Raw genomic sequence first — 222,449 nt, forward strand, 5'->3', positions numbered from 1 at the left:
AAACATTAAGATGTAATTGGGAAATATTTAACTAAATTAAAAAAATGAAACATAGGTAACATTACATTTTAAAACTGTCAATATGTGGCCTGTAGGGATCCGTGTGGATGGATTAGTGGCCCCTGTTTCTATTTGAATTTGATGCTACTGCTCCAGAAGAACTTAAGGACCTTGCCACCAAAGGGTTAGGCTTGGTGAGAGCAATGTCCTAATCTACCATCAGGCTAACTTTCCCTTAAAAGCTATTTTAAAAGCTGAACTCTTTGAGAGTTGATTTGCTGAAAGGATTAAAAGCTCTGCTATTAATAACACTTCCCTGGTTACCTGATTATAAAACAACCATGAAGAGCTCCAACCTTGTTTTGAAGTATTTAGGTGTCACCGTTTTATAGATGAAGAAATTGAGGCCAAGGGGTTTTGGCTTTAGCAGGATCACACAACTAGTAAGTGTCTGAGGCCCACTTTGAAGTCTTTCTGTCTCCAAGTCTGGTACTCTATACATTATGTCACGTAGATGCCTTCTAGAGTACAAAGAATCACTTAACAATATAAAATCATAGATTTAACAGATGAGGAAACATGAGGCTGAGGTTAAATGATGTGCCCAGGATCGCACAGCTAGTAAGTATCTGGGGTGAAATTTGAAGTCAGGTGTTTCTGACTCCAAGTAAAGTGCACTATTTGTTATACCGCTTGGAATATCACATATATGCCTCTTGGAAAAAGAGAAAGAATGAACACCCTTTTTGGGCTCCTGGATGAATAGCTATACTTGACTTTGACAGTTCTTGAATTTTTAAAAGGTGACTCAGTCCAAAAATTGACCTTCTGTGTCATTCAGAAGAACTTTTATCAGAAAAGAATTAGTCCACACTAGTTGGACTTCTTTTTTTTTTTTTTTTTTGGTGAGGCAATCGGGGTTAAGTGACTTGCCCAGGGTCACACAGCTAGAACATGTTGTGTGTCTGAGGCCATATTTGAAAACAGGTCCTCCTGACTCCAAGGCCGGAGCTATATCCATTGTGCCACCTAGCTGCCCCTGTCTGCAAATTCTTAACAAGATTTTAAGTTGGTTTGGGACTAAATTGTATTCTTGCAAAGTGTCTCCCCTTTCCCCAAATAAGAGCTGGAATGTTGCATGTTATGGAAATCCCATCCTAGACTCAGTATTGTTATTAACTTGGGGGATATTTATATATTTGGTTCTACACTTGCTGTGTATCCTGTGGCAAATCCCTTCCCTTTCTTAGCCTTTTTCCTTATCTACAAAATGGGGATAATAATGCCTATCTCAGAGTTGTGAGGAACAAATGTGATAATACATGAAAACTGCTTTGCAAACCTCAGAGAACTGTATAGCCTCATAACATTGTCATGAACATAACAATTAGCCACAATATCTGTTCTTCCTTTGATAATGATTCAGATTTTTAAGACTAGTATTGTCACTTTTCCCTGAACCTTGACCAAAACTTTGCTAACTTTAATTGGCCATTAAATTCAGTACCTTGCTGTACCTATACAGCATGTGATATATTCCAAATAATCTCTGATTTTTGATACCTCTGAAAGAAGTAAAGCTTTTTTAATGCAAGTTTAATCTAACTGCTAATGTGAGTGGCTGTGTTCTACTTAGAATATTATGGAATTCTGCTTCCTTTCCTAGCCCAATCCTTAATTTGCTTTTCTCCATCACCTGGAGAAGTGGTGGTCAGAACCAAGTAGCTTGAGAAACATCCGCAGACACCTACTGTAGAGGTGATAGAAACCAAAATTACTTGAGTCCCTTTCCTGAGTCATTCAGTTATGTGATTAAGTATGTGAAGTTCATCACTTTGCAAACTCCCTCTTCATTGACTCCCCCCGCCCAGTATCCAATCAGTTGTTAAGTCTTATTTAAGTCTCCATATCTCTTGCATGTATCCCCCTATTTTCTGTTTATATAAACCTAATTCATCCGCATCACTTCTCCCCGGGCTACATTTATCGCCTCCTAATTGGTCTCCTTGCTTTATGTTTCTCCCTATCTGATGAATCTTTATCACATCTTCCAAGATAATCCTCCTGAGGCACAAGATGAACATTGTCAATAGATCTGTAGTTTCTGGAGTCAGTGTTTAGGCCTGAGTCTTAAGAATTGTGTGATCAACTAGTCAGAAATTAGAACACTTCTTATATCTGACCGATCCTGGGATTGCCAGTCCTTGGACTTGTCTCCAGAACAACCACACGTAAACTTTATCCTCCCAAATTCTTCCAGTCCTATCCTCTTCTGCTGTGCAAGTACCCATCTTCCCTCCTTTTTGTGTAAGTGTTGGTCCCTTAGTATGGGCATTACCTAGACCAGTACTATAAGTTCCTTTGGGAAAATTAGACTACTCATCCTCTGTCTCCAGGATCATCTTGTGGCTAGAGTAGTAGCTACCCTGTAGGGGGTGGGCACTGGGCATAGCTGCTGCAACTTTTCAGAGCTTTGCCTCACAATTTCATTTTTTGGGAGAGAGTGTGGGTGGGTTGGACAGGAAGTCACATGAGATGAGCAGACATGGATGGGTTATGATTTGGGTCATAGATATCATTGCATTATCTTACCCTAAATCCATTCCCTTTCCATATTTCTTTACTATCATGGCCACCACTATCGTAGACACCCAAATTTTTACAATTTTAGTATCATCTTTAACTTCACTTTTCCCCAACCCACATTTCCATATATAATGAATTGCCAAATCTTATCTGTTCTAGCGCCATCTCTCATCACCTCTCTGCTGGATAATTGAAATAATTTTCTACTAGGTCCCTCTGCCTCAAGTTTCTCCTATCATTCATCCTCTATGCAGCTGCCAAAGTAATTTCCTAAAGTATAATATGACCGTGTCGCACAGAAACTAAGATTTATATTAACTCTGGTATTAAAATTTCCTTATCCTTTAAAAATTTTATAATCTACATACTTATTAATATATGTTGGGGGTATGTACTCAGATTTGTTATGCATAGTCAAAAAAAATTTGGGACCACTGTTCTGTTGGGCAAAATACAAACTGTCTGCTAATTAATACCCTCCATAATTGGGCTTCTATCTGCTAGCACTAGGTAGCTCAGTGGGCTGGCTGGAACTGAATTCAGGAATACCTGAGTTGGAATTCTATCTTAAAAAGTTGCTAGCTATTTGACTCTGGGCAAGTCATCTAACCTGCCTCAATTTCCTCATCTGTAGAATGGGGATAAATAGCAGCACCTGCCTCCCAGGGTAGTGGTGAGGATCAAAGGAGGAAGGAAGGAAGGAAACCAGCATTAAGTGTCACAGTGCTGAGCGCTGTGCTAAAAGCTTTACACATATCTCATTTGATTCTCCTAGATATCCTAGATCATATTTGTTGTGTGCTCTGCAAACTTTAAAGTGATTTAGATAAATGTTCCAGATTATGTACCACTCAGTTGGGATCCCCGATACCTCCTCAAACTTGATTTGCCCATCTCCTCCTCTGTGCATTTGTGTAGACTATTCAGTTTGCCTGGGATACGTGCTCCATTTTCATCCATCACACTGTCTCAGAAACACTGCTTTTTTTTCATGGTGCAGCTCACGTTGCTATTCCCAATGTTTGAATTTGTTCATCATTCTTTCCTAAGTTGTCCTTGTTCTTTCCTCAATAATGTATAAAATGTATTCTTGCCCTCTCCGCAAATTGTGAAATGAATATAGGGATGATTCCCTTTTTCTTTGTACCTCTAGACACTGCATACTTGGCACTTAAATTTACTGAATTTCCATATGAAGTCTCATTTAGTACAAATTTTTCACTTTTGTCAACTTTACGAAATAAAGTTTACAGCAAATAATATTAATAATTTATAATTAAGTTTTGCCAAGCCCTATAAACCTTTAAAACCTAATTAGGTACTCAGAACAACAGTGTGAGTTGGGTCATATAAATATCCCCATTTTCCAGAGGATGAAACTAAGTGACATACTTTAAACTCACACTATAAATGGAGAAGCTGAAATTTGAACCAAAGTGTCTCCTGCAGTCCAATCACAGATGCCGTTGCTTCTTTAGGGGAAAAACACGAAGTAAAATAGACTTTAAAGCAGGGATTATTGGCCTTTTGATTATAGCAACTGTTTCAAGGGCGTGGGAAACATAACCTTGTTGGGAGACTTCAGAATTAAGGCAAGAGGAGTACTTACACTGATTTGCATATGCAAGTTTCATAACTAAAGAAAATGAATAAAACATAAACATTTGGAGACTGAGGTATTCCTTTAGAAATTTGATTAGGGAAATCTGGGGAGTTGTGTCTGGGGTTGGAAGCAGTCCACTGAAAGCTGGACAAGAATGGAGAACTGATTGCATTGGCCAGAGACTGCTACTGTCTGTCATCTCCACCTAGAGGTGGAGAAAGGTAAAACTTATCAGAAGGGCTTCTTGCCACCTCTGACTTGAGAAGGTAGAACATCTGTTTTTATTTGTGTAAAGAGTGTTTTGTAGCTGTGTTCATATACTTCCTGTGTATGCCTTGGCAGCTAGATTCCCAAGTATTTTATACAATTAATTTTAGATAGAATTTCCCTTTTTCCTGCTTTGTTTTCTTGGCAATATTCAGAAATGATAATGATCCGTATGGATTTATTTTATACCCTACAACTTTGCTGAAGTTGTTTGTTTGTTCTTGGGTTCTCTAACCCATCAGATCATCTCCAAAAAGTGATAGTTTTGTTTTCTCATTGTCTATGCTTAATTGCTTTAGTTTCTTTTTCTTGTCTTGTTGCTATAGCTTACATTGCTAGTACAATATTAAATGGTAATGGTGATAATGGACAAACTTGCTTAACCCCTGATCTTATTGGAAAGGCTTTTAAGATATGCCCATTACAGATAATACTGGGTTTTACATAGGCACTACTTACATTAAAGAAAGCTCCATTTATTTCTGTAACTTTTCAGTGTTTTTAAACTGAAATGAGTATTGTACTTTGTCAAAAGTTTTTTGCATGTGTTGAAATAATCACATGGTTTTTGTTATTAATATGGTCAGTTATACTTATAGTTTTCCTAATTTTGAACAAGCCCTGCATAAATCAAGCCTGGTTTAATTTTCAATACCATAGTTATATTACAGAAGGAATTAGTAGAACTCTTTTACTTATTTTTGTTTGTACAGCAATAGAATTAAATGCTCTTTAATAGTTTAGTAGAATTCACTTGTGTTAATTATTGCAGCAGAGAAATGGTCCATACTTTGTTGCATCTTAGCTTTAGGGGCTCCATTGAGTGCACAACCATCTGTGAACAGAAAATTATGCACCAACACTCCCTCCACTTTGTTCTTGGCTTATAGTCTTTTCAAGTAGAAGAATTTACCATCAGTGCAGTAGCTGACCTTGATACTGTGTTCTTCCTCATTGAAGGCATTTGACAATATGGCTAAAAACATTACACTAAAAAGCATGGGAGCAAGCACATAGCCTTGTTTCACTTCATTGGTGACTGGGAAAGTATGAGAGCATTGTTCATTATCCAGAACCCAGGGAAGCATGCTCAAAAAAAATGTGAGACTTGCCAATTTAGAGAACACATCCCAATTGTTCACATGGACTATTTGTGTCTGACCTGTGGTAGAGCATTCTGAGTTTGTGTTGGTCTGATCAGCCACGGTTAGACACATTGTAGCTTGACTATCATAATGATGTCATTTTGATCCTCTTCAAGAATGAAGAACAACAACCAATGAGAATTATCTTGTAAATTCACCTTAGTTCTGAGGTTTTTTCCCTTTGGGGGTTAATTTATGGCCTCTTTAATTTTTTTTCCTGTTTTTAACATTGTTTTTAAAATTTGAGTTCCAAATTCTATCTCCTGTACCTCCTCCTCCCACTGAGAAGGCAAACAAAATGATATCAATTATACATGTGAAATCATGTAAAACATATTTACATATTAGCCATATCACAAAAAGAAAAAAGAAAAAAAATAGAATATTTTAGTTTGGACTCAGTTCATCATCATCTCCTTTGGAATTGTCTTGGGTCTTTAACAATTCATCATCATTATAACATTGATGTTACAGTGCACAATGATTCCCTGGTTTTTCTCAGTTTGCATCAATTCATGTAGATCTTGTCTTTTTTTTTCCTGCATCCATGTCCCTCATCATTTCTTTTTTTTTTTTTGGTGAGGCATTTGGGGTTAAGTGACTTGTTCAGGGTCACACAGCTAGTAAGAGTCCAGTGTATGAATCCGGATTTGAACTCAGGTCCTCCTGACTCCAAGGCCAGAGCTGTATCCATTGCAACATGTAGCTGCCCCTCCTCATCATTTCTTATAGTACAGTAATACATCATCACAATCATATACCATTCAATCATTTCCCAATTAAACTTCACAAAAACAGCTGATAAAAATATTTTTGTACATGTAGGTCCTTTTCCTTTTTCTTTGATCTCTTTGGGATACAGATCTACTACTGGTATTGCTGGGTTTTCAAAGGGTATGCACAGTTTTATAGCCCTTTGGGCAGTAGTTCTAAATTATTCTCCCAAATGTTTGGACTAGTTCACAATAGTTCACAATTGTGTATCTATTCTCCCTTCTCCCCTCCAGCAGTTGTCATTTCTGATAGGTAGTTGTAAGGCATTTTTAATTTTTAATTTACATTCCTATAATAGTGATTTAGAACATTTTTTCATGTGATTATAGATAACTTTGATTTCTTTTTCTGCAAATTGCCTGTTTGTATCCTTTGACCAGTTGTCAGTTGCAGAATGGTCCTTATTTCTCTATATTTGACTCAGTTGGCTATATATTTGAAAAATGAGCCTTTTATCAGAAAAACTTGGTATAAAATTTTTATATTACTTCATATTAATTTATATTACTTTTAAAGTTTTTTTATTTATTTTGATTTATCAACAATCACTTCCATAAGCTTTTGAGTTTTAAATTTTTCTCACCCTCCTTCCCCAAGATGGCGAGCAATCTGATGTATGCTATACATATACATTCCTATTAAACATAACGTGTTGTAAGGAAGAATTAGGACCAATAGGAGGAACTGCAAGAAAGAGGAAACAAAACAAAACAGAAGAAAAAGAGGAAATAGTATGCTTCGATCTGCATTCAAATGCCATAGTTCTTTCTTTGGATATGGATAGCATTTTCCATCATGAGACTTTTGGAGATGTCTTAGATCCTTGTATTGTTGAGAAGGGCTAAGTCTATGAAAGTTAGTCATTTTAAGAAAAAGTAAGTTTTTCTTGATAATTTCTTCAAAGATGATGTCTAGGCTCTTTTTTTTTTCTTTGATCATGGCTTTCAGGTGGTTCAGTAATTTTTTTTTTTTTTTTGGTGAGGCGATTGGGGTTAAGTGACTTGCCCAGGGTCACACAGCTAGTAAGTGTCAAGTGTTTGGTCTGAGGCCAGATTTAAACTCAGGTACTCCTGACTTCAGGGCCAGTGCTCTATCCACTGCCCCACCTAGCTGCCCCTAGTTCAATAATTCTTAAATGATTTCTCCTGGATCTATTTTCTAGGTCAGTTGTTTTTCAAACAACATACTTGACATTTTCTTCTATTTTCTTTTTTAAATTCTTTTAACTTTTTTATTAGCTTTTACTTTTCCAATTCCTAATTTTTAAGTAATTATTTTCTTCAGTGAGCTTTTGTGCTTTTATCATTAGGCCAACTCTGTTTTTTAAGGTGTCATTTTCTTTATCATTTTTGGTGCCTTTTTTTTAAACCAAGCTGTTAATTTTCTTTTTATATTTTCTTGCCCTACTCTCATTTTTTCCCAATTTTTCCTCTATTACTCTTCCAGGAATTCGTTGGGTTTGGTTCCAATTAACATTTTTCTTTGAGGTTTTTGTTGTAGCTGTTTTCACATTGTTATTACCCTCTGAGTTTGTATCTTGGTTTTACTTGCTACCATAGTAGCTTTTTATGGTCAAGTTTCTTTTTTGTTTGCTCATTTTCTCAGCCTATTTCTTGACTTTAAATTTTATGTTAAAGTTGGACTTTGCTCACCTGGAGATGGTGAGGCACTGTTCCAAGCTTCAGGCTTTTTTGTGCTGTATTTCCAGTGTTTCCAAGGTTGGGTGACCCTGAGAGAGGTTTGGTCACTGCTCTCCTATTCTATTCTTAACCCAGGAAGGGCCCCGGATTCCCTGGAGGCCCTGGAACTGTTACCAGCTTTCCTGGTTTTCTGTGGCTACAAATACTAGTGCTTTTTTTCTGCTTGGAAATGTAACTAGGGCCCCTGCTACCTTGTGAGTGATCATAATGCCTCTCTACCCTGGAACTGTGACTCAGAAGTGGGTACGGGTAATAGAGTTGCCAATTGGTGCCAGCTATACCCAGTGCCAACAAAGGATCCCCTGTAATCTAGAATTCTCACCAGTTGTCTGACCCACCTTTACTATCTCTGGGCTAAGAGGTCCCAAAGCTTCTGCTGTTGCTGTCTTGGTCACTCCCCCCCCCCCCCCCATAAATTTATCTTACCCACCTGTTAAAAAAAAAGGATAAGTATAAGGCAAAGTGAAGATTTTTATTATTGTACCATAGACAAGGAATTAATGTCAATACTGAACATTTGGTGTCTATATGTTCAGTATTGATATTAATTCCTTGTCTATAGTACAATAATAAAATGTTCACTTTCCCTTATACTTATCCTTTATTTCCTTGTCTCTTCTTTGAGTCTTTATTGCTTCTGACAACTTCCCTTTTTAATATACCCTCCCTATGATTCTCTACTCTATTCCCCCTTTTTCTTATCCCCTTTCCCTTATACTTTTCTATTGGGTAAAATGAATTTATGTACCCAGCAGTGTTTTTATATGGATTCTTTCCTCCTCAAGTTTAGATGAGAGTGAGATTGAAGTGCTGCTTGTTCTCCCTGACTACTTCCACTACTGTATAAACTCTTCCTAGTGTGCCCTAATTATGTGAGATAAATTTACCCTTTTCTCTCCATTCCCCCTTTTGTCCACTGCATTCTTCCTCCCCACTTTTCCAGTTTTCTTTTAAGGTCATCCAAACATAATAAAATCACACACAAGCTCCCTTATTAGATTTCCTCTAAGATCTCTGGTGATGACAAAGTTCTGAAGGGTTAAATGTATCATTTCCTCATATAAGGATGCAAGATTTTTTATTTTTTATTTTGTTTATCTCATCTTTTCATTTGAATTTGAATGCTTGAATTTCATTTAATGCTTTTTTTTTAACTTTTGTAGGATTTTTGTGAGTTTTGCTGGGTAGATTATTTTTGGTTGTAATGTTAGATCCTTTGCTTTCTAGAAATATTATTCCAAGTGCTGTTTTTTTATAGTGGTGGCTGCTAAATCTTGTGTGATTACACAATCACTTTATGCCTGACTGTGACTCTATGGTATTTCAATTCTTTCTTTCTGGCTTCTTGTAGTATTTTCTCCTTTAATTGTGCATTCTGGATTTTAGCTACAATATTCCTGATCCATTCATTTTGGAGATTATAGAGGTAACTGGTGAAGTCTTTTAATTTCTACTTTGTTCCGTGGTTCTATGAAATCTGAGCACCATAGTTGCTGTTCTGCTCTGGTCTCAGAGCCACACAAATATGTTTCTGGAATTTGTTTTGTGCTTGGTAATCAATTAGGGCCCCTGTGTTTGTTTGAAACCATCCTTTCTGTCCTGGATCTGGGGAATAATTGACGGAGCTGTGAAACAGTACCCATTTCTCCTTCTGGCACTAGTTCATGGGTACTTGGGATTTTGCCTTAGAGCTCTGAATTCCCTTTCTGTCCCTGGTATGCTTCCTACCACAGCTGTCATTGCCACAAAACTGCACGCCTAATCTATGGTCTATCTTCTAAGCTGTCCTGAGTTGGCAAAACCATTCACTGTTCCTTTTTCTTGGTATTTTCTAGGTTATTACAGATATGGTGTGCTGGGAGAGCTAGGCAAAAATGTTTTGGATTTCCAGTTTCTTCATCTTGTCCTGGAATTTCTTAGTTGTATTCCATTTTTCTTTATCAGATGGTATTTTTGTTAATTTCACCTTGGTATTCTGGTGTCCTAAACAAATCCTAGTTTTCTTCATGGTGTTTCTATGAGTATTTTGGTGTTCTTCTAAATTCATACTATTCTTACATTGTGTTGGAGTGCATTTGTTTTTTCTTTTAAACTTTTTGGGAAATGTCTTGTTCCTCCTTTGCTTCTTTTGATTTCCTGCCCTCTTCCATCTTTGTGAAGTCATTCATCTGTAAAGTAGATAATCATGTTATCTAGTGCTTTGTATATAAGTGGCTAAAAATGTTGAATGGGCCAAAGATGGACCACTGTGGACCCCACCAGAGAAATCCTCCTTCCCCCAAAGGGCAACTAGATAGCACAGTGGATAGAGTCCTGGGCTTGGAGACAGGAAGACCTGAATTCAAATTCAGCCTCAGATACTTAACTAGGCAGCTGTGTGGACAATCATTGAAATCATTGAGTTTGTCAGTTTCCTCAACTGTAAAATCTTACACACTGCTGGATTAATCTTCCTAACATATTACTCTCTTCATGTTTCCTGCTCACAAATTATTAGTTTTGATTAAATTGATGCTCAATAATTAGAATATCAATTAAAGCAATCAAATTAAAACCATTAAACTATTAAAAGCCTTCCATAAACTGATTTCATCCTAATTTCTTTATGTTATAGTGGGACCTTGTTTCTAGTAGTAGCTTAGCTACTTGCTAATTAGTGTGTCCTGGGTCTCTGATGTGATTTAGCAGGAGGAACCTAGAGGAACCCCAGCCAATTCAACATTAGTGCTCCTGTACATTTGATATTAGGATCTCCTTTGCATTCCACTTGCCTCTAGCTTACAAAATCCTCATGATTTCCATATGACATTTGAGTTTTATGTCACAATAGTCCTCACACAGTCCGGTCAAACTGCCCCCACACTTGGCCATCTTCCATATGTGTATCTTTGCACAAATGTTACCCCATTTCTGGAACATGCTACACTTCTAACTCATAATCCCTAAATTCCTTTAAAGCACAACTTTAATGTCACTCTTACATGAGGCCTTATAATAATATTAAAAATTTATTTTAGTTTTCAACATTCACTTACACAAGATTTTGAGTTCAAAATTTTCTCCCCATCATCTCCTTCCCCCACCCAAGATGGCATACATTCTGAATACTCCTTCCCCTAATCTGTCCTCACTTCTGTCTCTCCCCCCCTTCTCTTATCCCCTTCCACTTCTATTTTCCTGTAGGGCAGGATAGATTTCTATATCCCATTTCCTGTATTTATTTCCCATTTGCATGTGAAAAGTTTTTTTTTAAACACGTTAAAACTTTGGGTTCCAAATTTTCTCCCTTCCTCCCTCCCCACCTCATTGAAAAGGCAAGCAATTCCATAAAGGTTATACAGGTATTGTACATTGTATAACAGGTATTGTAAAGGTTATGTAAAACACTTCTATAGTGGTCATGTTGTGAAAAACTATATTTCCCTTCATCCTATCCCACCCCCCATTCTATTCTCTCCTTTGAAGCGGTCCCTCCTTAGAAGTGTTTGCTTCTGATTACCCCCTCCCCCAATCTGCCCTCCCCTCTATCATCTCCCTGTGCCTTTCTGTAGGTGATTATAACTATATATATATTATATTATATAGTTATATTATAACTATATATATCAAATATAATTAGATTTGACTGTAATAAATAAAAAATAAAATAAAAAGTTATGAAGATGTGACTGTAAACTTGCACTAAGACAAGTTTGCCTCAGATCCTTACACCCCATTGTCCCTGAATGCATGTGTAGTCCTTTTGACTTCTGAGGGCATTTTATGCTCTCTCCAATTGCCTGCAAGGAGTAAAAGGGGACCGATAGCTTTTAATCCTTGGGAAAGGAGTCATTTTTTCTTCAGAATGACCTTTGAGGTTCTGCTACTGAAAAATAACTATTAAGTAGAATTTGTTAGCTTAATAATCACTGGTGATTTTTAAAAAGCAGATAAAAACCTTAGATGAGATAGATCACAGGGTTCCAATTTTTTTTATATTTGATCCTGTGGTATTATTCAAATCTTCTCAAATCACCTGTAACAAAATAGGGAGTGAAAAATCCGTATTCCAAACACTGGCTGGGCACTAAAGATGAACATAAACATAGATTTACATTGGTCTTAATTAGCTGTTACCTTTCCTTGCAGGTGGTGAATCAATGTTGACCTGCTATCCAAGCGTATCCATGTAGCTTGTGGTCACAAAGTGACTGCTGGGGAAAAATGCAATTTATACACATAGTGGTTCTGAAAGAACTATTGTGAATGCTGACTATCCACATTGAGTAGCTATGGCTGACAAATCTCACATTCTCCTGGATTTCTTAAGAGATCTCTCTGCCTTCTGAGTAATTATTCATATGAATTTGTTTCTATCAATAGGAAAACTACATGAATGCTGACAGGTTACATATAATAGCAGCTCCCATCAGTATAGATTTGTAAAGCACTTTCCTTACAACAATGTATCCTAATCATCCTCAGGCTTCCCTTAGCTTACAGAGTTGACTGAAGGACTCAAGGATACTGTTTGATGGTGGCATAGATTGAAACATTTTCTTACCTCTTAACATTTGTGAGAGATACAGGAACAGTTAGGGGTCAACACTACTACAACATAATGCTGCATTTCTTGGTTTTATTTGAAACAATCCATGTTTTAGTGTTTCATGGTAGATATTACACTCTTCATTTACACAAATTACAATGTTCTGCTTCATTCTTAAAAAGAAAATTCTAAAAATCCAACCCATGTGCAGCACAAGAATATGTAAAACTACTATACACGCTTTGTATCAAAGAGTATAAAATTCTGGCTGTATTATTAGACAAATTACAAGAATCCTTTAACTAGACACAAAGGGTTAACATTAGCTCTTAACTGCAAATCTGGATTTCTTCATTTTGTTTAACTTTGAGATGTGAATAACAGTTTAAGAGGAATTGTTTAAAAGGAAACCAAATTTGTGTTCAGATAGGTATTTTCGCATTCAAAAGAGCTTACTCTTTTTCCAATCTCTCATTTTCCTATTCTTATTTACTTCCCTTTGTGCTAAACATTTGGATGCCTTAATTAAATCAGGTGCACAGTCCTGCCAGTTCTTTCCACTCAATCTATAATTTATATAGAGTTCTCTGCTCACCTTTTTCCCCCTGCAAGAATTCAAATTGCTTTAAATCGATGAGGCAATTTCCCCCCTATATTTGACATGGTTCCCTGTTATCAGTTGCTTTTTCGTCTTCAATAGCAAGGGTTGAGTTCCAGGGAAAAAAAGGTTCTCGTCCTCCTCTCCTTAAGGGCTGGAGGGTGCTGAAATTAGTTAACTTGTCTAAAACTAAGAGAACCTGAAAAACTCCCTGACTAGGGAGTTTCATTTTCATGGGTTGCCTAAAGTCACTGTCATGTACTTCTGCATAGTTATTGTTCTTTCCTCCTGCCCCATGGGGTCTAGGGACCAAGTCTGAGCTTCATTTCTGATTTGTATTACAAGGCAATAAAAGAGAAGGCAGTAAAAAGTGGTAGGGCCAATCTTACATTCTCCCAGAATCATTTTTTTCTATTATTAGTATTTCTCCATTTTATAAACAACTGAATTATTTATACCTTCCATATACATTAATATACAGCCAACTCTGGATTACCCTGAGAGGTGCTCTTGGTAGATACTTGCCTAACATAAAAACTTGCTTTCAAATTTTTGTTAACATGATTGAGCAAAGCAGGTGGTAATTCTTTGTTGAAACAATTCATTATCACTTGTTTACTTTAATTACTGCCCCTAACCAAGTATAGGCACATGGTGCAAGTCCAGTTCAAAGTTGAGGCTCGTGCTAAGCTGATATTACTACAACTCCTGGCACGTAGTAGGCGTTTAATAATTGTTTACTGACTGCTAAGGAAATGAACCTCTAGTAAGAAACAGGAGAATTCTGTGCAGGGGAAGTTGTATACGGAAGTTCCTTGGATCTTGAGAGGATGCTTGCTTGCTTGCTTTTTTTTTTTTTCATGCATTTCCAGGTCAGACACATCACTGCGTTGAATCAAAGAAGTACTTCTTGAATTCACCACTCTTACCCTCCATTACCACGGATAACAGAGAGTTGACTGTAATTATGCCATCCAATTCTGAATCCATTTAGCCTCTGCACATAAGAAAACTCCATTTAAGACGAGAAAACATACTGACAGATTAAGCAAGGACTATTATGACACCTAGAAGCATTTATTTTATGCAACCAACTTAAATATGATCATGTGTACATAAAGTGTACACTTTTACCCTTGCTGAACAATGCCAGGAAACATAATATTGGTGCAACAGTCTTCTAAAATTTAAAAAAAAAATGAGTTCATACTGGGAAACAAAATGCAAAACAGACATTCTTTCATTTATCGCAATGCTTAAAACTGAGTGCAATTCTAAACATTTCCAATTTTCCTTATGAAGCTGCCAAAGTCCATCTATTTTTAAAAATTGACTTTTTTACATCAATAATAAAAATCTGGTGATGCACATTACAAAACCAAATCCTGAACTGCCTTTACTCCTTTAAAATTTCCAATATTCCAACATAATAGCCACTGGAATAAAAAACTTTTAAAGTGATATGCTTTATAAAACAAACAACAATATGTACATTTATTGCAAATTATATTAAACTAAAGTGGGGGAAAATTAAAAAATGAAATGTTTACTTGCAAACCAATAATTTTAATTATTTTTTCACTCTGATAAAAATCAGAAAGCAACATTTATAAAATTGCCACCACATGACTTTTCATAGCAGGGAAATGAAATCTGTACATCTTATTTTTGCAGAAAAGTAGGCAGGCGGAAAGAATTATACATAAAAGTCTTCAAAAGGAAAAGCCAAGAAGTACTTGTTCCAATCTCTTTTTCTCCTTAAAATTAATTCAGTAGGCTTCTATTTCTCTTGTGTAACATGGGCATTCCTGGCTCTAGAATTATGAATTTTCTGTGTCAGTGTAAGGACATCCTGTGACTTTCTTTAAAAAAAAAAAGATGCAGCATGGAAAAGAACGGTGTGATGCACTTTAAACTCCAGATATGCAGGAACTGGAACCAAGTGTTAAGCAATTTGCTTAATTATTGACTTCTCATAAAAAAAGTCTCAGGGGAAAATAAGTACAGTTGCTTTTAGCCTCTCTCAAGAGTTTCTGCTTTACATTTCCATTCAAGGACTGGTGTCATATGAAAGGGAAGTAATAGTTTTTCAGTTTTCAAGGCAGAAATTGGGTGTTTTGAAGTAATCTCAGTTTCTGTACATGTACATTTTGAATTCTAGTTTTTGAAGAAGGTTGAGCCTGTCCTTATTTGGCCGTCATTTCCTCCCTTTTCGAGTGAGGCTTCTTTTTACCTTATAGAGAGGAAAAAAGTTACTATTAGAATAGACAGTTGGCAATCATTAGGCTGTGACACTAATAGAATTCAATATGGGATTTCACAGACAAGCAAATATACCTTCTTTTGGAGACTAATACACATATATGCTTTATTCTTTTTGAAACAAAGGTAGATGCTGTTGGACTTAATAAAAATACAAATTCATTTCAAAGTACTACTGGATTCATACTGGCTTCTTGTCATTTTTTCTCAGTGAAAAGCTCTAATAATGCAACTACCAGTGTGGAGGTAGTTATGATCTATTTTGATGTTAAAAAGGGAATCCTCATTCAAAAGGGTTGCCAATGAATTTTCATTTTGAACTTATCATTACTTTGTTTTAAAATCTTTTTTGAAACTGAAAAAAAAAAGTTGAATAAGTTTTGTTCTTTAGCGACTTAGTAACAATAATACTTAATCTTTATATATCCCAACCAGGCATTAGGGAAAAGTGCTCTTCATTCAAAGAAGTTGTAATTTTCTTTTATGTTATTATTAGTGTAGGAGAAAAGTGACAGTACAATGTCTCAAACAAGATGGTTATACTTTAGTTTTAAACAAGAAATCAAAATGTGACCTCTTAAGTTTAGAATGCAAGATAACACAATTTCATGATATTAAAACACAAGGAAAATTGTACTAATTATTTATGGGTACTTATCATGGTTAAACATCATTCTTATACTGTAACAGAATAAATATTTGCATCACAGTCCTATAGAAGCTGCCTGCTGCACCTTAATGAAGCCTCCCTTTGCTAGTTCTGTATCCTCAGTATCTTCCTGGCTTGCTTTCACAGACTTTTTAAATGATTCAGGTCCCTGGGAGAATTTCCTGGACTTGACTCTACGTCCCAAAGTGAATCTCCATCACTTTCCAGTACTTGGCTTCTGAAAGATTTTACATTATTGTGACATAAGATCCTTGTTGAAAGAATCAGAATAACATTTGAGAATTTATCACTTAAAATATCTGCGAACACAGACTTAGAACTATAATAACAAAACTATGATACGTGTTATTTTCGGAAAGAACACAAATCTGAATAGTTCAAATGATTTACACTATGGGAGACAGTGTGAAAAACAGTCTTGCAGCATGGGGTGTCAGAGGACCTGGCTTCCAATCCTCATTCTGTTATTGTTACTACTTTGGGCAGGTCATTTTACCTCTTATGCTTTACATCCTTACAGCCTTCATCTGTAAAATGAAGGGGTAGGGGAGGAGGATTGAAATAGATAACTGCTAAATTTCTTTCCAATTGAAATCCTAGGTACTGTTTTCAGTAATAAAATAACCCAAAAGATCTGGAGGAAATCCTTTTTTTGTTAAGATCTTTGATCCTTTCCTGGACTCAGTTTTAATTATAAATAAGGATTAGATCCCATTTATTCCTGTACAGTTAATGGGCACTTACATCTCCATTCCTGGGGGTTCAAAACTTACAGAGTACTTTTAGGTTTGCAAAGCATTATATAGATATCCCTTTTGATTTTCACAGAACCTTGTAAGTATGTTATAATCCACATTTTACAAGACTGGAAACTGAGGCTGAATTCCATATTCATGAACAGAGGGTCAGAATTCCAAGATCCTAAGACAGCTTTCCCAAACTAAACACTTGCAAAACATAATGATCCAAAATTTGGAAAATGTCTAGATTGTTTTATAGAAACAAAATTATGGGAGCTGAAGAGTTTTTTAATGCTTATGATTATATTAACATTTTTTTTTATAACTTTTTACTGACTATTTTTTTCAGGGAAGAGTTTTTGCCCCAAAATAAAGGAAAAATCACACCAAAGGATACACTGAACCAGGGGTGGGGAACCTGTGGCCTTAAAGCTACACTTCACAGAACAATTTGTCTGACAAAGGGCCGCAGTTGAGGACCTAGAGGACCACATATGGCCCCCCTACCTGAACCCCTACACTGAACCATTGTAAAAAGTATATACTAGTGTAAAATAAAATAGGTATTTTGGGGGATGGAGGGAAGGGGAGAGAATTTGTTGGAAATGTCATTTTGAATGACTAGTACACATGACGCAAAGTCAGTTTTCCACAAAAGGATCATGTGTAAGTAACTGCTTTGGGTGAGCTGAAGGGAGAGATGTTGAGAGAGAAGTACCTTTCAGATTCCTTCCCATTACATGTTTACACACCTTGGAGTCTTGTCTCATGCAGAATGGACTTTTCCCCTTCCCTATCTCTGAACATACTTTCCATTTTTCCAAGTTACCCTCTCCTCCAAGAAAACAGATCCTGATTACCTCTTCCTTACCTCTCCATGCCACCAACTCCCATCCCCCAAAAACAAACCACCCATCAGGTGAAAATGATCCTTTTGAGATTTCTCATAGCATTATGTCATCCTCATCCTACTATATGCATAAGGAGATAATAAACATGGGATTAGATTTTAAGTACCAGAGTAATTTTCTTTATATATGTTTTAGCATAAGAATCTGTACTACCAATGACTGATTAACTGTAAAGAAAGCCATGCTGAAATTGTTGCCGAGAATGTTAGGTGGTACATTTAGGGGGATTGGTTTTCAGCTCAATATTATTTAAGAAACCTGGCAATATTTTGATGTATACTGCTTTTAGTTTTCTTGGTATACAAAATTCAGTTTTACAGAATAAAATTCAAAATTTAAAGATAATCACTGTAAAAAATGGTTAGAGGTGATCATAAAAGAACAAGCAGTTTTGACTACAAATGTAAAAGCAAGAACAAAATCAATACAATTAGAATAAGAAAAGTTAATTAAGAAATTAACAGTAAAAATTTGATAAAGGTCAGCTACTAAGATATATAGGGAACTGATGCAGATATATAAGAAAAGGCATTCTACAGAACTGGTCAAAGGATAGCAACAGGCAGTTTTCAAAAGAAATGTAAAAATTCAACAATGGATTAGCAAAGACAAAAATGGTAAATGTTGAAGCAGATTATGGGAAGAAAAGCACACATTGTTGGTAAAGTTGTAAAATGATCAATAGTTGCAAGCAATTTGAAAATATTTTTAAAAAGCCATTACTCTGTATGGAGTTTTTGATCTAGTGATACCACTGTCATTCATATGTCGTATGCAGTTCACAAAGAGGCAAAAACAGATGCAAAAATACAGAAGCATTTTCTATCATAGGAAAGACTTGAAGGAAGGGAGATGTCCATTTTTGGGGGAATAGCTCAAGAAACTGTATATGAATTTAAGGGGTATTATGCCATAAGAAATAATGAATATGATGAATTCAGAGAAATTTGGGAAAACAGTATGAACTAATAATGAATAGTGAGTGAAGGCAACAGAAATAGGAAGAAAGTACATAATGAAAACCTCAGAAACCTGATCAATGCTTCAATTAACTGGAAAGGACTGATGAACCACTATGCTTCCAGACTCTTGACAGAAAGGTGGATAGGTTATAGGTGAGGAATCCATTTTCCAGAAATGGCCAATGTATTGATGTATTTTCCTTAACCTTACATCTGGAAAGGGAAGGGCATTCACTAGGAGATGTTTAAAAAAAAAAAAAAACAAATGACCAATAATCTAAGACAATTCTAAAAAATGTTATCCACCTCCAGAGAAAGAAATAATGGAGTCTGAATGCAGATCAAAGCATACTATTTTTCACTTTATTTTTTTTTCATGTTCCCCCCCCCTTTGGGTCTATGTCTTTTAAAATAGGCCTAATATGGTAATATGTTTTGCATATTTGAACGTGTATAACCTATGTGAAAATGCTTAGCATCTCAGGGCAGGAAGAGGGACAGGAGAGAGGGAGAAAATTTGGAATTCAAAATTAAAAAAAAAAAAGAATGCCAAAATTGTTTTTATATGTAATTGGGGAAAAGATAAAATACTATTAAAAAAGTACCAATATGAGATTTTTATAATAATCAGAAATAAACAGGATTAAGTTCAGTCATGACAAATGCAGAGCTGTTCTTCTAAGAATGTAGACTGCCAGGCAGGGTAGTGTATATACCAGAAAAAAGATCCAGGATCTTAATACAGAAGCAATGAAAACAGTATTTGACTGAAGTGAATTCCATCAGATAGAACAGACCGGTGTAACAACATCCTCTAGACTACTGATGGGGATACATCCCATTCTACTGGACTAGACAATCCTGAACATGAAATGTTCTTAGTTGTCCCTATGCATTAAAAACTCAATGACTTTACTGAATATACATATTTGGCATGCTATTTATATAATAATGGTAGAATTATACTTATATGATTTAATATTTACAGAGACATTAGTAAACCGTTAACATGCACTTGAGTGGTTGATTGATTCTTTATATTTTTTGGTATAAAGTCCTGAAAGGTTGTGGATGATTGTGGTTCAATGGTATTTTTAATCCAAGTGCCTTGAAAAAAAGAAAAGGACTTAGGCAATTAATTATTCAAATGAATGTCAGTTTCTAATAAATACAGGTAAGTTCAGAAAAGAGACTGAGCAGTAGGGGAAGTGCGCTGAAGGAAAGAGGTATTGATTGAATGGAGGCTATGGGAAACAGATGGTTTAATTGAAGCTAAAAGACATTTATTTGGAAAACGGATTAACTGAAAAAGTGTCAGGATCATGTAAGGGAATGAGGAAATGGAAGGGATAGATTTTGGGAGGTGAAGACTACAGAAATGTGGGTGCCAGGCTTTTAAACTTCAGGAGATCATGATCTTGCGGCCATCATATTTTGGACACCTCTGTCATAAGCAAAAAACTTAAAGGATTTTTTTTTTGGGGGGGGGGGGGCGCGCAAGGCAATTGGTGTTAAGTGATTTGCCCAGAGTCACACAGCTAATAAGTGTTATGTGTCTGAGGCCGTATTTGAACTCGGGTCCTCCTGATTCCAGGGACAGTGCTCTATCCACTGCACCACTTAGCTTCCCCAGAAAGGATCTTTAAAAAACAAACAAACAAACCAACAAACAAAAAAAAACCAACAAACTCTTTTAGCCTAGACATGGCAAGGAATAGAACTGGACCTGCCTTTAGTTCTGGGAAGATCACCTTTTGTAGGCTTCTTAGGTACCAGGGTCATAAAGAGACTAGATACAGACTTAAGTGGAAGGAAGCTAGTGATAAAATATCGACTGGAGGATATGCTAATACAAAGTGGTGATGAGCAAAGGGACGAATAAAAGGAGAGCAAAGAGAAAGCAGTGGGAAGTGGGGAGGAGAGACAATGGACTACAAGAAAGGTAAAGGCTAGTGAAATCCCACCACTGTCATCTTCAGCATTAGTTTGTGCAGAGTGATTGATTCAGGGTTAAATTCTGCCTAGGAAAAGAAGGATGGAAAAACTCCTTGGGGGCAGAAATTATTTTAATTTTTGTCTTATTATCTTAGTGCCTGCCTAGCAATATCTTATACATAGTGGTAATTTAATTAATTTTTGTTGAATGGAGTCAAAATTCTTTATGAGTATATGATTCCATGATTAAATATTTCTCTCAAGTTAGTGTCACTTATACAGTAATTTTCTCTAGTTTTAGGGTACTGAAATACTGAATTACCAACTCCTGCCTCAGCCAATTGCAGCCTTCACCTTTCAGTAATACCCTCACATATGACACACTAAACATCTACATCTAATTTAGTGGTCCCAGATGGGTTTTTGGTACGCTCGTGGGAACATTCCCATTTTCTTTTGAGGAATGGCCCAGACTGCCATTCCTGGTCATACTAACTTAGCCAGCCGTCATGCCTCAGCTGCCTCCTGACTTTGCTCTTGTAGGTCACTTCTTCTATTGGTGAGTTTTCCCTGCAGTCTCACTTTGGGTAAAAGGCCCAGACTAGTTGCCCTTCAATCGCTGACTCAGCCACTATGCCCAGGTACTGGTACCACTGTCCTGCCCTTTCCAGGTCCCTTTTTATATGTTGTTTTCTCCTTTAAGAATAAAAACACTGTGGACTTCTCTTTTCCCTTACATGTGTATCACTAGCTCTTAGCACACAGCTTGATACATAGTGATTGCCTAATAGATGCTAACTGACTTCTTAAAACAATTCAGTCATACAATCCTAGAGATAGAAAGGGCCTTAAAAGTCATTTAATCTACCCCACACCCCAAAAAGAATCCTCTCTACATTTGTCCTTTGAATGAAAAAATCTACACCAATTCCCTAAGACAGACAGTTCTGTTTCTGGATAATTTGTCCATTCTAGGATTTAAATTGTCTTGCTGCCTACAAACATGTCTGGTCAACCCCACCACTGGTTTATATAGTCTGCATGTCCATATTCTCTGTAGCACACAAACATACACATATATACATACATATATATAATAAAATATGTGTATGTATATATGTAAAAAGCACTTCCTTGGACTTATAGTTTAATTATATGGTTAAATAATGAAATGAGTTTAATCTTACAAGACTTGTTCTTGATAAAAACCATGCTAGTTCATTGTCAACAATGCTTCTTTTCTAGATATTCCCTATTTTCTAGATTAATAATAACCATTATTAAGTAATGTCCTAAAAAAAATTTTTTAAGCACAAATTGAAGTCAAGCTCACTTGCTTTCTCTTTCTTTCTTTTTTTTTTTTGAAATAAATTTGGATAACACATGCTCCTGGCCAATTGTGCAGTATTTTTCCACTCGCTCGTACAGATCCTTTTCACTGAATTTGCAAGACACTAGGCAAATAAATTCTTAATAGGTATGCTCCATATACCTGGGAACCTGTCATTCATACATGTTACTATAACAGAAATATGAATCTTGTTCTCACATACTCAATTTGCTTAAGCAAATAATAATTAATAAGCCAGTTGCTTATTTTCCAAATCTCCCTTTCTCTCTTGCTTGTGATAAGGTCTTTACCTTCTTGCTCAAGAAATTGTTTAGTAATTGTTTACCAATGCTTTCTTTGATTCCTTCTGGCAGAAACATTTTTTTCCTGAAGGGAATCATGAGAAATGGGCAATAGTATCTGGTTTGACAAGTCTTGGAAAGTTCTCTCTCCACGGAAAAAAGGCCCCTTTTTGCAACTTCTTTTTAGCTTAATAGATTTCAGAGTAATTCAGTGGGGAGTCACCACCTACCCCTACAATGAGGAAGTGCCCTTTCTATTGCTTCTTACCAGATGATTTTTAGCTTGAGAGCATCTTTATGCCTTAAAGGATATGCAGGGTCTTCTTCAGAAACTCTAATTCAAGGGTTTTTCACGAATTGGTTAAAATTTTTTTAAATTATCATTCAAAAAAATTGGTTTTCTTCATAATCTTATTTTATTTTATACTTAAAAGGCGTCCGCAGGTTTCACCAGACTGCCAGAGGGGTCCGTGACACACAGAAAAACAACCTTAAGAACCCCTGCTCTAGTTTCATTCTTTTCAGTAAAAAGCTGTTTTCTAACTCCCAAGTGTAAAGTGCTCCTTCTTCCTTTTCTCCTCTGTGTTATATTCTAATACACTTCAACCTCAAAATCATGGATCAAGATTCCCATATGGTTCTTCAGATGTACTTTTTTTTGGTTTTCATATTTAAGGAACATTTCAGTAGAAAGCCATTCATTAAGCCCCTTCTATTCTAGGGAAGAGCCAGCTTATATTTTGAGCATAGTTAAGTCACTCGGCCATGTCAATAATAAAAATATCAATAATATAAACAAAAAAAATTTTTGTTTTTGTCTTTTGGTGAGGTAATTGGGGTTATGTGACTTGCTTAGGGTCACACAGCTAGTAAGTGTCAAGTATCTGAGGCTGGATTTGAACTCAGGTCCTCCTGACTCCAAGGCTAGACCTCTATCCACTGGGCCAACCAGCTGCCTCAACAAAAAAAAATTAAGATGTTCCCTACCTCTATAGTGAGAAATATAATGGGTATTTCTGAACATAAATGAATTACAGGAAATATGTGTATTGGATATGGGGACCAACCATTTTAATGCTGGTTTGTTCAGTGAGAAGTACAGGTAAGGAGATGGCACAAAAATATGCTGTTTCAAATTTAGGTGAAAATCAAATAAATTTTCCCAATTGAGGAGTAGTTCCCAGTGGGTTCAATGCTCTCAGAATCATGTCAGAAAGTAGATTTCACATCCATGCATCTCTCTATTTAGCTATGTCTGTATCAATATCTATGTGTCTATCTTCTACCAAGAAGGTAGGTCTTCATATTCTTGATTGTTGTCAGAGCTGTTTCTAATCTTATTCAGTTTAAATACATCTAGGACAATCAATTAGTCAATCAATCAATCGATATTTATTAAGTACCTACTATGTATGTGCCAGATACTGTGCTAAGTGCCAGGAATACAAAAAAGAGGCAAAAGTCAGTTCCTGCCCTCAAGGAGCTCACAATCTAATGGGGGAGACAATAAACAAATATGTACAAACAAGCTATATACAGGAAAAATTGGGAATGCTTGAGAGAAGGGACTAGAATTAATAGGGATTGGGGAAGGTTTCCTGTAGCAGTTGGGATTTTAGTTGGGACTTAAAGGAAGCCAGGAAAGTCAGTAGGAAGAGAAGGGAGAGCATTCCTGGGATGAAGTACAGCCAGAGAAAATGTCCAGAGCCAAGAGATGCAGTGTCTTGTTTGCGAAATAGCCAGAAGAAAAAGCCCGCCCCTTGTGTGCCTGGATGGAATAATACTTGGCAGGGAGTAAGGTTTAAGTAAGACTAGAAAGGTAGGAGAGGGTTAGGTCATAAAGGGCTCTGAAGGCCAAGAGGTGTTATATTTGATCCTGGAGGTAACAGGAAGCCACTGGAGTTTATTGAGTAGGGTGGTAAAATGGTCAGACCTGCCTCTTAGGAAAATCACTTTAGGGACTGAATGGAGGATGGAATGAAATGGGAGACACTTGAGGTAAGTAGACTCACCAGAAGCCTATTGCAATAATCAAGGCATGAGGTGATGAGGGTCTACACCAGGGTGATGTGGAAGCATTGGAGAGAAGGGGGTACTTTCCAGAGATGTTTCAAATGTGAAATCGACAGGCCTTGGCAACAGCTTGGATGTGGGGTGTGAGAGATAGTGAGAAGTCCAGGATGACTCCGAGATTTTGAGCCTGAGGGATTGAGAGGACGGTCTTCCCCTCTACAGGAGACTGGAGAATGGAAGTCAAAGAGACTCAGGCAGGAAAGGTAAACGTGAGAATCATCATCATAGTGATGGTAATTAAAATCCATGTAGCTGATGAGATCACACAGTGAAGTAGAATAAAGGAGAAGAGAAGGGAATTAAGGACACAAGAACCCTGTGAGACACCCATATAATTAGAGGGAGAGATCTGGATGAGGATCCAGGAAAGGAAATAAAGAAGATCAATCAGATGGATAGGAGAACTAGGAGAGAGTAATATTGCAATAACCTAGAGAGAAGAGATTATTAAGGTGAGGAGAGTAATTAACAGCATTAAAGACTGCAGAGAAATTGAGGAGAATATTTGGGAAATAAGAAATCATTAGTAACTTTGGAGGGAGCAGTTTCAGTGGAATAATGAAGTCAGAAGTCAGATTGTCAGGCACCTAATGCAGATGGGCTTTTCAAGGAGTTTAGCCACAAAGGGTCAAGGAGATAGAGGATGACAGCAGAGGTGGGAAACAGATGGACTGAGTGAGAGTTTTTTGGGATGGGGGAAGATACAGACATGTTTGTAGGCAGTAGGGAATGAACCAGTAGAGAGGGAGAGATTGAAAAGAATGAGTGAGAATGACAGAGGAGGCAATCTATTATCAAGGTGGGCTTTCTTTTGGGAATGAAAAGGCTCACTGTGGTAGGGTGAAGACTAAAGTAATGTGCAAAACCAAGAAATAACAGTTACTAACTAGGAAACTGAGAACAGGAAGAACTGAAAATTTATATCCTTTTTACCTCCAAACAATCTGTCCCTCCTGTATGCTGCAGAAATCGGTAGTTTTTTCCAACAGGGTTCCTGATAGCCTGGGCAAAACCCTTTCCCTTCATCCTTCTCCTACTATTCCTTGTTATCTCCTACTCTCGCTAATCTCACCCACCATACACGGCTCTAGTTTTATCATGTCCTCTGGAGTCCTGGTTTGGTCACCAAACTTCCTTTAATTCACAAGTTCCCTCAAATTGCTCTTGTCATTTCGCAAAAGTCACCCTCCCTCCTGCCCCTCTGTAGCATGTAGTTCACTCCCAGCCCCCGAGCCTCTGCCCTCTCCATGCTGCCATCACCTCTGGGACATCACACGAGTGAGATCCTAGGGGCAGTTTCCCTTTCCATCCCAATCCCCGCCCTAATTCTCCTCACAAAATTGAATGTGCATGTTGATGGCCCTTCAATGCAGTGGCCTCCCACTTCATCTGCTCCCGAGGCCTGTACTTCCAGTCCACCTTAGCTATACACAGACACAATCACAGCACTGTTGAAGGCAACAGGGACTTAAAACGTGTAGTGATGTAGGGAAACGTGGGCTATTGCACCCCTATGATCTGCAACTCAGAACTTCATCTCCACACAACTTATTCTCTGTGACTTGCTCTTCCTAAATCTACTCTTTATAACCAAAAAATTTTACTTCTCAGCCACCTATAAATCTGCCCAGGGATCCTTTGGCTGTAATCCTTTCTGTTCTCACTTTCAAGCAGCCAAACAACTATGGACAGGCCTCTCTCCTCGACTCCAAGTGTCCTCCTCTCACTCACTTCTCACCTCTTGCAATCTGCCTTCACTGACACTGTTCTTAGGAGGCTGATGACTGTGCTTGCTCAATCAGAGTCTTTTCTCAGTCTTTAACCACATGGGCCACCTCCTCCCCCTTCGTGATCTCTGCGCTAATGATAGACTTAGTGGTGTGTACACATTGCCTCCCTCCCCTCCCCCCCCAACTCTATCCACTGCGCCACCTAGCTGCCCCTTGGTCATTTTTTTTCAAAGGGGACCAATGACATCACAAGGGTGATGTCGGGACTTATTTTATGAGTGAATTTAAGTGAGGCAGTTTTGAGAAGACAACTGGTTGCCTGGGATGCAGTGGATGACCTGGATGGGTGTCCTGAATGTCTGACCAAGCTCTAAGTGTTCCATACCACAGGCTTCAGCTGCTTCCATGGCTGCTGGAACAAACTGTTCTCATCCGTCCATTCTGCTGGGGGAAGTCTTCACATGCTTAGGGTCGACATCCCCTAAACTCACCAATGGCTTTCAGGCCTGTTGGTTACACTCAACCTGGTTTAGCTCGTTTTCGGAAACGATTTTTCTGGGGTATGGCTACTGCATATGCTACAGCTTCTTGGAACCACAGGTGAGAATATGAGTTTAATAAATGCTTAGTTATTTGAACCTCAATAAATTCTGTATAAATAATTAAATTTAAAATGGGATTCTATTTGTACATATTTTCAAGTATACTCACTTTAAAATCTCTCAATACCACAGTTTCCATAAATTTTCAGTGAGAAAGCTAAAAACTACTGCAGAATGTGTGAATAGTTTTAAAATGCCTTAATGTACTTTAGGTAAACTTTTTTGCATATAATGTTTAGTACTGAACTTAATTGTCAATGGGATAAAAACACAAAAATACAGAAAGAAGTTGGTTGTTTTCTGAGTTTTTTCTTTTTCTATTTCTTCTATAAAAGTACCACATCAAAGGAGTTATTCACAGGTTGAAGTGTATGTGCTAACAACTTTAGAATACTAAAATATTTTTTAAAAATACGTTTTTACAATTCAAGGTTTGGAGAGAAGCTACTTTATTTTACCTTTGTAAATCAATTTGCCTCTCTGCTGGTGCTGCTTTTTTGGCTACATCCTGTAGTTTGGGTGCTTTGGCGTTGCCTGCCTCCAGCCCCCCTGGGCTCTCCTGACCAACTGCGGCCCTCTTTCTTCCCCTCCCAGAAGATTTATTGGTTTCCTCATTTTTTGTTGCACTGCCCTGAGATTCAGACTTGGGCCGACGTCCTCGTCTGGCCTTGGGAGGGACGGGTGGTCCTGTCTCATCTGCCTTCTTCTCTTCAGTTTTCTGCTGGATATTCTCTGCTCCAGATGCTGTTGCTGTCCTCTTCTTTCCTCGGTCAGTGCTAATGTTGCCCTGAGTAGCCTGATCAGAGTTAATCTCCTACAAGAGTCCAAATAAAATCCAGTGACATATATGTTCATCACATAGTAATCATCCATATCTGAAAGCTATTGAAAAGTGAAGAAATAGTGGGGATTGGTAGGCAGGAAAAAGAAATGGAAAATCACACTTTTCCATAAAAATGACTACCCTGCACTAGGAATCCTAAGTGCAGTGGAAATGTATTCCAAGTAAAATCTACTGACTTTTTTCCTCAGGTATAACATATCTTTAAGATAACATATATCTTATTATCTAAGAATAGAATTTATTAAATCTTATAGACCCTGGTTCTGAAAAGATAAAAGATGATTGATGCCAATATCAGACCAATTAAGATAATTATAGCTGAAAATTACCGGTATATCATTGTGCTGTCAGGTACCCCATTCACTCTCAAAAACATGATCAATTATTTAGCACTGACTGAAAATGGTAAGATTACAAAAAAACTCAAAAACCCAACAATACAAAACATATAGCACATTGAAAATGTTGCTGATGAGCTCTAGAAGATTCCTCACACCACATACACCAGACCCTTTTGAAAGTGTTCCATCTATGAATCTGGACTTTGTCAATTCCTGTACAGGTGGCATATGTGCAATGCATACAGCCAACTACTTTACTATTTCATCCATGAACTGAAACGTAATAAATAGATGAGTTGTTTTCTATGTCTATGTGTTCTGCTCAAAGATTTGCCAGTAAAAAAATTCAGTTTAAAAACTGATAAATTAAGAAGGTAATTGAATCATAATTTTATAAGAGTCACCATGAGAGTCATTTAAACATGAAAATTCAGTAATTCATTTAAACGGTTGTTAAAAACAGTGACACAGCATTGTAGGTAGATATACAGCACTCAAAAGCATGATTAGAAACAATAGTAAACTAAATGTCAATAGGAAATGAAGATAAATCAAAAATATAATATTTATAAAATTTAAAAATCAGGTAAATTAAAAAATATCCAATTTATAAAATTTTGCTTACAAACAATTGAAGAGGAATACTTATAACATATAAAAAGCAAGATATAATGTTATTTTTACAATTACAGAATTCTGTAGCTGAAAGACGACGAATCATCATCAGTCTCTAGGGCTTAAATAATTCTGATCTACTCATTTTACATAAGTGGTTTGTCTGGTTAATGGCATACTCAGGACTACAACTTAGATGTGATTTCTAGTCCAGTATTTTTTTTCAGGGAGAGGATTATTATATGGGAAGCAAGTGATACAGAATTTTACATTAAAGCTGTATTCTGAGGTGTTATATGTAAGTTGAATCCTATTTTCCCACTGAAGTGCATAACTTTTTTTGAATTTTAAATTTATGCTGGTGGTTTGAATAATAAAATAAATGGAAACTTTTTTTTTTATGAAAATGGTTTAAAAAGTCTTTGTCAAGGTAGACTTTCTGAATAATGCTTTTCAAATCTATTAAAAAAACTCCAAAGTATAAAATACAAAATTTCAGTAATGCCCCAGTTTTATAGATAAGAGCTATTAGAACTTTATATTAATTTTATATTCTCCAAATAGTTGATTTTCCTCTCCAAAACTGCAGGATTCAAAATTCTGAAATTCACAAGTCAGAGGGCATTCTTTAGGGCAAGAGTACTTAAAATACAGATGTCCGAGGCTAGAGCCAATCAATGAATCTTGGTTTCATTATCTCTGAAATGGAAAAGTGCTATAGTAGAACTAGACTACCCATGCTTTAAGGACTGCAAAGTGTATTTCATATGGCATTCTCACAACAATCTTAAAATGCAGGGCTGTTAAAAAAAAAACTCCAAAATTATATTTTTATTATCCCCATTTTGTAAATGAGAAAACCGAGGCTCTGAGTTTAAGTGGCATGCTTGGTCACATGGCTAGTAAGTAGATCAGAAATATTTCAAACTCAGCTGGCACTGATTCCAAGTGCAAACTATATCAAGTTAGTTTGACAGTATTTTGTTAAAAATTTGAATTGATATTCACTAATGACATTGGTTGGTGTTTTATCTTTCCTTGGTTTAGGTGTTAGGTCTATATCTTACAAAAGGATTTGGAAGGATGCTTTCTCTTTCTCAATTTACGAATAATTTGTACAGTATGAATACCAACTGTTCTTTGATAGAATTCTCCTATGAATCCATTAGAATTCACTTTTTTTTGGTAGTTCTTTTACAATTAGTTCTATTTCCTTTTCTGAGAATGGTTAATTTAAGATCTCTATTTGGTCTTCTGTCACTTTGGGTATTTTTGAAGGTATTTGGCTATTTCTTTTGGATTCTTGGTTTTGTTAATATATAACTGTGCTTAATAGATTTTGATTATTCCTTTTTATTACAGAATAAAAATGAAGGGCTGAAAATTTTTCTACTATGCATAAAATGAATTCAAAGAAGCAGGAGCTGCAATGTATTCTTATGACTGCTAAAAATAGGTCATTTACTCTTCATGTATTGATATCCCCTTTCTATTTCGTATTGACTGAATGTTTACTTGGACACCTACAGGAATAGAGTGTCTGTTTCTGCCTACAGTGTATAAGGAAGATTGAATTCACTTTGCTATTCTTGTAAAACAGGCCTAATAGTCTGAAGTATTTAGCTGTTAAAACAAAGAAAAACAAACAACGGACAAATTTTAAAAGTAGGCAAAAAAAAAAATAGTGACTTTGAACAAAAAACAAAACAAGAATTCCAAAACTGCATCCATGAAGCTGGGGTTTAGCTAGAAAACTTTCAAAAATGAGGCAACAGCTGGCTGCTCTTACTTCCTGAGTAGCTGGGCAACAGCCCCAACCCTAATGAACCTGCACACAGTGTGACCATGGATCCTGTGCCTAGGTCTGCGCTGAAATTCTCCAGAAGAGTCACAAATGGATAGACGGTTACCTTGTTTTTTACAGGCTCAGCCTTCACCGGCGTGACTGAGATGATTCTCACTGGGTTCTCTTCGTTTTCACTAACTCCAGTTTCTGAAGCTTCTGAATTTGGTTCCCTGTTAAAGAAAATTAACTAAGAAAACTTTACCACACATAAGTAGGGCAAAGTGAGCAGTGCAGACACTAAAAAAATATTATTATCAATGGTCTAACATACATTTTAACACATTATATTAGCAAACATAAATTCAGACATAGAATTTTGGAGTTTGAAAACTTCAGAAATCACACAGTGGGACCACTGGCATTCTACAAATAAGAATGTAGAAACCTAAAGCTGTTAAGTGACTCATTAGTGACAAAGTTGGAACCATGATCCCAGTAGCCTGATTTTTCAGTCCAATGTACTTTGGACTACGGTGAGCAAAAGATTCCATACTTTGTTTCACCTCGGAAGGCATAAACATGAATATCTCAATATCTCTAGTAATCAATAAATTAGCAAACATTTATTAAGGGCTTACTATGTACCAGGCATTGTACTAAGGGCTAGATTATATTGACTAGATAAAAATTATAAGACAAAAAGTATTAATGAAAAGACATTGGAAAAAGTCCAGGTTTTGTATCTTACAAAAAACAACTATTTGTTTTATCACCCAAAAGGAGATATCCTATCTGATAAAGTACTCATCTTCACGAATAAAATCATTTAAAGGTATACATCTTAGTCTGCTACTACCGTGTTAAGCATTTTCAATGGGAACTCAAACTCAGCATTTAAAAAGTGGGTAGTACTATCAACATTTACTTTAGTGTTAAGTATTTTTATACATACAATAAGCAGCGTATCATTTAATCCCTAGCTTTTTTAATTCATATTTTTCTTTTACACTTAAGTTAATGTTTCAATAGAAAGAAAGTTATCTTATACATGTAGTTTATAATGTAACCAGATTTATGATTCTTATAAAATAAATGGGGATGGATGATCTCAATGCACAACAATGGCATTTTTAGGAATCTATGCACTGAATACATGCTCTTTTGATTGATCTTATATACTATGAACATGATAATTACTGTTGTGAAGTTCAATTACCTGAGACTGATACATCTGAAATCAAGTTTCTACTCATTTTCTGTTAGAGACAATGCCTTCATTACATATAAATGTTTCACACTGTATACACTGTATAAAAGTAGCATCTATTCTGTTTCTCCCCCTTTATTACTATTTCACACAAGCACATTTCCTGAAGGCAAAAGAACATGATTTGATATAGTGCTTTCAGAATAAATCAAGAGTTGAAAAAAGTCAACAGAAGAAACAAAATAATTAGGAGGAAATTGCCTTGATCGATTTCCTGTTGACGGGTTCAGCTCTGAGTTTACATTAATATTGCTTCCAGGTTCTGTTCCTGTGCTTCTGACATATGGTTTCCTTCCTGTTGCTGATAAAGGCTTGTTCACAGCACCTAGTACTCCAGCAGGTTTTGGCTAAAATGTAAAAACAAATACATATTATTTTACTGAAAAGAATAGATATGTGTTCAGATAACATTTTAAAAAGTCAAATGATTATTTCTACTTTAGAATAAATGGAATAAATAATTCTGAAAAAAATATAATTTTCTGTTATACTTGAGTAAAATGGGTAACCATGAAAAAAAAATTACTGTTCCTGTAATAAACAAGTTGAAGCTATATAAACATTGCTGTCAACTATGAAAATTTAATTTATTCTAATAGTCCAATTTTCATTCTTGCATTATCATAAAATGATGCTCAGTGTTAGAATTTTAAATTACACATTAACATTTACAAATATACTTTCAGGTACTTTGTAGGGATGGTAAATATGTTAGATATTTGAGAAACAAAGAACTAAAATAATCTGAGAATACCTTTCCTGTTAATAGGAGAACTCTTGTCTCTTCAGAAATATAACTCCTGTCATTACAGAAATCCTATTTTAAAAAGAAACAGTAATAAAAGTTAATATCTACTTTAATCAATTAATTTTGTTAGCCTTTTATTAAAACTTTATTTTGCCAGTTAATTGTATTTTTTGCTAAGAAACCTAACATACATTATATAAATGAACTAAATCATCAACAAGCATTTACTATATGCCTTGAATTATGGTAGAGATCTGTGGAACTTGATGATTTATGTGTATAATTGTCAGAATTTCCTAAATACCTTTACAATGAAATAACTCAGTATTTTCTTTCTTATTTTCTAACCCTTCACCAATCTGCATCCATAATGGCCTTCAAGACTGTTTCAAAATGGCTAAACAAGTTGTGGTATAGAAATGTAATGTAATACTATTGTGTTATAAGAAATGATGAGCAGGCAGACTTCAGAAAGACCCAGAAAGTCTTGTATGCACTCATGCTGAGTGAAGTGAACAGAACCAGGAGCATGTTGTACACAGTAACAGTCATGTTGTGTGATGACTAATATTGATAGATTTAATCCTTCTCAACAATACAAAGATCTAAGACATCTCCAAAGGTCTCATGATGGAATATGCACAAAGAAGAAAAAACTATGGAGTTTGAATGCAGTACCAAGTATACTATTTGCCCCCCTCCCCCCTTTTTTTTTCCGTTTTGTTTTGTTTCCTATTTCTGGTGGTTCCTCCTACTGGTTCTAATTCTTCCTTACAATGTCACTAATGTGAAAATATGTTTAATAGGAATGTATACGTATAGCCTATATCAGATTACGTTTTGGAGAGGGAATGGGAGAAAAATTTAAAACTCAAAATCTTATGGAAGTGATTGTTGATAAATCAAAATAAATTAATAAAAAAAAACCATTAAAAAAAAACTTTCAAGAATTACTTCCTCCAAGATGCTTCCCTAAAGTTAATACCCTCACCATTCTTTCTTAATGTTTCCTCAGCACTTAAAAACTGTTTGCTTTCTACAATCTCCTCTTATAACCACTGTAATCCTTTAAAGCCATTCTTTACTTTTTACTATAAACTCTTCTTTCTTTTTTGTTTATTGTGTGAACATCCCATTGACTATCATCAATTTTGCCCTTGAGGAAAATATTTAGTATAAGAAACCAATCTATTTTAAGTGACACACTTGCTTCATTTTGCTATAAAATATTACTAATTTATATCATCAAGTATCCAACTGCAGTGTAATACTTTATAATTACCAAATTATATTGTTCTTGTTAAATGCTGGTATTTTTCAACAAAGAAAACAAATGAATGCTATGCACCAGAAAACTGAAGGTATTTGAATGCCATCCAAAAGCTATTAAAAAGAAATCAAATTTGGCTTTATGCTAACACTTTCTCAGTTTAATATAATGGAGAAATGTAGAGAAATAGAAGACTAAGTTAAAATGTCAGCAGAATAAACATCTCACTCATCCTTATGTAGAGGTCACTTATCTAGCAACTTTAACCATCCGCAAGTAAGAATGAAGAAAAAGTAGGAAAGGGAGAAATGGCCCTGGAAATTAAAAAAAAAAGGGGGGGGGCCCAACTACCTGAATTAAAGTTTAAAGTAAAGGAGAGAAAGATGTGGAAGACCTTCCCAAGAGCCTTAGGTCTAATCTTAACTCAAACACAACATGCTTGTTTATCTGGTTTTCCAATCCACAGACTGGAAACAGCAAGTTAAAAGGGTGTTTGGGTGTTGTGGAGCGAGGCATACTGAAAGCAAGTACTCACAGAGCTGACAGGGAAGAACACAGAAAAAACTTTAACCAGAACTAAAAAAAGGGCAAGAGTCTGAGGCAACCTAGTGGAGGGGGAAACAGCGCAGTATAATTTAATAGGCTTGATGTCACTGCCATGTTATGGTATCAGTGAATAATGATCGATTATTTTATTGAGAACCCTGTGTTATTAATGAAAAATTACAATGTGCTATGTCTTCTGTTAAGAAATCAAGGAACAGAATAATTAAAAATCTTTTTCAACTGGAGTGATATAAATAAATTTAAAAAAAAAGCTTTGTATCTGTGAATGGGCAGAACCACTCTGGAAAGTGATTTGGAATTATAATTCACAAAAACTTACTAAATAGTATCTGTACTGTTTGACCCAGCTACATCATTGTTAGGTCTACACTCAAAAGAAAGAAAAGAAGTTGGAAAGGTCCCACATGTACACAATTATTTATAAGCATCTTTTTTTTGTAGTAGCAAAAAAATGGAAACTAAGGGGATGCCTATCAAGTGACACATGAGTGTGATGGAATACTATTGTGCTATAAGAAAGTGGTAAGACATGGAAATACATAAACTGATACAATGTGAAGTAAGCAGAAATAGAATTATTTATACTATAATATCAGTATTCTAAAAATGAAAACATTTTAAGATTTTTATAAGGTAATTAAAAATGAAATGAGCAAAATCAGAAAAACAATTTGTACAATAACAACAACATTGTAAAGGCAACTCTGAAAACTGTAAGAACTATGATCAATACAAGCTATTCATAATTCCAGAGTACTGATGATGAAACATGCTATTCATTATAGAGAGGTGATAGATTTAGGGTACAGAACTGAGACATATTTTTCTATCAGTCATTGAGGAAATGTATTTTGCTTGACTGTATATTTGCTGCAAGAAATTTATCTTTTCCCCCCTAATGAGATGGATGATGGGAGGGAGACTAAAAAAATTTCGGTTAATTTTTTAAAAAGAGAGAGGTAGGGAGGGGGGTTGTAGAGATGTGAAATGTGGCATGCGCTTTCAATTGAGATCACTGTATTGTTAGTTTTAGTTAAATATTTTACTTTGTTACAGGAGACTTTTCATGAAGTGGAGTAATCTGCAAATGTGTGTAATGTAAAAACAAAATATATCAATAAAACTGGAAAAAAAAGCTTGGTATGTAAATGGCATAATCTTCAGTCATCTGAAAATTTTACACATAAAGAACATTAATTCGATTATAGTGGTGGATATTATGAATTAATATTTTGTATCATTAGTATATTGCTATTTTCTTTTTATTTTTCTTTCTTGGCAGCAAAAATATTAGTCAACTATAGCTGGACAATGCAACAGAATATGAAAAGTATAAAGCCATCCTGTAGGATTTACACTTTACGGACAGCTAGGTGGCGCAGTGGATAGAGCACCGGCCTTGGAGTCAGGCAGATCTGCATTCAAATCTGGCCTCAGACACTTGACACTTCCTAGTTGTGTGACCCTAGGCAAGTCACTTAACCCCCTCCCCCCGAAATTTACACTTTAGAAAAAAAACAAGTCTCTCCTCAAAAACATCTATTTTTTACTCTGAACTAATGTCGACGCTCATTTTTTCAAACTGTATGGCATATCAACATGCTTTGCAAGAAATGCTACAGAGAAAAAAAATCTGCCCATGGATTTATTTTAAAAGGGAATTCCTCTGAAAGCTTTTAGTCTAACTTCTGATCCCTAGTGCAAGAGGACTGAGTTGAAACTAAGCTAAATTTAAGTCAATTCAGTAGGTAGGAAGAACTTACTTTTTCAGGCTGAGTGAAAAATTTGGTTGGGAGGACTGGGTCCTTTGGTGAGTCTGCATTGCATAAAGCACTTTTACTGTTTATAACACAAAGTGCAACATCACACACTGTGTAAAGTTTCTGAGGGAAAAAAACATGTAAAAAGATTTTCATGAGAGTACAAAATATACCAGTACCACCCCAATAAAAACAAGTAACAATTCATATTAAACTTATGTAGTTACTGATCGAACATCTAATGCCTACAACAGTTTCTGTTGCTACATTAGCATATTTTCTTTCTGAAGTAGTCTCCTATTATGTTTAACTGCTGTCTTATAATTTATAACGATCGCCACTGTTACAGCTTACAATTGATGTCTATAAGCCACTGAAGACAAGAAAGCTATACCTGATTGGTCCACGTTCTTACTAAAGATTTAGGGCCTCACACTTACAAGGTGGAATTTAACAGAGTGCTCCCCCTGAACTAAAGAGAATACTTTGTTTTTCTTCCCCACATTATTAAAGAATCCAGTAAAACTAGAATAAATCAAGTAAAGCAAGAAAACCCGCCATCTTAGCTTTTAATATCATTCTCCAAATCAGAGTTGTTGATTTAATGGAAAGGAAAAAGGCAAGTCAATGGCCACAGAAAAACAGAATGGTTCCTCTTCGTAAAATAATAAAGCACCCAACAAATCATACTTCATTAGTCTTAGGCTCATCAGGAGACTGGGCATCTCTGGTTAACTTGATGTTTTCTGCCATCTTCTTCATAAAGGCGTGGCTGTTATTCTCATTCTTTGTCATTAAAACTTCAAGCATGAACCACAGGCACCTTGAATAATTTTACATAAATACACATGTAAGATGGAGGTTGACATGGGTTGATACACACATACACACATCAGAGGCACTATGACCATGTAGGCTATCCTTAATTGAAACATATTATTACAAAATTCCTATGGGATAAAATCAAACTCTACCTACTCCATGAAAAGGAAATTAAAGAGATAATAAGTTTGATAAGAACATCTTAAGAAAGAAGCCATACTAAGAAATTAGTCAAGATATACTAAGTAATTAGGCTCAAGTGGGATATTACTAAGGAAAGAAAATGTAGGATTCCTCCTTGGCCTCAAAAAACTTATAGTTCAATGCAGGAGACAGAAAAACAGAACTTTGGTGGCTGAACAGAGCTTAAGAGGCCATCTCACTCAGCCTTCCAAATGATCCTGCAGGCACCCCCTCTACAACTTACAACCTACTGCAGATGGTTACACAATCTCTGCTTGAGGCAGGCCGTTCTTCTGTTCAACAGTTTCAGATGCTAGGAAATTCTTTCAATGAGTCCAATCTGGCTCCCCAAAAGTTGTAAGATTTTAATTCGGACCTCAGAAGCAAAGTCAGGCATCCAATACAGAATATGTTTACCTTTTCTTGTATGAGAGACCTTCAAGTATTTGAAGGTGGTGACAATGTTCCCAATGTGTCTTTCCCATGCAAATATGTAAATGTATAACTTGTTGAAACTATATAAGAAAAGATCCCACATGCACAAAAATATTTATAGCAGCTCTTTCTGTGGTAGCAAAGGATTGGAAATTGAGGGGATGCCCATCAATTGAGGGACAGCTAAATAAGTTGTGGTATATAAATGTAATGGAATACTATTGTTCCATAAGAAATGATGAGCAAATGGACTTCAGAAAAACCTGGAAAAACTTGACTAATGCTGAGTGAAGTGAGCAGAACCAGGAGAACACTGTGCACAGTAACAGCCACGTTGTTGTGTGATGACTAGCTATGATATACTTAGCCCTTCTCAGCAATGCAGGAATCTAAGACATCTCCAAAAGTCTCATGATGGAAAATGCTATCCAAATCCAGAGAATGAACTATGGAGTTTGAATGCAGATCGAAGCATACTATTTGCTTTTTTTTTCTTTTAATAGGAATGTATATGCAGAGCCCATACCAGATTGCATGCACTCTTGGGGAGGGAGGGGGAGAAAATTTAAATCTCAAAAGCTTATGGAAGTGATTGTTCAAAACAATATGTTGAAAAATAATTAATTAAAAAAAAGAAAGTGTTAATAATAAATAATAAAGTTAAAAAAAAAAGAACTACAGATATGCACATAGATGACTAAGGACAATAAGGTATGATCTGAGAATAAGAAAAAGGCTCAAGGTTTCAGGGACATTGTAAAATTGTCAAGAGAAATAGATATTATTGGAAGTGACTCAGGGGTGGGGAACATGTGGCCTCCATGTTCTCAAGTGTGGCCCTTTGACCGAATTCAAACTTCACAGAACAAATCCTTTTGTTAAGATCCCAATAAGGATGAGACTGCTGAAATAATTTTGGTAACTAAAACTGGGCAGGGAATCATGACAATTAAATATTCAATAATTTTGAAAAAGTATATTGATATAATTTTCTTGAAGCAAGTGAAATTACATGCTGGGTAAGAAGTAGATACTTCAAAGTATCTAGACAGAAAATTCTAACTAAAGAAAAGAATTCAAAAGAAAAAACTGGAAATGAGGAAAAAAAAAGGAAAAAAGCTGCTTCAAAAATCATGTGTGTGGGGGGAAGAGGGGACAGGGCAGCTAGATGGTGCAATGGATAGAACAACAGCCCCGGAGTCAGGAGGATCTGAGTTCAAATCCAGCCTCAGACACCTGCCACTTCCTAGTTGTGTGACCCTGGGCAAGTCACTTAACCCCACTTCCTAGCGCAAAAAAAAAAAAAAAAATAAAAATAAAAAAAAAAAAATCATATGTGGTCCTAATTGGTATGCTTAATAGAAGAGAGGTAGACAAAACTCCCAGCACAAATGACCAAAAATAAATAATTCGTGATAATAATAGCTTGCATTTATATAGGGCTTTAAGATTTTCAAAGTTCTTTCATTTTGATTCTCACAACAACCCCATTTATGTAAAATTAGCAAATTATTTTAATTTTAAAACAGTAAGGAAGCTAGTTGGTAGGGAATGACAAGTGTTCTCTATTAACCACTGTTTTGGACAAGCTGATACAAACTTTTAAAGGTTTTAATATTTTGGTAAATAAATAAGACCATAAAAAGACTCTCTGAAAGAATGGCAACCTTTGGAACATGTCACATCTTTTTGAGGACATATTTTTTTTTTTAAACTTAGAATTCTTGAAGAGAATAACACTTACTCTTTGATATCACGAAGTTGATCAACATCTTGAGGTTTTGTAAAATCTGGGTCATGTGCCAGCAAGTGAATCATATATGGAACTACATATTCAGGCAGCAGGGATAAGAGCTTTTCTAAAATGAAAATAATAAAACTATAAAAACTATTTTTATATATCTCTTCTTTCTTTGTAATCCTAAGCATTTAATGTTCATTTCCAAATTAGGTATGATAGTATGTCAAGGAGAATAATGTGAAGATATTATTTCCATTTCGTAGTGAAGGAAATGAACGCTAGTATGCCTATATAGATTTTTCCAAGGTCTCAAAACATGTTAGTGGGATAGTTAAGAAAAAAAGGTAGGTTCTAGACTTCTTGTCCTATACTTCAAGCTCCACCCTGATTATTTATATGAGAGGAAAATGAAAAGCTAAAAAAAAAAAATTATGTATATACATACAGCGTTGTTACAATTAAGATTTAATAGTCAGAATTTTAGTTATATTTAGGGAATATAAAGCATAGTTTTAATTACACTCTATCTAAAATTATGGCAAATTTTCAGAAAATACTGAAGCCTATTGTAAGATAAATTTTTCTCCCCAAATGTTGTCAAATTGGTAAGATATATTTATATGTCTCAATCCTAAGAGACTCAAAAAAAAACCAAGTATGAAATACTATGAAAGAGAGAAAGAATGAAGCTTGACATTTTGAAAACAATGAAAATGAAGCCTTCAAAAATTATGCTTCCGATAGCCTTTAGTGTCATTACTAACCAGTAGCCATGGGGTTCTGCTTAATGTACTCCCTTCGTATGCTGATGTTCTTGAGCAAACACTGTCGGGCGTGGGCTCTTCTCTCTTTCACTGGATCTTTGGCACACAAGGCAAAGATTGCCATGTACTCCAATGGGAGCAGTAACTTCACAAGAGCCTTGTGCAGTTTTTGAGCAAATATCTGCCTCACTTGGTAGCACTCATCCTACAGCAGGAAACCAAAACAACAACAAAAAAATCACACAAACACATAAAAAAACCCAAGTAGGATGAAATACTAATGCTTCTGAATGCTGAAAGAAAATTCTCTAGAGTTAAAATGATCAATCATGATAAATTAACTTTAAGTGATTTACCTGTTCACTTACCAACCAAATGGAAGAAAATGGACTTTTCAGTCATTTGTAGGAATGTCTAATTGGGTCAGGTTATAGTATACAGTAATCAGTTTTTGTAATATATTCCAACTCAATTGTGTAATTTATTTCTTAATACTATCATTTCATTGTTACTTACATTAATTACAAGTGCACAGAGCTGGAACTGTTCTGGTGTAATAATTTCATGGTAACAAGGCTCCTGAGCAAGCTTCATTATGGCACTACCAGCAGCCAGTCGCAAACGAGACATATCAGATTTACTATAAATGAATCAAGAACAAAAAAAAAAAAATGAGAAACCTATTTTTTCTTTTAAAGCACTTCTCCTTGTGGAAAATTTCCATTGTAAAATAACTCATCCAGTGCTATTCATCCAATGTGAAGGGCACGAGGTGTTAAGGCCTTGCTTTAGTCGAAACCTGCTACTAACTTCATTTCTAGTTATGTCGTCTTGGACCTTCCTCTACAACCAAGAAAACCTGTTTTCCGTAAAGAGCTTTAAATCTGTAGACTTTTTACATCCAGTTTCTAGTTTTTTCAAGTGAATTCTTCTGTAGAATAACCTCCAACTTGGCCAAAAATGCAATTCCCTCCCAAAATCTCTAATCTACCTTTTTATAACCACCAGCTCCTGTCTTTCAGCATGTGCTATATCAGTATTTAATTACATGAATAAATTGGGCTAAATGGTTATTGTTGATGAGCATAGGAGATAGTATGTTTCATTACTATGCTCATTACATTTGTTGTGTCTTCTACACATTAGTTCCTCAAAAGGAACGTTCTTATTCTTAGCTGTCCAGTTACATGGCAGTTAATAGCAGTTAAATAAATATGAAAGGGCAGCATTGCATTAGGCTTGATGATGTTTTTTTCCTTCAAAACTTAAATGGAGCCAGAATCTCATTGACGAAAACTTCATTGTAGGCATATTTTCTCATGGGTGACTCTTGCTCATGTCTTTCCATAAATTATCTACAAAAGAACTACCTCACTGATCCACTAAAGTTTTGCATTACATGGTGTCCACTGTAGTAGCCAATTTATTATATCTAGCTCTTACTACAAGCATGGCTCACCTCCATTTCATACATTTCCTAGATAATCTGCTATAAAACTTCTTGAGGGGCAGCTAGGTGGCACAGTGGGTAGAGCACTGGCCCTGGATTCTGGAGGACCTGAGTTCAAATCCAGACTCAAACACATAACACTTACTAGCTGTGTGACCCTGGGCAAGTCACTTAACCCCATTGCCTAACCAAAAAAACAACAACCCAAAAAACAAACACAAACACACACACAAAAAATATAAAACTTCTTGGACACCTGTCATCACTGTAATGATATATTTAAGTTGTAACTTATTTATTAATGATATCTAGGTTACCCTTTGTGTGTGTGTGTGTGTGTGTGTGTGTGTGTGTGTGTGTGTTTTAAAAGTGTGTGGCGTTCTATGATTCTCAATCATGAAGCATTACTGTGACAAGGATGGTTTGCCATGATTAAGGAATTTAGTCCCTGCTTGCCTGCCTAACGGTCATAAGCTTCTCCACACATAGAAGCTGGTACTTGAGAACTTGCAACAGTTTGTTACTTAACCCATCCTTTAAAACCTTTCCAGCATGGTACTCCGTCAAGAGTTTGTGCTTTGTTGGCATTATCCTTTGAGAACTCAGGTCAACTCCACTCTATATGGAGGTGCCAGGACAGCACAAAGTGATAAAAAGATGGGTTTCTGTTTCAAGAACAGCTCAGGATCACTGAAAGTGCTGAATCACTTCATGAAAACACTCAACCTAGCTATTTTTCACCAACTCAACCTGGGGGCCAGGTCAGAATCCATGTTCAGTTGCTACAATAAATGTATGCTGATGGGCTATTTTAATGGGCTATCCATCTGACTGTTTCAATCAAGAAAAAAAACATTCTGCTTTCCCAAGTAGATTGTTACAATGAACTCTTCTGAGTGATTATATATCTGCTTTCCGAGATCAAGTGCTATAACAGTATCCTCAAACTATCAAAAAATGCAGTTAACAACTCTTAAGTGAATTGATTGTATCCCGTGTGGATGATAATCATAGGGGATAGGAAGTCATGGAAGAGTGATAACCTCCACAGGTAGAGGCTACAGTCATACTGCTAAGGGCTTTGATGTCAAAAGAAGGGAGTTAAGTTTGTATTTGATTTAGAGGTAATAGGGAGCCATTGGAACATAATGAACAGTGGAGCAGCATGGTCATACCTGTACTTCAAGAATATCAGTATGGCAGCTATGTGGAAGATGGATTGAATAAGACAAACTGGTGGCAGGGAAACCAATTAAGATTTCCTTAACTGTAGAAATACAGGTGAGATGTGATAAGGTCCTGAATTACAGTTGGGGTGTGAGTGGAGTGGAGGAAGAATGTGAGAGGGGCTGTGGAGACAGAATAACACTTGATAACTCATTGGATATGTAGAGTGAAAGAGACTGAAGAGTTTAACCTTGATTGCAAGGATAGGAACCTAGGTGATTGGAAATATGATTTTGTTCTCTAAAGAAATATGGAAGATAGGAAATGATATAAATTTTGGGGAGAAGAAAATCAGTTCTTTTTTAGACATGTTGAGTTTAAGGTATCTACGTGACTTATAATTTAAACATTCAACGTTAATTTGATGATGTAGCACTCCAGAGTTATTTAGATATGTTTATCTGGAGATGTTTATGGGACATAGAGTTTTAAGTGTCTAATAAATAAGTGGTAATGTTGGGGTGGATCTATGTATCTGAAAATCAATTGCATAGAAAGGATAATAAAAAAACACATGGAATTTGTTGAGGTCATCAAGAGAGCAACAGCAAGAAAAGAAAGGTAGGAAAGAGCTTTGCGGTATGTGGAGGATTTGAGAAGAGACGAGGTGATGTGAGACAGGTTTGAGGACAACCAAGAAGAAAGCATTGTCGTGAAAACCCAGAGGAGAGCGTGTCCAGAGAAGTTTGGTAGTAAGCAGGACTAAGTTCTGAAGGACTGAAAACAGACTAACAGATTTAACAATTAAGGCAACATTGTCGACTGTGGAGAAAGAAATTTAAATTGACTAATGAAACTGGAAGCTCGATTGCTCAAGGAGAGAGAAGCAGCAAAGCTGATGAATGTAGACAGATTTTTATCAGTTTGGCTGTGAAAGGAAGGAGTTATAGGACCCAAACTTATGAGGCAAGAGTTCTAGGATACAAGCACAGAGAAAAGACCTAGATGTATTTGTAGACAGTAGAAAACGAGCCATTGGACAGGAGGTCAAGATTACAGATTTAAGACAAAGAGGGGATGACAGCATGGGGACAGTCTGGGGAAGGAGACAGGAAGGGGTGAGACTGAATACAAATAAGGGCCTCTGTTTTGGTGAGAAATGTTGGGTTTTCAATGGAGATAGGAAGTAAAGGAGAAGAAAAGGGGGGAATGATGTCAAGAGATTTTGAGATACACATTAGAGATTAGGGTAAATGGGCAATATTTTCTCAGTAAAGTATGAAGTGTAGTTTTCTGCTGATAGAGTGGGAGGAGTACAGTGTCGATTGAGAGGTATTTTTAAAGAAGAGAATGCAATGGAATGCTACTGCAAAGGAAGAAATTATCACTAGGCAGAACACAGAAGAACACACTTTTTTTTTCAAGTGTTTTAGAAACCAGCAAAACTAAAAAATAAATAAATAAAAATGAAAACAAACCCCAATACAGCCACTGACTTCAGCTATGCAAAAGTAGATTAAAAAATAGCAGCCACCTCAAAGGTCACTTCCTACAGGAAGCTTTTCCAGTAGTCTCAGTTGCTAGAGCTCCCCAGTTACTTTGTAATTATTTTGCATGTACATTGTTTGTATGATATAAAATGCGAGCTCTTTGAGGGGAGGAACCATTCTCACATCTAGTAGAGCACCCTGGAACACACTATGTGCTTATTAAATGTTTGTTGAAGAGAAAAAAAAAAATACCTCCTCTCTCCCCAGTTTGCTGAGAGCGGGGGTGAGGAGGAAAGGTGATAGCCCCAAGGCGAAGAACACACTGTCAGTTTCACATGTCAGGTTGGTTACTTTTACTGGACTCCCTCCCCCTCCTCCACCTTTAGAAAAGATAACTGGAAGTTGGGGAGGAGAATATATTCAGAAATAAAGACAAAAACAAAAAATATCAATAAAACTTTAAATTTCTTTTTAAAAAAGCAGCAAAACAAAACTGACAAGCCAAGAAGTACATTAGTGCTATCGAGTCTAAGTAATATGAATGTTTTAATTTCTCTTAGCTAAATAATATATAAAAATCAAATCAATCCACATTAAGTACCAACTATATGCCAAGCTAAGTGCTGGTGATACAAAAAAAGGAAAAAGATAGTCCCTGTTCTCAAGGAGCCACTTTCAGTTTGTAAAGTACTAAGTAAGTCTTTAAAAAACAAAACAAAACAAATTTAATTTCTGACAGCAAGTGAACAATAATTGTATATTCTGGGGGGGAAGCATTAAAGAAATGGAAACAAAGTGGATACCCACTGATTAGGGAATGGCTAAACAAATCGTTGTGCAGCAATGTAATAAAATTTCATCAGTAAGAAATGACAAATATTCAGGTATTGAGAGAACCATGGGAAGACTTATAAACTCATGTACAACAAATAAAAAAGAACATAGTCTTGGGTCCAGAGAAGAGATGAGGTAATTCATCTTCCTATTACTGCTGGAGAAGTGGGGAACTCCAGAATGCTACTAGATAGAATGCTACTAGTAGTTGTCAATTATGTTCAGTAAGTGCATCAATCAATCAATGAGCATTTATTAAGCACTTATTCTTCAGGGCAGGCATTATACTGCTGAGTATACAAAGACAAGTCATGGATTTGCTTAACTTTTTGTTTTTCTATGGGAAGTTTTTCTGGTCTGACTTTTTTTGAGCAGTTTGCTCAGGATCCCAGCCAATTACTGGAGTTTTAAACTCTTTGTTAAGGTAGGGCTCTGCTTTCAGTGTGGAGGGAGTACTGTCCCAAGCTTCAGGGGTTTTGTGCAGCTGTTTTCAGAGATATTTCTAGGGACAAGGTGGTATGATCAAGGAAGAGCTATTTACTCCTTTCTTGGCCTGTGCTCTGGTCTATGAGTGACCACAAGCATTCTTTTCTGCCTTGAAACTGTGAGGATTCCCTCTCCACTGCCACTACAAGCTCCACCACCATTAACTTGCTCTTTAAAATACTTTTTATAACTAGATAAATCACGACAATCTAAAAATTGAGTTACAAATTATAATTTTAATTACTTATGCAGTAATTATTTAATCCAATGATTTTCTAAGTGTTAATATAATTAAATAAATCTAAGGGCAGTCCAAGCAGAGAAGGTAAGAGTGCTGGACTTTGAGTAACAAAGTCGTAAGTTAATGTCTTATATTTGAAACTTGATGTACCCAGCAAAAATGAGCACGATCTTTTGGGGAGATGGATATTCAATGAAATAGGGGGACTTCCAAACCTTCCTGATAAAAAGACCAGAGCTCAACAGAAAATTCGATCTTCAAATACAAGACTCAAGAGAGACATAAAAAGGTAAACAGGACAGAAAGAAACAACTTGTTATTAATAAGGGCAAATTGTTTATATCCCTACAAGGGACAATGATACTTGTAACCCTTGAGAACTGTATTGTTATTACACCATGTTAAAGGGGTATACATAAAGAGGGTGGATGTAAGTTGACTTTGATGTAATGATAAAAAAAAATCTATTCAAGTGGGTTAAATGGATCCAAGTAAGTGGATTAATCTGATCTAAGAAAATGTACTGAGAGAAAAGGAAAGGAGGAGGCAGACAAGGGTAAATTACATCACAGGAAAAGGGACAAAAACCTATTCCAGTAGAGGGAAAGATGGGAGGGAGATGAGCATTGTTTAAATCTTACTCTTATTGGATTTGGCTCAAGAAAGGAATAGCATAATCAGCTAGGTACTAATATTGATAGACTTAACCCTTCTCAGCAATACAAAGATCTAAGACATCTCTAAAGGTCTCAGAATGGAAAATACTATCCACATCCAAAGAAATACAGAGTTTGAATGCAGATCTAACCATACTATTTGCTATTTTTTTCTTCTGTTGTTTTTTTTCCTCTTTCTGGTGGTTCTTCCTATCGGTTCTAATTCTTACTTACAACATCACTAATGTGAAAATATGTTTAATAGGAATGTATATGTATAGCCTATATCAGATTGCGCGCTGTCTTGGGAAGGGAGGTGGGGAGGGAGGGGGAGAAAAATTTAAAACTAAAAAGCTTATGGAAGTGATTGTTGATAAATCCAAATTAAAAAAAAAAACAACTTGATGGCTGTGTGAAGCTTGTAAAACATTTAACTAGGCTAGGTACTTCAATTGAGGCAAAAATGTTACTACAATTTTACTATGAAATAAATATTTATCTTATCTCCATTTCCCCCCTTTATTAAAAAAAATGCATAGAGCTGATACAGCTTGGTTCTTTCAGGTATTCATAAATTCTAGTCCTTTTAGTGTTAAACACTATAATAAGACATTTCTTAGCTATGTGGGCTTAAGTAAGTCAATTAACTTTTGTGAGCCACCATGTTGTTGTGAGGATTGAATGACATTCTTGAAATATTACTAAGTCATAGACAGGATGGTCCCATACCAGGAGTTTATCACATTGATAGACTCACAGATCCCTATTTTGCATGTGTTATTTTATTTCTATATATAATAGATGACTAAAATTAGCTTCCCATTCATAACTATAAAAAACAGTCTCATACTTTGAAAATGACTTTTTAAAATATTGATCTATCTGGAGTTGTTTTATATGTTGGTCTAATAATATTTCCCACCAAATTACTAGTTTTCTCAGCAGTTTTATTGACTGGTAAGTTCCTATTCAGTGATTTGTATTCTTAGCTTTGCTCAACACTAAACTACTATAGGTATTATGTTCTAAATGCTGTTAACCAAATTTATTCCAAGAATCCACTTTTCCATTTTTTAATCCAATGCCAGAGAGTTTGATATTTTATATTATATTTATATTATATTTTTATATTATTATAACTCTAGGTCTGGCCCGATCATTCTTTTTCTTTCTTACCTTTGCTCTTTATCTCCCTTGATATTCTTGACCCACTGGCACTGCATCAAAATGGTAGATTTTAATTTGTGTAGTAGCCATCTTTTCTCTATTAGTTTGGCCAAACTATTAAGTCTTTAGTTTTCTTTCAACATGGTGTGAATGGGCTATAAAGCTGGTTTTCTCACATGTGTGACTCAATACATTCCTAGTCACGTACATATCTAATCACAATGGTAAGACAAGGACTAAGAAACACTCTTCACAATTAGCACAACATATTCCATAGACAAGTCAGATTTAAAAAAAGATTTTAGCATATGTTTGTCAACTTGCGGCTTATTATCAAACCTCATAATCATAACCTTCTTTTTAAGGTGTCCATATTCTCTTCCACAGTCTTAGCAGCAAATGTATTCTACAAGTCATTTTATAAGTTGTATAGCTTTCAAAGATATTGGAGCCAACAAGTTGGAAATGAGAAAAAATCCTCACCTGATTCTCTTTTGTTCCGTCAGGTCACCCTCACTAACCAGCATTGCTGATAATAACCGAAGAGTTGAATTGGCAGACTTAGACTGGTTGTTTTTCATCCCCAATAGCCATCGTACTAGAAGCTTAATTGCTTGAACCTATAAAATATGAAGAAGCTACAATACGGATAAATGCATCAAAAATTATTTTTGTTATTGTCACCTCAGCTGTGGCAACTGCTTTTTTTGCCCTTATGACACAATTTTTCACAAATCAAGGGCCAGGTGTAATTCACAGATTGCTTACCAGTTATCTATTGTTTTCAAATTCTATGAAAAAAAGGGGCCAAAAAATCCTGTATACAACGTTAAAGGTAGTCACAGGAATTAGCTATTTTCATTGAAATTATTTTCTTTGTTGCAAAGGAGGTTTAAATCTTGAACAAATCTAACAACACAGAAATATGTGATGTAAAAAAATACAAACAAAAAAACAAAACCCAAAACATCTCCCAAACTTATATATTAAAAAAGGAGAAATTTTCAGCGTTAAAATAAAGGCTCTCTCTTTTTTGTAGTGTAGGTTTTAAAGGAAAAAAGATAAGTTTTATTCTACCTCAGGAAAAAACTGTCACCAAGAAGCTATTTATCTTAGATTAGGTAGTTTAGATGGGTAACGTCTTCATTTATGGAAGAGATGACGAGAAATAATAGTTATCAACAGTTCAATATAAACCTGAAAATAATATGTTGAATAGCTTTCCATGGGGTTATGCTGGACTCAATACTGTTTAGTATTTTATTAATATTATGGATGAGGTAATTGAAAGTGTGCAGATATGCATACTGAAAGTGATTATCAAGGGAGAATATGTGATCTGTATCCAAAAACAATCCCAAAGCATTCACCTCTTTCACCTTTATTCAATTCTTCAAAGGGGTGGGGGAAGAGACACAAAATATTGGATGTCCCTAGAGCCTTACCTAAGGTTTAAAACTGCACTATGACTCTGAGGACACCTAATGTAGGTCTCTTGATGTTCCTTTGGGACCCCTGATTCTACAATCATTCCTTTGGTAAAAAAGCTGAACAGAGGAATTGTTCATAAAGTCATAAGGTCACACACATCAAGGGGAAAGAAAACAATAAGTGAAACACCGATTTCCACAAGAGAGGGAGATAGACAAATGACAAAAATAATAGATATCTAGAGAAAACTAATATGTAAAACTATTAAGTATTCAAAGATTTTTTCATCTGTTGTGAAATGAAATATTCCACGGAAAAATGCTTATATAATGAATCAAAATGAGTATCTGTGAATAAGAACTGCTTTATGACATAAGAAATATAAAAAGACTGCTTACTTTGGCTAGTACTTCTGGGGAAACTTCTTCATCTGGAGACCATAATTTTCCATTCTTCTCACCTGTTGACTGTAGATACTTGAATAAATTTATTTTAGAAGAAACATGTTCTAGTTCTTTGCTTTATCATGCTTCTTTTGCTATAAAAAGTTATGCCCTTCGAAGTTAGAGCACTAAAAAGTCTTTTATGCCTGAAGTTTTGGTATTCCAACTTGTGGACTTAGGTAGCAAGTAGTACACTAGACAGTCCAATCATTTCCCTGCTCCTATGGCCTCACTTAGCAACAGTGATAGGCATGAATAAGACAAGCCATCACTCTCTGGTTGCTTCGGATATGGATATCTTCCGTCTGAGGAGACCCAAGTCTCATTTCTGTCTTCCCACACTGTAATTGTTTCATTTGGTCCCACCTCAAAAAAAAAAAATCCTTCCTTTCCTGATCAAAAGACGTCATGTTAGGGAGTAAGTACAATATGAAATAGTGAGCTATTTCTGGTTTTTCCTTCAGAATAAAGAGAAAAAGATAGATTAGTAAAACTCAATTACAAGGAATACGTCTGTAAAGATGTGTCCATTTGACAAAATTCTGAAGTTTGACTTATAAATCTGAGTGATTTTTCACACTGAGAAAGGATTATTCATTTTAGAAAATGACTCATTGAAGAATTACTTTTCAATAATGAACTCTCACTTTATTTCATTTTTAAAGCCTTTCAAGAGCACTTCTATTACAATAAATGGGGATTAAAGATGTATAAAAAGAACTATCTAAGCTCAAGTCGATTTATTTCAAACAATAAGTGACATAATAAAATCTCAGCACCATGAGAGAATCAGAACAGTCCATTACAATAAGATTTGTCTTTTTTTTCTTTACTCTCTGATTTGTTCACCTCATTTTCTTTCTCAATCAGTAGGTTCTGGGTTAAAAGCCAACCTGGATTTGTAGAAGGTATTCTGTAACTAATAAGGGGAAAACTAGAAGAGTAAAACCAATATGGACTATTTCAAAATGATGGTACAATCATGCAAGGTAGTATAAATAAAAGCAATGATTTGATCCTGTTTTTTTAAATGTATTATCAATCTAGATTTGATTATTAAAAAAATAAGCAAGGTGTGAATGACAAAATTAGAATAGGAAAACATGTTTTAAAAAAAAATTACACACTTACCCTGTCATTCATTAGAAGATCTTTCACAATAAAATTTGCTACTACCGATTTCATTGGGGAAGCAAACTGATCTGGTGCTAACATGGAAATATGGCCCAATGAAACTAAAGGGGTTATAAGCTGCTCTGGAACATCAGCATTCAGACTCCTACTGAGAGGCTGGGAAAATAAAATAATAGAAATGAAAATTTAATGGTATTATAACTAACCTTCAGTGCAATGCCTACACACTCTAGTAGAGTATGGAATAAACCAAAATCCACAACAATTTGCTAATATGGATACAGTTTCTTAATGGCAACCAAATAAGAATATGAATAAAAGAAGATTAGTTCTCTTCCCCACTAAAATTTAATAAAACAAAATAAATGCAGAGAAGGCAAAACCTTTAGAAAAATGTTTGACTAAAAGGAATGAAGAGAGATTATAATAGTGGAGAGAAAAAGCTCTTGCCTCATTTAACTGCTTCTGTTCCCTCCAGCATTGCCCAAAATGCCAACACATTCTACTACAACTAGCATATTCTACTGATGGCATAGCTAGAGGAATTCTCACACTGCTGAGACATTTAAAGTAATTTTGACCTTCAGGAAATGTGACTCATTATGCAATAAGCTAAACACATCCAATTCATGGTAGCACATATTGAACTGTTTGGGAGTAAACAAGAAACTAATCCGAGGGTAAGGGGAACTAGGGAACAGGTTTCCCAATGGCATCAATCAGGTCTTTTAAACTGCTGGAAAACAAAGCTAGTCATCTAAATTAGCATTATAGAATTGTGGACTTATCTCTAAAACTACTAAATGACTAGCCTAAATTAAAGATAGCACAGGACACTGCCCCTTGAATAAGCAAGGATTCTATTTAGATCTGCAAAGCAGGCAAACCTCCAAAGCCAATAAAAGTCAACAAACCACAATGCAAAATAAATAAATAAAAACCCTATGAGCTATACATACCTCAAAAATCTGTGCAAGCTGTACTTCTTTATTTGTGAATATGGCATGGATACAATGGACAGCTTGTTTTGCTTGGTGTGGTGTACCTCTCTTTGCTTTTTGATGTAAAATGGGAATTAAGGTGCTGCAAATATTAAAGTAACACTCTTAAAATGTAGTAAGACCATATACTTTAAGCAATTTATTTAACTGAATTTCTGCCATACCTACTTTTAAGCATAATACCCACAGGACCTGAGTCTTCAAAATAATCTGTAGAGGATAAACTATCCTTGACGATTCCTCACCCCCAATAAAACCATGACATTTTAAAAATTTCTCATGAAACACAAGCTACTTAAGGAGCATGGACATAGAGCCAAAATTTTAATTTAAAAATTACTGAACTAGAAGTCCATCCAGAACTTCCTACATAACAAATAGAATGAACACATTTTCTAAGTTGCTGAACAGCCTCCAAAAAATAAAGATAATAAAAACAATTAATTAAAAATTTAACCAGAATTGAATGTCTTATTTCTCTAACTCTTGTTTCTGTTATTTTTATGGTGGCAAAAAAGGATATTTAAATGCATCATTTTTTGAGGAGACTGATTTTAAAATTTTAAAATTCTTTCAAATAACTTTTAAAAATACAAAATTAAATCTTTTACATCAAGTTTACAGCAAGCCTAATTTTTATCTTTGAAACTTCCACCCAATATTTCCTTTAATCAGGATAGATATCTTCAATTCTCTCTACTAATCCTCAACTGTCATCAACTTGAGATTTTTCATCATCTTGGTTGCCTGCTTCTGGATCCTATCCCATGACTGTTCTAAAATGTGCTGCACACAGAACTGAATACAATACTACAGAAGTGTTCTGGCAAAGGTGGAGTGCAGATGGACCATCATCTATTTTATGCTTGAAATCTATTTACCTTTTACTACAGCCCAAGACATGATTAGCTTTCCTGGCTGCTACAGTAATGTAAGTTCACTGAAAGTAGAGATTGTTTCATTTTCTGAATTGGTATCCCTACTGCCTAGCATGATGCCAGATATGTAGCAGATATTTAATAAATGCTTATCAAATTGACTGACTCATACTGAACTCGTAACACAGAAATTCTCAGATCTTTTTCAGAGAAACTGCTGTCTAACTATGACTCCCATTTTATATATGGTAAGTCACTTCTTTGAATTCAAATGTACAATTTTACATTTTTCCTTATTAAATTTCACCTTATTAAAACTGGCTCAATATCCTTGGATGACAAGACTTTTTTGGATATAGTGTGTGAGCCATCCCTCTGACATTGTATCTTCTTGTAAATTTTATAAGTGTATATCTATGCCTCGAGCCAAGTCAGTGACAAAAATGTTAAATAACACAGGAAAAACCACTGATTGAGGAGAAACTCTATTAGACATGTCCTTGCAAACCGATATGAAATCATTAATGACTAATTTTGGGTTCCAGTCATTGAACCAGTTCCTAACCTTTTAATTATACTATTGTCTAACTCACATATCTGCAGCTGGTATAAGAGAACTATGAAACACTTAATCAAATACTTGGCTAAAATCTAGGTAACCTATTATTCGCAATATTCCTATGAACCGCTAGTCTAAAAGTAAAAAGAAATAAGGTTATTTATGCAAATGCCTATTCTTGATGAAGTGATACTGACTTTGATCACCACTTCAGTTTCTTAAACATTTCATTTACCATCTCTTCAATAATACATTCTAGAAATCTGTTGGGAATGAAGTAAAAGCTCACCACCCTAGTTTGTAGATTATACTCATTTCCCTTTTTTGAAAACAGGGACATTTACCCTTCTCTAGTCCTGGAGACTGTTTCTTATTGTCCATGATCGTTTAGATTATCATTGAGAAGAGGTCAGCAATAACATCTACTAGTTCTTTCAGTCCTCAAGATGTAGTTCATCTGGTTCATGTGTCTTGAACTGATCAAATGCAAGGTACTCTTATTTTGGTTCTCAAATTCCCCATTAGCTATTTTGGTTCTTTCATTCCTAGGCAAAGGTCATACTTTGTGGCAGAGAAAACATAAGCCATATAAGAATTGAATCACTGTACTTCCATGTGTCACTGGTCATCATTGTTCAATAGTGATCTTATTTCTTCACTAATCCTTCTCTACTCCTCAATACAGCTTAAAAAACATCAAAAGCAAACTATAATCTCCCTAGTTCTTTCTAAGTATACAGAGAGGAAATTTGTGCTGGATAGGGAAGATTTTTGAGGACAATGAGGGATTTATTTTCAGGCTACAAGAAACAGGAAAATGTACCAAATATTTAGACAAAATAGTAAGCATTATTTTCAATGAACAACAACAACAAAAAATAACAACAAGGATGAAGCTGTTGGACCATTTTCTCAACTCTACAAAATATTTATGAGGATAATCTACATATGTGTGTAGATTACTGTTGATGAATATATGAAGTAGGCTATGATCAGATCAGGCAGGCTTTTGCAAATGCTACTCTGTAACAGACTACATATTTAGAGTAACTCACTGATGATGCTTACTCTTCGTTGTCTCCATTCGTTTGCACTGGCTGCCAGGCTATACCTGGAATGTGCTCTACCCTCACTTCCACTTCACAGAATCCCTCTCTTCTCTTCCTTTAAGCTGTGGCTCAAGTTCCATTTTCCACATACATTCTTTCCTGGTCTTCTCAACTGCTAGTGCCCACTCTTTCAAGTTGCCTTGTATTTAAATGCCTTATATTTATTCTCCTTATTTCACGTATATTTATGTACATCTTTGCAATTTCACCCAGCAGAATATAAGCTTGCAGTGAGTGGAGGCTGTTTCATTTACTGTATTTGTATTCCAGAGCATGTCATGGTACCTGTCACATAGTAGGCACTTATTAAATGCTATCACAGATCAGTGATTGATTTGCCAGATCTTACTGATTCTACTTCTCTCACATCACACCCTTTTCTCTATTCTTCTTTCACACAATAATCACCCTAGTTCAGGCCCTCATCACTTGTCCCCCAGCCTACTACATAAGCCTCCAAATTTCTCTCCACATAGACTCTTGTCCCTCATCAATCCATCTTCCACACAGCTGCCATGTTGATATTGTTAGAGTGCTGGTCCAAACACATTAACTCTCTTATTGAAGAAGCTCCAGTGTTTTCATGTTGACTATAGAATATATAAATTCCTCTGTATGGTATTTAACACCTTTAACAATGTGGTTCCAGCCTATCGTTCCTGCTCCAAAGGATTGAGCATTAGTGTTACATTCCAGCTCTAACACTCACTACACTTCGTTCATGGCCAACATGTTTATAGTGTCTAAGTCTTAAATTCCTCATAATTTGTAAACAATGCTTGGACTAACCATTTCGCAGGATTATTTTAAAGAAAACATTTTGAAAAGCTCAAAACACTATGTAAATGTGAATCACCTTAGTATTTATGAAATATGACAGCCTGTGGAAACCCTGGGATGAATAATATGGGCATTTGATGCTGTTTAATTAAAGTTCTTTATAAAATGTTTTTTATGCAATTGTTCAAGAAATTACTATTACAATTATTTCTCTCGTTTATTTCTAAAATATGAATGTGAGTGACAATTGTTAAGCCTTGAATGCATGATAATGAAGAATAGAGCACATTCCAAATGTATGGATAAATAAAAGTCTAATTTGTAAAAACCTGTTAACTTATTATTTTTTCTGGCTAGTTAGCTTTTGATGCAAGTGGTAACTGACAGTTAAGTAGCAAAAGGAAAGAAAGAAATCTGCTAAATAACTGAGGCTAACCTACTGTATACATTCATGTGTAGAAAAATGGGAGAAGACAATAAGTAAAATCATGATTCAGTCATATGTTAGCAGTAAAGCTTTAGGATACCATATAAAGAAAGCAACTCACGATCTTATTTGTGGAAGGTCTGTTTCTATTTTGTGTCCTGTATTCCTAAAAATCTGTATGGCGGCTTCTGCTACTTTGTCATCTTCCATTCTGAGGCACTGCAGCAGGGACTCATATGTCTCTGCTGAGTGAAACGAGGTAGGATGTGTGAAAGATAGAACCTGTATGACAGACATAATGCTTTATGAGCATGGACAATAATAAAAATCCAAAAAAAAAATGTATTCCACAGCAGAGAAGATAAAAACTAAACAATTTGCTTAATTTTTAGCAGTAACTTTAACAATACTGATATTCAGATAACTCAAGTGGTGACATTTTGAAATGGGAAGGATGTTAACTGTAATATAACCTCTCAAATTCATGTACTTGAATCAAGGCAGGTAAAGATATAGTATAGCATTATTTTTTTTGCCTGCAATGAAGAAACTTAAATGGATAAAATAACTTCTTAATTTGCACATTTGTATCTCTCGTGCCTAGCACAACGCTTGCCTTTCACATAGTAAGCACTTAATGAAAGCTGCTTCTTTATCACCAATATCACCACCACCATCATCACCACCACCCAAGGAAAACACCCATGTAGTGTACAGAGTGCTGGACATGAAATGAATCTATATGCTGCCTCTTGACACTTACTAGCTGAATGACCATAGGTAAGTAATTCAACTTACCTTCATCTTAGTTGAATTATCTGTTAAATGGAGATAAAACCAGCAGAACCAACCTCTCAGGATTGTTTTGAAATACAAATGAGTTAATATGAGTAGAGTACTTTACAAATATTAAAGCACAATTTATGTGCCAGTTACCTTTAACTCTTAATCTGATATTAAACTTTTAAATATTTTAATTTTAATTCAAAAAAGATAAAATGCCACTGGATGTCTAATCAGCTATATATAAAAGAGCAGTGTTTGAAAAACCTGCAGATGATTAAATTTAGGAAAGGATTAGTTATTTAACAAAGGAATTTGGAAAAGTGGTTGTCATTTGGATAAGAAATAGATTTACAGGGGTAGCTAGGTGGAGCAGTGGATAGAGCTCTGGCTTTGGAGTCAGAAGGACCTGAGTTCAAATCTGCCCCTCAGACACTTGATACTTACTCTGTGTGACTCTGGGCAAGTCACTTAACCCCAATTGCCTCACCCCCCCCCCCAAAAAAAAGAAAAAAGAAAAAAGAAAAAAAGAAAAAAAAAAGAAATAGATTTAGGACTAATTCTTATACTAGCTGAATCAGTGAATTTCAGTGGGATGATACAATTAAGCATTAAGAAAAAAACTATGAAAAATACAAGATGGAATAATGGATGCATTTCAACTGTGGAATATTACCAATCAATCCTTGCCCTATCTCTCCCCATTCAACAAACAGAAGGAATTATTAGAAATGGAACAGATTTGCTTAACTGTATTAAAAAATTGAATTTTTGCACAATTTTAAATTTTGCACAAGAAATCAGCAGAAGAAAAAAAAACTTGACATCTAAAATACCTAAAAAAAATGTTTAAAAAAATCCATGAAAGTATTTCTCAGCCAATATATAATAAAGCATCAAAAGAGAGGAACAGATAATTTCCAAATGCTGAAACAAATAGTTAATTTAAGATTCTGAGCCTCACAAATAATCAAAGTGATGATAAGTCAAATAACTCTGAGTTACCACTTCACATTCCCCAACCTGGCAAAAATGAATAAAAGCAATAAACCTCAATCCTGAAATAGGAACAGTTTGCTGCTGGCTGAATTGAAAACTTATTGAATATCTTTGACCCAATAATTTCTTTGTTGCCTGAAGGTATTAATGAAACAAAAAAGTAGAAGCGGCAACTGCTCCAGGGAGGCCTTCAGAACCAAACAAGGTTTTAGAGCTTGGAGAGTCAATGATAAAGAAGTAGTTTTTCTGGGGAAAATTCTTTCTGAGATCTGTTCAAAGATATTACAGCACCAATACAAATAAATTTTTAAAAGACCTCAGAAATTATCTAAATGTCCTAACAAAGGGAGAATAGTTAACCAAAATTGTGGTATGTTGTTGTAATGTTAGTTATAATGTAATGAAGATTACTGAGTGCAAGGAATATAAAGAAAGCTGGAAATTCCTTTATGAAGTAATAAATATAAAGTGAAAAAAGCAGAACAAGAATAAAGTAGAATACACATGAATTTCAACCATACTAGACTAAACAAACAAAGAATCCTGATGGAAACTTAGGGATTGACAGAAAAGTTCTGACATTTTAAATGCTAAAAATAATTTAAAATAATTCCAAAGTTAGTTTAATTATATTGATATTCATGATAATGCTTTAATAAGTCACAATGGTACTACTAAAATGATAGATCTCAAAATGACTACAGATAAGAATTATGAATATTAATACTATTATGAATAGCCTCCCTTTCTAATATTATTTTAATAAGCTTTCATATACTAAAACCAGCTTGTAACTAAATTTATTTTACACAACTTTACTGTTGCATATGTATACATCTTCTCACTGAAGATATTGGTTATCTTAGACCACAAGAGATAATCCAACTCTGCCTGAACACATTCTGTATAATGCTCTAGGCATTATACAATTATCTTCCCAAACAAATTATAAACTCCTAAAGGGGACTGACCATATATTTCACATCTTTCTGAGCAGCTAATCTGGTATACTGTGAATCAGCAGACACTTAATAAAGAGTAAAAAGCTTTTCAGTTTCCCAATCGCCATCTCACCACAAATAGCCCTGGGACGAGTTAATTACTTGTCATTCCTGTTGAGAGTCAATGTGCAATGAAGAGAAGATAGGGGAACAGGTGATCCCTTCCGAACAAGCCTAATTATCAAGCTATCTGGAAAAGAAAAGTAAGTGTGGGAACTTTTACAGTCATTGACGTAAAAACTTCAAGTAGCTGACTAAAAGGCCTATAAACTTGAGCCCTGATTTTTACAAGTTATGATAACCTTTTTAGAATTGGCTGATATTGTGAGAGAACAGAACGATGGTGAAACATGGTGAAGTCTAAACACCTGTTTTTTCTATTCTTCTCTAGGACTTCTTACAGCAAACTGTTACTGTTATATTTCTGCAGCCTCAAAAATAACTTTTTTCTCTTCTCCACAGAAACAAAAATTAAGCATTTCTGCTGCCCCATGAAGTATATTTAATATCTTCAAAGATATTCAGCTATCTCCTTGATACACAAGGGTGCATAATGTAAGTTAGTTCATAGGCTTCATGTGCATGTACATCACAATTTATGGATTTTGTTGACTAAATTGTACAGCTAGTTCTTGTTCCTACAAATGTAGAAAAGATAAAATTTTTAAAAAAGCAGTCTTGGTACAAATGATCTCTTCTGCAAGGCTACAGTCATCTAGAGGGCAAGGAATATCTTAATTTATTTCTGTGGCTTTCAAGATGCCTTGCACATTGGTAGGTGTTTAATAAAAATTAAAATTTGCAAGTCAGAAATAAAACCAAACTCTTAAAAAAAAAAGCCAACTTTTAAAAATGAATAAAAAGTTTAAAAATTTTCTAAAAAGTTGACTTGAGAGGACTTATTGCAAAATCAACTGGATAGTTTTTCACTAAGCAATGATTTAGGGTTATATGAGTAAGTTTATGATGCTTAGGGTCAAATACAGTATTTGGCACAAAGTAGGAATTTAATAAATATTGATTGATATAGAAAAATGGGACAAGAAATTAGAAATAACCTATGGGGTTAAAATTTATTCATAAAACATCTGTTCTTACAATATTAAAATATAATTTGAGATTCTGACTAATCAAATATTTCAAAATTATCTTTCAACAACATATCAAATTATGACAATGAAGTGGGTTAAAAAGGCCTGAAATTCTAGATCCCTTTAGGATTAAAAGGCATCAAAGAGAAAACTAAATTAAAATTAATCAGAAAACCCGAAAAAAAAAAAAAAAGAAATCTTCTGTATATATTCAATATATTTAATAAATACCACCATGACCTCGGTAAATGTGAAAAACACTGGTAAAAACTGCTTTACCATCAAAAAAATTGGTGCTTATGAAACCATCTACTTTTATACCTTCCATTTATATTTTTAGCCAGTATTCTGAGTATTCTTTTTTACCCATGATACACAACTTGCCAATTTCTTGGCAAATCTTACACAACTTGCCAACCTCTTGTCACACCTCCTAAAATCACCCCACAAACCAAAACTGGTTTAAATGACTCCAACCAACGAGTAGTCAGTCACTAATGATCTGATATCAATTTGGAAGCAGTTTTAGTGGAAGGCCCCAGGAACTGATGCTGGCCCCTATGTTACTTTACATTATCTGACAATGACTTAAGTAAAGTCAAAGATAGCCTCGTTATCACTTTTGGAGATGTCACAAATCTGGGAGGGTATATGTAACATGATCACTACCTCTGAAAATGTTTACTAACAAAGTCCAAAAAAACCAAACAAACAAAAAAAACCCAAAACTCAGAATAGGTTAGAATGTAAGACCAAATAAAATAATGAGTTTTAAAGGTCTGCTTAAGAAGCTATTTAAAAAATACAGGATAAAGGAGGTATAACAATACAACAGTTTGTATGAAAAATATCGGAGGAGGAAGGATTAGTGAACTGCAAGTTCACCATAGGTCAACAGGTTGCTATGGAAAAAAAAAAAGGTAACTTACTACTTGACTATTAAATGTAGCAATACATCCAGAACAAGGGAGGTCTTGCTGTTCTTTGCCCTCATCTAGTATGTAGATGCTATAGTTTGGGAAGGACAATGACAAGCCTTATTAGGTCCAGGAAGACAGTCAGGATAGTGATAGGGCTGGATACCATACCATACAAAGATATGCTGAAAAAACTAGGGATACTTCCTTTGGAATGAAATATGGATTATGGAGTACATGATGAACATCTTTAACCATTTGAAGGATTGTTATCTCTATAGATAAACAACATCTTAATCATCATACAATCCCACAGCCATACCCCATAAGAAGAGAAAGGATATTGTCCACCAACTGGAGAGTGGCTGAACAAACTGTAATATATGAATGCGAAGGAATATTTCTGTGTCTTAAGAAATTAGAAAAAGGATGGAATCAGAAAAATCTTGGAGGGCTTGTATGGATTGATGCAGAGTGAAATGAGTAGAAAAAGAACAATTTTTATGATTATATAATATAAAGGAAAACTGCTTTGAAAGAAATAAGAATGCTGATCAATGCAATGACCTGTCATGATTCTGGAAGATGGGGCACACTTCCTATCACCTGGCAGAGAGATGAAGAATGAGACATACATTTATACACATGACTAATGTGTGTATTTTTTTTTTCTTAACCATACTTGTTATGAGAGGGCTTTTTTATGGTGTTGTGAGAATTAAGGAGATAGTGGGAAGAGGGGAGTGACAGTAATATAAAAGAGAAAAGAAAGATTAGAACTATCAATGAAATAGAAATGTCAATGAAATATTTTAAAATACACAGAAGACAGCAGAAAAATTGTTAGGAAGGAGATAAGCAGGGCAGTGTTGGAACTACCATTTCAAATTTAATATATATTTTAAAAACCAAGCTGTGCAAGAACAGATTCACAGTGTCACATAAAAAGAGAAATATGTGAAGGCACCTCAATCAGTTTCTTTGGAGGGTGCTATGGAAGTGGAATACTGCATAAAATTTATATGTCAGACTTTTTAGATATAATAATTAATTTTGCTAAATGACTTTTCCTCTTCTTTTTTATTCTTTGATACATGATTCTCTGGAGAGAGGGTAGATGGTTCTATTATGAAATATAGGTTATATAAAAACAAAGATAACAATAAAATCTATTTTTCAAATAAAAAAAGAAAATCAGACAGTAAAGTAACTGGTTACTTAAGAAGATGTGGAATATATAGTGTTAATGTTGAAAAGTTGTGTTTCATATATTTATAAACCTACAGTTCCAGCAATCATCTATCACTTGTACAAGTCTAATATTTGCAAATAGTAAATAGACATTTCTGCAACTGGACCTATGATTTCACGGGTATAAGGAACTCCCAGTTAAAGAAACTCTTCCATCTCTCCAACTTAGTCTCTGAAAGCAGCAACATGAAAAATTGAGAAATAAAGTCACTCACCCAGGATAACAAAATCAGTATGTGACAGAGGTGAGACAAAGCCACTATGCTGTACTGCTCTTGGATATCCAATAACTTAAAACTCAATTTGTCAAAAATCAAACTCATTACCTTCCCCACTCCCTAACTTGCTCTTACTGTTTTTCCTCCATTATTTCTTTAGTGTTTTTTGGTATAGTAAAGAGTACTGAATATGGAGTCAGAAGACCACGGTCTGAACATTGCCTTAAACCATTATGAGTTATAATATCATAAGTTTGTCAGTTTCCTCATTTATAAAATGGAAATGATAATAACTTAGCAGCTGCCTCAAAGAGTTATTGAGAGAAAAGCTCTTACTACATCTTAAGTCACTAGGTACTCCAAAGTACCTAGGTTTATAATCTTGCTATATTTGCATACTCTCCCTTTAGATCCTATTTCTTGTGTCTACAAATTTTGTCTATTTCTTCCTTTAAAATGTTTCTCATGTCTCTCACAATCCCCTTACTGCTGTGACTACCTTAATGAAGGTCTACAGCATTTTATGCAGGGGTTATTGCCACAGTTGCCTAACTATGCTTTCTGTCTCCATTTTCTCTGCACTCTATGTCAACCTACACATCACTGACAAATTACTCTTAATAAAACCCATCATACTTGACTAAGAATTGTTCAAAAGCATTCTATCTGGTGCCGTCAGGCTCTAAGTCCAAATGCCTGAGCACTGTACAGCAGATGTTACAGAAGTTATACAATGCCTTTCTTTCCCATTTCCATCCTATTAATCCCTAATAACAAACCTTTCCTCTTGACAGCATAGTCTCCTCACTTTCCAGAACAAGAAATGTTCATTCCCACATCTAACCTTTCTGTAGCTACAGTTAATTTTTCTCTGTTGATCAAATTTTTATTCGTTCTTTAAGACTGGATTAGTCATACTTTCTCCATTAAGACTTGCTGGTCATTTTAGCTTACCATGATCTGTCAGTTCTTTGATTTTGTTTAGTATTTACTGACTAATGAAATATTATTACTTGTATTTATATTTCCCATGTGTTTATTCTTAACTATTAAATATATTATTAACTCTTCTTATATTTCCAATTAACTTCTTGGCAAGCAAAAATCAGTCTTTAAATTCGCTTTAAATCACCCATGGCAACAAGTAGAACTTTTATTACTTGGAATAAACACTATATAAATGCCTGCCAATATTACTTGTTTATAGCACCTCCTCAACATGAAACAATGAATTTGATTCCACTATGACTGTTACCAATGGATGGGAGCAAAATTCACAATAAAAATACCTTAAGTAGTTCAAGTCCTGCACGAATGGCTGTATCTGGACTCACACCCTCCTCTTCATCATCAGCAGTTCCCTCTATTGACTTGTTCATCAGCTTCACTAGTGCACTATTAAACAAGAAAGTCTAGATTAGTTGCAAGTACCCCCAAAACATTAAAGATAAAGCACTTAACAATCCAAAATTTTAGGCAGATTAAAAAAAATTTATAAGAGCGAATTTTAAAGGCAAAAATAAATCTGTTTCATTTAAATTGGCTGTAAATTTTACAAAATATTCTGCACAAATACTCAACAGACTCTTAAAACTAAATTTCTAACTAAATTAAAAATTAGAGGAAATTATATTTTATAATAATTTAGGTATTTAAATTATAGTGATTAATTTTCTTTCATTTCCTTAGCTTTGTAAACTTGCTTTCTTCAGTTCTATAGTAAAATGCTCTCAAGTCTACATTTCTTATCACTATTTAACTGATGAAAGGCAAGTTAACCTTTATAAAAATGAGACACAGTGAACAAATTTTTCTTAGTTACATGTATAACTTGTTATTAATCCCTAATAACAAGCCTTTCCTCCTGACAGATTGGTTAACTCACTTTCCTGAATGCATACCACAAGGAATTATATTCCAATTTACCTTGGAAAAAATTTTCAGATAATTTTTAACTGAACAGTTTCTTACAAAATTGATCTACTATTCAAGGATTAATGAACTACTTTCGATTAAAATTCAGCAAGAGGCTTTAACATTTTACCTATACGCATGAAACCTAGTGAATTCTTTGATGAGAGAGAGGCTACTATATATACTAAATAAGAGAGACAGAATAGAGGGCCAGGTTTTTAGTCAGGAAGACTTTGATTCAAGTGCTTCTCTGATGCATAAAGGTTGCATTACCATGAGAAAGTGAAATAAATGTGTATTGTTCTAGGTAAGCCTTCAAAATTGAAGTCTAATACAAGTTACTGATATGTATTGGTGTTGGGAGTTTTCATAGGGGGATTTCCTCTTGCTGATGGGATAGTCAAGGCAGACACCTTTTAAAATGAAGAATTTTTCAATCTTATCAGTTGTTTCTTGATAGTTCCTATTTAATGAAGATATCGTTTTCTCTTTGCTTACTTAATTGGTTTTGCTATTTATTTAAACTAAGCAAACTGGTTTTTTTAAAATCATATTTGCTGAATTTTTAGACCGACTCTCTTTTTAAAGAATGTTAGGATTAGTTGCTATGAGTAGATTAAAAAGAAGGTGGTATGATTTATACCTCAGCTTACAACATGGCCTTGGAGATAGCCTTAAACTTTATTTATTCTCACATGAGGTCCCATTACCACAACTGACTAGTGTGCTCATGGGTAGCATTCTAGAACCTTTTGCTTCAAGTGACTGAATCGCTTGTTTTGTTAGTGTCCTTTGGATCAGTTCACTGGATAGTAGATTGGAAAGGTAACCCAATTCACCTTTATTGTCACTGAAGATCAGTAATCGCAAGGAGGAAATTTGGAGCTACGGGTTAGCAGACATTCCAAAGTAGTGGACTAAATGAGCAGGAATGAGGATGGGAAGCTTAAAGAGAAGTTCTCATTATTTACGCTGGGATCCCTTCAAATATGAGGACGCCTGACTACTGAATCTGAAGACCTGGTTTTGAGTCATGGCTCTGAGACCAGAGGTAAGTCATTTTGTTTTTTGAGTCTCCATAGCCTCATGTGCAAAAGACGCATGACAACAACTGTACAGCAACTTCAAAACCTTACAGAGGCGTTCTGTAAACCCTAAAATACTGGAGCGATATGAGCTGATGTCTAGTGTATATTCTGTTCTCACCCATCCAGAATGCTGATGGCTAAATTAAAGATTAGACAACATGTGTTTAAGCCATGCTCCAATGATTATTTCCACATGAGAATACAAGATGGCCTATAAAGTCTCTTCCAAACTTCAAAGTTATAATGAAAACTGAAATCAGATTAAAAGAAAAAAAAGCTTTGATTTTTTTGACTGAAGGGAAAAAAAAATTCATGGTTTGTCTCCTAACCAGGGAGCCTCTGACTTAAAAATTAAAAGGAAAATGAAATAACATGGCTCAAAATCATTTGGAGAAATGTTAACTTAGCTATGGCCTAATTTGTTAAATCAGAATTTCCCTGTCAAAAATAAACCTTGACTAAAATCAGAACTGCATCTAGGGAGATATCTTCCTCAAGCAGTCCACAAATTCTGGATCGGCCCATATAAAAGAGAACTACTCTGTATTAAAGATATGTCCACATTTGTAATTTAGAAGAGAAACAGATCCTTTCTGTTCAGTTTTTGCAAAAGGTTACAGTGTATCCACAGCTGGTCACCAACTCTATAGAACAGAATATTGATAGGCTAACAATGCATCTCCTAGTTTACCTGATGGCTTCTGAGTCAATGTGCACAGGCGCAATTCTTTCCAAAAGAAATTTGACCATCTCAAGGAAAGGATTAGTTGGCTGCTTGGGGTTTGCTAGTTTTCGGGCTATTTCTCTCTGTTAAAAGGAAACAGTCATGTCATAAACGTAAAATCAAACAAGAACTTACCCTATACACCAAAAGCATTTATATCTATAATTCAAATTTAGCAATTATACACAATATAGAGTAAGTCCCTTACTAAATTTCTACTCTGACATGCATGTCCATCATGGCTGGAGGTAACTCTGGCAGGGGGTCTTAAAAAAAGTTTACCTGCTATAATCACAATTAAAAGTCCAATAATTTCCTTACAAGAATAGACATTACAGTTGAATAAATGTAGAAAAAGTTATTTACATATTGGTCTTTTTTCTAAAACTTTTAGCAACCTAAAATAAACAACTAAGATTTTAAAGTCAGAACAGGCCATGCATGGCTGAGTGCTAAAGATACCAGTATTTTAAAAATGTGCTTTGTTTGTAACTATGGAATCAATATAATTCTTGTATTGTTTTAAAGAATATATGGGTTTGTACATAAAATGTATTTGAAAAAGTTACATTAAAGATAAGAACCATTTTTACATTGAAACTAGGCAAAAGAAATTATGCAACTTGGAATAAAAATGTCTAGTATTCTTTGGAAATCAAGCAGTTTAAAAGCATTAATTACTGTATCCCTAATAACATACATTTAAATTTCACAAATTTAAGGTTTACTGGAAACTATGTCTCCTAACCTCTAGCCTCATATTATTATTACTACTCTTATGTGATAGTTACATATTGAATTTATACACTAGCTGTTGTAAGGTAAGTGTATGTATGCATATACAGTCTTTTTTCTCAAGGAACATACAATCTATTTCATTTTCTATAATACAAGAACTTGACAACCACTAACATCAAACATCATAAGCAACATATTTTACTTCTTTATACAAAATACCACAAACTGAATATATAAGATCTGTCCCCTCATATATTATATCATCTCCATTCTGATAAAACAAATACCTTCCTGGAATTGATTCTCAACTCTTTTTTTTTTAGGCAGAGGTAGGGTGGTTAAAGGGATTCAAAGGTACTATATACCAAAGTGATTTTTTGGAACCTGTATAAAATGAGGTTGGAGAATGGAATTGAATACACTCCTTTAGCTTTAGCTCAAGTCTTTACACGGGGAATTTGCTTATTAAGATGGACTACCCTTTTTTCCCATTAGGATACAAAAAAATTTAAACTGTTTAAACTTTAAAATTTAAACTACTAAAAATAAAAACTATTTGCATAGTTTCTACAGGTTGGGATATGAGAAGGGACCAAGGGAATGTTTTCTCTTTTCCTAGATCTCCTTGTACTAGTCTTCCTTAATTATTTTGTGTCTTTCTTTCTTTTCCTTGGCTACAGTAGTAGAAAGACAGCTGTACTTTAAATGAGACATCAGAGTTCAAATCCCACTGATGTGAACCAGATGTGTGGCATCAGGGAAACATACCTGAACTTCAGTTACAATTCCTTCTGGGTTTATAATAATATTCTACATACAAAATAGGAGTGTTGGAAAGAAGGTTATGGAAATTGGAAATATTATTACCTAATAGTGAAGAGTGGTCACCCAATGTCAGGTGTGTTTCTTGAATTCGTTTGATATCATCATAAAGATACCTCTGTTACACATAAGCTGTCCAATAGTCATGCTTTGCTTTTGTGGAACACATGAGCAGCATATTTTTATTTTTCATAATATATTTCTCTGATGCTATCATTTAAACCACTTCTCCTTCACAATTCCTTCGATGCATTGTGTTAACACCTAGCTCATGCCCACCATGTACCTCTTGATTGCCCTTTGGGTTATCCTCAAGGCAGCATGCATTTGTGGATATGACAGTGGACTTGGAGTCAGTAAGAACTGGATTCAAATCCAGCTTCATACACTTAAAATCTGTTTGGCCCTAGGTAACTTGACTTCACTTCCCTGGGCCAGCTTAAGTTTTCTCATCTGGAAAATGATTGTGCTAGACTCAAAGGTTTCTACAGTAGGAGCAACAGCCCAACTCCTCTGCCCATGCAAGCTCGGCTGGTTTTATTTTAAAAGGTATTGAGAGATTATTTGAGACTTGGTTGGCTCAGGGGACTGAAGGCTCAAATTGCTGTCACTGCTTTTTCATCACCCAAGTACAAAGCAGCCCAAAGGAGTTCCAGGGGCTCTGGAGGCTTGGCAGGTGGATAGCAGTGAGTAAGTCAGGCAACCTTTGTTATGCTGAATCAGCTCAAGGTGTCCCTGATGCCTATCCTTTTACTGTCACAGTTAAGTAAATCTCTTTTCTGTTAACTGTTTGATGACTCATAAGTGTCCAGTATATAACCTAAATTAGTAAGGCACTTCCCTGAGTGCAGATCAGCCTAGAACAGCCTCAAAGTTCTCTTCCTGATCTAAATCTATGATGGTATGATATGAAGAATGCCTACTGTGCTAATGTATATTTGCATATGTGTCTTGTCCCTTGATTAATATAGAATTAAGGGAAAATAGTACTTAAAGCATCCCTGACCAAGTATTTGTGTGATCTTGATTATAAGTGGGAGCATATAAGGTATTCAGGACAACAAAATGATAAATTTATCCAACAGTAAATTTCTTCTTCTGATTCTTTTCCCACTGAAATGCTTTAAAAGGTCCTTAATGCTTAACAACAACAACAATGACAAAAACGACAAAAAGTTCTCTTTAGTTATCATCCTTGCAGATACACAGAAACTAAGAGCTCTACAGAGTCCAGGGCCACAGTTCAACATCTTATTTTCTCAAAGAATCTTGGGAAAAGTGCTGAAATAACTCCACAAGTCTCTCACTCCTCATACATGTTACCCACAGCTACCAAGTAATGTTTATGAAGTATAGATCTAATGCCACTCTGGTATCCAATCTGAATTGTCAGAGGAAATTTCCTCCTATAAAAGTTCCTTATACAAATGAAACCACAGCAATATTCCCTTATCTATGTATTTTATGTGAGTAGCAAAATAGCCCATTCCATGTTCAAATCCACCTCTAGAACTCAGAAGCCTAGAATCTGTTTGAACACCAGTGATGACAAAGGCCCCAGCTTATGAAATGTAATAACTCAGATAATTAGAGTTAGATATTTATGTGATCACTGCAAGAAAATACTGCATACAAGCATTCCTAAGAAATAAACTTTTATGAATTGTTCTAGGTAAAGTTAAAGGTAAAAACAATATTGACTAACCACACAGACATCTGCCTGTTTACATGAACATGTAGGGCTGATTAGTAGTTCTAACTGAGACCGAAGTTTTTCATCATCGCCAAGGACCTGATTGAACTTTTTCACAAAATCTTGTGCTTTTCCAGGGTCAGGCAAATTCTCTATAAAATCAAATGAAATTCAAATACTGAATTAGTCATTAATTCAGGTTTGCAAATAAGCACCAATTTAAAAAATATTCCCATATCCCTAGAATTGTATTGGTAATAAAATTATTGAAAAAAAGCATTATGCTTTTGCTTCTTTTCCTTAGATTGACAATCATCTCCAAGAAATAGGTGTTATATGCCTAATTACACTTTAAAATGTATTAAATGTTTCATTTTCCATTAGTCTCACTATATTACTAATATTAATAGTGATCTACCAAGTAAATAGAAACACTTACTTGCTATGGTCATCAGCTTTCCAAACATGGCAGAACTGTTAGCTTCTGACTGAAATAAAACAAAGAATCAGCTATATATATCCAATAGATTTTAATGAGAAAAATAAAACACTCTATTTTGTTAACTCCTGAGAAAATGAAAGTGAATTTTACCCCAACTACCCCGGGACAAAACATTAATATCAGTGTATAGACTCTAATCATCTACTTTTTAAGAGAAAATTCAAAGTGATGAAATGGAAAAGAATATAACAGTCACCTTTTTGTGATATGTTCTAATTAAATGTTCCTAAAACCAATTTGGGACAGCTAGATGGCTCAGTGGACAGAGCACTGGGCCTGGAGTCAGGAAAACCTGAGTTCAAATCTGGCCTCAGACATTTACTAACTGTGTAACCCTGGGAAAATCACTTCAGTTCTGTCTGCCTCAATCCACTGGAGAAGGAAATGGCAAACTAATCCAATATCCTTGCCAAGAAAACCCCATGGACAGTGTAGTCAGACAGAGCTAATGACTAAACAGCAACAAAAACACAATTCCAGTGGAGAAATAATGAGAATGGATTATGATAGTTAACTCAGGACACTTTGGAATGTTGGAAGAACAGAAAATAAAGAAACAGAGACTAAGCAGTTAATTAACTTTCAAATAAATGACAACTTAGAAAGAAACAATATTTAAACCATAAAATAATTAGCAAAGCTTATTGCTCAACTATGTGCTACAGAAAATATGCAACTCACTGGAAAGGAGAAAGCAGTCTTATTAACGTTCTACTTATAATTTCTATCCTCCCCCTAAAATGTTATGTATTTTGTTAATGTAAAGAAAAACATATATTGCTTTTAAAGCATTTACAATGTTGCAATTGGAATCAGATGCTTTTAGAGTATTTTCTTAATGGAAAAAAAACATCATCTGCTCTTTAGAAAGAGCACTATAGCACATCTCAAATGGTGCAACAAAGTAGACTAAACTAGGGCCCAAGAAAGGTTAAATATATGAAACATATTATATATTATTCCTCCTCCTACACTGCACAACTCAAACCAACTGGCCTTGTCTTTGTCTGCATACATAACACTCCACCTCCTCTTTGTATACCTTTGTACTGGCAGAAAAAGTATAACATCTCCCACTTTCACTCCATAGAATCCCTCTTTTCTACAAGATACAATTCGCCTACCACCTTATACAAGAGGCCCTTCCTGATATGTTAACAGCAGGTACTTATCATGCATTCAAATACTTTGTATTTATATGTATGTAGTCTCTATATTTATTCTTTATGTACTTATTTACTTGTCTCTTTAATTACAATGTAATCTGCTTGAGGATAAGAATTTTCTTCATTCTTTGTATCTTAGATTCCCTAGCAGCTTGCATATAACAGGCACTTAATACTTGCTGACTGACTGATTCCAAAGGTAAGTTCAGTTATTTTCTACTTTATTTTCATGTAGAGTGTATTTTAATATTTGAAAAGAGGAAATTCAGGAATGTTATACCTTTAGCTCTGCTAATTTAAATAACTGATTAGACAGAATACAGCATTTCTCTAAAAGTGTTTGTATTTATTTAAAAAATATCTATTATAGAAACCATAATGCTTGAAATATGAGACAGCATAGTACAGTGGAAACAACGCTAGGTTTGGAGTCAAAGGACATGGGTTCCAATCTCGACTTTGCCACCAGTGGTCTATGGTATCTTTCTATAATACCACTCCCAGCTCTGATTCTATGGCCCCATGATCTTCACTTCAGGAAAACAAAGTTCTGAGAGGTGTCTTCTTCTTTCTATGAATGTATGGAGATACAATAACTGAAAGACTTTTCACTAGTAAAGGTGTGCTTGCCATGCCCCTCCCCACCTCCTACCCCTTTCGCCAAATGAACTCACAGTCGGCTGTTTGTGCAAATCCAGTAACTCCCGCACGTGACTCCTGAGTAGATTCTGGCACTTCCACATTTCATTGAGTGCCCTGTAAACACAGTTTTAAATTGGGAAAAGCACCAAAACAAAGTTATCAAACTTTAGCATCCTTCTCCGATAGGTATGTCTATCTCATAAATGTATCTACTTCTTTTAATCTTTCAAAAACCTGAAGCAACATCAAATTTGATTATATTCACTCTATTTAAAGAATTCTTTCAAATGAAGGTTAATCAAAATAAGAATTTGGTAAATTATTCTCTTAAGAAATGAGTATTATAAATAGGACAACATCTAAATAAAGTTGTGAATTAGTGAAAGTTTGTTTTCAGTGTTCTTAGCCTCCTTGTTCTGAGCTATTTTCTCCCCTTTACTGAAACACTCAGATGTTAGTACTACTGTATCATATACTAGGTCCCACTGCAAATCTGATTTTATGTAATTCATCCATGAGTAAAAGATAAAGGCAATGTTTAAGTCTCCTGTGAGTATATGTATTTTAATGGTGATTAAAGTCTTACAATAAAGAGAAAAATTTCCAAGAGTAAAATTTTAGGCTTGAACCAGTGAAAATCATATAACATGTCTATTTGGAGCATGGTGCCTTCCCCCAAAATTACATTGTATAGGCTTACTCTGTTTATAATCACGGGTTATCACTTGTTATAAACTGACGTGTCAAACTTTGCAAAAGCAGCAAATATTTAACTGATTTCACTGGATGAGCTATAAAAAGCAAATGTTTATTCAAAAGAAAGATGAAATAATTTAAATAATTTCACAAAATGTTTCAAACATACTCTATTTTATTATTAACTTACTTTACAGCATTTGGATCCAAGCTGGCATACAAATAATATAAACATTTCATTCTTTCTTCTGTTTCAAGATTGTGAGGGACAAGGTACTGAGCAAAGATTTTCTCTACCAACAATCTGTGAAAGGAAGAAATGAAATTAAATAACAATTCTGAACTTTCATAAAGAGTCACTGGGTTTTTAAGGAACTTTTTCACATAGAGCTAACATGTCTGCTAGTGACTTCTATATCCACGGAAATGACTAATTTTTTCATCAACATGACCATATTAATTGATTTACAGTTGTACTAGCATCTTGAAGAACCAGATGCTATTTGTGATTTTTTTTCCCTCAGGAGATCAGTCATGCCACATTCTTTGAAGCTATACCTTGAGTTTTTATACTCATTTTACTTCTCAGATGAGTAAGATAAATCAATTTGATTTCATTTCAGTTCTTTCCTAAATGATTGTACAGTCTCAATGAGGATATTCCACTTAGCATTGCTCCATGAATTTATATTTGATCTGGTAGGCACTCTATCTCTGTAATTCTCCATAACACAATGAGCTTGTCTTTAATGCTATACCAATACTACTTTAGCCATCTTAGTTTATTCTATATCCAAGTTAATGACAGTAGAAATCACAAATATTTCAGTGCAGATCAAACACTCTATCCCAAATGAGATTTCTATAACAGAATAACAAAAAAGAGAAATTTCTGAATTAACCTAACTAGCTAATTTAATTATTAAAACAATAGTTTTACCAGGGGTGGTTGGTGCATGCCTTGTATTCTCTGCTACTAGGGAGACTGAGGCTGGTGGATCATTTGAGCTACAGTAGGGCTAAAGCTGATCAAGTATCTGCACTAAACTCTGGCACTCACATGGTCTGCTCCCAGGAGCAGAAGTCTACCAGGCTGGTTAAGCCTGGAAGGGCAAACTGGCCCAGGTTAGAAAAGAAACAGGTCAAAGCTTCCATGGGCAAGCCAGGAGACGGAGAGAAAAGGTAGTGGGAGGAGGAAAGGGAGAAAGAGGGAGAGAGAGAGAGAGAGGGAAGGGGAAAGTGGAGGGGGAAAAAGAGAGAAAGAATCAGTCTTCCACAGAGGAAGACAGAATAACATTTGGAAAATGAAAACTGCCTTACTAGTTTGTGGGAAAATTATAAAAAAAAAGTAATATTCTTTTATCTAAACTCAAAGTATTTAAGTGAAGGTACATGTTTTTTTTTTATTATCATGACTAAACAAATTCTAAATTTGAAAAAATTAGCCATTATTATTGTTTAATAACAATTTGCACTGGCTTAGCATTTTAATGATGAAAATACTTTTATATACCATTATTATGGGAGAATAGTAGACTCACTTGTCATCAATGCTGTTTTGATAATATATGTGCAAAAGTTTATCCTTTATCCAGCTCACTTTCTCAGCAGCTTCCCTTCCAGCTTCCGCATGAAGACAGTATTTTTTATAAAGTTGGGCAAGGCCCATCATAGCTTCTTTTCGAACTCTCCACTGAAAAAAATATTTTCCTAGGTAAGTTTTAATTAAATATTCCAAAGCATACTGACAAGAGGGGCAAATACTAAGTTGAAGGTGGCCTTAACAACAGATACTATGTAAAGGAACCATTCCCAGGAACTCAAACTTCCAGCAGCCCAAAGAAGAGTATATTTCCCCACTGGTTTTTTGAGAAAGGCACAGAACCCCAGTGGAAACTCACAACTTATTTTAGGGTCACGCAACAGTGTTACACTAAAGGCTGGCTACAGTATACTAAACTCAACTAATCATCGATGTACATATATTCTACAAGGTGAGCCTTCTACCTGATGATCAGTATCTAAATCATGACATAACTAATTACTTTATGATCAACTGTTCTTTAATAATTTTGGGGGAAAAAAACACCAACAAACAATTTAGAAACCTGTGTAGTTTCATGTCATGTCATGCTAATGGTGACCAATGAAACAAACGTCCACACCGGGATAAATATTATTATATTATTTTATTATCTACCTTAGTGATATCAAATTATAGAGAATTTTCCAGAGTATTTCAATCAATTCTATAGAAAAAAGAAAACAATATTGTTTCAAATTTGCTGTGTCGCTTTAAAGGGACACCTTTGAGATTGATTACATTATGCTGAATTAAGCATGTCATACTCCTATAGAACTGTAAGCTTTTTGAGGAAGGGGTCAGCTTCTCATTTTCAGTTCTGTATCAATTACATATAGCAAGAACTCAATAAAAAATTTGCTAAAGTAAAACAAAATCGTGACAAATCAACTGGGGTTCTGATCAAATATTTAATTTACTCTATAAAAGAAAGGGCCATCATTTGAAGTGCATTAATCCGTTCCTACATTCTTTTGGAAATCTTTAAAAATTTTTTATGGCAAGACATTTTGGTCATAAAATAATCAAAATTTACTACCAAGTATACTAGAATAAGAGATGGAAGTAATTAATGCTTCATCTCCTATATAAAGTCTTTCCTGATCCTATTAGGTGCTAGTGATCCCCCCAAAAAACGTCCTTCAAATTACCTAATTTAGCTTGGATTCTTATAGTCTAGCCACTGCTCACAGGTGCTCAGATTCCTTAAGAGTCTGGCCAATATGGCCAATATGGTTTAATAAACCTCGTCTTTGGCTGAAAGAAGGCTTGGGTAGAATTCCAAACACAGCTAACGATGTTTTATCTTGTCATATCTGGACCCTGCAGTTTTTTTCTGTCAGGTTTGTGCCTTCCCTGACTAGAAATAACTGCCAAATCCCAAATTCTTCTCCAGCCAAGACTGCAAAGTACATGAGACACCCCCTCTCCCTAATCCCTTTCTTGCTCTGTGGTTGGGAGGGGATTTCCAAGCACCTAGCAAGGCTTGGCTTGGAAGTGGTTTTTGAGCCTGAACTCTCAGGTACAGTTTCTATTGATTTTTCCTTCCTTCCTTCCTTCCTTTCCCTTCTCGCCACCAAAAGTATACTTGCTTTAATTAAAAATAAAATTAAATAAATAAAATGAAATTACCTAGTTTACATTGCCTATTTATGTATGTGCATGTGTCCTCAAATAGGAGAAAATCACTTTAGGGGCAAGAACAATTTCACTTTTGTCTTTCAGTCTCCAGCACTTTATTGCCTTGCATGCAATAAGTATTTAATAAATGCTTGCTGTTCATGTAGTTCAGCTTACATTAATACAAACAGATGACATTTATAGTGTTTTAAAGTTTCCAAGTCATTTTACACATTATCTCATTTGATCTTGATAGGAACCTTTTGAGATAGGTAGTACTATTATTTCCATTTTACAAATTAAGAAACTGAGGCTCAAAAGAGGTCTAATAACTTGCTTAAGGTCATAAAACTACTAAGGGTCAGAGGAAGGATCTGAAGCCAGGGCTTTCCTGAGTCCAGTCCTCTATGCACTATACCATGCTACTTCTCTATAGATGAAGGAATTGAGATCAGTAATAAATACAGAATACACTATGACATCAAGCTGGTTAGTGGCAGAGTCAAGAATAGAACTCTTGTCTTAACTGCTAATCTATACTTATTTAAGAAAATATCTTTAAAATTAAAAGAAACAGAGCTAAAATATTTTCCAACTAGGGAGAAACTTTACAAACAACTGCATTATCCTAAGTCATAGAAGTAGTTTTTATTTTTTAGAAAAATCCACTGAATAAATCAGTCCAAGCTAACCACTAGGTGGAGTGTCACGTTATGAAGTATAATGCTACATGCAATTGAACAAGTTTTTTGTTGTTGTTCAAGTCATGTCTGACTCTCCATGACCCACTTTGGGCTTTTCTTGGCAAAGATACTTGAGTGATTAGCCATTTTCTTTTCCAGCTCATTTATAGATAAATAGCAGAGGTGAACAAAGTTAAGTGACTTGCTCAGGATCACAAAGCTACTAAATGTCTAGACAAATTAAAAATTTAACTGAACAAGTTAAATAGTATCAATTTTACATATTGGCCCACCATGTATGCATTTAAAAGTTATCATAACCCAAATAGTTGTAATCTTGAGATTAAAAAATTGGCTTTTTTACTCTTAAATTGTAATTATATCATTTTGGCCCATGAGGACTTATCAAGGCACACTAAAATCATTAATTGCAATTCCTTAGTTTAAAACTTCTGATACGTATGCCAGGGACATACTAGCTATTTTGCCTTCCATGTGATTTTCTTAGCTATCTACATTATTTCTAGGTGCTGTCACTACAGTTTCCTGTATTATATACCCATACCTCCAACTCAGTGTGCCTAAGGTAGAGCAACTACTTGCTTGACATTAGAAAAAGTATCTTAGCCTATTATTTCTCAATTTAGCTTAGTAATATACAAATATAAGCTGCTTCATGTGATTTTAGAAAGTATAATGTTCTTTCCTTCACTGAATCAAGAACTTAGCAATTGGATAGAACATTTCTAAAAACTTTCTTCATAAAAAGGAAATCCAGAGTGTTCATTATTATTCTATATTTCACCAAAAGGTAGATAGGTAAAGCAAAAGTATAATTCACTGATGTAGCTACTGGTTGTTAGTATTAATAAAGGTTGATTAAAGAGAGGAAACCAAATGAAATCTTCAAAATGCCTCAATCCATTATCTAAAAATAATCAAGAGTAGCTCCAGAGAAAATTCTGTATTCATTATATTCTTAGAAACATCTTAAAATTCAACTTAAATATAAAATATATTAAATAATTCTTAAAAACATGAATTTTTTTCTATTTGATATTCTGTTTAAGATCGATACAAATGATAAAATACAAAGATTAAAATTTCTAAAAGCTGTACCCGTTTGTCCAATGTTCTTTCTCTCACAAAGCCAAGTAACTGATCATTGACTAAAGAAAGGTCTCTTTTGCCAGCTGTTATTATAGTAACAATGACGTCATGACGAATAGCTTCTTCTGGATCATGAGACCTAACTTTCAAGTATTCTATTACAAGAGAAGGAAAAAAATGTTAATCAAGAAAGTAGATAGGTATTTAAAAAAAAAAAGATTACGCTTAAATTATTAAATAAATACTAAAAGGCCAGAGTATTAAGCTTTATTTCTATTATTGAGATGTTTTCAGAAAATATACAAGTGAAAATACATTTTTTGGGGTAAATACTCAATTTAGTATGTTAAGTACTTAAGTATAAAACTAAACAATATTGTGATTGTAAAATACACACATTATCAATAACAAAATAATGAAAATAATTTCAAAAGGGGCCTTTCTTTTCAATGATAAATATCACAACACAGAATTTCATTAATAAACACAGAATTTCTCTTACCTGGAAATGAAGCTATGGATTAAAGATATAATCTTTTTGAATAACCCATAACCTTACTATAAATAGTGATATTAAAATATTTCAATATCTTTATTACTCAATTAAAAAATTTATAATTCTTTTCTGAGGTACTTAAAAAAAGAAAACCCTCTCTAATGTACATAAAATTAAATTAGATAAAAATTGTCTTGTGTTTAATTTGATTAGAGGTAAATTAAAAGCTTTTGGCAAATAGCCTCTAGCTATGGATAAACAAAATTCATATGAGGTAAGGGATAAAAAGTGTTGTGAGCTCCAATGCCACAGTGTCCAATCACCACAGTACCAAACTAAATCCATTGGCCTGGATAAGCCAATGGAAAAGGAAAAAGGAAAATCTGTACCAAAACTCAACACACACCTCCTAAAACATAAAATTATTAGAATTATATTCAAATCATTTAAACAAAAATATCCATTAGAATTTTATTTGTATAAAGTCAGAGACGTATAACATTCAATAGCTACCTGAAAATTGCTAAGATCCATCCAAAAATTAATGAAAAGCCTTATATACTCCTTAAATTTACAAGAACACTTACCCCAATGTTGCTCATTTTAAATTCCCTATCTTACCTGTAAGGTCCTTTGCTAAGTCTGGGTGATTCATTAAACAGTGACTGGCAAATTTCACACTTTCTAACCTCACTGGAACATGAATGTCATTAAATCTACAAGGAGGAAATTGTTAAACATTAATTCTGTGTAAGTAGGTTTTCTTTCCACAAAAGATAAAAATATGCAAAATGTTTCATAAATCAATTAATGACTACAGAGCTTGCTGATGACAAGTTTCACTATAAACTTCAGAATGAACATTTAAGTATTTGAATAAAAAGCATTTGCTTATGAAAAAGTCAACAGTTATACAACAATAAATCATTTTTTAAAAAAAGTTTTATCAGTGCATTTTGCTTATATACTACAACAATTTTATACTTCTTGACTGACTCCACCTTTTTAAACAAGAAAAAGTCAACAAACGCAACTAACACAGTGATCACATAGTAACATTTGATGCTGGTGGATGGACCCTTACATCTCCACCATAAGGAAAGACGCTTATTTTATCATCTGTATTTTGTGTACTGTTCAATAAGTAAATCAGAGTTAAGCTACCTTTCGGTGTTTTTCTTTTTCATTTACATTACTGTATTAATTTTGGGGTAATTAATCCGCTGGTTCTGCTTACTTCACTCCTTAACAGTCTTTTAAAAGATTTGACTTAAGAATCCTTTATAAAAATAATAAATAATACTAGATTACCTTTGCTAAAGTTTTGGAATTTCTTGAAGTAACACTGGATAAAGTTTAAAATGATATTTTGTGTTTTTCTCAATATCATGCTTCATGAAAGCCTCTTTAAAAACTAAAAATTGATAAATACAATGACAAACCAAGTTTAGGACACACAGAGGACTGAAGTTGAATCATTCCACTCAACTCTTGCCAATGAGGTGGTAAGACTTAAAATCTATAATGAAACATGCATAACTGGACATGGCTAATGAAGGGATTTGTATTACTAAACTATATATATTTATGGTGAAGATTTTTTTAAAAAGTTCTACTAGGGGAACAGTGGGAAAGAAATAATAAAAGTTTGTAAAATAAATCTAAATAAACAAAAAGGAGAATAAATTAAGATAAACGCCCCACACACATTGATACAGAGATAAATATAGGTCCAGAGAGATATAGAAACAGATTTTAATTGGTTTATGTACTTTGGGCAAAATGGTTCATCCTGTTTTAGAATGTTAGTCCCAAATAGTAAGACCAATTTGTATTTAACTTTTTCAAATGTCTAAGTTCATTGGATGTGCTTAATATATATTAAAAAAGAAATAAATACAAAAATACATATTGATCTCACCCTTGAACTATATTGCAAAAGACTTCTGTTTGAACTTCCTGCCTTCAAGTCTCTTCCCACAGTCAGTTAATTCTTCAATTGCTATCAAAGTGATCTTTTTCTAAAATATAGGACTATCTTGACCATGCCACTCAAGGATTAAATAGCTTCCTAATACTTCTAGGATTAAATTAAAATCCTCTATTGGGGTTTTAAAGCCCATGATAACCTAGACAGTTCCTCCTTTTCCAATCTTGTGACATTTTATTTCCCTCTATGTATTCTACCTTCCAGTGACACTATCCTCCTTGTTGTTCCTTACGCAAGACACTCCTTCTCCCAAGTCACTGTATTTTCACTGGCTGTCCACCTGGCTTAGAATGCTCTCCCTCCTTGTCTCTGCCTCCTGGATTCCCTAAAATCTCAGCAAAAATTCCATATCCTTCAAGAAATTTATCCTTCCTGGTCTCCCTTATTACTAATGCCTTTTTTCTAAGAGCAGCTCCATTTTATCCTATATATATATATTTTGTTCATACATAATTGTTTGCATGTTGTCTTTCTTATTAGAATGTGAGCTCCCTGAGTTTAAGGGATGGGTTTTGCCTTCCTTTGTATCCTCAGTGCTTAGCATAGTAAGTACTTAATAAACATTTGTGGAAGGAATAATTGACTAAATTTAATTCTACTCCTTCTATTTTTAAATCATTACCAAACATTTTCTGTTTCTTTATATCAGGGACTATGCTAAGTTTTTAAAAAATCACAAATTAAAACTTATGAATTATAATGCTTGTAATCACTGACATTTTCATCTGCAAGTACTTTTTTTTTTTGAGGAAAAAAAAATTGTGTTAGAGATTTACTTGGCCACAGATATATAATCATTATTTCCGGCAGCAAGGAAATTGTCACTATTTTAATTTATTAAGAGACCTAATGAACCGACAAACATCAATTTAATAAAAATAATAAAGTAGGAATCCCTTATAGTCCAACATAATAAATCCATATTTATGTGACTAAGCAATGTCACATGAAATGTGGTAAAACTGATCTAAATACACTGAAATTAAAATAATGGAAACAGAAATGGCAGAGGTACATCTTTGCTTTCATTCAACTGCAGACAGACCATGGCAGGTAAGGAAAACTGTGATATGATACCTTATTCAGGATTTACAAAAGACATGGTTGATGACTGGGGTATCTTTCCTTGGGTATAAGTAACTGGGGTTAATCTTAGTGATGGAGAAGTTATTCTTGAGAAACCTATCAGTTTAACCTAACATAAGATATAGCTGACACATAGTAAGGTGTAACTGTAACTATTCAAGATTAAAATACAAATAACAAAAAGTTTTTACTTTTCCTTGAAGTTTTGAAGCCAAGGAAGCATTTAAATAGAATATAAGACATCATTCAATAACTTACTTTTTCTAGCTTTATGAAAACACAAAGTGGGAAAGAACCTTATTAAGATGATAGAGACTTGTCATTCAAAGTCCTTCAAAAAATTGTGTATTGCAAACTAAGTATGGTTAGAAAAACAATGATCATTGTACAATGTACAAGTCTGATCATGCTGAAAAAGTCCAGTCACAGGACCACGGAACGACCGGCTCACAGAACTGGAGCTGGACAGGTAATGAGACGCCACCTAGTCCAAATTCTTCATTTCCACAGATCAGGGAACTGAGGCCCATGATAAACTAAGGGTCAGAGGAAGGATGGGAAAGCAGGTATTCCTGACTCCAAGTTCAGCAATTGATTCACTGTCCACAGGGCATATTCAGTCATACCATTAGATCCAAACCAGTGTTCCCAGACACAGCCACTGATACATGAAGAAATTGCTATAGTGATGTCTCTTAGACAAATTATTTTAAACTATGACCATTATAGATTCGGTTACAAGAATTGATTCAAAACCTAAATGAGGGATTGTGAACATCTCCAAATATTGCTGACTACTGATGCTTGACAAAGATAACACTATTTGAGGGTTAATTAGGTAGAAATTCAGAATTCATGATATATCTTCTCTTACCTTCCAAGAAAACACTGCCAAAGAGGCCGATTCTGTGTTGCCAAATCAGAATCTTTAGAACCAAACAATTTAGCTAGCAATCGAACCACAGCTAAACGCTCTTCTCCATCGTTGCTCTAAAAAGAGAAAAAGAACAAATGAATTACACAATTCATCAAATGACAGGAAATCCCAAGGTGAAAGCCACTCACCCACTAACCAGCAACTTCATATTCCTGCTAATTACAGTGAAAATCACAAAATTATTTAATAATTTTTGTATTCTTTTACTATTGGCATTGGGAAAAGAACACTAGACTACAAGTTAGTAGATGACCTTGGCCAAGTCACTTCACTACCTGTCTCTGCCTTTCACATTTACAAAATGAGGGCTCCTTTTTTTTAGCTCTAGGATTCTCAAACCTTTGGCTACACTTCTGATTCTTGAAGGACTAATTTTTCCTCTTTGGGAATTATTCAGTCCTTTGTCTTCTCCCTCCTATTGCCCTTAGAAGTATTGGAAGGAAGGGAGAGGAAATCTGTTTCATTGCTTGTTTATAGCCTCCAAAAGGCAATGCAGCATGGTGGAAGAGAAGCTTGTCTCAAAGCCAGTTATCTGGGTTTAAGTACCTCCTTTGACAAATAAAGGCTATGTCAAGTTGCTTAATCTTTCAATGACCTAGGCAACTCTCTACAATTTCCAGTTATATAGAAGGTATCAACCTGCATTTGTGGAGAGTTTCCTCATCAGGGAAAACTATATCAACAAAATCACAGGTCCAATCTCTACCACTATTAGACCCATCAAAGAACAAGGCAGTGAAAAAATTTTCAAAACTACCACTTAATAGCAACTTTTGTAAAGACATGACAGAGAAAATGGAAAGTGCTTCTTTTATTTGATACTTCATTGCATTTATGACTTCATTAATTCCTGCCAATACATCACTCACACACACACACACACACACAACAAAACTCATCCATGCCTTCTGATGCTATTTCTTGTCCATGTCCTACTATTAAGAGCTTCACCAAACATTTTAGGATGCTTTTTCATGCTGTTTCTTACTATTGTGTAGATATCAATGAAGCACACAAGCTATCAATAGGTTATCCATTGCTTTTTAACCATCTTTTATAATCATATCTCCCTGATAATGTTCTGAGAAATTCTGTTGGCAAAATATTGTAGCTGAATCATGCCTACGATTTGTCCTTGCAACTTTAATTCCTGATGAAACCCTAATTATATTCATATAAAATAATATCACTTAGTTTCAAAGAAGAAGTACAATTTAAGTGTCAGAGAAACCAACACATTAAGTTCTCAACTGTATATGCATATGTGTATTTATAAATTAACTGTCTCTTGAGCCCATTATGATAAAGGATAAATGATCCAGGAAAATTAATTTTGGCAGCAGGCAGTGTAGTAAAGGATCTCCTATTCACAATGCAAAATGGTTAATGGAGTTAAAGGGCAGAAAAACTCAGTTGAAAGAAGGCTATTTATTGGTTTCCTGTGTTACTCTACAAGGCGGGGAAGGGGGAAGGGGGGGAGGAGAAGCAGGAAAGGGCCAACTTATGATTTCAAAGGTATAGGGAACATGCACTGAGAAAACTCCTTGTATCAATGCAAATTGGCAAATACTGTGTCTTAAAGAGATGCTTGTAGTACTGAGGGTTAAGTTACTAATATAAGGTCAAAGAGTCAGTGTGTATCAGAATCAGGATTTAAAACCAGGTCTTCTGGACTTGAGACAGCTTTATTATTATGGCTATGCCATTATTATGCCAAAGCTGCCTTTCCAGTCAATCTATACAATAAAACAATTGTGCTCTAGGCTCATTGGTGATTTGTTTTTACTTTCATGTAGCATTGAAGTTAGGCTCAGATACTGGACGATATTAAAAAGTAAAAATGCCTTGATTCTCTGAGAAAACTAGCTCAGTATCCAAAAGTATTTATTCAGTGCCTAAATGTAGTGATCACATTCATATTTCAGTGCAGGTTGAAAACAACATTGGAATCTAAAAAGTAGTATAATAGAGAGAAATAGTTACGCATAAATGATAGAAGGAAAAGAAACACTGAGTAATAAAATTTATAAATTTCACATTTAAAACAAATTTTTACTTGCAAGTTTTTGCTTTTCAAAAAATTTTACCTTTATATTACTAGCAAGTCACTGTAACAGTCTCTGCCCCGAAGGAGCTTACATTTCACTGGATTGATACAGCATTGAGAGAGCTCAAAAATACCATGTGGTGCTTTGAAGAAAGCAAATGTTTCTGAGAGGGAGAAGGGAGGTGGGAGTGCATTATAAGGAATGAGGATAACCTATACAAAGATACAGAAATGTTCAATGCCAAATTTGTGGAACAGCAACTCGTTCAGTTTGATGGAATGTAGAATATAGAAAAGAGTGATGTTAAATGAGTCTGCAAACACCAGCTAGAGACAGAATGTGGGGATTAAATGCTAAACTGACAAATCAGTATATTACCTACAGGCAAGAGGGAGTCACTGAGAATTCCTGGGCAAGTGAGTAATATAGTCAATCTTTTGCTTTCTGAAGATGGTTTTGGTCCCTGTAGGGAAGACGGATTGGACAAAGGAAAAAATGGAAACAGAGCTTATAATGAAGTAATAAAAGCCTGATCTAGGTGGCCATTAGAATAGAGAAAGAAGGGTAGATGTGAGGGATGTTGTGGTCAATGACCGAAACTGTATATGGGAGTGAAGGTAGTAACCCCAAGGTTGTAAGACTGATTGACTGGATAGATGGCGGGGTCTTCAAGAGAAAGTCTGCAGAACAAAGTAATGCACTGGGACCTGATTGAGATATTGAAAGGATATACAGATCAAAATGTCCAAAAGACAACTGGTGATGATATTGAAGCATAGAGAGCTCATGGAGCTGATGAGATCACCAAAAGGAGAGGTTGGAGATTACCAACAAAGAAGACTGAAAAAGTAACAGTAAGATGGGTAGGATACTCAAGAGTGAGCAGCAAAGTGTGGTCAATACCATCAAAAAATATAAGAATGAAGAAGGATGAAAACAAAGAAGAGGCTATCAAAATTAGCAGTAATAGCATATTATTACCAATCTTTCAATGAGAACAGTTTCAGTGAAATGAAACCAGATTGCAAGGGGCTGAGAAGGAAGTGGAAGAGAAAGAATTTGAAGCAACACAACAAGAACAAAACCCAAGTATTCTCATGTTGCAGTATATTTAATACTGAATGTTATTTATGTGCCTATTTGGGAGATGATAATATCAGCTAGCATTTGTATGGCGCTTACATGAAAGGCAATGTACTAAGCACTTTATAATTATTATCTCATTTGGTCCTCACAACAACCCTGGGAGGTAGGTGTTATTATCCTCATTTTACAGATGGGGAAACTGAGACAAACAGAATTTAAATGACTTGCCAAGCAAGACAGAGTAGTATGTGTCTGAGGTTAAATTTGAACTCAGGTCTTCTTGACTTTAGGCCTAGTGCTCTGGGTGGTCATAGTGGCAATATGGTGCCATCTAGCTGTGGATGAAGAGGCAGTGTAGCATAGAAAAATGAGGAATAAATAGCTCTGGAGACAAAGACTTGAGTTCAAATCCCAACCACCTACATGATCTTGGGTAAATAAATCTTAGGCCCTCAAGTTTCCTCATTTGTAAATTAAGAGGGTTGAACTAGATATACCCTCTAAGATTCCTTCCAAATCTAAATTTATGAACCTATAATGAAAGATGAATAGGTACATAATTTTAATCTTTTAAAAATATTATAAATTTAATAACCATCGAGACAAATTTCTAATCAAACATAAAATAAGCAATAAAACAGTGTATGAGACACATAACATTTAAGAGTAGAATCAAAGAAATTAAAGAAGCAAAAACCGAAATTATTGTCTTTTTCTAAGCTTATATAAAATTTTGCTGTATTTGGTTTTGTACTTTAAATATATATATATATATAGATATAGTATATCTAGATTATATTTGCAGTTGATAGAACCTGCTGATCTTAAATTATATCACTTCATACAGTTCTTTCCATTCCCCAAGAGATAAATGATCAAGAGACACATTAAAAAGTTCTCGGAAGGATGGAAAACTATTAATAGCTATATGAAATAATATTCCAAAAATAACTAATATTAAGAGAAATGCAAATCACAACAACTCAGAGGTTTTACCTTGCACCCAGCAAATTGGCAAAGATGTCAAGAGATGGGAACAGTCACTATTGGAGGGGTTGTAGAAAGAGTCACACTAATGCATTGTTGGTGAAGCTAGAATTTGGTCCAATCATTCTGGAAAGGACATCTGAAATAATGCAAAAAAAAAAAAAGTGCTTATAGTATTTTTTCTTTGATCTGGAAGGTTTGGATTTTGGCTAGCATGTTCCTGGGACTTTTCATTTTGGAGTTTCTTTCAGGAAGTGATTGGTGAATTCTTTCTATTTCCACTCTGCTACTAAGAGATTTGGGCAGTTTTCTTTTAAGATTTCTTCATGTATAGTCTCTTTTATTTTTTTGGTCATGATGTTTACAGAGTCCAGGGATTCTTAAATTTTTTCTCCTTGATTTTTCAGATCAGTTGCTTTTGCCATGAGATGCCTTACATTTTCTTCTAATTTTTTTTTCAGTCTTTTGACTTTGATTTAATATCTCATCTCATGAAGTCATTGCCTTCTAATCAGTCCGTTATGGTTTTCATAGTATATTGCTTGAACAAGGTATTATACCTCTCATGCCAAGTTGTTAACTTCCCTTATCAATTCTTTCTTGCATGGCTCTTATTTCTTTCCAATTTCTTCTTCATGTGCTTTCATTTCATTTATAAAAATATTTTAAAAATTTTTATTAAAAAAAAAAACCTCTTGCTTCATCTCTTTCAGGAATTCTAGTTGAATTTGTGCTCAAGTTGTGGTTTTTCTGAGGCACTGCCTGTAGATATTTTGGAGTTATTCTCTTCTTCTGCATTTGTGCCTTGAGCATCCTTGCCATCCTAATAGGTCTTTATGAGCTCATTCTTTTTTTGTTGGCTCATTCTTCCAAGTGACTTCCTGATTTTGTTCTTGAAGTTAGGGGGTGGGTTCTGGAACACTGTTGCTGCTTTCTCGGGGTACTTGTTATTTAGTTATTTTTCAGTTGTGTCCAACTTTTGGTGACCCCTTTTGTAGTTTTCTTGGAAAAGATACTAGACTGGTTTGCCTTTCCAGCTCATTTTACAGATGGGAAAACTGAGGCAAACAGGGTTAAGTGACTTGCCCAGGGTCACAGAGCCAGTAAGTATCTGAGGCTGGATTTGAACTTAGCTCTTCCTGAATTGAGACCTGACACTCTATCCACTGCAGCACCTAGTTCCCCTACTTCTTAGGATACTTAGTGTTATTCCAGGCTCGCAGGGATAGCACTCAGGCTAGGGATCTACAAATTTCACTGCTATCAAAGTGGTCTAGCCAATGGCCCCAGTCTGAGCTGTAGGTGAGTTCTCTACCTGGGTTTCAGTCTTAGTAACAGAAGAACACTGCTAGACTCGGCCTTTATGAGCCAGGTGGAAAAGTTTGCTGGTTCAGAGTTATAGAACTGTAGGCTCCCCTTTGATCTGAGATTCCTGCTCTGATTATTCTTCTGTAGGCTGGCCTAGATGCTAGAACTGAGACCCGGCTTGGGGGTCTAAGCCACATTTCTGCTGTTTGCTTCTGAACTTCTTCCTCTCAGCCCAGAGACCCCCTACTTAGGAACACCACCTCAGGGCACAAATCCTCTTCTTCAGTCCACCCTGTAGCTTGTTCCATTCATATATGTCTGTGTTTTTACATCAACACCAAATGGTTTCGGTGACTAGAAGGGCTATTCGCCCTTCATTCCTATCCTTTTTTCATTTTTCCCTGATACTCTAGATATTTTGGTTTTCCAAATGAATTTTGCAGCTATTTTATCAAGTTCTGTAAAGTATCCTTTCGGTAGCCTGACTGCCATAACATCAAACCTGTAGATTAAATTTTAGTAGAACTGCCATTTTGATTATATTGACCTGGCCCAGTCGTCACACTGAAGATTCCTCCAGCTATTTAATTTGTTGTTTCCTGAAAGTATACTTTGTAACTGAATCTATACAAGCATTTCATGTACTCTGGCAGACTAATCTCCAAATATTTTATGCATTTTGTATTTACTTTGAATGAGATTTCCCTTCCTATTACTGCTTCTTGGGTATTAGTATTATATGAAATGCTGTAGGGTTTTGTGGATTTATTTTGCAGGCTGCAACTTTGCTCTAGCTATTGATTTTTTTCAACTAGTATCTTTGCTCATCCCCTAGGACATTCTAAGTAAATTATCATGTCATCCATAAACAAAGAAGGTGAAAGGAAGAAGAAAAGCATTTATTAAGCACTTACTATGTATGCCAGGCATGGTGCTAAGCATTTTATAAATATTATCTTATTTGATCCTCACAACAATCCTGTGAGGTTGGTGCTACTAGTATCCTTTATTTTACAGGTGAGGAAACTAAGGCAGAAAGCAGTTAAGTGATCTGCACAAGTTCACATGGCTAATTTGAACTCAGATTTTCCTAAGTTGAGGTCAAGCTAAATTTCAACTCAAGTTTTCCTGACTATAGGCCCAGCGTTCTATCCACTGAACCACCTAGAAGCCACCAGTTATACATACCTTTAGCTTTTTTTTAATGCCTGTAATTTCTTTCTTTTGTCTTATTTCTATTACTAGCATTTCTAGAACTATGTGAAATAACAGGCGGAAAGTGGGCAGCCTTGCTTTACTTCTGTACTTTGAGAGGAGTGTGCATCTGTGCTTTACAACTATATATAATATGAAAGCTTCTTGCTTATCTCCACTGAATTCATTGACCCTTACTTATGATTTGGGATATCATTTTTTATAATATTAAAAAAAAGTCCCCTCTTCCACAATACTTTGCAAGGTTTTTTGTGTGTTTTAAAGCATAAGTGACTTATACTTTGCCAAAGACTTTGTCTCCACCAATTGAGATAACCATGTGGGTTTGGATATCTGGATAACATAATTATGTTGATTATTTTCTTAGTGTTGAACCATCTTCACCCTCTAAAGAACAGAGAAGCTTCTGTTTAATAAGTGTGAAGCACAGGCTCCTAAATAATCTGAAATAATACAGACAGAAAAACACCTGTGGCTGTGAGAGTTATGCTACATGGCTATTTTTAGGCAACATGATAATTTTTTTATGTTTATTTTATTAAAATATTCTTATTATTAAATACTAAAACTGATTTCAAACTATTCTAACAAAGTAGTAATTATCAAACTACCTCTACTGACTTTTTTTTTTAAAAAGTAGATCAGTGGAATGGCCTAGAAAACCAAGTCCTCAAAAAAGATGCACAAAACAGTAGAGTGTCATAAAATTAAGACTAAAAGCTATGAAGGCAAGGCCTTTTTAATTTAAAAAAATCCCAATGGGAAAACTGAAAAGCACTCTAAGCAAGAATAAGTTTAGATCAACCTGTGAAAACCTATTCCTCAATAAATTCCAACTATATAAAAGATGTTAATATAAGAAAACCATAACCCCAAATGAGAAGAGACTGAAAGCTTCTTTCTTTCATAATAAGTTTGGGAGGAAATTCATAACCAGACAAAGGACAGAATAGATGATAAAATAAAAAAGACAATCTCAATTAGAGAATAATTTTAAAAATCAGAATAATTGGGATAAATTTGAAGGATGAGAGATCTTGTCATCAAATTGTTCTGTTATAAAGTCTGACATACAACATCCATATGCAGTTGACACAAATATACTCAAAATTCATCCTCAGACCTAGATGGATGGACTTCTGCAATTCCTTTGAACATCGTAATGCTTTGATACTGCCTAGTTATTTTTCCCATTGTACCACAAAGCCTATCCACATGGATACAATCAAAATTCCTCTTACATGCCTCTCTCAAGCAATTTTCATAATCTAATTTATAATAAGGAAGCACCGTATCTGCAGTTTTGTCTACTCTCTTCCTGCTAGGTGCAGTTAAGTTGCACCATAGTGCATAGAGCACTGGACCTAGAGTCAAGAAACCTAGCCTCAGAAAGTTACCGCCGTGTGACCTTGGGCAAGTGACTTAACTTCTGTCTGCCTCAGTCTCCTCAACTCTAAAATGGGAAGAATAATTTACCTCCCATGATTGTTATGAGGATAAGATGAGACAATTGTAAAAAGCACTTTGCACAGTGCCTAGTACATAGTGGGCACTATATAAATGCTCATTCCCTCCCATCAAGGAAATGAAAATTAAAAAAAAAAAATTAAAATTCTGCCTCACCTCACAGCCATTGAACTGGTAAGGATATTAAAAAATAAGAAAAATCATTCTTTGAGAGGCTACAGGAAGACAGGAATGCTAATCTGTTGCTGATGAAGTGGCAGAATTTTTTGAGCTACTGTGGAAAACAATTTTAAATTATACAAGCAAAGTTATAATTGTTCGCACCCTCTAAACCAGACATATCACTCTTGGGTCTGTGTACCAAGGAGGTTATTAACAACAGACTATACACAAATGTCCAAAGTTGAAAAAAAAAAGTGTGCCTAGCAATAGGCAAATGGTCAAACAGATTATGACATGTGAATGCAAAGAAATATTACTATATTATAAGGAACAACAAACATAAATCCAAAGACATAAGAAAACTTGTACGGACAGTTTACGACCATGACAACCACCACCACCAAACATTTATATAGCACTTACTATGTGCCAAGCACCATGCTAGGCTCTTTAAAACTATTATGCAATCATTTGATCCTGGGAGGCAGGCGCTATTACCTCCATTTTAGAAATGAGGAAATGGAGGCAAAGTGACCTGCCCACGATCACATAGCTAATGAATGTCTGAGGCCTCTCTCTCCAGGCTTAGCGCTTTATCCACTGCATCACCTAACTGAAGTTCAAGGACATATCCCCTTCTTTCTGTGACTTCTTTTAGGGAATGTACTTTGCAAAAATTTGGTGGCAAGTATTTTTGGCCACATGGTAGGCCTTTAATAAATGCAACTAAATTCAATTACCTGTTGTGTCAACACACAAGATAATAATGAATTTTTTAAAAATTAAACCTTTAAACATAGCCTCTCGTAGTCTGGCCCTTTTGAGCACAAAAGTATTGTCTACTCTGTTCTCTCCTTGATCCTATTCCTTCTTGGATGCCTCCTCTGACCCTGGGCTTTCAAAGGCATTGGCAAATGCAGATTCTACCAAACTAGAAAGGCTTCACATATAGTGCCACTGACACAATGTCTGCTGCCTGGGGACAAGTATAGAGAAGCACACTGAAGATATGCGACAGTAGGCTTCAAAGTAAAGCATTTCACAACAACCCAAGAACCAGTCATACACAAAGGTGCATAGATTAAAAATAATTCAATCTAGTCTAGCGGTAGCTATCTGTTAGAATTTGTTGAAGGAGTCAGGATATTTGAAATCTCATTCTTACTCCTAATGTCTGAGGGCAAATAACTTAACCTGACTTCTCTTTGCTCTTTGAGTCTGTAAAATGGGGGTGATAAAAACATTTACAAAGCATTTTACACAAATTTCTTTACATATATTATCTCAGCTGAACATCTCAACAACCTTACAAAGTAGGTAGTGGTATTATAATCCTCATTTTACAGATAAAGGAAACTGAAGCACAAAGTTTAAATGCCCTGGTCTAAATTATGCAACCCAGGTCCTGTGATTACATCACAGTATTAGCTATACTCACATTACAGGAGTGTCCTAAGTGACACTTAAAATAATGTCTATAAAAGGCTTTGAAGAAATATAAAACATGATACACCTGTAAGATATTGTTATTTTTCCACTGGATTAGAGCAGAAGGAAAGATGTACTCCAAAGCCATATATACTAGATCCTTGCACCAAGGAATAGCCTAATGTTGCTAAGCCCCATTGAATAGAATCCTACAACAAACCTATCCTCCATCAAAGATGACTCTATAATAACAGAATTAGAACACATCTACATTATTTTAATATTTATTTTTGCCATTGTTCTTTCCACTAGGTGCAGATAATAAAAAAATGAATATATTATAAAATATAGAATATAAATAACAATTGTGCAATTGTTTTGAAACATATAGATTATTTAATATCTCATTAATCAGGAATAGAATTAATGAATAATTTATTGACATTCATTTTACCAGTAATATGTTTTAACTTATGTTCTATTTCATAATCATAACAAAACATTCTTAATTGTGTAGTACACATCTTTTTTTTTTTAATTACAAAAAAGGTTCAAGAAAACTATGCAATCCTACCTTTAGTTTGAATTCAAGTTGTGGCATAACAGAGAGCAATAAATGAGGATCTATGGCAAAGAGTTCCTGTATCAGATCAAATACATGTTCTGATAAATCACTTACTGAAGACCTTCCCAAAACCAGAACTTGGTTGAAAAACTGTAAAAAAGTTAAAAAAAATTACCTCATCTTAACACAGCTTGCAAAGTTTTCTTAAATAATGCAGTAGATTTTGGCCATGAGAATTAATCAAGGAAAGGTGACATTAAAATATTCAATGCAGTTCTTGTTTTGGCAGCAGATATACTAAAACACGCAAAACATTACTAATAATCAACAATTTGCAATTCTACCACGTAACAGAACATTGCAGTTTTGTTCTTAAATTTCTAGCATATAATGGAACAGATCTTATACTTGACTCATTTAATACCAGACTAAAATCCTTCACAAAGCCTATAAACAAGTATTTTGACTCAAAAGAAAAAAAAATGCAATGTCTACATAAAATCCGATTACAATATACATCGGTATAGCAAAGATATATGATTATGTTGGCTTAAGAATGTCCTCCTTTACAGGTAAGTTATCAAGAGTTACCTGAGTGTCACAGAGGTTCAGTGATTTGCATATGGTCACATATTAAGCATTAGTGTCAGGAGTTGAATTTTTGCACAAATAAACGGTCTTCTTGACCAAAAGTTCAACACTCATTACACAAAGCTGTTCTAACATCATTACAAAGAAAGTTTCCATAAAACAAGGTTACTAAAGCAGGAGAAATTTTTTGTTGATCTTATTACAAAATTAAATAATGAATAACTACAACTTTTTTTTCCTGATCTATGTCCTTGGAACAATCTAAGAACATTTTTAAAAAAAGTATTAGTTTGCATTTAAATACAAAGAAAGGAAAGCTAAGATCTTTACACTTTCTTTGTTCTATCAATTTTCATCGCTTCCTATCTCAAACATCTAGAACTTGGAACATTAGTCCTTTAAGGCTTCCAAAACATTAGTTCCTACTTCATTAGTCCACAACACCCCACTCTAAAGATACAGTGGCTAGAAAAAGTAAAAGGTAGTGAAGGTAATAGTAAGTATATAGCCAAAGTACTTTTCATTTTTTAATTCACTAAAAAGAGTTAAGGTATTATCTCTGTTTTATTTTTGAAATAAAGTTAAAAGGAAATATAAAAATTCTCCAGGCTATGAATATGATTTCTTGCAACATATTTATGTGGACAAAATTATACATGAAGGAGTAATTTGTAAAATTCTTGGAATTCCTTATAAAAAATTGACTTCTTTTCCATTCCTGTTAGTAGATTTTTTAATGTGAAATAACATTATAGATATTATCCTCAACTTTCAGCTAAAATGATCAAGACAGTGATATATAAACAAGAAACCACAAATATCCAACATAACTGTATTTGTCTTTGAAAAGTTATTATACTTTATGTAATATAACTTCAATCTTAAGAAATTCATTACAATGAATTTTATTACAAATACTATGATCTTAAGCTTATGTAAGTGAATTGCTTTAAAACCTTAAATGTTAAGTTTCATACATATAATACAAGAGTGGAGAATGTTTTTTTTTTCCTATTGATGGTCCTGAATCAAAGAAAAAAAGTAATCACAATCACATAAGTAAAAATTTTTGTTGTTTTATAAAAGGAGGAAATATGAAGAGCTTTATTGATCAATCTTTATCTGAAGAACAGTGCATATGAAATGTGATTTAATAAATGTAATAAAACAAAATAACAATATCTATTATATAAAATTAGAAGGCTTTTGTACTGATCAAATCAACATGGATAGGATTGAAAAGGATACAACCTGTGGGCAAAAACTTTTGCATTAAGTGATTCAGATCAAATTCTAACAATACATCACTTTATATCTAACAAGCTGGATAATATGCTGAAAGATGGGAAAACTCATTGTTGGAAGACAGGTTCAACTATTCTGGAAAACAATTTTGAATCATACAGAAAAAGTTGCCAAACTCTTCATACCAAGGAGGTTGACATCAAAAAAACTAATGTGTATATAAATTTCATAAGTAGTCTTATACAAAAAATTGGATACAAATTATTTGCTTGGGTGTTTGTCAAGAAACACTTTTCTATCAAAGCAAAATGTATGAATAATTTTTGAGATGCTCAGAAGGGATCAAATCCTAAAAGTTCAAATTTATAAATTATAGATTAAAAGTTGAAACAGGTACATACATTAGCAATGGATGCCTCAATGATCTGGACTGTTCTTTTCAGTAAGACTTTTGCAAGATCAAATGCTTGTTTATTTAGGTTCTGAAATAAAGAATGAAAAGGATTCACAGTACAAAAAATGAATGCAATTTGATGGAAAATACCTTCTATTGATCTGGAGTAAATATCACCATGAGAAAATTCCATTCTTTCCATCCACCAAAATATCAAGTACAACATTAGTGGGCACAGATATTCACTCATAATCAAGTAAATGAATCGTATAAAAAAAAGTTAACTTTCTGTTCTCCCCTCTTTTATCCAAATGGCCAAATGAACCTGAATGCAGAAATCTGATAAACCAAACCATGAATCCAATTTGAACCAAATATAAATCTTTTATTGAGCTGAAAGCCAAGCCATTTGAACTACTAATAAATTGTACCTATTTCCTACATCTACTAAATTAGAATACTAAAATATTTTTTATCCAAACTGACATTTCATTTATTTTTGTAAAACGCGGCTTAAAAATCATTTGCTATTACAGATTAATTGCTCTTCCATTCTTAGTCCACATTAATTGCTCATCTTATCTTTCCCTATGGAACTAAATGTATCAGACATCCAACTGTTCTCCCTCTTAGAACCTGATTCAAAGCTCCAGGGTTTCTTTCTTTTGAATGGCTGCCATGCTAGCTTGTTAAAGTATATTGAAGCTAATATTCCTAAAATGTTAGGTCTCAGGTGAAAACAGGTCAGGCAAGTCACTTAATGTGTTTGGCCCTCAGTTTCCTCCTCTGTAAAATGATATGGTTGTATAATATGAACTCTAATATCCCTTCCAGCTCTCTATGATACTATGTCTTACATTACCCTTAAAAGTATATTTCACTGACAATTGTAAACTCTCTAATCCAAAGTCTACAAGCAATAGACTATATTCACTGAAACAAAACTCATTGAGTAAAACCAACCCATATTCATTCCTGAAATAAGAATCTGAGTCTCAAAGTACCTCTTAGAAGACCCCAAAGTTGGTTCCTCCTCACACATCCCTTTCCATAATTTGCTGAGATTGTTAGCATGGCGTAGAACAAGGTCAAGAGAAGCATTCCACTTCCCACTGTGCTCAGACACTGTCGAGCACTTAGCACTAGCTTAGAGACTTGATCACCTGAATAACACACATCCCATTAGCTCAAAGCTTTAGGGGAATGAAATGAAAAGTTGTTCTTCCTCAAATAAAGGTAGATTCCTGTCATTTGCCTGGAGTTGGCTCAAAAATCAGAAGCTAGATTTAAAGTTCTCTTACATTTAAAAGAAAAGAAACTCAGATCTAGCCTTTAAACACAGCACAAAAATACTAATACCTTTGACAGAGTTAAGGAAAGATATATAGTACTTAACACAATCAGATGCTTCCCTCCTACTAATGAAATCCAAGAAAAAAAAATGAAACTTTGGGAGAGAAAGGTAACCAGTTGACTTTTAAATCCTTGATTTACTGCTGCAGAGAAGGCAGACCTGAATACAATATGGTCACAAAACTTTCAGTATCACAAGGGCCCAGGATAACCGTGTACAGTTGTGTGAGGGGGGAAAAAAGAGGAAAAGAGATAGAAGGGTGTTAAAGTCTAACTTAGCCTACTTTTGAACTATGCCATGACTTGTTCCTATGTTAATCCTCTTACCCTCACCATACTATTGCTCTCTCCCCTATTCTGGAACATAAAACAAATATATGAGCAAAAGGCAAAAACAAGTGTGCCATGAAATGTGAAGTAATACATCCATATCTTGGAGTTTAATAAGAAAAAGAGTACCAACTTTTTTATTTGGGTTAAAATTAGTATTTTCTCTGCAGAGAAGGTTGGAATACTGTAGAGATAGCATTCTTGATTCTGAAAAAAAAATATTTAAACACAGTATTTGTTGGTTTGGAATTAATAAGGTATTAAGTTACACTAAGTTAGCTTTATAATACTGGTAGCTTTTCCTTTTTTTGTGGATGGGGGAAAAATAAAGCTTGGGAGAAAGGAAACTCCACTATTAATATCTTTATAATATGCTGACCTTATGTGCAGGAATGAGGTTAATAAGAATAGAATCCAATAATTCTTGGGTTACTCCATCACCTTCCATGATGATAGAACTCATCAAGTCCAACATGTGCATTTGTACCTTCTTATTGTGGCTATTGCTAAAAAGGACACAGAATAAATCATATTAAAATTTTATTTTAAATGCAGAGATTACAACCTCTAAGAATTCCAAAGTTTAGAATAAAAGGGCTATACTATTACTTCTCAATTTACTACTCTATGTATACATTAGTAAGGCCAAGCTGTTCTGATTTCAACTGCTCTGCTTACTTTCTCAACCAACTGACTATTATTCTGCAAAGAGGCAGTAACTTATGAAAGAGGATCTCTAATTTAGTTTCCCCAATCCATATTCAAGTTGAAAGTAGAGTTTAAGTAGGATTTATTTAAACTCTTCTTGCCCCAGTAGCCCCAAAGTATGAACTAGTGAACATAAAGTCAGTGACAGGACAGCTTTGCTTAGGCTGGATCTGGGTTCTAAAAGTATTTATTTAATTCATCCATGGCACAAAGTGAGGAGACAAGAAAAAATATTGGTAAGGCAGAAAGCAGGACAAGGGAAACTAATTTTCTAATTCCTTCCATTGAATTTCTTCTTTACTATAATTGAAATACTGAGAATTTCCAGAAAATCAGACCTATCCAGATTCAAATCTGCACAAAATTGCATTGGATCAAATAGAAATGAGTTACTAATGCATTAATAATTGCATTAATGCTGAAAATTAAAAGTTTACCACATATAGCAAAAACTTCTTACCTGCTCTTTGTCACTTAAACTAGACTTCAAAATAACATGATACAACATAGCACAATGGAAAAAGCAATGAATGTAGAAGACAGTTCACTTAATTATAGATAATAAGACTGTAGCAACTTATAAACTCTCAGAGTCTCTGTCTCTGTTATTATATAAAAGATTAATTTATTTTCATTGCCATTCCTTCCCCACCCCCCCAGTGTAGATCTCTACCTTACAGGGTTCTCACAAATAATGGCCATTTATACCTGTAAGTCATTGCCAGGACTCACACTACTAAAAGGAGTACTGTGAATTAACTTCATTAACTAGAATTTCAAGCACCATCCTCCAAAGGCTGTATTATCAAATCAATTCTGTGTTTAAAAAAAGTTCCCTAACAATAATTTTTTTTTAAATTTAAGACATACAAAGAGATTTTAAGTGAAAGAAACAACAACATTTAGGCATTTTAATTTCTGTTTATCAATAATTTATGAGGAGAAGAAAGGAAGTATTTTTCCAAGAAAAATAATAAAATCTTGTCATGAAAGAGATTTCAAGGGAATTTGAAAGAGGAAGTGATAGTGACTTGAGGTACCAAATCTTAGCATTAAGAAAACAAAATACAGAAGTGATGTCTTACACATCAAGAACACCTTTTGAACTATTCAAAGTATTTTTGTATACACTAGTTAATATTTCCTCACAAAAGGAGAATTAGGAAAAATAAGGAACATTTAGCTAAGATTATTCACAATTTATTTACTCAGTTTAGGAATTTTCAATGCCCCAAAAGTCACAAACCAAATGGGCCATAATGTCACCAAATATCTCTTTCCCCACCTGTTCCCCTCGTCTTTGCCTTCTCCAAATGGATGCAGAATTCTGGAATAGGGAAAAAAAAAAAAGCTGCCACACCTACCTTCAATCTTGTTAGCTGCCACAAAAGTGGGATCAGGATAATTAGCAGCATTTTCTCTGCCATTTTTTAAAAGATCCCTCAACTTATTTGTTCAATTCCATCCATATCCCTCAAATAAGAAAAAAACTGCCTACTATTTTTGTAATTAATGAATTATCTGGGCCTTTCTGCTCTCTATATATTTTGCCCATATTACTTCATTTGCCTTTGTGTACTGCTATCAGAAGTTTGGAAAAGGAAAAAAAAAGTAGTGAAATATAAGTTTCTACTTGTAGTCATAATAGTATGAGGTCTGAAGGAGGAAAAGCTGAAATTCACTACTAGCTGTTTAAATTGCCTGTGAATCTCTTATTTATACTCTTTCTCTTTCGAGGGCATAAGAATCAAAGGCTGACAAGATGGAAACTCAGTGACAAAAAAAAAGATGATGATTTTAGTACTCAGTACAAAAATATCTGAATTTATTGACTCTAGATTTTAGTGATGGATACTTTACCAATCTCTGTAGCTTGAAGTGCTTCTATTACAGAACTGAGGAGAGATACTAGGAGGGGTGGATGTGGAGGAAACAATGGGGTTACCGAGGGAGGGGGATGTGCACAGCATTCTGTTTAAAAAGCTATTTCTGGTATTTTACTTGGAGTTGGGAACCAAACTACTCAAAGTTTGGCTCAACAAACTAGTTAAAGGAGACCTACTGTTTTCCACACAGGTCAATACTTTGCTACAGAAATAATAACTAAATTGGAATTTTGACTAGAAAAAAGGGCTAACTTGGGGAAGGAAGAGTATGTAACTTTGAAGTGAGGAATTCTGGACTACAGAAGGATATCAGGGAGCAAGGGAGAAAGATTTAAAAAAGGGAGATGGGAGATATTAAAAAAGAGTTTGCCTACAATTCTGCCTAACACACAGGCAACGTGCAACTAAAAATCCTTTTCTCATTTCTTTTTAGACTGGTTTGGAAAACTCTAAACCCCAGTTATCCAAATGTCCTCAACTGAGGACTCTTAAGCTTATTCCACTATCTTCTTCAAGCTTATTCCACTATCTTCCCATCAAATTTCTGCCTCTCCCCTCCAATACTTTCTTCTTTACAACTGAAATTCATGGAAACCCTGAAAAGAATCTAGAATGCAATCCATAAATATCCAGAATCTACTGTACAAGATATGAATCATACACTATAATAAAAACTCTTAATGGTTTTTAGCACAATTATATACAACTATACTGTAATCTTTTTCAGGAAGGAACTATTTCTGTAGCCTCCCACAGTAATTAGTACAGCTCTGAGTACAAAGTATGCACTAAACAAGTTAAGCCCAAAGACATATTTCCATTATTCAGCTTTCTGCTGAAGGTTCTCTCCCTGTTAAATATTTTCCGGAACATAATTCTTTTTTATCTCTTCAAAAACCTTGATGATAAACGGTATGTGGAAGTAAAAAAGAAAAATCAAGAGAAAGAGGAAATCTAAACAAAGCAACATATAAAATATATAACAACTTACTTGATCACTGAGAAGAGAGTTCTAAAAAGTTGAATAAAAATTTCATTGCAATCTTCCAATTCAAAGCAGATGTTATAGGATTTAACCCAAGCTAAATTCTAAAACAACAAAATTATTCAATTACATATATAGAGAATAATTTTACTAAATCAAACTATTGCACTTACTTTTAAAATAATTAAAAATGAAGTTTTAAAAATCTACAGAAGCACAATAGGCATGCAAGCTGAACTTTGAAACATTCACCTGAAACCAAACATTAACTTTCACCAAAACAAAACAAAAAAAGCAGAAGGTATTACAGAAAGGTTTAATGTCTCTTCTCCAATTATTAAATAAATCTGCTTGATGAGAACAAACAGAGCTTTCAGTTAAATTACTTTAAAAATAAAAAAATTAAGAATTTTAAAACTTTCATTCTCAATAAAATTTTAAAAAATTCTAACAGAATATAATTTATGTTACTAAGACATGTAAGACTAACTTTAATTTGGCTAAACAAACTGTGGAACATGAATGTAAAGGAATATAACTATTCGATAAAAAATGATGGATAAGAATAATTAAGAGAAGCAGGGTAAGACTTTTAAGAACCATTGTAAAGTGACAAAAGCAAAACTAGGAAAACAATACAAACAATGACTACAATGATGTAAATGGAAAGAACAAAAGACAAAATCGAAAGCTGTGTAATTATGGCTTAGCTTGAGAAAATGAACCTCCCTTATTGGCAGAAATGGTGGCCTCTGAGTGTGGACAGTATATATGGCTGCCCTGGCACATAGCAGGGGTTCCTAATTGACTAATGTATTAGTTGATTTTGTTAAATTGCAAATTTTATTCTTCATTACAAAGTAAAGTTTGTTGGGTAGAGTAGGAAGAAAGGTTATGTAAGTAAATAAAAGTAATATAAAATAAGATATCAATATAAAAAAATTTAAGGACTTAATATTAATTTAAATTGGGAAAAAAAGTGAATGTCATATACAATGAAAGCCATTTCATGCCTTCACAGTGGTCTAATTTCTCAACTGGCCCGACTACATAAATATGAAGAGCAATACCATTTTAATAAAGTTCTTACCTCTAATAAGTAAAAATATCTATTAAATTGTGGACTCTTCGTATCTTCCAAACCTTTTAACTGTCTTGTAATGAATAAAAATATGTCCTGCAAAACAAAAACATAAAATATATCAACAAAGAAACCAAAACAATGTTATTATCCCTTGCATCATTAATGTTGTGGCTATAATAAAATAAATAAAAACTTTCTCCTTAGCTAGTTTGGTATTGTGTGACTGGACAGGTAAGTGAAAACAAAAAATATTGCAAACTGTAGAAACGGGACTGTAAACGTAAAAGCAGCTATTCATTTCCATACATCTTTAAGTGTTCTCAGACTGTGGGGCAGCAAGGCAACCCACATAGCACAGTTTCGTGTAAAACACAAATACATATATATTCCCCTAGCATACCACCCCTAACTCTCTGCCCACTATCCCATTCTTCCAGCCAGGCAGGAAACTATTTCTATAGAATTAAGCCAGGTGTGGGAATTTTTCCCACTATTCAGCCTGTACATACATTCATGTTCAGTACTTAGTCTTGTACATGCGAGACGTAACTATAAAGTAATGAGAGTGATTCTCTTCTGTAGCTTGTGGAAGCAGAGGAGGAATGATCATAGCAGAGACATGTAGCAACATGCTTCAACTTGCAGCAGGAGTAATTTCAAGGTCAGCAGTCAGTCTTGTGCTAGCAGCTGTGAAGAACATAAGTGTGTGCTGTTTCATGTCAGCATAAAAATGAGTGACCAATTTTAGATCAAAAAATTAATAAATTTTGAGTGAAGTTACACAAATCTGCAAGTGAGACATTCAACATGTTAATGGAAAAATTTTTTTTTTCACAGACTGAGTAATGACAGGAGTAAAAGTTTTTAACTGGCACGAGAGATTTAAAGAAGGTAAGGAAGATGATTATAATAATGCTTGAAAATCACTAGTCACCTACAAGACTGATTAAAATGTTGACAGTTGAGAGTTCTGTTCATTCAAACAACCAAAACTAAATTTATGAAGAGGTTGATTCTGAAAGAACTTAAATGCCAATAATGTTTCTGGAAAGACCACACTACACATTTTAAGTGACAAACTGAAACACAGAAGACTTGACAACTTCTTATCTTTCAGGGGAAGGAAGCTGAATAAAATACTGAGAACTTTGAGGGAATCATTGATTGGGGATGAAACATGGTGTTTCCAGTGTGCCTGAAAAACCAAGTGTCAAACTCTGTTGTGTAAAACACCAAAATTTTCTTGTAAGCCCTCAAAAAGTATACATATGAGGCCCCCCACAAACATGTATGCATATCAAAATCACAAGACAGGTGATTTGTTTCCTTTACACCAATGTCTTTGTTTATGCAAAATTCATCCCACAAGGTCTAACAGGTTGATTATGCAGAAATTCTGAAGCATGAAAAATTCTGTGCAACACAAAAGGGATGAACTGTGACCCAATAACTGGCTTCTTTACCACAACAAAGCTCGAGCTCACAACATGCATTCCATCAGTTCTTGAACAATAGTATTTCCCAGCTTGATCACCCATCTTATTCACTAGTCTTGGTTCTGGATGACTTGGACTGTTTGAAAAAATTCAAACCCACTCCCCACCCTTAAAGAACAAAGATTTGACACTATAGAGGATAAAATAAAGAATGTAACAAAGACTCTGAAGGCAAAAAAGGAGTTCCAAAAACATCCAGAAAGCAGCATCATTAAAACGATCAAGTTTCCAAAGTAAGTAAGAACTTGAAAGGAAAAACCTTTGAGGTCTACAAATTTGTTTTTTTTTTAATGCCAGTCTCATTACTTTATAGTCACTTCACACTTTGCCATTTTCACTTTTTTTATTGGGTATGTTTTGTTAATATTAAACAAAATAGGCAGTTTTCAGAACTACCCCCAAATTACCCTTTAAAAGTGCTATTATGGGTGCACAGTTAATATAAATAATTAGCCTTGATATTTCTTAGTAAAGATAATGTAAGCCATATACTTTCATTGGATGAAATGGTTAATATGAAATTCATAAATTCCATAGGATAGAATTGGTAACAAATTACAAAAAGAAAAGAGCTTTTAAAAAACGATTTTACCTTGAGTTTGTCATGGGAAGTATATGGTGCTTCTGGAGCATAGATTCGGAAAATATCAGCCAAACAACATGCTACAAGAAGACGTACATCTTTGTTGGGATTCCTGAGGAAGAATTCAGATGCAAGATGCAAGGCTAGAGGGAGATACTGCTGCTTTTCATCTTCTGAGTCCTGATCCATGTCCATAAACGTTTTTACTACCATCTGATACAAAAAAAAAAGTCTAAATAAAATGTATAAAGCCACCATCTTTATTAGATATCAATAACGAATGTTTCATTAAAAATAATCAACACCATTATTATGCAGAATTTTCAACACTGTTACTATTCAGCTTAAGGAATATTATCAATTTTTATAATCTTGATTTCTACTTAACTGTTTTTTACTGAAACCTGAACAAGAATTTTTTCTAAATTGGTCAAAGAGAACTGAATGAAATACTTTTTATACTTCTATAATGTCACATAAAGCCATTAATGCTTGATTATTCATTTGTAGATTGTCTATATGGTCCAACATTACCAAGAGACTTAATGGTATTATGTTGATAACCTGTCTCTTCTCTCTATTCATTTCATATGCAGTTACAGAAGGAAAACCTCTGACCTAAATAAATACCTACTTCCCAATTTAATCTCATATTCTGCAAAATTGAGAAATAGGTTAATATTTATGTTGCCCAATCTGCACTGAATACAGTTGTTACCAATATCATAAGTTATCTGTATTTAGAAAAAGTCTTATATTACACATTAAGAAGCCATGCTCATTTGATTATGAAGCAAAACCTCTACTGAAGGAAAAAGGCCTTAAATAAAATAAACTAAATATAATTATAAAAAAGCATATTTATTTAATTTTAATTGTTCTCTTTTATTGCAAAAAGTCAGTAAACATTCTTCAGTCTATAAAACACCCCTCCTACTACAGACATAAGGTTATATTTCCACAACCTTTGTGCAGAAGGCCCCTTCCAGTCACAGAAATTTAACAGCTCATATGCATTTCCTTTTGCTGTCAGACATACTCTAAGTTAGTTTTGCTGAACTGCTTTTTTTTCCCCTTTCTTTTTTTCCCATTCTTTGTTTTTCAGTGCCTGATATCTGTTGATTCATTGAAGAGATGGCTATCTGGGATGGGGAGAGATGGATATAGTTGAAAACAACTGTGATGTACTAATAAAAATTTTTAAAAGATTTGCCTGGCAAAGTCAGAGGCAGTGCTAGCAAAATGTAGAGTTTGATTTTGATACTCTCCCATTTCCACAATGACATTCTTTTCTTTTCTCCTGGTGCTTTCTAATGAAACCTATCCAATGAAACACACTATTAGTTCAGCTTTCTAAAGTATAATTGATAATCCAAGCGCTAACCATTAATGGCTTAAAGTATGGCTCGTCCCAGGGGAATTTGCTTCTTACAAATAGGCTTTTTAAGACCTCAAAGATTTTAAGATCAAAGAATATGATGTACATGGCAGTCAAGGTTACTTAGTATAGTACACAGTAGTATAAACATAAGACAATGGTGGAGGGTACAAGATAGAGAAGCATACCTGAAGGTATAACATGGTCAGGAATAGCGGTGGAGCTGTCAAAAATGGAGTGGATGTTAACAGCCCCTATCCGTTCAGTTTAGAATGTTCCTTTCTTACTTCACAAGAAAGCTGAACTCCAACAGCAGTCCATTACCACCAAGTACTGAGGTAGGTAAGGTCCACTAGTAATTCCTTAGCTCTTGCTTCTTTTCTGTATCCTATTACTACACCTAGATAGGTAGAGAGAGGCTCCTTAGCAAAACCCCATTCACAGTCTGGGCCAAGAGGCTTTCATGAACCAAAACTCATTTTCCCTAACTGAGCCAAAAGAGGTGCCTGTACTTTGCCTGCTTCCTCCTATGTCACAATAATACTTCTACTAACAGCAAATATTTTAATGGCATAGTGGAAAAGAACTCCGGATTTGGAGCCTAGGTTTGAATCCCATCTTTATTACTTATTATCGATGTGATCCTGAACAAATAATTTTCCTTCTTTGGGCTTTAGTTTTCTTACCTGTAAAATAAGGAGATTGGACTAGATGACTTCTAAAATCCATTAAGATCTAAATCTGTGTCCTCTTCCTCTTTTCTTCTTTACCACTAGTCTCAAGAAGATGGAAGAGTAGTTCTAACCCAGGCCCATCTTCCTGAATGGGATTTGGAAGCCACCTTACTCTAAGATACCATGGAGGTTCTGTCTTTTATGCTGCAGCTCTTACTTATCACTGAGTACCCAAGGCCTGAACTTGGAGGTCTCAATGTGGAACCTACTGCCTTACATGGAGGCCCCACCTACTCCCCTGTGTTGTAGAACTATCAGAGAAAAAAAATGAAATAATATTTCAGCCCTTGTTGAGTACTAAAATACTTGAATCCTTGATCAGGTCCAACCAGGAACCAGATATATATTCTTTGCGTAGCATATCTTCTGCCTGCATCAATCCTTTTATCTTGAGAGAAAGAATATTAGTAAGGAAAATCAGCTAAAAAAAAATAAAACCAGGAAGGCATAAGATTAAGGGAAAATTTGGAAAGGTTGGTCAGTAAGAAGGGCCATTTCATCAAAGACAAGAGAAAAGAAGGAGACGGTGGGGAACAACGCTAGGCGATGTGAGACAAAGGGAAGAAAAGAGAGCTCCCAGGGCAACAGAAAGATGTATAAAGAATATAAGCAGGCAATAAAATAACCAAGAAGAAATTTCAAAGAACAAGAGTAAAAGATGTTGTCTGGGGAAAGTATGAGAGGAAGAGAAAATGAACTGGTTTCAGCAAGGGTAAGGGATGAAAGTTGAGAACTCAAGTGAAGGGTTTTACATATGTTGGGTGGACCCCTGGTGTGAATTTATGGAAGGATATGAACAAGAGATCCACAGAACAAGTTCACATGGATGGCTTTCAAGCTGTATCATTTAAGCAAACATCCAAATCCATGAGACCACAGATCCATTTGAATGTATTTGCATAATTTCTGCTTATCTTCCATTTTATTCCCTTCTCAAACCACTAAAACACAAGCTAAATTAACTTGGGACAGAGTACCCATACTATCTAAAGTTAAACATAACTAATTAAGTATTCTATGTTGTCTACTTCATCCCCTACTTTGGAAGAACCCAACCTCTGTCTTGTTCCTCAATCCTCTTTTTTGGATCAGCCCCACTCTCTGATTCACATTGCCGTCTCTGGGTACTACCAGTACCTCTCTTCTAAATTGACAATTCTTTCTGAAGGAAAGAAAATTCCAGGCTGTCAATTTGAACGTTGGCATTTCAATGGAAGTCTTCCAGTCAAGATAGTGTGATACTTACAGTGGTATCAATGTAGCTGCAGAATTTTAATTTTAATTATGAGAAAGAGTTCCAGTAAGATTGCTTGAATCCAGGAATATCTGGTTCCTAAAAAAATTTGTAAAGCTTAAAGCCATTCTTTCCTGTCCTAACAGGGCCTATCATGCCAGAGAATAATCCAGGGGAAAAAATTCCACTTTCTGCCACTAGATGGTAATAAATTCCAGTGGCTAGATATGGATCCCAAACTGGAAAAGGGCACTTAAAAGATAAATGCAGGGAGGGGAAAGTATGTAAACCTTGCCAAATTACCTCTTATACCCACTAGCACAGTAGTATAGTTTATAGAAGTTCACAAAAGATTATCTTTTTTCAGGTCATCAACTTCCCTTTTCCTCTTTCCTACATCTAACTGGCAGGGTTCTCTTCATACACATCCCTAAATCATTCCTATAATCCTAAAATAAGTACTAACTAATTTCCAAAAGTTACAATACTTCTAAAAACTTAATGTATTTATTACAAACTTGAGAGGAAGTTAAGACTAAAGAATAGAGGTCCAGCCTTGGAATCATAAAGACTTGTCACATATTGGCCACATGACCACAGATAAAAATCACAACTTTCCAGCACAGACAACTTTCTAAGACTGATCTAAGGTATTGCACTTGGAATCAGGAAGACCTGGGGTTCAAGTCCTGTCTCAGACACTTAATAGTTTTTGACCCTAATGAAGTAATTTCGGTGTCTCAGTTTCTTCATTTATAAAATGAGGGGGTGGGGAACAGATTCAATGGCCTCTGAGGGTCCCTCCTAGCTCTAAATCTATGCTCCTATAATCCCTATGACCATAAATTACAAAGAACAAAGATTTGGTACTCTCAAGGATAATATAAAGAACGTAATTTGACTGCATTAAGCGTTTTATTTCCAGGAATAAGAAAGTGATTTTCCCCCTGTACTCTGCTTTGATCAGACCACAACTGAAGTTCTGTTTTCAGCTTTGTGTATCAGAGGTCTTGAAGGACAATGATAAACTGGAAAGGATCATCTGAAGAAACTGGGGATGTTTAGACTAAGGAAGAAAAATCTCAGGGGAAAAATGTTAACTGTCTTCAAGTATTTGAAGGTATGTCATGTGGAAGAGGCATCAGACTGCTCTGGTGGCTCTAGAGATTGGAAACTAGGCACAATGGGTAGAAGTGGAAAAGAAGCAAATTTACAACAATAAAGTGTCTAACAATCAGAGCTGTTCAAAAGAGTAATAATAGGGCTGCCCCAGCAAATAGTGGATTCATTCCCCTTTACTAGAAGTTTTCAAGCAGAATCTGGATGACTACTTGTCCTATATGTTGTACTACAGAGTAAGAATTTTTTTATAACATTCCTTGGAAGAGATGGCTTTTGGGGTCCCTTCCAACTAATATCTAGGGATTGACCTAGAAACATATGACTTATAAAACTATAATGACGAATTAAAAGAAGACCTAAATAAATGTTGTTCATAAATAGGTCTGAGTGATAAAATAAAAAATGACAATATTCTCCAAAATACTTCATGTACTTAGTCAATATAATGCCAATCAAATTCTAAGGGATTTATTTATGTAACTTAGTAAGATGATAATGAAATTTATAAGTAAAAATAAATGGGAGATACAAGAAGCAGGCTGAAAAAAAGGTTAATGAAGGTGGTCTCTCAGAATTAAAATTTATTTCAAAGCAGACAGCATAAAACTACACGGTACTGTGCAAAAAATAACTAAGTAGATAAACGGAATAAGTGTTCCACAAATGCAACCAAAAGATAATCAAGTTATTAATATTTATTATTTAGCAAATTACTAATCTTTACATAGCAAAAACTGACCCCCCCCATTTGCTTCAACTACCTCCAAGTTCAATTAATTATCCACTAACACACATTAACAAAGAACTGTATTAAAAGCAAGCCAAGAGCTGGAAATAATTTATTTTCAAGTCACTTGAATTTAATCCAGTATCAAGTATGGGGGTCCAATTCTAAACATATCTGAAAGAGAAGTTATAAGTTATATAATTTATGACTGGAAAAAATAATGGATGGTAAGCAAGAAACTAGTAATTAGCAATGAATACACCTATTTTCTCACCTATACAAATTCTTTTTAAGAAAGATCTACTCTTGTGTAGAGTATCCTATATAAAATAGAAGGCCAGAGCAAGTAGGTTATCACAAGGATATTCATCAAATAATCACATTTTCAGAGTCATACAAATGACTGAAACTACTTACATTTTTATATCTCAGTAGTATTCAAGCAGTTGTAGCTGATTCCTTAGATTTTATAGAATTTCTGCACTTTGATAAGTACTCAATAACAAAGCGTTAGCATATTTTATTTTCTCCAGTTTTCAAGGTGGGAAAATCACCTATTTATTTTGTGCCAGCCAGAGCGCTGGGACATATTAAATGTGCACCTATATATGTATTGTGGGCTGGGAAGAGAGAATGCCCTAATGAGAAAATGTAAGCTTCCATGGTTCCAAAGGACCATGGGCTATTTTAAGTCTTCTCTCCTGATTGCTGGAAACTACTTGAGTATACTACTGGCAACTCTTTTCTAGTCCAACTAATCCTCAAATATCAGCTTTCTCCTAGGCATTCCCTTTCTATTCTTTCTTTCCCACTGGCTTCCTCTCTGTTCTTAATAATAAATAAATAAATAATATCAGCTACCATTTAAGTACTTTTCAAATATTATCTCATTTAATCCTCACAATAATCTTTTGAGGGAGGTGTTCTTATTAACCTCATTTTACAGTTGAGGAAACAGAGGCAAACAGGTAAAGTGACTTACCCAAGGTCACAAAGCTAGTAAGTGTCTGAGGACACGTTTGAACTCAAGTCTTCCTAACTACAGGCCCAGGACTCTATCCATTGTGGCACCTAGCTGCCTACTCTGAGCTTTTTGCTGGCTGTCCTGTTCGTCTAGAATTTTCTCCCTCTTGGTTTCCCCGTTTTCCTTCAAGTCTAAGTCCTTAACTAAAGTCCAACTTTCTGTAAGAAGTCATTCCCAATCCCTCTTAATGCTAGTTCCTTCCCTCTGGTGATTATGTCCAATTTATCCTCATTGTATACAGTTCATTTGCACAAAGCTGTTTGCATGTTATTTCCCCCGTTAGACTGTAAGCTCCTTGCCTTTCTTTGTATCCTGTGCCTGGCACACAGTAGGTGGCTAAGAAATGCTTGTTGACTAACTCCCCAACCACTGTCCTTGAGGTCACCTTCAGCAAAGATCCTGATGACAATGAAGCAGGACTTCAAAGGTTGGTATAACACCAAAGATGTCACTCTGTACTTCCTAACAGTTGTAGTCTGGGTTTTGTTTGTTTTGGTGGGTTTTTTTTCCCCAGAACCATTCCTGAAATGGTGAGGCTCTTCCAGTGTTTTAAGAGCAACATTCAAAAGGTACTGCCCAAATTCTCAAACAAGCATTATATTGCTTCCATTGTATTCTGTCAATATGCACTCTCTCACTCCTCTAGCTTTTAGTCTTCATGATTAAGGAAACTGCACTTAAAGTCACCAAGCATCTTGGATATATGTCCTCTTCACCAAATCTAAAAGCCTTACTCCCCTGACACCTCGGCAGTAGGCTACTCTTCTCCTTTTTTGAAACTTACTACTTTGATTTCCTCAATTTTATTCTACCTTGGCTCTCCTACTTCCCTTTCCTCAAATAATCCTTTTCTTCCTGCCCTTTAAATAGGTTCCCTAAGGTTCAGTCTCCCAACACCTGCTTTTCTCAGTCTAGACTTTCTCCTTTAGAAATAGCATCTACACTCAAGCTTCAACTATCACTTCTAGGCAAAGGGATCTCAAAACTATTCAAAGACCCCTATAGCTCTGATCCCTCTCCTAAATATCAATCTTCCATTTCTAATGGTCAACACTTGTGCACTTGATCATAAGGCACGCTCGACACCTCAAATTCAATCTATTATTTTCATTTTTCCTATTTTGGTGAAAACCATTCCCCTAGTCTTTAAAAAAAAAAACTTCATATTCGTTGCTTTTATATAATTTTTATTTCCAAATATATCACTTCCTTCCCCTTCCTACAGAGCCATCCTTCAAAATAAAGGGAAATAAAGTTCAGCAAAACTAACTAAAAAAGACATCAACAATTTGAGAGTATACTGATGTACCACACCCATAGTCTCCCACCCACCTCAGCAAAGAAGAGGAGCTTGTGGTTCCCGTGGTTGTTTTTGGAGGGGCGGGAAAGGGAGATGGTTCTTTCTTAAATTGTAGTCATTGTGTATATTGTTTTCAGGGCCCTGCTTATTTGCTTTTGTATCTCTTCACTGTTTCTTAGAGTGCACTAATATTTCATTATTCATGTACTGAAATTTGTTTAGACATTCCCCAATCTTTGGGCATCTATTTCCATTTCTTTGCTACATCAAAAAGTGCTGCTATAAATATTTTATTGTGTATAACACCTTTCTTTTGGTCCCCAACCTCTGGTGGTTCCCCCAGCCAACATAGGCAGTGGTAGAACAAAAAATGCACTAAATTTGGACTTACACGAGCTGGGTTTAAATCATAGTTCTGCCATTTGTTAGCTGTCTGATAATGAACAAGTTACTCAATTTCTATGGCTTTATTTTCCTCATCTGGAAAATGGGAGGTTGGACTACATAATTTCTAAGATCCCTTTGTACTCTAAATCAATTATCCCTTTCCCTTGCCCCTAATAAATACTCAGTAACCAAGTCCTTATTAATAATTTTGTGTTTCATCAACCAAAAAACTTTTAAAATTGTTCATTCTATGGCCATCATCCTATCACTACTCAGATATAATGCTCATTGTTTTCTCATATGATAGAATCTAGAGCTAGAAGGCACCTTAGAAATCATTTATTCTAAATGTCCTCATTTTACAGGTTGGAAAATGGCTGATTGCACACTAATACTCCCAACTTTGATTCAGATAGTAAGCAAGCTATCTTAAGATAATAGTACCCCCATAGTGACCACCATAGGAAAAAAATGGTCTGACAGTGATGCCACTACTAGGCATATATGCCAAAGAGATAAAAACAGAGGGGAAGGACCCACATGTAACAAAAATACTTATAACAGCACTTTTGTGGCAGCACCCACCCTAAGAAATAAAGTAGGTACCCACTAAATGGGGAATGGATCAGCAAATTATGATGTATGAAGGTAATGGAATATTATTGTGATGAAAGAAACGATAAAAATTTTTTTAGAGATTTAGAGAAAACTAGGAAGACACTTGTATTAACTGATTTAAATATAAGTGAGAAGCAGGAAAAAAATTGATAAAATTACTATCATACTTTAAGGAAAAACAATTTTAACAGACATAAAATCTCTAATAAGTTTAAAGGACCTTATTTCAGATCCTCATTACCCCTCATTTAAAAGTAGCTAGCCAATTGCTCTCCCAGCCTCCAAACTAGATCTTATCTCTTACTCCCAAAGTAATACATCCATTATTAGATCACTGTCAAAGTAATTTTCCTACTACTCTTCAGTGCCTGACACTCAAGGCCCTCAACAATCTGGTTCTTACTTTTCTAACATTATTTCATAGTTTCTCCTCCCACCTTTGCAGACTCCACACCTGTCAAATTGTTCTTTCCCACTTAATAAATGTTCACTGAACTAAATAGTGTAACACCTGCTAAGAGACTGATAATGTGATAGTGTGGTAGATAGTGGATAGAGTCAGGAAGTCCTAGGTTCAAAGACCACTTTGGGCACTATGACCTAGGGCAAGTCAACAGACCTCCAATCAAAAGGTTCCTCACTTGTAAAATAGAGATAATAATAGTTCCTACCTGAAAGTTGCTGTGGGGATCAAATGAGAACCTAAGTAAAAGACTTTTGCAAGATTTAAAGTGCTGTACAAATGTGAATTTTTCTTTTTCTTCTTTCTTCCTTCTCCTTTCTCCTTTCTCCTCCTCCTCTTCTTCATTTGTTCTTATCAGGCTTTGGAAGTAGTCCCAAGGGGAAATTATACTTTCTGAGTTTGTCAAGACTTATCCAAGGGGGCTACTGAGAATAAGTCTGCTAACAGCAGCTGGGAACAATTTGTCAGCAAATTTTTCCCACATCTTTAGCGAGACTGTATCTTCAAACATTCCATTAAAACTGAAATTCTAATAGCCCCAGCATCTCATATAACTTGAGCAACAAGACTCACTCACAAAGAACATCAGACACTTATTATCACTGGGATGTGACTTGTCAATAAAGACAGAGGGCCAAGGAAGCTGACTGGGCACGATAGGGAAAGGTTTAAAACTGGTTTAAAACTCATTTCCCATCAGCTGCTCTGCTGGGTTTTGACTATAAAAACATTATGATAGCCAAGATAGTGGATTAGGGGAAGCCACTCTAAATAGTCGTCTCCAAACAATTTTAAAATAACACTTCAAATCAACAAAAGGTCAGGATGACATTTTTCCAGCCTAAGAAAACCTAAGAGATTGGTAGAGGTCTGTGAGACAGGAGTGGAGGCCTGCCCAGATCCCACACATGCAGTAGGGTAACACAGCTACCATAGCAGCTGATTCAGAAGCTCTCAGCCCAGAGATGGAAAAGGGTGATTGACTATTCTACTGCCCACATGCAGTACAGAGAGGAGCGCTGTGGGTTGTCACATGAGAGCAGGGGCCTAGGGCTAGAGGTTTGCAGTTGCCTTTGCAGAAGATCAGGGGCCCATCCTGGGTAAAGACCAGAGCTCAGACCAGAAGAGTAGTGACCAAACCTCTTTCAGAATCACAACACCTTAAAACAACCAAAAACTAGCAGGACTAACTCTGAAGACAGCAGCACCAAAAAGCCTGAAGCTTGAGATAATGCCTCCCCACCCCAATATGAGCAGAGCCCAACTTTAACATAGAGTTCAAAATCAAGAAACAGGCCGAAAAAATGAGCAAACAAACAAACAAAAAAAGAATTTCATCATTAAAAGCTACTACAGTGGCAGGGGAGACTAAGACAAACTCAGAAGAAAATAACAATGTGAAAACGGCTACAAAAAAATTTAAAAAAAGAAAGAAAACAGCTACCAAAAAAAAAAAACCTCAAAGAAAAATGTTAATTGGAACCAAATGCAACAAAACTTTCTGGAAGAGGTAAAGAAGAGATAAGAGTGGTAGAAGAAAACTTGGGGAAAGAAATGAAAGTGATGGAAGAAAATCATGAAAAAAGAATTAACAATTTGGTAAAATAGGGCACAAAAAATACTGAAGAAAGTAACTTAAAAAACAACTGGCCTCGGGGGCAGCTAGGTGGCACAGTGGATAGAGCACCGGCCCTGAAGTCAGGAGGACCTGAGTTCAAATCCAGTCTCAGACCAAACACTTGACACTAGTTGTGTGACCCTGGGCAAGTCACTTAACCTCAATTGCCTAAAAAACAAAAACAAAACAAAAACAAAAAAAAACCTCAAAAAACAAAAAACAACTGGCCTAATGAATAAAGAGGGACAAAAAAATTCACTGAAGAAAAGAACTCCTTAAAAAAAGCAGAATTGGCCAAATTGGGGGGGGTACAAAAACTCTTAATTCCTTAAAAATTAGAACTGGCAAGTGGAAGCTAATGACTCCATAAGCCACCAAGAAACAATAAAATCAAAAGAATGAAAAAAAATAGAAGAAAATGTAAAATATCTTGCTGGAAAAATAACTGACCTGGAAAACAGATCAAGAAGAGATAATTTAAGAATTAGTGGACTACTTGAAAGCCATGATCAAAGAAAGAGTCTAGACATATTTCAAGAATCATCAAAGGAGGGTAGGGGATGGCAGAGCCAAGATGATAGAGAAAAGGTAGGAACTCACTTGAGCTCTCTCCTAAACCCCTCCAAATACCTTTAAATAATGTCCCAAATAAATTTTCAAGGAGCAGAACCCACAAAAGCACAGGGTGAAACAATTTTCCAGCCCAAGACAACTTAGAACGTCAGCAGGAAAAGACTGTCACACCAGAGTAAGAGTAGAACTCAGTCTACTGCAGGCTACACCAGCACAGACCAGGCCCCAGCAAACTAAGAGCAGGCCTTGGGAATGACTGAATCAGCAGCTGCAGTGGCTGCTTCCACAGCTTTTGGCCCTTAGCTGTGTGACCCTAAGCAAGTCACTTAAACTAGACTGCCTCACCAAAAAAAAACCAAAAACAACAACAAAAACAAAAACAACAAAAACCTAGGGCTCTTGGCCCACAGACAATAAAGGAGTTGAATAACTGGTTAGAAGGAGATTACAGGGGTCCCTTTGCTGGCACCAAGGGCAGGACTCTGTTGCTTTGCCCATGCTCGAATACAGACTGAAGTCTAGTTTGACAGTCCCAGGGCAAGGAGGAACACTAGCAACACCAGAGCTTGCAGCTATGGCATATCGTCACAGTTCCAGGGCAGAAAAAAGTGCTTGTGGTTGCTCACAGACCACAGCACAGGCAAGGAGAGTAGTAAACACACCTCCTTAGATCATACCACCTAGGAAGAACTGAAAACTTACAGGTCTCTAGAAGTATCTCTGAAAACAGTTACACAAAACCCCTAAAGCTTGGGACAATGCACTGGCCACCATGGAAACAGACACCCACTTTAGAAAAAAGTTAAAAGTCAAGAAATGGGCTCGGAAAATGAGCAAACAGAAAAAATTCTGACTCCAGAAAATTACTATGGTGACAAGAAAGACAAGAAGACAACAAAGTCAAAGCTGCTACATCCAAAGCCTCCAAGAAAATATGAATTGATCTCAGACCATGGAAGAACTCAAAAAGGATTCTGAAAATCAAGTTAGAGAGATAGAGGAAAAATTGGGAAGAGAAATGAGAGTGACACAAGAAAATCATGAAAAAAGTCAATACCTTGGTAAAGGAGGCACCAAAAAATACTGAAGAAAACACCTTAAAAACAGAATAAGCCAAATGGTACAAAAGAGGTACAAAAACCCAATAAGGAGGTGAATGCCTTGAAAAGCAGAATTGGCCACTTGGAAAAAGAGGCACAAAAATTCACTGAGGAAAGAACACCTTAAAAAGTAGAATTAACCAAATGGAAAAGGAAGTACAAAAGCTCATAGAAGAAAATAATTCCTCAAAAATAAAAATTGAGCAAGTAGAAGCTAATGATTTTATGAGACATCAAGAAACAATAAAACCAAAAGAATGAAAAAAAAAATGGGAGACAATGTGAAATATCTCACTGGAAAAAAACAACTGACCCAGAAAATAGATCCAAAAGAAATAATTTTACAATTATTGGACTTTCTGAAAACTATGGTCAAAAAGAGCCTAGATGTCACCTTCCAAAGTGACATCCTTATAGAGGATGACATTCCCTATCAAGAAAAAATTCCCTAATATTCTAGAACCAGAGGGCAAAACAGAAATTGAAAGAATCCACTGATTACCTCCTGAAAAGAGATCTCAAAATGAAAACACCCAGGAATATTATAGCCAAATTCCAGAGCTCTCCAGTCAAGGAGAAAATTCTACAAGCAGCCAGGAAGAAACAAAATAACACGGAACCACAGTCAAGATCACACAAGATTTAGTGGCTTCCATGTTAAAGGAGCAGAGGGCTTAGAATATGACATTCTTGAAGGCCAATGAGTTAGGAGAACAACGAAGAATAATTTACCTAGCAAAACTGAGTATAATCCTTCAAGGGGAAAAAAAGATAGACATTTAATGAATAGAGAACTTTCAAGCATTTCTCATGAAAAGACCAGAGCTGACTAGAAAATGTGACATTCAAACAGAAGACTCAGGAGATGCATAAAAAAATGTAAACATGAAAGAATAATCATAGGGGACTCAATAAAGTTAAACTACTTACATTCCTATATGGGAAGATGATACCTGTAACTACTAAGAAATCTAACTAGGGCAGTGAAAAGAGTTTACATAGACATATGGTATAGTAGTAGTTGATTATGTTGAAATTATCTTAAAAAAAAAAAGGAAGGCATGAGAAAGAAGAATGCACTGAGAGAAGGGGGAAAGGAGAAACAGAATAGGGAAAATTTTCTTACATAAGAGTCTCACAAGGAACAGCAAAATAGGTGGGGGAAGGCAGGGAATGCTTGAATTTCACTCTTATTGGCAGAACACACACACACACACAAACACACACACACTCTCAGCTGTGAACAGAAATGTAACTTGCCCAATAGAGATGAAGGATGATAAAAAGGGAGGGTGGAATAAGGGAGGTAGCAGTTAGAAACAAAACAGACTTTTGAGGAGGGACAAGATAAAAAGAGAGAGAGAAGAAGCAGAAGAAAATGGGATGGCTGGAAATAAACAATTAGTAATCATAACTATTAATATGAATGGGATAAGCTCACACATCAAATGGAAGCATATAGAATGAATCAGAAATCAGAATCCAACAAAATGTTGTTTACAAGAGACACTTGAAACAGAAAGACACACAGAAAGAGTTAAATTAAAGGGTTATAGTAGAATCTAATATGCTTCAGCTGATGTAAAAAAGGCAGGGGTCATGATCTCATTCAAAGAAAAGCAGAAATAGATCTGATTAAAAGAGATATTCAGGGAAACTAAATTATACTAAAAGGTATCACAGACAATAAAGCAGTATCAAAAATTTTTACAACATGTTTCTTTGATAAAGACCTCATTTCTTGAATATACAGAGGACTGAGTCAAATTTATAACACAAGTCATTCCCCAATTGATAAATGGTCAAAGGATATGAACAGGCAGTTTTCAGATGAAGAAATCAAAGCTACCCATAGTCATATGAAAAAATGCTCTACATTACTATTGATTAGAGAAATGCAAATTAAAACAACTCTGAGATACCACCTCACACCTATCAGATTGGTTAATATGACAGAAAAGGAAAAGGATAAATGTTGGAGGGAATGTGGGAAAATTGTGACATTAATGCATTGTTGGTGGAGTTGTGAACTGATCCAATCATTCTGGAAAACAATTTGTAACTATGCCCAAAGTGCTACAAAAACCCCTTTGACCTAGCAATACCACTACCAGGTCTGTATCCCAAAGAGATAAAACAAAAAGGGAAAAAAGACCTATTTCTACAAAAATATTTACAACAGGTCTTTTTGTGGTGGCAAAGAATCGGAAATTGAGAGAATGCCTATCAATTGGGAAATGGATAGGTTGTGGCATATTATTGTGATGGAGTACTACTGTGCTATAAGAAATGTTGGGGTAGGGTAGTGGTTTAAGAAAAACATGGCAAGAACTATATCAACTGATGCAAAGTGAAGTGAGATCATTGTGCACAGTAATAGCAATGAATCAATACAACAATCCAAGACAATTCCAAAGGATTCATGATGAAAAAAAAAATGTTATCTACCTCCAGAGAGAGAGAACTCATAAACTCTGAGTACAAAGTGAAGTATAATTCTCATTTTCTTTATTTTTCCTTTTAAAAAAAATGCGGCTAACAGAAATATGTTCTGCATAATCTCACATACATAATAGATATCATCTTGCTTGACTTCAGTGGGTGTGGAAGGGTTAGGAGAAAGGGAGTGAATTTTGAACTAAAAATCTTAAAAGAATGTTAAAAAGAAATAAATAATAAATTGAAATGTTAAAAGAAAATAAAAACATCATGCCTCCCCTAGGATAAGCTCATTACCTGAAATATCATCATCACCGTCATCGAGACTGATTCAGTTTTGATACTCAACATCACCTAAGCTCCCTCAGTTGCCTCTCTCCTCTGATTAGAAGAATGGAGAAATACCCCCCTCCCCACTTCAACCAAGCCTCCCTTATAGAGGGCTCAGAATTTTCCAGCTAAGTCTTCATTTCCCATCAGCTGCTCTACCTGGTTTAACTCTGAACATCATGTCCCTATTCTGGATACCCTCTGGCACCACCCCACTTTTCAACTTGTTTTTGTATATTGTCTTCCTCCAGTGGATAGTAAGGGCCTAAAGGCAGGAACTTTCTTTTTCTTATTTTTCACTTGGCCACACTACTTTGGAACTTCTCTGACTTCTCCACTATGTCCCCAAGTTCTGTACCTTCTCCCATCTCCAGCTTTTCAGTTTCCTTATTTTTTTTTGGGGGGGCAGGGGAAGAGGGGGATTCTTTTCCCATTAGATTGTAAGCACCTTGAGGGCAAGGAATATTTTTCTAAGCTCCTTGAAAGTAGGGACCGTCTTCCTTTTTTTGGAATTTTATCCCCAAGCTTCAAATAGTACCTGGCACATAGTAGGCACTTACTATGACTAAGACTAAAAAGAGGAGTCAGTGTAATATTTGCTGGAACTATATCAAATGCTACCACCCAACACATATCCTCACCAGAATATAAATTCAATGATGGTAGAATATCTTAAATGATCTTTGTGCTGTCCTTCAAAGCACACTTCTTTGCTTATTTAATAAATGGTTCCTGAATGGGTAATGTTGAAAATTATGATATTCCTACTATTTAATTAAGAAGAACATATCTTATTTTGGGGGTTCATGTCATAAGATCACCTTATGGAAAAGAGCATGTCATAAAAACTGAATTGTAAAATCATTAGACTATTTTTTTTTTTACTATCATGAACTTGACAAAACAAATAGGAACATTTCCTTATACAAAGATCAGAAAAAGATTGTATATGACTATAAATCACTATTATGTAAAGCTTGGTTTACTTAAAAGTTTAAATAAAGTTTAACACAATAGTTAAACTTGCTTTCATCTTAAATCTTTTCCTTTCCTGCTCTCCCAGCCTTTTCTGGCACTTACTGAGATCTGATTCTCTTCTTTCTAGTACTGGTTACACTTTCACTCATACCCCTACTTACTCACTGGCTGGGGGAAAAGGAAGAGGGCAATTGAAATATTCCTTGTTCCCAACTGCCACTTCCAGACTTTCCCATTACCACCACCACTCAGTAACCTGATCTCTTTTGTGGTTCATTCAATCCAAATTTATCACTCAATCAATATTCTGGTAGCTATTACCTACTGACCTCCTTAGACACTCTGCTTCCTTTCTCAATGAATTCAGTGTGTGGTTCAGTCTTTCTCTCCACAGCAAGTTCTGCCCTCATACTAGGGGACTTCAATATACATATTAATACCACCTCAAACATTCTAATTTCCCAGATCCTCAATCAACTCAATTTCAATGACCTACTCCTCCACTGCAGCTCAGCTAAAGAGATGGTTGGTTACACCCTTTGATCTTGCCATCACCCTCTTAATTCTAGTGCCTTCCTCTGTTGATTATTTCCTATTTTTTTTTCCTGTATATAGCTTGTTTGTACATTGTTGTTTGCATGTTGTCTCCCCTATTGGATTGTGAGCTCCTCAAGGACGAGGAATGTCTTTTGCTTTTGTTTGTATCCTCAGACCACAGTACCATAACTAGTATGGTAACACACACACACACACACACACACACACACACACACACACACACACCAGGTGCTTACTAAATGAATAAACTAAATAAAATACTAAATAAAATGTGATCTAACAAAAGTAAAGTTCAGCAGGACTACCACATAACTCCTTATTACTAGAAGCTCTGACTCTCAAAGAAGCTCAAAATTATGTTTTGTTTTGTTTTTTGGTTTCTATATCGCACTGTTGACTCATTCTGAGCCTGTAGTCAGGCAACACCTATTTTCTAATGATGTATTATCCAGTCAGCTTTGGGGATCCTACCCTAAGAACCAACCCATTTGACTGATGACTAAATGAATGCAAACTAGCTCACTTAGTACACTTTCATCTATTGACTGGCCTCAGACACCAGGCCATGCTTCACAAGCACATACAATCCAGTTGTCCACCCATATTATCTCATTATCTGTGTAAATAACCTTTCATCTATCCTTCCCTTCCCCCTTTAACTTTTTTCTCTGGGTACAGTTAAACAAATCAATTGTGTCATTATTTCTGGAAAGGGCTTGTCATTAAAAGAAAGTGTAACATCAGTGACTTCCCCAACCAAAACTCCTCTGTCCCTAACTACCACTCCTCCATATGTAAAACCTAAATAGAGCAGGCCTTGGAGACAGAAGAAGACAGCCTTACTTCTGACACTATTTTCATGATATGGAAAAGCCACTTAAATTCTTAGTGCTTCAGTTAGCTCTTTTTAAGGGAGATGGAATGCTGAGTTTCCCTGAGTGGGGAGATTCTACAAAGAGTCCTAAAAAACTCCATAATCCCAAACTCCCACTCCTTCACACACACAAAAAAGGAAGCTCTATTACACACATTTTATAGCCTTGAGTGACCTGTCAGTTTGCTTTCAAAAATAATTTTCAAAATTTACTGAAAAGGCTTTTCAGGAGCTGGTTATAAAGCTGGCAAACTAACCAGATATCTTTTTTTCCTCTGATGAGGAGCCTAAAATTAATTTTTCTACTTTTAGGAATTCTTCCAAAAGTTGTTGCTGAGTTTTTCAGTCCTGTCTGACTCTTTACGACCCCATTTGAGGTTTTCTTCACAAAGATATGTGAGTGATTTTGCCATTTCCTTCTCCAGTTCATTTTACAGATGAGATTAAATAGGGTTAAGTGACTTGCCCAGGGTCACACAACTAGTAAAATGTTGAACTCATGAAGATGAGTCTTCCTGATTCCAAGCCTAGTGCTCTGTCCACTGAGTTACCCAGTTGCCCACTGTACCATCTAGCTGTATGATGAAGCAAAAAATGTTACACTATAACACATACAGGAAAAGCTAAATGGATGAAGAATGTAATCTGCCCTTATCATGACAAGCTACTTTGGTGGTAACCTATAAAATTAGTCCATGAGTAAATGCACCTTGGACACATGCAGAACATAAAGAGCTAGGGCCAGAATTAAGTAGGAGAAGAACACCTGTTTATATTTGGGAAACTGTACAGTACTTTTTAATAATTTCCTCAAACCCATCTTTTTAACACCAATAAAGAACGGGTAATAATATACAGCAATGAATCAGGGAACAACATGATATCCAACTAATCAAAATTGTGAATAATAATAGCTAGCCTTTACATAGCACTTCAAGGTTTGCAACGCTCTTTAAACTATCTCATTTGATACTTGAAACAACACTGGGAGGTAGGCACTATATACTCAATATTTTTACAGTTGAGGAAATTGAAGCAGAAAGAAGTTAAATGATTCACTCAGGGTCACATAGCTACGAAGTATCTGAGGCTGGATTTGAACTCAGGTCTTCCTGACTCCTGGCCCAGTGCTATATCCAGTAGACTACCTATCTAGTAATAAAATTAAAATCACAGATCCAGCTAAAAAGCTGAAGTATTTTGAAATGTCTCCTCAGGATGAGGGAGGTGGCACTAGTTCAAAGGTTAGGAATAAAGTTTTAGTTGTTTTGATAGTAAGAAAAATTATAAATGAAAAAAATAAAGTATACTACATACTGCCTCATGGAACAGAGAATAATGAACATGATTTATTTTTGTCTTAACTTATCAGAACTGTGATTTCATCAGTGAAGGAATCTACTGATGAGGAACTTACAGTATCAAAGCAGAAGTCTCTTCCAGCTTTGCAACTAAAGGTCTTTGAGAGTTATCTAGGGGTACTCACAGACTAAAGCAACTTGCCCATGATCCTAAAGTCAGTATAAATCAGACAGGGTTTAAACTCAGTTCTTTCTGACTCTGAGGCCAGTTCTCTAGCCACTAGGATAATGGTGTCAAACTCAAACAGAAACAGATCCCTGTGGGATCTGTTTGAGAAAACCTCAAATTTTGCAGTTTTGCATACTGGCTGCTAGTTTGACACCTCGACAACAAGAATTACAATTTTGTTTTCCTTTAAGTTTTTTCTGTTTTCCCCTCCACTCATAATCAACTATTACTTGTCATTATTACCATAATGCCTAATTCTGAGTATACTTTAAAAGTCACTCTTTACTAACCCTCATTCCTCCCAAATAGACAGACAGACCCACAAATATATCACTCTCTCTATTCCACTATGATTTGCTCCCTCGAACTCTAACTTCCCATTCTTCAATCTCCTAAAACTCATGTCTTAATCCTTCAACTCCACCTCAGTCACAGATAGCACAGTCAAACAACACTGTATCTCACCATTATCCAGGAATATTCCATTTCCCTAATTCAGATATTCCTCTATCCTTCTATCATTCCATTTCTCCCTATGCTTCACTCTGCCTAAACCTATTCTTTGCCCTCATCAAGAGCTCTAATCCCTAATCTAATCTAATCCAGTTATAGTTGTTCAGTCATGTCCAACTCTGTTTGGAGTTTTCTTGACAAAGATATTAGAGTGGTTTGCCATTTCATTCTCCAGTTCATTTTATGAGGAAACTGAGGCAAACAGGGTAAGTGACTAGCCCAGAGTCACAGAGCTTATAAGTGTCTGAGGCCACATTTGAACTCAGGAAGATGAACCTTCCTGACTCCAGGCCTGACACTATCCATGTAGATGACTTACAGATCTATATATCCTGCCCTAATCTCTCCTTTGACCTTTAGTCCTGACACTGTCACCAAATGCCTACTAGAAATTCCAATTTCTGGGACTAGATGTCCCAGAAGATATCTCAACCTTAGCCATCTCTTAAACAAAGCTCATTATCTTCCCTCCCAAATTTTTTCCTCTTTCTGTCAAAGGCACCACTATTCTTTCAGTCATTAAATCAGTCAGTCAGCCAATAAGCATTTATCAAACACTTACTGTGTGTCAAGCATTGTACTAAGAGCTGGAGATACAAAGAAAGGCAAAAACATTGACCTTGCTTTCAAAGAGTTTGCATTTTAAAGGAGACAACACGGAAAAATTATGTATATGCAAAATAGATGTTATATAAATAGAAGGTACTTACCAGTGGGGGAAGAGGGAGTAACAGGAAAGGCCTCCTGCAGAAAGTGGGGTTTGAGCTGAGTCTTGAAGGAAGCCAGGGAAGCTAGAAGTCAGAAGTGAAGAGACAGAGCATTCTGGGCAAGGGGGGAAAGGTGGAGGAGTGGTGGAGATAGCCAATGAAAAGGCAGTATTAGGAAATGCAGTCCAATGAGGAAAAAACAGCAAGTAGGCCAATGTAGCTGGATTCTAGGTTATATGAAGGAGAGGAAAGTGTAAGTAGACTGGAAAGGTAGGAAGGATTCAGGTTATGAAAGGCTTTAAATGCCAATTAGGGTTTCATATTTTTTCTTGAAGGTAAAATATGAAACCCTGGGTTTAGGTTGGGAGAGAGTGCCACAGTCAGACTGGCACTTCAGGAAAATCACTTTGGCAAGAAAGTGGAAGATGAATTGGAGTATTGAGAGATTTGAGCCAGTGATAACACCAATTAGATGGCCATTGCATTAATCCAGGCAAGAACTGATAAAGCACTCAAGCACTCTCTCTCTCTCTTTCACACACACACACACACACACACACACACACACACACACACACACACACACACACTGGTGTGCATGAGCGCAATGTAATGAGGTTAAAAATGGCTAATGCCAAATCTTGCTTTTTTCAACTTCCACATATCTCACACATAACGCCTTCTCTCTACTGACAGAGCTATTAACTTAATTCAGGCCCTCATAACCTCTTAGCTAGATTATTGCAACATCCTCCTAATTGGTATCCCAGCTTCAAGTCTCTCATCATTCTTGTCTATCCTACACTTTGCTGCCAAAGTGATTTTTCTAAAGTGTGGAACTGACCTTATCATTTCTCTATTCAATCAACTGCAGTGACTTCCTATTGCCTCGAGGATAAAATACAAACTCTGTTTACCTTTTAAAGCCCTTCACACCTGGTCCTAACCTATATTTCGAGCATCGGTGGACATTACTTCCCTCTTGCACTCTATAATTCAACCAAATAGGCCTTCTTTGGTTCTTCACACATGACACTCCATGTCCTCCTGTCTTTGTACCTTTGTGCTGGCTGTCCCCACGCCTGGAATGCATCCCTTCCTCAACTCCAATGACCTCAGACCCCCTCCTCTTCCAGATACTCAAGCACCACCTTCTACTGCTACCTTTACCTGATTACTCCCCAACTGCTAGTGCCTGCCTTCTCAAACTACCTTGGATTTAACTACATGTGTTTATCCTCTTTCTATTTATTCTTTACATACTTAAATATGTACTTGTTGACTTTCTCATTAGAATGGGATACAATTAAAAACATTATTCTGAGAAGGGATCAACAGGATTTAGTAGATTGCCAAAGAGGGCAGAGATACAAAAATGATGACAAATTCCTGGATCTAGGATAATAAAAACTCCTGTTTGATATATAAAGGCCTTCCCAATCTGACTCCCCAGGGACCACTTCACAATAATTCACAATCTGAAGCCCTTCTGAATCCCATTTCCATAAACTTCAGATCTTTTTTCAAGGTAAAATGACATATTTATTGTCTAGATTCTCAAGACAAATAATGAAGAAAAATTATAAGTGATGGTGGTATAGTATCACTAAATCTCAAACTACATTAAAAATCTACAAAAACTACATGGGATTGGTTAAAAAATTTTTATTTTTTTTTAATTTTAAAATAATAAAAAAAAAAAAGAAACAGCCTGTGTAAATTCAAAACAAAGACATCTAAAATAGACCAGCATTCCATAAACTCAAAAAAAAATTACTAGGGGTAGGATTCCATTTAAGAATTGTTGGAAAAACATTCATCCATCAAATACGTCAGTTTATTTTTTATTAATACCAATATGCATTATGTACGCATTAGTAGGTACTAGGGGAGATCAAAATAAGTCCTTGATCTAAAGGTATTTACAATCTGTTAGTTTAGCCAGAACTCTCAATTAAAAACACATATCAAACACCTAATATAAAATATTGTATTAGGTATTGGTGCTATGAAAACCACAAACTATAATGCTAGCCTTTTATTGGATTTTGAAGAACATAATTGCTGTTTTAAAATTTCTGAGTAGACATCAAGTGGAAAATGGACTGAATTTATTCTCCTTGTTATCAAGGCTAATCAATGGAAATTAGAGGAAGGCAAATTTAAATTTAACATACAGTTTAAAAAATTACAGATGTCCACTAATAGAATATACTGTTTTCCTGTTCCTAGAGATGGAAGCAGTGTGGTACAGTGAAAAAAACAGTAGCTCTGGAGTCAAGAGACCTGGGTTCAAATCTTATCTATGATACTTACTATTGTATAACCTTGGGCAAGTCATTTAACTTCCTAGCCTCAGTTTCCTCAACTATAAAATGAGGTAGATGGACTAGATGGTCTCTGAAATCCTTTCCAAGCTCTAAGTCCATACTATCTTCAGATAAAGCCTCAGTGTGCCCTCACTGGGGGGGGGGGTCAGGCTTCAATAGAGTGGGTAACATCATGGATCCTCCCTCTCTGACTCTCCCTGAGCCACATTGTTTGTGATATACTCCCTAATTAGTTGATGTTGCTCATCTAAGTTTTGGCAACCAGCTGCCCCCCTCTTTCTCTGACTCCTAAGAGGCAGTTCAGTGTAACAGACAGGATACTCTATTTGGAGTCAGAGGAGCTGGGCTGAAATCTGGACTCTCCTAGTTCCTAGTCTGTGTGAGCATCGGCAAAATATGTAATTTCTCTGAGCTTCAATTTGCTCATCTATTAAAAGAGGGAAATGGACTAGATGACTTGAGGTTCCTTACAATTCTAAATGGATGATTCTATAAAATAGTGATATAAAATAATTAAAAATGAAACTCATATAAAAGCTAAAGTATAGACTAAAGGCAATACACTTACCCTACTGTGGGAGACTAGACAAATCGACAATGGCTAAACTTAAAAGAGCAACTAAAAGTTTAAATGGCTCATAAAAGTTTTATTAACATGCAGTTCTTAGTCTACAGGTTTACAGAGGTCTATTCAAAACCTCACTACAAAGGGTAACCTCCATGTAAGAACTTCTGTCAGAGAAAAGGGAGGTAGATGAAGACATCTCCTCCCATATTAGAATGTGATCAATGGAACTATGCCATGCTATCTTAGACTTTCAATTTCAGTTGCTCAAGTCCATCAGACTCAATCTTTACTAAAAGAAGAAATTTCACTTTGATTTATAATTCTATGTTTCAAAATAGGAACCTGCCCCTCCCAAACCAAATCAAACATAATATATGAGTAATCTTTATAAATTAAAATAGTTGGACTTTGAAAAAATCTTTAGTATTTAAATATTTGAGTATTAAGTATTTATATACTAATAGTTCATATTTATGTAGCACTTTATGGCTTAAAGCACTTTACATATTACCATGTTATTAAAAACCACTCTGTAAAATGGATACTATCGTTATCCCCATCTGACAAGACTCTGTAAAACCCTCATTATCTCACTCCTGGACTATTTCAATAGCTTGCCTCAAGTCTTTCCCCACTCCAGGCCTCCACTCAGAAATCAAACTGGTCTTCCTAAAGCATAGATTTGATCATTTCATCTTCCTATTCAGTAATTTCCAGTGGCTCCCTATCAACTCTGGGTTCAAATCCCTTCATAACCTAAGCCTTCCCTACCTTCCCAGTCTTCTTACACTTTACTCCCTATCTTACATAGTCTGTCTATGTACTCCATGACATAAAGACACTGGCTTTCTTCCTGTCTCCAACAAAAACATTTTCACTGGTTATCCTCCATACCTGGAATTCTCTCCCTCATCATTTCCATCTCCTGGCTTCTCTGATTTCCTTCAAGTCCCAGCTAGAATCTCACCTTCTACAAGAAGCCTTTCCTGATTCCTCTTAATACCAGTGTTTTCCCTCTGATGATTACCTCCAATTTAAGCTGTATATATCTTGCTTGTACATAGCTCTCTGATTGTTATCTCTCTATTTAGACTATAGGCTCCACTGTGAGTTTAAGGTGAGATTCAAACTCAGATTTTTATGACTCAAGTCCAATGCTCTAACCACAATATCATGTGCTCTTTAAATTCCATTTACAACTGATCAATCAAGATATATGCTGAATGTAGTGTTATAATACTGATTATAATAATGACTGACACTAATATATGGTGTTTAAAGTTTATAAAGCTGAAGAGGCAGAGTCAAGATGCTCAGAAGTTTTCTGCCCAGCTCATCCAACATAATCCCTTCACGAAGAACTAGAAAACACACTATACCAAATACAGATTGAGAAATTTAAAAAAAAAATCACCATCATTTTTATAGCCCAAGTAGGCCCAGGGAGAGAGACGGTCTTTAGACACTGATGATGGGACTGGGATCATGTGTAGAACATTCCAGCACCCTGGGACTGAAAGAACATGAAGGGTGTGCACCAGAAAGGTCTCAGACCAGTGTGGCAGGGTACAGTGACCTGGTATGGAGTGAGGGACCAGGTGTCAGCTGGTGCCTTTGTCACTCACTACCTATTTCCAGGTCACAGATCAAGGGCAGACTGAGGAGAGGATCTGCACCCAGAGGGGGCACAGAATATCAGTCTTAGGTGAATGGAGAGTCTACCAGTAGCCTTCTAGAACTTCCAACCAGGAAAAGCCCGTAAGTGTTGGTTATCCACAAACCAGAAGCAGGGACTCGGGACCACAGACAAGGGGTGAGTGGAAGGTGGGGAGCAGTCAGATCAGCCCTGGATCACAACCGTCTAGGAGCACTGAGAGCTTGCGGGTCTTCAGCCGGAGACATCCTTGAGATAGACCCTAAGAAAGCAGACATTCCCTCCAGAAGTGTCAGAGCTCTGCCCTAGCATAAAGTCCAAGGTCAAAAAGTAAGCTAGAAGAAAGAGCAAACAAAATAAGAAATCCATATAAAAAGCCATTTTGATGACAAGGATGATAAAGACAAATCCAAAAGAGAATGACTCCAAAATATCAACAAGCAAAGCCTCAACAACAACAATATCAGCAGCACTACAGCTTGGGCATATGTCCAACCAGAACTCTTGGAAGAAATGAAGCAAGAGTTAAAAAAAAAAAAAAAAAGAAAGCCAAAATGTTTTTTAAAAAACAAACAGGGGGCAGCTAGTTGGCACAGTGGATAGAGCCACTGGCCTTGGAGTCAAGAAGACCTGAGTTCAAATCTAGCCTCAGACCAAACACTTGACACTCACTAGCTGTGTGACCCTGGGTATGTCACTTAATCCCAATTGCCTAAAAATAAAAAATAAAATAAAAAACAAACAAAACCTCAACAAATTAAAGCACTAAAAGGGAAAATGGGGGGTGTGTGAAACTATGGAAGAGAATTAATGTCTTGGAACAAGAGGCACTAAACTTTACCAAGAAAAAAAGATAAAAATGAGAATTGATCGAATAGAAGCTAATGACTATGAGAGTCAACAAGAATTGTTAAAACAAAGTAAAAAAAAACCTAAAAAAAAATGTAAGATGTCTCATAGCAAAAACAAATGACCTAAAAAAAAATTGAGGAGAAAAAAATTTAACAATCCTTGTACTACCTGGATAGTAGCAGTGGGTAGAGTGCTGAGCCTAAAGTGAGGAAAACCTTAGTTCAAATACAATCTCAGACACTTAGTAGCTGTGTGATCCCTGGGCAAGTCACTTGAACTCTATCTGACTCAGTTTCCTCAACTGTAAAATAAAGAAAATAACAGCACTGACCCTTTAGGGTTGTTGTGAGGATCAAATGAGATAATATTTGTAAAATGCTTAGCATAGAGCCTGGAGCATAATAGGCACAATGTAAAGGTTTATTCTCTCCCCACATAATACCTAAAAGCTATAACTACCCCCAAAAGAGATGTCATTATTTCAAGGAAATCTAAAAGAAAACTGCCCAAATTTTAGAATGAGAGGGCAAAGCAGAACAGAAAGAATTAATTGCTTATTTCCTGAAAGAAACTCCAAAATGAAAACTCCTTGGAATATTATATAGCAAAAATCCATAGCTTTGAAGTTAAAAAAAAAAAAAAAAAGATGGCAAATAGCCAAAAAGAAAGAATTCAAGTACCAAGGATCCACAATCAGAATCCCATGCAATTTAGCAGCCACCATCATCAAGCAGCAGAGAGCTCAGAATAAAATATTCTGGAAGACAAAAGTTCTAGGCTTACAAACAAGAATAATTTACCTTGCAAAATTGAATATAATCCTACTAGGGGGGAGGGGACAAGGAGATGGACTTCAATGAAAGAGGACTTCTAAGAATTCCAGACGAAAAGGGAAAAGTTGAGCAGGAACTTTGATAAATAAACAAAGGATGCAAGAGAAACAATAAAAGGGTAAACAAGAGCAAGCAATCATAAAGGACTAAACAAATATAAAACAAATATAAACTTTTTGTTTTCTTATATAGGTAGATGAAGCACCTCCCCCTTAAAACTCAATTCCATCATCATCAGGGATAACAGAGAGAGTCTAATTAAACAAAGGGCCTGGGAGTGGTTTGTTGTATTTTAATGATCTTAGAAGAATGGAAAGAGAAGAGAAGAGGAATATACTCAGTGAGAGAGGGAGAAGGATGAGAAAAATTGTCTCATAACTGCAGTGCACAAGCAGAAGTCTATAAAAGTAAGAAGGGATGAGGGAAGGGGGGAGACTTGAACCTGACCCTCAGGTGAACTGGAAAAAGCAAGGAATACACACACACACACACACACACACACACACACACACATACACACACACACACACACACACAAATGGGTATTGAAATATATTTCACTTAATAGGCAAATATGAGGGAAAAGGAAAGGTAGACTAAGGAAAGAACTGATCTAAATCTAAATAAACTCTTAAAGAGGGGGAGGAAACAAATAGAAGGAAAAGTATAGGAGAAAAGGAAGGAGGAAAATACAAAATTAAAAATAATAAATGTGAATGTGAATGGTATGAACTTATCCATAAAATGGAAAAAGACAGCAAAATGGGTGAGAAACCAAAATTGAAAAATGTTGTTTAAAAGAAACACACTAGAAACAAAAAGATGCACACAGAGTTAAAATAAGGAACTGAAGCTAAATCGGTTATACTTCAGCTAAAGTAAAAAAATACAAAGGTGTAAATCATGATCTCAGACAAAGCAAAAGTGAAAATATACTTTGTTAATTGAGATAAATGGGGAAACTTCATTCTGCTGAAAGGTACCAGAGACAATGAGTTAATATCAATAGCAAACACATGTGCACCAAATGTCATAGCATTTAAAGGAAAAATTAAATGAATTACAGGGAGAAATAGAGGTTAAAACTATAATAGTGGGAGAACTCAATATACTAATCTCAGGCCCAGATAAATCTAAGCAAAAAAGAAATGAAAGACCTGAATAGAATTTTCAAAAAAGTTGGATATGGCAGACCTCTGGAGATTTCCAAATGGGAATACATGAAGCATACATTTTTCTCAGCTGTGCATATCACCATCACAAAAACTAACCATATGTTAGGGCATAAAAATACCATAAAGGAAATGCAGAAAAGCAGAAATATTAAATGCATCTTTTACAGATCACAATGAAATAAAAACTACATTCACTAGACCTCTGAGGCAAAAATTACAAATCAAAGACTAAAATAACATAATTCTAAAGAATGGGTGGGTCAGAGAACAAATCACAGAAACAATTTATAATTTCATTAAAGACAACAATGATAAGACAACATACCAAAGTTAAAAGGATGCAATCAAAGCAGTTCTTAGGGGAAATTGATGTCTCAAAACACTTTAATCAATAAAAGATAAAGACAGATCAACAAATTGGGCATAAAACTAAAAAAAAACCTAGAAAACCAACACATTAAAAACCTACAATGAAACACCAATGTAAAAATAGTGAAAATTCAAGGAAAAGAATGGTAAAATTGAAAACAAAATCAAAAACATCAAACCAACGAAGTATAAATAAAACTAAGAGCTGGGTTTTTTTGCATTTGAACACAACAGTAACAACAACAAAATGGATGTAAAGTTAGCTAACTTGATTTAAAAAAAAATAAAGAAACTCAAACTACCAATTACAAAATTTAAAAGGTAATTTAAGAAACAATGAAGAATAAGAGAAATCATTAGGAACAATTTCACCCAAATATATGCTAATAAAACTGACAATCTAAATGAAATAGGTTAATATTTACAAAACTATAAAAAGCCCAGATTAACAGAAGAGAAACTATAATATTTAAATAACCCAAACTTAGAAAATATTAAAACGAATCACAAACTGTCGAAAAAAACAACACCTTAAGACCATATGAATTTACAAGTGAATTCTATCAAGCACTTAAAAAACACGTAATTCAATACTACAGAAAATGTTTGACAAAAGTAAGAAATAGACTTCTACCAAATTTCTTCTATTTTGGTCTTGATACCTAAACCAGGAAAAGTCAAAACAGAGAAAACTATGGATCAATATCCTTAATGATTACTGATATAAAATGTTAAACAAAATATTAGCAAAGAGACTACAAAAATATATCACAAAGATTATACATTATGGCCAAGCTGAATTTACACCAGGAATGAAAATTCAAAGTTAAAAAAAAAAGGTAACCTATACACATAATAGGTCATATTAACAAGAACATACAAATCATATTATATCATATTATATCAACAGATGAAGGAAAAGCTTTTGACAAGACACAATATCCATTCCTGTTAAAAAAAACAAACCCACTAGAAAGCATAGAAATACATGTATCTTTCCTTAAAATGATAAGTAGAATCTGTCTAAAACCAAGAGCCCCTCAATGGGGCACTATTTATCTGAATGGTAATAAACATGAGGCCTTTCCAATGAGATCAAAGGTAAAGCAAAAGTGTCCCTTACCACCTTTCATATTCAACAGCATACTAGAAATGCTATATGTATATGTGTGTGTGTGTGTGTGTGTAAATATATATATGCAATATAGCAATATAGCAATAAGAAAAGAAAAATGAATTGAGGAAATCAATACAGGCAATGAAGACACAAAATTATTACTTTCTGCAAATGATGTGATGGTTTAAATAGAAAACCCAAGGGAGAGCATTAAAAAACTCATTGAAACAAATAAAAATTCAGGAAAGTTGCAAGATATAAAATGAGCCTATATAAATCATCGACATTTCTGGATATCATAAAAAAAAAATCCAGCAGGAAGAGATAGAAAGAGAAACTTCATTTTAAATGACTACAGAATACATAAAATACTTGGAAGTCTACCTGCCAAAGCACAGGAACTATATGAACACAATTACGAAACACTCTTTATACAAAGACGAATCTAAATAATTGGAGAAATAGTTAAGTGCTCATGAATAGGCTTTGCAGATACAATGAAAATGATTATACTACCTAAATTAATTTACTTATTCAGTGACATGATAAACTACTAAAGGAATACTTTATAGATCTAGGAAAAAAATACAGAATTCATCTGAACTCACAAAATGAAAATGATGAAAAAAGGAGAAAAGGGGACCCCGCAATAACCAGATCTGCTATCTGTGGGTATAGACCAACATCTCATATCACACGCCAAGCAAGACAAGCTCCAAATGATTACATGATGTAAATATAAACAAATTAGAGGAGTGAGGAAATTACCTGCCAGTACAATGGATAGGAAAAGAATTCATCATTAAAAAAGAAAGAGAAGGTCACAAGACACAAAATAGGCATTTTGATTACATGGTTTGCACCAACAAAACCAATACATTGAAGTTAGAAGATAAGCAAGTAAATGAGAAAAAAAAAAAATCTTTGCAGCAAGTTTCTCTGATAAAGGTCTTATTTTTAAGATTCAATAAAAAAAATTTTAGATTCACTTAATTATTTTTAACATTCATTTTTTAAAAAAAATTTTGAGTTCTAAATTCTCTCTCTCCCACTCTTCCACCCATTCAGAAGGCAAGAAATGTGATATCAATTTATATATGTGAAATCATGCAAAACAAATTTCCATAATAGCTATGTTACAAAAAAAGCAAGAAAAATAAAGTGAAAAAAATTTATGTTTCAATATGCATTCAGATTCCATCAGTTTTTTTTCTGGAGGTAGGTAGCATTTTTCATCATAAGTCCTTCGGAAATGTCTTGGATTGTATTATTATATTGTATTATTGTATTATATTGTATTATGTAGTGTATCAATCACTATAGCTAAGTCATTAAAAATTAATCATTGTACAATATTACTGTTACTATGTACAATGTTCCGGTTCTGCTCACTTCACTTTGCATCAGTTTATATAAGGCTTCCCAGGTTTCTCTAAGATCATCCTGCTCATCATTTCTCCCCCCCAACACACACACCTACTTAATAGTATTTTTTTCCAATTGCATGTAAAGATAGTTTTCAACATTCATATTTATAAAATTTTGAGTTCCAAATTTTTCTCCCTCCCTCACCACCACTCCCCCAAGACAGCAAGCAATCCAATATAGGTTATACATGTACAATCATGTTAAACATATTTCCATATTAGTCATGTTGTGAAAGAAGAATCAGAGTAAAAAGGAAAAACCATGAGAAAGAAAAAAAAAACAGTGAAAATAGTATGCTTCAATGTGCATTCAGATTCCACAGTTCTTTCTCTGGATGTGAATAGCATTTTCCATCATGACTCTTTTTGAATTGTCTTGGATCATTGTATTGCTGAGAAGATCTAAGTCTATCATAACTGATCATTGCAAAATGTTCCTATTACTGTTTAATGTTCTCCTGGTTTCTTTTCACTTCATTCATGTAAATCTTCCCAGGTTTTCCTAAAATCTGCCTGCATAACAGTATTCCATTACATTCATATACCACAACTTGTTCAGCCATTCCCCAATTGATTGACATCCCCTTGATTTCCAATTCTTTGACACAACAAAAAGACATGCTATAAATATATTTGTGCAAATAGGTCCTTTTCACTTTTTAAAAAATCTCTTTGAGATACAGATCTACGTGGTATCGCTGACTCAAAGGGTATGCATAGTTTTATAGCCCGTTGGGCATAGTTCCAAAATATTCTCCAGAATGACTGAATCAGTTCACAACTCCACTAATAGTGTACTAACGTCCCAATTTTTTTTATATATATTTTTTTAGCATCCCAATTTTCCAACATTCCCTCCAGCATTTGTCATTCTATTTTTCTCTCATACTAGCCAATCAGACAGGTGTGAAGTGCTACCTACATCAGAGTTGTTTTAACTTGCATTTCTCTAATGAAGTGATTTAGAGCATTTTTTCATATGACTACAGATAGCTTTGATTTCTTCATCTGAAATGCACCTGTTTATATACTTTAACCATTTATCAACTGGGGAATGACTTGTATTCTTAAAAAATTGACCCAGTTCTTTATATATTTGAGAAGTAGTGACACTTGCTTTAAAAAATTTTCTCCCAACTTTCTACTTTCTTTCTCATATTCTCTGCATTTGTTTTGTTTGTGCAAAATCTTTTTAATTTAATGTAATCTTATTTTTAAGACTTATAGCAAACTGATTCAAATTTGTAAGAATAAGAGCTATTCACCAACTGACAGATAGATGGTCAAAGAATATGAACAGGCAGTTGTCAGAGGAGGAAATCCAAGCTATCAATTACTATGTGAAATAATGCTCCAAATTAGTATTGTCAAGTTCAAATAAAAAAAGGTCACTAATCCATATGGATTTCTGTGGGCTGAATACTGACTTAGTTATAAAATGTAATGTCATCTAGATTTTGTTGCTTTTTAAATTATTTCGTTAAGTACTTCCCTGTTACATTTTAATCTGGTTCAGTACTGCCTACTCTTTGACACCTCAAGCTCTAATATCACTAATAATTACATAAATGCAACTCGAAACAACCTCGGTTTTATACCTATCAAATTGTCGAATTTTTCACACCTATCAGATTGTCAAAATTCATGAAAAAGGAAAATGACAAATTTTGCAGGGGCTGTGGGAAAACAATGCTCTGTTGGTGGAGCTGTGAACTGGTCCAGCCATTCTGAAAAAGCAATTTGGAACTATGCCCCCAAAGTTATTCAACTGTGCATATCATGTGACCCAGTGATACAACTACTTGGCCTTCGCCTGGCTCCACCCCCCCACAAAAAAAAGAAGAGGAAAAGGTACCATATGTACAATATTTATAGCAGCTTTTTTTTGTAGTAGCAAAGAAATAGAAACTGAGGGGGTGACCATCACTGCGGGGAGTGGCTCAACAAGTTATGGTATATAAATGTGATAGAATACTATTGGGCTGTAAAAAATGATGAAGGGGATGATTTCAGAGAAACCTGAAAAGACTTATGAACTGATGCAAAGTGGATTAAGCAGAAGCAGACAAACAATTTATACATAAGCAATACTCTAAGGATAAATAATCTTGAAAGACTTAAGAGGTGCTAGATTCAAAAGTATAGGTTGAGGCATTTTTTTAATGTGAGAATTTGTTTGGCTTAACTATACATTTGTACCGTGTTGTTTTTTTTTTTCCTCTTTGCCTTCTCAATTGGGAAAGCTGGAGTGAAGGGGGAAGGGAGTGACTGTGGATCTGAAAATAAAGTAAAATTTATTTTTATATAAATGAAGTTTACAAAGTCTTTCATAGGTATTCTCTCATTTGATCCTGTGAGGTAAATACCAACATAAGATGTTTAAGGAACAATGCTACCAAAATTGTAACACTTTTCTTTAGTCTGAGGTCAATCACATTATCAAGGGAATATTTTTTTCGAATAGAAAAAATGAAAGAAATAAAGTTATAAAGGGAAAGTTAATTTTTTGGTTTTTTAAAGTAGGAATACAAGAGGAGGCTTGACATTTTAAGATCTAAAAGCTATCATTATCAAAACTATCTGGTATTGGTTTAAAAAAAAATGAGTAGTTCAGTAGAATAGATAAGATAAACAAGACCTAGATGCAAACTCTTTGGGACAGCAGCCTCGTGTTTAATAAACAAGAACACAAAATATTAGACAATCTTTATTAAACTGGAATTACTAGGAAAACTAGAACAGTTTGGCAGAAAAGCTTAGACCTATACTTTGTGTCAAATAAGACAACAAATTCCAAGTGAATATAAGAGCTAAAAGGTTTTTTTTTTAATGGTGCCATAAAAATTAGGGGGAAATGGAATGTTATTTTTTTTCCCACAAGTATAGATAAGAATTAATGGAACCAGATACAGCATTGAGATCACTAAAATGAAAAAAAGACACCATTTGGTATATAAAATTAAGAATGTTTATAAACAGTTTTTCTGGGGGGAATATACAGTTTTGGGGGGCAAAAACCTTACATTATAATTGGGTAAAAGTCCTGCAGCCATAATCTGTATGAAACTCGCATAAATCTATTAAGTTAATCATTCCACAATAGTAAGTGATCAAAGGATATGAAAAGTTTTCAAAAGAAGAAATTCAAAGGATCAACAAAAATCTAAAAAAACTGTTCCAAATCACTAGTATTGGTTAATGAATAGCAATTGCTCAATGGAGTAGGGTAGAGAAAAGGGGAATCAGAAACAATGGAATTCAATTCAATGATAAAGTGAAAAACATAAATTACCTAGAGGAAAATGCCCTATTTGATAAAAACTGCTAGAAAAACTGGAAAGCAGTCTATCCAAAATTAGACTTAGGCAAACACCTTATACCATACTCCACATTACATTCTAAATGGATACACAACCTCAATATTAAAGATTATATTGTTTTTAAAAATTAGGAGTGAAATAAGACATATACCTCTCACAGCTATGGGTAAGAGACGTATTCTTAACTAAACAAGAGATAGAGGCAATTACAAAAGATAAAATAACTTTGATTACTTAAACCTGAAAAGCTTCTGCAGAGAGAACATTATAATACATCAAGGATAAAAATGTAAGCAGTCAAATGGGAAAGAAATCTTTGTATCAAACCTCTCTGATAGCAGTTTGGTATCCAAGATTTATAAACAATTTATACACACCGACTGACACAGACACACACACTAACCATTCCCACAATAGATAGACGAGCAAAGGATATGAACAAACAGTTCTCAAAAGAACTGCAAAGTATTTACAACCATATGAAAAAACGTTCTAAATTATCAAAGAGAAATGCAAATAAAAAAACCCCTGAGGTTTCACCTCCCACCCAGCAAATAGGCAAAAATGACAAAAAATGGCAACAGTCAATGATAGAGGGGTTACAGGAGACATTCTCAAGGTCTCTCTTAGGAACTCTGGAATTGGTTGTGTGACATGGGAGACGATGGCACAGGACTGCTCAGCATGGCATACCTTCAACAAAGAAGGTGCTATGCCCTATGAGCAAAGCAGAACCGAAGTAACTCAAAAGAAATATAAGATGCGCAAATTTAGAGAATCCACCCCAAATGTTCACATAGACTATTTATGCTCGACCTGCAGTAGAACACTCCAAGCTCATATTGGTCTTATCAGCCACAGCAGGGCATACTGTAAGTTGACTCTTGCATAGTGATGTCATTTTGGTCCTCTTCGAGAACAAAGGACAACCAACATTTATAGTAGCACTAGCTACACTCTCAGCCCTTCCTTATCTTGACCCGTTGGTAAACCAGTTCAACTCTACATTGTCTTTTTCTCCAGTCCCTAGCCTCCTTATCAAGTTTTTATTTTGACCCTAAATTACTCTTTAGGACACCTAAAACACAGGTCTGACCATGTCACCCCAACCACTACTCAATAAATTTCAAGCTCCCAGGATCAAATATGACATTCTCTTTTTGGCATTCAAAGCCCTTCACAACCCTGGTCCCCTCCTACCTTTTTCCAGTTTTCTTACATTGTCTACCTTACCCCTATGTATTATGGCCTCCTTTCTGTTTCTCAAACAAGATATTTCATTCTCCTGACTCTATTTTTACTGGCTGTCCCCATGCCTGGAATGTTCCCTAGAATCTCTATTTCCTGGCTTCCCTGATTACCTTCAAGTTCCAGTTAAAATCTCGCTTTTTACAGGAAACCTTTCTCAATCCCCCTTAATTCTCGTGCCTTCCCTCTGTTGATTACTTCCAATTTATCTTGTACATAGCTTGTCTGTACCTAGTTATTTGTATGTTGTCTTTCCCCATTAGACTATGAGCTTTTTGAGAGCAGGGACTGTTTTTCACCTTCCTTTGTATCCCCAGTGTTTATATATTGTCCAGTACACAGTAGTCACTTCATAAATGTTTACTGATTCAGTTCAACCAGTGAGTACATAATTTATATCATTTCTACATCAAAAATATACATCTTTTCTATAAATAACCGATAAAATTTAAAAATAGAAAGAGAATGTACTATCAGAGTATTATGGGAGATTCTGCTAACCCTTTTTTAAAAAAATATACTTGGTGGAAGTGTTACAAAATGTATCAATCAAAACAAAAGGTATCTACTAAAGTAAAATAAAATGAGATACAATATGCAGTTTTACTTTCCAACTTTTCAAGAACACCTTTATGTTATATACACATATACCTATATATCTAAATTTGTTTTTAAAGACAAAAGAAATCAGCACTTGAGAGATAAGATAGAATGTCATAGGTGAGAAACAACAAGAAGGCTATTTTGGTAGGACCATTGAGGTGACTTGGAGGAGGGGGGATTAATGTGCAGTAAGTCTAAAAATGTAGGCTAGAGCAGGTTGTAAAAGGCTTTAATGATACACAGATAAGCTTGTTGTTTTTGTTTTTGTTTTTGTTTTTTTTAATCCTAAAGCCATTATGAGCCATTAAAGATCTTTGAGCAAAGAAATAAGATGGTCAGAGCTGTGCTTTGGTAATATCACTTGCAGAGGAATTTTATAGAGAAAAGTTTCAACTAAAAAGTGAGGGCTGAAGCCAAATTGAAAAGGGATGAGAAATGAATGAGGAGAGAAGAAATAGAGACAATGGCTTTTTCTAGGAATATGGCTATAAAAAGTAAGAGAGGGCATACAGGATGAAAGATTGGAGGAGATGACAGGGTCAAGGGAAAAGCTTTCCTTTTTGATTATAGCAAATGGAGAAATTTTGAATGCTGTGGATAAATTCATTTAGCTTGGCAGTATACTTTCCTTTCTATGTACTTTCTATGTACACATAGATGATGAGGCTGACAAATGCACTGCCAGAGCTAGCTTAGTGTTTGGGAGGCTCTGAAGATAAGTGTGAGAGAGAAAAAGTATTAGGCTGACTAGCAAACTGAAGGTCTACAGAGCCGTGGTGCTGATCTCATTGTTGTATGACTGTGAAACCTGAACAATATATACCAGAGCCATACCAGGAAACTGAATCGATTCCATTAGAATTGCCTTAGGCAGATTTTGAAGATCACCTGGCAAGATAAAGTACTAGACACTGAGGTCATTTCTTGAACTGAACTGCCAAGCATTTAAACTCTACTACAGAAACCAGAACTCTGATGAGCTAGCCACGTTGTTCAAACACCAAGGGTATATTTGCCTAAAAGGCTATTTTACAAAGAACTCACACAAAACAAGCACTCACATTGAGGACAGATTAAATTATACAAGGAGACTGTCAAGATCTCGCTGAAGAATTTTGGTATTGATTGTGAGATATGGCAGATACTGGCACAGGATCGTACAGCATGGCATACCTGCATCAAAGAAGCTGCTATGCTCTATGAGCAAAGCAGGATTGCAATAGCTCGAAGGAAACGTGACATGCACAAATTTAGAGACATCTCCACTCCAAATGTTCATATGACCTATAATGTGCCCAACCTGTGGTATAGCCTTCCAAGCTAGTATTGATCTGATCAGCCACAGTCAGACACACTGTACCTTGACCCCAACATAGTGATGTCATTTTGGTCCTCTTCCAGAATGAAGGAAAACAAGCAACCAATCAACTCCATAAGAGTTTGGTCTATGTTGCTCTTCATTTTTGTACTCCTAGAACTTAGAGGTGCACATACCAGGCATTTAACATTTTCTGAATTGAAGATTCAGGTAAATAAGGTACACAAAATTTTATCAGTAACCACTTGGAAACAACTATGTAAACACCATTCAAAAATACTAAATAGCAGTAGGGTTCTTGAAATCCATCTAGACTAATAAAATTTTAATTAGTAGAAGGATTTAATCAAGTTAACAGATAACAAACTAATCATTATTGTTGTGTTGTTTTTTTTTTAAACTATAGCACATGACATTATTAAGTAAACTCTCCAAGAAGGCTCATGTTCTCTATACATTATATTATCCATAAGCAAGACAATCTCCTTGCCCATACCAAACTACTTCACTTAAAGGCACATGGCATAGTAGGGTTTAAAAACCAAAGGCTCAGTCAACAGATCTGGGTCTGAATCCTGGCATTGTGACCAGGGACAAGACACTTAACTTCTCAAGAGTCTGAGAAGTTCCTCATCTCTAAAATGGAAAGATCACTATTTTTACCACCTTACCTCAAAAAGTTATAATGAACAAGAAAGAAAGTTACCTACTTTGTTTCTAGTTCTTTGCTAGTGTAGAAAGTTGGAAACAAAGTAAATGTCCATGAATTCGGAAATGGCTAAACAAACTGAAGCAAACGAATATAATAGAATATTACTATGCCACGAGAAAAAATAAATATAAAGAATACAGAGGGACACAGCAAGACTTATATAAACTGATCCCAAGTGAAGCCAGTAGAACCAGGAAAACAGACACATCTACAACAATGTAAATGGAAAAAACAACAACAAAAATGGAACTTTGTGTTATAATGAAAAATCTTGAGCCTGAACAAGAGAAAAGGAAATGCAACTCCCTTTCCTCTTTGCAGAAGTGGACTGTGAATGTAAAACATTGCATGCACTGTCACACTTGTTTGACTGGATTTGCTGAACTGCCACTTTGCCATTTCTTTCCTTTAAAAATCTTTGTTACAAGGGATGGCTCTATGGGTAGGGGAGGAAGTATACATGAAAATAATATAAAAATAAAAAAAATTTCAATGTTTTAAAAAGAAAATGTCTAAAGTGTTTTGTAAACTTCAAAGTGCTATAAAAATCAGTTATTAAACAATTATATGGATTATGACAAGTACTTGAAGTTATTTTAAGGTTAGCAAAATTAAAATTTGATTTTTTCCAGTGTAAAATACATTCAGGCATTGATGACTACTAAGCTATGAAAACACGTGCAAATACTTACATCAGCCCCTTTGGACTTTGTATAAACAATACAAATAAAAGAGACTTTTATAGGCAAGTAATCAAAACTGCCCTCACTCCTAATGCTTTATGATACCATAAAGGGCAGCCTTCTATCCTCATAATATTCATCAATTTATGGAAATTATTAAGTCCTACTCTATTGCCTCATCAAGATAAGGAGGTGACCCTGGGCTACCAAAAGCTATGCTAACAGAGACTAAGGTCTGGCAGTTTCTATCATGCTGGATAATATTTGAACATGGCCCCAGTAACAGGTCAAGTTTGTTTCCCTAGGGACAGAGATGGAGGCTCATCACTAGTTGGCTGGCTAGATAGAAATGAATATTTTTGACATGGAAAACCATAAAACAAAGAAAACTACAAAATGGCCTTCAGTCCTATATATTACCTTTCTACTTCTGCTGTGATAATAGTAAAAGAGCAGGCAAACTACAAACTTCAATTTAACTACTGATATTCGAAATCTGAAATCCTTGTCCAATGACTAAGTGAATCATTAATGCTATAAACAAAATCAGAAGAATGAAGTTGGAATTAGAAGGATAGACAGTTACATGAAAGTAGGTTTTATGGTACACCCAAAGTAAAAAATGTTTTCTTGCAATACTGATGACAATTATGTGCAAAAAGATCACCACGAAATTAATATTAGGGTCATTCTGCTGCCAGGAGCCAAGATGGTGGAATAAGAAGTAAGTCACTCTCACCCTCCCTCACTGACCTCCAAAAATCCAGAAAATATTGACCCAGGAAAAACCCTGAGACAGCTAAAAGACAGGGCAGCTGTCTTGTAGCCCAGGAAGCTTGGGGGAAAAGGCCCCTCTTGCTCTGGGGGAGGGGGAGCAGTACAGAGGCATCCCAGCAAGCCAACAGCAAGCCCCACCTCAGCATACCAGGGAGAAATCCTGTCACCCAGGTTGATGGAGCAGGCCAAAAACCAGGACCCCCTGAGAGCCTCAATACAGGCAGGGAAACCGGTAGACACCAGCTCTGAAAACCACCTCGGGCAACAGCTCTCCACCAGTGAAATCACTCAGTGCCTCAAAACAACTCTGGAAAGCACAACTCCAGAAGGCGAAGCTCCAGGCTGACAGACACCCACCAGCAGTGAAACATCCGTGTGCAAGGCCCAGGTGAGCAGGAAAAGAAACTCAGCTAAGGGTTCCCCTTTGATTCCAGCACGAGAACTCAACATTTTTTTTAAAGTCAGGAAATAGGCAAACACCATGAACAAAAAGCAGAAATGGAAAATAACCATAGATTCTTATTTTTGGGAAAGGGAAGATCAAGGCACAAATTCAGAAGAGGACAACATTGTCAATATACCCACATAAGAAACCTCAAAGGGGAATATGAACTGGTCTCAACCCCAAAAAGCCTTTTTGAAAGAGCTCAAGAAGAATTTTGTTTTATTTATTTATTCATTCATTCATTCATTCATTCATTTATTTTAGGCAATTGTGGTTAAATGATTTGCCCAGAGTCACACAGCTAGTAAGCGTCAAGTGTTTAGTCTGAGGCTAGGTTTGAATTCAGGTTCTCCTGACTTCAGGGTCAGTGCTCTATCCACTGCACCACCTAGCTGCCCCTCAAGAAGGATTTTAAAAGTCAAATAAGAGAGGTAGAAGAAAAATTGGGAAAAGAAATGAGAGGTATGGCAAGGGAGAGTCAATAACTTGGAAAAGGAAGGACACAAATTAATTGTAGAAAACAAGTCCTTAAAAAGTAGAATTGACTAAATGGAAAAGGAGGCACAAAAACTCACTGAAGGGAAGAACTCCTTAAAAAGTAAAATGGGCCAAATGGAAAAGGAGATACAAAATCTAATAGAAGAAAACAACTCATTAAAAGTTAGAACGGGGCAAGTGGAAGCTAATGACTATGAGAGAGCGAGAATCAGTTAAACAGAAACAAAGAATGAAAAAATAGAAGAAAATGTAAAATACCTGATTAGTAAAACAACTGACCTGGAAAACAGATCCAAGAGAGACAATTTAAAAATTATTGGTCTAGGAAGCAGCTAGGTGGCACAGTGGATAGAGCACCCGCCCTGGATTCAGGAGGACCTGAGTTCAAATCCGACCTCGGACACGTAACACTTACTAGCTGTGTGACCCTGGGCAAGTCACTTAACCCCATTGCCTAACCAAAAAAAAAAAAAATTATTGGTCTACCTGAAAACCATGATGAAAAAAAGAGCCTGGACAACATCCTTCAGGAAATCAAAGAAAACTGCCCTGAAGTCCTAGAATGTTATTGAAAGAATCCACCACTCACCTCCTGAAAGAGATCCCAAATTGAAAACTACAGGGAATATTGTAGCCAAAAGCAGCCAAAAAGAAACAATTTAAATACATGGAACCACAGTCAAGATTAAGCAGGCCCTTGTAGCTTCTACATTAAAAGATCAGAGGATTTGGAATACAATCTTCCCTAAGACAAAGGAGCTTGGATTACAACCAAGGATCAACTACCCAGTGAAACTGAGCATAATATTTCAGGGGAGGAGATGGACATTCAACAAAATAGGGGATATCCAAACCTTCCTGATGAAAAGATCGGAGCTCAACAGAAAATTTGACCTTCAAATGCAAGACTCAAGACAGGCATAAAAACGTAAACAAGAAAGAAAAAAACAACAACATATTATTAAGGGCAAACTGTTTACATTCCTACAAGGGAAGATGACACTTGTAACTCTTGAGAATTGTAATGTTATTATGATATATAAAAGGGGGTATACTTAGAGGGTGTGGGAATAAGTAGACTTTGATGTGATGGTAAAAAATCTAAACTGAGAGAAGAGGAAAGGAGGAGGCAGATAAGGATAAATTACATCACATGAAAAGATACAAAAACCTAACACAGTAGAGGGAAAGAAGGGAGGGAGATGAGTATTGTTTGAACCATATTCTCATCAGATTTGGTTCAAACAGGGAATAACAATCAGGTATAGAAATCTAACTTACACTATAGGAAGTAGGAGGGGAAAGGGAAAAGAAAAGGGAGGGGGCTAATAGAAGAGAGGGCAGACTGAGGGAGGCAATGGTCAAAAGCAAAACTCTATTGAGGAGAGAAAGAGAGAAAAGAGAGAGAAAAGCATAAATGGGGATGGGGGGTGGGAGGATATAGAAGGAGAGGAAGACACAGATAGTAATTATAACCATGAATGTGAATGAGATGAACTCTCCCATAAAAAGGAAACGGATAGCAGAGTGGATTAAGAACCATAATCCTACAATATGTTGTTTACAAGAAACACATTGGAAGCAGAGGGATATACACAGAGTAAAAGTAAAAGGCTGGTGCAGAATATATTATGTTTCAGTTGAAGTAAAAAAAAGCAGGGGCAGCAATCCTGATCTCAGACAGAGCAAAAGCAAAAATAGATTTAATTAAAAGTGATAAGGAAGGAAACTACATCCTGGTAAAAGGTACCATAAATAATGAAGTAATATCATTACTAAATATATATGCACCAAGTGGTATAGCACCCAAATTCTTAAAGACGTTAAGGGAGATATAGGAAGAAACAGCAAAACTATACTAGTAGGGGACCTCAACTTCCCCCTCTCAGAACTAGATAAATCTAACCACAAAATAAACAAGAAAGAAGTTAAGGAGATCAATAGAATCTTAGAAAAGTTAAATATGGTTGACCTCTGTAGAAAACTGAATGGGGACAGAAAGGAATATTCTTTTTCTTGGTGGTACATGGCACCAACAAAAAAAATGGCCGTGTACTAGGGCATAAAAATCCAATGCAAAAAGGCAGAAATATTAAATGCATTCTTTTCAGATCATGATGCGATAAAAATTACATGTAATAAGGGGCCATGGAAAGATATACTAAAAATTAATTGGAAACTAAATAATTTAATCCTAAAGAATGAGTGGGCCAAACAACAAATCATAGAAACAATCAATAACTTCATCCAAGAGAATGACAATAATGAGACAACATACCAAAACTTATGGGATGCAACGAAATCAGTCCTTAGGAGAAACTTTATTTCTCTAAATGCTTACATGAATAACATAGAGAAAGAAGAGATCAATGAATTGGGCATACAATTAAAAAAGGTAGAAAAAGAACAAATTAAAAATTCCCAATTAAATACCAAATTAGAAATTCTGAAAACCAAAGGAGAGATTAATAATATTGAAATTAAGAAAACTATTGAATAAATAAAACTAAGAGCTGGTTTTATGGGAAAAAAACCCAATAAAATAGATAAACCTTTGGCTAATCTGATTAGAAAAAAGAAAGAAAGAAGACCAAATTACCAGCATCAAAAATGAAAAGAGTGAATTCACCACTAATGAAGAAGAAATAAAAACAATAATTAGGAGCTATTTTGCCCAATGTATGCCAATAAATTTGACAATCTTAGTGAAATGAATGAATATTTACAAAAATATAAATTGCCCAGATTAACGGAAGAGGAAATAAAATACTTAAACAACCCCATTTCAGAAAAAGAAATTGAACAAGACATCAATGAACTCTCTAAGAAAAAATCTTCAGGGCCAGATGGATTTACAAGTGAATTCTATCAAACATTTAAACAACTAATTCCAACACAATATAAACTCTTTGGGAAAATAGGTGAAGGAGTCCTACCAAATTTTTTTTTACGATACAAACATGGTGATGATACCTAAACCAAGAAGAGCCAAAACAGAGAAAGAAAATTATAGACCAATTTCCCTAATGAATATAGATGCCAAAATTTTAAATAAAATATTAGCAAACAGATTACGACAACTTATCTTGAGGATGGTATACTAGGATTTATACTGAGAAAGCAGGATTGGTTCAATATTGGGAAAACTATCAGCATAATTGACCATATCAAAAACAAAACTAACAGAAATCGTATGATTATCTCATTAAATGCAGAAAAAGCATTTGACAAAATATAACACCTGTTCCTATTAAAAACACTAGAGAGCATAGGAATAAATGGAGTCTTCCTTAAAATGACAAATAACATCTATCAAAAACCATCAGCAAGCCTTATATGTAATGGGGATAAACTAGAAGCATTTCCAATAAGATTGGGGGTTGTCTATTATCACCACTGTTATTCAATATTGTGCTAGAAAAGTTAGCCGTAGCAATTAGAGAAAAAAAATAAATTGAAGGAATTAGAACAGGCAAAGAAGAAATAAAGCTATCACTCTTTGCAGATGATATGATGGCATATTTAGAGAATCCTGGAGAATAAAAGTAAAAAATTACTTGAAATAATAAACAAATTTAACAAAGTTGCAGGACATAAAATAAACCCGCACAAATCATTGGTATTTTTACATATTACTAACAAAGCCCAGAAGCAAGAGATAAAAAGAGAAATTACATTTAAAATTACTGTAGACATTATAAAATATTTGGGAGTCTATCTGCCAAAACAAAACCAGGAACTATATGAACACAATTACAAAGCACTTTTCACACAAATAAAGTCAGATCTAAATAACTGGAAAAATATCAGTTGCTCATGGGTAGGCTGAGCTAATATAATAAAAAATACAAATTCTACCTAAATAAATTTACTTATTCAGTGCCACACCAAACTACCAAAAAATTATTTTATGGAGCTAGAAAAAACAATAACAAAATTCATCTCGAAGAACAAAAAGTCCAGAATATCAAGGGAACCAGTGAAAAGAAATGGAAAGGAAGGAGGCCTAGCTGCACCAGATCTTAAATTGTATTATAAAGCAGCAATCATCAAAACTACTTGGTACTGGCTAAGAAATAGAGTTGTGGATCAGTGGAATAGGTTAGGTATGCAAGACACAACAGTCAATGACAAGGAGGCAGCTATGTGGCGCAGTGGATAGAACCGGGCCTGGAGGCAGGAGGACTTGAGTTCAAATTCAGCCTCAGACACTTGACGCTAGCTATGTGATCCTGGGCAAGTCACTTAACCCCAATTCCTAGCCAAAAAATAAAACAAAATAAAAAATAAATAACATTCAATGACTATACTAATCTACTATTTGATAAATCCAAAGACTCCAGTTTCTGGGATAAGAAATCACTGTTTAACAAAAGCTGCTGGGAAAACTGGAAAAACGTATGGCAGAAGAGACCAACAACTTGCACACTATAGCAAGATAAAGTCAAAATGAGTACACGATTTAGATATAAAGACTGATATAAACAAACTGGAAGAACAAGCAATAGTTTACCTTTCAGATCTACGGAAAGGGAAGAATTTAGGACCAAACAAGAGATAGAGAACATTATGAAATGCAAAATTGATCATTTTGTTCATATTAAATTGAAAAGTTCTTGTACAAACAAAGGCAATGCATCCAAGATTAGGAGGGAAGCAGAAAACTGGAAGAGAATTTTTACAACCACTAAGAGAACTGAGTCAAATTTATAAGAATACAAGTCATTCCCCAATTGATAAATGGTCAAACGATATGAACAGGCAGTTTTCAGAGGAAGAAACTAAAGCTATATACAATCTTATGAAAAAATATTCTAAATCACTATTGATTATAGAAATGCAAATCAAAACGACTCTGAGGTACCACATCACATCAATCAGATTGGCTAACATGACAAAACAGGCCAATGATAAATGCTGGAGAAGATGTGGGAAAATTGGAACACTAATGCATCGTTGGTGGATGATTCAACCATTTTAGAGAGCAATATGGAACTATGCCCAAAGGGCCATAAAATTGTGTATACCCTTTGACCCAGCAATACCACTTCTAGGTCTGTATCCCAAAGAGATCATAAAAATGAGAAAAGAACCCACATGTACAAAAATATTTATAGCAGCTCTTTTTGTGGTGTCCAAGAATTGGAAACTAAGGGGGTGCCCATCAATTGGGGAATAGCTAAACAGGTTGTGGTATATGACTATAATGGAATACTATTGTCCTATAAGAAATGATGAACAGGCAGACTTCAAAAAAACCTGGAAAGACTTACATGAACTGATGCAGAGTGAAATAAGCAGAACCAGGAGAACATTGTACACAGTAACAGCCACATTGTGGGATGACTGACTTTGATAGACTTGTCTCTTCACAGCAATGCAAGAATCTAAGACAACTCCAAAAGACTCACTATGAAAATTGCTATCCACATCCAGAGAAAGAACTATGGAATTGTAATGCAGACAGAAGCATACTATTTGCTCTCCTTTTTGTCTGTTGTTTTGTTTTATTGCTTTATTCTTGTGCTTCCTCCCATTAGTTCTAACTGTTCTTTACATCATGACTAATAGGAAACATGCTTACTATGAATATAAATAGAGCCTATATCAGATTGCATGCTGTAGGGGGGCGGGAAGTGAGGGGCAGGAGAGGGAGAAAATTTAAAACTCAAAATCTCATGGAAGTGAATGTTGAAAACTAAAAATAAATTAATTATAAAAAAAAAGAAATTAATATTAGCTGTTGAGGATAAAGAGGTAAAGAAACTCTACAAAGAACTAAAGGACCTGACAAGATCCTCCAAATTAAATCAACATACATTCTGATATCTAGTAACCTCAATACAAAGATAGGAAAAGGCAAAGAAGGGGGAAAAAATACATGGGAAAGCATGATTTGGGAAGAAGAAATGGGAAAATCCAAAGGCTTACAGATGACACAGAAGCCTCATGACTTTGTATACTTTTTTCAAGAAAAGAACTATTAAATGCTGAACAAATAACATCATGAAATGAAACATTATATTTGAACAGATTCGCTATTGATGTGGGGAGTCCTTAAATCAGCTGTGTTTAGCCAGACCACCAACTTACCAGGATTAAGATCAGAATTAGTAAAAAGCAAGAATAATAATGAGAAAAGGATTTGGTAAATAATTGAAACAACTCAATCCAACAAATTATCTCATTTTAATTCTCATTGATATCTCATTGATACCAGTTATAATAATTTTATCAAGAAATGTAACCAATGTAAATTAATCACCTCAACAAGGAAACCAAAAAATCCCAGAAAGAGCTTTAGTCTTCAAACAAATAACTTACTTGATAAATGGAGGGAGAGCGGACAAAAGGAACAGGGTTAGAATACTACCTTATTTGTAAAACTTACAAAGGAGGAAGATGGAGATCATGAGTAGCAGCATCTCATAAAGCAAAGAGAAGGGCAAAACAAGTTTAAAGAAAGCTCGGCAAGACAATCTCACTGGCTTTTAAAGATGAAATATAAGTACGGCAAAAAGAAGAATGGAACAAGATTTGTAAAAGTTAAAGTTTTTTCATCAAAAACAGTGGAACCACCACACTTGAACCACCAAAATGCCAGTGTCACTGGTTTTACAAGTTCTTTTTCAACAAATTGTCTCCTATCTGTATAACAAATTCATTTTAAGATCCCTTGAAATGATATAACAGAAATAACCCTGCTCAATAACACTCTAAACATAAACATCAGGCAAAACATGAAACAGGGAAATGCTTCCTAAAGGTGTTCATCACCGAGATGGAAGGGAGAATAGTTCTCCAAATGCTCCTTTTTTGTGACACTGTGCTAAATGCACCATATCCTAGGGACACTGCTGAGCCTCAATGATCTGTAATCACTCAAAGGAGTTTAGTAGCAGCATCCAGAAAAAAAAAAAAAGACCAAGTAGACAAAGAATGTTCATTGCCCAGATTACAACATGCATCTGAATAGACAACTTTGGGAGAGATGATAGATAGAGACAAACTGATATATGAGTTGGAACCAAAGAGTAGGCAGGATTGCTTTCAAAAAATTGTAAAGTTCCTTTAAGGACATCAAACTTCTTACGAAAGTGAAGTCTCATCTTTAAAAAATTGAGATAATTATTTATTTTTAATGTTAATTAAAAATTTTTTGAGTTCTGAATTCTCTCCTACCCAGTCCCTCCCCATTCACTGAGAAGACAAGCAATATGATATCAATTTTACATGTGAAATCATGCAAAACATTTCCATATTAGCTATGTAAAAAAAAAAAAGCAAGAAAAAAAATCAAGTGATAAAATTATATTTCAATTTGCACTCAGAGTTCATTGGTTCTTTCTCCGGAGGTGGATAGCATTTTCATCCTTTGGAATTGTCTTGGATTATTGTACTGACCAGAGTAGCTAAGTCTTTTATAGTTAATCACCATTACAATATTACTATTACTGTGTACAGTGATCTCCTGGTTCTGCTCACTTCACTCTACATCAATTCATATAGGTCTTCCTAGGTTTTTCTGAAACCATCCTGGTCATCATTTGTTACAGCCCAATAATATTCTATTACAATCATATATCACAACTTGTTCAGCCGTTCCCCAAATAATAGACATTCCCTCAATTTCCAATTCTTTGCCATCAAAAAAAGAGCTGCTATAAATGTTTTTGTAATACAGATCCTTTTCCTTTTATCTCTTTGGATAAGGCCCATTAACACAAACATTCTACTACTGATGCTGTGGTACAAGTAGCACGGCATAGAGCTGTTGTTCAGTGGATTGGTTGTGTCTTTGTGACCTCGTGGACCATAGCACACCAATACTGTCTATAAGGTTTTCTTGGCAAAGATACTAGAGTGGTTTGCCATATTCTTCTCCAGTGGATTAAGACTGACAGAGGTTAACTGACTTGCTCAAGGTCATGCAGCTAGTAAGTATCTGAGACCAGATTTGAACTCAGTCCTCCTGATTTCAGGCCCAGTGCTCTATCCACCGAGTCAACTAGCTGCCTCCATGCTACAAAGTACAAGTCTCTAAAGAATTAAAAGTATCACACAGAGGACAATTAGAACATTCAGGGTGGGTGTGAGAACTCTGCAACCATAACCAATGAAGAACTTTGAAGAATAAAATATGTCACCAAGGAGTTGTATGACAGGAAAAGAAGATAAGCTAGGAACATGGTGAGGGTGGTGAAGGATGACAAGTGAACAATTCTGAATACTCCACTGGCATTCTCTCAATGTTAGGAAAAAATAAGACAAGCTTCCAAGAAAGTCAGACTTTCTGGGATAAATTTATGGGCTTACAGGACAAACTGACATAGATGGATTATGAGCTATATCAATGGAGGGAAGTCAGTTGATTGAGCATTTATCAAGCACTTACTGCATGCCAGGAACTATGCTAAGTACTGATGTGACACTATATATATGATAGTATGTGTGCATATACATATATACACATACTGTTATCATTATTAAACTGCATTTTTAATTTGTATATTAACATCATGCAAATCAATAAGAATGCAATATAATAATAATAACATATTGCTTTAAAGTTTGCAAAGTGCTTTACAAATATTAGCTCATTAACAACCCTGGAAGTAGGTACTATTATTGTTCCCATTTTACAGATGGGGAAACTAAGACAGACAAAGATTAAGTGACAGCTACTAAGCATCAGGGGGAGGATATGAACTCAGCTCTTCCCAACTTCAGGCACATCCACCACTGAACCTAGTTGCCTCATAGAGGAAATAAAGCAAATTGATTTATACAATGACTACAATAACATATGACAAAAAAACTGAAATTAAAGCTGAAAGAGTGCTGGTTTTGAAATCAAGACAATTTGGGTTCAGAATCCATCTCTGGTGCTTACTTTAGGTAATTCATGTGACCTTCCTGGACCTTAATTTCCTAATTTGTAAAATGAGGTAGTTGGAATAGATATCCTCTAAGGTCCCTTTTATCTCTAGATCTGTGATCCTATAATTGATGATTTGTTCCAGATGACTGATACTAAAACATTTCTCCTCTTCAGTAGACTATGAATTCAGAATGTTCTAGTTTCTGCCATCCAAGGCCACTGTAATCAGGTGGTTTTGATTAATCATTTCTATGGTTGTTCTCATATTATTACAGGATTGTTCTTGGTTTTGTTCTGTTCAACATCTTTAGCAAAGACTTGGATGAAGGAATAGGTGGCATCCATATCAAATATGCAAATAATGTAAAGTTGGTAAGGAGAGCTCAATTCATTGGATGACAGAACCAGGATTCAAAATGATCTTGACAGGCTAGAAGGAAGAACCAAAACTGGTAGGATAAAATTAAACAGAGTAAGTATAAAATCCCATGGTTGGGTTAAAAGCATCAACTGTAAAGCTAAAGGATGGAGGACAAGTGGCTCAAAAACATTACACAAATATTCTTGGTGTTTTAGTGAACTATAACCTCAATTACAGTCAACAATGTGACATGATAATCAAAAAAGACTAATAGAATCTAAAGCTGTAATAACAAATACAGTATCAAGTGCTTGCAAATTATAAAATACCACAATCCCTGAAGCCTCAAGATGGCCATGCAAAGTTCAGGTAGAGGTTAGCTATAGCATATTACCAATTATCTACATTTATGTAGCACTTTAAAGTTTGCAAAGTGCTTCTCAGGTATTATCTCATTTATGTCTTACAAGTCTGTGAAGTGGGTACTACAGGTACTGTTACCCCTACTTTACAAATGAGAAGACTAAGGCTCAAAGAGATTAAGTGACTTGACCATGCTTGAATAAGTGTCAGAATTAGGATTATGAACCCAGGATTTGATTCCAAGTCCAGAACACTATATATTCACTACAACCCACTAAGAATGATAACTTTTAATTTAAAATTATAAGATAAGAAGGTCACATAGAGAAATTGTGAGAACAGCTCAGGTGCTACAATGATAACTAAAAATATGTGAAAGGACCTAGCATAAGAATTCCCATGAAATGCATAAATCATCTAAGAATTTCTGGGAGAAAAGAAACAAGAATTGGCTAGGACCATAGATTTAGAACTGTATTGGAATTCTCACACAGATGAGACTGCAGATATACTGACAAAGAGCATCTAGAATAAGAAAGGAGGTAGTCCCATGGTATTGTCCTAGTCAGACTAAATATATTAGCTGTCCAGTGACTAGTGTTACATTTTATATGGGATAATGAAAAGCTGGACTAAATCCAGAGAAAGATGACCAAGATAGACTGAACTAGAAACTATGCCATAGGAGAAAGAGAAAGAACTAGAGATGTTCAGACTGAAGAAGCCTCCTAATTGGGCTCCCTGATTCATTTCTGACTTCAGTCCATTCCATCACTGTTGTCACATAATTTTTCTTAAGCACAAGCTGACCATATACCCTATTCAATCAACTCCAGAGTCTCCTTATTGTCTCTAGAACAAAATATAAACTCCTGTTTAGCTTTTAAAGTTCTTCAGAGCCTGACCCGAACCTATCATTTCCATCCGCAATGGATAATACTCTCTCCTCTCTCATTTCTTGATTATGCCAGACTAGCCTTTTCTCTTCACATGTAATAATGTGCCTTTGCCCTAGCTGTCCCTCAAGTCTGGAATACACTCCTTCTTCACATAATCCCTCTCTTCTGTCAAGATGCAGCACAACTACCACTATGGGGCCATTTGCTGTGAGTTCTCACTTCTCTACTCTCTGTCACCAACTTTCACTCAGATGCTTTCTGCCACTTTCTCCTCCTTCACCCCCGTCTCTCACATGAAAAAGTGGCTTTACTTCCTTCCAGGCCAATCCCACTACCTGTTCAAGTAATTCTATTCCATCCCATCTTCTCCAACAGACTGACCCTCTGTTACTGCCTGTCTATCATTTCTCTTCAATTTCTTCCTGTCTATTGGCTTCTATAAGGCCTTCAAACATGCCTATGTTCTCCCCATTCTTTGATCCATCCATTCCCCATCTTGCTAACTATACATCCTGTATCTGCGTGGTCCTTTGGGGCCAAAGGCCTTAAAAAGCCCACTTACAATAGTTGCCTCCTCTTCCCTTTCACTAACTTCTTAACCCCTTCTGGTTTGGCTTCCAACTTTATCCATGCACTGAAACTGCTCTCTCCAAAGTTACTGATGATCTCTCAGTTGCCAAATCTACTGGCCTTGTCTCAATTCTCATTTTCCTTGACCTCTCTGCAGCCTTTGCCACCATCGATCACTCTCCTCCTTGAGGAGATTACTCTTCTCTCTAGGTTTTCCAGGCACCACTCTTTCCTGGTTCTCCTGCCTATCTGACCACTTTTCTTCCACCTTTGTGAGATCCTCTTCCAGATGATGCTCTCTAACTGTAGGCATCCCTCAGAGTTATAGCGTAAGCTCTCTTCTCTTTTCTCTCTATACCACTTCACTAGGTGATCTTATCAGCTCCCATGGATTTCATTACCATCTCTATGCTGATGATTCTCAAATCCACCTATCCTGCCCCAAACTCTCTGCTGACCTCCAACCTCACAACTTCAAAAGCTTTTCAGACATCTCAAAGTAGATATCCAGCAAATGTCTTAAGTTCAATACGTCTACAATGGAGCTCATTATCCTTCCCCCTAAAACACCCCTCCCCCACTTGCCCATCCTCCAAGTCCCTCAGACTTGCAACATAGGAGGCTTCCTGGACTCCTCACCATTTCTCACCCCACCATGTCCAATCTGTTTACAATGCCTGTTGATTTCACCTTTGCAATACCTCTTGAATACTTCCCCTTCCCTCCTCGATATTGCCATTATTATAGTGCAAGCCCTCATCACCTCCACCTGGACTGTTGCAATAGTCTGATGGTGGATCTGCCTGCTTCAGGTTTCTCTCCACTCCAATCCATCCTCCATTTAGACTCTAAAGAGATTTTTCTAAAATCAAAGATCTGATGATGTCACCCCCACTCCCCAACTCAATAAACTCCAGTGCCTCCCGATTGCTTCCAAGACCAAATACAAAATTCTCTTGTTTGACGTTCAAAGTATTTCATAATCTATGCTTCCCTCCCTCAGTCTTCACACACCTTACTTCCCACCATGCACACTTTAATCCAGTAACACTGGCCTCCTTGTTGTTCCTTGACCAAGACACTCCATCTCTCCACTCCAGGCATTTTCTCTGGCTGTCCCCCAAATCTAGAATCCTCTCCTTTCTCATTTCTACCTTCTGGCTTCCTTCAAATCCCCCCCAAAATTCCATCTTCTATAAGAAAATCCCCTTAATTCTAATGTCTTCCCTCTGTTATTTCCTTTTTATCCCATATATCAGTTATTTCTACATATTTGTTTGCTTGCCTCCCCTACTAGACTGTGGGGCTCCTTGAGGGCAAGGACTGTCTTTTATGGCTTTTTTGTATCCCCAGGGCTTGGCACAGTGCCAGACAGTTAGAAGGTACTTAATAAATGTTTACTGTCTTTCTGTATCTATATCTATATACAATCACACACACACACACACACACCCCTATATACTTTCCTGATCCCCCCAAATGTTAGTGCCTTCCCTATCAAATGACCCTGTATTTAACAATTTTGCACTTATTCTCTTTATAGTTATTCTGTACATGTGTATATCTATATATACATGTACACATATGTATATACACATACATACACAAGTGTGTATGTGTGTGTACTTGTTTCTCCCATTAGAATGTTAGCTCCTCATGAGTAGGCATTCTTTCATTAATTATATTTGTAGGTGCTAGGGATGTAAATACAGTGTGTTAAACAATCCCTACTCCCAAGTGCTTTGCAAACCTTAAAACACTACATAAATACTAGCTACTAATGTTCAAGGAGAAGTATTACTAGCTATTAGACAAGGAAAGGACTCACACAAAAGGTAGTAGCTAAAGTGAATCATGAAGGACTCCAGGGATTCCAAGAGGCAGAGCTGAAGAAAAATCCATTCTAGTCTAATCCATTCTAGAAAAATCATTCTAGATAGCCACTGCAAGGGAGATGGAGTGTCATGTGTGAAGAATAACAAGAAGATCAGTGTATCTGGACTGTAAAATTAGTGAAGAGAAATAAGGTATATAATAAGGCTGGAAAGTTAGTATGGGCCATTTTATGAAGAGCCTTAAATGCCAAAGACAGGATGTCATATTTGATCCTAAGAGGTAATAAAGAGTCACTTAAATTTACTGGGTTTACATGATCAGACTTACACTTTAGGAAAATTGGCATTTTAGAGAAGGAATTGAAGTAGGAAGAAACTTGAGGAGGAGAGACCCACTAGAAAACCATTGCAATAGTCAAAGCAGGAGACAATGAAAGCCTGAAGTGATGTGGAAGCTCTTTGAGTGGAGAGAAGACAAATGTTTAAGTAGATAGGACAAGAAGTTACAACTGAGTGGATATATGGGGAAAGGAAAAGAGGAGTCAAGGATAACATCAAGGTAGTAAATTTGGGTAACTAAGAATGGTGGTGCTTTGAAAATAGGAAAATTCAGAAGAGGGGTAGGTTTAACAGGAAAGATAGTTCTGTGTCAGACATGATAGGTTTCAGATGCCAATAAGCACAGCCTTTACGTACCTTCTATTCAGTTGCCAGAATGATTTTGCTAAAGCCTAGGTCAGTCTGTGTTAACCTTCCACCTCCAATACTCAATAAACTCTGGTGGCTTCCTATAACCTCCTATAAACTGTATTTGGCATTTAAAGTTCTTTAACACTGCCCCTTCCTACCCTTCCAATTAATAATACATTCTAGTGTCCTACTTACTGTTCCTTGACCAAGACCCTCTATCTCCCATTTTAGTCCCTGTACTAGCTATTCCCCATCCATGGCTGGAATGTTCTCTCTCCTTATCTACATCTCTTAGAATCTCTGGCTTCACTTAAAGACTAAGCTCAAGCACCACCTTCTCTAGCAGGCCTTTCCTAGTCTCCCCAGATGCTAATGCCATCCACTCTAAGGTTACTTTCCATTTATTCCATATTTGTCTTATATCTTCAGATGTATGTTTTCTTCCCATTTTTTCCCCTATTAGGATGTAAAGTCACTGACTGTTTTTGCTTTTTCTTTGTATCCCCAGTGATTAGCACAGTACCCGATACACAAACTAACAATTAATACTTAATAAACACTTTTTGATTGATATTTATGACATAAATGACAAACAGCAAGGACATCTTTGTTAGGGAGTAAAGAGAAAAACAGAACTTTAGGTGCCAACTTGAGAAGCAGGTTTGATCAAGACCACAAATTCCCTATCTTCTCATGTATGAGGACCCTTTTCACAGCCAACAAATTTCAAAGACCATACCACATAAGAAAGAAGTTTAATTACTTGAATCTTTTGACTTCGAAAATAATGACAAAAAGCAAATATATATTCAGTAATATTTAAATGAATTTGTATTTTATTCATCACAGTATTTTTGAACATCTGAAACATAACAATATGTATATCAGACACAGTCTACAGAAGGTATACTTGCTAATTATACTGAATAACTTAATGAGTTGACCACTAGCAAAAATCTGATGGCGTGACAGGCATTCACGACCTACAAACTGGGATTTAAAAACAGTAAGTTCTTAAGCAAGGGAGTAGCATGATAGAAATTATGTTTTAAGAAAATTAATCTCATTAGGGGTATGCAGAGGTGAGGTGAAACTAGACATATGATAGATCAGCTATGAATTTATTAATGAGAGTCTAAAGTAGTAGCAGTAGGAATAATGAGAAAGAGAAGAATCTGAGAGATCTTAAAAGGAAAAAAAAATAAGCCTTTAGTTGACTTACTAGATACAGAGAACATAGAGGGAGGGAGATGAAAAAGTCTGAAATTAAAGTTGAAATTAAGTCTGAAATTAAAAGCTGAGGAATTTACTAAAACTGTAATGGCACAGAGAGAATTTGGGTTTCAAGATGAAATGGCTAATTTTGTTTAGGCAAGTAGAGTCTGATGTGACAGCAGGATGTTTAAGGGGTAAATTTCTACAGACAGCTAAAGACTTGGAACTGGAATGAAGGGGAAAAGGAAAATATGCAAGAAAACAAGGAAGATGCAGCCGTATCACTATTAGGCTTACACCACAGAGATCAAAGAAAGAGGAAAAAGATCCACATGTACAAAAATATGGATAGCAGTTCTTTTTGTAGTAGTCAAAAACTAGAAATTATGGGAGTACCCACCTACTGGAGAAGGGCAAAATAAATTATGGCATATCAATATTATGGAATCCTACTGTGCCATAAGAAATGATAGAATGGACAGTTTCAGAAGAAATTGAGACAACCTCTACGGAGTGATTCAGATCGAAGTGAGCAGAAATAGAAAAATTTATACAACAACAACATTATAAAGACAACTTAACTTTGAAAGACCAGAATCTGATCAATGCAAGAAGAAACAACCTATCCACTTCATACCAAAGAGGTGATGAACTTAAAATGAAAAAGGAGAAATAAATTTTTGGACATGGCAAAAGTGGGAATTTATTTTGTTGGATTATGTATATTTGTTATAAGGGTTTTGTTTTTGTTTTTATTTTTCAATTGGGGGAGAGGAAAGTGGAAGGATGAGATAAAACATTTGTGTAAAAAAAGAGAAAGAGAGAGACAGAAAGAAAGAAAGAAAGAAAGGAAAAGAAGAATTTGTGGGAAAAGTTCCACCATCATCCTGACAGATGCTGGAGGAAAGGGGTAAATAAAGGACCTGGCCTAGTCTACTTATGAATTTATGCACCAGGGAATTAGTTTTGGCCTCAGTCTTTGTTGTTTTTTTTTCCCTACTCTTAGACTTTTTGTGTTAGTCAATTGCTAGGACCTTATAAAATATTAGGAGATTGTGAGGCCAGGAAAAAATAAATAATAAAGTTCATCAAAGAAACATTTCAAAAATACACAGATGTTACCAAGAGTTTAAAATGGGGACATAGACAAGCACAGTAGTGTTGGAACGACCACTTTAAATTACATACTAAAATTGCTTATACATACATATTAGAGATTCATGGCTTCATATACAATCTATTCTATTCTTTTATATGTTTATGCTTGTCATTTGTAAATTTCATAATACCAAAAAAAAAAAAAATGGAACAAAACTCACCACCAGACATTCCAATAATTTCCAGGTAACATCTCTGAAACTGAAATTCCCATGGTCAAATACAACCTCTCATCTTTCCATTTCTACTCTTCTTACTCTTATTGAATAATTACTGACCTCAAGGCCTTTGACTCATCCCTATTCCCCATCCATTCCATCATCCCCACTACAGCTTCCCTATACAGAGCCCTTACAGCACTATCCACCACTTGATATTTACACTATGAACACCTTGGAATTTCTTTTTTCCTTGACTTTCTGTTGTTCCCAACTTGGGAGGGGGATAGAGTCCTCCACTTCTGCTACAGAGTTGCTCAGCATTACAAAAAAATCAAATACTAAAACTAATCTCACTCACTATACCACTTATCTAATATTACCAACCTACGTTCAGTCAAAGTAAAATCTATTTAGCTCCATCAACACATATTGCCCTCTCACATCCATACCTTTGCTCACATTTTTACCCATATTTGCAATTCAATTCAACAAGCATTTATTAAATGCCTAGTATGTAAAAGACATTGTGTTTATCGAGTAAAAAACAAAACAGTTCTTGTCCTCAAAAAACTCCTGTAGTAACACATGTTCACAGATAAGTAAATACAATGTAATGGAAGGAGAGAGGTGAGTCCAAACTAACAACTGGAGTGAAGTAGAGAAATCAGAAAAAGCCTTGTAAAAGAAGAGGTGGCACCCAAGCTTAACCCTAAAAATTAAGGATCACAAGAGGCACAAGTTAGTGTGAAGACACCATGGTTGAAGACTGTCATGTAGCTTTATTGAACACCTAAAAGTTTGTTTTACATACGTGATTAGGTGAGTCTCAGAATAATCTTGTGAAGAATGTACTACAGTTATCCTAGTATTACCAATGAGGAAACTGAGGCTCAGAGAAGTTGTGACTTGTCCATTATCATAAAGTTAGTAAAATGTTAAGAGGTAATATCTGAACCCATATTTCCCTGAAGGCAGGCACTATCCACTAAGCCAGGTACTATTCACTAAGTCATGGCATTCCCACTGGAGGTCTTGTAAGGGAATCCAGTCCAGCTAGGTTAGACTAGAGGTGTCTAAGGATCTTTCCAATTCAGACTGTATATTTCTAATACATCTATTTTGAATCTCTACTTGCCATTATGGCTACAACACAAGGACCTCTGCCGAAACAGTCCCTAAGAAGAATGAACTTTGAAAGTCTGTTAGTAAAACCCATCTCCAGATTCCATGGATGGCAGGTGGATGAAAAGTTTAAAAAAAAAAAGTTCCCTGGAGGAAATATATCTCAAAGTATAATCCTTCCAACATTAAGATGAAGACTGACCAACTGCCAATAAGTGCTCTGAATTATTTTTCCAGTAGTAATGACAAATTATGTGTCCATACATCCATAGCTAACTGCAAAATGAATGTCAAGCTGACCAGGGGTTATAGCCTCACGACAGAATTAAACACACTGGCATACAAAATTGCCCTGAGAAACACCATGCCAACTGAGCAAATTAGTCAAAAAACATACAATATGTTGAACTTTCTTAAAACCAAACAGAGCTCATGGACTTAAGACAACATCTTGTTGCAAAACTGAATCTTAAAAAAGCAGTACTAAACATCAACAGTTTCATCAAAGAATGCACAAATTCAATCTTGCAAAATTATTTCATAGGCTAGTTTTCCTACAGGAAATTAGAAACTTTCATTTTTCTTATCATTTCATGAAAAAAATTCTAAAAATATAGAAATCTGCACTTACAAAACACCTTAAGGCTGAAATTTCATCTCTAGCATCCATTCAACTTCCCCCTCCTCCCCCGCTCCCCAAGAATTCTTTTGCATACACTTAAAAATTTTTTTTCTATCCAGGATAAAACTGACATTTTCCCCATTCCTGAAAGATTTAATCCTCTAAATTTCCCACAATGCAACGCTATGACCCTACCACTCAAAGTTTTCAAAAGACACGATTAGTATTTTTTTCTTTGGGGGAAAAACAATGTTTGAACAGGATAAATCTTCAACTATCTTTTTAAAAAAAAAAAAGCTTGAGCAGGCAATCAAATGATAGAACAGTCTTATCTACCAGTTTTTAAAGAGTCTTTTCGACAAAAGACCAGCAAACAGCCCCTAGTCTAGGGGGGTGCTCTGCCCAGGAAGGCAGAAGCAGCCCCAGCTGTCAACCTGGAGGGACGGGACCGACAGACAGGCGTGGCAGGGAGTACCTTGAGCCGCTTGACCACCTCGTCGTTGGTGATCTTGTCAGTGATCTCCTTCACCCCCGGGGGGTAGGTGATTTTCCCGTCGGAGCTCACCACGCCGCAGAGGGCCGTGGGCGGCTTGGGCTGTGCAGGGGGGAAGTCCATCCTGGGGGACAACTTTTCTTCCACGCTCCTCTACTGGCCTCTATCGGTCAGAAAACAAAAGTTCAGCGGGAAATGGACGACTTTCTAACCTCTTTTTCATTTCAAAAACCCTCAAATCAGAAAGGGCCCAGGCTCCGGGGAGGCCGGCATGGGGGGCGATCGGGGGTGTAGGGGGCGCCGGGGCGGTGCTCCCCCCTCCCGGGCAGCCCTCCCCTACCGGCGTAGTCTCTCCCGGAGCCCGGGGCTCAACTCCCCCAGAAGGCTCTCCTCCCCCTCCTCGGGGCCCCGCGGGTCTCTCCTTGGCCCCGAGGAGTGCCTGGCCAACGCCTGGAGTTCCTCGGTCCCCATCTCACAATGAAATCCGCACCGAAAACAGCCAACGCGCGGTTCCTGGCGGCTCCGGGGGGTGGGGGTGGGGCGGGGAGGGCTCGGGGATCCCCCCCACCCCGGGCCGACCCAGTCTCCTACCGGGGCGACAGCCTCCCCGGAGAAAGAGAGGCCGAGGCCTAAGGGGCTCGGCTTAGGCCGCGCGCCGGGGGAAGCCGCCGGCCGGGGCGGCGGAGCGGCGAGCCCCTGCAGCCCGCTCCGGGCCGCTCCCCGCCCTCGTCCCGGAGCCGCGAGAGGGAGAGAGAAGGAAGGACACTGAGCCCACCCCGCACCCCAGGAAGCGGCTGCCGCGGCTCCGCGCTGCCCACGGGCTTCCTTCAACTTCGGCCGAGGAAGCCTCAGCGGCCGCTCTCAACCTCACCTCCTGGGCTGCTCCCGCCCGGTCCGGCCCGGTCCGGCGGCACCGAGAGGCCTTCCCCCGCGGCCGGGGCCGCCGGGCCCCCCTAGCTGCCGAGAAGCGGGAGCCAAGCCTCCGCCGCCGCCTTTACCTCGTCCTCATGCGGGCGGGAGGCGCGTGGAGCGCTAGGGTCGCTGGAGGCAGGTGGAGCCGAGGCCGCCGCCGCCGCCGCCGCCGCCTCTCGTCTCCGGGCTGCACACAAAGCGGCTCCCGCCGCGGCCGCCGTCGTCGTCGCCGCCGCCTTCCCCGGAGCGGTGCTGGGGCTGGCGGGGCCGGGAGGAAAAGCCTCAGCCTCCGCGGGGGGAGAGCCGAGCCGAGCCGAGCAGCTCAGGCGACGAGGAGAGAGCGAGCGAGCGAGCGCGCGCCGCGCGGGGACACACTGCCGCTCTCCGTCGGCCCGAGGAAGAGCAGCCGGGCCGAGGCCGCTCGCTCAGTGTGCACGGAGGCGGAGGGCGTCAGGGCCCGGCGCGGGAGCCCGCCACCGCCTCCGTCAGGCCGTCGGTCCGCGCCGCGGCCCCCGCGTCCCCGCCCCCGCCCCGGGCCGCCCGCCGAGCCGGGTCGCTCGCACTCAGCCCCGGGGCCTGCGGGTCACGCGGTGGCGGCGGGAGCAGCGCGCGCCTCCCCCTTCTCTCCCGTTTACTCCTCCTCCGGAGCAGACCCGGCCGCAGCCTCGCCCGCTCGGCTCCTCTCCGCCTTCCCCTTCCTCCCTCCTTCCCTCCCTGCCAGCCTGGGATCGACGCCCCACGCCCTGCGGACAGCGCCGCCTCCCGATTGGCGCCAAAACCAGCAGCGCCCAGGGGCTCGGGCAGAGGAAGGGAGGGAGAGAGGGAGGGAGCGGGGCCGGGGCAGAGACGGGCTCGAGCTGGGCGGGGGGCTCACGGAATGCCTGGCGGCCCCTCGGACCGCCCGATGGCCCCGGGGTCGGGATCGTGGGCAGTGTGCGAGGCGTCCCGCCATCCTCCAGGAAGCGGGCGCTCACTCATTCACTCAGGCAGCAAGCAATTATTAAGCGCCCACGGCGCGCCGGGCGTTGAGCTCAGCGGTGGGGACACAAAAGGACGGCCACGGGTAGCTCCTGCCCTCGAGGAGCTTCCAGGCTAATGGCGGAGACAAACTTACCCACAGCCCTGTACCAACAAGATCGACCCGGGATGAACTGGAGACACTCAGCAGGGGGGGGTCCCGAAAAGGCCGAGGAGATGGGCTCAATTCAGAGGGTATTTCCCGAGTAAGATGATAAAATGCTCCCCACCCCTACCCCCGCAGCCATGTGTGAAGGCAACGTGCACGAGTGTTTCAGTGACTTAATTTGAGGAATACCATCCGATGAACCCCACCAGGATAGATGGAATACTGTATGCATCTAAAGGATAGCAGCAGGGAATGAAAAGGGGTGACAGTAAGGCAGCTGTTGTCTCGAGTTTGCTGGGATCATTAGTATCGATCTGTTTTTCCACATCCTTTACTTTGGTCTTAAAATTAGAGGTACTTGAGCATCCGCACGGCTTGTCATTGAGAACACAAAGCCGGAATCATCCTCTCACCGAAGGCTCATCAGTTTGATTTTTGAGTGTGCCCAGAAGACAATTCTTTGTTCCTGGCCCTTTAAGGAAGTAGAGAATCTTTTTTAGATGGCCTTCTTTACAAACTGCTACATTAACAAGCAATCACTCATTCTTGAATACTTTTTCCCACTCTTTGGATATTTTCTGCTGTTATATTGTAAAAAAAAAACAACTAAGGGATACTATCTTTCTATGTTATTCTTAAGTTCAGTAAATTGTATCCTTTATTAAATGAGCATTCTGAGGTTACAAATGATCTGCATATACACATGAATGTTAAGTTTGATCATTTATAATATTAATATAGGCTAACTATATTATAAATATATAATATAATAATATAGTAGAATCTCTCACAATGCCAAGGAGTTAAAAGGTGGTTATCATAAATGACAGCAAGAGTATCTTAAACCCCCAGTTTTTTTAACCTAGTTAACATTTGTATCCTAGTAGAATGAATGAGAAATGATAGAACCATTTAAAACAACGATTTTTCCTTCAATCAAAACTGGACTAATTCAATGATATAACCACAAAAATTTTTAAATCCCAAAGTGCTGCCTATTGAAATTAATATACTTAAGTTATGTTTCTGATATGATCTTTCTGCATTCCTAACATTTATTTACCTTAAACAAATTAGTTACATTTGTAATTATGAGGGAGAAAAGGTGATGCTGCAGAAAGAATACTCAATAGTTAGAGAAGAGGCAGAAGTAAGGTAGAATATTGGAAAGGGAGGGGGCAGATTAGGGAGGGTTTTGAACACCAAATGATTTTATATTTGATCCTGGAGGTGATAGGGAAACACTGGAGTTTAATGAATAGAGGAGTGACATGATCAGACCTACATTGCAACTTAGTTTGCTCAACTGTTAAAAAAAATAGGGATAATAACATCTATCTCACAGGGTTGTTGTGAAGATTAAATGAGATGTTTGTAAAGCACTTAACACAGTGCCTGGCACATAGTAGATGCTCTGTAAATGTGTATTCCCTTCCCTTTCTCCTCCCCACACCCAGCTTTAGAGAGATCACTTTGATAGCTGAAAGGATGATGGATTGGAGTTGAAAGACCAACCAGAAGGCGGATTATAATAGTGCAGAAATCAGGTGATACACCAATGTGGAGTCAGTGTTAGAAGAGAGAAGACAGAAGAGAAGGTAGAAGCTACTGGACATAGCAACCTATTGGATGTTGGGGGCAGGGCAGTATGATGGCAAGAAGTTGAGGGTGATACCTAGAGTAAGTCTGGCCCACTGGGAGGATGGTAATTCAATTAATAGTAATAGGGATGTTGTCAAGAGAGCAATGTCATTAAAATCTAAGCACAGCTATTTTTTTTTTTCAAATTAAAGAGACAAATATTTGTGTAAGGTACATTTCCTTTCTTAATGTAATTTTGACCAAAATTAAAGTTCCAAGCCCTAGATCACTACACAGCTCTCTCAATGAACTCTATCAGATAATCTCAAAATAGACACTTACAACAGCCTTTACAGAAAAAAACAGTGAAAGAAGAATCCATACTGTCCAAATTATAACATACAATTAGACAATCCATTGAGTTAGTATATATGTATATACATGTACACATGTATGTATGTGTGTAATTTTTTTTAAACCTCTTAAACAAATGAGCTGTCCCCACAGCAACATAGGAGGAGGATTCAGATAAATCACATTCGGGAAATTGCATACCACTTCCAGTAATCCCAACTTGCTTACTGCTGCAAAACAATCTTTTTAAAAACATAAATAATCTTTAACTTTGATTCTTCAGAGGCAGGTATTCTATGGCTTAGAGCCACATAACCTCACCAGAAGAATTTTAATGTTAAATAGATGGGCCTTTATTTCAGGAGAAACTAAGCAATTTTCCAAAGGCAATCCACTCTGCTTCATTCTGGGACCAGTTTAATGTCCATCTGCAATGTCTGTCCAAGAAGTATGTAGTGATGAACCACCTCTATAGGTTATTCATCCTATGGCATATTGTGATCTTGAAATAAGGCATTCTTCATTCACTTGGCTTTTCCTTTATAGACAAATAGGCTAAATTCTTTTCAGTGATTATGGATCTCATTTACAAGGTTCTGTAATATTCCAATGCATTAAATAACCAGTACAATTTCACGCAAAGGGGGACAGCTAGGTGGCTCGATGGATAGAGCACCGGCTCTGGAGTCAGGAGGATCTGAGTTCAAATGTGACCTCAGATACATAACACTTACTAGCTGTGTGACTCTGGGCAAGTCACTTAACTCCAATTTCCTTGTCAAAAAAAATAAAGTAAAAAAAATTTCACACAAAGGAGCATCTGGAGGACCTCACCATTCACAGAGAATGCCTCTTGTCTATACAGAGTTGTAGGTCATGGAATAACTACATTATCTGAAAAGTTAAAGTTGGGACTCATTCAAATGGGAATGGAGATACATGGCAGCTATGGGTAGGCTGCAGAATGTTGCCAAAGATGACTTGTGAGTAAAGTGGCAGAAGAAAATCATCAAGAACATGTATATCTAGAAAAGGTGTGCTTGTCATGTATTAAAAGTGAGGGCTAGAGATTCACTATTTGGCAAAAACTGTTGTTTTATTGTCCCACTGGGGAAGCAGCTGGAGGGACAGGCAATAAGGGCTTATATAAATAGATTCTAAATTTTTTTTCTAACACCTGGCAAGTAGTTTAGCAGAACTAGGCATAAAACATTTCACACTGTATAACAAGATAAATTCCAAATGGATATATTACTTAGACATAAAAGGTGACATAAATGAAATACAGGAGCAAGGAAAGAATTACTTTTCAGATATACAGATAGAAGAAGAGTTTATGCTTAAACAAAAGGATCACAAAAAAGGGACAATTTTTGAATATATAAAATTTTAAAGTTTTTGTACAAATAAATCTAATGCAGTTAAAATTAGAAAGGAAACAGGTTACTGGGGGGAAACCCGTGAAATAAGTTTCTTTGATAAACGTCTCATTTCAAAGATATGTAAGGAATGGATTCAAATTTATAAGAATAAGAGCCATTCCTCAATTGATAAATGGTCAAAGGATATGAACAAAAAATTATCAAAAGAAGAACTCCAAGATACCATATAAAAATGCATTCCAAATCACTAAAAATTAGAGAAATATAATTTAAAATAACTCTGAGGTTCCATTCATGTGCTTTAGATTGACAAAGATGATAAATGTTGGAGGGGTTGGGAGAATTTTGGTGGAGCTAGGAATTGGTCCAGCCATTCCAGCAATCAGTTTGGAAGTATATCCCAAAAGAACAACTCTATAAGCCCTTTATCTCAGATAGATTTCTACCCCCAAAGAGATCAAGGAAAGAGAAAAAGGACCCATATGTATAAAAGAAAAATAGTACTTTTCGTAGTGGTAAAGAACTAGTGGTAATGGTAAGGGGATACCTACCTATTGGAAATAACTGAACAAATTATGATATATGAATGTAAAGGTTATTATGCCCCGAGAAAAGATGAAATAGACAATTTCAGAGGAACCTTCAGAGGGATCTGTATGACATGAAGCAAGGTGGTACGAGTAGAAACAGGAGAACAATTTAATTACACAATAACAACATTACAGAGAAAAACAACTTTGAAAGACTTCAGAACTTTGATTAATGCAGTAATTAACCATAAGTCCAGTGGACTGAAAATGAATCACTCAACTCATCCCCTGCCAGTGAAAGGATGAGACATACCTATTTATTTGGTCAAGCCCAATATAAGGACTTGTTTTGCTAGACTGTGAATATATATTAATGTGTTTTTTGTTTGTTTGTTTGTTTTATTGTCCTATTGAGGGAGCAGTTGGAGGATCAGGCAATAAAGGTTTATAAAACTAGATTTAAATTTTTTTTATTTTTTTTTTTAGCAAGTGAGGGTCACGAGACATGGTGGTGCTCTCCTATAATCCCTGCTACTAAGGGGACTGAGACTGATAGATTATTTGAGCTAGGAATTCTAAGCTGCAAAAGGGCTAACCTGATCACATATCCACACTGTCTGGCATCAGTATAGTAAGTGTCCCAGATAGGGGCCCACCAGGCTGCTTCAGGAGGGGTGAATTGGCTCAGGCCAGAAACAGTGCAGGTCAAAGCTCCCATGCCAATCAGTAGTGAGATCAGGCCCGTGAGTGGCCACTGCACTTCCAGACTGAGTAAAATGTGGAGACTCAACCTCAAAAAAGAGAGTGGAAAGGGAGTAACAGGATAGAACAAGTATTCCATTCGTACTAATGATATTTAAATAGAAGACCTCCAATGTGTTGAGTAAAGCCTCTGCTGAAGATTTATATTAAAACACAGGCAAAAATTACAAGGGATAAGAGCATAAATAAAGTGTTAGGTGCACAGCAACTAGGTGATACAGTGGATAGAACTCTGGCTCTCAATTTAGGAAGGCCTGAGTTCAAACCCAGCCTGAGAGACTTAATAGTTGTGTGACCCTGGGCATGTCACTTAACTTTTTTGGCCGAGTTTCCTCATCTGTTAAATGGGGATAATAATAGCACCTGTTTCCCAGGGATATTGTAAAGATCAAATGAAATACTAATTGTAAAGCACTTAGCTCAGTGCCTGGTACATAGCGAGTGTTATATAAGTGTTAGCTGTTAGTTATTTTTATTCACCAACAAAGAAAATATTCATGTTGATAATATGGAAGGCCCATTGAAATACTGTAGTATTGAAGATGATGATCGACTTGAATATTTAAATTAATCTGTGATCTTGTTGATTTGGGTGTTCTTTCCTCAGGTTATAAATCATCCATACCTTCTCCTACTGTGCTCTTTTCAATTATGTAAATCATACACAGAGGTTCCATTCAGTATTCTTAGGGCTTTCTAGATGTCAGCATTACATGGGTATCAATAATACTGCATAAATTATCAAATTATCATCCCTTGTCTCTGTTACATAACTAACTCACCTCTGTTTCTGGTCAGACATCTGTGATGATAACTTGTATGTAGTAGCTTCTTAGAAATATCATTGGTGGTACACTCCAGTCTTTTTTAGATGTATCATCTTTCTCTTCATTACCTTTAGATGCCTTGCAATTTTGATTCTTCAGGGACTGTGGTATTCTGTGATTCAAAGCAATATGTTTTCACTAATTGGAAACTGGCTTTTAAAAGTTGGAGTATTGGGGCAGCTAGTTGGCACAGTGGATAGAATACCGGCCCTCGAGTCAGGAGGACCTGAGTTCAAATCTGGCCTCAGACACACAACACTCACCAGCTGTGTGACCCTGGGCAAGTCACTTAACCCCATTGCCTAGCCAAAGAAAAAAAAAGTTGGAGTATTGTTTTGAAGAGAAGGTTGAGGAAATTGAACAAATTTCCCAAAAGCAATCCAATTTTTTCCTCTTATTCCATTCCCCACCCAGCTTGTTCATTGACAAGACCTATCCAAGATGTATGCATTGAAGGAATTGCTCACTGATCTCTCCATCCATTTACTTATTAGTGACTTAATCAGTCAGTGAGCATTTATTAAACATTTACTATATGTCAGGCACTGGATTAAGTGATAGAGATACAAAGAAAGGTGAAAACATGACCCATGCCCTCAAGGAGCTCACATTCTACTGAGAGAGACAATATGGAAATCGTTACAGATACAATGAAAGGAGATCCCAAAGGGGAGACAAAAGAATTAGACTTTCCTGTAGGTGGGATTTGAGCTGAGTTTTGAAGGAAGCCAGAATGTGGAGGTGAGGAAGGAGAACATTCAAGGCATGAAGGATAGCTAATGAAAAGCTATTGAGCTATGATATGGTATGTCAAGTAAGGAACATCAAGAAAAACAAAGTCAGTTGATTGTAGAGTATGTGGAAAGTATCCAGGTGGAGGTGATTAGCATTGTCAGATGCAGCAAAGAAGTCAAGAGGGATCAATATTGAGAAAAAGTAATTTGATTTGACATGAGAATATTCATAACTTTGGAGAATTAAGTAAGAAGAAAGGAAATGGAGGCACCAAGTGTTGATGACTTTCTTAAGAAATTTAGTACCAAAAGCGTGCAGAGATCTAGGATGCTAGCCTGCTGAGATGGAATGATCAAGTGAGGGCTTTTTGAGGATAAGAGAGACACAGGCAGATTTATAGGCAGTAGGGAAGGAGCCAGTAGGTAGGAAGAGACTAGAAATTAGTGAGTGGGTATGAGAGAAGTTGTCATCTAGAAAATACAGAAAGGGCATAGGATCAAGGGTGAATGTTGAGGACTTTACCTTAGAAAGGAATGGTAAGTTAGAACTGAAGGAGTAAAGGAGACATCTGAATGATATGAGATGAAAAGAGTTTAGAGGAAACTTTTAGCAAATGGCCTCAATTTTTTTTTTTTGATAAAGTGTAAAGAGGGATGATAAAGTTTGTGATATCTACTGTAGTGAGTGGGAGATCAAATCTATTAGGGAATTGTAAAAGAATTGCCTTGCTGTAGAGAGGGCCCAATTGATCTGCAGTGGGACATTTAGAGGATAGGGTTGAGAAAGATGGAGTGAGGGAGGGGGCAATTGAGGTTTGTGCTTCAGTAGCCAGGAGTTCAGAATCAGTGGGATTAGAAGAGTATGAATGCATGGGAGTTTTTAGACGTATCATCTAACTCTTGAGGAATGGGGACAGGTACAGTATTAGTGATTGGAGAGAGGTCCCTTGAGGGGAGAATGTGATTAGACTGTTCAAGGTTTTCCCTTGAGACCTAATGGCAGGTAGGTTATGTTGTGTCCTGTGAGGTATGGTGAAGGAGAGTCTTATCAGCAAGAGGTGGCAGTGGGAGGTTTGGGTCTGCTCCAGTTATGGCTTCTGGAGCACTGTAGAAGGCCCTGGAATTCAGAGGCCAGAGATTGTTGCAGGGCCTGCTGGGAAGGCCCAGGAACAGAAAGGCCTAGAGGAGGGTAGCCTGCATAAGCATTCTTCGTACACTTGGATTTTCTCTGCAGATATTTAGATCCAACTTTTTAGAGTGATTGTAGATTTCATTAAGGAGGTTCTGTAATGTTCTGGGCCATAATGCATCAGTACATCATCATTTTGTCTTTGAATTCATAGTGCCCAGTACAAAATAAATGCTTAATAAATGTCAATTGATTGACTGATCCACAAACAAGAATAACTGGAAAAGTTCATCACATATAGGGAATCCCTCTTTGACTCAGACTCTGTGCTCCATAACAGAGATAAACCCTTTTGGTGGCATATACGTCCTTCATTTAATAATGATAAAGAGAAGGCTGTCAAACAAATTTATTTCTTATCTTTATTGTTACCCCATTCAAGGATTCTCATATGATTTTAACATATGAATGGGAAATACCTTGAGTGAGAAGAGCCTTGAAAGTGATGTTTTGCTCCACCAATCAATTTTTTAAAAAATAATGAATTTTTTATTATATAGAAACAATTAGCACAAGCAATAAAATTTATTTTCTCTCCCATCTACCTCTAACTGGGGGAAAAAAGAAAAGAAAAATAAAGCCCTGTAAAAAATAGCATAAACAAGCAAATTTCCTCATTGACCATGTCCAAAAATATATGTCTCATTCTCCATCTTGAGTCAACCATCTCTCTGTCAAGAGGTGAATAATATGCTTCCTCCTCAGTTATCTGGAATTACTGGCCACTGAAATGATCTGAATTAAGTCTTTCAAAACTTGTATTTACAATGTTTTTATTGTATAGATTGTTGTATTTATTCTCCTCATTTCTGCATTAGTTCATACAACTCTTTCCAGGTATCTGAAGTTTTCCAATTCATCATCTCTTACAGTACAACAGTTACCTATTATAGTCATACACCATAATTTGTTCAGCCATTCCCCAATTGATAGGCACTTCTGAATTTCTAATTCTTTGCCACTACAAAAAGAGCTACCATAAATATTTTTGTACATATAGGTCCTTTTGCTCTTTCTTTGATCTCTTTGGAGTAGAAGGCAAGTAATGGTATTATAGGGTCATAGTTCAGTGACATTTTAGACACAGTTGCAAATTGCTTGCCAGAGTGACTAAACCAATTCATAGCTCCATCAACAATGCATTAATGGGCCAATTTCCCCCTAAATCCTCCAGCATTTTCTCTTTTGTCAATGAGAGAAGTGATTACTAATAACCAATGATTTGTGGAGATCCAGAGTTTGCCCCTTTTTCTAAAGCCTTGATCTTAAAAAGTTCAGTTTCTTGAAGGACATTGTGGATAATGAAATTGGACTAACTTTCTTGGGGTCCTCTGGAGTAGACATTGCTACTTCACATGCTCAGGCTTGCGTGAGGCATAAATTCTTTGAAAAGATTGCCCTAAGACTGTGGTCTGGGTATAGAGATAGTCTAAAGTGATATGATGTCACTCTCAGCCCCTCATTGTAATATTCATTCTCTTATAACCAATCAGGGTTGATTCCTACCCTGAGGAACACCTACACTTTCTGAGGGTATATAAACTGTAAGCCAGCCTGCCATGTCTTTAGTCCAAGAGACAGGACCAAATGACCATCCTTCTATTAATAAATATGCTGGCCTTATTAATAAAATGATTAAATTACCCAGAAATTATGTCTTTCAAATCTTTTTAATCATCATATCATCTTTGCCAATCTGATGGATATGAAGTGGAACTTCAGAGTTGCTTTAATTCTTATTTCTCTAGTTATTTGTGATTTGGATCATTCTTCATATGGTAATAGATAGCTTGCATTTCCTCTTTTGAGAATTTCCTATTCATATCTTTGACAATTTATTAATTGGTGAATGGCTTTTATTCTTATAAATTTGAGTCCATTCTTTATATATTTTGAAATTTTACCTTTATCAGAGAAACTTGCTACAAGTTATAACAAATTTGCCCAGAAGAGTAAAACATCAAGAATTTCAAGGGAAATAATAATAATAATAATAATAATAATAATAATAATGATAATGATGATGATGATGACAACAATAAAATGAGAAGGAAGGGGGCCTACCAGCACCAGTTCTCAAACTATACTACTACTAATTATCAAAAAGATTTGGTATTGTTTAAAAAGTCATAAGGTCAATCACTTGGAACACATTAGGTTCACACTAATACAGAAGCAAATGGATAAGCTTAAAGACTCCACCTACTTGGGTAATGACTAGATATTTGACAAAAACTGCTGGAAAAACAGGAAAGCAGTCTGGCAGAAACCATGTTTAGAACAACATCTCATACCTTATGCCAATATAATTTACATTCTTTGCATCAATCTTCAGATTCCCTGGAAGGTTTTTGAGTTCAGCATAACCTGGGTCTCCTGAGTTAAGCACTAAACAAATCTGGTCTTTAAGCAACAGATCCGGTCTGTCAGCCACACAGAGCTAGACAAAATGCAAGCTGGCCACAGAGTATGATCTTTTTGATATATTGCTACTATAGACTTTTTGCGAATATTTTATTTCATATTTTTGTTTTGATAATATAATTGGAGATATTGGTCTAGAGTTTTCTGTGCCAATATCTCCTATGTCCCACAATTGATACCAAAGTTCTTCAGAGAGACCTTGAGAGTGTCCTTGTATCACTTCTTCTGACCACTACGTGAGCACCTTTGTGAGATCTTTGTAAAACAGTCTTTTAGGCACACGTACTTGTGGCATTCGAACAATGTGGGCAGCTCATCAGAGTTGCACTCTCTGCAGATAAGTTTGAATACATGGTAGCTCAGCTCAAGAAAGGACCTCAGTGCCTAGGGCCTTATCTTGCCAGGTGTTTCTCAGAATCTTCCTAAGACAATTCAGATGGAAGAGGTTCATTTTTCTGGCACGGCACTGGTATACTGCCTAAGCTTCACAGGCATACAGCAAAATGGCTCTGTAGACCTTCAGTTTGCTAGGCAACCTAATACCTCTTCTCTCCTACACTTTCCTTTGGAGCCTTCCAATGGGATAGGTTTGGGCAATGAATGTGTCAACCTCATTATCTATGTATACATCCCTGGAAAGTATACTGCCAAGGTAAATGAACTTATCCACAGCATTCAAGGTTTCTCCATTTGCTGTAACCGATTGTACCACATATGGATGGCATGGTGCTGGCTGGTGGAGAACTTGTGCTTTCTTGGTGTTAATTGTTAGGCCAAGATTAGCACAAGTGGCAGAGAACTGATTCATACTTTGTTGCATTTAAGCCCCAGAGTTACATAGAGTACACAATTAATCATCTGTGAACAAAAAGTCACAAACCAACTCTCCTTCTACTTTAGTCTTGGCTTGTAGTCTTTTCAAGTTAAATAATTTACCATCAGTGTGGTAGTTGATCTTGACACCATTTTCATCCTTGTTGAAGGCCTCTGACAACACTGCTGAAAACATCACGCTAAAAAGCATAGGAGCAAGCATACAGCCCTGCTTTCTTACACCGGTGACTGGGAAAGCATGAGAGCATTGTTCATTATCTAGAACCTGTGCAAGCATGCCATCATGGAACTGGTATACAATACTGATGAACTTCTCTGAGCAACCAAATTTCACCATGATCTTCCACAGGCCTTTGTGACTGACAGCATCAAAGACCTTGGTTAGATCAATGAACATTGTGTACAGACTTCTGTACTGCTCCTGGCATTTCTGTTGGAGTTGTTGGGCAAGAAACACTATGTTGATCACACTGGCTCTTGGGAAGATGACCATCTTCCAGATGAAGGACCAGCTGATTAAGGAGGACTCTGGCAAAAGTCTTGTATGTGGCAGGAAAGAATTGGCATTAAAGAAAATGACCATTGATTGGCAAATGGATAATCAAATTATGGCACATGAATATGGAATAATGGAATATACTATAAGAAATGACAAATATGAAGAATTCAAAGAAGCATGGGAAGACATACTGGTTGATATAAAATGAAGTAAACAGAACCATGTAAACAACATCCATAATAACTAAAATAATATAATTGGAAAGAAGCAAGCAAATTAAAATGAATGCTATGTAATTATAATGATCAAGCTTGGCCTCAGAGAATGCTATAAATCCTTTCAGACATGATAGTTCTGTTGGTTAGTTTCTATTAACTGCTTCCCCCTCCCTTCTTTTTGCTTTAATCTCTATTACAAAAGATGGTTTGTAGGTGGGTGAAAAGAGAAAGGATACATTTAGAAATAAATATGATATAAAATAGACATCAATTAAATAATGTAATACTTTCTTTTAAAAAGAAATGGTGATTTTGTGTCATTGCCTGTTCCTTTACCTAGTTCCAATTTTTGGTACTAATAGCTTATTTAAACAGTTTGAGTCAGAGCTACTCTAATTTCATGTCATGTCTTTTCATTTTTATATATCTTTCTAACTTGGTGTTAATTTTGATCTTTAACATGTTGATTTGACCAGTGATTTGAGAATCAGCAATCATCATTTCTTATCTGTTAAGGTATAGTCAGTTTAATTTTGTGATATCACTTAGTACTTGACATTTTCAATACTTCCTGACCCTTCTGATAGAAATTATTCATGATATAAAATCATGTGACTTCTTTTTGTTACAAAAACCAGTTTTAATTTCTTTGATTTTTTTTAATCCTCAGTCATATTTTCCAACAAACTTTTCATTGTTCTCCCCATGCCTACTTTTGCATTGATGCCATCTAGATTAAAATATACATTGATTTAATTTAGAGGTTCTTTTTTTTTTCTTTTTGGTGAGGTAATCAGGGTTAAGTGACTTGCCCAAGGTCACACAGCTAGGGTCAAGTGTCTGAGGCTGGACTTGAACTCAGGTCCTCCTGACTTGGTACTCTATCCACTGCACCACCTAGCTGCCCTAATTTAGAAGTTCTTACTGAGTTCTTCATAGAATCTACTGAATTTTTTGCTCCTTACAAAAGATGTTCTTCCATAAACTACTGTTATCTTAATGACAAATCTATTTGCTAATGCTCATCTTGATCCTTGCAATAATGAATGACCAGAAATGATGATTTTTGTTACCTCTGAATACATAATAAAACCAACCCTAACTCATTTATATGCTTCTTCAAGAACAACCTGTGAATCTTATTCCCATTAAGCTTCAACTTCCTTTTGTCTTCTCCTTTCATTTGTGGCAAAAATGTCAACATTGATGTGAAATATGTTAATTCTAGGAATATGATAATTCCTTAGTTATTAGACAAATATTTCACATTTCAAATATCAACAAATAAGTTTTTGTTTATAGATGATCTAAAAATTGTATACTTAGCATTTTCTGCTGCCTTATACATCCCTCCACCACTGTTACTGAAGAAGGCAGGCAAGAAAGAGGAGGAGGAGAAGAGAGCAGCAGATGAATTAGGACCATTTTGTATCTCTTTTTTGTTTCATGGGGTGCCATGGTCAAAGCATAGCTAAACTGGTTCTTATAAAGTAAATTGTCTATCACTAGGAGTGTACTCAAAACCATTCTAGCATGGTAAAGCATATTATGTTCTACTTTCATAGCTTTCAAACTGTCTACCATATGCCAGGGAGAGGCATCAAATTAGGATTTTTAAAAATAGATTAAAAGAAAAGGAAGAATGTGAGCAGAAGCAGTGATAGAAACCAACAAACTCTGAAGTGAAAGATGGCAGCAGTAATAGGATTAGATTGCCCTTCATGGAAATTCTCCAGTACAGTTTCAGGTGCTTACAGTGATATGGCAGAGTAATTTATTGGAGAAAGTTCCAGGATATCAGGTATACAGTAGGGTTCATACCTGCATGCCAAGGCTGCATCAGGTAATGTGAACTTAGAAAGGGAAGATACAAGGGAACAAATTGAAAGGGAATCATGGTATATTCCTGAGTAGCTGTGAGCTGAGAGCTACAAAGAAAGGAGATAGAAGTAAAAAATAATATAGAGTCTCTGAAAGTACCATCGTATGAGCAGAGATGGATATGAATGCTCTGGACTGTGATGGGAGGAGAAAGATGGAATGGAAAGTACATGGAACAGTACTACCAAGGCATAAAACTAGAAGTACTAGTATAATCCTGATGACCCCACAACCAATTCAGCAAGTTCTAGTTCTCCCCAAGTGGCGAACAGATCTCTATGAGTATGCTAAGTTGGGAAAGAATTTTTACAACCAGTCTCTCTGATAAGGGCCTCATTTCTAAAATATATAATTAAGTCAAATTTATAAGAATACAAGTCATTCCCCAATTGAAAAATGGTCAAAGGATATGAACAGGCAGTTTTCAGAGGAAGAAACTAAAGCTATCTATAGTCTTATGAAAAAATATTCTAAATCACTATTGATTACAGAAATACAAATCAAAATAACTCTGAGGTACCACATCACACCTATCAGATTGGCTAACATGACAAAACAGGCCAATGATAAATGTTGGAGAAGATATGAGAAAATTGGAACACTAACGCATTGTTGGTGGAGTTGTGAAATGATACATCCATTTTAGAGAGCAATTTGGAACTATGCCCAAAGGGCTATAAAAATGTGCATACCCTTTGACCCAGCAATAGCACTTCTAGGGCTATATCCCAAAGAGATCATACAAATGCGAAAAGGACCCACATGTACAAAAATATTTATAGCAGCTCTTTTTGTGGTGGCCAAGAATTGGAAATTGAGAGGATGCCCATCAATTGGGGAATGGCTGAACAAGTTGTGGTATATGAATGTAATGGCATACTATTGTACTATAAGCAATGATGAACAGGCTGACTTCAGAAAAACCTGGAAAGACTTGTATGGTCTGATGCTGAGTGAAGTGAACAGAACCAGGAGAACATTGTACACAATAACAGCCATGTTGTGCGATGACTAATATTGATAAACTTAACCCTTCCCAGCAATACAAAGATCTAAGACATCTCCAAAGGCCTCATGATGGAAAATGCTAGCCACCTCCAGAGAAAGAACTATAGAGTTTGAATGCAGATCGAAGCATACTATTTGCTATTTTTTTTCTTCTGTTGAGTTTTGTTTCCTCTTTCTGGTGGTTCCTCCTATTGGTTGTAATTCTTACTTACAACATCACTAATGTGAAACTATGTTTAATAGGAATGTATATGTATAGCCTATATCAGACTGTGGACTAAAGAAATACATGTGGGCTGGTTGTACCCTAGAAGGGAATTTAGAACTATTTTGTCCAAAGCTGAATTCTACAAGATTGACATTGAGAAACAAAGAGAAGGGCAAGAGGAGGTAGGGGCCTCTCTACTCCTGAAGTTCATAAAAACAGTTCCAGCAACCTTCCCTATCTCTTTCCAGTGAGAATTAAAGAGGTAGAATGTCTCATTGTACTCAGCAGTGGATCTCAAGTGACAGTTTTCACGTTTTGAAGAAAAACTGAAGCATATACTTCTATATGCTTCAGGTATGTCTGGGACTCTGTGGACTGAGTGAGGTTATGTCTGAATGACTCTTAACATTTTCTTGGGAAGTAGTGGATGTTAGTAAGTTGGATACTATGACCCTGCTATATCCAGATCATATGTAGAGTGAATTAATTAGGAAAACATAAAAAGATTTCATTGCTTCAATGAGGATCCAGATGAGATTATGTAACATAAATTTGTAGCAGACTCAGCTTTGTTTCATGATTTTCTCCAATTCATCAGGTGAATAGGAACAAAGGTGGCAGATGGTGGGAATACTCCAGGTTTGGGGTTTGGCAATATAATTGGTGGAAGGAAGGTGAGCAAAGGACTCAAGTGTAGTGTATAGCATAGAGGTGAATTGAATGAATGAGAAATCAAGATAGGGAAGGGAGGAGAGTGTAACTAGTTCACAGGAAAGAACCAAGGAGTGGAAGGATTGGAGATTATGCTGAAGATAAGGAATACAATTGGAGGTTATGAGATGGAGGGAAAGATGAAATGTTATAAGATTATAATCAGATAAAGGAATTCTGGAATCAGTAAATAATGACTACCATAAGCTTAATTGAGTGATAAATTTCAATTGAATAAACCTCAGAGGAGGTAAAATTAGTGAGTAAAGATGGTAAAGGGAGAGTCTAGAAGTTGATTGGAGGAAGGAGTATTTTGACTCCAGTACTATGACCCATGAGGGAATTGTAAGTGAAAGAAAAACCTGTCAAGGGTATCCAGGAATCCAGTATCAACAAAGGGAATGAGGTCTCAGTAAGGGGGAAGATAGAGGAAGTGAGAAAAGGATTAAGATGAAAGCAAGCTTGCTAATTATGAAGACTGCATTATAGAGACCTCAGTGGAAGGGAGCAGGCAGCAGGGGACAAGGAATGGAGAAAGGTATTTGTACAAAAATAGCAATAGTAAAGAATCAGCAGTATGGGGAGATTATTAGGGGTTTGGAGTATGCTAACAATTGAAAAATGCATCTAAGCTAAAATGGCTAAAGAGAATTCTATTGAAGGAAGCAGGTGATTAGATTGGTCAACACTCTCCCTTGGGGTCAACCTCATATCAGGTGGCAGCTAGGTAGTGCAATGTATAGAGCCTCAGTTTTCAAATCAGGAAGACCCAAGTTCAAATCCAGCCTCAGACACTAACTAGCTTTGTGACCCTGGACAAGTCACTTAACCGTTGTTTGCCTCAGTTTCCCCATATCTAAATAAACGTAATAATAGCACCTACCTCCCAAGGTTGTGTTGAGGATTAACTGAATTAATAATTGTAAAACACTTAGCACAATGCCTGACACATAATAAGCACCATGTAAATATTTATTATTATTGTTGTTGTTATGCTATGTCCTGTAAGGCCTAGAAGGCCAAAGCAGTCAGTAGCAGATAAAAGTATGGCCTGGAGCAGTCAGGTCAGGATGATGGAGGTAGTAGTCCAAAGTGGTATTTTTCTAGAGAGAGACAGAGAAGAGCCTCAGGCAAAGACAGAGACTGTCTGGGAGTGGGTAGCCTGACTCTGCAGCCGATGCCCGGTAACCTGCAAAGGCTTTGGAGGCAGACCTGAGATTGTAAGGTTGAAGAAGAACTGGGAGAGGGCAGTGTCACAAAAACTCAGGGAAGAGAAAGTATCCAGGAGAAGGTGGTCGACATTGTTAAATGCTTCAGAGAAGTCAAAAGAAGGACTGAGAAAAGGCAAAGATGGTGATGTCATCTCACTGCTCCTCATGTCATATCTTCTTGTTATGCAGTCTCAGCCAAGTACAAAGTCTCCCTGGCTGTATAGTTTCTGCTGGACAAGAGGGGATGTCATTGTTCCCTGCTGGCTTTTGAGTGGTTACTGCTTGACAGTGATCTCTTGACTCAGTGGTTGCTGCTGGTTACTGTCAGGCTCAGCTCCACTCAGCACAAAGTTATGGAGATGCTCTGACTTCCATGTTGGGACTTCAGGTGGGGTCCTCTGTTTATGCTTTTCTCCATAGGACAAAAAGTATTGTTGGAGGATTTTTAGTTTAATGATAAAAGGGGACTTAGAGGTTATGTTGTTCATCTCCTTTACTTTACAGTTGAAACAACACAAGCCCAGTGAGGTAGGAAATGGCAGAGCCAAAATCTGAACCCAGGTCCTCAACTTTTGAATGCTTTCTACTATACCATGTTGCCTACCAAATGCAGAGGAAAATATCATTGGAGAGTGACATCTCTCTTTCTCCTCTCTCCCCTTAATTTTTATACCTGGAAGTAGGCAGTGGGGGAAAGGTGTGAAGTTGCAAACCCTGTGGTGAACTCAAGCTTGGTCCTCTGGTACACCTTCCTGGCCCTGTCCCAACTAGGGACAGATTCCTTTATGCATGCTAGAGAAAGATGGCTTGTGCCCAAAACATGATAGAAGCAGAAAGATCTCTGAGGCCAGGGTACCTTGGCTCTTAAATGCTGGCTAGATAGTCTCCAGCAGGTTCCTTTTCCTTCAGTAGAAACCCTGGCCCTTTTCCTCTGAGGCCACAGCTTCCACTGAGGGTGGGAAGAGAGAGAGGGGTGCCTATGAAGGTTGAAATGATACAGAAGCATAGAAAGAAGGGAAAAGCAGCTATTCTGGACCAAATATATAAAGAAGAGGCAAAATTATGCCATTAGAGGTGACATAATTTTGAGAGTGTTGAGTAATCAAGTCTCAGGGTGTCTATTTGTAAAAGAGGAAGATACCAAGTCATGGAAAATATCTGGGACTTATTTTTTAAACCAGAACTGTGTGATTATATTGGTACAGGGGTCTCCAGATGAGGAAATTTTTTTAATTGAAATATTAATTTATTTTTAGTTTTCAACATTCACTTCCATTAGATTTTGACTTCCAAATTTTCTCCCCCTCCTTCCCCTCCCTCTACCCCAAGACAGTGTGCAATCTGATAAAGGCTCTATATATACATTCATATTAAACATATTTTCACATTAGTAATGTTATAAAGAAGAATTAGAACAAATGGGAGAAACCACAAGAAAGAAGAAACAAAACAAAACAAAAAAAAGAGCAAATAGTATGCTTCAATCTGTATTCAGACTCCATAGTTCTTTTTCTGGATTTGGATAGCATTTTATATCATGAGTCTTTTGGAGTTGCTCTGGATTCTTGTATTGCTAAGAAGAGGTAAGTCTATCAAAGTTAGTCATTGAACAATGTTGCTGTTACTGTGTAAAATGTTTTCCTAGTTCTGCTCACTTCACTCAGCATCAGTTCATGTAAATCTTTCTGGGCTTTTCTGAAGTCTGCCTGCTCATCATTTCTTATGGAACAATAGTATTCTGTTACATTCATGTACCACAACTTGTTCAGCCATTCCCCAATTGATGGGCATCCTTTCAATTTACAGTTCTTGGCCACCACTGCCATTTTCCCATTCACAAAGGTTCACAACTTACACATCATCCTTGATTATTCACTCTCCCTCACCCTACTTATATCCAATCTGTTGCCAAATCCTGTAACCCTCATAACATCTTTCATTTATGCTCCCTTCTTTCATTTGACAACACCACCACCTTAGTGCAAGACTTTATTATTTCATGCCTGATCTACTGCAATAACCTGTTTTTTCCCTCTTCCATTCCAATACATAGTCCACTTAGTTGCCAAAGTGATCTTCCTAAAGCACTTAAAGGTCTTGATCATGTCACAAAATAAACTCCAGTGGCTCCCTGTTACCTTCAGGATCAAATATAAGATTCTCTGTTTGCCTTTTAAAGTCCTTCCATAACCTGGCCCCTTCCTACCTTTCCAATCTTCTTACACTTGACTTCCCTCCGTATACTCTACAATCTGACAGTACTGGCCTTCTTAATATTGCTCACACAAGACACTCCATCTCCCAACTCTGTATAGCTGTTCACCAGACCCAGAATGATCTATTTCCTCATCTCGGTCTCCTGGCTTTCTTGAATTCCTTCAAGTCTCAGCTAAAACCCTATCTTCTGCAACAATCCTTTTCTCCTCAAGGTTACTGTCTTCCCTCTGAGATTACCTCCTATTTACTCTGTATATATCTTGCTTGTATATAATTGTTTGTGTGTTGTCTCCTCCATTTGGATATGAGCTCCTTGAGGATAGAAATGGCTTTTGCCTTCTTTGTATCCCCAGAACTTAACATAGTGCCTAGCACATAGTAATTACTGAACAAACCTTTATTTACTCGACTTAAAAGAGCTTGATATAATTGCCCACTCAATAAAGATCAAGAATGTCTATTTTCCAGAATATGATTTGTAGTTAGACAGACAACCTACATAGAGCTGGTCCATCAATACATATATCTTGGGCAGGTCCTACAAATGGACACGAATTGGGCCTAGATTGAACTGGAGGAAGACAGAGTAGTTTAGCTTGCTTTTAGAAAAGAACAGTTCTCAGGGGCAGCTAGGTGGCTCAGTGGATAGAGCACCGGCCCTGAAGTCAGGAGGACCTGAGTTCAAATCCAGCCTCAGACCAACCACTTGCCACTTACTAGTTGTGTGAGCCTGGGCAAGTCACTTAGCCCCAAATTGCCTAAAAAAAAAAGAAAAAGAAAAGAAAATAACAGTTCTCTTAATGACTCCAAGCATATACCTGAAACAAAGATGTAATTTGTAAATATTAATATTTCTACTGTGATATTATATGACTCCAACATCACAGTCTCTGAAGAATTAAAGTAGATCAGCGAATGTTGTATGTGAGGTTTGAGGTCTATCATTTGTGAGTAGGCTAAAAACATATTCCTAAAAAAGAAATATGCATAAGTAGTGTAAATTAAGATATCAAAAAAAAAAGTGTGATTTAAAAAGAAGGTGGACTGGTGAGGTGGCAAGCCCAATAAATGATGGACACAGCCCATTTGTTCTTCTGGGCTGTGTTCTGCTGTCCTCACAATGTCAAGAGAGCATGGGGATGATTGCCAATGTGTTTTGTGGCTCCCATCTGATGAACGCATGAATGGATGATCAAGGATGGGTTTGGATCAGTTTTGTTGAGGGGGACAGTCAAATCCATGAGATAACAAATCTTTTGGAGCAGTGATGTAAAACTCAAATAGAAACATGGGCTACTAAACCAAAAAGACCCTACTGGCAGTATATTGACTTAGAAAACCACATATCAAAATCATCTATGTTCTACTATATTTTTATTGGCTTTGTTAAACATTTTCTAATTACATTTTAATCTGGTTCAGACACACTCTGGAATGTTGTGCAGCCTCCAGGTATTTGTCACCTCTGTTCTAGAGCAATAAAATCATTTAGCAAGGGCTACTTTAAGAATATTATTCTGGCTTGGTATAGGATGGATTAGAGGAGGAAGAAACAAGAGTCAAGAAGACCAGTGAAGTCAAACTTTTAAAAAATAAGTTCTTATTAACATCTTTTGTTTTCACATCACCCCAAATTTCCCTCTGTATTTTTCCCTGCCATTGCTCTCAGATAACCACCCCTTATAACAAAGAATTTTTCCAAAAAGAAAAAGAGAGAGAGCAAAAAAGCCTAAAGCTGACCAACACATCAAAAAAAAAAATCAGTATATGCAATATTGCACATCCAAGCCTCCTCCCTCTAATACAAAATAAAGGGGGAGCATCTTTTCATATCTCTTCTTTGAAACCAAATTTATTCTTTGTAATTTTACAATATTAACTTTTATTAATTTGTGGTTATTTTATTTCCATGTATATTGTTCTAGTTATTGTGTACAGTATTTTCTTGGTTCTCCTTACTTCATTTTGCTTCAGTTCATGTCTTTCCATGATTCTCTGTACTTAACGTATTTGTTGTTTTTTACAGCACAGTAATATTTCTACTACATTCATGTACCACAGTTTCTTTAACTATTTTCTAATTGATAAGTATCTATTTTGTTTCCTGTTCTCTACTACCACAAAAAGTGTTGCTATAAATATTTTTGTGTAAATAGGACTTTTCTTAACAGTTACCTTCATGAAGTCTATGCCTAGCAGTAGAATCTCTGCATAAGTTAGAATTAAACCAGAGAACCCTTTTTGTTCCAAACTTTATTTTTAAAATCTTTCTAAAACCAATAATTCATTTTCTTGCCTTGTAAGTATAGTGAGCATAATTAAATCTTAATGTAATGAATAGGGATCTTTTAGTAGCTTGTGGTCATCCTTTTGAACATGACTTTTCATTGTTCATCACTGCATGTGAAGGTACAGACAATGTACCTCAAAATAACCTACAATCCTCAACACACGATATCTGCTAGAAATTTTTTGGAATCATTTCAACTCTAATGATGGACTCTAAATCTATGGACTCAGAGTTGAAAGGGAAGATAGGGATCATGTAGATCCCTCATTTTATCCAGATGAGGAAATTGAGGTCCGGAGAGGTCGTGACTTAACCAAGGTCACATAGATAGAAAGTAGCAGAGCTGGGATTAAAACCCAGATCTTCTGTTTACAAGCTCAGTGCCCATTATGCTGCACTAAGGTTTAGTTTTGTCTTTCTAACATGTCTGACATCATCTTCAACCTCATATTTTGCCCATTTTGCCTAAAATAGAATCTCCAAATAATGCAGTTGATGATTCTAGTTCATGGTTTTAGATTAATTGAATTTTTTTCTACTATCATTTTGTTAGCCTCTTTAAGGTCCTGAATTCCCTTGGCTGGGGAACCCTGTACCTCCCCCATAACTGTGGGGTGTTCTTTTGATACCAAAGGAAGAGGCCAAGTATCTCCAAATTGATTATGGGTGGTAGTTTAACAAATCATTATGAGTACTTACAAAACAGGGGCACTCTTTAGTCTGAGGCGGCTGGCACATAGTTTGGTAGGTCCCTGCAAAGAACCCCTAAAATCCCTGTGGTAATTACAGAAAACAAAGGGAGGAGGAGCTAGAGAGTGCATCACTACTGGCTGGTGGACATTTTTAGCTTTCTGCTCAGTAATGAGCTTGGGCGTTAAACCAATGTCATGCCCAAACATAAGCTTATGTACTGATCATGTCCCAGTCACATAGAGGTCATAATCTTGTTGTTACGGCTTTCATGGGTCATAGTATCTTAAGTTATAACTCTGTGTCTAAAATATAATTCAGTATCTAAGTTATGACTGTTAACAAGTCACCATGTTTGGGCTTCCACCTTTCACAGAGTTTAAGTTTTTGTGGCTTACCACTTATCAGTGTATTTTATGGCTGTTTCCCAATAGAAACCCTACAGCCTTTTATGAGAGTCTGTCCTTCACAGGTGATAGGGGAAACTGTCAAATGGGAGTAAAGCTGCTTAAAATTTTATGGTAAAAATAAAAAGTTTAAAGAACCATCGATTTTTAGAATCTACCTGAAAGACTATTTTAGCTTCCTAAGAAGTGTGGTATAAATTGATCAAGTGTGAACCTTGGAGTTGGAAAACCTACATTCAAGTCCTATCTCTTAGTATCCCCAGGGCTTACCATAGTGCCGGGCATATAGCAGGTGCTTAATAAATGTTTATTGACTCACTGACCTCTGACACATTCTGCTTGTGTAACTATGGGAGAGTCAATTAACCTTTTAGTGTCCTAGGCACTCTAACACTAAGTTGCTGACAAGATGCTGATCTGTGTTAGCGGAGGGAGTTTCTGTACTAGGAATTCAAGTGCCAATGAAACTAAAGGTCTAGCCAGGGATGGAGAACCTGCGGCCTTGAGGCCACATGCGGCCCTCTAGGTCCTCAAGTGTGGCCCTTTGACTGAATCCAAACTTCTTCTGAAGAAGAGGCTGCAAGTTCCCCTCCCCTAGAGAAAAAAAAAAAGGAAAACTAAGTTTCCCCACACTTGATGTTTTGGCAATTTTCAAGCAGGATTACTATTCAAACATCTGAACAAGGAATGATCATAGGTCTGCATTCAGTGTACTGATCTCTAACACATTATGTTCAAAGTTCCATTATCACTGACATTTTTCAGAAAGCAAAGTGAGAAAGCTAGCTGCAGTGACGATTGTGGCTTCTCTCTGCCTTCTATTGTTAGTAATCTGACCTTTCTATCAGACTCCCATGAAGGACTCAGGAACATTTGGGTGAGATTTCCCAAGTCTTTTGGTTCAATCTTCCACCATATATTTGGGAAAGCCTGAACAATTCAGTAAGGTAACGTGAGTTCCCCAACTTGAAAACACACTGGTTGAAAATATACCAGTGTAACAGTGTAACACATTGGTTACAATATATCAAAAGAAAACTTTAATAAATAGAAGAGAATCAAAGGGCATTTGAAGCATTGCCTCTGCTACAATCCCAATACTGACTGTTTCCCAGATTACTGCAGTTCCAGGGTTAAATCCCAAATACTTTCATGCTGAGCTCTCTGTCGCCCTCAGGTGGCAGCTCCACAACATTGCTCTCCTAGCTCTACAGGCTCTGTCCCAGTCCCATCTACCTTTCTGTTACAGACATTAGAGAGCCCATTACTTTCTCTGTTGCACAGTAGGTGCTTAATACATGTTTACTGACTCATCAACCTCTAACATATACTGGCTGTGTCACTATGGGAAAGTCAATTAACCTTTCAGTATCCTAGGCAACTCTAAAACTAAGTTGCTGACAAGTTACACTTAGCAGCCCTCAGGGAGGCACTAAGGAAGAACACTTCAGAATTCTGCTCCTAGGATATAGTTCTTTTCTGCAGAGTTCACAATTACAGCAATAGGTCAGGATACTAGTGATTGCCTTGCCCCATCACACAGAGAAACATTCACTGTGGGTCAACTCCAATGGGGCTCGACCCTAAAGATGCCCTTCTGTACTCAGTTACAGAGCAAGATGAGGGGAGGAAGGGAAGGTTTCCAGTAACATTAACCCTGCTTCTGTAAGGGATGGATGTGCCTTGCTCATAATACTCCCTATGGGTCCAATATTTAATAAAGCACCCTCAATTCCCCCTTCTCCAATTTATTCTCTTTATGTACTTGGATGGGATTATTCAAATCAACCAAGGCTCTCAATTACTAATACTAGTTATCAGGAGTGAGTTCCCAAAGCAGACATGTACTGGAGCCTGCCTACAATTGCCCTAAATCAGTTTGGGGACAAGGAAAGAAGATCTGGGCTAGCAAGATCCCGATCCCATTTGAATCCTCTATTGAGTTCCAGGAGCCAAGATGGCAGAGTAAAAAGGCAGTCGCTCTGAATCCTCTATTGAGTATTCAAAACTCAACTGGGCATTCCCCAAATCCACAGGCTTTCAACCATCACACTGGAGTGCAAACATGATCTTTGTTGCCTGTCAAAAAAAAGGGAAAGTTCAAGTGATGGGGTGATAGGACCTGGACCCTGAATTTTCCCATACATTTCATCAGGATGACTAGTGGCTCACCTGAGGCATCTGGCTCATCCCAGTCCACCTAGATACTCAATAGTCTTTTCACAGTGACTCTCAGCCCACCCCAAACCACTTAATACTCCTTTCACAGTTCTCTTGACCCACCTCAGACTACTTAATAGTCCTTTGGCTCTTGACCCACCCCAGACCACTTAACTCCTTTTACTCTGCACCTTGGCCACCTTAGGCTATTTACCACTCCTTAATCCCAGCCAGATCTTCTCACTGTCTTTTTGTATATAAGTATCAATCTCAACCCCATTAAGGGAGAGATTCATTAGGAATCTGGCAGGCTCTATTGGTGTTATAATAAACCTCTCTATTTTGACTGAAAGAAGGCTTAAATGCTTGAATTCTTTCCAGGCAGTCTCTCCCTGTACCCTGACATTTCAGGGTTCCCAGAAACCCCAAAATGCATCATAAAGAACAAGTCCAGGACCTCAGTAATGTTTTTGTTGAATAAACAAGTATTTATTTAGCACTCTGTGTTCCATGTATTATGCTAGACCATGGGGACAGAGAAACAAAATTAAAATAATTTCTTCAAGAAACCTACAAGAACCTTCAAGAAACTTACATTCTACAAAAGAGGTACACATAAAGAAATGCAATGTAATTTAGCAAGGAAGACACCTACAGCTGGAAGGATTGGGAAAAGCTTCATGAAGAAGAAGGCATTTGAACTGTGTGGGTACTGCATAGTTAACGGTATTACTCAATTGTTAATCCAGGAGAGCTCAAAATCAGGTCAGGATCTTAATGGTGTAGCCTAGGTCCAGATCTTCCCCTGTTCTTAAACTGATTTAGGATTATAGGATCATAGACTTAGAATTTAGATTTAGATTCAGGATTACAGATCATAGATAGAGTTAGAAGGGATCCTAGATTTCATCCACTCAAGCCCCTTCATTTTATCCAGGGAGAAACTGTGGCCAAGAGAGAGTTAGGTGATTTAACCGAGGTCACAGAGTGAGTACTAACAAAGCCAGGATTCAAACTCAGGTACTTCTGAACCCAAATCCAACATTTTTTGCATAGTACCATCCTGGTTCCCCATGTCTAAAATAAAGCTCATTATCTTTCCACCTAAATCTGGTCCTTCTGATGTCCATCATTCTATCAGTGACACCATCTTTTACTCAATTTCCCAGGGTGAAACTATGGTGCTGTAGTTGGCTCTTGCCTTTCCCTTTTCTACTCAAATAGTTACCAAGACCACCTCCTCAATATCATTCATCTCTGTCCCCTTCTCTCTAGTCCCACTGCTATTGTTCTAGTACAGTTTCTTCTTACTATCCACCTGGACTAGTCTCCTGACAGTTCTTGGGGCATCCTCTTTCCAATCCAGCCTTCAAACAGCCAGATTAGTCTTCCTTATGACTGTCAGTCAATACTCTGCTCAAAACAGGCCTCCCTCACTTAAATTCAATTCATTTGCATGTCATGGCATCACCTCCCTGATGTCATGGTCCTCTGAGAATGAAGGACAAACAACATCCTCTGTGAGTAGTAGTAGGAGCTGCCCACTGGGTACCTAACTGGAACTGAGCAGATGGGCAACACAGCTCTTTCTTCCTTCTTCTTTCCTTCCTTCTTCCCTTCCCTCTGTCCATATAGGGTATCATACCCTTACCTATGGGTCTTCTGTCCAAAGGAAAGTAAATTTTGATCATTGAAACCTCACAAGAAACTTTGAGGTTTACAGGCTAGATTTTTTTCTTAAGGACCATGCCCTAAACTCAAATTACTCTGGCTCTCATTGATTGGCCAACAATAGGTCTCAGGTCAAGCCCCACTTGGTCATTGTTTGGGCCCTATTTGGCTCAGAGTGAATATAAATAGCTATTGTTTCTGTTTTGGCCAGAAATCCTGAAGGACTTCCTCTCCCAGATTGATTTTTTTTTTTTTTACTAAGTAAAAGAAGCCTTTCTCTACCTCATTTCTTACCTACCCTTAATCACTGAATGGGCATTGTCTAAGTCAACCTGAGATCTTTTAAAGACCTTAGCTTAAAAAGGACAAGTTGTCCTACTGCATCCAGAGCCATCTCCAGTCATCCTGATCTGTATCTTGCCCAGTGGACCCAGATAGCTCCAGAGGAGAAAGTGAGTCTGGTGACTTTGCACAGCCCTCCTTCACTTAAATTCAATTCACTTGCATGTCATGACATCACTTCCCTGATGTCACGGTCCTCTTTGAGAATGAAGGACAAACAACTCTGCTCAAAAGCAGCTGTTGTGGTGGCAATACTTGGAAATTGCCTTTACAAGTGCTGCTACCCTCTTTTCTTCCATATAGCTACTGAAGACCCAGAAAAGAGAGTTTCAGTCATCAAAGTCTGTGGTCCTGTCAAATGGGTCAACATTTGAGATGGACACAGTTTTGTCAATAGAAGTAATGTTAAAGAAGATGCATTACCATCTGCCTTGTTACCCTTTCTATCACCCTGAACCCTCTCCTTTTTTCTAAATTAACATGTGAGGGACTGTCTGATGTTGGCAGTTGCCAGTTGGGCGCTGTGGCAAGAGTAGGGTAAGATCTGGGTATTTGGAAGTCGAGGCAGGGGCTGTGGTAGGCGGAGTCGAGGTGAACTGGGATGGGCTGGGTACGGAGAAGCCCTGAGGCAGTGGGCAGTGCTATGTGAGATAAGCTGGGTGCAAGGAAGTAGCCAGAGCTTGTGCTCCTGAGGCAAGGGGTGGTGCCACGTGGGAGTGGGATGGCAGAGGACTGAGTTCCCTTTGCTTAGTCCCCTCCCTATATGCAACGTCAACCCCAGACGCCTCCATCTTGTGACCTTCCTGACTTCCTGGGTCCCTTTGTGTAGCACTGACCCCAGACGCCTCCTTCCTGTGTCCTTCCTGACTTCCTAGGTCACGTACTCTGTCTATGCACTAATCCCAGACGCCTCCTTCCTGTATATGGTCCTAGACTCCTACGTCACTCCCTCTCCCTTGGTGTGCTAAACTCAGACAGCCCCTTCCGGTATCTGACCCTACAATCTTTGGCTAGTAAGCGGGCTGGGGAGGAGGGGCTAAGTAGGTACTTAGGAACGGAGCGTGGTCAGATCATGCTGCTCTCTCTTGGCTCCTGCTCTGTTGCTCTGGCCTTCCTGCTTGGCCTTGCTGTGATGGCCTCTGAATAAAGCTCTGGTGTTGGCGCCTCCCGATGGCTCGTCTCTGTGTGTTTATCCGGTTGAGGACCGAAGACTGATGAGTGAGTATGACTCTGGCAGCCTGCTCCTTATAGGAGGAGTGTTCGGCGCGGCCGGCATAAGGTCGGCGCGGCCGGTACAAGTGGCACCCAATGTGGGGCGGAGGAAATAGGCCAGAGGCCCCGTGGATCAGCTGGTCTGGTCACGGGAAGAGAGACGAGACCCGTAGCCGATAGGGTGAAGGAAGAAAGATGGGACAGTTGTTTGTTAAGGTCCCGGATCGGGAGGTGCAAGGGAAACAAGTATATCAAAGAGTGAAAGAAGCGGAAATCAGTAGTGAGGAAGAATCAAGGAGTGAGACAGACTCAGGGAGTGAGACAGAGGACACTGGAAACAGGGAATGGGAGAATAAACAAGAGAAAAGAAAGCAAGGCCGGGCAGGAGGGCAGGAGCAAAAAGAGAGCAGGAAACCGTAGCAAGGACGGCCCCCTCCCCCACACTTATCCGAGGGAGGGAGGACCTGGGCCCCTTTAGAATGGAAGAAATTTAAGGAGTTAAAAGAGGCACTAAATACAGCATTTGCAGCTGTTTCCCAATGTGCCCTACAGGCTTTTAGTAAGATTCAGGCTTTGGGAAAACAAAGGGCCTCCATGACCAAAATTTAAAAAAGTCCTGATAAACCCTTCCTGGATTTCTGGCCGCCTACAGGCAGCCTTGGAGAGGGCTATCAGAAGTGCTGAAAACAAAAGAAACTAAATTGTACTATCTATGCGGAAAAGCCAGTCAGTTCAAGGTGCAATGCCACCAGAAACCTGGTGGAGCCCGCCCCAAGGCAATTTGTTACAATTGTAACAAATCCGGCCATTATGCTAAAGAATGCTGCAAGCCAGTCGGGAGGCGGGGCAAGGAGGGCCCCTCAACAAGCTTACCAGATGGAAGCTCCACCCCCTCAGAATGCGCCCTCGGGGCTGCATCGGGAGTACCTCCGACTTCTACCCAGTGGTTCAGACTTCCCCTTCTTAGCAAAGGGAACTTCCAAATCGACCCTGGAGACACAACCATAGTGCCAGTGACTGGGCTTAATTCTGCCCTCCAAGCAGCCCTCGTGGTGGGCCTTTCATTATATACCACCGTTATTGTCCACACCACGGTTATTGTTCACCAGCCCCAGCAACAGATTATAGTAACTAACCCACACGATTCGGCAGCTTGCATAGACGAAGTGGAGGTGGTGGCTCAAGCCACCATAATAATAGCCACAATAATGATATTAATTGGGTACAACAGATAGAATACAGTAAGCCATGGGCAACTATCCAAATTAAGGGGCGATTCTTCAAGGGATTATTAGATACAGGAGCTGATCGTTCTGTCATCTCACGACTATTTTGGCCCCCCTCTTGGCGAGTCCAACCTGATGCCACAATGATCAATGGGGTCGGAGGGGCACAACAAGCATGGGTATCAGCAGAGGAGCTGCCCTGGCAATTCGCAGATAAGCAAGGGACCATCCGACCCCTAGTAGTTACAGGTTTGAGATACAATTTATGGGGAAGGGATATTTTGAAGGCTTGTGGGGCATCTGTTTATATGCCACCCCCGCAGGATTTTTAATTGGGGCCGTTGGGCAACAAGAAAAATTTTATTGTATCAGACCCACTCCTCTAACATGGAGATCTAATAACCCAGTCTGGGTACCCCAATGGCCCCTCCCTGCAGAGAAAGCCCAGGCTTTACGTGATATAGTGCAGCACCAGTTACAGGTGGGGCACATTGAGCCCACGTCCAGCCCCTGGAACAGCCCAGTGTTTGTAATAAAAAAGAAATCAGGGAAATTTCGAATGTTAATAGATCTCGGGGCTGTTAACACCACCCTAGAGCCCATGGGAACCCTACAGCCTGGCCTTCCCTCCCCTAATTTAGTGCCTTCTGGATGGCCTGTGACAGTCATAGACATCCAAGATTGTTTTTTCTCTATCCCACTATCCCCAGAAGATAGAAAGAGATTTGCCTTTACCATACCCACTACCAATAATGCAGGACCAGATTTAAGATATCAGTGGAAGGTCCTGTCCCAAGGAATGTGCTGCAGTCCCACCTTATGTCAGGCTTATGTGGGAAGAGTGCTGGACCCTATCAGGGACAAATGGCCTAAAGCCACAATACTTCACTATATGGATGATATTTTATTAGCCACTAGCAGTGATGAGACACTAGCAAGATTGGTAAAAGAAACCGTCTCTGCACTTGCTCATTATGGTTTGGTGGTGGCCCCTGACAAAGTCCAACAAAATTACCCACTCACATACCTAGGCCTTCATTTGGAGGCTGTTTCTATTAGCAATCAAATTCCTGAACTAGGGCTTGATAAGATAACCACCTTGAATCACTTCCAAAAGTTAGTGGGACAGATCCAATGGCTCAGGGCCTGCACACCCATTCCTCCTGCTGTAATGCAGCCTTTATATGATATATTAAAAGGAAATTCAAATTTGAACTCCCCTCGGGCATGGACTCCTGCTGCTAAGGCAGCAGTGTCCCAAATATTCTCACTTGCTGCCCAGGCCCAGACCGCCAGATGGGACCCCAAAGGTAGAATAGAGGTCTCCTTGGTCAATCAACAGAGCCCTTTTTGTGTTATACACCAAGGTCCCAAATTATTAGAATTTGTATATGCAAAGAAGGCTCACAAGGTACTGCCAAATTATTATGAGATGTTAGGGGAACTAGCCTTAGCTGCAGTACAAAGGGCTGTCCACTTGTCTGGGCAGCGACCTTTACTTTACTCGATTTTTGAACCTGGACAGCGAGAAGCCATTATGCAAACCTATTGGTCTTGGGCACATTGCTCCCAATGGGCCGAGATAAGTCCTCATTCCTCCTGCCTGCTTCTCCCTATGCTAGAGCAAATAACCTTAGCACCACCCCAACGAAAGGTTATGGGAGAACCTGTTCAAGGCTCAAATGTTTTCACTGATGCTACAAAAAACAATAAGGCCTCTATTTATCATGAGGCCTCCAAGGAAATAACAGTATTAGAAACCCCCTATGACTCTACCCAGAAAAATGAGCTCTTTGCCATCCTCCATGCTTGCCGTAAATATCCTGAGCCTATAGTCTATATGCAGTAAAGGTTCTTAAATGCATAGAGGACGCCGTCCTCCAACCTCATAAGTCCACCATATCCTCTCTCCTGAGGGAATTACAGCAAATTTTGTTGCAGCGAAACAACTCCCTCTACATTCTCCATGTTTATTCTCATCAGTCCACCTCAGGAGGCATTTTTGAAGGCAATGATGTAGTGGATCGTGCCTTACAGTGCTCCCTACTGCCAGTCCTCACCCCTCCTGAACAAGCCCATGATTTTTCACACCTACCAGCAAGCTCCCTGAGATGCCTGTATGGTTTAGTATTTCAGCTGAACCCTCTCATATGTGTTGTCTCCTATTCCAATCTGAGCTCCTATCACAATGTTTTGTATATATTAAAGGATTAATAAAAGTTTTTTTTCCCACTCATTCATTCATGGTTCCCTATTGTAATGACTAGTTTAAACTCCTTTGCTTGGCACTCGAGGTCCTCTACAATTTGGAGGCAACCTACCTTTTCACCTTTATCTCATATTACTCAGGGCCCACAAGCACACTATTCATCCCTATAGAGAGGAGATATGGTTTGGTAAATGTGGGTGGAGGGGAATAAGCATTTCCATGTCATCTACTACTTGTCAGGCACTGTGCTAAGCACTTCAGAAGACCCAAGTTGAAGCTATACCTTAGACATTTACTAGCTATATTATCTAGGGAAATCACTGAGCCTCAGTTTCTTCATCTATAAAATGGGGATCATAGCAGCACCTTAATTGCAGGTTTGTTGTGAGGATCAAATGAAATAATTTATGTAAAGCACTTTGTAAACTTTAACATCCTTTCCAAGTGTGAATTATTATTGGCATTTTGTTTTTTTCATCTTCATGTTCAATGGTCCTTGAAGAAGTCACTAAAGAATGAGCTAGCTGTTATTTCCTGTAGCAATGACTTGTTCCTGTATAACTACCATGAACTCCCCTTTTATTATCATTGTTGTTTGTTGTTGTTGCTGTTACTCATCACATTCTCAATTTTTCCAGTGGAATTTAGATAGAAACAAGCCTAGGATAACTCACTATTCTGCTACTGTTCTTTCACATATTGCTATTCAGACTATTGCACAGGTGGATGAAATAACTGCTTTTTTTTTTTTTTTTTGGTAATTGAACAAAAGTATTGAGACATAAACTCCTTTTCTTTAGACTCACTGCAAGAATCTTCAAGAAATCTCTAGTAGCAGATAGGACAACAGAGATGATCCATATCTCATTTTATTTCCTCATGATTTTGATTTCTGTTAGATTTCTGCATTTTGAAAGCTTTTAATTCTATCTTGGAGACTATGAACATTTTACATTTAATTCAAACAACATCCTTTAATTTTTGTGTGTCGAATCACTGGCACACAGCTTTGTCTGTGATAATGTTCTGAACCCAGTACAATTTATGAGTCGAATTCTGAAGGATTCTTTTAGTTATATACTTGTAACACAGGGTTTTGTCATCTGTTTGGTTATGAGAAGTAGCAACCTTCTTAGGTATAAGTCTAGCCACCAGGTTAAGTCTTGTTAGATATTATTAGATATTCAATAAATACTCAATTTTTATAGTCTGCAGAGATATGTTATGCAGTTTCTACTGTTTTCTTCCATAATCTGTTTTATTCATAAGTGTTAGTTACTTAAGGATAAATCATCTGTAATTTCTGTGGCAATGTCTTGTTCCTGAATTATCATCATAAATTCCTCCATTTCCATGAAATCTACTTGACTCATTTGTTTGACACTTTGTTGACAAAGTGTTGACTGAACTCATGTGGATGTCACCCATGGAAGGCCTTTTGATTCCACTCTTAAATCTTAGCTGTTTCATAGATTCTATCTGAAGGTAAACCACTTTTGTTTACATTGGACAAATCCAATGACACATACTGGTGCTTGATGAAGTGAGTTCTGCTTGTTCCAAAAATATTTCTGTAAGCTTTAAATTTGTTTATCATGTGCCCTGAAAACATCTAATAATACTCTTCTTGCTTTTTGATCATGAGGCATTTGTCTTTCCTTAGCTTTCTTTGGGTGATGGGCCCTGTGTTTGCTAATACTAATACTAAAATATTTTGTTAGGATATATTATATACCTATTATGGCCCATTTTACAGTTTCGGAAGTATATGTTAAGATTTGTATAAGTTTTAACTGATTCAAATATTTTCATCTTAGGCTTAAACTTTGATTTCAAGATAAAAGTAAGTGTCTAGACGTACAAAGCCATAGCTTTCTCCTTCATAGCTTTGTTCCCAATGTATCTTGCCAAGAGAAGACCAAGGTATTTGTAAGTACTACCTTCATTCATTGGTGCAATTTGACTTCTGGATTCAAACTCAAAGTCTCCAATCTCCATCTTGTCTTTTCATACAATAAGAGTTTATTCTTATCAAATCCAAATGACATTTTGGTATCATTGGAGAAATATTTCAAAGATGGGAAAGCTATTTAAGGAATTTTTCAATTTTCCAGTCTAAATATGTTCCCACCTACTTTAAAATCATTTGAGATATTGGTATTTTTTTTGTCATACCTTTTGTCATCAGGTAGAATTTCTGGAGTCTGTGTCAAATGAAGATTTCAACGTCCTTGAATTTTTCATTTTTCTCTTTTAAGATTTTAGTATCTCCTCATTTTCAGCTTTTTTTTTTTCACCTAGTCTAGGTTTAGGGATGAAGTTGTTTCTTATGATTACCATGCATTTTTCTGCAATTTGTTGTTGTGTGTTTTGAAATTAAGGGTATTATTAACAAAAAGCAGTATGAATCTCTTACCTACAACTATTAAGATTTTAGAACTGGTATGTAATGAAAACATTCACATTTTCAGTCTTTTCCACAATGTGCTTATGGTTTGCCCTCTTTAATGGTCAGTACCATCTATACCAAAGCATTTCTAACAGGTAGGGTATTGGTATTTCTGATTTATTCTAGTGAGTCTTGCCTTCTTTTAGTACCAGAACACGGAGGATTCTTAAGAATAACTGTATCACAATGATTAGGGTGATAGATAACTAAATCAGTGTTATTTCCAAAGCCCAACCTACCAGTGTTTCATGGTTGCTGCTGGGTTTACAGGCTTCAAGCTTCTGCTATACATCACTATGGGTAGGATTTCTCTACTTTGTTTTCTCCTCCCCACCATGGATTGGGCTTGGAGGGGGAATTATTATTATTACTATTATCAATATTATTAATGTTACCATGATTATGTTATATTTCTCTCAGAGTATAAATTGCAGGGATTATCTCAAATGCCTTTTGTATTTGTATCCTCAGCACGTAGCATAATTTCTAACAGATATGTTAGAATGTTTAATAAATATTTGTTAATTATAATATTCTAGCGAAACTGATCTATTCTTGTTCCCAGATCACACCCTGTGCTTTCTTGCCCTTGTTTATGCTGTTCCCTTTTCTAGAATGTACTCCCTTCCCTTTTCATCTGTTAAACTCCTACCCACCATTTTACCGCTCTATAAAATAACCAGGCAAATTCTTAAACTATTAGTTCTAACACTGTATGGTTGATGAACTATGCTCTATAACCTAGTTTTGGTTGAACCAAAAAATAATAATAACCCATATTGATACAGTATTTCATGGTTTGCAAAGTGTCTTTCCTTTCAACAACACCACAAGGTAGGTAGTTCAAGTATTATCCATCCCCATTTAACTGATGAGGAAACTGAGATTCAGGAAGATTAAAACAGTCTCAACTCAACCACACATGGAGAGAACAGATACAATTTTAGAACTGTCTAGCTCACCAACATCAAAAAAGTATTTTAGTCTTTGAGACAGTCAGGAGAGAATGGTAAGTTTTCCTATTTTGTCTAGAAAAAAATAAATTGTCTCTATCTCCCCACACACCCTAGCCCCAGGTAATCAAGGATTGGGAATCCCCACCATTTGAAGGATTTAGAATTCATACTGTTTTTCTTTATGCCAGTATTTCCGTATCTTTTTCCCAGTGCTGTCAGACCATAAAAGACTTACCTAATTTCAGAAATCTGGACCTTCAACAATAACTTATTTACACATCTGTTACTTCCTGTTGGGCAGCAGATGCAGCTGAAGCAAATTCTCCATTTGCCAGTATTCTAGATACTGTGTTTATTGCTTAACGTTAACTATCACACCCATATGTATCTGTATTAGACAAATGCAATATTAGCTGTCTCTGTGACCATAATTGCAATGTGGCATTGTGTAAATACATTGGCATTAGAAGTATGAGTTCTAAACCTCTGACTCAACTCTGGGGAGAAAAAAAAATGTTTTTTAGGTATAAACAAAGGAATGGAAAACAGTCCTTTAAAAGAGCTTCTTTAATGTGTGAAGACAGATTTTCCTTTGCTGGAAGAACTCATGAGTTGTTTTTTTTTTTTTTTTCTCATTTACCTTCCCCGCCCCCTTTTTTGATTCATATCCAGGTTGGACTAGATGGCCTCTGAAATTACTTCTGATTGACTTGGGTGATTCTGTTATATTCTTTAGTTTTGTTCCTTTAGTTTTAATCACTGTGAGTTGGTATCAAAAGACAAGGCACTCTACACAAAACCATATTTCTTACTCATTTATCCTCTGATTATTCTTGACTCCTTTTCTTCAAAGGGAGATTCCTGCTGCTCATGGCAGGACTCCTTCCAGCCTTTCTTTCCTTGCCCACTAATCTCACCCATTTCATTCCTTCTGAAGCATGAGCAGAAGTGAGGAACCATATTAGAATTCTACACACCTGCAAGTTAGAAATGTATGAAGTCTTACACCATCTAAGAAACTCAAGTAAATCCTAGATTTTGCATTACTCTTCTCTTTGGTGAAGAGAACATTAAAGAAATAACAGTTGGGATGGTCTCTACAATCATCATATAGTTTTAAAAACTAGTAAACTAGTCAGTTATTTAGAAAGTAGCATTAATTAATTAAATGTATTACTTTTGTAATAAGGGATTGTCCAATGAAGGCCAGCTCCTTAGAAATATACTCACTATATTTACTTCCTGGTTCCAATCCACATAGGGGCTTGGTTGAGCATGCTTCTGGGCATGGGTAATATACTAGCCTTTCCCCTTAACTTTAGAGCTTCCTCAGTATCTGTGACTCTTTCCTGTCATTTTTATGAGTGGTGACGAGTTTTTTAATTGACTTTCAACCAGAAGGACTAATGATAGGACTAGAAATGAGTTTGCATACAGAAGGATCAATATGCCAACCCCTCAGTCCTTTTTGATTCTCTCTACCCTGGAATTAAACATTTTAAAATTTAATTCAAATTAAATTCCCTGCAAAGAAAAAGGATAATCCCTATAGGCTTTGAATACCTAAACCTGCCACCAGTTCTAGGCAGTCCAGGCTATTTGCTAGCAGTGGAGAAAGAACTCAACCCATGAAAGGGAATCACTCTTAGAGGAGAGAAGATTATTTTTATCTCTACCCTACCATACTCCATTAATCAACTTTTGCTCGTTGAATGGTCAGGCTCTCTGAAATTCCATCGAAGAAAGATATTCCCACTACATAAAGAGATCACCAAATGTTAAACCCTTATTAACATATTAACAGAATAAACATTTTTTAAATGTTTCCTGTATGTGCCAGGCACTAAGAGGAGGGGATACAAATAAGAAAAGGAAAGACAGTCTCTGCCCTCAAGGAGCTTATAATCTAATGACATTAATACCTTGTCATCTGTGTCAATTGATCCAAGTGGTACTGGGAAACAAGATCCCCCCTCATTTAGGAAAATAAAAATTAAATGGACTGCTTTCAGAAGTAGTGGAATGCCCCTCTCTAGAGGTTTCAAGTACATTTGTAAAGAGGATTCTTATTCAGGAATGGGTCAGACCAAATGTTCTGAGGTTTCTTCTGACTCACAGATTCTATGATTCTGAGGTCTGTGTGGGAGGTGATCATTTTTAGAGGGAGAGAGTGAATGATTGGAGGGGGGGAACTGTGGATGTTATTGCTACCAAAAAAAGCGCTCAGTTCTTCGGTAACTACAGATATGTCTGTATGTATACATGTATGCATACATATGCAACTTTAAGTTGTTAGAGTTTAAAAGTGCAATGAAATTTTTAGAACACTGTGAGTGTGTGTGTGTGTGTGTGTGTGTGCTATTGTCTCAACACCTTACCTCCTCACTGTTAGGTGCCAGTGAGTGTAGTACCACCTAACATCCATTAGCTTTTCTTTTCTTTCTTTTTTTGTTTTTTGTTGTTTAGGCAATTGGGGTTAAGTGACTTGCCAAGGGTCACACAGCTAGTAAGTGTCGAGTGTTTAGTCTGCGGCCAGATTTGAACTCAGGTCCTCCTGACTTCAGGGAAGTCCATTGTGCCACCTGGCTGCCCCCTTTTTCTTTTTTTTTTTTAAAGTTTTTATTTAGTATTTTATTTGTTCCAGTTACATGTAAAAACAATTTTAACATTCACTTTTAAAACTTTGAGTTCCAAATTCTCTCCCTTCCTCCCTCCTTCCCCTCCCCACTGAGAAAGCAAGCAATTCAATATAGACTATACATACATTGCAAAACATATTCATAATAGTCATGTTGTAAAACAAAACATAGGCAAGGAAAAAAAAACTCAAGAAAAGTAAAGAAAGTTTAAAAAAAATATGCTTCAATCTGAATTCAGACACTATCAGTTCTTTCTCTGGAGATGGACTGCATTTTTCATCATAAGTCCTTCAGAGTTGTCTTAGATTGTTGTATTACTGAGAATAGCTAAGTCATTCATGGCCAATCATCTTACAATATTGCTGCTACTTTGTACATAGTACCTTTCACTTTGCATCAGCTCATGCAAGTCTTTCCAGGTTTTTCTGAGAGTGTCTCAGTCGTCATTTCTTATAATACAATAGTATTCCATTATAATCACATACCACAACTTGTTTGGCCATTCCCCAACTGATGGGCCTCCCCTCAACTTGTTGATGGGTATCCCCTCAACTTCTCATCAATTAGCTTTTAGAAAGTGACATTTACTTCAAAGATATAAACAGAACGCAGTACAAACATTTCTCTATCCCACTTGGTCCCTGGGGAGAGTAGGCTCAGACTGAGCACAGTTTCTACACAGTACTAGTCCAAACAGGTTTATGTCCAAAGGTGACACTGCTACCAGATGAGTCGCTGTCTCAGCTACCCCCAGACTGCACAGGACAGAAGTTTAGCATTGGAGTCAAGAAGATTGGGGTTTAATTTCTGTTTCTGACACTTGCTCATCATGTGATATTTAGGAAAGGTTAAACCTTTAATTTAACCTTTCAATGGCTCTAGGCAATTTTCTAAGACTATCTGTTACAGATGAATTGCAAATCTGTCCTAAAAAAGAGAGATTCCTCACCAGTTTCCTACTCAGTGAAGTCATGGGTAAGGATGAAAGAAAATGATGCTGTAGGTTTGTGAATCATAGAATAACACAAGGTCTCAAAATTGTAGCTCACCCAAAGGGCTATAGAAAGATGCATGGTGAGAGTAAATAGGCTGCAAGGTATTACCAATGATAAATTATGTACAAGAAACTATGTAAAAAGCATCATTAAAGAGATACATGTCAGGAAAAATAGGGAGGCTGTTCATGTTACATGAGCTAGGGATAAGAGATGTACAACAGCTCACATATTGAAGTACATAATTTCACACTTAATATTTTAGAAGAAAGAATATTGCTTACATCAAACTTTTTTTCTCACCAAAATCCCATTAACAGAATCTGGGAAATGCTATTGTAGACCAAGGTGCCTCCCTATTTTATTATGTTTGATTATCTCTGAAAAAAGTGCAATAGTGGGAGATTGGCAATAATCATTTTGATTACCAAACTATTGAAATTTAATAGTTATCTTATTAACCTTAACTATTGCCTGCCCCTCAGGAAGTCACACATGTTAGTATAAGCTTATACATGTATTAATTTTCTTTTTTCCTTTTCTTTCTTTGAAAATTTTATGTCTTATTTAACAATCTACCATTATGGTATAACACTAATCCACATGACTCTCTTATTTCTTTACATATAAAAGATGACTGCCCATTCCAAAGGGTCATTTGTGGGGAATGAATGTCCAGGGTTCCATCTGCATATATCTATCGGTTGGCATTATAAGAATACTTTTTGGGATCACCTTAGCTTTTCCTATCATGTCTTTTGTGAAGTAAATTTACATGTAAAATCATTTTGGATGATCTGAATTTTGCTGACTTTCTATGTGTATGTGCTGTGTAAATGTGAATGAGGCAGTCTACATTAAATGTTATGAGTGTTACTGGGCAAATAGAATTACTTTCTGATTTGTAACATTAACATGCTTTTCCAAACTGCTTCATTCATACATTCATTTGTTGACTGTTTTTGTGCTTCTCTGCTCACCTTCTACTAATTTCTTTTATTAAATTTCACTTTTTTTGAAAAAAAAAGAAGAAATTTAGTAGTTAGCCAATCAAATTTCATTGTGTCTTCCAATTGAGAAAATCAAATTGATTCTGATTCCATTTTGTAATTGATTCTATTCTACATAACCCCAACATGTTGTAAAAATTGCCTAAGTCATGTTTCTTTGCCTCTGAGTTAAGTTCAGAAGTTCAATTTTCCTCTTTGAGCTAAGTTGTCCCATAAATCACGTTAATTCAAAGAAATACACACATTTTACAGCCCATGCACAATTAAGGGAGATCTGTTATCTCATTAATAAGCCTGGTAAGATGCAGGTGAGCTCCCGAGAGTTTGTTATTTCTGCAACATTGGCTGTCCTTCAAGAAAGTCTGGACTATTATCCATGCAGGTGGACACCAGCAATAAGCTTTCCACAGCAACAAGATGGAAGAAAGGGCTGTTAATAGTCCTGCATTCCTGACTTCCATACAATCATATTGTTTTCCATCATCTAGGATACTTCGGACTTTGAAACCAATCATATTGTTTGATGCTTCCTATTCTTTGTTCTCTTGTACTTTCCAAAACTATATGAAGGCTGGTGAGCCCTATCTCGAGGTCTTCTGACCAACTGATGAGTCGAGACTCCCTTTTATTGGTAATTGCTAATCTTACCAATAAACTGAATGTGTGTGGAACTTTGTGCTTCAGTTTACCTTAATTTTGATTGCAACATGAGTCCAATATAATCTAACAAGTATTTAAGTGCCTACCATTTGTAAAACATTATGAAAGGTTCTGTAGATTTAAAAAAATATCTATCAAGCAACTTTTCAAAGAACAGAGAATCTTCACCAGAGGGAAGTATTACAGATTTAGGAGGAATATGTAACACAGAAATTCCAGAGTGGCAGCAATCTGGGAATAGTTTAGGGAACTATTTAGTTTTGGGCTTCCCAAAACAATTTACACCTATCATAAAATCACAGGCCTTTTTATGCTCAACACCTTCTTGGCTTCTTCTGTTGCATCTCCCCTCTGATTGGTGGGCTGAAAAGCGGATCAGTAAACTCATTCCATTGCTTTCCTTCATAGAGAGCTCAGAATTTTTCAGGTAACTCCCCATTTTTTTTTTTTTTTTTTGATGGCTGTGTTTGGTTTCTTACTCCAGGACATCATGCCTCCTCACCAAGTATTCCCTGGTACCTCCACCCTGCCACCTTTTCAGTTTCTTTTTGTGTACTGTTTCCCCCCATTAGATTGTAGGCTCCGTGAAGGCAGGGGCCATCTTTCTTTTTCTCATTCGTATCCCTAGCACAGTGCTTGGCACATGATAGGTGCTTAATTAATTTTGATTAAATTGAATGGAGCTGGAAGAGATCTCAGAGACCACGTAGTAAAACACAATCATTTTAAAATGAGAAAAAGTTAAGGTCTAGGATGGTTAGGTGACTTGTTCACAGTCACACAGATCAGCACTGTCAAAGGCAGGACTGGAAGCAAGGTCTTCTGATTCAAGATTTGGTGTATGTTCCTCAGAAAGGAAATAATGGTAGTTTGTATTCAAAGGAGATACGGTTCATCAGCGATGATGAATGATATTATAGGATTAATTTTAAGTTGACTAATGGTCCACATGTCATTTGTGGCCATCAGGAAGTAAAAATGTTCACTTCTTTCAAGTACTGAATGCCTTTAAATTTCCATCTCTCAAAAGATGGCAACAGTCAATAACGGAGGGATTGAGGAAGATAGGTACACAAATGAATTGTTGGTAGATCTGTGAATCAGTAATATTTTGGAAAGCAATTTGGAGTTATGTAAATAAAGTCACTAAAATGTCCATACCTTCTGATACAGAGATTACACTGCTAGGCATCTACTCTAAGGATGTCCTTGATGAAAAGGAAGCCCCATAAACACTAAAATATTTATAGCAGTACTTTTTGTAATAGCAAAGAACTGGAAATAAAGTATATGCTCTTTGATTGGGTATGGCTAAACAAATTGTGGCACATGAATGTAACAGTATTATTGTACCATAATAAACAATATGATAAAAACAGAGAATCACGGAAAGATGTGATGAGATGCACAGAAAGTAGAACCAAGAAAACAACATACACAAAGTAAATGGTAAAAAACAAACAAACCAACCACAAAATGACGAAGAAGGAATGCTGTAAAATTATAAAGAACAAACTTAGCCCCAAAGTAGAGACATGAGAAGAAATGTTCCCCCACTATTTTATAAAAGTGGCATGCCTAGGGGTGTGGAACTTCATGTATATTTCCAGATTTTAAAAAAATGTACTCATTGGTTTTGTTGAGAGTTTTTTCTCCTCTTTTTCTTTTAAAAATTCTTTTTCACATGTGGATTTCTGAGAGAGAGCAGGTTCTCTGGGAGGGAAACAGGAAAATTTAGGTGATATAAAGGCAAAAGCTATCAATACTTTTTTAAATCCCGCATCCTGCATTTTACAACAGAGACTCGGGCTTATCCTACATTTTCATGTATTTAATGTCAACAATGAAGGTATCATACATTATCATGCATTAGTAAAAGATTAACCATCAAAACAAAAGTTTGACAGAATTCTAATTTACAACTTGCTCTCCTGTGTTGTTGCTCTCCTGTGATGTAGTTAATGAACATAGATTAAAGAATCCGCTCTTTCCCTGTCGGCGCTGAGTTGAGCGGGAGGCAGAGGCTCCTGGGTCTTTTCAAAATTTAGCTTCGCCCGTGAACCGTTACCATGGCCGAGGAAGGCATTGCTGCTGGAGCTGTAACGGACGTTAACATTGCTCTACAAGAAATGCTGAAGACCGCACTCATTCACGATGGCCTCGCTCATGGAATTCGTGAAGCTGCCAAAGCCTCGGACAAACGCCAAGCCCATCTTTGTGTTCTTGCTTCCAACTGTGATGAACCTATGTATGTAAAGTTGGTTGAGGCCCTGTGTGCTGAGCACCAGATCAACTTGATCAAGGTTGATGACAACAAGAAGCTGGGCGAATGGGCAGGCCTCTGTAAAACTGACAGAGAGGGAAAGCCCCATAAAGTGGCTGGCTGCAATTGCATTGTTGTTAAGGACTATGGTAAGGAATCTCCGGCCAAAGATGTCATTGAAGAATATTTTAAATGCAAGAAATGAATAAAATAAAAGCCTTGGTCTGATTTGAAAAAAAAAAAAGAAGGATCCCAGCATCTCAGGGTTGTAAGAGACTTAAGAATCCACATTGTGCAAGCAATAAGGGGGTAACATATACACTCAATTGGATATGGAAATCTATCTTACACTACAGGAAAGTAAGGGAGAAGGGGATAAGAGAACAGGGGGATGATAGAGGGGAGGGTAGATTGGGGGAGGGCATAATTGGAAACAAATACTTCTAAGGAGGGGCAGAGTCAAAAGAAAATAGAATAAATGGGGGGTAGGATAGGATGAAAGGAAATATAGTTAGTTTTTCACCACATGACTACTATGGAAGTGTTTTGCATGACTACACACTTACAACCTGTATTGAGTTACTTGCCTTCTCAATGAGGGTGGGTGGGGAGGGAGGAAAGGAGAAAATTTGGAACCCAAAGTTTTAAAAACAAATGTTAAAAATTGTTTTCACATGCAACTGGGAAATAAGATATATAGGCAATGGGGTATAGAAACCTATCCTGCCCTAAAGGAAAATAGAAAGGAAAGGGGAATAAGAGAAGGGGGAGAGAGATAGAAGGGAGGGCAGATTAGGGGAAGGGGTATTCAGAATGCATGCCATCTTAGGGTGGGGGGTGGGACGAGATGGGGAGAAAATTTGGAACTCAAAATCTTGTGGAAGTGAATGTTGAAAACTAAAAATAAAATAAACAAATTAATAAATAGTGCAAGCAATACTTTACCAAGAATTGTTTTTACAACACTGCCAGCAAGTGGTTATTCAGCAGACTTGCAAGAAGACTTGTGGGAAGGAGGAGCTATCTACCTCCTGAGGCATATTTGCCTAACTGAATAGGCTTAATCGCTGCAGAGTAAAGCATAACCATCATCTCACTTGTTTTGGACCCTGCACCTCTTTTAATAAAACCTTAAGATTATATTAACTTTTTGTAACTGACTTATCATACTCATTATTCACTTTGAACTTGCAGTCTACTAAATTTTTTTACATGAATTATAATTATAACTATAACATTCCCCCATCCTTCATTTGTGAAATTGATGTTTTTAAGCCAAGTAACTGCATTTGTTCCTATTAAATTTTTTATTTGATCCAAAGTTCTAACCTGTCAAGATATTTATATGATTTTATATAATTTAGTAACTGTAACAGTTCCCCTATCCTTCAGTTGTGAAGTTGATTTTTTAAAGCCCAAGTGATTTTGCATTTGTTCCTGTTAAATTTATCTTATTAGATTTGGTCCAATGTTCTAGCCTGTCAAGATATTTTTGAATATTGGCTCTGTCATGAAATACATTAACTATTCCTCTCAGCTCTATGTCATCTAAAAGTGTGACATGGATATTATCTATGTCTTCTTTCATTCCATTGATAAGGTGCTAAACAGCACTGGGCCAAAGAGAGTCCTAAGCCACTACACTGAAGACATACCCCCAAACTAACATCCAACCATTAATGACTACTCTTCTAAAAATATCTAACTCAACTATCATCCCTCCATCTTCTCCATAAGGATGGCATGAAAATGTTAGCAGCTTCTCACTGGAACACAGAATTATGAAACCATAATAATGATGCTGACTGGTATAACTGACAACTGAAGTCATACCAGGTGACACAGGAATAATGTAAACTCTAATTACACAACACAAATGTTCAAGCATGTACAAAATATACTGAATTACAGAAGTAACTTAATAAGCTGGTGGCCAAATGAGGTCAGAAGACCATAGTGGTTTCTCCCTTGAAAGGAGTAGTTCCTTCTTTGTTGAAAATGGACCTGACTATTATACCCCATGGATAGCACAAAGACATATTAATTGGCAATTATGGAATCAAAATTTACCAAAGATTAAAAGAAATGAGGCACATAAACACTACACAAGCTCAATTTTTAATTCCCAGTCCTAAACTTTGGAAAACATGATCTACTGTAGGTCTCTACAGATTCTCCTCTATCTCCACTGTCACAGTAAATAAGGCTAGTCCTTAAAGAAGATCCCTAAGTGGTCTATAATGATCTATTTAGCTTGCAAAAATAGAGAACAAACATTGGCAAGGTCATAGTGAAATAGAAAGTCATATACATTGGAAGAAAGAGCATTTCTATACAGCCCTATCATAAAAAAGAAGGGAGTGCCAATTATATCTACATATTCTTTAGTTAAATGTGAATATATATATATGTATGTATGTGTATATATATATATATATATACATACATACGTACATGTATATGCATATACCTGAATAGAAGCAGGTTGTAGGGTTATTTTTTTTTATAGTGGGCTCTTCTTTCATATTGATTTTGATCTAGGGAAGAATGATTTTGGAGATCTGTTTCTAGGAGACTCATGATGACTGGAGCTTGTATGGACATTCTGTAACTGGTTCCATTTGGCCTAACAAGTTGTTGTAGGAACCTTTTTCCATTGGCTGTGAATCCAAAACTGTCCACCCCTACCAAAGGGCCTGAGTCAGCCCCAGCTATCAGTTTGCTGCACTGATATTTGGGAAACTGAGGCAACTCCTTAACTAACAGCTAGTGATACCATGCTACAAGTGTGTGTATGTATGTATGGGGGGTGCACAGGAGGGCCATAAGGCCCGCCCCTCCCCTCCACCAGGCCTCATGGCATGAGTCATTAGTCATTTTGTTTCTTCTTTCCCATTCTAGGTGTAATTCACAGAAAGATCAAGACTAGAAAGACCAATTAATACTTTGTGAATTATCAACTCTGTTGGACAGATACCAGAGATACAATGATATCAGACACCAGATACAGTGATGATAGGAGACAATATTTGGGAACTGATTTTAGCTCCTGCTGAAGAAGAGGAGATATTTAAGAGGGTAGAGACCTTGATGTACAAAAATGGCCTGGTGACAAGGAGATTAAGAGGACTTAATTCTAACCACCTGTTATTCAGAAAGGTCACTAGCAGGGGCAGCTAGGTGGCGCAGTGGATAGAGCACCGGCCCTGAAGTCAGGAGGACCTGAGTTCAAATGTGGCCTCAGACCAAACACTTGACACTTACTAGCTGTGTGACCCTGGGCAAGTCACTTAACCCCAATTGCCTAAAAAAAAAAAAAGGTCACTAGGTATCATGACTTTCTCTTGAGATCTCTGCTCCCTTCCCTATACCTAGAATGATAAAGAACAAGCAAAAAGGCCAAGGATCCAAGGATGAGGGGGGCAGTCTGTGGCTTTGGGGAGTAGGAGACTCTTATGCCCTACCCCCTTGGGGAGATATCACCAGTTATGAGTGAAGGAATCACCTCACTTCCCCTTGGGGAGATATCACCAGTTATGAGTGAAGGAATCACCTCACTTCCCCAGAACAAGTGAAGCCAAGTAGGCTTCAGTCATCACAATTCTCCCAGAAGGAGCTCTTTAGTGTCACTCAAGTGGAGACACCATCGTAGTGAGCTGACACGATCTACACATGCACCAGATCCCTCACTGCACCATCATCTCCAGACAATTGCTCCCACAATCTCTCCTAATCTTAAATTCCTCTTCTTCAGACTCCTTCCTTGTTGCCTATGATCTAAAGTCTCCTCCACCCTTAAAAAACTCTATGACTCTTCCATCCTTTTGAGCTATTCTTCTATATTTCTTCCCTTTCACAGTCAAAATCTTAAAAAAGCTATCTATACTTATTGTCTGTACTATCTTTTTACTTACTTTTCAACCCTTTGTAATCTGGCTGCCAGCCTTATTAATTAACTTAAATTACCATTTCTAAAGTCACCAATGATCTCTTAATTTGATGACCTTCTTTTTGGTCTTCAACCTTCTTGGCTTCTTTGCAGTATTTGACAGTTGACTATTCTGTTTTGTGCAAGACTTAGCTACTCTGATCAACACAACGACCAACCACAATTCCAAAGGACTCATGATGAAAAAATGCTATCCACCTTCAGACAGCCAACTGATGGACTCAGAAAGCAGATTGAAGCATTTGTTTTTTTCTTTCTTGAAAGATGGCTAATGCAGAAATTTGTTTTGGATGTCTATACATATATGTGATGGGTTTAATTTATTTTGCCTTCTCAATGGATAGGGGAAGGAGAGGAGAAGGAGAGAATTTGGAACTGAAAATAAAATCAAATCAATTTTTTTTTTAAAGAGAGAAAATTTCTCCCTTTCCTGATGTAGGAAGTACAAAGACAAAAATGAAAAGGGCCTTTTGTCCAAGCACAGTCTAGCCAAGGGAGACAACATGTAGGGATAGCTGACTAGCTATAGATATATAGATAGAGGTCTGCACATATGTGTGTGTGTGTGTGTGTGTGTGTGTGTGTGTGTATGTGACAAGCACTGCAGATAGACAGGGAATTGGGCCCAGATTGAATAGGAGGAATGGAGCAAGATGGATTATAAATCTGGGGAACCATGTAGAGCTTTCAAGAATCCCAAATTACTCCTTGATTTAAAAAAAAAATACCAACAAAACTTTTACCACAAAAGTCCAATTGATTTTAGAACTTTGCAAATTTTGGAACACCTTAAACTCCAAAGAATCAAATTTTAGTCTGACTCAAAGAACAATGGAAAAAGGGGATACAAGTAGGCTGTAGGATATTTCCAATAATGATTCAGAGGCAATGTGGTATAATGGATAGGATGCTGGACTTGAAGTCAGAAAGACCTAGGTTTTGGTGACCCTGGGCAAGACATTTGACCTTTCTGGGGTTTAGTTTCCTTATTCATGAAATGAGGAGGTTAGACCTAATGACCTGTAAGGTTCCTTCCAGCTTTCAATCTATGATTCTACCCCATGATGATATGATCAAAAAGTAGACCAGCAGATGTCATGAAGGAAATGTATCTTCTGAAAAGGAGATGGGTCAGGTTGTAACAAGTGTAAAGAGGGATGTATAGCCTCTGTACTGTACTTGACCCTCAAATGTGCTCTAAAGAAGGCTTTCATTTTATTGGGTCTTCCCTAGGAGATGCATGGGAGAACAATGACAAGGATCACAGAATGTGAGAAGGTATGGATGGATTGTGATCGTCATTGGTAGGTGAAATATTCTCACTGATGAAATTATAGAGTATTTCTAGAAACATTTTTTTTCTATATATGTTATATTATATTGACAGGAAAAAAGAATGGAACCTGTGATTTCATTGGTATAGGGAATTCCAGTGTGAGGAAATCTGGACCAGTTCGTATTGGCATCTTCTCAGCAACTTATAGCATTAAAGAATTGCCTAGAACACTAAAATATTAAGTGACTTGTCCAGTGTCATGCATACAGTATGCTTCAGAAGCAAGGTATGAACTCACCTCTTCTTGACTTCAAGGTGAGCTCTATCCACTATACAGCCTCTTGTCAGCCCATAACATCCCTGCTGGGAACCAAATAAAAATGTAATTGGGAAATACACACTTTTTTAATTTTAATTTTTTAGTTCCAAATTCTCTCCTTTCCTTCACCCCTTCCTCACCCATTGAGAAAGCAAGAAATACCATACTCATTATACATATGAAATCATGCAAAACATTTCCATATTAGTCACATTGTTGGTGGCAGGGAGAGAGAAAGCAAGAAAACTAAATAAAGAAAAAATATGCACCAATCTTCACTCAGAGTTCATCAGTCTTTCTGTGGAGGTGGATAGCGTTTTTCATCATGAGTCATTTGGAATCATCTTGGTTTTTTGTATTGATCACAGAGTAGCTAAGTCTTTCACAGCTGATTAAAACTACCGTATTGCTGTTATTGTGTACAATGTTCTCTTCACATAAGTTCACACAAGTTCTCCTAGGTTTTTCTGAAGCCATACCATTCATCATTTCTTACAGCACAATAGTATTCTATCAGAATCATATACCATAGTAATTGTGAAATATTTAACAAAGTAACTTATTATTTTATTAATGATTAATTTTAATATGTTTAATTCATTATTAGTTATTCACTAATTTATTTACGATAAAACATAGGTAACATATTTCAAAACTAAGTCAACATGTGGTCAGGGATCCTTATATATGGATTAGTAGTCAGGATTCTATTTGAATTTGATATTCCTGACCTATACCATGCTGTCTTTATTTGTGTGTGTGTGTGTGTGTGTGTTTTTAGGCAATTGGGGTTAAGTGACTTGCCCAGGGTCACACAGCTAGTAAGGGTCAAGTGTCTGGTCTGAGGCCGAATTTGAACTCAGGTACTTCTGACTTCAGGGCAGGTGGTCTATCCACTGTGCCACCGAACTGCCCCTATGCTGTCTCTCTTTTGATCATTTTTCTGATGTTGAACCAACTGTGCATACCTAGTATATGCCTTGGTTTGGTCATAATAATTTTTTTAATTGTGGCAATATTCTGATTTTTAAATTAAGTTTAAATTTTTTTTGTTACATTTTAAGTTCTGAACTGTCTCTCTCCCTCCCTCCTCACTCCCCACTCGAGAAGTCCACCATTTGTCACAGATTTATAAATATATGTAAAACTATACTATGCACACTTCTATTTATCAGTTCTTTCTGTGGAAGTGAATAGTATCTTCCTTCATAGGTCTTTTGTGGTCGATCTGTGTATTTATAATACTCAAAATAACTTTGTTGTTCACAATTATTCTTTGAACAATATTGTTGTTACTGTCTACAACATTCTCTTGGCTTTGTTCATTTCACTTTTCATTATTTCACACAAGTCTTTCCATGTTTTTCTAAAATCAACCAGCTCATCATTTCTTACAGCACAGAAGAATTCCACAATATTCTATTAACTAATATTTAGTTAGTATTTTTGCATTGATATTCACTAGGGAAGTTTATATATCTATAGTGATAATCTGCATCTATCTTTTGTTATTGTTGTTGTTCTTCTCCAGCTCATTTTACAGATGAGAAAACTGAGGCAAACAGGGTTAAGTGAATTGTCCAGGGTCATACAACTAGTAAGTGTCTGAGGTCAAATTTGAACTCAGAAAAAGGAGTCTTCATGAGTTGAGGCCCAGCACTCAATCCTCTGTGCCACATAGCTGCCCCATGCATATTAGTGACCAGGTTTTAATATCAACACTATAATTGCCTACTAATAGCAATATGTACCATAACATCTTTCTCATTATTATCTCTATAATGCAGGAATTATTTGTTGGAAGATTTGAAAGAAATCATCTGTGGACATGTATAGGTCAGGTGATTTTTTTGTGGGATCATGATTTATCTTATTTCTCCTTTGGAGACTTCTCTAATTAAATTACTAATTTCCTTCTGTATTAGTTTTGTAATTTTTTTTTATAAATAATTGATTTTCATTAAAGTTTTCTAGTTACCACATAACTATGTATAATATTACTTAGTGATATCTTAATTTCATTTGTTATTTCTCTTTTTTTAACTTGTACTTTTGTTAATTTTTCTTTTTATTGTTTGATAATTATTTGGTCTTTAAAATTTACTTTCTGGTTTTATTTATCAATTCAGTTTTTCTTTTGTTTTCTATTTATGTCTGCTCTTAGCTTTATAATCTATTGTTTTAAAAACTTTTTTTTGGACTATTGATTTAATTCGTATCTGTTACCTATAGGAAAGGGCCTAATTTGTTTATTTTCTCCTTTTCTCTAAGGTACTTACTGTATAAGACAGTGCCATATTGACTGTTTTGAAGCTCTATCCTGTATGGCACTGGCGAAGCTTGTTCTTTACTGGTAAGTAAGTACCTCACTGGTATAACTTTGCTTCTAACAACTAGTTAGGCTCTGTTGCACAGACTGATATGTGGTATTGTATTATCACTGTTTTTTAAATATTCCTTAATTGTTTTTATCATTTTTCTTTAACTCAATTATTGTTTAATAGGTTTTTAAAATGCCCATGTAGCTTCATACATATTTTGCTCATTTTATTATTTTCTTTTAAAATAAACTTACTTGTATATTTTATCACATCTTCTAGTTTTCCTCCTTAATTTCTTTCCTTCCCTCTTCCTAGAAGACCATTCTTTATAAAAAAGGCTTTAAACAAAAAAACAGAAAAAGAGGAAGAGAGAAAAAGTTCAATAAAACTAATATCTTAAAAAGTCCAATATTACATGCAATGATTCATACCCAAGGACCCTCTACCTCTGCAAAGGAAGGGTGGGAAAGGCATTTGTTGAATCTGTGAAATTTTGGTTTGAGGGATGTGTGATTTTTTTTTTTTTGCCAATACATGTGGTATACTGTATAAGATAGTGCCATATTGACTGCTTCAAGACTCTTTGCTGCATGGCAATGGAGAAACTTGTTTTTTTATAATTTCTCATCATTCACTTTGATTATTTTTGTTGTTCTTTCCATTTGCAATGTTGTAGTCATTTTGTATATTGTTTTCCTGGTTCTGTTTTCTTCACTTTGCAACAGTTCACCTAAGTCTTTCAATTCTTCTCTGTATTCATCATAATTCATTTTTTTTTTAGAGTACATTAATATTCCACTACATTTATGTACCACAATTCATTAGTCATTCTCCAGTCTACTTGGTTTCCAGGTCTTCGCTATCACAAAAAGTGCCGCTTATATTTTGGTGCATATAGAGCCCCCCCCCCTTTTTTTTTTGTCAATGACTGGCTTAAGGATATATGCTTAGCAATGGAAACTCTGAGTCAGAAAGTGTGGGTATTTTAGCTACTTTATTTGCTTAATTCTAAATTGCTTTACAGAAGAGTGGTACCAATCCATAGCTCCACCAACAAGTCATTACTGTGCTTGTCTTTCCATAGTCCTTCCAACATTTACTATTCCCATTTTTTGTCATCTTGTTATTTATTTCTTCTGCTATTATATTGGGATCTGGATACGTTCACCTATTATCTCAAACATTTACTAGCTGTATGATTCTGGACAAATCACTTAACCTCTCTGAGCCTGTTTTTTCATTTGTAATGGGGTGGGAAAGTAATAACTCATCTGTGAAGTGGGGATAATAATAGCACCAATATTTAGTACCATCAGTGCTCAGAACATAGTAGGTACCTAATAAATGCTTGTTGTCCCAGATGATAGAGCAATTGGCAAGTGAGAAGTAGCAGGATTAATACCTATGTACAGAAATTAGTTTTGGGAAGCAGCTTGGTAAAGTGGAAAGCATGTTGGCTATGGAGTCAGAGGAGCTGGCTGCCAAACTCAGCAGTCCTACTTACTATCCAAGTGACCTTGGGAAAGTCATTGTACCTCTCTGTGCCTAATCTTCCTCACTTGTAAAATGAGAGTATTGGACTAGTTGACATCTCAGTTCCTTTCTGCTTCTAAGTCTATAATCTTATGATATGTTTTTCACAGTGTTTTCTAGTTTAAATTTTACTTTATTCTCCAGGTGTTGGGAGGCTCAGATTTTGTGAAATTGACCTCATAGTTCACTGTGTAAGTATTTATGCCAGTGTGTTTTGTGCATGTTTGCATGTGTTTACTATGTGTTTCTTTTAAAAATGTCTTTCACAATTTTGAACTTAAACACCGACAGAATGAGCATTTTTATATACAGAACAGAACACAAAAAGAACACTACATATGAAACTGGATTTCACATTGTTAATTTTTAAAAGTATATAATAAATGCCACATGTTACTTTCAAAATTGTCCTGGTTGTTTATGCTTTCTTCTGAATTCTTCTGTGAACTAAAAACAACAAAGAAAAAATTCAATGTCCCCCCTTTTTTTACATCAATATTGCTAATCGCCCCTCTTCCTAATAAAAAAAAAACCTGAGAGAAAGGAAAAAAACAACCCTGTAACAAATAAGTATAGTCAAGCAAAACAGATCTACACAGTGGTGGTGTACAAAAAGGCATGTCTCTTTATCCATCTTGTATCTATCAACTCTCTGTCACGAAATGGATAACATGTTTCATCATGGATTCTCTGGAGATGTGATGTGCTTGGTCAGAGTTCTTGAGTCTTTAAAGTTGGTTTTCATTACAATGTTGTTCTTGTATTAACTGTTTTCTAGTTCTGCTCACTTCATTCTACATATGTGTATATTACCCAGGATTCTTTGCAATCATCTCTAGTAATTTCTTACAATTCATTAATATTCCATTACACTCACATACCACATTTTGTTCAGTTATTCCTCAACTGATGTGCACCCAACCGTCCCCACCCCTGTTCCTCTTAGATTCTAGTTCTCCACATTCCCCATCCCTTCCCCCTTTATTCTTGGATTCAGGATTAGGAAATTTGTTTTGCATGCAATTCCAGGGGTGAGGAACCTGACCCTTTGACTGAATCCAAACTTCTGAACAAATTTGTGAAGGGCCCCATTCGAGGACCTAGGAGGGCTACATGTGGCCTCGAGGCCGCAGGTTCCCCACCCCTGAACTAGACTCTCCTTAAACCCACTTGATTCCCTACACCAAGCAGGGTGTGTGTGCCCATGCCTGAGTGTGCTTATCCCACCTTTGTCCATTTCAGTTGAGTGAGGTTATTAGAAGCATTTGCCCTAATTGTTCCCACATCTCTTCTTGGGTGTGTATTTTTAACTTTTATTAGATCTTTTAATATGTTATCTAATTTCATTTGAGCAGCTAGGTGGTACAGTGGTTACAGCACTGGGCCTCTTGTTAGGAAGACTCATCTTTCTGAGTTCAAATGTGGCCTCAGACACTTACTTAGTTGTGTGACCCTGGGCAAGCCACCCCTGTTTACCTCAGTCTCCTCATCTGTGAAATGAGCTAGAGAAGGAAATTGCAAACTACTCCAGTATCTTTGTCACGAACACCCCAAATGAGGTCACAGAGAGTCAGACATGACTGAAACGACTTAACAATACCTAATTTTATTTCTCCTTTGTAAGCATTGGCATGTTACTGCTTCACTTTAATCTCGTCTGAAAAGTTTCCATTAGCACCAAGTCTTCTCAACCAAGAATGGCAGATTAAATTTGTTAAATTTTGTCATCATTGCTGTTCAGTTGTTTCTGACTTTTCAAGACTGCATGAACCAACGGTCCATGGGGTTTTCTTGGCAGATATTGAAGTAGGTTGCTACTTCCTTCTCCAGTGGATCCAACGGATCCTTTTGTCAGGCAATTAGAGGTCAAATGACTTGCCCAGAGTCACACAGTTGGGAAGTATCTGGGGCTAGATTTGAACTTAGGTCTTCCTGACTCCTGGCCCACCTTGACTTTATTAATATAAAACAGGAGTTTTTGTCTAATACCTTACAATGAAAGTATAGTATCCTGTATTCTATGTTGGTGTCTAAACCTTATTTAGAACTTTGTCTCAAAAATGTTCATTAGCTCTCAACAAAGGGTTTTACCCTCTGACAAAGGCACCACTCAGTCAAATATATTTCCTTCTTGTTCCTTAAAAAATATATATATATTATATATAATATATATATACACACACATATATTTTGTATGTGTGTATTTACAAATATTTTTTAGCTCTCCCACTACATTTAAACATTTGAACAATTGTTGAACAATTTTTAAAAATCCTCATAACAAATATTCATAGTCCAGAAAAACAAATTCCCACATTGGTCAAGTCCATTCTGCATTTTAAGTTCATCAGCTCTCTAGGAGGGGGTGGATGATGTGTTTCATCTTCAGGTCTCTGGACTAGTGAGTTATTGCATTAATCAATTCTAAAGACTTTCAAAGTTATTTTTCTCTATTATTGTACGTTGTATAAATTATTCTGTTCACTTCACTGCATCAGAGATGCAGACATCATCCCAGTTTCTTCTAAAATTATTCATTTCTTATTTCTTATGCATGGTAATGTTCTCTTATACTCATATACCAAAACTTGTCTATTCCATAATGGAAGGACACTTCCTTAGTTTCCAGTTTTTGGCACCTACAAAAAGAGCTGCTAGAGATATAGTTGCATATAAAGGTCCTTTTCCTTTTATCTTTTTGTCAAGTAGGGCTAGTATTTGCATAGTTTAGTAAATTTTATGTCAGACCCCTCAAATTTCTTTCCAGAAAGGCTAGACCAATTCACAGCTTGACTGTGTACTGGTATGTCTGTTTTCCCAAAGGCCCTCTAACATCTTTATTTTTCTCTTTTGTCATCTTTGCCAATTTGGTGAGAGTAAGGTAGACCCTGAATCGCTTTAATTTGCATTTGTCTAATTATTAGTGATTCAAAGCACTTTTTATATGGTGGTTGATAGTTTGAATATCTTCTTTTGAAAACTGCCTTTTTATATCTTTTGACCATTTATCTATTGTTCATTTTACCTTCTGTGATCGTTTCTATCACTTAGTCATGACTATGTCCTCAATTCATAGATCTAAAAGGTAATTTCTTGCTAATCTCCTTTGCTTGTGATGTCATCTTTTATGTCTAAGTAATGTATCCATTTTGAGTTTATGTAGCTATATAGTTAGGGATTAATCTACACCTAATTTCTGCCAAATTGCTTTCCAATTTTCCCAGAATTTTCTCTCAAATAATGAGTTCTTTTCTCAGTAACTAAAATCTTCAGGTTTATTGAACACTATGTAACTGTATTCCTTTGTTTCTGCATGTTGGGTACTTTTTTCACTGATTGATGTCTCTTTTTTTAACCGGTACAAAATAGTTTTTATGATTACTATTATATAGTATAGTTCTTGAGATGGCACTTATCAACTCCCTTCCTTACCACTTTTATTCATTATTACCTCGACACTTTTATTATTAACCTTAAGATTCTTAATCTTTTGTTCATCTAAATACATGTCATTATTAGTTTTTCTAGTTCTGTAAAATAATCCTTTGGTAGTTTGGTTGGTGTGACATTGAATAAGTTAAATAATTTGGATGGTATTGATAGGGTGATGGGATCTGGACTCCTAAAAGGAAAAAACCATGTCTTCACCCACATTGGCATTTAGTCTGAGGCATCTGGTCCATCCCGGCCTACCTAGATACTCAACATTCCTTTTAACTGTCCTTTCACTGTGGCTCTCTGACCCAGCCCAGACCACTTAACTCCTTTCATTGTCTGTACCTGGGCCACCCCAGGCCATTTACCACTCCTTAATCCCATCTAGACCCTTTCTCTGTTGCCCCTGGGCCACTCCAGGCTATTTATCACTTCTTAGTCCCATCCAGATCTTCTCACTGTCTTTTCTTTTATATAAATATCAATCTTACCCCCATTAAATTGTTCAATTCACTTAGAATCTAGCCCACTTCTACTGGTGATACAAATAAATCCTGCTACTTTGACTGAAAGAGTTGAGTGGTCAAATTTTTTTGAGGCAGACCCCACTATACCCTTAGGATTCCCAGCACCCCAAACTGTAAGAGGATTATAATTTTTATTATATTGGTTTGACCAATTATCATGATCAACAAATACTTCTCTAATTATTCAGGACCGTCATTATTTCTGAAAAGAGCTGTTTTATAGATAGATTCACATAGTTCTTAGGTATACGTGGTAGATATACTCCAAAATATTTTACACCTTTTGTAGTTACTTTGAATGAGATTTACCTGTAAAATGCAGGAAGGCTTATGATTTATGTAGATTTATTTTATATCCTGAAATGCTGCTGAATTTGTTAATCATTTCAATTTTTTTTTTATCGAAATCTTTAGGATTTTCTAAGTAAATCAAAGTGATGTCATTTCCTCTTTGCCTATGATGATTTACTCAATTTCTCTTTTTGTCTTATTGCTATAGGTAGCATTTCTGGGACTATGTTAAAATAGTAGTGGTGATAATAAGTATCCATGCTTTACCCCTTTCTAAATTTTCTTTATTATGTATAATGTTTGGTCTTGGTTTTAGATAGATATCACTTACAATGTTAAGCAAAGATTCATTTGTTTCTGTGCTTTCTAGAGTTTTTAAAAGAGCTGGCCACTAGCTTTTGTCAAAAACTTTCAGTGTCTTGATAAAATCATGTGGTTCTAAATTTTTTCATATTAACATGATTTATTATATTTATAGTCTTCTTATGTTGAATCAACTCTGCATTTCTGGTGTAAATCTATTTTAGTTATAGTATATATCTTTCTAATGTGTTGCTGTAGTTTATTTGCTAATATTTATTGAAAATTTTTGTGTCAGTGTTCATTTTGTATAATAGTCTATAATTTCTTTCTCTGCTTAGCTATCAAGATCACATGTATCATAGAGATTGTAAATTTTTCTTATTTCTTTCATTTTTTTTGTTCTTATCTATTTCTTATTTACTTTTTAAAAATTAATTTATTTTTAGTTTGCAACATTCACTTCCCTAAGCTTTTGAGTTTTAAATTTTCTCCCCCTCCCCAAGATAGTGAGTAACCTGATATAGGCTCTACATATACATTCCTATTAAACATATTTTCACATTACTCATGTTGTAAGGAAGAATTAGAACGAATAAGAGGAACCATAAGAAAGAAGAAACAAAACAAAACAGAAGAGAGGAAAAAAAAAAGAAGAGCAAATAGTATGCTTCAATCTGCATTCAAACTCCATAGTTATTTCTTCTTTGTGGATAGCATTTTCCATCATGAGACTTCTGGAGATGTCATAGATCCTTGCATTGCTGAGAAGAGCTAAGTCTATCAAAGTTAGTCATAGAACAATGTGGCTGTTACTGTGTACAACATTCTACTGGTTCTGCTCACTTCACTCAGCATAAGTCCATACAAGTCTTTCCAGGTTTTTCTGAAGTCTGCCTGCTCATCATTTCTTATAGCACAATACTGTTCCATTATATTCATATACCACAACTTGTTCAGCCATTCCCCAGTTGATGGGCATCCTCTCAGTTTCCAATTCTTTGCCACCACAGAAAGAGCTGCTATAAATATTTTTGTACATGTAAGTCCTTTTCCCATTTGTATGATCTTTTTGGGATACAGTCCTAGAAGTGCTATTGCTGGGTCAAAGAGTATGCACATTTTTATAGCCCTTTGGGCATAGTTCCAAATCATTCTCCAAAATGGTTGGATCAGTTCACAACTCCACCAAGAATGCATTAATGTTCCAATTTTCCTACATCTTCTCCAACATTTATCATTGTCCTATTTGTCATGTTAGCAAATATGATAGGTGTGATGTGGTACCTCAGAGTTGTTTTGATTTGCACTTCTCTAATCAATAGTGATTTAGAGCATTTTTTTACATGACTATAGATAGCTTTAATTTCTTCATCTGAAAACTGCCTGTTCATATCCTTTGACCATTCATCAATTGGGGAATGACTTGTATTCTTATAAATTTGACTCAGTTCTCTATATATTTTAGAAATGAGGCCCTTATCAGAGACATTGGTTATAAAAATTCTTTCCCAGTTTTCTGCTTCCCTCCTAATCTTGGTTGCATTGGCTTTGTTTGTGCAAAATCTTATTAACTTCTTTTCTTATTATTGCAGAGTTGATGTAATATTGGAATTCATTGTTCTTTGAATGTTTAATAGAATTCACTTGTAAATCCATCCAGTCCTTGATTTTTTTTTCTTTGGGAGTTCATTTATGGCTTGTTCAAAATTTTTTTCATAATAGATATCTTTTACACATTCCATTTCTTTTTTTTATTAATCTAAGTTTTAAAATTTTTATTGGTATTCATCCATTTTTCCTAAATTATCAATTTTATAAACATATAATTGGGCAAAATAGTTTCTGATAATTTCCTTTCTTTCTTTTTCAATTGTTATAAATTCTGTTTTCATTTTTGATATGAACAATTTGTTTCCTATCTTTTAAAATCAGATTTCCTAACTACTTAACAGTATCTATTTTATTTTATTTTTTCAAAAGTCAGCTCTTAATTTTATTTATTATTCCAATGTGGGTTTTTTGGGGTTTCATTTTTATTGCTGTCTTCTTTAATTTTCAGAAATTCTACTTTATTCTTTAATTGGGGTTTTTTGGATTTGCTTTTCAAGTTTTTTTTAAATTTTGTGCTCAATTTATTAATTTTTTTTTTCTCTTTTTTCGTTGACCAAAGTATTTCGGGACTTAGGAGTTTTTCATACTGCATCAACACCCTAGTGATAGTGACTCTCCTAGAATTGCAAAAAGACCCTCAGAGTTTCTGTGATATATTCTTTGTATTGTCTACTTTCCTTTCACTTCTCATACACTCAAAAAGCAAAATCCCAGACACCATCACTACCAAACTTTTCTGAATTGTCTTAGTCTTATTATGAATTTGGTTGGTATGTTCAGAATTTAATATTGCCACAATTACTTAAAAAGTTCTTTTGAGTTCTTGCTGCTATTACAGCTCTTTTGAATGAAGTTTATGTAATCATCTTACTCAAGGTACTATAATAGTTTCTAAAAGTTAATAGATATTAGAGATTTCTGCAGTAATATTATAGCTCTTAAAAAATGTTATAAACCAGAAGCAAATCTGTACTTTTTATTCACTAGCAGATATTAAAGACAAATAGAGAATGGTCCTGGAAGACTGTTATGTTATGGGCAGGGGGCCAGCCTAGTCATAGTCAGAGTTCATTATTACCTTGTGGAAATGTTGGTCATTCTGGAGCTTTCCTGAGGTCCTTTTGGAATGGCCCAGTAAGCTTATATAGAGCGTTTCAAGTTTTAAAACTGCACTGAGACTTTTGGGACAGTGTTTGTGTGTGTGTGATCCGGTCTAGAGGTTAGGGATCCTGGAATCCCAAAATCATGACACCCGGGTCCTGCCTGAAAGAATTCGACCCAAGCCTTCTTGTAGCCGAAAACGAGGTTTATTGAAGATTCGCCACATTAGCTACACTCTTAAGGAATCTGAGCATCTATGGGCTATTGGCTATGTGAGAGATGATCTCTGAGAATCTCTCAGGAATGAAGCCTCCTCAAGGAGTTAATTGCTTCTTGTTCTGTTGAAACACTTGCAGCTGGTTGATCTTGTAAAGAAACATGCTTTTCAACTTTATCAGACCTCCTCCTCCCTCTCTAAAACTATTTACTCTAAAAAGAAAAACAAAACTTCCTGTCTCCAGGAAGGTTGTAAAAAGTGTCCTTGTTCTTTGTTGCTGGGGTAGATTGCTGCGAATAGATTGTACCCTCAGAGCTTGCATTAATGAGCCCTGAGGAAGCGGGGTGGGGATTGCGCTAGGACTTATAACCTGTTGATCTGAACACAACTCTGCTCTCTTCAGTCAGCCCAATTTTTTGGTGTTCTGAGGGAGTCCTTTCTCGAGAAAGCTAATAAATAAATTTTTCTTTTTGCTAATATCCCTGAGTCTTTGATTCATTGATAAGGGTCTCTTCACCCCACACAGCTAGATTCTAAGAATCAGAGCATCTTAATGGAGATAAGATGGACCTTATATACAGAAAGACTGTGGAAGGGATCTAGGAGTGGCCAAGCAGTATGGGGTGAAGGGCCTAAGGAGATCTGGATGGGAGTGGCTAGTAAGCTGGGGTGAACAGAACTCCTGGGTCCTGGATCTCTTGGCCAAGGGAGAATGGAAACTCACTAGGATTAAGGGTGGGAAATGGCCGGAGGCCATAGGGAGGTAAGACAATGGAGGGGAGATTGGGTGTAGCCACAATGAAAGGCCAGTTGATGGGATTATAGCTTCAGGGGAACGCCAGAGATTTGGCCCTGTGGGAAAGTCCAGGGTTTTTCCTTTCTGGGGCCCAGATTCCAACGCCATGGTGTGTGTGTGTATGTGTGTGTGTTTACATGTTACATATATTTATATATATGTATATACATACATACATACACACATACATATAACTGAAGATATTTGATTTCCTAAATGGCATGTTATGAACTAACATTTCTTTTTCTTTCTTCCCTCATTTCCTTCCTGCTTTCATACTTAAATGCCTACAATGTTTGAAGTTCTCTTTTTAGGACTCTAGGAGTCCCGAAAAGTCCCTATTTTCCAAGAACTTACAGGCAGCAATCCAAACATCTTCATTTTGAAAGCTTACTGCATGCAGCCCTGGAATTTATGTCTTGCAAGTCCTGCGGAACAAGGTCTTGGCCAGCGGCGTCTTTCCTCCTTCACCTCCTGGCTATACTCTCTTTCCCAGCTTCCTTCTATGTACAGACTCCTCAAGGACAGGGCTCTTTCTGCTTGTATCTCTCTCTATTCCTGGAACTTCGGAAGAGCTTAATAAATGTGTGTTGCTGGACTGAACAAAAGACTGCCCCTAAGTGCCAGGCATTAAGTATATATGGGATATTTTGGGGTTTTTAGAGATGAAAAGATCACTTCTGGGTAGGCTTA

At 36.4% G+C, this 222,449-nt stretch overlaps 1 protein-coding gene and 1 pseudogene across 2 annotated transcripts; one reads left to right on the forward strand and one right to left on the reverse strand.

Annotated features, from left to right (window-relative positions):
* Positions 1 to 14,026: 14,026 nt before the first annotated feature.
* Positions 14,027 to 161,354, reverse strand: PDS5A (PDS5 cohesin associated factor A). Of its 2 annotated transcripts, none has more exons than XM_027836150.1 (33): positions 161,289 to 161,354; positions 160,273 to 160,453; positions 101,794 to 101,997; positions 99,712 to 99,798; positions 98,628 to 98,725; positions 95,422 to 95,548; positions 93,367 to 93,447; positions 91,139 to 91,279; positions 80,801 to 80,916; positions 77,472 to 77,566; positions 76,364 to 76,509; positions 72,901 to 73,052; positions 71,550 to 71,663; positions 70,696 to 70,777; positions 68,793 to 68,841; positions 68,366 to 68,505; positions 65,068 to 65,183; positions 62,664 to 62,769; positions 55,236 to 55,396; positions 51,320 to 51,443; positions 50,358 to 50,516; positions 49,182 to 49,250; positions 47,836 to 47,972; positions 40,378 to 40,501; positions 39,862 to 40,066; positions 39,101 to 39,215; positions 36,607 to 36,739; positions 35,920 to 36,039; positions 32,326 to 32,388; positions 31,773 to 31,918; positions 30,429 to 30,534; positions 27,177 to 27,532; positions 14,027 to 15,434 (listed from the first exon to the last, which is right to left on the reverse strand). In XM_027836150.1, exons 2-33 carry the CDS (start codon positions 160,411 to 160,413, stop codon positions 15,431 to 15,433), a joined length of 4,017 nt encoding a protein of 1,338 aa, XP_027691951.1. In that variant the 5' UTR covers positions 160,414 to 160,453; positions 161,289 to 161,354; the 3' UTR covers positions 14,027 to 15,430. The 2 variants fall into 2 exon arrangements, with proteins under 2 accessions (XP_027691951.1, XP_027691952.1); XM_027836151.1 differs by lacking the exon at positions 161,289 to 161,354 and adding an exon at positions 161,162 to 161,183.
* Positions 161,355 to 203,868: 42,514 nt separating this feature from the next.
* On the forward strand, positions 203,869 to 204,282 carry LOC114023609 (annotated as a pseudogene).
* Positions 204,283 to 222,449: the final 18,167 nt, after the last annotated feature.

The sequence above is a fragment of the Vombatus ursinus genome, unplaced genomic scaffold (genome assembly GCF_900497805.2).
Source record: "Vombatus ursinus unplaced genomic scaffold, bare-nosed wombat genome assembly UNPS02014818.1, whole genome shotgun sequence".
Classification (NCBI taxonomy): domain Eukaryota; kingdom Metazoa; phylum Chordata; class Mammalia; order Diprotodontia; family Vombatidae; genus Vombatus; species Vombatus ursinus.

What these genes read in the sequence shown, in the direction of transcription:
- PDS5A (XM_027836150.1), bottom strand. Translation starts at nt 160,413, where the DNA reads ATGGACTTCCCCCCTGCACAGCCCAAGCCGCCCACGGCCCTCTGCGGC. An exon ending in CTTCCCATGACAAACTCAAG is followed by an intron (nt 99,799 to 101,793) that starts GTAAAATCGTTT and finishes TTTGTTTTGCAG; the next exon opens with GACATATTTTTATTCATTAC. An exon ending in TGGCAGTGTTTTCTTGGAAG is followed by an intron (nt 77,567 to 80,800) that starts GTAAGAGAAGAT and finishes TCCTCCTTGTAG; the next exon opens with ATTTAATGACATTCATGTTC.